We start from the raw sequence: 288,358 nt of genomic DNA, 5'->3' as shown, positions 1-288,358 counted from the left end.
CACTTAATTTTGCTTGGAATTGTAGGGAAAAGCTACTTATTTCCCTTTGAGAGAATTTTATTTTGATGTTTTTATCTTGAAAATTCGCTCTTTCTACCTTGAAAATGGCTTAACTCTGAATTATATTCCTAATCTGTAAGCGAGGACTGACAACTATACTCCAGTGATTGATGTGGGTAGTCCCAACTTTTCAAAGCTTCTCACTTCATTGCTTCACCTATTGAAAACTCTAATTAATTCCTGTGCTTCACTTCCCGATATTTTTATGAACTGCTTCAGCCAAGTCCTTTGCTTCTGCTCTTGGGTAGTGGCTCAGGAATAGAACAGGAAGAAACAGTATTTGTTATATGTTTAGGAGGAAGTGATCCTCACAAAATACAAATATTTGCTCCTTTTTATATATTGACTATCTGGATCAAGGATCAGCAAACTCTTTCAGTAAAGGGCCAGATAGTAAATAGTTTAGACTTTGCAAGCCAGATGGTCTCTGTTGCAGCTACTCAGCTCTGCTCTGGCAGTGTGAAAGCAGCCATCTGCAAACATAAAGGAATGGGCACGGCTATGCTCTAAGAAAACTTTATTTACAAAAATGCAGCTGGCCAGGTTTGACTATGGGCTCTAGGTGGCAGACCCCTAATCTAGGTCATTCATTATCACATGAGTATTTGTGGACTTACCTGATGTAGAAACACTGAGGGATAAAGAAGGGTTTTCTAACAAACGCAGAAACATAAGTAGGCCAGAAATTAGGGGTGTAGTTATCAGCTTTCAGTGTGTTGTGCTAAATGAGATGGGATTCAGGCTATGTGAGTGAAAAGAATGACTAAGGCAGAAGAGCCCAAATCATTTTTTTGACCCATTCTGGCAAGCTCTGCCCTTTCTGCAAACTCCATAGGAAACACATGAGAAGTCCCTGAGGCTGTGTCTAGGCCTGCAGGAAAGAATGGAGGATTTGAGAGCTAAAGCTTGTTGTTGTGATATAAATTGTTTTTGGATCTTCTGATTATAGCAGGTCATATTTGAGGCTGAATCTATACAACATGAATGAAGTAAAGTAGAAAATGGGTCATTTATTTGGTCACCATAATGAGCCACATCAGGCGTTTCAAGCACTCTTACTTGTCTACCCAATTTCTTTTTTCCTCCCTTCATCCTTACCAATGGAGAATTGATTTTATTGGGGGAAGCAAAGTACTCAACAAAAAGGAAGTTGATTTTCCAAGCTACCCTTTCAACTAGTGGTGGCCTATATGAGACGGTTATGGCCATTGAGACATAAGCAGAATTCTACTGGCAGAGCTTCTAGGAATGCTATGTTTTCCTTGTTAAAAAGGGGCAGACTCAGCTGGCATGCACTTCCCTCTTCCAGCTAAGGCCACAGATATTATGCCTAGAGAGGGAGCCACCATCTTGTAATCATGGAAATCAAACACCATGGAAGATGGAGCAGGAAACTAGAAGGAACCTCGATCTTTGGTGATTTCTTTAATGCTTGTAATGCTTCCTTCTGGACTTCTAATTTATTTGAGAAACAAAACTTTATTGCTTAAGCCACTGTTGGTGGGGTTCTGTTAAATTTAGCCAAATACAACTCTAATTGGATTAATTAGCTTCCAGTTTTTCAAAGCCATGAAAATTAGTCCATTGTCAGTGTTGAAATGCTGTCAAGGACAAAGCATAAAATCTTGACCTTGCTTTGTGTAGTATAGACAGTAGAGTTAAGAGCAGGAGAGTACTGGATTGATCAACGCTCTGGTTCACATCTTGTTACTCGTCATCAGCTCATTAGCAGCAGTTTCGGGATTCCTAGTGGCTACTGAGAAAGGCATTTATGATGGTGGAGTGAGGCCCATTAAGGAGTCTGGTTGGCTAAACACAATCCAGGCGCTACATGTCTAATACAGGCAGTTTCATAAAAACGTGGGGAAAAAGTAGAAAATCTCGGTGCTTGGGAATTAGTACATCACCCCCAAGAGTGTTCCCATATTTTTTGCTGTTATCTATGAGTTAACCATTTCATATAAAAGGAAAACATTTTTTAAAAGTTTTAATTATACATTCCTTTTTCTGTACTCAGCTTTATAAACAAATTCTATTGAAACCATGTTTATGATGAGTAATTCTTTGAAAATTTTCTCTTGAAAGCCTTTTGTCATTAATATTTTAGTTTATTAAAAATACATTATGCATTAATCCTTTGTTAAACGTACAACAGAATTAAACAGCATATAATATTGAAGTTGAAAGTTTCTTTGGAACTGGATGATGGTTTATTAATGTAAACCTATTGGGGGGTAAGCCAATGAACATTTCATGTTCTGATGTTTGCAAAAGAGATCAAATTTACAAGGACATTATTTTTTTCCTACTGAATTCCTAAACATTACTATTAAAAGACATAGAATATGTATAATACAAACATGTGTATCCCAAGGGACAGTTCAAAAAGATTGCTAAACATGGAAAGTTTATGGAGGAATCCAAAATCAAATTAATATCCCAGAGCCTGGATACTAACTTGGATTTTGGAAATGTTTTCCCAGATTAAAAAGGAGTTTTGGTGTAGGGCCACATATGGAAAACATACATAATTTATTTAAAAGACCAAAGCAAAAGTGAATTCACAGTTTGAAATCTGGTAATTATGCTATAATTAAAGGACTGGTTTGTTTTTTGTTTTAAAATTATTGTCTTCGGAGTTTCTACCAACCCCCTTCCCGCTATTCAGGGATTCAAAAGTTTAGAAAGAATTTTCTTCATAGAACTGAAAGTTTTCATCTTTTCGCTACAGTACAGTAATGAAAATCTTTCCATCTCTTCACTCATTTTGACTTTCCACTTTATAGATTATATTTAAGTAAGGCTGCAAAATCAATGACATTGAGTAAACTGGTTTGGTTGGCTACTTGAGTAAATGAATCAATTCCATACAGAGTCATTATACAAAATCATTCATTCAAAAAATATTTCCTATTTTAGATATAGCAGTGTGTACGTGTGTACACTGCTATATTTAAAATAGATAAATGGACTTCCCTGGAGGTCCAGTGGTTAAGACTCTGCACTCCCAATGCAGGGGGCACAGGTTTGATCCCTGGCCGGGGAACTAAGATCCTGCATGCCGCATGCCATGGCCAAAAACAAAAAAAAGTTAAAAAAATAGATAACCAACATGGACCTACTATATAGCGCAGGGAACTCTGATCAATATTCTGTAATAACCTAAATGGGAAAAGAATTTGAAAAAGAATAGATACATGTATATGTATAACTGAATCACTTTGCTGAACACCTGAAACTAACACACCATTGTTAATCAGCTATATTCCAATATAAAATAAAAATTTTAAAAAATTTCCTGAAATACTTTTGTATGTTGGCTCCAATGGCTATGCATTAAGGATCCAATCCTTGAGCCCAGGAACTTTACAGCCATAGTTGTATAAAAATTCCAAAATACTTCATCAATCACACAACACATCTTAAGAAGCACAATAGATCTTCAGCAGAGACTAAACCCTCAACTTATCTTCTCCCCACATTTTATTAAATGACAAGCAAACAAAAATGCAGTTATGTGAAGGAGGAATAGGAAAATTTTTTCCCAATATTTTAAGATTCTGTGTAATAGATTCCAATGATTAAACATATATTTTAAAATTCTTCCACAACCATAAAGAAATGGAAGTAATTATATATTCAAACGTAAAAACTAGTTTTGAGGATAAATATCCAAGACTCAAGAAAGTTTAGGCCATATACAGTTGTGGTAGCAAATGAATTTTGGTTTCCACACTTCCACACTCCTTTCTCTCTTCTACATATATATGTCCAGTGCATATGTACTCAAGTCATACAACAATTCTTTATCTATGAGAGTAGGTATTCTGTTAAATGCCCACACAATTAAATTTTACCTAGAAGGAGTAGTTCATATATTCTTTCTTTTGACATAAATCCTGGAAGAGTTTCTTTTCAGAGAACCAAACCAAGAATATAAAATATATTATTCTGTGGTTACTATTCCTGAAATCAATTTGATCTAATGCACTATAGACTAATGTCCCCTCTCATTGTTCAAACTTGAGTACAAAAGCATGCTACATGAGTAAAAAGTCTGATGATTGAGCATAGGAGAATATAGTTGAGAGATGAAATAAAATATAACATATAAATAATGTTAGTCTGCCACATATTTAATGGTATGCATAAATCTTTGTACTGCATACAGTACAGTACATAATGCATAAGCAGTTCTTGTAAGGGACAGTAATTAGTATTTTAAAAAACCAAACCTAGCATTTTGGGGGTCAACTGAGAACAGGGAGGAAGACAAAGAGCTAAGAGGTGGACGTTGGAGGATGTCCTGAGATTCCTATGAGGACCTCAAGGCTCAACCCCCACGTGGAGTCCACATTCTCCCTTCTCTTGGCTGAGAGCTTCCAGGGAGATGGTATTTCCATCGTTGCTAGTTGGAAGATTCCACCAAGCTGATTATATTGGACTGGGGGAGGCAACCCCATTCTCTCTCTCTCTTAAACAGAGAGAGCCTGAGAACTGCTCAAGGACAGCGTAGTTATCCTGTACGGCCCCTAACAGCTTGGTTCACAGTGGGCACTTGAAACATTTTTGCTAAAGGTTTGAATGAATGTAGAGTTGCCTCTTTTCACAGAGAAGCTGATTACCCTGAGCAGCCCAGTTTCAAGTTCCAGACAGGAACCTAAGGAGAAACACGCACTGGAGCGATGAACCATCCCTCCTTAGCCCCAAGACAGAGACCTGAGTTCTCAAACTCCTGCTTCTTCATCCCCATTCACAATACCCACATGGAGATTGAAAAGGTTGTCTGCCAAATTGCTTTATCCTATAGTGCCAAAAAGTCCTCTCATTAAGGGACCAAACCACCTGTCTTTATATCTGAACAAGGGAAGTAGATTGCTGGTTGGGGGTCTTAGGACTTGAGATAAGGGCCCGGGGTTAGGCTGGGGTTGTATTAAGGATCAAGCAAGGGCTCTCTGTCTGCCAAAAAACACCAAGGTAAGAGGAGACCAGGAGGGAGATGAGGGGCAGAGCAAGTGAAGAAGGGAACAAAGGGAAGAGGAAGGGAAATTTAAGAAATCAAGAAGAAACAAGAAAAAAAAGTGCAAAGAGAGACAAAGTAAGTAATGAAGGAATGGATGTAGGGGCAGCACGGAAACAAAGGAGGTGAGAACAAGGAGAGCGAAGAAAATAGGAGATGCTGAAACAGGCCAGTCCTGGATTATGAGTAGCAAGAGAAGGTATCCTCTGAGTCTACACTGTATGTGTCTGCTTGAATGAAATTGTTACTGCATTTGACCTTACCCCTTTCATATGACTACTATTTGCTCCCATTATATTACTTTAATAATATAAAAACTCAGAACTTAAATAATTTTTAAAGCTGATTTTAAACTTTCCTACATTTTCTGAATGCTGCTGCTTTCTTATCAGTTGCAGATTGGATTTTAAAAGCTATGTAAACCAGCCTTTTAGGTCCTGCCAAAGTTTAAAAAACAAAACAAAACAAACAAACAAACAAAAAACTAAGCTAAAATACCCAGCTCAAATATTTCACACATTATACTGGTGGATTTAATTACATTTCTAGTCTCAGAAATATAAATGTTTAATAAGCTCATGTTGATAGAATGACATAATCTTTGCCATTTATCAAGCTTTGTTTAAAAGCAACACAGGTGATATTATACTATAGTGTTTATATTATAAACGGGGCATCAGCAAAGTAATTCCAAATTGAAATTAAGAATAAGAACCCTTTCAGATTGAAATTAGAAAGGATCAAATTGTAAAAGATGAGCTGAGTCATTGATAACGCAGTCCCAAAGCAAGTCAGTAAATATGTGATTAAAAGAGCATGCAAAACATAATCAAATTGACCTCAAGAAGGCAGAACTAAAGTGTGATTATAATCAAGAAAGCTTGAAGCAAAATAATTGCATTGTATTCCATCTGAGTACGAGTAAGTTAATCTGGCATATTAATGCACTGAACCCTGCAAATCTGTGAGTCCTAATAAAGATGAAGTTCCTGCAAAGCCCTCCTAGGAGGTTCCTCTCAGTTCTCTCAGGCATATTCAGAAATAATTTTTGTTTGAAGATATGTTCACAGATACCCTTCTGTTTGGTATTTTAAAGCATCTCAGACTGGAGATCAGGACCTAGGTTTTAGGCATGCGTCGAAAGATGGGCTCTCTATGCATTCTGGACTTTATTTTTCCATCTGTGGAATGGGCAGGTAGAGCTAAAAATCACAAAGACACCTTCCAGAGGTGTTGACTCTCCTTCCTTCCTTTTGCTTTTCTGGACTCTTGGAGCTGTCTTCCTTTCCTTACTGCCAACTTTTCTTTTATTCTATTCTGTCTGTTATGAATGCATCTCATTAATTCATAACAAAAGTGGCTGTTGGATATTAGGTGAGTACTTGCAATGTGCCAGGGAGCACTTTGTCTGCTCTATTTCATTTAATCTTCCCAGTAACCAATTACATTGTTTTATACCAATAGGTATTCATCAAAATCATTTCCTATATTGTATCACAACAATATTCCATATTCTTAAATACCCAAATGTTGGTTAGTTAATCAGTTTCCAGTATTATAATATTAGAAGGATAAATATTGACACATATATGTGTTTGTGTGTGTGTGTATATATATATAAACAACGCTATAATAAATGTATATATACATGTGTGTATACATGTATATATGTGTATGTGTATATATACACACACACACACACACACACACACAGTTCATTCATTCAACAAATATTTGATAAGTGCCTGCTATGTGCCAGTCATTCAAGTTATGATGATGATCAAAAAAATCCTATCTCTTGGCTTCAAGGACCTTACAGTGCATTGGAAAATGTAAGTAAACAGACAATTACATGACAGAGTGAGTAAATAAATGGAGTATAAAAGAGGGGTGATCAGGAAATGCTTCCTGGAGTGGAGCCCTGAAAGATGAGAGACTACTCATAGAGATATATGACAAAAGGTTCCTGGAGAGGAGAAATGAAGGGTTTTACAGAAACTGAAAGATCTATAGTAGAGCTAATATGTTTTACAAAGTGCTGGTTGCAACCCATTAGTTATAAAACCAGTTCCTTTAGTCATGGCCAATAATTCATGTAAAATGAGATAGAATAAAAGAGAATGGAAAATACCAGAGTGTATCACTGTAGAAAGGTTAAATCTTGTTTTAAAAACTTTTGTTTCATTATGTGTAGGAACCAAGTCAAAAATATTTGAGAAACACTGAGCTAGATAGAATGTCAAGAATGTGTAGGGGAGACAGCTTAAGGAGTGTCAAAGATGTGATCTGAAATGAATCTTACTATATCCTGAAGACAATGGAAGCCATTAAAGAGTAATTCAGGGAATCTTGTGATCACATTTGTGTTTTGGAAAGATCCCTCTAGAGAAAAGATGAAAGAGGAGCCAGGAGACTGCTCAGGTGGCTATTGCAGTAATGCACAAGAGATCAAGATGGGCTGGCCTGGGAGAGCAGCAATGGGGGTGGAGAGAGAGCCCACTTAAGGTTGACCCTCAATATATAAAGATACCAATCTGTACTGCTGCATAATTAATTCCCTTCAGGTGTAAACAGTAGGTGATGTGCAAGGCAGAGAAGTCAGAATGATTGATCTGCACTGGGGATTTGACCAATAAGTAAGATGAGATGACACTGGGGCTTGGGACTCTTAAGAGAGAACTGGAAGTATTAGGCTGTAAAATCTACTCTGGATTTCAAAAGAAATTAAATCCAGAAGCTGATTTAAATTAAAAATAGTGAGAACAAGACACCTACCAGAATAGCTTAAATTAAAAAGACTAGTATTGGTGAGGATGTGGAACAAGTGAAGTTCTCATATACTGCTGGTGGAAGTAAAAATTGGTACAATAATGGAAAACTGGTTGGCAGTATCTACTAAAGCTTATCATATACAAATCTTATGACCCAACTATTCTACTCCTTGGTCCTCCTCTTCCCCAAAGAGAAAAGCATGCACTTGTCCAAAAAGACATGGACAAGAATGTTCATAGCAGCCTTATTCATAATAATAAAAAACTGAGAGCAACTTGAAGTTCATCAGTAGTAGAATGAATAAATTGTGATGTTTGAACATTAAAATATTATACTGTCTCTCTCCCCATTAAATGTGATTACCAGTTATTAACTGACAACAATATAGCAATCTGTAGTGCCTCAGTGCATGGAACTGCAGAGGATTACTTTTGTAACATGAATAGTACAAGATTACTATTCTGTTTCTTTTGATGAGTTAATTTTGCCATTAAAAAGTCATTGTATTGTGGTTCCTTACCAATGTACACTTTTTGATGGCATAGAGTCAGCAATTCAGTGAAGCAAGGTGAGAATTAGAAGGTCATTCACACGAGCAGAAGAAGAAGAAGATGCACTTAAGTAGAAGAAATAGGCCTGTGCCTTTGCTGAGCCTGACACTATGGTCCTGAACAGAAGAGACTTTTAAGGCAAACATTTAAAATCTATATACTCATTGCGTGAACGAGTGACCTCAGTCAGCGTAGATACTCTTATTGAATCAAGTAGGGTTTGAAAACAGAAATCTAGAAAAAAGCATGGACTTGTTCTTTGTTCTTCCATTACTGTAAATATTAACTGGTTTCGGTCTTCAGTTGTAAAACAACCGAGTAATGTAGCACCTGCAACCAGAGGGAGGTTACATATGACGTCTGTGTTGAAAGAAGCCTGGTTTGCATGTTATTGTCATGATATCACTTTGGGCCACAAGTTCTTTGAGTCTAGAGGCTATGTGTTGTCTTTGTATCACCCCATGGTCTGTTACAGAATATCTAGCATAGTCTCATTAACTGTAGGCACTAAAGCTGTTATGTTAGTCTTAGCGACTTCTTTATTAGAAGTACTTGCATTTTCAGGATTCAAAGGTTGTTTTTAAAAATTGGCTATTATATACTGTGCTGGGTTTTAGTGACAATATAAGAACTATTTGTAATTGATATGTTAGGTGTCCAAAACACATTAACATACCTAAGAACCTTTGGAAAGTTTCTTGACTATTTTAAACATACTCATATTAATCCAGTTTACACGGTTAAAAAAAAATTATGGGCTTCCCTGGTGGCGCAGTGGTTGGGAGTCTGCCTGCTAATGCAGGGGACACGGGTTCGAGCCCTGGTCTGGGAGGATCCCACATGCTGCGGAGCGACTGGGCCCGTGAGCCACAGCTGCTGAGCCTGCGCGTCTGGAGCCTGTGCTCCGCAATGAGAGAGGCCGCGATGGTGAGGGGCCCGCGCACCACGATGAGGAGTGGCCCCCGCTTGCCGCAACTGGGGAGAGCCCTGGCACAGAAACGAAGATCCAACATAGCAATCAATCAATCAATTAATCAATCAATAAATAAAAATCTTAAAAAAAAAATTATACTGTCTCTTGCAAAAATATGGGTTAATCTCACATAATAGAGAAAGAAAGAAGCAGACACAAAAGAGATACCATTTATAGGAAGGTTAAACAGATAAAACTAATCTGTGGTGTGGGAGATCAGAATAGTGGTTACCTTTGATGGAGACCAGTAATGGCTCAAAAAACTTCAAGGAATTGAAAATGTTCTATTTCTTGATCTGGGAGTTGATTATATGAGTGTGTTCACTGTGTGGAAAACCATCAGGCTTTACGTTTAATCTTTGATCAAAATCAAAGATTTTTGACTGTGAAATATGTTTTACTTCAGGTTTTTAAAAAGTAGATAGTCAACAAAGACTAACTATTGTCATAGAATAAATTCTAGCAGAACTACAATTTCTGGTTCCATGGACAGGCACCTCAGCTGCCCCAAGTTGAGTTTCTCACACACTTCAGTTCATGGCTTAGTAGTCCAAGTAAGACTTCTCTTATATGTTATTTCGTGCTATTTTTATTCTCTTTATCCCCAATCTTCCTCTCTCCCAGGTATCCATCCTAGTGTATTTAATATCTATCCTTTAAATTTACTGTCCATTCTTCTATGTAGAAATATGTGTATCTGAAGAACTCATCGTGGTGTTGTATATATGTGCTTTTAAGATATACAAGTGATGCTGCTCTAAAAATCTCATTTTGTTTCTTACATGTTAACCTTAATTACTATGAATTTGAGACAGGATCATGTTATATGAAAATATAGCTAATTTATTATAATTGCTGCATGACATTCCACTGTATGCATGCATTTTACTTCTTCATTCCCTAATAATGGACCTCCACATTGCTTCCCACTCCTCACTCCATCCCACAGACTATACAGGTTTACTCATGGATCTGTGTGAGAGTTAATGAAGCACATTGAACAAGCTTTTCATCTTTATCATCAATTTTTTTTCCAGGAAGATTCAATCACATTCCTATCAGGTTTTATAATTCTTTTTAATTTTTTCCCCCAATCTGATAAGCAAAAATTCTCAATATATCTTAATTTGTATTTAAAAATAACTTAAAAAATTTAAAATAAAAAAAAACTAGTAAGATTAAATCTTTTTTTCATATGTGTTTTGTTCATTTGTATTCTTCTTAGTCAACTGCTCGTTCATGCCTTTAATTCATTTTTCTTCTGGGATTTTTTTTTTTTTCTCATTGATTCTTAAGAAAGATTCATATATTAACAAAATTGACCTGTGTTCATACATTGCAGGTATTTTTCTCATTTCATTTTGTCTTCTAACTCTGTTTATTATGGTGCTGCTTGTGGTAATTGGGGAGTTTATTTTGGTTATTTTGCTGTTTTGTTGTTTGGTTTGGTTTGGTTTTGCCCTTATAGCTGCCTTTTTGTTTCCTTTAAAAAAATTTTTTTTTTGTATTTGTATAATGCCTTTTTATGGTTTTGGTTTGGGGGTAATACTCAAGAAGAGCAAAAAAACCTTCTAATTCAGTTATACGTTAAGAGGTAAGGGAAATATAAGTGAGGGAGACTAGGGTTGAGAGGAACGTTAATCCTATCAAGACACATCAGGGAAGAAAGTAACCAACCAAACCAAAAGGAACTGTATTTGCAAAACAAATTTTTGATGTTAGAACCCACTTGGAATGTTTAAGATAAACCAAAATAGTGCTCGCTTCAGCAGCATATATACTAAAATTGGAATAATACAGAGAAGATTAGCACGGCCCTGTTCAAGGATGATGTGCAAATTCGTGAAGTGTTCCATATTTGGGGGGAAAAAGGTATTTGGACCACAGTAAGAATTCAATAAATGGCAGCAGTTGTTAAGACAAAAAAAGAAAAGATAGACCAAAATATATCCAGGATGTTGTTTTGATTGTACCTACCCTCTACTCACCTATACAATATGATAGTCTTGTTAGGCACTGAAGTCAGGGTAGGTTCCAACCGTCGTGACTGAGATCCTGGGTCCTGTGTCATGCAGTGTCACGAAGCAGAAGTGGCAGCCTCTTGCCACATTGGCTGCCTAGCATTGGTGGGAATTTTAGACCACCAGGCTGATATCATCTGCAGTGTGTCACATGGTGAAGAAAGCAATGGTTCTTCTCTGGTCAGCATAACTGCTGAAGAAGTACAGTTACTTCTTTTTCTAGATACTTTAGTTAGAAATTCAAACCACGCCTTATTGAAAAGGGGATTTGAGATTGCTTACATGCAAAAATATAGTGCAAGATTAAAAGAGTAGATGAAGAAATTATGGAAAAGGAAAAATTAGAGTAGGAAAAATAAGATAAAACCAGGGATAACATTATTATGCAAAATGCATACCTAAAAGTTCAGTACAAGTTGTGAAATAAGGGCAGGAATTTGAGCTGCCTCGCATTAAAAGCAAAAAGAGTGAAGCCTTTTCATGAAAGTTGTTAATGAAAATTACAATCATTCCTGATACTGAGTTCTGAGAGAAATTTCTCCATTGAGTAACCATAAAGAGAATACTGCCCCATGACCTAGTTGATAAGACCCTCAGCAACATATAAGCAGTGAACAGTATAAGCCCTCCGTGTAGGCAACTAAGGGGAGTACTTGATATTTTTACATCCAGTGAGTCTCATACAAAAAGGGTTGAAAATGTCTCCCCTTTCTTGATTAGCAGATTCTCTTAGATAAGGAAGAAAGATGTTATGAATGTTCATAACATTCGGTTCAAAATACACGTGGCAAATTTTGTTCCTTTGAATTCCTGTAGTCAAATTTTCAATATTGCAGGGCAGTCTTGGATAGGAATTTTGTAGCAAAAAAGGACTTTCACATTAAACTGTGTAATTCCTTGCTGGCTTTTTATTCCTACCCAGTGCAAGCTATCCTTTTTATAACTCTGCAGGGTACTTTATAAACAAAATTTTATTGTAATAATGATTTGAACTACACAGTTGATTTGCTACCCACATGACTACTTTTCCTTCTATTAAGAGTGGTTTTGTATGTGTTTTCAAATAAGTCGATTGAGCAATAAGCGTGATGAAGAGGGTAGCTTAGAGGAAAAGAGTTAACAGGAACTAAAGGGAGGACGCGGCACGCGTTTATATGGCATCTTACTTTTGTCCTGGTGCTCTTACAGACAGAAGTGGAGCGAATGCACACTTTATGGAACACAGTCGGCCTGGGCAAAAACTGTCCTGTATTTAGAATGAGTTTTGGAAGCAGAACAGAGGTGTGTTTTTCATTATGCCACATTGGATTTTTGCATTCGAGAGTATAATTACCAAACCCAGCCCTCAAACCACTGCAAAAACATCACATGTTTCTTACACACATTTTTTCCCTTCAAACTAGCACTCAAGCGCCCACCAAGGGCCCTGCCCACAGTAGGGTTCGTTTAAAATTCTTTTCAAACACAGTTGTAACATGGCCCTCATCCACAAAACAAGTATTATCAGCAGTTAAATCATAGGATTATTCTTACATTACAGATAACTAGGTACATTCAATGTGTAATAGTTGTTATATTAAGACCTTGGGCCAGGCTCTGCCTGTGTATAAAATTGCCATCCAGAAGGCAAGCTCTCATCAATGCACCAGTATCTCTTTCAAGCTTATAATGAACCCGTGCTATAAACTTGAAGTTTAGAAGGTCAATTCAGTTTGGAGTTTAACTTACATTTAAAGTTCAGAAGCAGTGCTAAGGAGAAATAAAGACAGAAAGGGGTAGATATTTTATGCTTCTTTTTTTCCCCAGAGAGCTCTTTTGGGGTCAGTGAGAAATTCTAAGCATCAAGCTCTCTTACGATCCCCCTTCCTTACTGCATATTGCAAACCCATGGTTCTCCCCACTCACCCCTGCAGGCTGGGGGACAGCAGTTACTGAGGATTCCTGGGCAGGAGGAGTTTCTAACTGAATTGTGTTCTAGCAGCTTAAAGATTTAATGCAGCATTTTGAAGAACCTTAGTCAAGAGGAGTAGCATGGGAAAGGGAGTCATTTATCACCTATGGGTTTGTGTGGAATATACACTAATATAATGCAAGAAGTTTACAGGTGTTACATTAGCAAACACATCATTTTAATAGTTAAGTGTTTACAATAATAATAATTATTGCATTTAAATAGTACTTACTATGGGCTAGACATTATGCCTTATCTCTACTAACTCATTTAGTCCTCAGAACAACTCTAGGAAGAGGGTTGGTAATATTATTGTCCCCTGTTACAGATGAGGAGACCAAAGCACAGAAAGATCAAGTGATTTGTCCCTGGTTGTTTAGGAAGTTACAGGTAAAGCCTGGATCTGAACCTATATAATCTAGCTCCAGTGTCTATGCAGTTAAGCCCTCTCCAGCTCTTCTCAGCCATATTGAGGGCATCCATTGTGTGTAACGAATTGCCTCCTCACCTATGCGTCTAGAATAGTAATAGCTATGTACCATCCTTGGGTGCATAGTGTATATCTAATGACTTCAGAAAAATAGTCGCTTAAATAACTTTCTGCTTAATTCTTTCACATAACCCCAATTGGAAAAGGCCATTTGATTATACAGTATAACACGTATTAGAGAAATACGTAACTAGCTGTATTAATTATTGCTATGGACTGAATGGTGCTCCCCCTTCATATGTTGAAGCCTAATCCTTAATTTGATAGTATTTAGATGTGGGGCTACGGAAGGTAATTAGGTTTGGATGAGATCATGGGAGTGGAGCCCCCATGATTTTATTGGTGCTCTTGTAACAAAGAGCCCAGCGCTCTCTCTCTCTCTCTCTCTCCCTCTCTCTCTTTCTCTCTATCTCTATCTCTGCCATGTGAGGACACAGCAAGAAGATGACCATCTGTGAAGCAGAGAGTAGCCCTCACCAGACACCAAATCTGCTGGCACCTTGATCTCAGACTTCCCAGCCTCCAGAACTGTAAGAAATAAATTTGTTGCTGAAGCCACCCAGCCTATAGTATTTCTGTTATGGCAGTCCAAACTAACAAAGACATTTATCCATTATTGTATTAAAGATTACTCCAAAACTTAATGGCCAAAACAGCAAATATATATTATCTCATAATTTATATGGGTCAGAAATGAAAACTTATGTTTACACAACTTATGTTTACACAAAAACCCATACACAAATGTTCCAAAAACTGGAAATAACTCAAATATTCTTCAAAAGGTGAATGGTTAAGCAAACTGTGGTAAATCCATATTATTGAGTACTACTGAGCAACAAAAAGGAGCAGACTACGGATACACGCAGCAACTTGGGTGGGTATCAAGGGAGTTATGCTAAGTAAAAAAAGCCAATTTCAAACGGTTACATGACTTCATTTACATAACATTTTCAAAATGACAAAATTATAGAGGCATTTGAGAACAGATTGGTGGTTGTCAAGGTCTAGGGAGGGCGAGGAAGAATGGTGGCTGTGCCTGTAAAAGGGTAGCATGAGAGATCTGTGTGATGGAACTGTTCTGCTTCTTGATGTGACGGTAGTCACATGCATCTACACATGTGATTCCAATTACACAGAATGAAATACACACAAAAGGAGTGCATGCAAATCTGGTGGATGATATCAATGTCAATTTCTTGTTTGGGATATTATTCTATAGTTATGCAAAATATTGTCGTTGGGGGAAACTGGGTGAAGGGTATATAGCATTTCTCTGTATTATTTCTTACAACTGCATGTATAGCTCATTTAAATTAAAAATAGAACAGTCAACTTATTTTTTTAATCAATAAAATGAATAGGACGAGTACATTCTGAGAAAATCTACAGAAAGGACAAAAAAAGTAAAGATGCAAAATATAAGAGACAAGAAAAATGATTATAGAATCAATCCAGGTGGGGAATAAGGAATGGCTGTTATTATTATGTGGTTTCTTTGGGGGGTGATGAAAATGTTCTAAAGTTAGTTTATGGTGGTGGTTGCAGAATTCTATGAATATACTAAAAAACGATGAATTATACACTTTAAATGGGTGAATTTTATGGTATGTGATGCTTTTAAAAATAAAGAAAAAAGAATCAATACAGGAGCGTTAAGACCAGACTAATAGAAGTTCCACAAAAAGAGAACATGAAAATACTAGGGAGGGAATTTTCAAATAAATATTTCAAGAAAATTTCATAGAGTTAAAAGATATGCTTTTATAGATTTAAAAGACCTATGTAAAAGACTTAGAACAATGAAAATAATATGCATACCAATGCACAACAATGTGAAATTTTAGAATACTAGGCACAAAGAGAAAATTCTAAGTTTCCCAAAAGAAAAAAAGTCACAGACAATGGATATGGAGTAAGGATGTTAACCAGATTTGTTTAAATTTATTTTTTTTAATTTACATACAGTAAAATTTGCTCCTCTTGGAGTATAGTTCAATGAATATTGACAAATGCAGAGTCATGTAACCACCACCACAAATGAGATACAGTTCTATCACCTCAAAAATTTCCTTGTGCTGCCCCATTGTAGTCAGACCCTCCTTCACCAGTATTCTCTGACAAGCACTGATCTGTTCTCTAACACTATAGCTCTGCCTTTCCCAGAATGCTATGTAAGTGGCATAATGCAGTATGTAGCCTTTTGAAATTCATTCATGTTATTGCATGCATCAATAGTTGCTTCCTTTATGGGGCTGAGTTGTAATGCATCATATAGATGTACCATAGTTTGCTTATCCATTCACCAGGTGAAGGATATATGGCTTCTTTACAGTTTTGGCTAGTATGAATAAAGCTGCTGAAAACATTCACCTATGGGCTTTTGTGAAAATATAAGTTTTCGTTTCTCTTGAGTAAATACCTAGGGGTGGGATTACTGGGTCCTATGATAAGTGATTGCTTATAAGAGACTGACAAACTGTTTTCCAAAGTGGTATTATATATTTCCACCAATAGCGTAAAAGAATTCTAGTTGTTTCCCATCATCTTTGTCACTTGGTTTTCTCTCTTTGTTCTGTTTTGTTAAATTGAGTCATTCTAAAAGATGTGTACTAGTTTCTCAGTGTGGTTTTGATTGGTATTTCCCCAACGACTATTGATGATCAGCATCTACTTTGAGGAAATGTCTCTGCAACTATTGCCCATTTTTTACCAGGTTGTTTGGTTTTTATAGTAGAGTGTTGAGTTCTTTTTATATTCTGGGCACAAATTTTCTGTCAGATGTATGTTTTGCAAATATTTTATTCCAGTCAAGAAGTTGTCTTTTCATTCTCTTGTGTACTGCATGAAGTAAAGATCTAAGTTTTGCATATGGATAGTCCATTGTCTCTGTGCAGTATATTGAAAAGATTATCCTTTCCCCATTCCATTGTTTTGGCATGTTTGTTGAAAATTGACCAATCATAAGTGTAAGCATTTATTTCTGGACCTTTTATTCCGTTCCACTGGTCTATATTTTTATCCTCATGCACTATCTTGAATATATAGCTTTATAGTAAGTTCGGGTAGTGTACCTCTTCCAACTTTATTCTTTTTCAAAATGGCTTTGGTTATTTTAAATTCTTTGCATTTCATGTAAATTATAGGATTAGCTTGCCAATTTCTTAAAGAAACAAAAAACAAAAACAAACAAGCCTGCTGGGATTTTTATTGGGATTGTGTTGAATCTATACATCAATTTGGGAGGAATTGACACCTTAACAATATTTCATGAACATGGAACATTTCTCCAGTTATTTAAATCTTCTTTCATTTGTCTTAGCAAAGTTTTGTAGTTTTTAGTATACAGGTTTTGCACTTTGTTAAATTTATTCCGGAGTATTTTATTCTTTTTGATGCTATGGTGAATGAAATTGTTTTCTTATTTTCACTTTCAGATTGTTTGTTGCTAGCATAAAACAATTGAATATTTATATTAATCTTGCATGCCATGACCTTGTTAATCTAGTTTATATAAGTTCTAATTGTTTCACAGATTCCCTAGGATTTTCTACCCAAAGGATCATATTGTTTGTGAATGAGGATGGTTTTATTTCTTTCATTTCATCTGCATGCCTTTAGCTTTCTCTTACCTTATTATACTGGCTAGAACCTCTAGTACAATATTGAATTTAAGCAGTGAGAGTGGAAATCCCTGCCTTGTTTTTGATATCAAGGAAAAGCATGTGGTCTTTCACCAGTAAATATAATGCTAAGTGTAGGTTTTTCATAGATGCTTTTTATCTGGCTGAGGAAGTTCTCTACTATTCCTTGTTTGCTTGTAATTAAGAGAGGGCATCCTAGCTATATATGGGAGCTCTTTTCTCTCTCTCTCTCTGGATTCAGCATAATTTTTCTGCCTGTTGTCATTTGCCCACAGTTATTCATGAGAATTCAACCTGAAGTGCTAAATGCAAAGAAACAGTCAAGACATGTTTAGTCTCTTCACTGTGGACAACATGGGCTTCTAAAGCAAATACAGTCTGTTCTTCTACAGCTTATTTTTCTTTAACAAAAACTAGCTTGTATGCAATTAGTAATTAGGATAAGGATATCAATATAATGCAGAAGCTGTGTTCACTTAAATGTAATTTTTCCTAGGATTTTAACATTTTGTGCCAACAAGTAACAGCAATTGAAAATAAAGCACTTAATACAACTGAAGACAGGAAAGCCATGGGGGTACAGTCACCCCACAGTCTTCTCCTTGGCTCAGTTTTACCTGATTGCCTGTTTCTCCCCATCACGGCGTATTTTTCATTCTTTGCTATAGTTCAGCAACCTCAACAATTCCTTTCAGATATGTTTCATTTATCTGTTGCTGTATAACAAGCCACCCCAAAACTTAGTTGTTTAAAACAACATAAATGTTTAATTTACCATTGTTCTGGCAATTTTGGTGAGGCTTGGAAGGAACATCTTCTCTTTGTTTCACTGTACCTGGGGCCTCAAGATGACTCCAGTGGATTGGAGGCTGGAAGAGCTGAGAGCTGGCTGGGTTTCTCTATTTCTGTCTCTTTTTCTCTCTCTCTTCCCTTTCCACATGAATAGTTCAGACTTCCTCATAGCATGTTGACTTCAGGGTGGTTGCACTTCTTACAGAGCAGTTGACTTCTCCCAGCAGCAGCATTCCCAAAGTCCGTGGTGGAAGCTCCAAGTTTTCTTACGATCTAACCTCAGAAGTACTAGAACATCACTTTTGCTGCATTCTGTTGTTCAAGCAAGTCACTAGGGCCAGCTCAGATTCCAGGAGAGGGAACTAGACTCTGCTTCTCAATGGGAGGAATAGCAAAAAAACTGTAACCATCTTACATCTACCTAAAGCCCCTTTCATCAAAGCTATTTGACTTTTTTTTAAGTTTAAATTCCATATTTACTAGAATACTTTTTATTAGGAATTTATCGTATCTTTTAAAATTTGGCTAGTATATTCATTTTAAATTGTGCTAGTTATTTATTTAGATGGTGCTCTAATTATCAAGTTCCATAGATTTTGGGTGGTTTGTGCCAACTATATTTTGTCCACAAACTTTGTTGTTTTGAGTGCAAGACTTCACAGAACTCAACATTTTCAGGAATACATATATCATGTATACCCCATTACAGCAGAAACACCTGTAAATGCATGTGCTTACAGTCCTAGGGTCTTCATTGAGTGTTCCAGGCCTCTGCTTAGACCCAAAATTTCTTAAGAAGCCCCAATTTCTTATTTTACCCCTTGATCCCAATGCAGAAGGATATTGTTACATCAGACAACACTCATTCTTCAAGCAGGAACTGCCACAAAGAGGCATTAATAAAACTGATCTTCTGTGATGAAAATGCAGGTTGACTTCAAGGCAAAACTGGGAAAGTGATTTTTTTCAGATTATTGTTGTTTCTGTTTTAGTCATTTAGCACATTGTTACGTATGTGGCATGGCAGAGAATCTCATGCAAGATTAGCTGAAGACATGTAAGGCATTCAGTGGGCATAATGCCCAGAGGAATTTGTGTGTGTGTGTGTGTGTGTGTGTGTGTGTGTGTGTGAGAGAGAGAGAGAGAGAGAGAGAGAGAGAGAGACAGAGGCAGAGACAGACAGAGACACAGAGAGACACAGAGAGAGGGAGAGAGAGAGAGGCTGGCTGATTTGTCATTCAGAGCTCTGCTGAATTCTTTCCATGCCTACTTGCATCTTCATCACTTTTTTTTGTTAAGTACTTTTCAAAACACAGGAACACTGTAAGGAAACCAAATACCATTTACAACTAAAGCTAAGATTGACTTTTCTTCCGGCCACATTCTCTGTGGAAATAAAACCACACGCACGTACATGCACATGTGCGGTCGCGTGCACGCACACACACGCACAGAGCTTAGAGCTCAGAACTTGAGCACCACCGATGAAGGGTAGGTCCTAGCACCAGATTTCTGACATAAAATTCCATATCAAGATAAGAGCGTTCATAAAAATGCCATATGATTGACTAAATTAGTAGCACTATTGAGATGAAAGTCATGACATCTTATAGTGGCAGACCAAATTTCAACAAAAATTTCTTCACAACCTGCTGTATGTTAAGCACCATATGAGAAGGATGTATGAAAAGAAACAAGAATTCATTTCCTATTACTCAGTTGCTGAGGCCGAAAACCTAGACTCCCCTTTGACTTCTCTCTTTTCAAAGCTCTCGGTAACTGCTGTAGAATCTACCGTTCCGAACATATCTAATCCAGACGCTCCCCACCACCTCCTTGTGCTGCCTTCTTAGTTCAAACCACCACCTCCTCTTCCATGGACTATAGCAGGAGCCTTCTAATTGTTCTTCCTTCTCCCACCCAACTCGGACCACATACTGTCTACTCTCCCCACAGCAGCCAGGATGTCCTTCTTAAAAACGAAATCAGAGGGACTTCCCTGGTGGCGCAGTGGATAAGAATCCGCCTGACAATGCAGGGGACACGGGTTCGAGCCCTGGTCCAGGAAGATCCCACATGCCACGGAGCAACTAAGCCCGTGCGCCACAACTACTGAAGCCCATGCACCTAGAGCCCGTGCTCTGCAACAATGAGAAGCCCACGCACCGCAACGAAGAGTAGTTCCCGCTCGCGGCAACTAGAGAAAGCCCGCTCGCAGCAACGAAGACCCAACGCAGCCAAAAATAAATAAAATTAAATCTTAAAAAAAAACGAAATCAGAAAGCTCCAACAACACTCAGAATAAAATCCCAACTTCTTACCATGTCCTTCAAGGCCTCTGTCTCTCTCCTACCTCATCTTTTGTACTTTGCTTCTAGCTCACTCCAGCACACTGACCTGCTCGCTGTACTTTGAACACACCTAGTTCATGTTCAGTTCAGGCCCTTTGCACTAAGCTGTTTCTTCTGCTTGGAGCCCCTCACCCTACCTCCTGCCCCCAGACATTCACTTGATTTGAGTCTCTACTCAAATGTCACTTCCTCAGAGAGGCCTTCACTGACCTAAAATACCATAGCTTAAAATAGGAGAGACTGCCAACTCCTCGCTCTGTCCCCTTACCCTGGATTGTTTTTGTCTTCCTAGCCCTTCATGTTAAATATTTATCTTTGTTGTCGTTTTTCTTCCCCACTAAAATGAAACCCCAAGAGCTTCATCCATCTTAACTGCTATCATCCCAATGCCTAGAACAGTGCCTGCCACATAGTAAATACTTAATAAATATTTGTTGAATGAATGCATGCATGAGTGAAAACCTGTCCTGGCAGAGCTCTGATCTGTATTGGAAGGCAATCTTGGAGACAGCCATGGTCATACGATGTGATTGTGCTGTGACAGGTGCATGTGCAAGGTGTTTGGGGAGCTCAGAGGACTGAGTCACTGGCTGCTGAGGGAGGGAAGGGCCAGAGTTTTTTCACCTGGATCTTAAGGATGCATAAGGGTTCACGAGAGGAAGTCTGCAGAGGACATTTCAAGCAGAAGAAATAGTGGATGCAAAGGCCTGGATATAAAAACATAACACGCAGGGAAGCTCATCATTTCGTTGTGCCTGGAAAGCAGGATGTGCAAACATGCCACAGAGGGAGATGAGAGAGAAAGTCGCAGAGGTGAGTTGATCAGCTCAGAGCCAGAAATGACTTTGCAAGGAACCTGGAAGGGCCATTGGATTTGAGGAAGATAAAATGATCCTCAGTGTTTCAGAGAGAGTTTACTGGCCGCTATGTGGTGGATAGTGTGAGGCAGAACAATCATCACAGGGGGAATGGAGAGAAGGTGATGGATGGGAGGTGCATTTTGAGAGAGTGTGGAGGGGGCTTGGTGACCTAGTTGTGGGGGACAGTGGAAAGGGAGGAACAGGCCAGCAGAATTTTAAACTTGGGTGACTTGATGACTGTATCCTAGTGAGGAAACCCAGGTCTGGGGAGTAAGGAAGAGAAATAGTTTCCACCCACATTTGCCCAGTGTTCTTCCTCTCCAAGCCCCTGGATAGCCATCTTCTACTTTCCAGCTGTCCGTTAGTGGGGAAGCCCACCTGCCAGCTCCACAGCAAACTGCACAGGGCTGGGCTCACACCTGCTCATCCCTTCCACCCACTGAGCCTCGGGGATTAGGTCACACATGTGTGCCTGCCTCTCTCTTTCCTTGAGACAAAAACCTCTCTCTGGTGGCTCTTTGTCTCGAACATAGATTCCTAGCAATTCTGCTCAGACACGCCAAGTCCCAGCAGGGCCAAGACTTAAGCTCAAGCCTAGATACACCCAAACTCAAGTCTAATACTACTGAACTTTTGTTATTATTTTGTGTAATTTTTAAATTATACAACTAATACATGAATACTTTCCCATTATAAAAAAATTCAGACAATACGGAAGTACACAAAGACTTGAGAGTTCCTTTCATGGTCCCCCCTTGAAAAAGAAAAAAAGTACACTCCCCCTCCTAAGAGTAAGATGTTTCTCTTTTTCAGTCCTTTATTACACACACACACACACACATTTATATACACACACACATACATACATACATACATATACACATATAGAAACAATATATGGTTTTATATGTTATTTTTGGGCTCAGATTATTTTGAAAACTTTTTCACTTAAATATATGTCTTCTAAGATTTTCACATCAGTAAATATAAATCTACTTCTTTCTTTGCAAGCTACTGAATAGTATTCCATGGCAGAGATGTATATATTTGTCACTGAATCATTCCCCTTCTCATGGATACCTGGGTTGCTTCCAAGTTTGTAAGATTTTAAACAGTGCTACAGTGAGTATCTTTGTACACTCTATTTTGTACACGTTTGCAAATGTTTCTCTAATGTGGATCCCTGGAAGCAGAATTGGTGGGCCATCCTAAAGGTATTCCATTTTAATTTTGCTACAGGCTGCCAGTTTTCCTATTCTATCTTATTAAGTGCTTCCAGATGTACTAAAGCAAGAAAATTTCCTGAAATTGTAATGTCAGTTATATCTTGACAGGATCCTTAACTGAGGCTAACATCAATCCAAGGACAAGCCCAACACTCGTGCTGATAGATGTGCAGTACCCCAGAAGGCTAGGGACGCTGGGCTACAGGCACAGTTCTTAGGGCGTTATAGCTTTTCAGGGGCCTGCCAAAAGGTTTGGAATCTGAAAAAACGGTTTGCTTCAGTATATGAAAAGAAAAATAGAACATTGAGTTTAATACAGATTTATTAAATAATTATAAAATGTAGCATGTGTCAACCTCATTGCTATTAGATTTAGTATTCACAAATGTTTCCTCATTGAGCAACCTGGTATTCTCCTAAATTCTTTCCCTGACCTTCTCTACTCCTTAGTTTGGGGGACCAGCACCAGCCCTCTTGGCTTGTCCTTCTCATGTTCAGGGAAGAGATTCACCCAGAAAATATTATCAGGGCTTCCTTTTTTCCCTTCCCTGGTTTGGGGGTCTTTCCAAGGGGATTCCTTTGTGATCCTCTTCAGGAAGGAGGCAAGTTTACCTTGGACAGCAGATTGAGGAGGGGAGCTCCTTCTCCAGGAGGGGGCAGTATTAGGGAAGGAACTGCATTTGTCAGGTGTCAAACACCGGGGGAAATTCTTCTCTCATCTGGGGGAGAAGACGAAACGCAGTGAGGGCTTGGAGGGACCAGTCCCAAGCACTCAGTGGGTGGGTGGGGCAGGACCTCCGGGTCACAGACTCTCTGCTATGGGGATGAAGAGGCAGGTATAGTTGGGATCTCTCTCTGACCTCAGCTTTTATTCTGAATATCAACCTCTTTTTCAATGAATTTATTTTCCGCTAGTGCTTAATTCCTGGTATGGCAGTGACATTGCACCTTACTATTTTTCATCACTAAAGTATCATATTTCAGCAGCACTGTGGGCTAAACAGTCCTTGCAGGACATGCTGGGGACCTGATCAATTATAACGTTTCTATGGGAAAATGCTTTGGGGTTTCCAACAGTGGACTTAACAGAGGAACCTCTGGAGTACATCCATTCCTGACTGAGTGCTGTTCACGTGGCCCTCATATGAGATGACCAGACGTTTCTGTTTTCCAAGGAAGTTCCAGTTTGTGATTCCCTGGGAAATGTCCCAGGTCAGGGAGTGTTTTATTGAAGTTTCTCTGTACTAAACTACATAGTACTGTGGATGTGAGATGCCTTATGGATTGACCTGGCTAAATTATGTTGTTTTTTTAAGCTGGTGACTTTGTAGTTTACAAAATGACCCATGGAGTTTGGCAGCGTGCAAGCCTTGAAAGCTCGAGATGCATCTCTAAGAGTATAAACATTCCCTTTGGCCACTTGGACTATAAAACCCAACAGGTTCCCCTGCTGGGGATTGTTGGTGGGCTTCCTTTCCTCCTTTTCTATTACTCCTTCTTTCCTGCAGCCCAGCCTGGAGCTCTGGGGTCTTTAAAGATGTAGTGAACTAAGATCTGTTGAAATTCTAGCAATTGCCCAACTACTCCTCCCGATACCCTCCCTGCCCTTCTCCCCAGGAAAATGACCTGATTATAAAACTCTCTTTATAGATACATTCAAGATGTGGTGACCTCAGTTCCCTCCTTTGTTAGACAATGGAGGTTGAGTCGAGGTCTTCACCCTGGAATTCCCTCCCACACACACTCAGGAGAGCTCCACGTGGGCATGAAGGGTCCACTAACGAATTTCATGTTTGAGAAAGCCTCCCAAATGTTTAGTTATCTGAAATAAAGCCGCACAGGAAAATGAAAACATCAAATGTCTTTTGCTTTTGGCTGAAATTGTATAAACTCACCAGTTGAGACATTGACCATACGGAGATGAGGAAGAGAGGGTCCTATTTTCAGAGTTTTCACTGTCTAGCAGGATACTTGGTAAGTACTAAACACATGCTTGTTGAATTAAAGTGAGAGCCAAGAAACACTGGAGGTGATTACATTCACCAACTCTGCCACCCTGAAATTTCCAGAACCCTCAGTTATTCCTTGTCTTGGCCGCTGCGCTCAAAAGAAGGTAGGTAGCTGCCCATACCTTTTGCTCTGAGGAGCCCTCAAAGGGCTTCCCATACTCCCAGCACATCTGTCACTATCTCCACACAACTTGACCTGAAATTCTCACCTTAATACCACTTTGGGGGGTTAAGCCACTGTTCCCATTTAAATACCTACATTACCAGGAGGAGAGGGAGGAACCTGTGTGGTTCAAGTATGTGTAGAGATGCGTGTGTGTGGTGTGTAGTGGTTATTAAGGGAAAAGGAAGAGGAGAGAGGCTGGATGCTTGTAGTTCCCTCTTATTACCATTGAGCCAAAGACCGTTTCTGTCGGGTTATCTCATTAGACCTTTGGAAGCCTTAGAAACTTGGCTTTGAGGATATAGAAAACGAAATGGCACTGGGTGGTGCACTTTAGTGCTACACTGTCCAGTCCAGTAGCCACCAGCCACGTGTGGCTCTTGAGCTCTTGGAATTCTGTTCCGAATTGAGATGTGCTGTAAATATAAAATACACCAGTTTTCTAAGACTTAGCATGGAAAAAAACCCATAAAATATCTCATTAGTAATTTTTTAATATTCATTACATATTGAAATGAAAAGATTTTGGATATATTGGCTAAATAAAATCTATTATTAGTGCTAATTTGTTCCTTTTTATTTTTTTAATGATGGCTACTAGAAAATTTTAAGTTGTGTATATAGCATTGTATCACTACTGAAGAACACTGCTCTAGTGGTAGGGGGAAATATCCCACCTGAGAGGGCACTGAAATCCAGTGCACCGGCAGAGGTGCCAGAGGAATGAGGCTGCAAAGGCAGAAATGTCACTAGGGGGAAAGGGTGGCCTCAAGGCAGGGGGAGTAACAAAGTCTCCCTTGTGTGTCTGGTTGGCAGCCTGGCTAAGCGCACAGGGACTCCCACCGTCCCTTTCCATCCCAAGGTCTTAAATCGGTTGGCTGATCTCCCTCTTGTTGACTCCTGTGGCAGGGGAATGGAGCAGGGAAGAGGAGCAGATCCCTATGGCTCTAAGATTTGGCTCGGGGTTAGCTTCTGGGGTGATCCCTGTACCTTCTGATTCCCGGTTCTATATGTAGAACTTACGCTGTAGGTTACTGACATGTTAGTTATGAGCTCGCTATCCCAGTCAGGCTTGGGAAGACTAATAATTCTATTGATTTGACTGATTTAAACATTTCAGATAATACATTTTAATTGTAAGACCTTGCTTTACTGTTTTCCTAAACTGACTTTGCAGATCAGTGCATAGACATTGGTATCAAAGCAGGAATAACTGGATTTTTCATAGTGGTTTACAGTTTTCAATGTCCTTTTCAGCAAATTATCACTTTTTATTGTCACAACATCTTGCAAGGCAGGCGAGGCATGTATAGATTTTTATCCATATGTTATAGCTAAGAAACCAAAAAAGAAAAGGTTGCCTTGACCAGCATTTGAAAGCTGTTAAGTGACAGAATTAGGAATGGATCATGGATGATCTCATTGGAAACCTTGGCTCTGGTCTTTGGTGGTTTCTCCTGGTGTACAGAGGATCACTGAGTTGGGCCAGGGCATGAGTAGTCAGCAGCTTCCTGAATTCAAGCAATTCTGCCCCCTTAAAGATCAGGAAAGTAATTTACAGGGCCTGCACATGAAGATTTGGAAAGATGCCATTTGGGGATCCAGAGAAGGAGCCTAATTGGAGTACCACCTTCCACTCAGCAGGAATGCCTTTGAAGTCCGTGCCTCTGTTTAATTCCCTCAGGTCACCTCCCTGGTAGCACTCGGAAAGGCCCAGCCAGTTCCTCTGCAGAGAAAGGTTCTGAGCTGCAGGCAGAGCCCAGCAGAGGGTGCTGAGAGCCTACTACTTCAGGGTGAGATTGGTGGGGGGGGGGGCATGGAGAACTGTCTGCTTTGCAGGGATGGATGCTGGAAGAGGAGGAAACTTAAGGAAACAATGGTTATAAGAGATTTCCTATCCAGTAGAGCGATGAAGATGATGATGGTGAGATGATGATGATGAGGACGATGATGATGGTGATGGTGGTGGTGGTGATGATGACAGTGATGATATAAGTGGTGGCCAGGATTCACCTGGTGGATGTGGTGTGATTTGGAAATGTTAGAGGATCTGGAACAAGTACTAAGTTTCCACCATATGTTTGAGTTAAGGCACCTAGTTCTGAGTTGGCAGCCAACAACAAGCAGGAAATGTGAGGCAGAGAAATTATAGAATCAGAGGCCTGGGGGGAATAGTATAAATGATCTCTGGGTCAATGCCACAGATTATTTCATTGGTCTTGACTGTACCTTTGTGATATTTTTAGAGATCACCAAGATCACTGACATACTCCATGCTGGGAAGATAGTTTCAGTTATTTGTCTAGATACTCACAAATCATCGCACAACCAAAATTAGAGCGACAGTTATTCAACAGAATGATGGAATCAAAGGGGACCCAAGTGACGTCCAGTGCCTTCATTTTATAATTAAGAAAATGAGATCTAGACATGGGAAATAACTTGCCAAAGGTCACATAGCTACCCGTGACCTTGGATAAGAACTAGAGACAGTGAAGTATCAATATTACGATCAGGAATACAGGCTATGGAATGAGATCTGGCTTCAAATCTGGGCTCTGACAATTATTTGTGCTGTAATTCGGGCAAGTTATGTAACTTTTCTGATCTTAGTTTCCTCATCTGTACAATAAGGATTTTTAAAAAGTATCTACCTCAAAAGTATTAAGTGGGATAATAGATGTGAAGTATTTACATATTATATGCTAATTGCAAACATTCAATAAATAGTAACTGATATTAGTATTAGAATTCAATTTTTCTGACTTCCAGGCCAGAATTCATTCTTTATTAGGCAGCCTTCCCCAATCCTCCTCAAGTCTTTGGCATGCTTATACAGTTCCCTATTTATAAGTTCTGCTGTGATATCTCCATGGAGGATTGTTTGAATGATATTAAGGAAGTTATTTGACTCCACAGTTTCCTTACATACAAAATGGGAGAAAACTATCTAGGCTCAGGCCAGCTGATATAACAAAAAGACTCCTAAATAGAGTGGCTTAAGCAGAATAGGAGCTTGTTTCTCTTTCATGTAACAGTTCAGAGGTGGCAATACAGGATTGGTAGGACAGCCTGCCATCCTCAACATTTGAATCCCATCTTTAGCTTCAAAGTGACTTCTCCAGTTCTTGTATTTTCTCAGGCAAATAGGACCAGAAGGCACATGCCTGACACTTTCACCATCATTTCTCTCATTTATTTTTTTTATTGAAGTATAGTTGATTTACAATATTACATTAGTTTCAGGTGCACAGCATAGTGATTCAGTAATTTTAGTTTATACTCCATTAAAAATTACTACAAGATAATGGCTGTAATTCCCTGTGCTTGTACAATTTATCCTTGTTGCTTATCTATTTTATACATAGTAGTTTGTATATGCTAATCCCCTCCTTCTATCTTGCTTCTTCCCCCTTCCCTCTCCCCACTTGTAACCACTAGTTTGTTCTCTATATCTGTGGGTCTATTTCTATTTTGCTATATACATTCATTTGTATTGTTTGTATTATTTTTTAGATTCCACATATAAGTGATATCATATAGTATTTTTCTTTCTCTGTCTGACTTATTTCACTAAGCATAATATTCTCCAACTTCATCCATGTTGCTGCAAAGGGCAGAATTTCATTCTTTTTTATGGCTGAGTAATATTCCATTGTATACATATACCACATCTTCTTTATCCATTCATCTGTTGATAGACACTTGGGTTGCTTCCATATCTTGACTGCTATAAATTGTGCTGATATGAACAATGGGATATATGTGTATTTTTGAATTAGTGATTTTTTTTTTTTCAGATATATGCCCAGGAGTGGAATTGCTGGGTCATATGGTAGTTCTATTTTTAGTTTTTTAAGGAACCTCCATACTGTTTTCCATAGTGGCTGCATCAATTTACATTCCCACCAACAGCATACAGGTGTTCCCTTTTCTCCACATCCTCACCAACATTTCACTTCTCTCATTTAAATGTCCAAAACTTAGTCACATGGTCACACCTAGCAGCAAAGGGAGCTGGGAAATATAGGCTTCAGCTGGGCAGCCGTGTGACAGAAAAAAGAAGAATATTACACGAAAACCTGAAATTTGTCACAAGGTCCTTACTGTTATAGACTTGGGAGTTGCTGCTAATATAAGTGCTGATATTTCTAAAGATCTATTCACCCCACTTTTCACAGAAGAAGCTAGAAAATTCTCTTCTCTCAAAATCTTCTGATTTTTGGCTTGTGATTCAAAAGTAATTTACAGGCAAGGTGGTTGCTGGTGGTTATAGAAAGAGTGATCAAGGATTACTAATGTAAAATTGAGCTGAAAAAGGAGTGGGAAAGTCATGAAGCAATTGAGAGAGGTGATTTTTTGATGGAGAGGCAGAGAACAAACAAGGAGGTGCTGTGCTGTGTTATGAAATACAGATGCTGCTTTGACCGTTTGGGGGTTACATTCCCTTCCAGGAAGGAGATGCCCGTCCAGCACATGGCTGACCCAGAGACCCTCTACATCTGCTTAGTCTGGAGAAGGCTTCTGCAGGCCACTCCAAGAGTCTGGATCCATGAAAATTTTTCTGAAATGCTGGAAAATAGTTTCCAGTTTATTATTCCAGCAGATAATAATTTCTAGAACTTTAGCACCCTTTGACCTACTTTGGGGCCACCTAACCAGGATCAGACCAGTTTGTGAGATGCTGGGTGATCCAGGCTCTGGAAGAAAATGATTGGGATGGGAAAATCCAGGTAAGGATTCCGGAGGGTATGCCCTGGGGCTGGACTCCAGTAGGCTCAGGGGACTTGCTGTGCCATTTCAGTTATCAGAAGAATGCCTGCTGGTGACCTCCTCTGGAAGATCTCTCAAATTCAGCCTTTCCTCCCCATTCCCACTGCCACTGCTCTAAGGGTGGCCCTCGGGATTCTGTGACAGGCTTGTTATCCTGTTTAACTTGTCTCCTTGCTACTTGCCATTTGTTCCTCAAAGCCATCCTGCACATTCTTGCCATGATAATTCTCCAAAATCCTTTTCATGATGAGCCTTCTTTACCTTAGACTTTACCAAGTAGAATTATTAGGGTTCTTTTATATTTCTCTCTCTCTCTCTCTGTCTCTCTCTGGAGCTGGAGTTTTTCTTATACGTACTTTTAAAAGCCTCTACAATAAACACATATGATTTCTTTAATAATGAGAAGACAAAGTCAGTTTTAAATGTCTTAAAAATTGGGAGGGATTATTCCATGCAAATGGAAATCAAAAGAAAGCTGGAGTAGCTATACTCATATCAGATAAAATAGACTTTAAATTAAAGAATGTTACAAGAGACAAGGAAGGACACTACATAATGATCCAGGGATCAATCCAAGAAGAAGATATAACAATTATAAATATATATGCACCCAACATAGGAGCACCTCAATACATAAGGCAACTGCTAACAGCTATAAAAGAGGAAATCGACAGTAACACAATAATAGTGGGTGACTTTAACACCTCACTTACACCAATGGACAGATCATCCAAAATGAAAATAAATAAGGAAACAGAAGCTTTAAATGACACAATAGACCAGATAGATTTAATTGATATATATCGGACATTCCATCCAAAAACAGCAGATTACACGTTCTTCTCAAGTGCGCACGGAACATTCTCCAAGATAGATCACATCTTGGGTCACAAATCAAGCCTCAGTAAATTTAAGAAAATTGAAATCATATCAAGCATCTTTTCTGACCACAACGCTATGAGATTAGAAATGAATTACAGGGAAAAAAACGTAAAAAGGACAAACACATGGAGGCTAAACAATACGTTACTAAATAACCAAGAGATCACTGAAGAAATCAAAGAGGAAATCAAAAAATACCTAGAGACAAATGACAATGAAAACACGACGACCCAAAACTTATGGGATGCAGCAAAAGCAGTTCTAAGAGGGAAGTTTATAGCTATACAAGCCTACCTAAAGAAACAAGAAAAAGCTCAAGTAAACAATCTAACCTTACACTTAAAGAAACTAGAGAAAGAAGAACAAACAAAACCCAAAGTTAGCAGAAGGAAAGAAATCATAAAGATCAGAGCAGAAATAAATGAAATAGAAACAAAGAAAACAATAGCAAAGATCAATAAAACTAAAAGTTGGTTCTTTGAGAAGATAAACAAAATTGATAAACCATTAGCCAGACTCATCAAGAAAAAGAGGGAGAGGACTCAAATCAATAAAATCAGAAATGAAAAAGGAGAAGTTACAACAGACACTGCAGAAATACAAAGCATCCTAAGAGACTACTACAAGCAACTTTATGCCAATAAAATGGACAACCTGGAAGAAATGGACAAATTCTTAGAAAGGTATAACCTTCCAAGACTGAACCAGGAAGAAATAGAAAATATGAACAGACCAATCACAAGTAATGAAATTGAAACTGTGATTAAAAATCTTCCAACAAACAAAAGTCCAGGACCAGATGGCTTCACAGGTGAATTCTATCAAACATTTAGAGAAGAGCTAACACCCATCCTTCTCAAACTCTTCCAAAAAATTGCAGAGGAAGGAACACTCCCAAACTCATTCTATGAGGCCACCATCACCCTGATACCAAAACCAGACAAAGACACTACAAAAAAAGAAAATTACAGACCAATATCACTGATGAATATAGATGCAAAAATCCTCAACAAAATACTAGCAAACAGAATCCAACAACACATTAAAAGGATCATACACCACGATCAAGTGGGATTTATCCCAGGGATGCAAGGATTCTTCAATATACGCAAATCAATCAATGTGATACACCATATTAACAAATTGAAGAATAAAAACCATATGATCATCTCAATAGATGCAGAAAAAGCTTTTGACAAAATTCAACACCCATTTCTGATAAAAACTCTCCAGAAAGTGGGCATAGAGGGAACCTACCTCAACATAATAAAGGCCATATATGACAAACCCACAGCAAACATCACTCTCAATGGTGAAAAACTGAAAGCATTTCCTCTAAGATCAGGAACGAGACAAGGATGTCCACTCTCACCACTATTATTCAACATAGTTTTGGAAGTCCTAGCCACGGCAATCAGAGAAGAAAAAGAAATAAAAGGAATACAAATTGGAAAAGAAGAAGTAAAACTGTCACTGTTTGCGGATGACATGATACTATACATAGAGAATCCTAAAACTGCCACCAGAAAACTGCTAGAGCTAATTAATGAATATGGTAAAGTTGCAGGATACAAAATTAATGCACAGAAATCTCTTGCATTCCTATACACTAATGATGAAAAATCTGAAAGAGAAATTATGGAAACACTCCCATTTACCATTGCAACAAAAAGAATAAAATACCTAGGAATAAACCTACCTAGGGAGACAAAAGACCTGTATGCAGAAAACTATAAGACACTGATGAAAGAAATTAAAGATGATACCAACAGATGGAGAGATATACCATGTTCTTGGATTGGAAGAATCAACATTGTGAAAATGAGTATACTACCCAAAGCAATCTACAGATTCAATGCAATCCCTATCAAATTACCAATGGCATTTTTTACGGAGCTAGAACAAATCATCTTAAAATTTGTATGGAGACACAAAAGACCCCGAATAGGCAAAGCAGTCTTGAGGCAAAAAAATGGAGCTGGAGGAATCAGACTCCCTGACTTCAGACTATACTACAAAGCTACAGTAATCAAGACAATATGGTACTGGCACAAAAACAGAAACATAGATCAATGGAACAAGATAGAAAGCCCAGAGATTAACCCACGCACCTATGGTCAACTAATCTATGACAAAGGAGGCAAAGATATACAATGGAGAAAAGACAGTCTCTTCAATAAGTGGTGCTGGGAAAACTGGACAGCTACATGTAAAAGAATGAAATTAGAATACTCCCTAACACCATACACAAAAATAAACTCAAAATGGATTAGAGACCTAAATATAAGACTGGACACTATAAAACTCTTAGAGGAAAACATAGGAAGAACACTCTTTGACATAAATCACAGCAAGATCTTTTTTGATCCACCTCCTAGAGTAATGGAAATAAAAACAAAAATAAACAAATGGGACCTAATGAAACTTCAAAGCTTTTGCACAGCAAAGGAAACCATAAACAAGACGAAAAGACAACCCTCAGAATGGGAGAAAATATTTGCAAATGAATCAACGGACAAAGGATTAATCTCCAAAATATATAAACAGCTCATTCAGCTCAATATCAAAGAAACAAACACCCCAATCCAAAAATGGGCAGAAGACCTAAATAGACATTTCTCCAAAGAAGACATACAGATGGCCACGAAGCACATGAAAAGATGCTCAACATCACTAATTATTAGAGAAATGCAAATCAAAACTACAATGAGGTATCACCTCACTCCTGTTAGAATGGGCATCATCAGAAAATCTACAAACAACAAATGCTGGAGAGGGTGTGGTGAAAAGGGAACCCTCTTGCACTGTTGGTGGGAATGTAAATTGATACAGCCACTATGGAGAACAATATGGAGGTTCCTTAAAAAACTAAAAATAGAATTACCATATGACCCAGCAATCCCACTACTGGGCATATACCCAGAGAAAACCGTAATTCAAAAAGACACATGCACCCGAATGTTCATTGCAGCACTATTTACAATAGCCAGGTCATGGAAGCAACCTAAATGCCCATCAACAGACGAATGGATAAAGAAGATGTGGTACATATATACAATGGAATATTACTCAGCCATAAAAAGGAACGAAATTGAGTCATTTGTTGAGACGTGGATGGATCTAGAGACTGTCATACAGAGTGAAGTAAGTCAGAAAGAGAAAAACAAATATCGTATATTAATGCATGTATGCGGAACCTAGAAAAATGGTACAGATGAGCCAGTTTGCAGGGCAGAAGTTGAGACACAGATGTAGAGAATGGACATATGGACACCAAGGGGGGAAAACTGCGGTGGGGTGGGGATGGTGGTGTGCTGAATTGGGCGATTGGGATTGACATGTATACACTGATGTGTATAAAACTGATGCCTAATAAGAACCTGCAGTATAAAAAAACAAACAAAACAACTAATACTAAACTTTCATTGGGTTATTTGTATGGAAACATGTTAATATAAATGTTTCAGACATTACATGAAATTTCTAAAAATCTTATATTTGTATTTGTATGGAAATATGTATGGAAATATGTTAATATAAATGTTTCAGACATTACATGAAATTTCTAAAAATCATATTTGTATTTGTATGGAAATATGTATGGAAATATGTTAATATAAATGTTTCAGACATTACATGAAATTTCTAAAAATCTTATATTTGTACTTGTATGGAAATATGTATGGAAATATGTTAATATAAATGTTTCAGACATTACATGAAATTTCTAAAAATCTTATATGTTCTGGTATAATGTTATAAGTAATAATCCTATTTATTACTTTAAAATGTATATCTCAGAAATAACTAATTTTCTTGTCAACTGCATTATTATGAACTGTCATCAAATCTTTAACCGTGGTCATTTTTAAGTCTTTTGTCATTTACAGACAGTTCTGGGTGTACTCTGATGATTTTGCAAATATGTTCCTATAAAAGGGTTTCATCTTCAAGAAATACATGGAAAAGACTCTGACAAGTACAGGTTTCTGGTAACGGACTGTACTGCTGAACTGAATGAATAAGCATTTTCAGAACTCTAATGAAAAACTGATGAACTCATAAAAGTGCTAACAAAAGATCAAGATGAAAAAAAAAAATTAATTACATGGGACTGAGTGAACTGATGAGGATGAGTATAATTTTTGTGACTTTCTGTCTGAATTTAAAAAAAAAAAAAAAAAAAAATTCCACAAGGACTCAGAGGCAAAGAATATACAAATCAATTTTCACTGCAAAGTAAAGGAGCTGTTACAGTGGAGGATTACTGGACTGAATGTCAATACTATGACATAGTATGAGTGTGTTTCATGTTTGGTAATTGCAATCATTGTTGCTTTTGTTGTGGTCATCCATGTACAATGCTTGGTGTCAGTCGATTTATCTCTTGTAAAAATAAAATACAGTGTGTGTGTGTGTGAAAAAAAAAAAAAAAAAAAAAAAAAAAAAATTGGGAGGGAGAATTTGGGAGCCACTGTGACTCTCATTTCTTCTTCATCAAGTCTGTATCCTTTGGGGCACTATTTGAGGCCTCCATAGATAGTCCTACCCTAGCTACCAAACACACTCTATCTCAGTTCTTCAAATCTAGGCTGTTATACTTTCTTCATGGCACCCAGCTTCTGCTCCTGTCAAAACCTGTCTTCTCAGCCCACTTAAGTTTTAGCCATCTTTCCAGAGCCAGTTAAAATTTCACCTTCCTGGGCTATTTTAATTCTAAAACGTATCTATCAGTTCTTTGACATTTTATTTATGTCTGTACCACACCCCTAGAAAATTGATGATACCCTTTTAGTTGTGGCCAACTATTTTACGTGCATGAATCTTGTCCCCTAAGTGAATTCCAAGTTCTTTGAGGACAACGGTGAGCTCTTGTAAATTCCTTGCTTTCCTCTCACCATCTGGAATAATTTTAAATACATAATAGGTAATCCATTGATAATTATATTTTGAGAACTTTATTCACATCTTAGCTAAATGATTTAACATGTGTCAGACCACTTCCTACAAAATATTTGAAGGAGGATTTCATAGGGATGGTAATCAAGAACACAAAGGAGTAAAAAGCTAATGGGGGAGTTTGGGGTATCAGTAACAATCTGATGGTGTGGCCTTGGAAGGCATCACCTTTGCCCTGACTTGCCAGTCAGTAGCTCTCTATGTAACTTGTTTGCTCTTCTGACCACTGCCCCGATGAGTTCCTTGGCAGATTGGGAACTCACTGTCTACACCAAGTTCCTGCCCCCGCCATTGTGGACAGCTCCGTCTGTTCATTTGTCTCAGTTCCATCAGCATTTGAGGTACCCCTTTCTCCAAGAGGCAGGCTCTAAATGCCGTCAGTGATCACACGTCCTCTAAGCCCGAATTTCCAAAGAGGCTACTCTTCTGCAGTTGTCACTCAAAAACAGGAACTTGTGTCAGTGTACATTTGGATATAAAATCTGTTTGCTTACCCATATATTTTGTCCATGATCTGCGTGGTCAAGCAGGATATGGTTCTATTAACAGTTAGTCTTAGATTGTCAGTTCTTAAAGGGTATTCACATTGTATTTTTTAAAATGCCTGGCCTATTTCCTGACCTGAAAACACCCTTCCAAAAGATTGGTAAATGGTGCCTTTAAAAAAGGTCACCTGCATAAAAACTCATCTCTGACTCTGCACTGTTAGGCTGATGATGGAACCAGACAGAAAGTCTAAGTAGCTCAGATCTACTCATTAACCCACTCCTAATTAGCAGTGTGACCTTGTGCCAATTATGTAACTTCTCTGAACTCACTTTTGAAAGTGAAATGTGGATGATAATAGTACCTATCTAACAGTATTGTTTTAAGGATTAAATGAGATAATGCATGTAAAGCATCTAGTAACATTCATAGCTCTTATTTTTGAAGTTGTCTCAATTATTCCTTGAGATAGAAGATAGCTGAACAATGGAATGTACGAACCAGTAGCTTCTCAGTATATTTGTTGAACTGATGTGGCTCTGAGTCCTGGGTTTTGAAGTCCCCAATGTCAGCAGAGACCTGAGCATTTTGGTCAATCCAGTTTGGTGGCTATCGTCCAGATCCATTCCCTTTTGCTTCTCCTTCTCCCTTCCCCAGGACTGAAAATATAAACAATACAGGAACAATAAAAACAAATGGCTGTTATGCAGAAGGGGAGGCAAAGGGTGAGAGTTGCTACCTCAGGCTGCATAGCTGGGCTTTAGTTTATAATAACTCAACCCACCCCAAAGAGCCTGAGGGGTTTCATCCTGGGACAAGGGTTCCCCGTGTGTTAGTGGTGTCTTCCCTTAAGCTGCTGTAGAGAATTGATTGGTAAAAAGCAATCAATTTGTGTTTGGTTTGTGGGAGTGAACACCTTCTGGAAGGTCATTGAAATTTTATTGTATGAATGTTTCAAACTGATGTAAATATCTAGGCAGAGCTCACAAAGGACAAAACATTGAATCAAAGAGAGAACCATACAGAACAGAGACTTGGGTGTTTCCCTTCCGAAAGCCTCTTCCTGGGCCTCACGACTCTGCATTTTAACATTTACATCTGAAGTCAAAGGCAATGGTAGGCCAGGTGTCTAACCAACCTGCCGCAAGTTGATTTGGCTTAGTGTGTGGACTTCGAGAAATCCTCCGGAAAAGAGACACAAAACCGCAGGACAGAAGAAGTGGGTCTTTGGTGGTAGCCCCTACAATCTGCTCTGCTTTTGCGAAAGGCTGGAGAGGCCGCTCCTTTGAGGCTTCAAGCATGGCCCCCACGGTTTTGTGCTTGGTCTTCCAGGTAAGTGAAGAGAATGCTGATTTGGTGTTGCTGCTCCTGAATGCACGGCTTTGTCATTGCCCCCTTCCGGGGCTGCTGGTGGTCTCAGTGTAGCTAAAAGAACACAACCCAGAGAAAAATCTGACCACAGTGAGAACAGCATAGAAATTTATAAACTGGATGGAGAATACTGCCTAACCCAACAAGGTATGACCATTTTGTTCTCTAAAATCAGATGACCGTAATAGAGAGGAAAATGTAATAGAGAGGAAATTTTATTTCTTTGTCAACAGCAAACAAACAATACCGGTGCCTGGGCAAATTTAATGCAGAGGGCAAGAGAGATGTTTCCCAGAGTAAGCCTAGGTCTTCTCACCATTTGGGATGACACCCTGTGTCCCTGTAGCAAGAATCAAAGAATCTTGCATTTCTTTTTCTTTACCCTGAACCAATATAATATCACAACTCTGAGGCCATATGATAAGTCCTACCTGCCTGAGCATAGTCCTCTGAAATGACCTCTTGGAAGATAGTCCTGCTAACCTCTGCCCATCTTGCCCGGCTGAGGAGCCTCCAGTGTAGGGGAAGAAAGAGTACAAAACAGCTGAGGAAAAGGCTCTAGACAGATGCTTAAGCCAATTCAGAAAAATCTCCCTGGTGATGAAGTGGTATAAGGTCCTTTGCATTATTTTGTCTTAAAAAAAACTGGATCTAAGAGAACAATGTGATCTAAACTTCAACTCCTTGCTTACTCACCTTCAATAATTTTTCAGTATGAATTAAGAGAGAAAGAGAGAAGGCCAATTGGATTAGGAATTCCCACATCATAATAATAGACTAAACATTCTCAAAGTTTTTACTATGTTCTAAAAGCTGTTTTAAGCAACTTACATGGAGTATTTCATTTAATCCTCTCAGCTTTATGAGATAGCTATTAGTATCATGCCCATTTGACAGATATGAAAAATGAGGCTCCGAGAGGTAAGTTAACCTCCCCAGGTTTACACTGCTAGTTAAGTGGCAATGACAGAATTGATGTACGCTATAAGTTTAAAATTCTGAAGCATAATGCTTCATTCCCCCCAATATTTACATTATTTTAAAGAATTTTTCGTAGTCATTAAAGTTACCATTGCAGGAAGATGGATACTATTGTTTAAATAAGTTTAATCTTTTTAAAAAGAGACTTGTTTCCTGCACGAGCTCCCAGCACACACTGGCATAACCTCCTTAAGGGTGGTCAGAGTTCTCCTTTCCTTTCCATCATACTCCCTACCCAACATCTTATTCACCACCAGTCTTCTGGGTGAGGAAAGAGGTGCAGGCAGTATTCCAGATTCTTCTTCACAGGCCTCTCCATCCAATGTCTCTTTGAGAAGAGAATGCCTGGAGTCTAGCCTCAAGGAAGGGTGAGGGGGCACGACCAGGGTAAAGTGAATCACCTGTTCTGGAAGCTCACCCCTCTGCTGGGGGAATGAGAGAGAGAAACTCTCTTCACCGTAGATTTCCACCTACTCCCACAGACACAGGTGGAGAAACGTGGACTCACCTTATTGAGAAGGGATTTCCTAGATCATGGTGCTAAACCCAGAGGATTGAGCTAAATGAATAGAAAGCTGTGAAAGGCAAAGAGGTTCAATTCTTCTTGGAGTAGGGGAGGGAACAGGAAAAACAAAGTAGCTAATACGCAGTTGTGTTTAGAATGCATTATAGTAAATCTTCCCTGTTATTCAGCGCAGCTCACCCACACGGAGTGCCGAGGGAGAGGAAGTCAGGTTTGTTTTTATTCGTATAGTTTCAGCTTTGCTGTAGATACTGTTGTGTGTGGTAATTCCTAGGCAGAGGTTACAATGTAGAGTTTCTCCAGGTGGTTTAGTTGGTATTTTTAAGAGGACTCGGATTAAAAGTCTTTCTCCTCAAAAACCCGTTCAGTGATTGAGGCTGAAAGGAGCCTGGCTTTGAAAACCTCTCCTACAGAACCAAAGACAATCAGAGCAGCCTTATATTCTTTATTGCCATGAGTCTGCTATGAACCATCACAGGTTTAGGCCACAGGAATCTCTCAGACCCCCCAGGTGGGAAGTCACTCCAGCCGAAGGACCATGGAGACCCCTTGTGAGATCCACAGCAAGTGTCAGTCTTCAGGGATACAACGGAGCTTACAGGGCCCTAGAGCAGGGCTAACGGGATTGTGTGTTTGAAAGCAAACGTGTCTATTCTGTTCCCTTCCCAGCGAACCTCCTCTTTTTCTCTTGTTGCCATTGTTGTATGTAGGCTAACTGAAAACTTGGTGCTTTTTAACTTCTAAAAGACTGAAATGGGAAGGGCAAATAAAATGACTGGGTTGGGAGATAAGCAGGTTGATGAGTTGAGTTGCCTCAGTGTCATTCCATTATGAATTTCTATAAGCAGTGCTTCTGAATTGTCAATTTTATCAGCCAAATATAATTTTTGTATGTGTATGATAGAATAAGTATCGCACATCTCAGCCAACCTATGCTTTTCCTTCTTCTCCCCAATTCCCAAAGGACTTTGAAGAAGGGAAATCAATAAATCAATTGCTACCTTGTCCAATACCCATTTCAGTGACATCACAGTGCCATTTGCTAAAGATCAGACGTTAGTTACGAAAGAGACTGAGACATTTCCATTTGATAAGGTATCTCTTTGCTTTTGTGAACCAGATACAAAAAAGTAATAGTGGAGTGTCCTTGTAAATAATTATTTTTGTGCTGACCTTATCAAAAATTAATCAGAGGGTAATTACGGAGAGAATGATAAACTATCATTTATATCTCAGGGTTTATTACAAAAATAGTTGGGAATGTTTTCTAGGCTTATCTGATAATATTTCATTCAAGAAATGTCCCTACTGTGGCTAAATCAACGTTTTAGTAATTAGATTTTTATTTTTTTTCAAATCTTATTTTAGAAATGTATGTATTCTTTCCTCTTGGTCCTTAAAAATGACACCAGAATTTAACATTTACAAATCTATAAACAAACACTTAAATGCACTAAATTAGTTCTGATTTTTGGAGGAAAACTATACAACTTGAAAGAATGCCTTTATAATACCAGTAATCCCACATTTTTTTGTTCTGTTTTGTTCATTCAGACACATATTTGCACATATCCAATGTTCTTAAATTGGGATAAAACAATACTATTTTTGTTTAGTCTTTCCCCCAAATGCTTCAATGCTATATGTAACTTCATTTCTAAAATTTCCTCCCTTTGAGCCAATACTCTTTTCACACAGACCTTGCAGATTTTATTATCATAATATATTATTAAAGGATTATGCCTTACTAAGAACCCTAAAATATGTGGGAACATAATAATTACAAGGATAATGACAACCGTAAAGTGCATATCTAAAGCCCCATAGTCAAACTGTACTGGACTGAGGGTCAGAAGAGGCGACTTTGGGGCATTTGGGCTTTCCCACCTGGCGTGTGATTCTTTGCCTGTATTCAGCTCAAGTTCCTCACCAGCAAACTACAACTGTAAGAATAGATGGTCTTTAAGTTTCCTTCCAAGTGTGAAATTCTTTGTGTTTGTGATTCCCCGAAGAGACTTTGATGACTTAGCATTAGGAGAGCACTTATGAGGTAGTTGTGAGTTCCTGGGGGAAGGCTGGATTTTGTATTGGAGAGCTTGCAGGCTTTTACCTGTGGGAGTATTGACCAGGAAGTCTCTGGTCCCTCAGCACTCCTGTGGGCCACACTGGGCACAGTGTGGTCGTCTGTGGGTTAACAGTCCAGCTAACTGCTTTCCTCTTGACCCTGGATTAGGGTTGTTCTCTAAACATTGGTCATATCTTAAAATGAAAGCTTCCAAACCCTTGCTTAAGCATATGGAGTCAGAAAGAAAGAGAGTCTGTTGTGATACTACTACAGCAAAGCCAGCAGGTCTCCTCTGAGCTCCTAGTTTGTGCTGGGACCATCTAAATCTCCTGGAAATAAAGGACTTGGAAACACAGTGAGAAGGGATTAGATCACCTCAAAATTTGTGGAACTAAGGACAGTCCTTAACCACTGGGGGCGGGGGCGTGGGAGATGGGGGTGAAATCTATATAATGAATATATTTCCCATTGGATATGGGCAAAGGTGGTAATCTCGTCACCTACAAAGTTCTTTAACTACATCTGGATCTAAAGAATATACTTCGGTCTCGCCTATGTTCTTTGCTATGCAGCAACCGGGAATTAATGGGCTTGGCCCTGTGATCCCTTCTCTGCTGGCAGCTCGCACCTGGAGAGCAGGTGAGGCGGCCGCACGCGCTCCGCGTTCCGTTTGCCGCTGGCGGCAGGGCCAACTTGAGGCCTGGACCCGAGCTGGCCTAGCGCCTGAGGCGGCTCCCCCTACCGGGAATCCGGAGCAGCGCCGGTGGCTGAGCGCAGGGTGGCAAAGCCGCCTCCCTGAAGCCCGTTCCTTCGTGGCTTCGCGGGTGGGATCCGCGAGCTGCCGCCGGCGAGGTCCGCCAGCGCAGGGCGGAAGCGTTCGGTCCGGGTAACGAGCATTTTCCTGCATAAGCACTTGGCTGTGAATAAACATCTGAAACGGTGGCTCCTTAAACCGAGTGGCTGCCGCGCGCCTCTAAGTGGTGTGGCCGCGGTGGGGCGGGGGTGAGGGTAGGGGTAAGACAGGAGAGTGGAGGGAAAGATGCGAGGCAAAGGAAGGAGGTGCGTGCGTGCGTGTGTGCGTGTGTGCGTGTGTGTGTGTGTGCGCGCGCGCCCGTGTGTGTGTGTGTGTGTGTGCAGGGAGCTGCCCCAACACGCGGTCCCCGAGTTCAGAGGCGCTTCTTAAGTTACTAACAAGTCAGGGCCGATCCCTGGAGAGGTAGCCGACCGTCCCCGTTACACGGCGCCCTTTTCTCCGGCCTGCGATCCGCTCGCGCTGCAGGTAGTCAGCGCAGCCCACCTCGGCTCCGGATGCCCTCGGAGACTCGGCCCCCAGGATCGAGGGCCTCGGCCGGGGCGCAGCTACCTTGCACTCGTCGGCTCTGATGCAACCGATAGTTCACTGGGGCCTTCGAATGTCTCAAGTTCAGGTGAGCAGAGGAGTTCCCAAGCTCCAGCCCTCGCCTTCTCCTTCGGGACTTCTCTCCCGGATCTTGGGTTCTAGCAGTGCCCCGAAGGCAAAGCCGTTTGGAGTGAAAGACAAGAGGGCGAATTCATTTCAAAGTGGGAGAATGCTTGCACGTGCTCGGGGCCCCCAGCTCGTTTAGGAGCGCGCGGTGCTGGAGCTCAGACTAGGGTGCATTTTGGGCGCGCAGATTTGAGCGATGCGCACTTCTCTGGGCCAGAACAGCCATCAGTTCTGCCTGAGAGCTGCCGTGGGAATCCACGTGAGAGGTGGGTGGGTCGAGAACCGAATCTTGAAGATTGGTCACCAGGGAAGCCAAATTTGCAAAGCCTAGCCCAGTCCTTGAGGCATTTTATGTATGCTAAGACGCTGGAATATAGCAGCCATACACCTAACAAAGATGGGACATGAAAAAAAATGATAAGGAATAAAGGGGTGAGGGTTTGACCTGCCACGGGGCATCTTGCCCTTGCCTCCTTCTCCTCAGGCCGAGGGCAGCCCTGGAGGTAGCGCGAGGCGCAGTGGATGTCACCAGACGGCGCCCGGGGTTGCTGAGGTCGCACCCCCCTCCCCCCCAGGCAAGAACCCGCCAGTCTCGGCGCAGCCAGAGGCCTCCTAGGCATCCGCGGCCGAGGCGGGGCCTAATCTAAGAGCCCGGGTGGGTGTCCGCAGCCAGACTCAAACCGCAGACCAAGCTCCAAGGAGTCTAGGGAAAGGAGGCCCAAGCTCCGGGCATTGCGGGCTGCTTCCCGGGAAGTCTCAGGCAGGGGCTTCGACCTGTGAGTGGACAAGGCGCCTCAACGGCTTCAGCTGCAGGGAGGTTTCGTGGGTCAAGGGTGCCGCAGGAGACTGTGCCGACCTTCTCCAGCCGCCCGCGCGTCCTTGCCCACCTGGGGCTGAGCCGGAGCGGGGAGAGCTGCTGGCCTCCCGAGCACACGCTCAATTCTCTGCCCGGGCACCTAGGCTGAGGGCGCTGGGAGGGAGCTGGCGGGGAGGAGGAAGGGATTCGTTTCCCGCCTGCTTCCTCTTCCTTTTCAGAATAAGCCAGCGATGTGGTGGTTGGGCTGTTACAGAGACTGACTTTCTAAACTCCCCTCCCTCCCCAGTTTTTCTTGAAGGTCTTGCAATATCCACCACCTCCCTAAAACACGCGCGCGCGCGCACGCACACACCTTTCTCCAACCTGCTCCTGCTCCCACTTTCGCCGAAAATGTAGTATGTGTGAAAGGCAGCTCAGTCCAGTGTCTATAGCAGAGCCGAAAACTAAGTGCTTGGGGAGGGGGCTTCCCTGAAGTTGCTGATATACCCCCTTGCAAAGGAGCTCGGCTTGTTGGCGAGTAAAACTCGAGCCCCGGGGTGGGTGGGGAGGGGTGGCTGTGTGCGCCTCTCCAGAGCACAGTCTGACCTCCCAGTCGCTGGGCTGGAGGCCCCTAGGCTCAGCCAGGGGCCAGGATCAGGTTCCTAAGGTAGCAGATGAATCAGACAAGTAATCTCGCTCCCTTATCCTCCGCCGCCTCCCACCCGCCCCACCACTTTTCCTTTTTTTCTTTTCGTAGACGGGCTGTGCAATAGGCAGGTAGCCAGAAGCTGCGATGTAGGAGTGGTGAGCGATCCCGGGGCTGGCACTGCCCTCTTGGAGTTAGGAACCGTCTAGGGATGGAGGAGGGTCAGAGGAACATCCGTTTCTTTTGAACGAGGACGCCGTTTACTTCCCCCAGGCTGCTTGCGCGGGGAAGAGCTCGGAGCTGAGGGCTCTCTGGGATGGCTCTCTGAGCAGGTAAATCTGCGGCGGGGTCGAGAGCAGGTGACTGACACTTTCGGTGATGGCAACCAGGCCGGGCAGCGCCCTTTCCGGTTATCAAGAGGATTAACCTCCGGGCCTTGCCTCTGGTGGGATCTCTGCTCCCCCTCACAGGGATTAGGGGGCGCTCCTCTCAGAGGAGGACCCAAGGGTCGCGGCCTGGGCCCTTCCTTACCTCCGAGCGACCTCTCCTCTGAGCAGGGCGGAGAGAGGAGGGGGCGGCACGCAGCCCGGTCCCTTCTTGTCGCCCACCTCGCCGAGTAGGGTTCACCGGGCCGGTCCCCCGCGGTCCCCCGGGTCACCTTCCCCGCCCCCCCACCCCGCAAACACTTGTCTGAAACTTACCAGATTCCAACCTTTAGGCAGAAAAAAAAGTGTTTCATATACAAACCGATCAGGGTATTTGCAGATAATTGCGAATGTCAAATACTCGGGCGTGATGACAAAGTGCAGAGATTGCCAGGGCCCGAGCTCCGCCTGAGGGGCGGGGGCTGCTGGCGGGGCTCCCGGGCCACCACACGCCTGCTCAGAGGAGGGGAGGGGGCAGTCGGCCGCAGCTGCCCGCAGCCCATTTAACCGGGACGGCTATTCCTTAGACCTCTCCGCCGTGGAGCTGCTTCATGAATTCATTCACTGCGTCCATACTCGAGCCCCGCGCGGAAGGGCAGTGCGAGGCTGGGAACCACACCAGCCCAGTAACCCTCACACCCCCAGGAATGCACAAACACCCCAGGCAAGAGGCACACACGAGCGGGGCTACTGGGCCTCAGTTGGACGCCGAGGCCCAACGCCCTGCCAGGCTGCGTTCCCAGAGCTACTGCCAAACTGTCACCCTCTGCTGCCTGACGCACGGGAGAGGGGCGAGTCGCGGGTTACTTTGGGGCCAACTGCTGCACAATTTTAGCGCCAGCCATCAGCCCTCTACAGAAATAAAGACAAACTAAACTAAACTCAAATAAAAGACCCCCCCCTCCTCACACACACACACACATACACACACTCAATTCTCCACCCCAATCCTCCTATCCTGGTTGCAGGAGGCCATGGTGTCGGAGAGGGGGTGTCCCTGGAGCCAGAGCACGCAGCCTGCCAGAGCTGAACCTGTCAAGAAGGTGGCTGCGCTCAGCAGCTTTCGGGACAGGTCCTCTGAGACCTCCTGCGGGCATGCTCAGAATGTTTCAAGCGCCCCAAATCCTAAAATAATAGATAAAGTTACCCTTGTTAAATTCCAGATCTACTGAAAACCGAGAGGAGCCATTATACATGGGATGATAAAGTTAGTGGCAGGTCTGCAGCTTCCCGGCGGTCAGAACAGCAGGGGTGGTGGGGTGATGGGGATTTGGGCGCTGGCCCCGGGGGCTGGAGAGGAGCAGAAGTGCGCCCAGTGCGTAAGGCATCGTAAGGAGCACCTCAGGCAACCTGGCGCTGGCTCTTGTGTGCTGGGAGGAGACTGAGAGACCTTGGCGCGATCGGTCCCTTTCCTTTCTGAGGGCCGAAGAAGTGGCGGGGATGCTTCCGAAGGCCGGGCAGAGGGGAGGGAAGGGTGGAGGAGTGCGTGGGTGTGTGCAGCTGGGCTACAGATGGCGGCAAGTCCAAGAGAGCGCGTTGGGACGTCTGTCCTGGGCGTCCCTGTCCCCGACCCTCACCCCGCCCCCGCTCCTTCCATTGAATGCCTGAAGTCAGCATATCCCTGGAAGCCCTTGAAGTTTTACACTACAGTTGTCTGAGGTTTCCAACGACGACAAATTAGAAAAACGCTTCGGCTGCAACCCAGTACCTCAGTCTGAGAGTTGGGGGGCGGGGATGTTACTAGATGCAGAACTGGGGAAAAGGAGAGACTGGCCTCCCCAGCTTTCTGTGCCTCTAAAGCTGCAGGGTTGGGGTGAGGGAGGGCAGGGGACTAAGGCCAGGGGCCGGGGAAGCTCTTCCGCAGTTGGGAAGCCAGATCCGCAGAAGCTGGGCGCTTGGCTACTTAGCCAAGGGCCACCAGGAGTGCTCTGGGAGCTCAGCTTTCCATGTCCTTCCCAGGAAGGCCTCGATCTTGCCGGAAGAGCCAACTGGAGGTCACCAGGGACAAACAGGGTGGCAAGCTCTGCAGGGGACTCATCCAGGTCCAGTGAGGCTGGTGTAGACAGACAACAGTGTCTGTCCCCAGCCTGGGTGGCAAACTGGGGCCCCACGAGTTCAAGATGTGATTCTATTTGACTTTCCAAATCAAAATGCATTGACTGGGGCCCAAAGAGTTCATGGCACATAACTATCTTAATTAAACCTGTTATAAACAGACAAATCACTTCTCCTCTTGCACACAGAGCTCTGGGAGGTCGCATGGGGTCTGGCAGAAGCCTGGCTTGGGGGGATGCTCTTTTTTTTTAAAGGAGCGTGAATAAGTCAAAGAGAAAAAGAATAAAAGTGGAGTTTCCACAGCCTCAGAAAACAGGTTAACTGAAACCAAAACATAGGATGGCAGGGAGGTAATGGCAGGGGTAAGGGGGTACTTAAAAGCCTAGGCACCACTTGAGTTCACAGAGTAGCTCTGACAGGAACCCGCAGCCCAAGGTGGGACCTGAGTGGAAGGGAAGGGAGGGAAGGGGAGGCCCCGGGCTTTTGGGGGAGGCTGAGGTGCCCATTGCTGAGGTTCTAAGTTACCCTACTCAGCCCTTTCCTTGCTAATCCATCTTTCCCTGCCACTGTTTTCAACTTCCTGTCACTCGGAGGACTGCACCAAGAGGACACGTTCTTCCTTAGTATGGTCAGCTTGGGGGACAAGGGAGCACCCCTGTGAGTGCCCTGAGCACTTGGAGCCTGGAGTTGGCAACACTGGGGAGGATGGGCGGGAACTGGAGGCTGGCCCACAGCAGATGGTAAGGAAAGTTGTCTGTAACCTTCTGGGAAAGCAGGGGATGGCGTGTATACACCCACAGCTCAAGGTTCGCTCCCTCTGCAGCGAAGCACCAACACTGGGGCATTATCTGGAGAAGGGAGAAGCGGGTCGGGTGTTCTGATGCCCTCAGCCTGCGGGTGCGGAGGAGAGGTTGGGGAAGTGGTGGCTCAGAGGAGAGTCGGTAAGACGCCCTTCTCCGCTGGGAACGCGCAAAGGGCTGGGTCTATCGCCAGGTAACTCTGGTCCTCCGGAAGTTACAAGGCAGAAGGCTACCTTCCGCTGACTTTGGGTCTCACAGACTAAAACAAGCCGAGCTAAGGAAAGCTCATCAAGTTTTAAACTAAAAGTGGAAAGCAAAAGTTCTCCACAGTGTGTAAACACTGAAGGTGTGAGCGCACAGGTTGGGGTGTGTTCCTTGGAACTTCAGAAGCCGGTTTCCCCCTCCCCCCCACCTGGTTTGCAAACTTGAATTCTCTTCGCTTTTCACTGAATAGCTTCTGACCTCAACAATAATCTGGTTCAGCAGTACTCTTCATTTCGTTTAGGCTGACATTGGTGGGCACTAGCTATGTTGTATCTAGTGGGGAATTTAAGTTCAGGTAAATTTTAGCATGACACTTTTCTTTAAAGTATTTTAAAATACTTTTTTACTTCCATACAACAGAGATGAAATATATATATTGCTGTGATTGTAGAGAAACATGCTTAGATTGCCTTTAGATTTCCGAGATTTCGTGTAGGCGCCAACACCTCTGTGGACACTAACGAATGGGCTATTTGCAGTTATTCATGAAAGGTCTTTTATATTTTTAAATTGAGGCTTGTTCCCAGGTGGAAAAATTCCTTACGACTAAGAATATGCTTTCAAAAAGATTAGAAAATCAAAACAAAAAATTAGATGGAATTATAGTATAGAAGTCTTTACTGAAAACAACAGATATCATTACAATCTAGGAGTTGAAGTTAAAATGTAGTGAGACTTAATTAAAATGCAAACTATTAAGGAAGCACTGCAAAAGTCTTCGTCACATTCAAAGGGAAAAATCTTAAGGACCCCTGCCCTTCTTATATTATACGTGTATTGTGAGACTTGAATTGTTGTTAACATTTTCCTCCTCTGAAATAACAACAGTTCACCTTTCAAAACTCTTCACCACAGAACGACAATGATGATTGTTCTCCAGGAGAAGGACTTTTGAAACAACTTCTTTCACACACTCGCACACCCGACACAAACGCACCCACAGTTGCCGGTTTTTTAAAACATTGCTTCTGAATGAGAGAGAGAGGGAAAGAGAGAGTACGAGGGAGAGAGAGAGAGAGACTGGGAAACTCGAGCTTAGGTAACCAACAAACCCAATTACTAGGCTTTATTGATACTAAAAGGAAAAGTTCCCCTCGTAAAATGTCTCTGAGCTTATTAGTTATTTAAATCAGCCCCAGGGCCGGACGAGCGACGCCGCAGGCTCCCGCTGTCTACTCCTGGAGGAGAGCAGACGGCGTCTGCGCCCTGACCTGCCGCCCCTCGCTCGGTCCTTGGCACCGGGGGTAAAGGCAGGCGCCGTAAGCAGAGGTGAGCCACTTGGCAGGGGTGCCGGGCCTGGCCCGCTTGGAGACAGCTCTGCGTGGCCTACGGGGATTAGATTTCAGAAATTAGAATTCAGAGACAGGTGATAAGGCGTGGATGAGCAGGCCAGGCGGACGCCCAGCGCCGGAACTCAGCAGGCCGGCGCAGCTTCCCTAGGGCGCCGCTGGGCACCGGCCGGGGCTGGAGCGCGCGAACTGGCGCGGCTGGCCGGGCGCCCTGCGAGAGTGCAGCTTCTGGCCGCCGGCCGAGCGGCCGCTTGGGCGTCCAGGGCTCGCTCCTCTTTTGTGTGGGGCTGGGAGCTTTGTAACAGAGTGGGCACCAGGTGAATTTCCACCTTTGCGTCGTTGTCCTTTTCCATAGCTGACAGTCTCAAAACGTATGTGCGTGTGTGTGCGCGCTAGGGCGCGCACGGGGAACAATTGAATTTGTTTAAGATAAGCCCCAGCCTACCCACTAAAGTCCTCTAAGCCCGACGTGGTGGCTCTGGAGTCCTGACGTAGCGGCCGGGCAGCACCAGGTGATGCCCGGTTCGGCGGGGCTTAGCCTCTGGGCTCGGAGGCAAGGCATCGCGGGGTGGGGAAGAACCGAGCCCCAGGACATTGTGAACCGAGCTCAAGGACACTAACGCTGCCTGGGCCTTAGCCCAGGGGTCAAGCCTTGCCGGACTGAGAGGGTGGGGCTTTGGGGTTCGTGAGACCGAGAGAACTGGCGAGTCGCCAGCCCAGAAAGCCCTCCAGGTTCCACGCCACTCCGGACGGCTTTGGGCCGCCGGATAGACCGACACCCGCTTGATCCTCGGTCCCAGTAAGTGCCTGGGACCTTGGGTCCCGCAGCAAGCGCTCTCGGTCTCTCTGGCGCGGTTCGAGACCGGCGTGGGCCCAGAGCCGCGAAACGCTCCTGGAGCCGCTCCGTCTTGGGCTGCCTCGGATTCGGCTTCCTGGGCTCGCTCGCCCCAGCTAGGGGTGGGCGCGGATTTCACGACGCGGGCCGGCCTGCCTGGAGTTTGGGGTTCGGGTGGGGCGCCGCGGCCTGGAATTTCCAGGTGTGCTTTTCATTACAAGGGGTTGGGGCAAACTGAGGGCGCAGATGTTGTGTCTGCCGGGCGCGTTTTTGTGTTGGGTGGTCCGGTTGTGCCCGGGGCCGGGGACCTGTCCCTGCCCCGCCGCATTCTGAACCCCAGGACTTGCGGCGACGTGTAAGGCCGGCTCCGGGACGCAGCGGACTGAACCGGCGCCGCAGGTTGGGGCTGCAGCCCACGCGGTGGCGCTGTCGGGAGAGGACGCCTCAGCTCAGGTCTGGGACACGGGTCTTGACCCGGGCTTGAGGGTGACGGGGCCGCGACGAAGAGTCGAGGCCGTGGGTTTCTTCGCCGCCACCTTGGGCCCGGGATTTGGAGATGGGACCGACCATCTTCTTCTTGGCTCAGTGTTTTCCGACAGAAAAAGCAGCGGGTCCGGAACGCGACTCTGGGCTCCCATCCCGGCCGCCCCGGGGTGGGGGCGGGGAGGTAGCGGCGGCTTCTTTGGCTTTTCGTTTTCTTTTCCCCTTTGCCTTGTTACCCCGTGGTTGAAAGTCGATTTCTATTTAAAACAACAACAACAACAACAACAAAACCCCAACTAGATTAGCAGGGCCATCGTTCTCTCGCTGCGCGGCTGCAGCAGGAGATCCAGCTCTTAAGCTCTTCGGTCTGAAAAAGAATGAAGGGATCCGGGAGCCCCGGGGGCGTTGTCCTGTGTCGCTGGAGTAGTGCTCGGTGCCCGCAGGCCCTCCGCCCTCCCGGGCCTCCCGGCCCGCGGCCACGGCGAAAGCACACCCAGCGACTCCCCTTGGCTTCGAAACCTGTCCGCTGACTTTCCTTGCTCCGGGCAGTCAGTGCCCACCCCCGACGCCCTCTCCCATCCCCTACATGTGGGACCCTGGTGCCGAAAGCTCTCCGTCTTCGCCCGAGGCAGCTCCGGGGGCCGACCTTCGCGCGTTCCCTCCCGAGCTCTGGGCCTCTGCACTGTCTGTTCCCCTGACCCCCCGACCTTCTGGCATCTTGGGTGTTCCGCTCACCGTCTAACGCGGACTAGTTGCTCACCACCTTTCCCCCATCAGCCGTCTCCCTGGGACGCATCTCGCTGTCCGGGCTGCAGGGGCTCGTTCATTTGAGGATGGGAGCACGACCTCCACTGCCCCTGCCTTAGGCGGCCCGACGGTCTCCTCACCGCTCCGCCCCCGCCCAGGCCCCTGGAGCCGCTGGGGGAGCCAGGAGGGATTTATCTTTGACTGGCGCGGGCTGGGATTTGTCCGGCTCTGATGCCAACGAGGAAGACGTGCGGGTAACGAAGTAAGTGTCCCCCGCCCCTGCGCTCCGGCCAGTCCCCAGACGCCCCGGGGCAGCCTGGGAAAGGGCAGGAGCCCACCCTGGTCGATCGGTCCTTCTAGGCGCGTTCCCCACGGGGCATTCTGGCGCCGGGCCCTTGTCCCCTCGGCGCAACCAATTTCCAATCCAAGACCCGCGCAGTTATGCGGCCTGCGAAAATGTTGGTCACCCAGCTCTCCTCGGACAGTCAGTGGCGGAAATTGGCTTCAGAGCTGGTGTGGGCTTCAAGTGAAAGGAACGATTCCCTCCCGCCTCCTCTCGCCCCCAGCAGAGCAAGCCCCGGGCGGGGGGTGGGGTGGGGTGGGGGAGAGGCAGGCCCGCGTGGGTTCCTAGGAGCCGTCAAAGGTTGTTGACGCTGGCCATTCCCATAGAATTTTCCTCCTGTGCTTGCGGCAGTGGAGGGAAAACGCGGCACAACTTTCCGGTGTTCTCTAAGATGCAGCGCACGGCCGGGAGGGCCTCTTGGGTGACCAGACCTGAAATCCTGGGAGCCTGGTGATAAATGCTGGGCACAGGCCACGGCGGCCCAGCAGAGAGCCAGGATCCCACGCCCAGCACCCGGCACCCTGCGCCGGGGCAGTAGGGCCTAGGCCGTCCCGCGCGGGCATCAGGGAAGGAAGGTTGGCCAGAGTCGACAGCTAGCACAGCACAAACCTCGGTGTCGAGAGACAGAAATCAAGAAATGTTGTCATTAAAAGTGCAGGCCATAAAATAAAGGAGAAGAAAGGCCTGACGAGAGATAGAGAGAAAAAGGGAGAACATGGAAATAAGAAAAAGCATATATACTTAAGCCCAGCGTACAAAGACCCGTTGATTTTTTAAAATAACAAATCTCGGTGTGATTATGAAAGACAGACGACCTTTGACTAAATGACATATGAAAAAAATTGGGAGTGGGGGAGGAAGGGGGGAAAAGTCTGAGTAGATTCCCGACAAAAACGTCAGTGAGAAGCAATCTGAGGTATAAAAATGTCCCCCAAAGTGAACTTTATGCTTTGAGCACCAGAGCAAACTATCATGTAATGCGCAAAAATGCGTTTGGGATCAAATTATTTTTTTTAAAAGTAATTAAAACCAATTTTTTTCTTGAGTGTGATTTTGTTTTAAAACTGTTTGGAAATAAGCCACTTGAGGAATATAAAACAAAACCAAGCAAAACTTTTGAATCATCATAATTTATTTACTGTTTTAAAAAGTAGAATATCCTAGCAAAAGGTAAAAATGTTATTTAAAATTTCTTATTGTCGAAATTAAACATGCTGGAAATAATCACTTACTTCAGTTGAAATAAGGTCAATACAAAAATTGTGCAGTAAAAAGCTTATGTAATTTGAAACAGAAAAGGCCTTCATTAGGGACAAAACTCAAGGGGAAAAAAAAAAACCCCATACCGGGCATATATCACAAAAATCCCTAAAATTCTTCCTTTTTAAATCGAAAGAAATTTGTAAAATTTCTAAACACATATCTCCAAACATTCAAAATACATTTCTGGTAATAATTCATAGTATTTGACATTTTCTTCTACGTTAAATGCAATTAAAATTTTTTGAGTTCTTTTGCCCCAAATGATAGATTTGTTCATTACCAAAAATGATCAAGAGTAAACTCCAATTAAGAGAAAAATCAATGAATTAAAAAGAGTGCAGAATCTGAAAACAAACTAGCCACAATGTACATTTAATTGTACTTAACTGTAAATTTTATTTAAATCGCCTGTCTCAGGGGTTTAATAATTTAGAATCAATAGTTCCTTTCAAAACATAATAAAATATTTACACTTTATAAAATATTAACCGATTAACTATACGGCTGTGTTGTTTATAAGAGTGTAACTTAAGTCCCCATAATCATGCTGTTGACATAAGCCTGTGAGGTTAGCGAAGTGATCCTTCGCAAAATGTAAATGAAGATCTTCAGACAGTGGTGTTTATAAAATAGCTCATTAATGACTTAAGATTGAATCGCTCCAACCATTCGCATCATCAGATATAATAATAGTGACGAATCAGACAGGAAAGATCCTGGCTAAACCATTTGCATTTTTTTCCAGAAGTACTGAAGTCCTAATATCACCAATTCTTCTAAGTTCCTGGACATTGATCCGGAGGAGGATTCTGCAGTTCAACACCAAGGTAAGGAAAGAAACAGCATTATTATCGTTGTTAAGGTATTAATAAGAAATGCGCCTTTTCCCCATTTTGAAAACGGGCTTAAACTTTTGACAGTGGTAGTAGTTGGCTTTTGCAACACCCTCTTCCCATTCCGACTTGATATTACAGATTTTTTAAAAAAGTTTGTCAATCGAACTTACAGTTTGTTTCTTTGCAGCCCCAAACCTTTTAGCTACCACCACGAAGTTGGTTTGCTAGAGCCACTTTGTTCTCACAGACTCCGAATTGTGCGTTTTCTCTAACTCGTTCTTTTGGGGAGGTGGGAGGGGGATGAGGTTGTGGAGGGCACAGGGAAAAGCAAACGCAGCCTAAAACCCCCAGGCTGGCTCCCCGAAGCTTTGCTATCCATCTCGCTTCCTTTCTCCGCTCGGCTCCCACCGCCTCTCGGGTCGCCTCGCGCTCCTTTGGAACTTGGTGGGCGGCGACTGGGTGCGGGGTCCTTCGGATTCTGGGCTCTGAGACTTAGGCCGGGGGCAGGTTTCACTTCTGGGACCCTTTCTCTTCCAGAGTCTCCCCCGCCTCCCAGTTTCCTGCTTTTGAGGGGAGGCCAGGTGCACGCCGCGCGCCGGTTGGGTGCGGCGAGTGGACGGCGGCCTGGCCCCGGGTACACTGGGCTGACGCGGCTTCCCGCGGCGGGTGCACCCGACCGAGATTTCCATAATTGCCCCCCGAGCGCGTTTCCCGAGATCGAATTTAGTTTGGCCCTCTGGCGCCGCCGTAGAGTCAGCGCTTCTTAAGGGAGACCGGCGGCTCAGGCGACGAGATGGTGGGGAGTCCTCGGGGTCCTAGGGGTTAGGAGGGAGAACCAAGGTGTGCGGGAGCGACTAGAGATACCGCCAGCTCAGGGGGCTTCATTGGCTTCAAGACGAGCGGGGACGCGTCCACATTTTCCCGCTTCAGGTCGGGACCGCGAGTGTCAGCCGGCGCCCCCGGGGTCTCGCGGGGGCCGCGGCTCCTGCCCACGTGCTTTCTTTAAGGAGGTTCCGCGTCCAAGAGGGATCTTAGGGACAAAAGCGCGGCCAGAGCCCGGCCTGCTCGGCTAGCGCCCGGGCCACCTTAAATGAGCACCGCGGCTGGAGCCGGGCTACGGGCGACTGCGGCCGCGAGAGTCGGCAAAAGTTTGTGGCTCAGTTACGCCTTCGCGGGACCTGCTGGGGACGCCCCCGCACGGCCTCCCCCGGGATGGGGAGGCCGGGTCCCCACCGCACAGCTCTGACCGCGCTCTCAGCCTAGGGCCCGAGCGGCTTGGGATCCCAGGAGTCCCAGCCCAGCAGCAGCGGACAGGGAGCCCCGCCGCCCTCGCTGCCACCGCGTCACGGCCTGCAGGCGGCCCGGGCTGCGCCGCTCGAGATGTCGCCGGCGCTGCGAGCGCTCCAGGGACGTCATCCAGGGATGCTCCCCGCCCTGCGACCCTCCTGCAGCCCCCTTCCCTGTGCTACCCGCCGCCCGGCGGGCAGTGCTGGTGCTCCTGCCATTCGGGACACCCGGGCTATTGTTCTGGACCCACGGCAGTGCCAGCTCTGAGGGAGAGTCGGCCTTCCTAGCGCGTGCGGCGGCGCGGCGGGCCCGGACGGCTGGCTCCGCACGGAGGGGGAGCTCGCAGGCACCGGGAAAAGTTGTTCGGAGGGGCGGAGGCGGTGCGTGGTGGGCGGAGGCGGTGGGTGGGGGAGGTGATAGCCCTCCTATCTCCAAAGTCGAAAGTACTCCGCGTAGTTAGCAGAACCCGGAGCCGAGGCAGCCGTGATTGCCTCCTGCGCGTGGGTCTGTGCCTCCGCCGGGAGACGAGGCAACCAGCGCCTGCCTTGCCGCCGCCTCCGAGCCGGGACTAGTGCGCCTCAGGGCTGGGCGAGGCGGCCGCGCCCTGGACCCGCCGCGAGGAGGAGGAGGAGGACGAGACCCCGGGCCCCAGCTCCTGCCTGCACCCGGGCGCACCCACCCACCAGCCGCGGCCACCGCCTCGCGCGCCACTCGGTTCCCTGCCATAGGTCCCCCGCCGCGCCGCGCGCGCGCGGTCCTCGCCACACCGCTCTCCCACCGCCGACTCTCTCCTTCCTTCTTCTCCCTCCTCCCTGCTTCCCACCCGCCCCTCTCCAGTCCCTCTGCCTCCTCTGCAGCTCCGCCGCTGTTCGGTCGCCGGCCTCACAGCGATTGATTGATTGATGTTTAATTTCCTGCCAGGCGGGGCCCCCTCCCCCCGCAACCTCCCCGGCCCTCCTCCCCGCCCCCCCACTCTCCTCCTTCAATGCGGTGGACCAGTCTGGCTCGGGTTTAGAGCTTTCCCCCCCAACCCCCATCCCGAAATAACCCAGAGACTTCCCCTACCCCCACCCCAAATTATTATTTTGAAGGCGCTAGATCTGGGGACGGAAAGGGGGAGGGGGAGAAATCGGAAACCGAGGACAACCCAAAAGGACTCACTTTGCCTGATGACTCAACGCAACTAATAATCATCTCCCTCTCACTGTGTCTCTCTCTGCGGCTTGTCAGTGAGTCCGGCTTCGGCTGCTGGCGGCGGCGGCCGAGAGGGGAGAGGCTGGAGGTGACAGCTTGGGCGGCCGCCGCTTTTCCTCCCGCGTGCGGTCCCAGGTCCCTGCGCCTTCTCGCTTCTCGGTGGCACCGGCCCTACGGCTCCGGCCGCGCCTCCTCGCGAGCTAGCAGCCCTGCGAAGCGGCAGCCCCGACCCGCCTCCGCCGCCTCCCAGTTTTCAGCCCTTTCTCGCCAGAACGGGTCTCCTTCCCGAAGGTGTGAAAAGGCTTTTTCAGCCTCCTTCTCTCTTCTCCCCTCCTCCGTCGCCTCCTCCCGCGCTCGCTCGGGTGTTCCTTTGGAGGAGCCCTCCTTTCCCTCTTCTCCTCCTCCCTCTACTCCCCCCACCCCCCATCATCATCATCATAACAACCATCGCCGCACTAAGAAGACACCCTGACCCAGGACCCTAAACGTTTGGACCTGGGAAAGAGGAAAGGGAAAGGAGTAAAGAGAAAGGAAGACTAGGAGAACACTGCAAGGCAAATCACCAGAAACTTTCCACCCTGGATTCTCTACTTTTGCTCCATGGACAGAGCCCCAGCCAGCCAAGTTACAGACAGACTGTGAGCAGTAAGTACTCAGGGCGAAGGCGCCCGCGCCAAGCTCGGGAGTTCGGGGAAGCCCCGGGTCCTGCTAAGTTCCCTCCCCGCAGCTCTCGCTCTGTTTGTTAGACAGCGCAGCGAGGGAGTCCGGGCGGAACCTTCGCCCTCAGCCCTGGCGCTCCGTCTCTGCATCACTCGCATCTCTTCTCACTTCTCCTCTGCCACCCCCACCTTGTCTCCTTGAGCCGTGGCGACGCGGCTTCTCCCACGGCCAGAGCGCCCGCGAGGATTCCCAGCGCACTTTGTTGTGCCGGGTTCCTCCTGCTTCTTGGGGATGTCAGTGACAATGTGAGTGCCGTTTCATCAGGTGTTTCCTCCTCCTCCGCCGCCCCCCAAAAATCCGGGGGTGCCGAGATCTGCGGGTTCCGTGAGGAGCGCGCTGCCAGCCAGGCGACCCAGGAGAAAACTTTTTGGAGAGATTTAAAAATTGGGGTTGATGAAGGCTGCTCCCGCACCTAATAATTTAAATGCTTTTGCTTTTGTAATTTATGTGGAAGAGCATTTAAAAAAATCACTCAGGATCGGATGAAGATTAGAACATTCCAAAATAATAACGATTGTAGACCCAGCTTGACGTTATTCTGATGAATACCGCCAAGTGTTTTGGGATGCTTATTAATGTGGAATCAGGGTTGATTTTGTGCAGTGTGTGTGTGTGTCCCAGGACGTGCTCGGTAAAGGTAAAAAGCGGGGATTCAAGGGTCTTTTTGGCAGGCCTTTGCCTACTGCCCCGCGATTCAGAGCGCATTCTTCTTGTGGTTAATTTGTTTTCATATGGACTTACGTACACCCGCACCCACTCCTTGAGTGAGTGAGATGTCTTCTTAGGAAGTTCACTTCTTCCGCAACCCTGACCCCCCGACAGCAAGGTCGGCGCACCGGAGAACGGTTTATGTCAACCCTGTCCCATTGAATGGATTACTTCTGGGCGCCCTGGGCGGACTTCGTGACCCAGAGCTAACTTCTGGGAGCAGCGACTGGGCAGAGTCGCGGCACCCCAAGTTCTGGGTTTCCTTTGGGCCGCCCAGTGTAAGGTTGGGACCGGCTTCCCTGTTCGGGCCCCTCGGGCAGCGTGGGAGGAAGTTTGTGTGGCTTTGGTGCAGCGCTCTGCCACTGGCCTAAACGTCTATCACGTGTGTGAGCGGTTTTCCCTCTTTTTTTTCCCTCCCCCTTTCCCCCCCCGCCCCCTCCCTAGGTCCCTGTGCATTTTATTGCGACCTGCCGGTGGGAACTTTGTCTCCGAGTCGGAGCAGCATGGAGCGGCGGAGCGAGAGCCCGTGTCTGCGGGACAGCCCCGACCGGCGGAGCGGCAGCCCCGACGTCAAGGGTCCTCCCCCGGTGAAGGTGGCCCGGCTGGAGCAGAACGGCAGCCCCATGGGAGCCCGCGGGAGGCCCAACGGCGCCGTGGCCAAGGCCGTGGGAGGTAACAGCCCGGAGCAGGGAGGCGCGCGCAGCCCGCGGCCGGGTGATAAAGGCCCGGGTGTCAGGGTTCAGGTTGATTAGGCGATGTCGCGGTGTAGGATTACAGGAAGTGAATTCCAGGTTGCCAAATAATGCCCCCGTCGCCTCTCCTCTGCAACTGGTAGCTTCATCTCGAGTTAAAACAAGAAAGTGGTTTACCCGGAGGGTGGCATTTTTTGGGCACTTTGCCACTGTGTGCTGAGGTGTTGGCAGGTTTATGTCACAGCCAGCTAACTGTTTCTAGATTTTCCTAGAGAGCTTTTTAGTGATTTAACTCTTTTGCCTTGCCTCAGAGTATCTGCTGTAGGGATGAAGTTTAGGTGCGTTCGCTTTTATGGACTAATGTTTAATGCTCAGGTTAGTACAGGAGCAAGTGTTGGTGTTACTTTGTAGTTAGGACAGTGCTTCGAGACAAATGATTAACAACTGGGAATATTTCCAGCCACATTTCAAGTGGGAAATAAAGAATCACTACGACTCTGTCAGGCCCTTAGAGACTTTAATGCTACCGTTTTTTAAAAATAAAGTTTAAAGTCATATGCATTTGTAACTCTGTTATGAATTATAGCACAACAGGTAAAAATAGCATAGTAGTCTTATTGACTACGTGCTGTTTTTCTTTCCAAGAATTTAATATTACTTAAAATCTTTCGTAGTTTTTGCTACTTAAACAACCACTTTCTTTTAAAGTGGTTAGGGAAAGTAATTTTATAAAATAAAGATATGCAAGAAATTTAAACATTATTAAAATATTTTGAGGTTTATTTGACATCTCCTTAGTTGTTTTTTAAATGTAAATGCACAGTTCTACATGGCATGCAGTTTTTTTGTTTGACATAAATTACTAGTTTAATCTTTTTTTTTTTTTTGCTTCTAAAAGTTTTTTTTTTTCCCCCCTAATATTTTCAGTAGTAGCCTGTTTAATATAATTCTTATATTAGCCAGCCTGAAATGAAACAAAACCCTGGCAAAAGTTAGTGATAAATTCCCATGTTCTAAAGAGCCATAGTTTGTATTTCCAAGTAAAGCCTTAATTCGAAATATCCAGTCCCTTTTAAAGACATTTTATAAACAGACAACAGACAATTTATAAAAGAACAGGTTTTTATTTTTACTTATTTTGCTATTACTATTTCTTCATGGTAGACATCCAAGATGGTTTGCCTTAGTTCCTTATATTAATCATCTCCCTTGAGAAGCACTCATTCTCTCAGTTTTAAAAGCTTTAACAAAATTATTTGACCATAGATTGTGGCTTATGTATCTTTCACTTTAGGGACTTGAAGATATACTTTAATGAAGCAAAAGAAAACTTGGTAGTTTTGTGACTCACTTTTTAGAAATAGTGTTTATTAATGTGTTGTCTTGAGAGTGAAGCAATAACTTTGGACTTTTCGGATCATTTTTTAGTATATGCATATAAGAAAGAAAAATATATGGTGAATATGGTGGGACCCAATGTGAGATGGTATGATAAGTGCTGGTAATGTCGGATTGAAAAACTTTTGGAAGTCCTTGGAGAGGATGTGTTCTCAAAGTGGCCTTATGCATTAAAGAGAAAAACCTGGACTGAAATTTTGGTTTCTTTCTAAGCTCACTAAATTGAAAGAAGTCTCTAAACATTTTAGAATGTAATGGTTACCAATTGTGCTTCCCTACAAAAAGTTTTTTTCCCCCGTATATCTTACTGAAGGAAACTGCCTGATTTTGTTGACCCAGGGATACCCTCAGTGTAAAATAGTGGTTACTTTTCATATTTTCTGAGACTATAATTCACATTTGGCCACTTACCATAAATTTGATATAGACAAATATTATTAAGTCTTGGTGAGGAATAATAAATTTGTTTCGACAAGCTGGTATAGTCACTTTTTTCTGAGCTTTAACTTAATTTAGTAATATCAAAGGTCTTAGCTGCTTCCCAAACTGAAAATAAAGATGACATTATTTTGTCTCAATAAGTACCATTTATGATACTTAACAGTAAAGTGGTTACAATAGTTTACTTATGGTGGATTTTTAAAGATTTTTTTTAAAAGAAAGATTTTACTCGATAGATCTTAATAGATTGTTTGGAAAGATTTTAATTTAGAAAGCTTTCAAATATATCAACTTAGAACATAAAATTTCAATAGTACAGAGTTTTCTTATGAATGTTAATGATTATTTTGTGGGTTTAAGTTTATATAGTTTCCAAATGTACATTGAGATGTTAATAATTTTATTTCATTATGACTTTTAATCATGTATATAGACTGGAGAAAAGGAAAGCCTTTTTAAAAATGCACATTCTAAATTTTAAAAATGTTTAAAATATATTTCTATTTAGCAGTTCTTTTATAATTGAAATAAGTTTTTTTTTTTAGAACAGAGTAAATATAAAATAGATTATATTTCTATCACCCTACCTCCTTTTGTTTAAATTTTCTTTATGAAGCAATATAATAAGTATAGACAACTACAAAAATATTTGTAGCTCTGCATCATTTATTACCATTTTCAGATATATTGCAGTCTTGTCAATGTTGTAAAGATGGCTATAATAATATATATTTTAAAAATAGAGCTCAAAATTTGGGAGGATGTATTTGTCAATCTTTAGTGATTCTCTTTTTAAATGCTCTCCCCATAAAAATAGGGGAAATCATTAAGTTAATTGGTTGCTCAATAAAATGTCAGTTTATCTTACGCTTCTGATAAATAGGTGAATAAATGCTTCTGAATGCATTGGTTGCCCTAATAAATTCTGTTGCTGTTATCTACCTTTTTTAGGGAGAGAGAGTTTGCTATGTTTTTGATGAGAACTAAAAAAAAAAGAGAGAGACATAATTTTAGTGTCTGGATTTGACTGGATGAGGTGGTAGAAACACTGTCACAGTCTTCAGGGTTCTGTTTTAATAGGGGGCTTAAGAGTGTGTTGTTTACAATGTGGTTAGCTTTAGAAGACTATTAGAAAGTAGATCAGTTTTGTTTTGTATTTCTAACACTTTGTAGGCTATATTTGCTCTTATCTAAGCAGTGCGTTTTAAAGCATGTATGTAATAAAATATAAGTGCTCAGATGTGTATGACAGTCAGCTTTTATAGAAGGTCCTGGAAAAAAAAAAAGGCTAATATCTCTTTAAAAAACATATGAAGGCTGGGAGAGAGTTTAGAGCAAGCAAGAGCACCATGGTGTTGACAGCTTTATATCCCTGCTGGGTAACATTCACTTACTAGAATTGGCGTCCTCTCTCAGCTAGTAATTCACTCCATAAGGATTTTGAAAAAGGATGATTAATGGTGGGGAAATTTATATTTGTGAAATTGTTGATTAAAACTTACAGATCTATTTGAAGATTTAGAAAAAGAAAAGATTATTAAGGATGATGAATATAAGAATCAGATGATCCTTTTACCGCCATTAGCATAAGTACCTAAAATGTTCTGCTGTATGTAATGCTTCAGCCACACAACCTACAGCATAAAATGAAAGTGATGCCAATCAAGTTTCCAGAGGAAGCAAGGCATTCTGCTTTCCTCCTGGACTGCTGAAAGGCGCTGGCCAGTTGTGCTTTAATAGCAATAAATTACTGTGCTTCATTCATTGTTAACACAAGCATTTTCATTTTTTAATGTTTGGCTTAAAGAAGAACTTTTCAGACAGCTTTATTTAAACTGAATGAACAGCGCTTGAGTATACCAGATGGTGTATTTGCTGATAGGAGGCATTAAACATCAGAAATCTTTTTGATATTTTTCATTTTCCTATGAATTTTGATGACTTTTTTTTTGTGTTAGATCTTCTAGAGTTCAAGGAAAAATGTTTAAACACTGAGAATATCTTGATTTTTTGGAAAAAAATTAGCTTTTTTGGGAAAAATTAGTTTTTAAAATAACTTCAATTTTGTTGAAGAATTGTCTATTGAAGTTATCTTGTAACTCTTTGACCCGAAGTAAACCTATTCTTCTTGCTACCAGGCAGCCTTTTCAAGAACATAACTGTCTTGTTGCAAGGGGGAAAAAATCATTATGCAATACACACTGATGTACTCAAATAGGGAAGCAAATGTGATCATGATTGTTGCGCAGGGCCTCATTTAGAGCTGAACACTGTCTACAACAACAGTTAGTTTAATTGTCTGCATGTGGAACATTTCCTTTTAGATAAGAGTAAAAGAAATGCAGTTCAGGTCAGGTGTAGTCACCATATGAGCAGTTGTAGAGAGATGTTTTACTTTTTGAAAGGAGGGCAGATACGAAAGAGTGTAGATATTGACCTATTGAAATGTATAAAATATTTAGAAATTTGAAACGTATTGTCAACATAGGCAAAATGGAGAAAACTCATTAAATTCATTTTAACCTAGGATGTATACCATTATGCTTGTAGGGAAGACTCATGTTATTACTTTAAAAGTGAAAAGGTTGTATTTCGGTCTTGTACTCCACTTTTTTTTTTTTTTTTTTTTAAGGGTTTAAGATCTTTTAAATAGAATGAACTTAGGCTTTGGGGTCATCCAACAATCTAGCATGTCCTCTGTAGTTTTGCTGAGGTAGAAAAATAGCCCTCTCTAAAGTGTTTTCAGTCCTTGGCCTGTTATTAAAATAAAGATATACTTGGTTAAAAAAATATATGCAATGGAACATACACATTAAACAGAACATAGGGTATCCGCCCCTCAAAGTCTTGAGCATAATTTGATGTTTTGAGTAATTTTGGAAGCCTTATATTCCATCAGTAGAAACCCCACTGACCATTATATATTCAAGATCATTTGCAGTGAAATGTGTGTGTGTGTGTGTGTGTGTGTGTGTGTGTGTGTGTGTGTTAGAACTACATAGATGTCCCTTAAGGCATCTGTTTTTTAACCACTGCGGACAATAAGCAGTATCCTCTTTTTTCAGGGGGTTGTGACTAAGAGTATCAGTCTGTACATATTAGATATCCTGTGTTAATTCTTTTCTCCTTGTGTGAATGTGTGTATATATTTTGCCTATCTATCTCTGTAGGGAGGGAAACAGACTAATCATAATTTATTAGATATCTAAGAATATTAATTTTGAGTTATTTTAAGAATATGGAAATCAGTCTTATTCCAGGCAAGACATAGTAATTGTTTGGTATATCTGACAAGGCGTATCTGGTAAGCAGTCAAATTTGGTGGTGCTACTTTGATAATTTAAAAGTCTTTTTTTTTTTTTTTTAAGATTCAATGTGGAGACAGTTTATATGATATATAAAAAAGACAAATTGACAGAGTTAGATGAGTTCAAATTGTATTATTTTCTTTGGTCTTTTTAGAGTGTTTAGGTTTCTTTTTTTTTTTTTGACTGAAAATAAGGTAGAAAACTTTATGTTTCCAGTATAGAGCAAAATGACAATTTCTCATCACTAAAAAGTTTTTTGTAACTAGTAATCTCACATTAGGTGCAAAAAATATGTACATAGTTTATTTCATTTCAAGAAGTCATACTTTATCTTACATAGCATGTAAATAAAGTTATTTATACTCTTTTACCTAATAAGTAGGCTTTTTTTTTAACCTATGTAACTAACGTGTGGTAACATAGCTTTACTATCTTCCTTACATGAATGCTGAGATACAATGGCATTTTGGAACATATTTAAGGATGGAGCATTTGACAAAAGTTGTATGTGTAACAGTTTGTCAGTGGAAAGTGACAAGTGGGAAATGACAAATGAAATGTTGGCATCATCACTCTTTATTTTGATAAAAATGTCTCAATTTGCAGTGATATAATACTGTTTCATATTATTTCATGAGTTGTGTGAGATGCATAAGGGGAATTTAGATTTTGTGAACGGAAAATTAGCAGCCTAAACTCTCTTTTCTGAAGCTTTGGCAGCAAGTTCCCCCTTCCCCCCGAACTCCCCAAGAATAAGAACAGCAGTGAAATGTTGGATCTAACTCATACATTTTAACTCATTACTTTTTGGAAAAAAAGAAAGAAAGAAAGAAAGGAAGGAAGGAAGCAGGGAAGGAAGGAAGGAAGGGACAGGGAGAGGGAGAGAGAGAAAGAAAAGAACTGAAAATGGTTTCAAGTAGGAGACATTTATGCTTAGCTCAAAAAATGAAGAAGACAGTTTGCCTTTTGTTTTCTTTATAGCGATTTAAAAATGAGTGATTTCCTTCTGCTGACTTTGTATTGGGCCTTTCTCACTTCCAATTATCACTGCTCTCCATCCTTAATTTAGGGTGTCAATGTGGAGAGCCGTGAATTCCTTTTATTTTAAGGTGCAACAGAGGTTTGGAAATGTCTATGTGTTAAAAACTGATTTTTATATACAAAGGATTCATCATCTTACTACTTACGGGTAATACGATAGATATTTCAAAGTCAAAGTAGACTGCCCTGAGTGGAATTGAGGTATGAGTTGAAACAAAAGCCAGTTGAGGACTTACAGATTTCCAAAAAAGTACAGATGTGGCCTCTATAGTGTGTGATTTTCTTTATTTTCTGAAGTCAGTGAGCAACCAAACATTTATTTTCTTCTTTTACATGAAACAAGCCCCACAAGGACTTCATGCTGTATAGTGTTTATGTAAAAATGCTCTATGGTGGAGTTTTCAAAATCATGGAACTCCATCTATACATATAATTTTTTTTGCTTTCAATTAACAGAATTGTTTTGCTGTTTAATAGCAAGTGATTTAAAAATTATGGGTAAAATCAGTATAATTACGAGGCAGTGAAAGGCTGCATCAGAAATTGTCTTCTACAACTTGTCTTTGGCTTCTCATTTGCAAAGTTTTACTTATTCCAGATTTTTTATTAACCAGGTAAAAATGACCTAAAATGGAGTAAATGTGCCATAGATATACAATTATGGCAATTGGGTTTATGGTGTGTGTTTTTTCCATTTTTAATTGATGTGTATACCTTTAAAAATTTTTTAAATAAACTAGTGAATATTATAGTTACTAGTTTGACAAATGCTTAAAATGAAGAAAAATCCTTAATAGAAATTTCAAGAATTTGAACCTTGCAATAAAGTTATGAACAAATTATGGCAGTCTTATATTGTAGTAAGAATATTATTTGTGTTTATGACACATTAGGGTAGTAAAACTCTCTGGGGGATGTATATTTCAATTTAAATTGCTCCCAGTATTATTACTGTTGGCTAGTGGGTGAGGCAGATTAGGTTCTGCCCTTAACTAGTTGCCTTATCATTGGAATGGAGTTCTACCTTAGCACAGTGGGCTGTTAAACTATAGCATAACGTAACAAAAAAGATTAAAAAGTTAAGGGGAAACCCTTCAAGCTACCGTATATGAAAAGGGGGGTGCATTTCACACCAGAGTAAATGTTTGGTGCCTACTGATGGTTGCACAGTTATTGAAATGTGCACAGCAGCTCAGTGACTTTCTTTGTTTTGTTGAAGACTTGCACAGATATGAACAAAATTAATAGAGACTCTAGTTAGAGAAAATGTTTTCCAAAGCACTAAGATCTGACAGAGGTGATTTTCACTTTTCATAGAAACAATTTTAATTTCATAATGTTAAGCACAGATATCTTTATATCTTTTAAAAATATTTTTTACTTTTTAAAAAAAATTTGGCTAGAAAGCAAGTGTATCCATTCTTTTATAACTGACTAAGATTGATTTTCAAATTTCCTGATTATTCCCCGTATTAAAATTGCATGTTTTTCTTGCATTTGTTCCCATTATTTATATATACATATAAGAAAAGCAAAAATTGCTAGCTTGTAAGGAAAACGCATTCATATCAAAACTCTTCAAATAGCAATGTTTTCAAAACATTATTATTATTTCTTTTTGGTTAACAGAACAAGAGCTTTCTTTAGTCATAACCCAAAGATGCTAACAGAGCGGCATGATAAATGTCTCTTTAAGTGTCGTAGTAAAAGAAAATGACATGCCTTCTGAGGCAGTGGAGAGTTTATGTTGTTTCGGACCCATTTCCCAAGCAGTGATCGAAAACAGATTACAATAACAATTATACAGTCAGAAGATGCAATATCCATTTCTGCTTTAATTGAGTGAAAGAATAATAAAAACATCATTAAGAAAAATGAGGGGGACCTGTCACACAACGTACAAATTTTTAGTCTTGAAGAAGATGCAGAATAACTCAAGTACTTTTCACTTACTTTGCTGTATTTATTAGCTAAAATCTGTTTTGGGGAGAGACCATTTGGTTCTTGCTTCTCCCTGGGAAGTTCAGAGAGGAGCCCCCGGGAGGTAGTTGCTCAGGAGACATGAGAAGTGCTCACTGATTTGTCTTCGTATACAGTTTACGACGGGAAATCAGTTTCTTATATTCTACCTGAGGTGTAACTACCTGCTCTCTCTCTCTCTCTCTCTTTCTCTTTTTCACCTATGTAAATGGAAGTAAAAAGTAATGAATGTTCCTCTTGTTACAAAGTCCTGCAAAGTAAGGGTTAGGTGTGGTCCCTGGATCTGCTGTTCTTCCTCCCCTGGCTGAAGGGGAGGGAGAAAGTTGAAGGTGAATAATGAGCACCCTTATTTCTTCTCGGTTCACGTGGGGTTGTTGGGGACCCCGAGTTTCCACATGGACACATCACCTGCCATTCATGTAGGTGACATAGACTGTCACCTGAGATGCACAGGCTCTGGCCTCCATCTGCAATCATTGGAACCAATGAATCGATAATCCTTCACACTGCTGAGCCTCCAGCCCTCATTACCCAGAGTAGAGCTTTCAGCAACTTGGAGCGAGCTGGCTGGCAGCCGCTGAAATCAGTGGCTAGCGTTCTTTCACCCTAGGCTGTATTTCTTACTCTATTCATAGAATTGCGTGTGCCTGGAAACTTGGGTGATGAAAGTGGAGTTAGCCCAGACAGTGGAGTTAACCCCTGCTCGTTGTGCGGATACTAAAACCGCAAATGGTGTTGGCCATCAAAGCAGCTGGAGCCCAAGGTTGGACTTAGTTGACAGAGTTAGAGACTGTTTCTTTGGTCTGTAGCTAAGAGTTTTCTTGGGTTCAATATTTAAAAACCTTCCTGAGAGCAAAATGAAAGGAATAAGATAGGCAGTAAGCCCTTCCTGGTGGAGGTCTCATGATCCCAGAATTGTCCCAAGCATAATCCCTTTCAGACTGGAATTTATGTCATACAGCTCAAAAAGCTTCTTTTTTTAAAAAAAAAAATTCAGTTTAGAGAGTCTAGTTAATAGTGCCTTCATTAAAATACTTTTTGTCAGCAAAAGGTTTTTCAGTTTTAACATTTACATAACCTAACATCATCGACGAATGCCACGAGCTTTAAGGGTCTATTAGTGGTTCCGTTTTTTTTCTGGGCTTTATAATTTAAACCTAAACATTAATTCTGGGTGGAACTTGGCATAATGCCTTTTTGCCTTGGAGGGAATTTTTGTTGTACAATCAGAAAAAACCCCCCTTTTTTTTTTTTTCATACAGTCACCTTCTCCATGTCTCCCCTCCCCTAAGTAAATAGCAGTTAAATAGTCAAGGTTTTAAAAGGGCTTATTTAAATCAAAAAAAGAAGTGATTATTTTAGGTGAATTTAACAATTTTCCATTAGTTCATATTGCAAACTAGTGCTTTTGATATTAACAAAAAAGATCTGTGAGGCTGCTAATGCAATGAAAATATTTTCCCCTCTCTCATACTAAAGTCATGTGGCAAATTTTTCTTAATAAAGTTATATTTGAGGACCCTTGAAACTTACAAATCAGTTACCTGTCTTATTTATTAGAAGCTGAGAGATGTAAAAAATTCTTTATGTCACCTGAAATTATAGCATTGACTAGAAGGAAAGAAGTTGGGATCTCAGTATTAAGTAATAAAGGGACTAAATTTCCCAGTATTTGTTATTTTGGAAAATATACTTAAACTAGGATTCTTAAAATGATCTTTTAAATATATGATATTAATACTATGTTAAAGTTGAGTTATTATAGGAATCTGGTTACAAGGTAATTGTGAAATTAAGAAACAATTGAGGAAATCCTGTGATGATCAGTTGTCATGATCTGCAAACCAGAAAGTGTTCAGAACGCTAGGAAGAATGCATGCCTGGAAATCGCTCATGGAGGAGAGTGAGGCTAAGCCAGGGTTCTCCTGAAGCTTTGCCGGCTTTCAGCTTACCAGGCTCCATTTAGACAAGATTTTGTCCTGTATGTAGGTTTGGCAGATGTGGTATTAGATGACCAAACACCCTTCATTATTGAGGAGCAGTATTATAAGAGGAGCAAATTGTTAGTGAAAAGGGAAGTTATTACACATTTAAGACCCAAGTAAAGACATTTTACAAGGGTAAACCAGGTGATTCTGATTTTTTTTTCCTTCTCAAATGGATCTCCAGGTAATATTCAGCACAACTCATTCTATTTACAGGTCCATTCATATAGTAAGCTTGAGCCTTTAGCACGTTTTTACAGGTAACTTATAACCAAACCCCACCGCCCCCCAAACTAGAGCTTACTATTGAAAGCCTGCCAATGCCATCACAAATGGCCATTAGTTCCCAAGAGACTTGGAGGAGAAAAAGAACTGGAGGAAAATGCCATGACTTCAGTAAGAACCATTTTGCTGCATGTGTATATTTTTGCTGCCATGGCAAAACTGTCTGGGGGCTGACCTTCATATTCAGAATTGATACTGCACACTCTCCCATGGAAATGTATAGAATTCCAATTAGCACAGGGTCAGAGTATAAATGTACCTCTTTTCACACTGTTCCAAGTGGTTAGTGGAAAACAAGCTGCAAAGTAATTCCCTCAGTCCCCCAGTAAAAAGATTTATAGCTAGATAATTCTCAGCTCCATAATGGGAGTGTTGTAGGTTTGCGTTTGATATTTATAAGACTGAAATACAGTCCATGTACCCAAACTAAGCATTTATTGTAAACAAGTTAACTGCCGAGAGGTTATATTCTGTCAAACATAATTATATTGAAGATTGATGTATAGCTTGAAAGCAGGTTTGAGGGAGACAGTTCTTTTTAACCAAGGAAGGCTTTTGAGACGCAGCTCTTTTCTTCCTTTGATGTGAGTCAGTGAAGTCGTCTTTCTCACAGCCAGCCTCTCATGTATATAATAAACACAGGCTTGCTCTCTGAAAACATATCTGTTTGTCGATCCTACTTCTATTAGCAAAGTAAAGAAATGAACCTATATTCACCGAAGCTGTTCGGTATAGTTTCTTTTATCATCTTTACCTGGACCTGGGCAGTGATGGTGCTAAGATAACAGCGTTGCAGTCAGTATGGCAGGAGGTTGAAGGAGTTCACCTACAAGCCTAAACCTACACCTCTGAGTTAGCCTCCAAAAGAACCCCTTTCTCTTTAATGCAGATTTGGAAAAAGAGCCTTTGCCTTGTCTTTCTATCTTGTGTTGAGCTTGTGAGATGAGAACTATTTTGAAATTGTGGCCTCTCAGGGAATGGGGAGAAACTATACTAATATGCTTCATTTTATGGCTCAGAAATTATTCTAGAGTTGAAGAGCTTGTGAATCCAGGGAATCTAGGGAGAATGAAATCTTTCTGAGGTTGAGATAGTCCATATCTGGGATTACCCCCAATTTAAAATAGTACAGTGCTCTTCCAGGGTTTCTGTGCTTTTAAGGAAGGTAGAAACTTAACATTTTCTTTAGGATAAAGATTTATGACTTTTTTTTTTCCAGGAGAAAAAAAAAAAAAGGTTTTTTGTGACACTTTTCAAAGAGTTAAAAATGGAATAACTTTCCTCCTTTGGTTGGGTGGTATCCTTTAGATAACATTAAGAATGAGAATAAGAGTTTCAATGGATTTACGTGCAGTGGCTGAAACGGTCTCTTTGGTTTTTTAATATCAAACTTAATAGTGTCTTTTAGAAATGATATAAATTATAAAGGGGATGTCTTAGAATCCTAACGTGAAAAAAAACAATATACTAGTTTTCTCTTTTCTGTTTTTCTTGTTTAAGTAATTGCTATAAATTGTACAGGTACATATAAGCTTAAAATATCTTGTGTGGGAAGTATTCCATCAGTGGGGACCCGAGTTTCCCCAGTCTGTACGCTGGGTTTTATTAACTTCATCTCAGTCACAATAATAATGTCCTATGTATTGCCATCCAGAGGGCCCAGTGTCCTCTTAGGGAACTGCAGAATACACAGCATGATTTTGACTTTCTTGCTCTCTCCTCCTGTTCTTTTCTTTTTCTTCTCCCAGTGTTAGCCATTTCCAGGACCTGGTTGCTATTACATCTCAGTGGAGGCATTTGTTGGGTGTAAGAATGAGAGTGGCTTTTAGTGGTTGGGAAAGGATGGTAATGGCTGCCTGTCTGTTTAAGCTCGGCCTTGTGAAATCTGCGTTCATTTCACAGTGACGATCTTTATACGTCTATTAAACATCCATATATGTTTTGCTGTTTGAACCCTAAACATAGACAGTAGGATTTCCTCTTGTAAGGGAGAAAGTCTTTATTTTTCACTATAAAAACTTTACCTTTTCAGGGTTTTATTTGATAAAAATCTCTCCACTCTAGTATGATTTCCTTTGGGGCTTTGCACCAGTGTTTGATCTCAATTTTTAATAATTTTGGTGAGTTAAACTCCCCAAAGAAAACATGCCTGTGCTCTGAAATATTCCCACTAGAAATCTGGGTAGTCTTGTCTTATTGAGAGCCGAGTGCTTGATTCCTTTATTAATTCCTTGCTAGAGAACCTCAGTACAGTTAAGCTTTCCTTACCAGTACACTGGAGAAATTAATCAAGGGTTTTTATTTTAATTATTAAATTAGATAAAATAACATTTAAGGCAGAGCTCAAAACCTGAGATGACGAAGCAAATGTTAGTATAAAGATAATTTTTATTAACTCCTTTTTTGACTCCTGGGGCTCTGAGTTGCAAATAGCTTTCCCAGAGAGGATAATAAGAATGAAGGGAGCGGCAAGTACATCTCTAGTTCAATACTATTTAAAAAATTATCCTCCCAGAAACCTCCAGAATAAAATTCTACTTAACGGAGGAAGGAAATCCTAATGTTGATGAATTATGGTATAGTCATTTCAGCATGCCATTGAGTCTCAAGGCTTACTAATATATGCATTTCTAACCCAGTGAGACAAGAACCTCAAGAATTTAGTTTTGAACTTGGGGATACTTACACAATATGCCATATGTTTGAACTCTTCTGTGATACACAAACTTGCATATTCCACTCTTTTTCCTTTTCTTAAATTTTTTTTTTGATTCTGGGATCAGTAAACATTTTGTCTCTCTGTAGTTACTACACTTAGAAGAGATGCCGCAGTCCTTCAGTGCAGGACATGGGTAGGACTGCAGCTAAGATGCCCAGGGCTCCAGGATGTGCACAGTCACAGAGCACAGCGCTGCTACCCAACAGAGTCCTACGCCAGTTGACTGTGATGCCTTCGTGGTGATAAACCAACAATTTCTGTGGACGGTGGTCGTGCAGGGCCCTGTGGTCTGGTGCGCTTCCCCCGGAGAACATGGAGTGAGCTCCTGAATCCACTTGTGCGGATCCTTTCCTAGAAAGCTTTCCTTGTCTACCAATGCTGAATGCTGTGTAGTCGGGCCAAAGTGATGTGGACAAGTTAGGTGGCTAGGGAGTCATGGGACTTCCAGAACCGACACTGCCTATTAATGGTGGTTACTAATGTCTAGGTGGAATTAGCACTTTGTTAAAATAAGCAAACATTTCTTTTGGGCCTGCTGCAGGTCAGCCTGGGAGTGGAAGGGAGAGTGGGAGGGTGAAGACTTAATCTAAGTCCAGTTCATGTTGGAGAAGGAAAAGACCGGCCTCTCGTTCACTCTAACTGGACATTCCTGACAGCTGGGAATTTAGTTCCTTGGGTCAGGCTTGCTGTGGCTGTGTTCCCAGGTGTAGCTCAGGCATTTTTGTTTAGATAAGTAGCCACACTGTGCCTCCTGTGTGCCTGTAAAATCCTGTTTTGCAGATTGCCAGGCCAACTTGATCCTGCCACTGCATTTCTATAACTGAAGAGTATTGAGAGACCTGGAATTTATCCTTCAGCCTTCAGATCTGACTTCAGGTTGAATTGTGGCCTCTCAGTTTGGGGACAGGCCTGGAATCAGAGATCTGGAAGACCAGAACCCATCTCCCTTCCCTACCACTTTAAACCCAATTTGAGCCTTTGAGGTGATAAGTGAGAGGACCAGAGTTTACTAGGCCATCCCTACCCCTGGCCTATTTTTTGTTCTTATCTTCCAAAGTTAAGATCTGCCCCAGGGGCTGCAAAGTAGTGTCTGGTTTTACTAGAGAGATTTCTGAAAATAAAATATTTCTTGGTAGTCTTACCTCTCCTCACCTCCCCATAGAGGAAGTGGCATCAAGGAGCTATATTGTTAAAACTTTACTCGGAGGCCTAATTCTGAGGTCTAAGCAACTGGGTCATGGATGAACAGGAGATCGAATTTCTGCATATGTGGCTCATTTGCACTTTAGAGTAATTATTAAGCGCATTTTGCCTTCCCCATAATTGTAGGATTGACTGGTCCTCCACCTGTTAAAGACCCGGGACTTTCAGCTGTCCCACCTCTGTCTCAGCTCCTGCTTCCTCTTCGGGAAGAGTTAAAAACAAAACCAACAACAAAAACAAATGAATGAATCCTTCTGAGAATCTGTAGTTCACAAGCAAAAGACAGAAAGGAACTTTGGAAAGTGGAGCAGTTTAGGGGAGCTTGGAGGTCCTCTGGGCCACCTGTGGGTGGCTCCTTTGCCCCCAGATGCTTTTGCTCTCCCCCCCAAGACTGGTGAAAGCATGTTTTTCTTTATGACAGTACCTGAAATTCTTTCCATTAGAAGTTAATGTGGGATACAATGTACTTCTTTTACAATGAAAATATATCTGAGGAAATTAAGGGACTACCAAGCCATTAAAACAGCAAAGTGTAGCATCTTTTTATCTATTAATCTCTTTGGAATTTCAGCCCCTGGGGGAATGGGAGGCTGGAGTGGAATGTGGAGCCTGGGGCCACCAGAGCTCAGGAGGTTAGTCCCTGGGAGTGAAGGGCAGGAGCAGAAAAGAAGAGAGTAGGGAAGACACACTTGATGCATTTTGAAATTTTGCCTGGGACCCCAAGAAGGAGGTGAGGAACCCCCTATCCTTTCTTTCTATTTCCGGGAGCAATTCTTGGCGCTCAAACTTGCCTTTATTGTTTTAGGGTGGGAGGAAGCATCTAGAGGTTAATATTGGTGAGTTCTTTCTATTCTTGTCTGTGACGCAGGGTGTGTGTGTGAATGTGAGTGTGTGCTTGTGCGTGTGTGAGAGAGAGACAGAGAGGGAGAGGATATGAGGTTATAGAGCAAGGAAGTGGTGGTTTTGTTTTTCTAGTAAATTTGCAATAAGAAAAGATAGTTGCCACCCCTCACTCCCTTCCCTGCCAGTCCTCTGGAAAACCCTGTATTATTCACTTGCTTTCTGGGGTAGAATTTGTTTCAGTGTTTCTGGGGTTCTATGATTTATTGATTGTGGTGGTTGCTGAGCGTGATGTTTTACTCCAGGTTCAGTTTTATACAAAGAACAGATACATATGAGAGACTCTGCCCTAAAGCCTTTGTAATCTTCATTTAGCCCAGGGACCTTCTCAGGTAATAGAACCAGATCTACTGCCGGCCCAAGGGAAGGGAGTGGGCCCTGTGGCTGCCTTCCTTTTGGAAACAGATGGTTTTAGGAGCCCTTTGAAAGAGGGGAGGAGAAAGGCTGGCCTCCTGTCATCTCAGACTGGCTCCTGTCATTCAGGGGGCAGGTCCAGGAATGAAGGTGGACCCAGGAGGCAAAGGGGCTGGGGAGGAGACCGGAGGCCGTGCGCACCACACTAGAGAAGGACCCATTATTTGAGCCTTTCTTTGTCTGTGAGTGACTGAAGGGCAGGATCCGTGTTTGGTTCCTCCTCTGCGCCCAGCACAGTGCCTGACAGGTGATAGGCCATTGAAAGGTAAATTCACTTACAAGCGACGCAGGTCACCCACTGGACACAGCAAGTGTGGTGAACGGTCCTTTACTAAAAGCCCACGCCTTTAGATTTCTGTGGACATGGGTTTTGGAGTGTTGTTTTCGACCCCCAAGAAAGCTGCGTGCTTGGGTTTTAAAGTTGGTTAATCGGAGCTGCTCTATTCTTTCCTCTCTTGGTTTCTTTGGACATCTTACTTATTTTCCTGTAGTTTCAGCTTTCTCATTTATCAGATGAGAGTAATAATAACCCTCCCACAGGGTAAACGTGGGGAGGAAACAAAGGTAAGTATGTATGTCAGAGTACACGATGACTTAGGAAGCCCTGTGCAAATGAGAGTGTTGTTTTGTGTCCAGCTTTCGCAGAAGGCGGTAGAACCCTGTCATCTAGACCCCCTGCCTCTGGACCTTCTTTCATCTTTCTCTGTTAGGTTAGATCTAGCCCATTAAAGAGTACTTGTTCCTTGGATCACATTCATGCCAATGTCTTGTCATTTCCTGAACACTGTAATTGTTCTCTAAAATGAAGGAAAGGGGAAAAAAAGCTTTTCTTTAATAAAGAAGTTGGATTAATATAATTAGGAATTAAACAATAGCCTACAATTTGCTCAGTGATGCGGAGAAGATATCACGTTAGATATTGGAGTTTAACCAAGAATACATCTGTACTCAAGTCTCCTAAGATCTGGAACACAGAGGAAAGATAAGTGAGGGGCATCAAGACAATTGTACAATTGTCCTGCTTATCAGTTTGTGGTGTATTTATCCTGGGTCAGAAAAGCCGTTGAATATGTTGGTATTTGGCAGATTGCTTAGAGCAGCTTTGTCTGATCGAAATGTAATAAGAGCCGCGTGTATAATTTTAAATTTTCTTGTAGCTTCTTTTAAAGAAATGGTAAAGAAACAGGTGAAATTAATTTTAATAATACATTTTGTTTAACTCAATGTATCTAAAATATTATCTCTACATGCAGTTCATAAAAATTTTTTTTGTGTTAAATATAATTATTTTTTTATTTTTTGGTATTAAATTGTTGAAATTGAGTGTGTATGTCACACGCCACATCTCAACGCAGGACTAGTCAACATTCAAGTGCTCCGTCACCACTTGTGGCTCCTGTATTGGACAGGCAATTTTAGAATTATTTTAGAATATAAAGTATGGTGCTTTTAACACTTTTCACCCTTTTGCTGTGGGCCTGTTGAACATTTTAAGCCTTTATTATTTGCATCTTCAGTAATTAGGCCATTCAGTGATTATTAGTATAATTTTTATTCTGAAGAAATGCTTTTTAGGAAGTATCATGGGCATTGATTATGGACCCTGAAAAAAATGATTGGTCTCTTTTTTTCCTCTGTAAAGTGGTATTAATACTGATTTTGTAAAAAGAAAACCAAATAGGGACTTCCTGGTGGTGCAGTGGTTAAGAATCTGCCTGCCAATGCAGGGGACATGGGTTCGAGCCCTGGCCCGGGAAGATCCCACATGCCGCGGAGCAACTAAGCCCGTGCGCCACAACTACTGAGCCTGCGCTCTAGAGCCCGCGAGCCACAACAACTGAGCCCGCGTGCCACAACTACTGAAGCCCCCGCACCTAGAGCCCATGCTCCGCAACAAGAGAAGCCACCGCAATGAGAAGCCCGCACACCACAAGGAAGAGTAGCCCCTGCTCACCGCAACTAGAGAAAGCCCGCACGCAGCAATGAAGACCCAGCACGACCAAAAATAAATAAATAAATAAATTTATAAAAAAGAAAACCAAATAGGTTTCATTATTTGAGGGATACCTGTCAGACAGTTTAACTACCTTCCACTGTTTAATTGTCGCAACCAGTCTAAGATGTAGATGCTGTTGTTCGCATTTCAGCTGGGAGGAGTTTGAGCCTCAGAGAGGTCAGATAAATTTCCCAGGGTCACTCCCACAGGTTAGTACGGCAGTGCCAGGGCTCCACCTAAGAGTGCCTGCCCCCCGGGTGCAGAGCGGCCCTCTCCCCGCACGCCTCTGTTCCCTCTGTTCCCAGGGCTGTGCTGGTGAAGACCAGGTTCACGCTTCATCATTATGTGCGCTTCTTCAGAGATCATGTCATAATGAAAGTGACAATTGAGCATCGTAACTAATGACAGTTGGGAAAATGCTTTTTTCCAGTAGAGAAAGTCCCGTTGCTTATTTTTCCTCTGTGATAACAGAATTAACCATTTATCCCAATTGTCAGGACAGCTCTTAATTTTTAGCAAATGGCTAGGGCTGTGTGCCTGTCCTCCAGATTAAACCATTTGCTTACCTCCTGCAATTGTAAAAGGCTTAGCGAGGCTTATAATCAAAAGGTTCAAAGTTCTCTACTTGATCATCTGAAGATGGGTCTGTGCTACAATAAAAGAAAAATAATGCCATAAGCTGTAGGTATAGGGCTAGAACAAGAGTGTCTTTCTTTTTCTTCTTGATCATTTCTGAATTTTTATAGATGCAGTTTAGTTTTATTGCTGTTATTCTTTTGTTGGAACTTATCTATTAATTCTTCCCATTCTTTATTTTTTGAAGTGCTTTCCACATACTCACCCTATCCTTTCATCCATTGTCACTTTTTTCTTTTCCTTCCTTTTTTTCCCCTCTTTTTTCCTGGAGCAAATGGGGGGACAAAATGGATAAGTATATTTTTTTGATATATATTTCTACTCATCCTTTTATAGTTTTCTTTCCTAGGGATTTGCTGTTTTTAAAGGCATTTAAAACCTATGCCTTAATTTTCTTCTTCCTTACATTTGACTTCAATTGTACTGCTTTACTCATTTTCATTTCTCTTGTCATTGTCACTAGTAACTGCATCTATTTTTCCTGCCTTCTTCTTCTTTTGTAAAAATTGCGTTTCATTGTAAAGATTTCATTGTTTAGGTTGATCCAATTCTACTAAAAAGGTACATTTTTTAGTCATTAAATATAACCTGTTTATGATTGTTTTTGGTATCAGATGTATATGTGCTTTCAGAACAGATTCTATTATTGTACACTTCTGATTAATACTGTTTTGTTTTATAAATGACTTCAAAGTCCTTTTTTTTTCTTCTTTTTTTGAAAGTAGGTGATTGCCTATGAGGGACTGGTGCTTGCTTTTTGACTGTGAGGAGTTATTGCTGTCATGTCATAACAGTTGCTTCCTTTACTCACTGAACTAAAACATTTAGGAAATATTTTGGTCATTGCCATTTTCAAAACATAAATCTCTGCATGGTATAGATCCTTGTGCTTTAGTATTGTATTTCATCTCTAACTCATGAACTGTTAATATTATTAAAAATAATTAATGGGGTCTTAAGTTTTTTCAGTTGACCATAGACTTGAGGAAGATTTATGGTTCCTAAGTAATGGATACATGATAGCTTGTGGAGCAACTGGATTCATTTAAAGGCCTTATCTGTGATTCCCAGATGAGTGACACTTAGATGTTGACATTAGGAACTGCACATGGATTTTCAGCATTGAAACTTATGTACACACAGGTATTAGTGGTGAAGTAGCTTATGGCACCACTGACTGCACGACCTTATGTGTGCTTACGTTTAAATCATTAAAAACAGAAATCAACCTACTTCCTTGGACAAAGATCATATACTAGTATGTAAGAGTTAAAAGGTCTAAATGGGGGCTATTCCCTGCTGGTAAGGACTCTCATGAATGGGTCCTATAAAATGCCATTATGCTTGCTTAGGAAGATTTTACAACACTTTTCAACTGCATTGAGGGCAGGAGCAAGGTAAGGCTTGTTTTCATTTGTATCACTGGAGCCACGAGGGATAGCTGGCACACAGTAGGTGTTCAGGGAGTAAGAGTTGGATAAATGAATGACCACAGAGATAATTTGGAGGAAATCTATTTTATATTATTCACTACATGTCTTACATGCAATGGGGAATAAACCGGACATATAAGTAAATAAGCATTTGATATGCCAGTGCTGGTCACAATTAAAAAAAATATTTTGTAAGGCACCATGTGGCTAGGCTAAATTCTCCTCTTTATGTAAAACAATCAGTCTGCTCCACCCTTATTTCCTATGTTCCGTGAGTCTGTACCATGGATCGTATATGAGCAGTGGACAATAATGCTGCTTTGTTGTTCCTTGGCGTGAACCCTAAGTTAATAGTTGTCCCAGGTCTGGTATTGTGTGGCTTGCTAGTCTGTCGTGCAGGCTTAGTAATAATTACTGTGATCTTTAATGATAACAATTCTTAATGAGTATTATTATTGTTAATAATTATTATATTTAATAATTACATCCAACACTTATTATCTTTAATAATAATAATTAGCACATGGGAACCAGTTGCACCATTGTATCATCTTTAGAAGAAAAATCTAAATCTGTGACCTGGTAGTTTGCAGAGTATCTGTTCCCACCCTCTGCTTTGCAGATCAGAGTGAGTCAGGAGGCTTCTAGTGTCTGGGCAACAGGGAGGGGCTTCTAGAGAAACTCCTCTGCATTCTGTGTGTGAGAGGCCATACTTGCACGTGTCATTTTACACAGAGGTCTTATTTTTATTGTGAAGTGCCATCATCATGAACAGCCAGCCCATCTTCCACCTCCCCCATCTCTCCACCTGCCCACTCATCCTTCATAACCTTTGATTTTTCTTGCACGAAGAGAAGACCTGGAGCAGATCCTTACTCTGTAACATACTAATTTGTGTCAATTATGTAGGGCAGAGTCCATGTTTATTACTCATATGTTGGTAAAACTTTGATCTTCTTTTGCCATGGCTATGTTTAGATTTAAATACCTGTATGGCTTTTTAAAAAAATAAAAAACATTTTATAAAACACCTTTGGTGAATTAAACATTTTTTAGCTTTTCACATATTGATACAAAGGAGAGAAATATTTCAGTGACAACAGATTTCAACAGATTTTCAACTACACTAATTTGTTTTATTCTTTAGGGTAGTTTACTTCTTTTCTTTGAAAACCATGCAGAGATATTCCTTTCCAGTGATAACTGGTGTTATTATATAAAATAATAATTTTTTTAAAAAACAAAGTTTCATATTTGTATGTATATTTTGACATAAATTAAATGTCAGTTAAGACTTACATGAGCAGGGTATTTTCAGGTTAGTTGATGGCCTGTTTACCCGGATTTAGAAAAAGAGAAGATACAAGAGGGGCTTCTTTTAAACTCCTATTGATTTTCTGGTACATATTCACATAATAGCTTAGGACCATTACTAGGTATCTTACAGCATTTCTAGACAAAAGCAGATCTGATCTGAAAATACTAGTCCTGATTAATAGTTAATGATAGGACCATAGATAGGAGGATGCTAGGGTCTGGAAGGTCACTTTGATTTCACCTGTGCGCCGGCTGTGAACTTGAGGTCTCTCAGTCAGGACACCTCTGATTGGTGTGCTCCACTTTTTAATGACTAGACTCTGAGGGCTTCTGCCACTGCTTGGGGCAATTCTGCTGCAGTCTGATAGTAATAATGGAGGGAAAAAACCCCCACAGTTTTCCCATTAGGCCCATCTGACTAAGAGGCTTGTTTAATCCAAACCACTGTCCACAGATGATAACTGTCTCTTCCCTTCTCATGATGACTGGGGTTTGCTTTGTAATGTTTGTGTTTTGCTCTTGGGTTTTGTCCCTGCAGGTTTGATGATTCCGGTCTTTTGTGTGGTAGAGCAGTTGGACGGCTCTCTTGAATATGACAACAGGGAAGAACACGCGGAGTTTGTCCTGGTTCGCAAGGACGTACTTTTCAGCCAGCTGGTGGAGACCGCGCTCCTGGCCCTGGGCTACTCCCACAGCTCCGCGGCGCAGGCACAAGGTATTCTCGCGTCTCCCCTCTCCTCCCCGTGCCTCGGGTGTGTCATGATTTGAGGAAGAGTGTGTTCCCCGAAATAATTCTCCAAACAGGGATCGGAGGAGAGTGGTTACATCTAACATCTTTCCCAAACAGTGAACAGCAGGATGTTTCATGGAGAGTCTGGTTTTCTGGTTGCGTTGGGAAGCATTTGACCAGTACCTCTAGAGCCACCAAAATCCCATTTCAAGCCATCACTTGCATTTCAGAGTGATCATCATGGGTTTTGTTTCATTAATAACTCTTATTTTCTCTAAGTCCCCAAATCAGTATTCTCAGAGTGCTGAGACATTTGACTCCTAACTTATCCAAACTTTAATATGTGAATTATAAGCTTTCAGTTTTCTAAATTTATTTATTGCTTTGGGCCTGCCGCTTTTGCACATTATGATCAGCTTTTAGTTAAATAGAAAAAAATGTATGCCTCTTATATACTGTACTTTTGTATCTTTGAAAACCTCTCTGTAGTTCTGATGTGGTCCATTCATTAAAAAAAAAAAATGCTCAGTGTCTTTGTGATCAATTCATTTTACCTATTTAATTAAATATAATTAAATGTTAAAATTGCATCATTATTTCAGTGTGAATTGTACAGCACTGGGGAATCCATTGTGAGCTTGTGTTGCCCATTGTTCTTTTATGCCAGATAATTGACAGAACAAATAGCAAAAATATCCCCAAACCTTGGAGAATGGAAAAATAAATTTTTGACCCAATGGAATGATTATCTTTGTTTTTTAGCTGAAATTATTGAACTGTATAGATTATGATAATGGTTAGAACTAAAGGATAGAAACAAGTGACTTCCAGGTCTTATTCCATATATTTATTTCCTTTATTACTGTCCTTACTTAACATTCGTGTATGTGCCATGGATTTTTGCTACTTTTTCAAATGAATTCCTCTTTATGTACTTCCTAAGAACTATTAGTCCAAGCCTGTATTTATTGAGAGAAGGAAACTATGAGAGATTACACAGTTTATAAAAAGTTACAAAATATGGTGACCAAGGACATGGGATTTAAATTCCCCAGCTCTTGACTCTGATTTTGTAAGCAGATTATTACTGTTTAAAAAAAGTTTTAATTAAATGTTCAAATTATATCTTAGTTCTACCAAGAAAGCAACTCATCTGAAACCGGGAGGTCAAGAATGTTTTCCCAGGGCCGTGGATTGTTGTGAGTTGAAGTGCAGTCTGAATCCCAGCACTTGGCCTGTCTGGGTGCAGTAATACATACAGCTGAATCGTAGAGTCCGCTGCTTTCAAAGCAGCGTGATAAGGGATGATTCATTTCCTTTCCCCGACAACTTTCCTTCTTGTGTGAGGGATTCAAGATTTGATCCCGAGCAAATTGCATACTGGGCACCACTGCTTTTATTTCATGCTATGTACCTAAATGAAATAAAAGAATCCCCCCCTCCTTCCCCCACCGTAAACTTTTCATGCCATTTTAGGGATATTTTTCTCTGAATGTAAAGGTCATTGTATCCCACTGCTTGCATCCTGGTGTGCCAGCTTCCTGTTTGACAGGGCTATCCATCTCAGTTAGCATGGCTGCTCAACGCGCCGTGAGCTCACATGTGGAGCACAGAGCACTAAGTGGCCAAGATTTGATTCTTGGCACATGCTCAGGGAAGGGGCTCTCAGGAAATTTGCACGAGGGAGCCACACTGTTCCATTCAGTGGTGTGGACTGAGAGTTTTGCTCACCAAGGTGAGATCCACTAGCAAGAAATATATGGTCTACAGTGGAGGATTAAAGAAGAAAAAAGTCAAAAGTGAATATTTGCTTCCCCAAAGTTTTTGAAAGCCATGGTTAAAAATGACTAAATATTAACACTTTTTAAAAGTTGAATCAACATCCTGAAGGTGCTCTAGATCATGATATAGTTTATTTTGTAGGTGAACAAGGGTTTTATCGCTAGGTCCTGTACTATAATTTTACAGAGGGGGAAGAAAATCACAGTTTGTTTATTTTGTTTTAAATTAGATTGCTGATCTCTGTTTTGGGTAAATGGAAAAACTTAGAATTGTTTATTTGGAAATGAATGTATTAGATCTTTGTTGTCATTCAGATCATCACACTTGTGCATTTTGCTGCATATTTATTATAGATGAAACAGAATGCATGATAAGACAGGTCGTTCATGTGCTAGAGAAACAGCAGAGTGGGAGGAATCTAGAAAAGAAGGCAGAACAAAATGTGACTGCATATCTGAGGCCTGAGGTTTTATGTGTCTAGTTTTTTGTTTTGTTTTGGTTTTATTTGTTTGTTAGTTTAGATAATTCCCCCAAGATGGGAAAGTCATTGGGTGACCTGCTAGCAAATGCATTTGTGGCAGAGAAACTGAGTGTTTCTGAACCTCTTCTTCCTGTGTTGGAAAAGTTGGGCCAAACTAAACTTCAAGGAGAGCTGGTTTCGTGAGCCTATTTTACAAATTGAGACTCTTGAAATGTGATTTTTCATTTTGACGTGACCAGAAAAGAGCTTCATTAATTGAATTGGAGTAGTATTCAGATTAGCAATGTCATTATTTTGGAGTGATACTCATGTTCCAATGAGAGACAGCATACCCATGTTCTTGTGAGCATAGTATAGTCAGTTTCTTTTTCTGAGATGGCATTTCCTCCAGGTGAGCTGAAGAGATTTTATTAAGAAAGAATATTTGCTTATAAAGAATGATAGAAATTCCACTAAAATGGAATTTAGGGGTTGCCAATCCTGCCCCCCCCTCCCCATTTTACAGTACCTTCTTTATTTGAAGCCAGATATTTGGACCCAAGAGAGGATAAGGGCACAAGATAATGTCATAAATCATGGGCATTATGTTTTTAACTGACCTAAACCCTCCATATCCCAGAACACATACCATTTACTCTCTGTGATTCTCAAGGATATGAGATGCAGGATTCATCTAACCTGCTGTTTTGCATATGCAAAAAGCCTAAAGATGGCAAGCTCTTGGCTTTTTCCGGAATAGGTAGCCTAAAGTCTAATGAACAACAAGCACGTTTTATGTTATATGTTGAACTATGAGTCAATATATGTGGATCAAAAGTAGTCTTCCAGTCTTTTGGAAGAGGAGTATTAACCTAGGGAACTGCTCTGCAGTAACCGTCCCCCACTAAACTCTTGATTCCCTTTATTTGTCTTTCTTGTTTCCTTTTCATCCTTTCAGTTTTGCTCCATAATGCTTTTGGTAATAGTCATGGGCCTCTCTGCATTGTCGAGAGAGTTCTTTATCTCACTGATTAAGTAGCTATTTGTACTTACCAAGGTGGTTGGTGGACTCTGGGAGGTGGCAGTGATGGCAACGTGATTCCTCACTGTGTACATTTGACTTAATTTGTAAATGGATATCGTATCTTTTTCCTGCTTCCTATTTAAAATTTATTTTAAAATTTATATTAAAATTTATTTTTGACAAGAAAATTTTATTTAAGAACAAACATGCTGAACAATAAATAAGCAAAAATCCTTTCTGGCTGGTTATTTTTGGGGTCATGAGTATGTAAAAGTCATGAGTTCAAGAGGAAGTGTTGTTAGTCACCAGTTTTTCTTATTTGTGTTAGAGTAATTAAATGTATATAGTCATTTAAAATGATGTTTTTAACAAGTGACACAAAAATGCGTTTAATACAATGTTATGTGAATCAAGCAGAGTGCCAAATACAGTCTCAATTATATAAAATTTCACTTATATGCATAGAAAAAAACAAAGGAAATATATTAAAATATCAACTGGGTGGGTAGTGGGATTATGTGGGATTTTCTTTTTTTTCTAATCAGAAAAAAAAAAAGTACGAAATTCCACTTCCTCTATGAATTCCTCTCTGAATAAGTGGGAAGTTGTTATTTCCACCATATTATCCAGTTTTGATAAACAGTTCACTTTGTCCCTAATTTGTCCATAAGTGTGAAAACTTGTACATGATACAGATGCATTTCTGTTGTTTTTTCAGTTTAATATTAAAAAAAGAATCAGTAAGTCATTAATGAGCCCCTGTGATGTATAAAACAAGGGATTTCTTAGAGTTTTTTTAAAAAATTTATTTATTGAAGTATAGTTGATGTACAAGGATTTCTTAGAGTTTTAATAGTGCTAGGTAACATAAATTGAGCAATTGCTATTTGTCAGACACTATTCTAAGAGATTTACATGTACTGACTCATTTAATTCTCATAACAGCTCTTTGAAGTAAGTTATATGTTTCCCATTTCATAGATGAGGAAACTGAGGCAAATAAAGAGAGCGAAGTAACTTTCCCTGGTGCACAGGGCTAGTGGGTGGAAGAGTTGAGATCTGAAGGCTAGTTAACCACCTCCTGAGTCAGAGTCCTTAACCACAGGGCTGTCCGGTGACAGACCTGATCACTGGGAATGTAGACTTGGGGTAGGAGTCCATTCTTACTTAATGCTTGTTCTTTTGCTCTTTGACATAAGGCCTGAAAGGCAGGACTTTTTGGATTGGGTGCTTACTAAATATATAATGATTATATTTATTTGATAATGATTACGTATATTCAATAATGATAAATTATATATATTTCATTTCCATGATGAAATATATAGAGATATTTCTTCAAGGTAACTGAGACAGATTTCATTAAAAACAGGAACCTCACAGAACTGTTTATTGAAGCCAACTCCTAAAACTAAAAAGCAGGCCTACAGTAGGTTGAGTAATTCAAATATACATTTTTTGCTTATGAAGCCAAAATGATTCCTGATATGCAAATAAAGCATATTCCTTAGCAATTCTCATCTTCAAATTAATTAATTCAGTAGTATGAAATGCCTGCTGTGTGTCAGTCATTGTTCTAGGTTCTGGGGATAAAGAACTGAAAAAAAAAGTCTTGCTTTCATGGAGCTTACAGAGAAAAGTTTAGTATGTGGATGACGAGTTGATTTTCACCCTCTGAGCTCAGAAATATTGAATATTGAGGCTCAGAGAATAGAAATGCATATAAAATTTGTTTACAGGTCTGGTGCTAATTTTTAACTAAATGTTCATTTTACTCCTGAAAAAAACACTTAAGAATTTCTCTTCCTCTTGTTAGCTTTTGGAAGTAGATGACGAGATGGGAAATAATGGGTTAAAACTTCTAGGAAATCTTACTTTGCTTTATTAAAGGAAAGCTGTTTATTTGCCTCTTCTGTCCATTGTTGTCTTCATTTTAAAAATAGGCCTAATGTTGGCTTTGATTTTTATTGGTGAAACTCTTCCGCTCTCACAGGCCCATTTCTTCAGAACACAAGGGTGGTACTTGTGCTAGGCATTTAGTCGATGTTAGAAGAATGAACAAATGAACTTGAAGATATTTATTACTCTGGAGAAATATGGATTCCTAAAAAGTGCCAGTTTACTGTCTTTAATTATTAGATTTGGACTTATGAACTGGAAACTATTCTGTTCCCTTATAACAGAGTGATACATAGCACAATGTGAAGTCTGTAGGAATGCAGTAATTGTTTTCTGACTGAATGAAAACAGTTTTTAAGGTTCATTTTTGCTAAACTTTATCCATGAAGAATTTTTGTGTGTGTGTATCACTGTGAAGTTGGCTCCCATTCATTAGCTATTTTTATCAGAACTGAAATATAATTTAACTCCTTATTGATCAGCTGTCACCATTTCCAGGTTATTCTATGTCATCATTCCATAGTCAGTGATGTTTTGGCTATGCTCGGTGTGACAAAACACTCCAATAATAACTGTTAGACTCAAAGAAGTAGTTATTCAAAGGGTACTTAGGGGATTGCTGAGATCCAGATTCTTCTGATCAAAACTTAGAGATGTTTTGTCAGTATTTATCTGGACCTCATCTGTTTGAAGGCATTGTATGTAGGGTGAATAATTTCAGTCTATGAACTAGATACTATGATAAGAATAAATAGAATAAGATTTAAAACCAAAGCAGTGAGAATATTTATATAAAAAAGAATGGAAGTAGCGTTCCCTGTGCTATACAGCAGGTTCTTATTAGTTATCTATTTTATACATATTAGGGTATATATGTCAATCCCAATCTCCCAATTCATCCCCCCCTGCCCCCGCTTTACCCCCTTGATGTCGGTATGTTTGTTCTCTACATCTGTGTCTCTATTTCTGCCTTGCAAACCAGTTCATCTGTACCATTTTTCTAGATTCCACATATACGTGTTAATATATGATATTTGTTTTTCTGACTTACTTCACTCTGTATGACAGTGTCTAGGTCCATTCATCTTCTCTATACAGTAGAAACTAACACAACATTGTAAAACAACTATACCCCAATTAAAAAAAAAAAAGAACTACCGTATAACACAGCAATTCCACTCTTGGGTATATATCCTAAAAACACCCCAAAAACACTAATTCTAAAAGATACATGCACCCAATGTTTATAGTAGCATTATTTACAATTGCCAAGATATGGAAGCAATCTAAGTGTACATCAACAGTGAATGGATACAGAAGAGGTGGTACATATATGCAATGGAATACTACTCAACCATAAAAAGAGAACGAAATTTTGCCATTTGCAGCAACAGGGATGGACTTTGAGGGCATTATGCTAAGTGAAATAAGTCAGACAGAGAAAAACAAATACTGTATAATATCACTTATATGTGGAATCTAAAAAATAAAACAAACTAGTGAATATAACAAAAAAAAGAAGCAGGCTCACAGATATGGAGAACAAACTAGGGGATACCAGTTGGGAGGGGGAGGGGCAATACAGGGATGGGAGAGTAGGAGGTACAAACTATTTGGTGTAAGATAGGCTCAAGGATGTATTGTACAACACAAGGAATATGGCCAATATTTTGTACTAACTAAATGTAAAGTAACCTTTAAAAATTGTATAACAAATTTAAAAAACCTTTTTAAATAAAAAATATTTTATATTAAAAAAAGGAATGGAATGGCTTAATTTATGTATTATTTATTTATTATTTTATATATTATTCATTTATTAATTATCATATACTTTCCAGTGGACTAGCTCTACAACATACCACATATTGGGAAGAGCTTTACATAGAAGCTACTGTTAAGGTAAATTTCATCGTTAGAAATGAATACACTTTCATTTTAAGTTATTCAGTGCTTGAAATGCTCTGTTCTTAAATTAATTCTCTAAAATGTTTTATTATGGGAATATATAACATATACAAAGTTGAGAGACTAGTGTATTTAATACTCACAAACTCATCAGCTAGGATCACCAATTAGCAATTTATGGTTGATTTTGTTTCATCTATGCCTTACCCGTTTCGCACCTCTCTCCCACTGGATTATTTAAAATAATCCTAGACCTCGTATTTTGTCCATAAATATTTTACTAAGTGTCTCTTAAAGATTATTTTAAAAACATAACCACAATACCAGCATGACGCCTAAAAAGAAAGATAATGATTCCTTAATATCATAAAATATCCAGTCAAGCTTCAAATTTTCCTAATTATTTTATATATATGTATATATTTTTAGTGTTTATTCACATCAGGAACCATACAACTCTATACATTGCTCTTGGTTGATGTCTCTTAAGTCTTTGAATCTGTGGGTTTCCCATTCTCTTAAATTTTAAAAAATTCTAAAACTTATGTTTGCTGCTTTAATTCAGAGTTATTTTTATGTTGCTAAACTTAATGAAAACCCTAATCCTATAAATGCCTGCAAATACTATGATTTCAAATAAAAAATTAATAAGCTCAATCATAACCTTGGAAAGGAATTCAGAAAAATCACTTTTTGTTTTTCTTTTTGAGAGACGATAGTTAAAAGACATATGTTGTCTAGAGCTGAAAGGTTTTTCATGTTCTAAAAGTTTGACATTCTCCCTACTGAAAATGTTTTAAATGATCTCTTGCCTTGTCTTTCTTAGTTTCTTTCTTTGGTTCTCTCTCTTTTTCCACGTTTTCTTCTTTAATTAAACTCTTATGTTTGGGAGACTCTCAGAAGTTTTTTTCTTCATAAGGGCAACGTTGAAAAAAAGGTACATATTTAGAAATTTTAGGCCTTGGAGCAAACTTTTAACAAACAAGCTGCTTTTTACAAAATTCTGTGGCTCTCAAAAAAGAGCTAAAATAGTTACCCAAAATTGCTGTTAACCATGTTTCAACCCTCATTAGAGCTGGATGGGCCAAAATATAAAACACTGGCTGGGCTGACACAAATCTCTAACAAGCCCCCATGCTCTTCCCTCCTCTGCTATATAAAATTAAATATTCATGTATGTGTGTGCATACATATTTGTTCACCGGCACATAGCAAAACCTGAAACACTACTTTTTAACTAAATGCCAGGGGAAAAATCATGCTCATCTTACTTCTTTGTCTAATATATACTTAAAAATGAATATCTAATACAAGTGTTTATAGTTCTGTATTCCTTATATTTGTTTATATTGTCATAAATATGTTATTTAAAATATATAAATGTGTAATTATGGCTCGTTTAAAGGTCAGCTGATGGAATTATTGTCTACAGGTAAATTTGTAGAGGGTGAACACCCCGTCCAGTTTGATTTGTGGAATGCCTAGCTGTTGGGTAGGAAGTACTTGATAAGAAGTGTTAAGGGCAGTGAATTAAAAAAAAAATCTTATCTCACTTTACATCTGACCTTGCAATTTCTGCCAGAATGTACAGTTGAAAAAATCATTATCAGTGGAAATAATTCATTTAAAAAAACAGGCTCATTATTTTCTCTATTATGATGGAAGGGTTTAGCAATGTTTACAGTTATCTGTTTTGTTTGGGGCAACTGGCCATGGTGGCCATTAGCTTTGGTGTATTTTTAAAACTGCTTAAAATCCTTCTTTTTGGAATTTGGGCATTAATACCTATGACCTGGAGGGGACTGATCATCTTAGTTCTGCGTTTTGACATTCATGTAAAATGATCCAGGTTAAACAGATTGACCCACAGTGATATATAACTTTTATTTAATAATTAAAGTATGTCCCATTAAAAATATATAGCTCTTGAGGAGTTATGAGTAGGAAACCTACAATCTAAAACTGGTGATACTCTGATACAATTTATATTGTGATTAATTTTTTATTCTATTCCCTTCAAGAGTATAACTTTCTTTTACTAATGTATAGATTTAAAATGCAGGGTAGAGTCATTTGCTGAAGGCCCACTCTTTTTGTGCTTTAAGAAGATGCAGTAGCGATTCCGTTAAAGGAACTCATTTGGTAAAAAGCACATTCAATAATGATACAATAGACAGTGCTGTTACCTTTTGGGTAGATCCTTTATATTTAAAGCTCTCCATTGGTACAACTCTCAGTCTTGGTGCTATACTAATCATATTCCAACTCTTAATAAAATCTGTTTTGACAATTATGATAAACAGTGAAAAATTCTTGGCCATAGAGCATTTTGTAATATTCAAACGCTTTTTAAAAACTCCCTGCTTTCTTTTTTTTCCTTTTTTATGTGGATAAGAGCTCTGTCATCTAAATCTTGTAATTTCAGTTAATTCTTTGCGAAATTGTGAAATTTCAGAATCGTAGGTCCTTTTACTTCTTATTTTAGTGTACATTTTACTTTATACTTTGAATGTCCAAATTTTCTCAGATACAATTATAATTGTATTTAAGCATTTTTATGGGATATCGACTCCACAGTAATTCATTCATTGCATAGTGTCAGTTGGTGGGCAGCTTATTTGTGACTTATGTAGGCACCTTGGCACACGAAGAGGAGCCCTGCAGTATCAGGGGCACCTACTGTCTGCAATGTGACAGAGCTCAGAGGCGGGCTGTGGGGAGGCAAGGGTACAGAGCAAGCGTGCAGCTGGCCGTTGGTCACTCAGAGGCTCCTTGGTTTGGTTTCCGAGGTGCCACGTAGATTTCACATGATGGTGATGAGCATTTAAAATCCAGTGCTTTGAAAAGCAATTTTTTTTTTTGACAGTAGCTTTGAGAGTTTTAAAGAGTCTTATATCAAGGTTCTACTTGCTCAAAAGCAGTAATTGGCAAAATTATTTGTGTGTCAATGAGGGAAAACACAAAGGTTTTTCCCTGTCTGCCCCTTTTTGGTTTGAAGAAATACCACCCAGGACAGAACCGCGAATCTGCGCTCTTGTTTTACAAGCTCGTTACTCGGGTTGGAAAAGATCGCTGCAGGCTATATGCAAATAGTGCCGAGGTTTCTCTCAGTTTCCAGCTCCAGCTCGGCAGAGAAATGCATCCAACACATTCTTTCTGTCGGTTTTGTAAATCAAAGAATGAGATGCTGGAAGGCTCATAGCACAGTCAAACCTCTGTCCTCAGTGATTTGGCTCTACAAGGCCTAATAATCTCCCAGGTGTGAAAACTGGGCCCACCATCCTGGGAGCCAAGTTAAGAGGGTGGTCTGTTCTTAATCAAAAGCTTTGACCAGTTTTACCAGCTTAAGGTGATACTCCAGAGCCAGAGTAATAAATAAAAATTTAAGTGTCGTGTTTTATTATTATGAATACAGTGATTCCTTAAGGGAAGGAGGAGACTTCTTTGAAAGGGCGTCTGCTTTAGATACTCTGCAAGGGAAGAGAGATATCAGAATTATTTGGGAAGGAAGCACTTTATTAAGATCGTTAGTCTTTTAGAGCATCATTGGAAGAAGTGTAGTTGAGTTTTACTGTTCCTTTTTCATGGAGAGGAACACAATACAGAAACTTCTAAAGATTATACCTTAATTTTCTGGTTCTTTCACACACTATGATATCATTCATTCACTTAAATATTTCTTGAGTGCCTATTATGTGTTGGGGACACAGTGAAGAATCAAACATACAATGCCTCCGCCCTCAAGATACATTCCAGTAGGAAAGATAGAAAATAAATTATAAATATATAATAAAATGTTTGGTAGGACCTGGCAATAAGTTATGCTTATGTTGACTCTGTTCTCTCAATCTTGTCTAGAAGGAGGTTTTGGCAAGTTTAGGCTTCTGGAAAGTAGTCGTTTAGCCAGAACAAACTTGAAGGTTTTGAATGGGGTTTGAGGATTAAAAATAAAATGATGTAGGTACTGAAAAGGGTAAGCCTCAGTTTTCTGAGAAATTTACCTATTTGGACTATCTCATGTTTGGAATAGGATAAATGTAATATGTCAGAATTAGCTTAGATTAAGCCATAGTTTAGTTTTTGCGAGGGAAACTGAAACTTTTACATAATAGACATGCTATGAATATATTTGATAGAGTTAATATTATTAACTGATTAGTAATATTAAGCTCTACTATTTATTTACTGCTTCTTATACACCAGGTACTGTTCTAGGTGCTTCACATATATTTGCTCATTCAGTCCTCATAATAACCCCCATGAAGTACATGATATAATTATCCACATTTTACCAATGAGGAAACTGACATTCAAAGAGGTGAACAGCTTAGCTGACACTAAAAACCAGCTTCAGAGAATGTGTACTTAACCAATATCCCATTCTGTGGCATTATATTTGTAGCCTGCCAATTTAGTCTAGAATTCAAACTAATAGTAACTATATTTTACAGGCATAAACCAAAGATTGACATTTTGGAATTGGTAACTGAACATATATATGTTTAAATTGAGTGGGGAGCTTGTTTTGAGTTTAAATAACAAAATTGAACTTGCTGTCTTGGGATGGCATTTTATGAGAATTTATTTTGTGAGACCCCCATTTTTGTATACCTAAGCTCCTTATAAACTTATAAATTAAAAAACAACTTTTTCTAATAACAAACTAGTGCTTGTTAATTATAGAAAACTAAAAAATACAGAAAAAGGAAAAAGAAGACAAACCGCCCCCCCGACCCCCCCATTGGACCAACCACCTAGAAATAAATGTAGGTAACATTTTAGGACACTCCTCTTTAGTTACAGTGCTAGGCATTTTTTTACATAGTTGAGGTCATATATGCAATATTTTCATCAGTGGTTTTTCACTTAATATTATAATGTATAATTTGCATATTCTTTGTTATTATTTCTAATATTTTATAATAGTCAAGTTTTTGGTTTTCAAAGCAAATGTGAAAGATTCATTTTCTTTTGATGATCTAGAAGGATTTAGGAGTGATCAGTAAATTAGGTGTTAAGCACAGACACTGTGCCTAGGCCATGCTGGACAATCAGAGTGACCAACTCCACTGTTTATGTGAGAACATAGTTATCCTTTGAAAATAAGTTTCTTGTAAGTTATTTCATTGCAGGAACTTCCCTGGCGGTCCAGTGGTTAAGACTCCAAGCTTCCAGTGCCGGGGCCGTGGGTTCGATCCCTGGTCGGGGAACTAATATCCCACATAATGCGCGGCCAAAAAAAAAAAATGGCTAAGTTAGTTCATTGCAGGTGAAAGGCTGATTATTTAAAAAATAATTTTGGCATTGACCTGCTTTCTTCCTTACCTCTGCCTTGTGGTAAAGAGTTAAGTTTTTTAATGTGGGAGAAGAGTTAAAAGACATTGTGTCATTCAGGAAACCTTAGTTAATTGATTGCATATTTTGTTTTTATAATAGTCTCGTTCTTACCACATTTTGGTCATTCTCCTCTTTAAGAAACACATACACCGCATTGTGTGGGTTAGTTACTGAGCGCTTACTAGTTTCACAATGACAGTCCTGTGTTAACGATGTCCCTTGGCCCAGGAATTAATAACTGATGACAGTTTGTCTGTTTTTTAGCCTCTGGTTTTTGCTCTGTGCAGTAAGATGGAGATTTTCTGAAAGAGTCATTGGGGAAAACTCATAGGGAAGGTTTCCTCCTGTGTTTGAATTGATTGAGCACAGCTCACTATGGGAGGTAGGGAATTTGTCAAACAAATCATGAAAACTCCCAGGCTTGCAGGAGCAATGAGCTGTAATCCCTTTTTGGTGGTTTGTTTCTAGAGGACCTCAGATCCTGCTGGGCATGGGAAAGAGATGATCATCTCTCCGTCTCCCTTCTGTATTTTATAGTTCTAAGACTGACGCAGCTTCTTTTCATGGACTTCTCTGTAGCTTAGAAGGTGTGAGATGGTCCTAGTTACAAGTCAAATGTATTTGTCCACCTACCCTGCACCCTTTCCTAACAGTGTCATTGGTACCATTCCGATCATCTCCCTTTTGTGTGCTTTTCTGGAATCATTCAGCTCACACTGAGGTCTGTCCTCAGAGGTAGGGACCACTCTCTTCCTATGTGATTATGTTGGTGGCTCTTGGATAGAGAGAAGTATTTGACTGCAATAAATATTTAGGTGGGTTTTCATAATGGGCATAGCAAGGATTGGTCAGGATTTATGTAACCCAAATCAGATAATAGATGTTAAAATGTACTCATGTGACCAAAAATATCAATTCATATGAACAAAGAGTTTTAATTATGAAACCAGTGTTTTATCGTGAGATATCTTACATAACACATGAAGTTATAATTTGCTACTATTTTCCTTTTTTCACTTGTAACCCCTAGTGGATATTAAAATGCACCCATTTGCAGTTTAAACAAATGAAGTTAAGATCAATAACTGCTTTTCTGTCTTACTTATTAAAGGGAAATTTCCTGTTGTGACTAATAAGATTATGAATTTGTCTGAGTCTCTCAGCAGATACTAATTCAGCCAGGTAAATGAAAAAGAATAGGCCCAACTCTGTTGTAAATCAGGGTGATTAAAACACTTACGGGTGTGGTGTGTTCCCCCAGGAGACTGAGGTGTCATTTAGTACTTGGTAAGGAATCTTGGCTGCATTGTCTTGAAGTTTACAAAAATAACCAATTTATCCCCCCAAAAAGGACACACCAATAGGATATTTTTCTCTTGTCTATCATTGGAATACCTCGGTATTAATCAGTAAGACATAGTTTTGTTATGTTTTCATGTATGTTTAGTCCTTCAAAAAAAAAAAAAGAAGAGTGGTGTGCATATTGTTGCTAATTATAGTGCTAGTGAACACAGAGCTTACTGTGTGCCAGGCATGTGGCACATTTAATGCTCACAAACCATGTGTGGCATAAGTACGATTATCTACATTTTACAGCTGAGGAAACTAAGGCAAAGAGAGGTTAAGTGAATTACCCCAGGGCGTCCAGCAAGTAAGTGATGGAGCCAGGATTCAGATGTTCAAACTCAGGCGTTCTGCTTCTTGAGACAGTGGCTTAGTCACTATCCCCTGCCTCTCTATGGCATCATTAGACATTGTTGTGATAGTGAATATAAATAAAAGCCTCTACAAGGCCTGATATAACTAGACTAACTCATTAAAATGCTACTTATTTTCCCCTCTTTTTCCTTTATTTATTTATCTTTTCTTCTTGTAGTAGATTGGGAGACAAGAACGCAAAGACATTATGAGTACATTCTACTTAATCTGAAATATTTTGATGCTTCTGGAAAAGTGAGATGACTTAATTTCATATATAATTGCATGAGGAATTATAAATTATGTTTTCTAAAATACCTATGACACTAAACCACAAAATGAACAGATAAAACTGATTTGTTCTCTGACAAATCAAGATATATGGCAGTGTTTTCATTGCAAGTGCCGTTCGTGGGGATGCAGCAGCTGAGTGTGCTACAATATGACACAAACGTTCCCAGGCAGCACTACTTTCACACGGGCATCCCGAGGTGATTTACAACCTGTACTAAAAATTTTTTTGAAACAGTGTCAGGCAAAGCCCAGGTTGAACTTCTAAAGTCATGGAATGCAGATATATTTTTCTAACTGACCTTCTTTAGCATTAACTTACTCTTCAGAAATAAGGTTGTTTTATCCTGTGGAGAGAATGTACTATTTTCAGGGCCCTGGGGGAGTGACATTTAGAAAATTCTGTCTTAAGCGCATTTAATAGTTTCCTGGAAGGTATGTGTTGTTCTTCTGGAGGGTAATTTATTCATAGTAAGACTGAGTAATAATTCCTTTTTCTTCCCACTGGACTAAAAAGAGTGTTTTGTAGGTCTCTGTGTGGTGAAAGGCTAAAAACTCAAAATTTGGATGTTGTGAGTTCAAGCACTTCTCAAAGGACCTGTGTCCGCAAGCTGCCACAGTCATTTGTTTGCCCTGAATTTTTAAAAGTCTTTGAAATGTGTGGAACCAAAATAGTTCTGTTTGTAGTACTAGGGAATCTGGGAAAATAAGTGTTGTCTTCTGTGTTGGAGAGATTGATAATGGGTTGATTGCTGGTAGCACCTAATCATTGTGTTGGTTTTGTTGGGCGGTGATGGATTTTTCACTGAGTCTGCCAAAATCACTCACCTGGTCCCTTTTGTGATCCATGACAGGTGATTTATGATGGGTGGGTAGGAACAGGAGGGGAGATCAGATCTTCGGGTCAAAGACAAAAACAGAACTCCATAAGGCAGATCTTGGTTTATTTTGTATGAGATTCCAGCCTGATGGATGAATTCAGACATAACAGGAGATGTTATTGTGTATCACTAATACTTGTATTAGATGCTTTATTTAATGTTTTCTTGTTGGGTACATTTTTTATTATGTGTAACAAAAAGGTGGTTGAAAATGGTTGTCCAATTTAAATGTGAGAGTTTATTAGACAAACCAAATCAAACAACAAATAGTATTGTACAACACTGTGAGGATGTAGAAGGAAACCAGGCTAAGTTTTGAAAGTAAAAGTCACTGATAACGTTTCACAGTTGTACATTAGTTTTAAAAAAAAGTTATTTAATTTCCAACTTAACGAACATAAATGGTTAAAAGCATATGGATTTCCCAGTTTTTCTTTAAGACATTGTTAGGAATTGCTCGTGGTGAACAGTTGATCAAGTGTCTCCTGTCAGACCAGCTGAGAGCTATCTAATGTGGTGGGACAGGGCCTTGGGCCTCCAGTTCTGTGTCTTCTATGCTGCTGCTCTTGTTGAGGACAGGATAGTAGAGTGTGTTGTTAGGTGTTGTGAACTCGGGAGAGTGACTGCTGGCCTTTTAATCTTGCTTTTACCACTTCCCAGCTCTGTGACTCTCTGCCCCTCATCCTCATCTATAAAGTAGGGGTAACAGGGACTTTCCTGGCGATCTAGTGGTTAAGACTCCTTGCTTCCACTGCAGGGGGTGCGGATTAGAACCCTGGTCGGGGAACTAAGATCCTACACAGGGTAAGAGCTGGGTACCTGTTAGTTGCTAGTATAATTACTATTGTTATTATTATTACTTTACAAAGCAGAAGCTAGACATAATGTGTTAATTTCTTTTGTTTTCTGTGGTCTTCATTCATATAGCCCCTCATTCTGAGATTCTGGATGTGAATTACCAATATTATTTCCGTAATCATTTTGATTTTCTTACAGTATAGGAAGAATAGATCCTCTGATATTCATTGTGTTTTGATCAACAAAATCCTATTCCATGGCTCTGCATCAACTTGGAAAAGAATTGATTTCTTTTTTTGTAGACAAAGTATTCTGTACTACATTGACTCCACTTTCTTCAAAGAATTTAATCTGTATTTTATATATGCTGACAGAAATTTTATAAAATTTCTTCCCCCAAGTCATCTGGTTGAAATTGTGTATTTTAAAAAATGAAATTGCCTTATTAATAACAAATTTAAAAAGTTTTACATTTCACTAATGGCTTTGTAATAAAATGAGCTAGTTTTTAAGTCAAGTGACAAACACTTTGTGTCTGTTCAATCTTCTCCTTCTATAGCGTTCTAAATCTCAAGTTACCTCAGTACAAATGCAGCTTGACTACAGTGAAACCATCTAGTTTAACACAGCGTTTCCACAGTTGGATTGAAAACGAGGCTATTTCCCCTCTCATTCCTCTTCCAAAATAGTTGTTCATATCTTTTCTTCTGATGTGGTTCCACTTGTGGAACTGCCTCAAAGCAAATCTGGGGCTGTGTGCAGCAGAAGGAATGTAAATGTTTTCCCTGGGGACACATTGTCAATAGGTATTTGTGTCCTAGAAAATTTGAATGTCATGTTACCTTTGAATCACGTTTCCTTTTCATTCTCCTTCCTGGAGCATCTCACAGGAGATAGCTTCACTTTGGTACACTTTTACCTGGACTAAATGATCTCAGCTTAAAGAAAAAAAAAGTAAATAGTGATATTTGTGCGACTAAAGAGCCCAACTAGATAAAGATATTAGGTCACGTTATGCTATATATATTCAGTTACGTTGCAGTGTGATGCAGTTAGCTTGTAAATAGGGCAATAAGAAACGAACCGGCAGTGAACTCCAAAGTAGCAGTTTTAATTTATTGTGATTTATTAATTTCTTTCCCCTGATTTCTGTAGTCTTCTTCCATTCTCACCGTTTCTCTCCCTTTTCTTAGTATTTAAAATATTCCTGTCTCAATGTTACTCTTCTGATTACATAAGTCAATATTTCTTTTTTTTTCCCTTAATATTGTTCTTTTGGGTATGCCAGATCCAGTGTCAATGTGAATAAAATTCAAAGTTTAAATCAGAAAAAAAAAAATTCCTGTCTCCCCTCCCTGCCCTTTTTTGAGCAATATTCTATTATTAAAAAAAAAATTAAGCATGCATTTATTACTTGTGGGGAAATGCAGCATTTGAAGACCTTTTCCCTGCCAGCTAGTAGATGTGTGGTCCCACTGTGTTTTGATGTGTGTTTATTTTAATATTAGAATTACCAACTGAAAGCTATTAATACGCTAAGAAAAGTATAATTATGAAGGTAAATCTGTATCGAAAATTGCATGGTGTACCTCAAAGTCAAATATAATTATTAGGGGATAGTCTCCTATTTGATAATTATCCATTCATAGATTTGTACATAAAGTAGTGTTTTTAAAATTGTGTATTTTTAAAATTCATTCAATTTCCCACAAAGTATAATCCACTAGATTTTAAGCAAAATAACCCACTTTGGTATAATAGAACCACACCTATATCGAAATAACTAAAACACACTAAAATAGAAATATAATGTTTCTTCTGCCAAATATTATGATGACTCCTGCCAAGTCCTGGTGCCCACTGCCTTCTGGATCCAGTTGTCCTATTTTTAACTTTCCCGAGTACTCACCCCTGCCGAGGCCTGTGCATATGACAGCTACCTCTTTACCCTGTGGCCATTTGCAGTGGCAGTGGGAGCAGCGGTGGTGCTACAAGTCGGCTGACAGGCTTGATGGGGCTGGGAGCAGCCTGCAGAGAAGGGCAGCTCACAGGGAGTGGTGCTGGGCCTGGAGGCTGCCCTCAGAGGGCTTGGAGAGTAGGATGGAGTATCAGGTCAGGAAGGAGACAGGCTAGACCAGGAGGGGCACAGTGCAGGTGTCACGGGGACTAGCTTCGAATCGTAAAGGTTTACGTGGCCACCACAGACCTGTGGGGGAGGCATTAGAGAGGTAATGGGTCACTGGACACCTAGCAAGCACAATCTCATTTGGGGAGTGAGGGATGAATTCATTTAACGCAATTTCTCATGAATGAAGGAGTCACCTTCCCATCAAATCAAATATCTACAGATTTTAATGCAATTTTGATATTGGTGTATGTTATTAATGTTCATTCAGTTACTTTTTAGCCAGCATGCATTTAGTATTAAATGCTTGTTAAAGCAATATCATTTTTAATTATAGTATACATAGTAGCTAATAAGTTAAAACAATACTATATAGCACCGTCAGTGATACATATGGCTAATGATTAGCAACTTTTCTCAGAGATTTACAGTAATATTGATGACTTAGTCTCCATTCGAATTAATAGTGTATGTAATAGTGTACTTTGTTTTAGCTTACTTTGAACACTTACTTGGCCATTGGGCAGATGACAAACTTAACTCTTCTGGTGTTTTTTTCTTTTTGGCTGTGCCACATGGCTTGTGAGATCTTAGTTCCCTGATCAGGGATTGAACCCGGGCCCACGGCAGTGAAAGTGCTGAGTCTTAAAACCGCTGGACCACCAGGGAATGCCCAAACTTAACTATTCTGTTACGGAAGGTAACATTTTCTTTAGGGACTTGCAGTCGCGGAGCTAGTACGAGTTATAGTAACCCTGTACTGCGAAGAAGGACAGCATGTTTCTCACTTAAGGTCCTATATTTTAATATGTAGATTTTATGGCTCTCATTCTTATTTGAGTTATTTTGTTTTTTAGATTGTATTCAAATTGCACAGGCTCTCATCCTGTAGGTTTTTCCTCCTTTTACGATTCCCAGCTTTTTGCCGTCTGAACTGAATGCTTCCTCAGTATTGCTGAGGTGTAGCCTTTACTTGATCACAACGCGCTGTTCTTCTGCCCTTGGCCACCACGTCCTGCTCTTTACCCCTGTCTAGCTGCCGGGGATCATTTCTGGAAGGACAGGTGTGTGCTGACGGATCCCTGCTCCTGCTGGAATCGTTCTGTTTCATTTGTGATCCACAGGGAGAGCAGTGACCAGCTAGAGGCTTTTCTTAAGCAGAAGCCACATGGTGCTCCGAATGGAAGGTTTTTGCAGACTGGGGTTTGTTACAGGCAGGAGAGGCTGGCGCAGGAGTCTTGAGTGAGCGCTTTGACACACCGAGTAACAGCCCATTATCACTTGTGCTGGTGTCAAAACAATACCGCAGTTTGAAGTGCAGCTCAGCTCACTCCTGCTGTCACACATGCTCCCTCGTAAGTCATTAGAGTGTTGGCGTGGACTCTTTCCGGGAGCAGTCAGAGATGCATTAGGAGAGGGGGAAGTGTTTATTAATTCAATTTAAGGAGTGCTATTCATCATCTGCTCTGTGTCAGGCACTGTGCCGGGGTTGGAGGTGGGGCTTCCATGCCAGAATGACAAGGTCCTGCCTTCAAGGTGCCTCTTGCCTAGGAGAGCACACGAGTGCAAGGGCTGTCGTAAAGAGTAATCTTGGAGGGGGCAAACAAAATTACTTTGAGAGTTCAAAATGGGGAGAAATCTTACCAGGTTGGAGGGATCCATTTAGACTGATGAGGGAAGTGATATGTGAGAGGAGCCTTGACAAGACTGTAGGATTTTGATGGGCAGAGATGAGGTGAGAGAGGCAGTTGGCAGGGAGTTCTGTTTAGCTGGTAGGCAGGATGTGTTCAGGGGCGATATCAGGACTCAAGAATCTATCATAAAGAGCTTTGGATGCCAGGTTGAGGAGTTAATGTTGATTTAGTGGTCTCCTGCTTGAGACCTCCGCTGAAAGGTTTTTGAGTCTGGGCAACGCTATGTTAGGAATATGTCAGTGCATAGTAAGATGTTAGTTTAGGTATTAATCAGTTAAGATTGCAAGTGACTACATGTAGCAGAAACTCTACGGTGGTAGTTTAACCAAATAGGGGCTTTATTTGTCTTACGTAGTGACCAATCCAGGATAATACAGTATTTCCCAGTGTTGCCAGGGACACAGCCTCCAGCTCTCTTCCTGGCTTCTCTTCTTATGTTTGCAAAATGGCTGCTGTACCTCTAGACATCCAGTGCAGATTCCAGGCAGGAAGAGGGTGGGGAAAGAAGGGCAAAAGGCCAAATACCTCTCCTCATGAAGCTCTGTCTTTATTATTCTGGAAGGGATTTCATCCCCTAGGACTTTGTCATTTATCTCAGTTTCAGGTCTAGAGAGCCTGGGAAATCAAATTTTTTATTTGACACAGTGCTTCTAAGAAAAAAATTGGGATTCTTTGGGAAGAAAGAAAGGGAGAGTGGATATTGGGTAGATAAGTAGCAGTGTTGGCCGCAGCTTGTTTGTGAATCTATCGTGGGAAATCAGGGAAGACTGAGAGCAGAGGGGCAGAAAGCTAATCGTGCCAGCAAGGATTTCTGATTAGATTCAGAGAGAAAAACTTCAGAGTTTGGTTTCAGTTTTAGGTTTGCTTAGTGAAAGACTATGGGACAATGAGTTAGGGAAACTAGGCTTTAAATCTGGCATTATTAAAAATGCATGTTTTTGAAGAAGTCACTTCTCTGAACTTCAGTTTTCTTATCTATAAAATTGAGGACTTCAAAACCTGTGAGCCAAAATCTATGATGCTAAGAAATGATTGCAAATGTGCTTTTGAATACTATTTTCAGATTAAACACTGAGTAAGTTATAAAAATAAACATACGGATTATGAGAAGATATAAATTTTATTTAGAAATGTTTTCTTCTAATTTGAGGAACCAGAGAGCTAGCAAAAGCATTTCATGTATTAATTTTAAATAAATTTTTTAAAACAACATTGTAATATTCCTTGGCACTGGTGTTTTCTGTTATCAACTATACTTGCATTTAGTTACTGTAAGGGAAGTAGGAGATAACAGATTCACCCCTGAGCCCCTGCTCTAACAGGATTATTTATAATGTGACAATTTATTACACAGTCTTTTCCTGATAAATAGCTCAATTACATTCTCCATGTATTTTACAGTTCCATCTGGGACAGCTCGTACCATGCAAAGCGAACTTGCACAGTTTCTATTTTTCATCTGTGACTTGTTCCCGTTAGGGGAGGTGTTGTCTCTTTTGATCCATCCCTGATTTCCTCCCAGACCCACCATGACAAGGTACACATGCCTAGCTCAGATGTGTCCACATTGTTTTAAGTAAGGAGGGAGATTCAAAGAAATAGAAAACCTGGCCGCTGCCCTTGAGGGACTTATTACTTAGTTGGGAAGAGAAGACAAAGACACATAGAATTGAGAACAGTACAAAAGACGAACTAACGAAGTGCTGGAGCAGGCATTGTCGTCTCTGTGTGTTGGGGGGTGGGTGTGTGTTAGTGGGGCGAGCAGCCATATGAGGGGTCCTTTCCTGGCTCACTCACTTGCTTACTCTCTCACCTTTTTGGGGGCTTTTCTTCATCATTTGTCCTGAGAGTTCTTGTAGCTTTGATTTCTCCCTTTCTGTCGCCTCTTTCTGTTTGGTCTACAGAAATGCTCAATCAAGACGGCCCCAAACTGAAACAGAGATTCTCAGTATTTAGTCCCTGACTCAGGCTACCACCATATTCTATCTTTTCCTTGTTAAATGTATTCAAAGTTTGCATCACTCCATTCTTCTCATCTAGCTTCCATCCATCTCAAATCACTTTTCACAGTGCTTTTCTAGTCACCAAATTTAGGGGCCCCATGATCTAGCTTGTCTTCTTTTCATCCCCTTCCAATCATGTAACGGCTTGGGTTTTCTGCCCTCATTCAGAGCTGAATTTCTCATTGTTCCTCAGATGCACCATATTCTTTCGTGAATCTTTGTCTTTATGCATTTTCTGAAATGTTTGCTCTCTCTCCAGGTTACATGGAACGCTTAAGAACCGATTACAATTGTAGTTTTCATCCTAGGAGGATCATCCACTGTCCATTCACCAAATAGCATTAATTAGTGCTTTCTTCTCTATGCTCCTAGCGCACTTATCTTTGTAACAGCAGTTAGCACGATAGATTATAGTTTATCTGTTGACCTATCTTTTCTCCCCTGGTCTGTGAGTTATTCTAGTCTAGAGACCATGTACTATCCACACCCACTGCTTGCCATACAGTCCATATTTTTGATACATTATAATCACTCTTATTGCTAAAATACTGGCTTTAGAGTCACACTGCCGGAGTGCATATGTTGACTACCACTTGCTTGCTTTGTGACATTGAAAAAGTGTGCAAACTTCCATGAACCTCAGTTTGTTTATCTGTAAATAAGAATAGTACCTACCCTCATAATGTTGTGAGGATAAGATGACATACAAGTAATGTTCTTAGCATAGTGACTAGAACATGGTAGATATTCATGTTAATAGAATATTTGTTAAAAAATATGTTAATAAATAGAACAATACTCATTTGGTGGTAATACTGTCTACCGCCTCTTTCACTTTTTGTTTGAATGTAAATATAAGCAAGGAAAATTAAAGGGGGTTGTCATGCATAAATATGCTGGGTGAGCTTCTGGATGACAAACTCTACTCAATAAAGATGAGATCTTTATCATAAAAAGAAAGAAACTACACAAGATCAGTAAATGCCATTTATTAGCAATTACTATTTGGGCTTCTTTAATTAGAAAAAAGCCGCTAGGCATCTAAGATCACTAATAGAGCTTTAGAAGTACGAGGCACAAAGGACTTTTATGACTTTTTAGAAAACTTTTTATTTTTGTATTTACAAAGGTGAATGTAAATGTTTTACCAGGCCTTAAGTGTATGTTTTGATCTACTTTTACACTTTTTAACTGCTTATAGTAGGACAATTCATCATAGGTTTTAACACTTGCTTTTATGATAGCCTTATGATGTCATTCTTGTGTAGTACATTGCATTAAAAAATAAAGTGACCACCCTGAGAAGTCGGTTAAAATAATGGAGCATTCATTCTTCTTGAACTGCAGCCTAAAGTATTCCATAGTTAAAGTTATAACAACATGCACCGGGAGGTCAGTTTTTCAGAGTTGTCATCTCCCTTCAAGATTGGAAATTGGTAAAGATGACAATCCCCAGCATTCTTTGTCCAATTCTTTGGGAAGATGATACTGGAAAATACTGAGTTCTGATAAATGAGACATTAATCGGGCCTATTCTGACTGTCAGGTTATTTGCATTGAGGAATGGGTGGGTGATCTGTAATAGAAGTTTAACTCAAATACCAATTGAGATGAGAGTATTCCGCCCCAGGAACAATGGCTCGTTTTACAATGTGGCCACAAAATTCAGCATGGTTGATCCTAGCTGCCTCAAATATCATTAAACTAATCTCAGAGCCTGGGATTAAGTTTGGCTGACCAAGTGTCCTTTTCAGGTCAGAGTTCAAGGAGTCCTGGTAAAGTTTCAGGGAGCAGGGAAGACAACCTGCTCTTGATATATTTTCAACAAAGATTTTGTTCTACAGAGTTTTAACAATCCCTCAAATACCCTTAACTGCTAAAATAGCACAGAGAAAGGCAGTTCATAGTCTCTAAAATAGTCTGTTTACACAGGTTATTAATGACTCTGGCCTATAGAGTGTGTACAAACCAAAAAGAAAAGTCAGTGGGGTGGGGGATGGCATTGATGGAGAGAGAGGGAGCTGTGCTGACGCACTTCCTCTCCGCTTCATTCTTTGCACTCCTGTGATTAAATCCAGACTTAGCAGCGGTATCATTACATTGGGAAGATGAGCCACAGACTCTTTTGAAGTTGAATTTCTTAACATTACCCCCTGCAGTAGAAAGGGCATTCGCACTGTGACCAATCTTTAAAAACAAACCAATGCTAAACAGCATGCATATTTTAAGCAAAGATTCCTCCTTTATAAAAACTTGACATTTGTTGCAGGTGGTGTTATAACACCATGGTATAGAAAAATCAAGTTTTGATTTTTTTAAGTAAGGTATTGAAAATATAAAGTAGGCAGAGCTGTAGCGCACAGATTAATTTAGCCATGATAAATGTGTTAATCCACCATCTTGTCCATGGAAAAAGCTATTCCTCAGGGAAGTGGTATTAACTGTGCAATATCTTATAGCTGAATATTGCTCTGTAAAATGTTGGAGATTTACACACGATCTGAATTCAGCTTTCTACCTATTATTTTATTCAATGCCTTTTGTACATCAATAAATCTACTATAAATTCCCTCCCCCTCCAGTGCAGTGTGGATCACAGCTGAGTAGCGTGTAGGGCTGCCTGTGAAAAGGGAAAAACTGGAATGGACTCTTAGGATTGGGGTTGAGCCCTAAAACATAATTAGAGATCATCTCTTCCCACCTCCCACCATATTCAGGAATCTCCTCCAGTTTCTCTGGTGGAGTGTTACTAGCCTGTGCTTCTAGGGATGGGGAACTCACTCCTTGTCGAGGCTATAGATGTCTGTCACGTTGCTCTAGTTTTATCATTTCCTGAGGATTGTAAAAGAAAAAAGGAAATAGTCTTCAGACAGAGTGTACCAATACTACTTCCTTTGTAGGACAGCTCAGATATTTGGAAAGTAACGATCATGCCCTCTCTAAGACTTCCTTTCTGTCGGCTAAACAACCACAGATGTCTGCGTGTATATTTGGTCCCTTTTCTATCCTTTCATGCTCTGTATCACCCTTGTCTTTGGTTGCTCTCTAGTTGTTCATGGCCCTTTGAAACTAACTCATCTCATTACCTCACATGTGATCTTGACTTTCTAGAAATGCATTAATTGTTTCTGGCAGATATTCACAGTAGTGGCTCATGTTGAATAACCTTAATGTAATCAAGATTTTTGTTCTTTTGTTTTTTCCTCAAGAATTTAGAGGTCAAAATTTATATATACATATCTGTCATATATATTGTATATATATCAGTATACATGACACTAATATATTAATTCTTGGTAAATTTCATTTTGCCTTATTTATTCAAGTGTTAATGGCCCGCTGAGATAATTTTTTAATTAATTAATTAATTTTTTGGCTGCGTTGGGTCTTCATTGCTGTGCGCAGACTTTCTCTAGTTGTGGCGAGTGGGGGCTACTCTTTGTTGCGGTTCGTGGGCTTCTCATTGCGGTGGCTTCTCTTGTTGTGGAGCACAGGCTCTAGGCACGCGGGCTTCAGTAGCTGTGGCTTGCAGGCTCTAGAGCACAGGCTCAGTAGTTGTGGCTCACGGGCCTAGTTGCTCCGCGGCATGTGGGATCTTCCCAGACCAGGGCTCGAAGCTGTGTCCCCTGCGTTGGCAGGTGGATTCTTAACCACTGCGCCACCTGGGAAGTCCTGAGATAATTTTTAATCTAAATTATATTATCAACTATATTGGCTTTGTGGACTCTACACATTTTATAAGCATCTTCATCCAAATCATTAGCAAAATGTTGAATGGGCAGGGCCAAACACAGAATGCTGGGTCATAACCCTGAAGACCACCTTGGAGGCTGACTGTTTACTTGGAGACTAGTTATTATTGAGCAAGGCATAAACTACCTAACTGTACTGTCTGTCTGGTCCACTAAGGTATCATGAAAGCTTTTCTCAAATATTTCTGCCATTCTTATACCCCTGGTCAAAGGACATGATTTTAATTTGGCTTTATACTTTCTTTGTGGACTGAACTTTTTTTGATTCTTACATTTTGGACTTGGAGTTAACAGTTTGACTTGTTCTGGAATTCTTCTATTTCTTCATGATTTTATGTATGTATGTATTTACTTATTTTTACTATTGGATATCACATGTGCAAATTCCTCCAATACCCTGGGATGTGAGTTTTCTGGGCCAGGAGACTTACACTCGTTTACAGCAGCCCAATGTTCTTTTTTTTTTTTTTTTAAATTAATTAATTGATTTATTTATTTTTGGCTGTGTTGGGTCTTCGTTTCTGTGCGAGGGCTTTCTCTAGTTGCGGCAAGCGGGGGCCACTCTTCATCGTGGTGCGCAGGCCTCTCACTATTGTGGCCTCTCTTGTTGCGGAGCACGGGCTCCAGACGTGCAGGCTCAGTAGTTGTGGCTCACGGGCCTAGGTGCTCCGCGGCATGTGGCATCTTCCCAGACCAGGGCTCGAACCTGTGTCCCCTGCATTAGCAGGCACATTCTCAACCACTGCGCCACCAGGGAAGCCCCCCAGTGTTCTTTTATGGCTTTATTTCCTATATTAGCTTTCAGGGCCTTCTCAGCCATTGTTCTAGCATTTCTAGTTTGAAGCTTCTTTTGCTTTAGCAGAAGAAAATGGGGATAGATGGGTAATTGGGTAGTTTTGCCTCCAGTCTTTTCATCTTTTTACATGATATCATCTTCCGTAAACAGTTGTCCTGTCTTTTTGTAGATCATCATTTGGTCCCTGATTTTACCAAACACCTTTGTGCATGTTAGCAGGTTTCGTTTGTCTCAGGTGTTTCTGGGCTGTGACCTCTTCGTTAAGATTCTTTTAGAGATTCCTGCTTATTTCTCCACTCTACTTTCTACACTTTTTATATAATTTTCAAGTTTTAAGCTCATAGGAGAACTTCCTAAGCAGCCACACAGAAGGCTTTCTAGTGCAGTGTTCAGATCCTGACCTCACTTCTTACTAGGGGAGCTGACCTTAGGAGAGTACCTGAAATTCTCTACACTTCATGTCTAGAATGGGTTCAGAGCCCACCTTACTTTAGGACAGTTTTAAAGATTAAGTGAGATTATTTTAATGACCAGTGAGTGGCATCATATTCAATGAATGTTATTCTTATTACTATTATTTTTCATGACGATGCCCATGCGTATTCTTTCCCAGTTTTGTGACTGTACAGGCATTTTTACAGCCTCACATCTCTTTGAAACCATCTCCCTCAAAACAGCACTATCCGCAGAATCACACCCATACTTTCTTTCAGCTTTTTGATGTCTGCTTTCCTAAGCTATAGACTACATACCTCTTTCTAACAATGTCATTGCTTAACGTACTGTAAGTTTCAGGAGAAGCGGGCTTTTGTACCTCTGAGATTCCTATGGCTCCATATCTTTCAAGTTTATTCTTTTGATTTAAGCCCAGCATAGTTTAGCTTCATAAAGGTGTTCCATATGCTTTCCATAGTGAGTACCATGAGCCAGATGACTTCTGGGGGTGGCTTATGGCTCTTAAGATACTAAGCTCTCAGAAGGCTCTGTGGAAACCTCTATTCTTCAAGGGGGTAGACTGTCAGCTGAGAATGTTGGTATTTCCCTGGGTTTTCTCACAAAGGACTGCGCATGGTGAAAACTAAACGTATTATTAGCATGTAGGGCTGGGAATTTAATGGACTTAGGGAAAAATAAGTAAGAATTGTGGAAACATAATTATGAAAATATAGGGTTTCACCATGTTTACATTTTAACTTCCTACCTTGTTAGGTGTGTTAATTGTGAAGACTGCCTGCTTTTTATCTGTAGTATGCAGAGAATAAATGATAGTACTTACCACGGACCATGCAATATTCATATAATTAAGCATTCCTAAATTTTTGGAATTCCTAAGTAAGAATGAATTTGAAAGTGTCTGGCCCTGAGAGCTTTTTTCTTCTTTTTTCCTTTTTAAGAATATATATTTATATATAGAAATAAGCATGTGGAGTTTGATTTCTTTACCATGAATAATTGTACTAAAATATTTCTAGGACATGTTCTAACTTTGCAGCTCTATGTGCGAAGGTTCAGAGAATACTTTTGAGGAAACTCCTTTCATTTTCCCTGAAAAAATGATAGTGGTGGAGTACTTAAAAAAAATGTAGCTCCCCTCTCTCACCCATCACTTGCCTGTTCCCTCTGGCCTTCCTACACTTCCCCTGGGGAGACACTCTCTATTCTAGTATCTCCCTGAGAGGCCTGCTTGGCTGTGAGGTAATTCTGTAAGTGCAGATTCCTGGGCTCATCCTGACCTGGTGCATCCTGTCCCGTGGTGGCAGACCACAGAATCTTCATTTTCGTAAATTCTTTTTTTGGTGGGGGGGGATCTCATGTCCCCAAGTTTTGAGAACCACCTCTCCAGTCCAATTGTCGTTGGCTTCTATAATGTCAGATGAAACCAACATTATGCAGTGTTCCTTCCGAAGTGCTTTGTTGTTGAAGAACAGGCTGCTGGTGGGCCAGAACAGATTGTCACCATGTAAATGGGGTGTCAAGGGACATAATTTTATGGGCTCACACCTATCTCTCAGCCAAAGACATTTCAGGTTAGTCGTGTGCCTGCACTGGTAAAGGAATATAGTCTCATTTGAACTGGGACAACCCTAGTTCTGGGTACATTCTGTGGTATTATATTTGCCAACTCATATTCAGCCCATGCATTTATAATTACTCAACTGTTTCCATGCATTGAGTCATTGCAGAAAAGCCGCTTCTTTGTAGAACCTCATTAAGATTTCAGCTGCTAACAGATTTTATTTTACAGTTCCAGCTTTCATGATATTAAGATATGGAGATTTAGGCTTCTGGGAGGGGTTATTTACAAGTTTAAAGCTCTTAGCTATGGGAGCATCACAGTTATTTTAAGGGCATAACCAAAAAGGGGAAAAAATGGGTAGTCCGGTATTCTAATCAAAGTAATATAATACTTCGAAGGCAAAAATAAAGAATGCCAAATAGCTTTTCAAAAAATTACTTGTTTGGGATTTGCATGATTTTATTTAAAATGTCTTTTAATTTAACGCAATGTTTTTATAAATGTTATTTAAAATTCTGGGGGTCTAAAAAGACTCACATAGCATTAAAGCACTATTCACAGTGTTCGTATTTTTTTAAATGAGTATACTTTCTTTATGCTAAATATACATGGTAAATGAATAATCTCTGGCTTAACTGGCATATTTTTCTTTTGTGGTTTCACCCAAAATTATACTGAGCCATTTTATATCCTGTATTGCTCTTTACCATGGTATTTTAAAACTTTCTTCTAAATAATGTGCACTATTTTAATTAAGGTAAGTAACCATTAACTGAGAGTTATTGGTTATGTCAATTAGAGCTGCCACTTATATTTTATCTTCTATCTGTTAACATAATAATCATTCTTTAGGCAGCCCACAAAGGGAAGTGAGCTAAATCAGAGCAAGCAGGTCCATGTCAGGAGTCAGGAGTGCTAGCCTTTGAGAAGTTCTTATCTCCTTCCTTGTCTTGGTGTTACCATTGCTTTCACTGAATAGGCATTGGCTGCTTGTCCTGTTTGGTAACCCTCTTTAGTATTTCCAAAGGGGAAGTCTTACTCATCCAGCACTCAGGGGCCCTTCTTTCCCTCACTGGGCATCCGTCCAGGGATCATTTACTTGCTGATTTGTCCCTGGTGTCCTTGCCTTACCTACTCTTTCTCCAGCCAGGTGATAAGAAGCCCCTTGTTGACAGACATTGTTTTCTGACTTCTGTGTCCTCCTGTGGTCCCAGGAGGCACCGTGTAGATGTTGGCTGAATAGAGGATGAAGACTAGGAGAGGAGTAAATTTCTGCTAACTGACCAGATTGATTTAATTTGTTGGTGTTCCTGTCCAGCCACTTTGAATGTCAGGCTTTCTTGCTTAATATCCTTTTAGGCAACATCGGAACTGTTCATGTTTCTATCTAAAGTTTTCTAAATGGGACGATTTCTCATCTGAAAATAGTCTAGAATGTATAAAAGAACAGAGATTTCTGAATGCAAATAGCTTCCTTTCGTGTGTAGGTTGTTTTGCTTAATAATTTGCAAGGAAAGCACATAATTTTAACAGTAATAAATTCATCCATTGTAGGAAGTTTGAAAAATACAAAACAGTGGGAAGGATAAAGTAAAATTGTTTTTGATATCACCTGTGGTCCAAGATATTTCTTATCTTAAAAGTTTTGCTGATAAAGTTAAAGATTTCTACATCCCTTTTAGTTTCTTTTCCTTTCCCTCCTCATGGGCACAGGACTATATCTGTGTATACTTAATATAGCAAACATTTTCCGAGGCATTAATTTTTAATGATTTCCTAATATTGATAGTGTGGGTTATACCATAATTTACTTAACCATCCCGTTTTTTTAGGCATTTAGGTTGTTTAGAGCTTTTCATTTGTACAGATAACTCTTTAATAAATATCTTTGTATTTGATGTCCTTCTATGTTTATGACTAATTGGAGTAATGTTCAATACTTTTTAAATTCTCGACTATATTCCCAGGTGACAAACTCATGATTAATTTTCACTGATATTTAAGATGTTAAATTGTCAGACTTCAGACTTTAAATTTAACTTAAAACTTAATGAGTTTTCTTGTTATTATAGTTAACCTGGAGTTAGAAAATACTTTAAGTAGAATTCGGGCTGGTGAAGGGCTTTATTGTCCTGATTTAAGGGTCAAACTGAAGAATTTATAAAGCATGCCTGCAATTACAAGACAGCTATATCTGAGTATTCTAAGGTATAGCAGTCATTTAAAATGCATAGCATTCATAATATTTAAATGTTTTATTATGAAATATGCCACACACACAAGAATATGTCATGTATACGCTTAACACTAAAGAGTAGATAATAAGACAAGTACCCTTGTATTCACCACTCTGCTTAGGAAATAGAATATTACCAGTACCTATGAAACTTCTTCATGTTCTCAATATGATTACTGCTTCCATCTCATCCAGTTGACCATCCTTTCTCACCTAGCCTGTTGCAACAGCGTCCAAACTGGCTTCTCTGCCTTTCACTCCTGAGCCACTTTAGTTCAGGACCTCAACACAACACTGCCTCCACCCCAGCCTGCCAGAGTCATGGCTTAAATGCAAAAACTGAATAATGCCATTCATCTGCCCAAAACCCTTCCCTGGTTTTCTGTTTGATTTAGACTAAAATTCAAATACTTGCTGTGACCTGCAAAGCTCTTTCTAACCTGTCCTGGCCTCCATCCTTAAGCACTTACTCTCCCCATTTCTGCTCTCAGCCACACGGGCCTTCTTTAAGTAAGCCTAGGCCAGATCTTTCCTGCTTCATGACCGTATACATTCTTTCGCCCACTTTTGCTCACTACCCTGTTTTCACCACGTTTTAGTGAAAACTTGCCTTTTCATTCCTTGAGCCATTTTCCCTATCTGATTATTCTTTCTCATAGCATCCTATTATTTTGTGCTTAGCACTTGTTGAATTTTTCATTTTGTCTTTGCTTATTGGTTAGACCTAGTAGACTCTTAAGTTTCATGAGTGTAGGCACCATGCCTATCTTGTTCACTACCCTGTACTTCTAATACCTGGGTAAACACTCCAGAAATGTTAAAACAATTGAATGAAATAATTTAATGCTGCATTTGGAAGAGAATATTAATATTACAAAGATTTTTATGTTCAAAAATGATATATGTTATTTTGGTCCAACAAAATACAACTGATTCAGTTCATTGAATTAGGTCTACATCCCTGTACCTCCTTTTGCTTGCATAAATATATTATTTTTAATTCTGACTGACCCATTTATTAAATGTGAGCAATTTAGGTTTAAATACTCCATTAGGGATTTATTTTCTCTCAAGTGCTTATCATAAGTATTTAAAATAGAAAGATTTTGGCAACATAATATAGTAGAAAGGATCTTGATATAATGGAAAGAATGTTGGCTTTGGAGTCATAAAAACTTGAGTTTAAATAGTAGTTATGCTGTTTGTTAGCTGTATAATCTTTGGAAACTACTTAACCTTTCTGTCCTCTGGTGTTCTCATCTGCAAAATGTGATGATAACATCTACCTTATTGGTTTGTTGAGAAGATCAAAGGAGGTAATATATGTTAAATCCTAGCGCTGTGCTTCCCACAAAATAGGCACTTAATTCATGATATTATTATTTTCATAATTATTATTAGAAGCTATGTGCCTATAGCAAGCTGCTTAATCTTTTCCTGCTACTATTTCTTAATCTGTAAAATGGGGATAATTCTTACTTTATGGGAATAACTTGAGGATTAAATGATACAATGTATGAGTGTATTGATGTAGGACATCTAGAGCAATTCTACCTGACTCATAGTTGACCCTCAATCAATGAATAAGGGTGATTGATAAAAAAGGACTTGAGATCAAGTTACTTAGTGGGAATTTGGAGTCTTTAAATTCCATTGATTCATTCAGTACATATTTATGGGGTGTCTGTTTTATGCCAGGTGCTTGGCTCAGTGCTACAGCTGCAAGGATGGCTAAGATGAAGCTCCACAGAGTGGCCTACAGTTTAATGGGGAAAGGGGATTTTATATGAACTGTTTAGTAATTTATCTCATGAATAAATACCAGCATAGTGAGATTAATTATCTTGGGGGGAATAGGAAAAGGGCTGTTCCTTCTGGAGGTATTGTTGGAGTTGGATTTCAAAGGCTAAGCAGGAGTTCTTCAAAGGGTAAGAGGTGCCATGATATGGGGAAAAAAATATCGGCTATGGCATCAGGCAAACCTGGCTTCCAGTCTCTGCCATTTAACATCTTTGCGATGTTAGGCAAGTTATTTAGCTTAATCTAAAATGGAGCCTCTCATATCTATGTCATAGGATTTTTGTGAAAGTTAATACAGTGAGAAAGTGTTCAGCTCATAGTAAGTACTTATATATGTCGGTTCTTTGCAACCACCTGGAATTTTGTCCTGTATCACAGGAAATTACAAAATGACCTCCACTCCCATGGGTCCATAGTTATACTGTCTTTATCTGGTCAAACATGAATTTTTTTCACTTGGTTAAATCTTTTTTAGATCTTTGTTTTTAAAAGTTCAAAGACTGACTATTCATCACCACTTCAAATTCAATTTGTTAGAACATTTACTTGGCTCTTTAGGAGTTTCACTCTCACTCATGGTCAGAGAAAATACCGTCCTCCTTCCTCTGGGATTCTAAACAAGAAATCAGTCATTTTAAACTCTTTGTCATCCTGCTTACTCTTTATAACGTCAACAACAATGGCAGCTTACATTTGGTTAGCAGTTTAGAATTTACAGAGAACCTGAATTCATATTACTTCATTGAATGCTCTCAACAACCCTTGAGTTGGAGGCCATTATGATCTTGTTTACAGCGGAGGAGATGGAGAGGCACGGAGGGGTAAATGACTTGGTCTTCTGATTCTAATCCAGTACTTCTAACTTGATAGCACACCTGCCTTTCTCTTTTGCCTGTCTTCGGATCCCATCATTCCTTCCAAGGTTGCCAGCATTCATCCTCCTTTTTCCTTTAGACTGCAGCAGTCTTGTTTAGTTCCGTATGGCCCGGGTTATGCAGCAGTCTCCTATGACCTAGATTCTGTAGCTCTAGGAAAGCTTGTACCTGCCTTTTGTTGATTTTGATAGATTGGTATTTCTCCATAATTTCTTGATGCTCTCCAATGGCTTCTCATTGCCCCGTGAAGCAACTTCAGGATCCTTTTACATTCCCCCTCAAAACCACCAGTGATTCTTCATTTCTTTTTTTGTTTTTAATAAATTTTTATTTATTTACTTTTGGCAGCTTTGGGTCTTCGTTGCTGCGCATGGGCTTTCTCTAGTTGCAGTGAGCGGGGGCTGCTCTTCGTTGCAGTAGGCGGGCTTCTTTTGTTGCAGAGCACAGGCTCTAGGTGCACGTACTTCAGTAGTTGTGGCTCGCGGGCTCTAGAGCGCAGGCTCAGTAGTTGTGGCGCACGGACTTTGTTGCTACGTGGCATGTGGGATCTTCTTGGACCAGGGCTGAAAGCCGTGTCCCCTGCATTGGCAGGCGGATTCTTAACCACTGTGCCACCAGGGAAGCCCCTGATTCTTCATTTCTTGACCTTAATTCCACCATCTTGTTGAGGTATGGAGTGTACTTAAGACGTGGCTTCTCTGAAGTGGAGCCATTTTTCTTGTAACACCCTTGGGCTCCTCAGCACCCTGCTAAGCACCTTCTACATGTCTTTCTAAAACAGCAGAAACCAAATTTTTCCATGATGGCTCTCTCTTGGGACACCCATGTCTGTATTAACTCCATTTAACAAAATTATTTGATATACTTACCTTTGTGAGTTTATTCTTCTTTTCTAGATTTTGTGTGGCTTACATTACTCATCATTCATTATTGCTGAGTTATTTTTCAGAGTCACCCAGGCTTGAACTGAATGACTTAGATTATAAATTCTTGGGATATAATGAGCACTGTCATTTTAAATTATTCTACGAGCAGCAGAAGCCAGTGTTGAGATGATAATGGTGATACTTAATATAATGTTTTTCTCTGTTAGACAGATCATAGGTTTATAAATAATGATTAGTCTTGGAATCTCTGCTAGCTGCAGCTTGTTTCCCACATTCAGGGTATATTTCCATTTAGCACGTCTTTACAAAATATAAAAACACTAAATTCAAATTCAAATTGATTAAAAATTACACTGTAGAGGATGTGAAGATCTATTACAAGATATGACTTTTTTTTTTTTTTTAAGCATTTGTGATCCCTGCCCACTCCTTTGCCTAGCACCTTTTATTTTGTTATCTTTGTTTTAGTAAATAGGCATTCAGGAAGATGGTTTTGCACAAAAAGAATGAAAATAAAGGCATGAAGGAAAATGTATGCACTACCATCTCCTTGTCTCTCCCTCTGAGATTTTATGTATGCTCGGCTTCAAAAACCAGTTTAAAAATAAAAAAGATGAGGGCGGTTGCAATCTGCTCCATTTTATGCAGATTAGGTATGGCCCTCAGGCACCTGCCAAATTGCTAATATGGCCTTCCAGTTGGGTCTGATTAGTGTCAACCCAGATCTTCTTTTCCATTGAAATAGAAATATACTTGCTGGGAATAAGTTAACAACAGAGGTGATATTTTCACTAATAACCGTGGGTATAACCGTGGGTATACCCGTTATACTTGGACAGTTTCTCAGTGTAGATGAAGCAGACTAACCTGGGCATTTAGGATTTCCTTCACTTTATTTGGCTTCTACTCCCTGAGGACTTTGGGGTTTCCAGAGACCAGTGAGACTGTGACTTCCCTTTGTGCTATGATGACTTTGAAAGGTCATTTTCCTCTGCATTCCAAATGCGAAGTGTTATTGTCTTTTTTTTTTTTTTTTTTTTTGGTAAAACACATCTGTAGGCTTTACGTTTGCAAAAGCAAATACCTTAAATTGTCCAGAATGAATGTTTGTTTAAGGATACCCACTCTGGGCAATTGAGTTTTTGGATTATTGCAACAGTTATTTTCAGTGCCTCAGGGTGAAGCATTAATTATCTTCCAAAAAGATAATTGAGACAGCAAATATAGAAATCTCAAGCATCTCTTATGTCTCTATTAGAGCAGATTTTAAGGAAATATTTTGATAGCAATGATTGCATTTTGTAGGAAAAGAAGAATAAAAGGTTTGCATGACCAAGCAGGGGCTGGAAGTTCAGGAAGAAAAAAATTGGGGCCCTATCTCCAGATTTGGGTGCATAAAGAGTTATAGAAAATAGAGTCAACTTTGTCAGTCATCTAAATCAAGCCCATTTTGAAAATTGCTGCATATTTAATGTGAGCAGTATCTCCTATGGAGTCATTTTGTAACTCAAATTATTTTTTTGCCAGTGGAGGAGCAAGAAACATATTAAATAGTTGACGTAGTCTACGTCATCATGACTAGACCAGAGAGAGAAGTAACTGTGCCCCAAATACTGTAATAAGTTCTTTACGTGGGTTTGCTTCACATGGAATGGTTTATGGATGAATAAAAAAATTTGTTTTTTAGAGCTCTTATTCTGGTTTATTATAAGCATTATTACATGCACCACCCCACCACAACATTTTGCATAATTAATTAATTACCATCAGGTAATTCAGTAACAGGGACAAGAATTACAAAGCTCTTGTTGCTAATTTCTTTATTTTACTTGGTAAAATGCAAATTGAATGCTAAAATTAATAGTCATATAGATGTGATTGGGGAAGAAATTTGTAATCATTTTTGAACTCATAGTTCTTAGAACATAATCATGTTTCAGTATTACTATGCCAGCATTTTTTTGAGCCTCTACTAAGTGCCAGTCATCAGGTGAGGGCACTCAGATGAATGAGATAGTCTCTGATTGATTAAAACTAGTTATGAGATGTTTCCAGGTGTGTAAAAACCACAAATTGATAAATAAATGTCCATGGGCATTTAACTTAAGTACATTTAATGAACTGTGAATGATATGGAAAAGTATTTTATCAGAACTTAAAATTTAATAACTTATTCTTTGTTTCTGGTGTGAAATAATTTTACTGTGATATTGGATAACTTGGTTAACTGCTTTCTTCTAGTATAACAACATAGCAATACCATGATAAACATAACATAAACACCCAGTTTATTGCTGGATCATTATAACGTGAATATGATAATATACTGTTGAACAACTAAAATGAGCATAAAAAGAAAATTTGGGACCATGAAGGTACATGCTGCTTATTAGTATATGAAAGAGTAGACATGAGGAAAACCAGTCTTCTTGTAGTGAATATTTTCTATACTCCTCCCATATATTGTGGAATATATATGTTAAAACAACAAAATAAAATAACGAAAAGTGAAATAAACTGATTTTTTTTTTTTTTTTTTTAACATTTGACTTAGTGACCTGACTATGTTTTTAACATTTGTGATTCTTCCTTCCTGTTAGAGGTGGGAAGGTGATGGTGGCTTGATATTAGAATCAAAACGAAACACCACTCAAGATGTTTCAAGAATAATTGAATTAAAAGTCCGCTTGATATCACAGCCCCTGTGGGCATCTTTCCAGCCTTTTTTTCTAATGGAACACAACAGAAATTTACAGTATTAGGTCTCATATAATCCGTCTTCTCCTTGTCTTCCTTACCGGTTTTTAGTTTTTAATGCCCTGAATAAAAATAAGTCTGTTTACATTTTGAGGATCTTGTGTATCAATGATTCCTAGGGAATTTCTTAGTATTTATAATTAGATAGTTTTGAAATTTCAGTACCTTGCTCTTAATTTTCAGAATACTTCCTGAATGAATTAGATTTATTTACTTATGTGGGTTATGCTAGGGGCTTAGTTCATATACAAATATATCTTTAAGGAGAGGAAATTACTTATTTGTGGAGGTATATAAACACTATATTTCTTCTGTTTTGTGCTATGGAAATGCAAAATTGATCTGAGTGTAACTTACTTTTCTAATAATTGTGTTATTGTCTTTCATTCACATAAAATAACTCCTGGGGAAAGCCACTGTTAGCTAATAATTTTAATGTAAAGAAGTGATGAGCACAATTATATTTATTCAGGTAGTAGTCCATTAGTAGTCTGTAGGCAGCAGCTTTTGTTATTTTAGTTAGAAGTGCAGTTGGCAGAATGATATTCAGTTAAAAACAATCCTGATTGAGCCACGTTCCCTTTTTTGGTTGATATGAAAGCCATTGTTGTTTTGCTCACCAACTGGCAGACCTTCAATTATCCTGAATTTAGAAGTTGTTTACTATACTTTGAAAGTTTAAAAATGAGCCCTCCTTGAGAAACAAAAAGCTGGGTGCTTGCCATTTTTTAATTTTTTTATAGAAAAGTAGAATTTTAATGAAAGAAAAATCAATCCACCAATTCAATGTTGAGTTTATTTTCACAGTTTTGAAGTCTTAATGTGTTTTTTAAATGATAGTAATCAAAGCCACCATTATTGGGACCCAAAGTATTCAGACAGTGTTTTGACTTAGAGTGTCAGAGCTGCGAGGGGGAGATCATCAGTAAGTCTCTGTGGGTGGGGTGGATTCCTTGAGAAGATTTGGCTTGAGGGTTTCAATCCCTCAGGCCTTTCTCCGTGGCTTCAACAGCTGTCTAGAATATCTGGTCTTCCTGGATGTCCAGGGTGCCAAGAGTGTGAGGGCTCAATTTTCTACTTGTTGAGGGTTAACAGGATGCTAGGGATGGAGTCCGGGTAGGAAACATCAGTTGAACCTGCCAGGTGAGCTAGTGCTGCCCATGGGCCATTGGCAGAATGGCCGGCCCCCTTCCCTCCTTCTTCCCTTCCCATCTCTCCTTCCTCCCTTCCTCCCTCCCTTCCCATCTCTCCTTCTTCCCTCCCTCCCTTCCTTCCTTCCTTCCTTCCTCCCTTCCTCCCTCTTTCTTCCCTCCTTCCTCCCTTTCTACCTCCCTTCCTCTCATATCTTTGTGCCTCTACCGTCTGCCAGGAACTGTGCTTACAGTCTAGTGAGGAATCGAGACAATAAGTATTTACAAGTGCAGAGGATCTCTGGGATGCTTTGCAGCAGAGGGCAGGGGTGAGATGCAGTTCCTGACATCCCTGTCAGATTGCGGCCACTCCTAAAGATGGTAAGGTGGAAGCTCAAAGAAATTAAGTGACTTGCCCCAGTCACTGAGAGAACAATTTCCAAGCCCAGGCTCTTTTGACTACGTCAGGTGACTTGCCATGTTGGCCAGTGACATTTTAGAAGATTCACGTTTTTGCTTAAGTAAAAACATTGTAAAAAATATAATGCTTACCTCTTTTATGTTAACTTACAATTCATGAACGCCAGTGTATGTTTATACAGCACTTTATAATTTTCAGTGCCATTTAGCTCATGTTATTTTATTATAATTACCATTTTGTGAGTCAGTCAGGGGAATTTTTGTTGGTGGTGGTTTTATTCTGGTTTTGCTTTTAAATCCCCATTTTATAGAAGAGAAAATAGGTGCCCAGAGAGGTTAAGTGAGTTCCCCATAGGTGCAGAGCTACAGCCAACAAGGTTCAGATCCAACACCAGACCTGGGTATCCTGATTCCCAGTCTGCTGCTCTTTCAGACAGAGTGGCTTTCTTGTTTCATGACTGTCATGCACACACTGTATTTTAGGCATCCTCATGCTTATGGGGCTGTAGCTAGGGTTGTACGAACAGTTAAACTGACACGGCCCTTGCCTTCTGGCAGCATATAATCTAAATAAGGTAAAGAGTTTCTGGAGTTTATGCCTATACAGGAAACCGTTTTCTTCTGCTATCACTATTCTGCCCATGCCATATCCTGCAAACTTAAGGGGGTCTGTAACTTTGTTACAATGCACTCCTAACTCTATTTTCCTTCTCACGTGCCAGAACTTTCTCCTTTCTCTTTGCTTATCCTCCTTGACAGTAGTGAGGGTGTTTGCTGGTGAGTTGGAAAAAAGGAATCTGGGAATCTCTTGGTTTCCTGCCCTTCTTTTGAGGAGAATCAGTGGATTGATCTTCTCCTTGCTCAGGTTCTCATTTATACTAGACGCTTGGGCAGTGCTTCCCAAACCTGGCTCATCCTCAGTATCTCCAAAGATCTACTCTGGAGCTCCTGTTCCACAAGTCCGGGTGGGGCCCACAACTGCTCTAGGGATGAACTTGATCTTGAATGCTTTAGCCATTCACTTAATATGACCACTCTCAACAGGACAGTCTTTACTAAACTGCAAATTCCTGGGAATGGGGAGAAAAAAAATCCATTTCTGACCTTCCCCTACCCTCCAGATCATCTGTAACTGTTCAGCCCAGCTACCGTGGGATAACTAGACATGCTGTCAGGGATAATTGCTAAGTCTGTACTACAGTTCAGTTACGCATTGATTCATATGGCATCTTTCTGACATGGCTGAATATTTTAGGGGGCTCAAATAGACCACTGTCATTATTCATCACCATGTATGTTGTGACTATAGATCTACCTTTTATTCACTTCAAGAAACATATATCTAATGAGAGCATACCTCATATGTATTGGGCCTTTCGCTTCTTTAGTATAGCCATTAAAATGGTAGTGCCATATTTAAAAGTTTGGTTTGCCGCTTTTAAATATGACATTTCCAAAAAATGGAAATCAAGGAACTATCAGAACTTCTTTGAATGTAAAATATCTGAAACCTGCAAACCATGTACATTTTTAGATTTAATAGTAGAGTATATGTGAAGATGTACTGAAAGTAAAAATTATTAAAATGTTCTTAAAGGAAACCCCCAAGAATTTAAACAAAACAAAACCCCTCCAAATTAATAGCAGTTGCCATTTTGTAATCATTATAGCTGTATTTGCTTCCATGTTTTGTAGTTTCTTAACAAATTACTGTGAAATTAGGTTAGTTGGAACATGAATAAATGTACAACATAAATGAGTATACTTTTGCCTTCATATTATATGGCGACATTTTCTTTGATATCGACATGCCCTCATAATATTGCCCTTAAGATCAGATATTATGTAACCTTAAATTATAGGAAACAGAATATGCCTGAAGGACAATTCTGCAATATATAATTGGGAGCATGCAGTTGATAGAATTTCCAAGGGTGCTGAGCCCAGTGACAAGGTACCTGGAAAGCTGGGTCCTTAGGGAAAATTTGTTGCAGCATTTGCGCTTCCATCTGAAAAAAATACATGTAATTAATTAAGATGGGAAATATTCATGCATAACTGTATTTTTAGATCTTCAGTGCATACTTCTTACCCCAGAGGATGCAGAAACAGTGGCTAAACCTAAGTTATGAATAGCATCTGCTAGAATATAGCAAAGCATGTTTAAAAGAGTATACATTTTCCCCTGTGTCTTTGATTATTGAAGATACTTTAGGGGGACAAATGCTAGAGGAAAATCTCTTTATGCAAATGTATTTCTGAGTTGAAAGGAGGAGAAGTTTGTGTTACCTGCCAAAATTAATCATTTAATTCTAAACTCTTTCAGATAATGATTAAACTGAGAACAATAATAAGAAAATATATACCAGATGAAATAGTTTTTAAGCAGTGGCAGAAGCTTAGAACTGATCACAAATAATTTCTCATAACGCTTTTCTTTCTCATTTGTCCTATTCTCCCATGTAATAGTTTTAAATGGCACTCTTATGAAATAAATAACTAAACACCAACCATATTTTTTTCATATCCTGAACAATATTTTGGCTGTTTTTCAGAAGAATTGGAATTCTGAAAATTAAATAAAGGTTTCTAAAATACCAACTTCAGAAAGTTTTATTTAATTTGTGGAATAATTTTGTTCTCTCTTATTTTTTTTTCAATAGGGTCTTTATTAATTTAGTCTAGTTACTTAGTGCTTATGTTAAATAATCTAATAAAAGTAAGGGTTATAACATAACGTTTCCCAAATGTGAAGCAGCATCTATTACATGAGACAAAATCTTTATGCTGCAAAATGTGAAAACCATGTATAGAGTTACAAGGCATCAAATGGTACTGTATGTATTTTTTTAAGTAGAACATTTTTGTAGCATAAGGGGGTAGTCAGCTCAAGAAAAGATTGGCAGACAGCTGTGTATCACTATAGTTTATTCAGAAAGTGCTCTAAAATTCATATTTCAGTTTTTCAAGGCCAATAATATTCCTTATGATCATTTCTCCTGATACAGATATGATTTAAGATTAAAGTTAATGTCCTAAAGAGTAGAAACCTACCTTATTTGTGTTTGTCACTAATATCCAAATTGCTGCAGGTGGAGCTTTCTCTGTGTGTTTATTTGTGTGTGTGTGTGTATTTTTAGATAAATTCATTTACAGTACAGCCTCAGTATTTATTCTGAATTGTCAAATCATCTGTTTTGGTCCAGTGTTTTCTTTTGTATTGTTATAAATACAGGATTAATGTATTGTAGGTTCCCAGACAAGTATGTTTTGAGGTTTCATTAATTTGTGTAAGTTATAATGGTACTTGAATAATGTAAAATGCTGGAAGAATGCTATTTCATTTACCATTTACTTTTACCTCAATGCAAGACATTTGAAATATAGATAGTCTTTAAAATCAACACTGAATGTGTAGGAGAGTTTCAGTAAATTGTACTGGGGTACTGCTAAGCTATGGATTAAAAAAGGAAAATATGTACACTTCAAAAACCATTTTTGTTTTGCCTTTTTTCTCCTTCCTCATTGAAAAGTCATTCCTACCACAGGTTTCACAATAATAACTACAATTTATGTCCTTATGCTGCTACAGTTTGATGATATACCACAGTCAGGCCACAGGTTAGAAACACAGGCTGAGTTATTATATACTGCTGGGTAGTGATTTCCTGTGAACTGATTTATGGATAAATAATTCTATGTTCTTATTATATAGGACAGTTTTTAATTTCTTTAACAAAGCATAGCTGAACAACAGAAAATTACACGCTATAGCATAGGGACACGACCACTCTGAGGAGGATAAACAGATGCGATCAATGTCATGAGTTCTCCTATTTTTAAAAGGGGCCTCATCAGCAGTTGGTGTATTGTGGAAATAATACCGCTAACCAGAAGCCCCAAGGCTTAGTTACTCTGAGACTGGGATTTTTTTTATTGATACTCTTTTGCTGAGATCTTTTCAGGGAGTTAATGAAATGTATAAACCCTAGCCTTTAGATATTAAAGCTAATGTCTCATTTTTTTCCCAGGCTGAGTTTTCATTTTGCTTTGAAAATTAATGTTAAAATGCACCTGGAATAAAAGAAAATTATTCACTGAGCTGTTCTACAGGAATACTGCTGATATCTTGCTGGTTTCCTATATCTGTCTCACAGATAATTTGTGGGCTTTATTCTACAATATATCCAACATATACCTATTTTATCAGCATCTATCTCTATGCTACCACAAACTGTGAGGGCTGTTCTCTTGTACTTTATAGGTGATCTGTTGCAGGCCTTCATGAAATAAATATTTCTTATATTTGAGGTACAGGGGATAAAACTATCATTTTGGTTTATTTTAAGAATGGTTTCACTTAACTATGTGTTTAGTAATAATAAGCTTCTCTACTCAATTGTGAGATCCATAATTACAGGGATAGTGTGTACTGGGTTATCTTTGCATCTTAGTGACTTATGCTGGAGACACGAAAGAAAAATTTGTTAAATGAATGATGATTAATGCTAATACAAACCCTTGTGATGTTTTATTGCTTATATTGTATTATCGGCACATTTTATTTATCACTCAGAAGTGACCGACTTTCTAAAAACTTGAATCAAATATTGATGAACTATAACGTGTATTATCACCACTCTTGTTTTCACATAGTTAGAGGTACGAATGATATGAATGATGCATATGAATTATGCATCTACTGAGAAGAGTATTTGGTTTCTTTGAGATAGGTTATAAACTGATAAAAATAACAAATACATATGAACACAAACAGCTATTGATATTTCTCTTTGTGATACCTCCACTCTGGCAGAATACTGCATTGAGAGAGTAAAAAACTGGTTTCCATTATTGCATCTTTTTAACTTTAAACAAAAATTGCCTCCATTCCCAACCTAATTTTATGTCACTAATGGGAAATTTACCTACAAATGCATTTTGTTATTTGGTCTAAAAACATTACATGAAGAGTGGATTGGTCCTCTGTATTTTAGTGAACAGATTTGTCTAGATATAAACAATTTTATTTATATTATGCTCAATTCAATCATGTTAACATTTGTATGAATTTCAACCCCAAAATAAAGGCCCATAATTTGGGACTCAAAGACCTTGAAATTGCATCTGTAATAATCCTCAGCACCAGGCATTTTGTAAATGTTCACAGATGATAAATTCTTTGGAAATAGGAAAGATGATGTGGGAAACAATGTTTATGTCTGAAATGGCACTGTTGAGGGAGACGATTTTTTCCAGAGAAGCTGGCTCTTCAGGCCCTGTCACCTGTTTGCTCATTGGTCTCATATGTTCCTTTGTTTAACATTAAATGTCAAGACCCTGCCCCATGTGTGACTGTGTGATTGGGCACTGGCACACGGGCAGAGCTGAGTAGAAAGGATATTGGTCCAGGAGTTGGAAAACTTGTCAGATGAAGCCCTGGGGACTAGTTCTGGCTGTCACACACAGATGTCCTGGAACACTCACTCTTCTCTGATCTTCACCTCACTTTCAGGTGTAATACTGACCCCCTGCTCTCCTCGTGAGGAGGGACCAATGGTTTGGAAAAAAACACTTTGTAAACTGTAAAGTAACATAAAGGGATATTGTGATAAAGTTAAGCTCCTTCTAAGATACACAAACTAACCAAGAGTATTTATTGTGCAGCTGTATAGAGAAAGGAGTTACTTCAGGCTGGGTTGATCAGAGTTGGAATTATTCTTGGTGCAGAATTTGAAGAATGTGTACGATTTCTAGAAGTGAATGCATGGGATCAGTACTCCAGACAGAGTGAGAGTGTGATATATATTCAGAGAAGAATTGGGAATTGCCATTTATTGAGCATGTACTGTGTGCCTGGCTGGGCTTGAGTGTGTATGTGTGTGTGTGTGTGTGTGTGTGTGTGTGTGTGTGTGCGTGTGTGTAGAGTACTATCTAATCATCATTAGTTTTCCTCATATTTTGGATTGGGGCTATAAAACCTACTCATGGAGTGTAAGCATTAGAAATAATTCTGTATACTTATAGTTATGCTGTTTTTATTGAGATTTCTCCAACACTGCGAGTCAGATATCCCCAGTGGGAACATAACCTCTCTTCCTTCTTTGTTCGCCTTCACTGTACTGAAGCATTTCTTGGGGTCCGTATCCCTCCTTAGAGGGAGCCAGGAAAAGGCTGTTATAGATGTTAGATACACCTAGCTGGATTATTTCATCTCTTTTTTTCTCCCCTCAGAATGCTTCCCTTTTTTAATCCACCTGAATTCCAGTATAGGTTAATCATCCTAAAGCTTTGCTTGATGGTGTTACATCTACACCCAAGAACTTTCAAAGATCTGTTTTCCCCTAACTTTTACTGAGCACTTATTGTGTGCCATCTCACTGCTACATTCTGGTTCTCATTTTAAGCCTCGTGGCAACCCTGAAGGGTAGGCACTGTTATTATCCCCATCTTACAGATAATGGAAGCCAAGCCTTAGAGAGACCAACTAAATAACTTGCCCAGAATCTTGCAGCTGACAAGCAGAGGAGGCTGGGCATGGACTCACCTCTGACTCCAGGCCTTGCTCCTGACCTCTGACCCATACGGTGCATTACTGAGCTGGGCATCTGAGGCCTTCCAGACTTGGAACCAAGATCTTTTCCAGTCTTTGCTTCTGAAGTGCCTCACACTTGAACCAGTATGACTTACAGGCTACTAAGAAGAGCGAGTGATTGATGTACAGTCTTCCTTTGTGATTTAAAATAATGAGGGCCTTTTATAGGCACTTGACTAAATTAAAGATTAAATGATATTGAAGTCATCCTTGAGTAAATATTTTTGAAATAAATTGACTGTATCTTTCTTTTAGGGAACGTTAAAAGATGTCTAAATAATTACTGTAAATGATTAATTGTTGGGATTAATGATATCCAGGCTCTGTACTAAGGGCTCTACATTCAATCTGCACAATATTCCTATGAGGTCAGTACGTTTATTGTTCCATTTTACACATGAGAGGACTGAGGCGTAGAGAAATTAAGTAACTTGCTACAGTTACATGGTTAGTAGGTGGAGGAGGCAGGATATGAACAGAGGCAATTTGACTTGGAAGCTGGAATTCTTTGTCACTATGGTCTACTGCTTCCCATTTTGATTTCCTCAATTAACACTCGACACCAGCCCAAGAAATATTTTTGTCTATTTTATATCAGGGAAGGAGGACTGTATTTCCAAAGAGGGTTAATACTTTAGACAGAGACCTTATTTGGAGGAAAGGCTTATTAAAAAGTGTTACTCCAAGTCCCTGCCAGGCTGGAGGAGAGCAGCCTCTGGACACCACTGTCCTACCAGATCTGGTTCCTGCAGACTCTGGTAGGTAGTTGAGCAAAGAGCATGACTTCTAGGTGCAGGTTAGTCAATATGGTGCGAAAAAGAAAAAGCACACGCACTTCGCATTGCCTGAAAATAGCATGTGTCTGCAGCTCTCTTCCAAGATGTAGAAACCACCCTGTAGCAGCTGCTCTCTGTGGAGGCATTAAGTGTTGTGAAGACACCTGTATGTGTCTAATTCCAGCCCAAACAAGTCTCCTTCCGGCTCATCAAGGTGGGGAGAGAACTTATCTAAATGGAGATTACTATTTTCAATAGAGTGACTTGTCTGTCATTTCCTGTAGAGATTCTTCCCCCTCCACCTTTTTAAAAATTGAGGTATAATTTACATACAATAAGATATATGCATATTAAGTGTTCGGTTACATGAATTTTGACAATTTTCATACCCGTGCAACCACCAGCCAAAACTAGAAAATCCCCTTTATGTCCCTTTCCAGTCATGCCCCTGCTGTCTGGAGGTAACCACATTCTGACTTCTCATAGATGAGTCTTGCCTGTTCTTGTATTTTATATAAATGAAATCATTCAGAGATATTCTGTTGTCTCTGGCTGCACTGTGGTATAAACTTACAGCGAAACACTCCTCAACAATAAAAAGGAATGAACAATGACACACACAATAGCATGGATGAATTGCCTCTAGAGTTATGCGTTAAAGTTTACGGGATTCATTTGCTTCATGCTACCTTCATATTCTTAGTAACCAAAATGACCCACAAAATTGGCTTCTTCGACTTGCCTACGATAGTGTGCAATTGCTGACTTCATTTTTTCTCCCTCTAATCTCTTATAATAAAATATCATCTTTAGAAGATGGTCTGTTTATACTCAACTTGTGGGCTATCACGATAATGACGTTTTAAGGGGATTAAAATTGTGGAGTGATTTTTGTAAAAAGGAACTATGTTAGGCATGTTACGTGGTATCTTTTTAGTACTTTCAAATGTCAGAAGGAGTAAGGGAAGCAGCGAAGCAGACCCAGCCTCTCCTGGATGGCTGTCCAGCGGGCCCTGGATGTTCATTTTCATGACTACTGCATGCTGTGTGCTGTGCACTTTTCATTGTCATGAGAGAGAATGTTAGGAAAACTATCCCCACAAGAACACAGCTTTTCTTGGCAAGTGAAATATGACTTAAGGAGCCAGAACTGGAGACATACGGTACTATGAATGGGAGCTGTGTTACTTTATTGGATCTGAGTCCAGGCACTATTTATACTGCAGCATATTCAGCACCAGATTGTTAAATCTTAATACTGAAACAGTGCATCATTTTAATATTTTTGTTCTGTTTATTCCCTGTTTTCAAGCATTATGTCAAGCATTGCGCATTCATTGATTTCATCTTGGACAGGACGTGTGCCCTGACCAGAAAGTTCATTTCCTATTATTGAAATTTCGCCCCATAGCTATAAAGCAGCATTTTGTGAAGCTTTTAAAAGTTCCCTTGGGTATACAGGTGTTCTCTGCTTTTGGTGATAAAATATATTTTTTGAAAGAACAGTGTAGTTGGACTCACCTGCATTGTCAAAAATAAAAATAAGAATGCTGTTTCTCTTCTAACGCTAAAACATAGCTGTTTTGGATGTGTGACAATTTTTGATATCCTGGGGACCATTGGATTTTTCATAGCATACAAATAAAATGTTTGTTGCTGTGTTGTTTGTGAAATGGGCTTCTCTTTATTTTTCTTCATCTGTGTTATGTGCGCCCTGTGCACCAGATAAGATGGGTCTGTCTTGTGAATAACTTAGCATTTTCACCACGTGTTGCTGAAGCTGTCCCATGAGTCTGCCCAAGTTTGACCAGGATTTTTATTCTCTCTCCTTTGTCACGAGTGTTTACCATATGTAGCAGGAAACCCGCAGGGAAAGGGTACCACTGTCACTGTGAAAAGAACTGAGGAATTAAAAAAGGAAAAAAAAGGAAGTTGAAGGCATCTCTGCTATTTCTGATCTGTGGTCAATCATTGTGCTATGGAAAACAAGCCCTCTGCCTGGTGAAACGTGAATCTGGAAGTGAACTCTCACTGCTTCTTCAGCTCCAGATGCTATTCGCACTGGGGTTCACACCACAACCAGGATGTGACTGTGTGTGTGCTGAGCCCACACACAGGAATTTTCTTGTACAATTCAAAACCGAATCTTATATTTACTTAAGGCTTGCTTTTTTTTTTTTTTTTTTTGTCTATGAAATCAGCAGTTCGGTATATTTAGCACCAGTCTTAAGTTAGACTGTGAAACAAGACTTTGGGGGAAGGAAGTATCCGTATGGTTTTCTAAGTAATTTAAGAAAGAGGAAAACATAAAAAAACTGATTGTCCATGATTAAACCTCATCCTTTCATTCTCATCTTCCTGTATAGTTCACTCAGTTGTCAGCCAGAAAGAAATAGTCTATTGCACTGGGTTGTAAAATATCTCTGAGTGGGCCTTGAATGTTGACTATTGGATGACCTTCCTAACGTTGAACAAACAATGGGAGGGTTTAATAAATAGCAGATATGTGTTTATTATGTTTTTCTTCCCTGTGCAGGAATAATCAAGCTTGGGAGGTGGAACCCTCTCCCCCTCAGTTATGTGACAGATGCACCCGACGCGACAGTGGCCGACATGCTGCAAGATGTCTATCACGTTGTGACGTTGAAAATCCAATTACAAAGGTGGGTGTCTCTGAACATCTGCCCTTCCTAACTCTCAGAGCTGCTCTGTTGATCATAGAGTGGCTACAGAGATCAGCTCATCCTGTCTTTGTTACTTTCTAGACATTGGATGAAATGAAAAAAAAAGAAGAAGTGGGGGGGGGGCGTCACCAGGCATCTTTATAGTCCGCATTCCAACTGTTTTATGTTTTGTTTTCAGAAGCAGTGAAGTGGTAACCTAGGGGAAGCTTGATAAATCATTAAAAATCTGCAGCCTTTAAAGGGGAACTTTCCACAGCCCCTAATTTAATGAGTCCTCTGGTTAAATGCTTAGCACATAATATTTGAAGAATAAACACCTCTGCTGTTTCAGGCTTGCGTTTGAGGGGTGAGTTTGGTGCCCTTGTAGCCTGCTTACCAAGAAGGTGCTGGCACTGGACGTCTCTTGCTTTCCTCTCTGGTGGCCTGCAGAAGTTCTGGGGATGATTTCTTTTTTTCAGATACAGCATCCAGAACAAATTATGCCTCTGAAGAATCTAGAGTTTCTCTGCAGAGTCTTGTATTGTAAAGTGCCTGCAACTCATGTGATTTAATGAATATTGTCCTTTATTGTAAAGGTTTTGAATCTACCCCTTTCGGAGAATTTACACTTTAATAGGGACCCACCATTCCTGTCCTTGCCTAGGAATGCTTTAATGTCTTTTCTTTAGTTAGTTTTTTGTTAGCGAAGTGACATCTCTGGATTGTTCTATGAGGGTGAATGGTAGGCCTTCAGATTTGATGAAGCATTTGTTTACATTTAACCTTAGGAATGTCCAATAATTAAGTTTAAATTGTGGAAGTTTATAATCACACTGTCATGCCATTTCTTTCAGTAGATTGGAGAAATCCTATTTTAAAAAAATTGGCATTTCTTCATATCCGAAGTGACCGGTTTTCTCAGGCTAGTGTGATAACCAACTGAAAGAGACCGTGATGGGCTCTAGCAAGGTCCTAGAGAAGCAGTTTTGCCCCTTTTCCCTCATTTTGGGCCCACATTCAACCCTGTTCTTTGGTGGTTCTCCTAATGCTTCACAGGACCCAGGGGTGACTGCTGTACTCTGCATTTAAGGGTTTGCATGTCATTCATTCTTGCTCTGTTTTCCAGTTGTTCGAAGTTGGAAGACTTGCCTGCGGAGCAGTGGAACCACGCCACGGTCCGCAATGCCTTAAAGGAACTGCTCAAAGAGATGAACCAGAGCACATTAGCCAAAGAATGCCCTCTCTCCCAGGTCAGTGTCTTCAGGAGAAATGAAGAAGCCAAGGGTGGGCTGTCTGAGCAGGAGGGGCACTCCTGCTCAGACAGCTGTCTTTTATTTATATTCACACTACATCTTAGGTGGGAAAAAATATGGAGGTTCTGGTGCTTTTTTTTTTGTAGAGGAGAACTTATCACTTACTGAGAGCTCTGATATAGTGGGAGTCACATTAAAACATTTTAAACTCACAGTCTTTAACTTCTCACATATGTCATAGGAGGTAGGTATCAGTGTCTCCATTTTATAGATCAAGAAAACAAGGCTCAGAGAAGCACTTTACCTGCCTAAGCTTACTCAGCTGGTTAAGTGACAGGTTGCAACCCCAGCTGAGACCTCCCTTGCCAAAGCTCAGGCTCCAAATTACTGTGTTACTTGGTCAGTGAAATGGGTCAGCCATGCCAAACCCATCTTAAATTGTTTTTATTTGTTTATTGAGCCTTTTCTGGGTCTAGCAGAGAGAGATGATCTTTGCATCATACCCACTTGTAGAGATTTGGGAGTGAGTTCACCACATGAAAATGCATCACGAGAAAAAGTGGTACTCTGTTTTTACTGAACTGATCATAAACTAAAACAAGCCACAAAAATAAGAGATTGAGAGGATCAAAGGGAGGAACAGCAGAAGAAAGGGCTTGCGGTTCCATTTGTGTTCATGGGTGAAGAAGGCCCCACTTTTTCTAATGATAAGATAATATTTTGGTGGCTATGGGGAGTGGCTTAGAACTGCTGTGAAATGAACTCAGGTTAACATTATTTAAAGCCATGAATGGAAATCCGTTTTCTGGTGTGAGTTGCTACACTTGATTTAAGACAGTAGACTGACTACATGTCTGTCAAATTCAAGGGAAGATGACAAGAACCATAGAAACTTGATGTGTCCTGAGCTATGTTCCAGGATAATAGTCTTTGGGGGAAGCAGGAAGCCTAGTGGTTGAGAGCTTGCATTGTGGAATCAGTCAGATCTGGATTCTTGTCCTGGCTTACAAGCTTTTGTGACCTCATCTTTATAAGCCTGTTTCTTTGTATGTAAAACCAGGAGAGTAATAGTTCTAAGTCATATAATGAGGAGTAATGAGATAAATCACATAAAATCTTGGCCTGGTACGTCGCATACAGTGATACTCCATAAATAGTACCAGCTGTTATTCCTGAGACATGATATTATTGGTGTGAACTGAATAATTTTTATATGCGTCTTGGAGAGCGTTTTGGAATTTAGATCCTCTGAGACAAAGCCTGCTATTAATATTTTTGCTTCCAAAAAATCAGGACGGCATGTACCTGAGTCGTAGATTGAAGGGGACACCATCAGTTACATCCCTACTTTTGTGCTTACACCTTTCACATAGGCCATTTCAATACCTACCTGTAGGTATGTACATAGGTGCTAAAGCTTGTTGCTAGAATTTTGATTTATTCCAATGAGATTGCTTATGAAGTTCTAAAAATAAATATTTTGAATTATTCTGATCATATACAGGGAATGGATAAAGAACAATATAGGGAAAAAAAATTTCAGTCATTTCTCCTAAATTTTACAATTAGTCACAATTAATTTTCTCTTGGATTTACTTGAAAGTCAAATTGGGCTTTGCCTAGAAGTGGGCAAGCTCCTAACAATATCACCAATTCAGAATTTTATCCAGGGCTTTTGAGGCCTATGGGAATTTGGTCAAAATTGATCTACTGTGATTATTAGGTTTGGTTATAACTATAAAATGTGGCTAGAGGGACAGCCTGAGCGGAAAGAACCCACATTAGGGGCTGAGCACCCTGAGCTCTCATCTCAGTAATTTTTTTGTTTGTTTTTTTGGCCGTACCACGTGGCTTGTGGCATTGAACCCGGGCCCCGGCAATGAAAGCGCTGAGTCCTAACCACTGCACCGCCAGGGAATTCCCAAATCTCAGTTCTTTTATGTTGAATGTGTGATCCTGGGCAAGCCCATCCACTCTCAGAACCTCATGAAACTCGTCTGTAAACTGGGCATGATTGTATCCACATATGTCACATAATTTGCAGGGTTGTCTTGAGATTCAAATGAGAACATCTTTACCCCTGCTGTAAAAATCCTCTTTTCTCCCCCATTTTCTGTTCTCATTGCTTGCCCACCTAGTTGCCCAACCTACAAAGTTTCTTTGCTGTCACTCTCATATTAGATATAATGGATTCTACCACCTCTGTTTCTAAAATCTTCCTCCTTTGTGCCATTGCCTTGTTTAGACTTTTGTCACATTTCACGTGAAATATTTTCAGTCATCCCGCATCATAATCTTTCTCCTGCCACCTGCTTCTCCAAAGCTAACATTGTGCCATTTCCTCGTCCACAAGCCTCCAGCGACTCCCCCTGCTCAGCCTGTAGGAAAAACAGAGTGCATAGCATAGCCCGTGTATACCGTCAAGATGCCACTAACCTGATTTCCCACCAGTCGCCTTCCTCCCTCTACCTGCATCCACTCTGTGCTCCAAACCATGCAATTAATCGTTCTGAAACATTTACCGTTGCTCAAACTTCACCAAAATATTCCCAAGGGTGGGAGCAACCTAATTAGTCCCATTAGCACTTCAAGTCGGACAAAGCAACTTCTTATGTTACTTTTACAATTCATGAAAAGCAATACACAGTTTACTCCATATACCTGTGCTTTTGCTGTTTTTAAAAATGCCATACAAATCGCTTTACCTGTTAAATTATTAACCTCCCCTGTCCACATGAGAGTAGTCCTCAAGGGAGATGTGCCATGTTAACCTGTGGCTTTGGTGGCCCCTGCACACAATGATGGTGACCTCAGAGTCCTTCAGCGTGACACTACCTTGCTCTTGCTATGCGATTTCTCTTGGCTAGCATGCGCTACTCTCTTCTGCTTGAGGAAATCTTTCAAATTCCAGCTGGAAAGTCACTGCTGGTGAAGAACCCTGACCTTCTGATTAAAGTAGTTGCTGCTTCTGCTTTTAGTAGCCTTTTGGACACACCCCTGTCACAGCACTTATCACAGCCTGTTGTCAGTGTTATCTGCCAGTTCTCATCACTTACTGGACTGCCCACAATAGGGGAAGCCATCTCTTATCTCCGTGTTCTCAGCATTCAGCACAATGTATGTCTTGCATGTTGTGGTTACTCTAATGCAGGAGTTCTAAACTTTGGCCCAGTTGAACTTCGGGGCTGGATATTCTCAGTGGTGGGGGAATGTCCTGTGGTCCTGTGTATTGTGGGGTCTTCAGCAGCATCCCTGATCTCTATCCACTAGACGCCGGTAACATCCCCCCTACCCAAACCCCCCGCTCTGTGACAACCGAAACGTCTCCAGACATTGCCAAGTGTCCTTTGATGGGAGGAAAATCACTCTTGCTTGAAAGCCACTGCTCTAGTGTATTTAATACATTCAATATTAAAATGTTTTAGAAAGTTTTATAAAATGTAAAGTTTGATTATTTACAGTGTTCTTGGCAACTCTAAAATGTTTTGAACGAGAAACAGTGAATACAGTACTTTGGTGGTTGATGCCCAGTACATTTTCAATCAACCGGGGGCTCAGTTCTATTGCTTAGATATGGAGGAGCTTTGATTTAGGCTTCTGGTATGCTGTGTGATTATGGAAAATCTCACTGGGGTAGTCCTTCTCAGCCAGCATGGGCATGTAATGTGGGCGCCTGAATTAATCCTATGACTGTTACCCTGAAACGTTCCGGATTATTCACTTAAATTGCATAGCTGGATTGCATTTTGGTGTGGAGATAAGCTCACTCATTTTGTTGGTGGCTGTCATAGAATAGGTGCATACATTTTTTGTTCAATCTGTGCAGTGTGAAAAAGAATGAATTTTTGTTCTGAGACAGTGAAACGGTAATTAAAAAATGTATTTTACCAGCTTTAATGGAGTCCCAGTTAAGAGTCAGGTACTTTACAATGGGCTGGGGGTACAGAGGTGAGGATGAGAGAGAGATGAAGCTTTCAGTGTAGGACGAAGAGAGTGGAGCACCAAATGCTACTTACTTTAAAGCAGAACGGTAGATTATTGGGCTATCTAAAATATTCTCAGTTCATGAGGAGAAGATGCCTGCTTTTAACATAATTCTCCCTTACTACCCCCAAGCCAAACCATATTAGGTGTTTCCTCACTTAAGTTTGGCAATTGCATAAAAGAATGAGTCCGTGGCTAGTATATATTTTCTTGAACATCCCAGTGGTCTACATTTCAAAAGAGCAGCCTTGAAGGCAGAAGGAAAGAGTGGAAAAGTCCATAAAAGGGCAACAATTGTAGGCTGAGGCATATATATTTAAAGGGAGGGAAGTCATGATTTAGCTGTACTCTGTCTGGCCAGGTGCTTGGAAAGTATAGGTTGTATTTGTGTGTCTGTGTATTTATTTTTGATTTCACCTTTCAAAATGTGTTTAAATGCTGACAGCCTCTTCCTTTTCCTCTGATGTCCCCCTGAGTCACCACTTCCAGCCTCTTCCATCAGCCCATAGTCTGTCCCAAGCATCCTAATTTCCTATACTTTAGACCCAGGTCTCCCTTATTAAAATGGTCTCTAACTGTTCCAATTTGAAAACATTATGAACACATCTTTCTATGGCTCACTAATTTTTTTACTGAAGGAAGAGTTAAAAGACAAAACCCCAGGTCCTCAGGGTTTCAATCCATTAAACTAAGAAGAGCTAACAGTGCCTGCCTTGATCACCTCATAGGTTATTAGGACGATCCAATGGAGACAATTTGCAAATGTAGGCGCACCTTCCGGTGTCCCCCTGCCTCCCCTCCTAATTTTATCTCTGCGACACTAGACATGCTTTAAAAAGTTTTTTGTGGTAAAAATACATAACATGAAATTTATCATTTTAACAAGTTTTAAGTTTACAGTTTTTAAGTTTACAATTCAGTGGTATTAATTACATTTACATGTTGTACGACCATCACCCACCCGCCCCCTCCTCCCCCGATCTATTTCCAAAATTTTTCATCGCCCCAGACAAAAGGTCTGTAATCATTAAGCAATAATTACCCATTCTTCTCTCCCCCAACAGCCCCTGGTAACCTCTATTCTGTTTTGTGTCTCTATGAATTTGCTTATTCTAGATGTCTCAAAGAAGTAGAATCATAGAATATTTGTCCTTTTGTGCTGGCTCATTTCACTTAGCATACAGATACGTTTTTAAAGCAGCTCTGTCCCATGCCCCTAGTTGAGGTTTTATTGCCAAATATTTGAGGAGCAAGAGGACTGATGGGAGTTTTTGAACTGTGAAAAGGTTACTAGATTTCCAGTATAATGGTGATGTAGTGGTTATATAGTCTTTTAAAGACATAGATTGTAGGATAATGATTTCTGCCATCCTAGGCAAGTCTTGCCCATTTGGGGATCATTAAAGGAACAACTTAAATGTACAATATGCCAAAATAATGAGGCAGTGAAATCAAGCAGCCAATTGGGTCAATAGAAAAGAACAAATTGATCATGCCCTCATCTACAGACAAGTGGCTGATCAACTGCCTGGACCAGTATTGTCTTAACCAGTTGCCAACTGTTCATTTCATTTAATCTTAAATTCACGGGTGTAGTGGGGATGCATCCTGTCCCGTGTTAACGAGGTGCCAACTGTCCATTTCAGTTATTTTCGTGCAAGGTTGTTTTAGATCACGGCCCAACCTCATGAACTCTTGTTGAAGAGGGCTCACAGGTGACAACTTCTAAATAATTCCCAGTGGGTGATTGAGATGACCATCTGAAATGATTGCAGGAAGAGGAGAGAGCTGGCGTCCGCTGGCTCCACCTCTTCTGCGCTAAGCCTTCTATGCAGATCAACTCTGAATCCTTACAGCCTCTGAGGCAGGTATCAGTATTCCCCTTTCACAGACGAGGGTGCCCCTGTCAGACAAGCAAACCATTCGGCAGTCCCCTAGGGGAGGAGCTCTCGCTCGAATCAGCCCAGAGGAAGTGTTTCTTTCAGCTAGAATGGCAAAAGCTTTCCATTCTGAGAGTATAACTCAGAAATGGGGATGGAAAGGGATAGTAGAAAGTGGCCAAGTAACATTAATTTTTCATGATAAAGTAATTCCTCCAAATTACTTTTTTCCCTTTCCTATAACCTTAATTGGAGTATCATTATGATCTCATGTTTAATATGTTATTTAACATATTACCAAGCAGAATGACAAGGCTGAAAACAAGCGAAGGATGCATATATCATTCATTGCCTGCATCATGCTCTGTCCTCTGTGTTCAGGTGGGAAGGGAGGCCGTGAGATGCCAGCTTCTCCCCCTACTTCTTGCTCAGACAGGGCATTCTCACCTATGGAACATGTAACCATTCACTTTGGTTTTAAAATGTTGTTTTTTACAGTGAGTCTATTATGCATCTGCAGTTTAGCTACTCTTAGTATAATTTTGCTGTTCAAACAAATCTCACTAAGCCAAAGGGAAAGTGGTGAGAGATACCCAATTATTTTTTCATTCTTTTTTGGGGGGAGGAAAGGGGGATGCTCAAATCTCTGTCTTTCCAAGTATATTGTACAAATCATCTTAACCTGTGCTTATTGTTTTGCTTTTTCTATTAAGTTTTAAATTGCCTTTAGGTTCCTTAGCTTTCTCTGATTCTACACTTCTTAACTCATATAAGGGGCTGAAACTTTTTGTTTTATTTTTTGTCACCTTGTTTCTTGCTTTGTCTAAAGCATTGGTTGCAGAATCCACTTTGAGCTTGTGCTAGCAGATGCAGATGGTGATGAACATTTCCCATGAAACAGTGTGGCCTGGTGGTAGTGTCTCTTTGTGGTGCTTCCTGCTGCTATTTGACTTTGGGCAAGATGCTTCTTCATTCTGAGTTTCTGAGCCCTTGGTTTGAAAAATGCAAGCACACTTATAATCACAGGTGACGTCTCTTCTCTGGGCTAGTCAAAAACAAACAAGTGAGTTTAAAATTTGTCTCAGGAAGCTAAAAGAAAATTTATTTTTCTTAGCTATATTTCTACTTAGCTGTAATAAGTATTAATAACAATACTATAATATTCTCCTGCAGTTGGCTTAGAGCAAATTCAAATTAGCTAATAAGCTTTGCAGTAACTAATTCTGATATATCTTGATTCCTCAAAACCTTATTTTATTAAAAAATAACTTTTAAATATAAGTGGCAGATGTGTCAGAGTGACTGCAAATGAGGAAACTTAGATTTTTATCCCCCATCTACATTCTTCATATTTAAAATTCCATGATTGATTACAAAGAAGCCTGAAACTTTCAAAAATTTTTCTGTAGTTAGGAAGACATATTAAACCTTCCTATTTATTTTAATACGTAATATTTTTCATAAAATAGCTTTGTCTACAATCACTGTCTGTGTGCTATTTATGGCTGTGACTAAGGATGAGAGGGGCTGCCTCGATTGCCCATTGCACATGTCCTCCTCCTTTCTTTCTCACATCCCACCACCATGAGAAGTGAAGCATGCTTCCTAAATGCAAAGTCATTTTAATATTATTAGTCATTTAATATTAGCCTATTTAATTATAATATAAATATTGATATTTAATAAAACATAGTCCCTTTGTTTAAGTGTTAAAAATAACAGCACACATATCTTCTGGGTTATTTGTATCAGTATTGCTTTATATTAACATGGATACTGAGGAGGTGGTTGTATTCTGGATTGAAAAAGTGATTCATATCGTGTTCATTTATCAAAAAGGTGGAGGTATTCTAAAAGTCCAATTGTATGGTTGCTCTTGAATGATTGGAAAACATAAAAGAGCAATGTAGACTACAAAATTATATACATATTTTTAAAAGCAGTGAATGGAAATTAGATATTTTTTGGCAGGGTGGTAGGTGGGAGAGATTTTAATTATTACTCATCCCATTTTGCAGCAACTGTATCTCATCAGGTCTAAGATGCTACTGATTGTAAGATGCATCCCAATTTCAGTGACATTAAAGTACAGTCAGGGCTTCCCTGGTGGCGCAGTGGTTGAGAATCTGCCTGCCAATGCAGGGGACACGGGTTCGAGCCCTGGTCCGGGAAGATCCCACATGCCACGGAGCAACTAGGCCCGTGAGCCACAACTACTGAGCCTGCACGTCTGGAGCCTGTGCTCTGCAACAAGAGAGGCCGCGATAGTGAGAGGCCCACGCACCGATGAAGAGTGGCCCCCGCTTGCCGCAACTAGAGAAAGCCCTCGCGCAGAAACGAAGACCCAACACACAGCCAAAAAAAAAAAGTACAGTCATCCCTTGGTATCCCAGGAGATTGGTTTCAGGACCTCCACGCGGATACCAAAATCCTCAGATTCTCAAGTCCCTTGTATAAAATGACATAGTACTTGCATATAACCTACGCACATCCTCCCATATACTTTAAGTCATCTCTAGATTAAATGCTATGTTAATAGTTGCTGGGGTGTGTGTAGAAAATTCAAGTTTTGCTTTTTGGAACTTTCTGGAATTTTTTTTTTCCCAAATATTTTCAATCCACAGTTGTTTGAATCCCTGGATGAGGAACCCATAGATATGGAGGGATGACTGTATTTTTAAAACGTGGCTGTAGAATGGATGCAATGTGGTAAATACAGATGCTCTATGCCCCAGGACCTCTGGAGAACACTATTCCTTGTAGAGTAAAAGTCAGCATGTGCTGGGTCTGTGTTAGCCCCTTTCAATTTTGTTTATAATGAATTAAGCTTTGATGTTTTAAAAGTAAATTGACATAACATTAAGATGACCTCGTAGTGTGCGTCCAGAGTATTCTAGCGAGGCCTAGTGGTTCAGACTCAGGCTTTGAGAATATAGCAGTCTAATTTAGGGTTAGAAAATGTTCATAATTGAAACTGTAATGGTAAGACATAACATGACCTTTCATCTTAAATATCCCCAAGATGTACCTCTTCTGTTTTTAAAGCTCTCAGGTTGAATTATAAAAATTTGTATCAGTAGAGCTACTTTAAGGGTCAACTAACTGTAAAGACCTGCAGGGAGTTAATATGAATAAAAGGTGCCACACATTTGAAGAGACATTTCTGGTGACTAAAGTTTCTCGTGTTATAGGAAACTGTCTTTATTTGCTACCCAGTTCCTTTGCTCAGTTCATAGCTTAAACCTATTTATTTTTTGTTCTGTGGTCAGCAGAGTTAGAAACTCGCTTATAATAACATGGGGAAGAGAACAAACCTGACTGAGTCTCTGGGTAGCCAACTCCTTTTTTTTCCTATTACCTTTTAATTATTATTATTGTTATTATTTTATTATATAAGTTTCAGATGTACAGCATTTACTGTTTGACATCTGTGTGTACTACAAAGTGATCACCACCACAAGTACAGTTGCCATCCATCACCATACAGTTGAGCCCCTTCACCAATTTCACCCACCCCAAAACCCTCCTCCCCTCTGGTAACCACTAATCTGATCTCTGTATCTATTAGTTTGTTTTTATTTTATTTTTATTTTTTTTAGGATACCACGAGTGAAATCATACAGCATTTGTGTTTCTCTGATTTATTTCACTTAGCATAATGCCTTCAAGGTCCATCCATGTTGTTGCAAATGGCAGGATTTCATTCTTTTTTTACGGCTGAGTAGTATTCCTCTGTGTATATATACCACATCTGCCAACTCCTTTTTAAATGAGTGTGAACCGACTCTAGTGTAAGACCATCTGGTGATGAAACCAGCAGAAGCCCAGGTATTCATTTTCTTGCCGCATAGATTGACACTGGCCACTAACACAAGAGTGTTAATGAAGATGCATCTGGAGCAAAGACAAAGTAGGACGTCCAGGGAGTGGGGGAAATGTGGATTATCTGAGACCAGAGTAATATGGATTTGTGTCCTAGTCTTATGGGCCAGGAAGAGTTGAGGGGCAGCTGCAGGCAGTACTTAAAACACTTTCCATTTTAATCTGCTTTCTAGATCACTTTGTGATAGAAGGTTTAGCTCTGGCTTCTGCCATGGCTATATATCTTATGCCTTTCCAGAGGGTAACATTCATACAAACAACATAGAAAGATGACAACTACATTTGCAGTTATTCACATACACCAGAGTAGCTGGTGCATCTGTTATTAGGCTGCTTTCATGTTAAATTTTTCATTATTTTGACATTTCAGTTTGGCATTTTTAAATTTCATCTTTGTCCCTTTTCATCTGTTATATTTCAGTGACTCAGATATCCCACATCAGAACCGTGTTAGACACAAGGGAGAGAAAAAAAAAGAAACAGACAGAGTCACTGTTCTCAAGGATCTCACGAACTGGGACAGAGAGAAAAGCTCAGCCCAGAGAGGGAAGGAACTAGCCCAGCTAGCCAAGAGACTTCTTTACTCCTTTGTTTTAGTAACATACAAAGCAGAACCCTGCCTCAGGAAGATTAGGATTCCATTGATCCTCTAAGGCAGCAGGCAAGGCTCCAAGTTCTGTGATACACTCAGGTGATACTGGCTCTTTGTGTTCCAGGGCTGTGTCCAGATCCTCAGATTAAAAGAGTTCCCTTTACTATCTCCCCTTAGGGAACAGAATTGTCATTTAGAGATCAGCAACTGCAGGGAGGATAGCCATCTGCTATATAGAAAGAACCAGAGGTTTCTGTGAATTGAATTAGAACCTCCCTCCCCCATCAGTACTGCATAGTGATTAAAAAAGAGGGGGTCTGTGGGCTCAAAGAGGAAACTGTCTTAAATGGGAGTCTATGCAGGACTGTCTACTGGCATTTGAACCTAAATAACTTGTCAATGCCTTGATTTATTGTTATCCTTTTTATCTTGACTACTTTGTCGAAATGACATTAGAAGTTCCAAGATTTCCCTCAACTGTTCCATATCTGGGGAAAACTTTTTTAAGAAAGATGAGATTTCAAGGCAGGATATAAAGCCTTACGTAGGTCATTTGGATCTCTTGACTCGTTTATGTCCATTTGTTTTTAGACAGAATTTGCAGAAATAAAATCTATGTATAAAACATACACATGTACTATCACAGTCATTCAGGTATAAGTTAACGTCTGCCACGAATGTTGGTCCAAACATGCCATATTGACTGAAAACATATCTCTGTATGAAATTGAATTCAAGGTGTGCAGTTATAATTTTTAATTTTTCAGTGGTAAGTTAGGTTATGCTCCCTTTCTCTTTCCTGTTAACTGCAATTTCAAACAAATCAGCTAAAGGGTTGAGCTGAGGAGAGAGAGGAGTATGAAGAACAAGAAGGAATCAGGTACTTAAACACTCAAAGTTTTAGCTTTGATGCATTTTTGCTTGAAATACAGAACAAGTGTTATGTTTAGTTTCCCCTGCTCTAAAATAACACTGTTAATTTTTTCATTTGGTGAATTTTCACACAAGTGCTAATCACACGTTTCTATAAATCATATTAATTTAACTTATTTCCCTAAATGTTGTTCTGTAGTGTGTAGCACGGATGTTCTCAGATTCTTGGCTGTGTAAGCTTGGTGCAGTTGGAAGCGGAACAGAAACATCTGAGAGGCATTATTTGGATTACAGATGCAGGAGCATCTGATCTCACCTTTTGCTCGGGTTCCTAAATCACAACTGTTCTTTCCCTTTGCATTCAATCTGTGTGTCCTGCGCCCTCCATCTTTGACATTGCTCCAGGGTTGGTTTTATGGAGAATGCACTGTCATCGTACAAGTTAAAGGGATAATAAGTTTCGTTAATCATATTTAATAGTTTAGTTTGCAGGAGGGTGACTGCTTCCAATTTAAAAGACAGAGGAGATTGGTATGGACTATATAATGTGCCTTTTCTTGTCCCTGAAAAGGAATACTCATATTTATGGAAAAATAACTGTTTTTTTTTTCTTTACAGAGTATGATCTCATCCATTGTAAATAGCACATATTATGCCAACGTGTCAGCAACCAAGTGCCAGGAGTTTGGGAGATGGTATAAGAAGTACAAGAAGATTAAAGGTAAACTGACTTTTATTTTTGAAGCCTATTTTCAGTTTCTTAGGTCAAGGAGTTGTTGATTCTTGGGAATTTATGCTAATTTAGATACAATTGTTAATAAAATTTTATATACTTTTTTATAAAGGTAGGATTCTTTTTTTTAATTGTAAGTATAGTTGGTTTACAATATTGTATTAGTTTCAGGTATACAGCAAAGTGATTCAGTTATACATGTATATATATATGTGTATTTTTTTCAGATTCTTTTCCATTTTAGGTTATTATAAGATATTGAATATAGTTCCCTGTGCTATACAGGAAAGCCTTGTTATTTATCTATTTTATATATAGTGGTGTTTATCTGTTAATTCCATACTCCTAATTTATCTGCCCCCTTCTCCTTTGGCAACCACAAGTTTGTTTTCTATGTCTGTGATTCTGTTTCTGTTTTGTAAATAAGTTCATTTGCATTATTTTTTCAAGATTCCACATATAAGTGATATCATATAATATTTGTCTTTCTCTGTTTGACTTCAGTCAGTATGATGATCTCTAGGTCCATCCATTGTTGCTGCAAATGGCAATATTTCATTGTTTTTCTGTGGCTGAGTAATATTCTGTTGTATGTATATACCACATCTTTATCTATTCCTCCGTTGATGGACACTTAAGTTGCTTCCATGCCTTGGCTGTTGTAAATAGTGCTGCTATGAACATTGGGGTGCAAGATAAGATTATTAATATTTCCATCAAGAGATCCAGATTAGCTCCCTTAAAACTAAGATGGTGTTAGAACTAAAGTAAAATTCTTAGCATAATATATGAAGTGTGTAGTTTTCACAAGAGATGCTTGTGAAGGCTGAGATCTTTAAAAATATTTTGAAGTTGTATATTTCAGATAGGCATGTCTATTTAAAAAGCTCAATCAATAAATCATTTTCATTAATTTATTAATGAAAAAAGCAGTCATTCTAGGTTAAATCAGCACTTATAGTTTAAGTACCAATTAGCAAATTGAAATGACTGTGTGGTATCAGGAAATCTTTGGTCAGAAATGGAGTTTTGATGTTGTGTTTATTTGGAGACAATTCCAGAACAGTGGTTAAAGCAAAGGGACTCTGCAGTCAGGAGGACTTGTATTCAAATCTTTGTGTTCTGTTTATTAGCTGTGTGAGCTTGAACAAATTATTTAACTTCACCAAGACTCAATCTCCTTATCTGAAAATTGGAAGTAATAAAAGTAAGTAAGTCACTGGCTAGCTGTGAGGACTAAATACGTTAATACTGGCACAAAGTAATCTCTTAATAAACAATAGCTATGATATTGTAACAATAATTAATAGTAGTAATTCTACTAGCAGCAATATATTATATATAGAATTATATCTGATCCTGAATATACCATTCACATATAATAAATGGCATGCTATTTAGGCCATCCAGCCCTTTAAATATATGTGATATTTTGCCTTTGCAAATTTGTCAATGCTGGAAAAATTCTGTTGTTCTCACCCCACTTCAAATGCTATTCAATTCAAATGCTACCAACCCCTGAGGGGATTGGGGGATATTTTGGTAACAGAACAGGTTGATGTTTGAGGGTCCTTCTAGTTCATATTTTGCATGATTATGACATCATTCATCGTGCTTTATTATAGGTATTCAGAGACTTGCTGATGGTTTACTGCCCCTGTCGAGAGGGTTAAATGACAATTTATGGTGGGCAGGTAAAAGTAAAGGATTAATTTATTTGTTTTTACTACCTGTAGTTTTCCTCTAGGGAGACAGTATGGAAGTAATGCCTCTTGGCTGTTGAGTACTTGGGAGTTTGTTTACAAGGTTACCTTTGGAGAAAATGAGCTTTATTTGCATTGGTGGCACATTTCTGATTACAAAGGAATGAGAGCATTTTATGCTAAATATACAATTTATAAGGAAAGTCAAGTCGTTGAACTACCCAGGAGAAATTAAGTTCACTAAAAATTGAATTAAGATCCATTCCTTTTCAATATATTCTAAAATTCTTAGGACCCTCTAGTTTCTGGCTTGGGTACTTGCTTTACAATGTTATTAATATTAACTCTTGTACAGGATAAGATGAATAACTCCTTCTCATTATAAGACATGATTGTGTAGTTCGGAAGTGTTTCTTTTCTGTAAGTGTTGTCTCCAAGTTTTTCCTTTAAAATCAGATTGTTAAAGTGCTTGAACAATATCCTCTTTGGCTAAAAATCAAAAGAATCACGCAGCTTCAAGGTCATTTGTTAGATCCAATTTACTTTCTATTATAAGAGAAAGGAAGAGAGCGTTCTCTTTTAATAGTCTGGAGTATAATTCCAGATTCAGAAAGACTGGAAACTCTTCACTCTAGTGTTTTCAGAATCGCCACTACAGAATCTGTGTGTGTGTGTGGTTTGTGTGTGTATATATCTGTTCACACACACATTAACACTTATGTCTTCTACTTTTCTCCTTTCTTTCTTAGCAAGTTATTCTTCAAGCTCTATTTTTTTCTTCAAGATAGTAAATGCACAGTTAAATCTTTAAGTGCCATAAAAGCAGACTGAGACCTTGATTTCAATCAGGAGGTCAAGGATCCATACCTGAAGAGGCGGCCAGCCGCTGTGTACACATGCTATTCAAAGAGATGGAGCTAGTCGTTGCTGTTAAAAAGTGTGTGTGTGCATGTGTGTGTGTCAGTAGGAGGAGAAAAGGGAAGGTTAAGGTATGTGTGAAGTAAACACAAGCTGCCGTAAAACAGTTCAAGTGGTGTTGATTCATCAACCAAGGGAGTGGGAGGAAAAACAAAGAATTCATGACAGGTATAATGGTGTAGAGAAAATAAACACCCCAGAGAAGTGCATTTTATTAACTTTCCACCTTCAGAGAAAAGGAAGTGTTGGACCTATACAGGAACATTTCAGTCCTTAGAAGCTTTATGCTGTGAATAGATGTCACTGTGGGAGTTCCTATCTAGTAGAATCCATTTCTCATGAGAAAGCAATGATTTTGTTTGTAAAATTTCTATTTGTGTCCATCCATTTTCAAAAAAAAAAAAAAAAAAAAGCAATGAATTTCAAATCTGGAAATAAAGTAGCAAAACCAGAATTCTACCTTAGGGCTCTTCCTGAGAGCGCAGAAGTCAGAGTTCTCTGTCTTTCCTTGTCTCCCCTCCCCCACCTTGTTTCCATTCCATAGTTACCAGTATACATGTATCATTGCTGATATTCAGTATAGAAGAAAATCTCAAGCTAGCTTACTGATGTCTCAAACTAAATGCAGGCTACATTGTTAAATATGTTTCCTATTATCTGCTAATGTCTGTTTTAATAAAACAGTGGGAACTAAATGGTTGCTTCTTAATCAAAACCATGATTTCCCAAACATAAGCTATGTGATTCTGTTACAAATTGCCACATATAGATCTCCTAGGTCAAATTTTTTTTCTCTTCTCATAGAAATAAACAGTAAAATAATTATATACTCTGAAAGATCAAAGTAAACATGACTAAAACCTGGCAAAAATAAAAGTCTACTGAAAGGTTTTAGGAAAAAAAGATCAGATTGCAAATTCTATAGTTAATGCTTAAATAAATATGAGAAAAATGAATAATCAATAATTTGATATCATTAAAAACAGATGTAAAGACTATATACAAATGGAATTGTCTAAATTTTGAAGTAAACATTTTAATGTGCATTTTTTGAATTTGTTGTTATTATAGCTAAACTATTTACACTTATTCTTTAAAAAGTCTTAAGTTGGTTTGGCTTAGCATGTTAACGTTATTTTCCCCAGTGATCACAGCAAAGCACATTCTGTTTACCTTTTTCTTTTAATTTCAAAGGCAATCATAGTTGACACAGACATATTTGAGTTAACGTTAGTGTTAATTCAGGATAGATGGGGAGACAGTTTGTGTACTCTGGTTTTAAAGTTCAGAACCATGAACCTGCTTCCCAGGAGTTTTTGATACTGAAGAAAATGAAGTGGTTGAATGTGGTAGTTGGTTGGTTCAGATGGCATTTTTTTAATTGCTGTTCATCTCATACTGTAATTGCTTCTGGCCTAGATTTTACAATGTAGCTCTCATAAGCTCCCAGGATTCAGAAAAATACATACATTTTGTGGAAAAACAAAACAAAACAAAAAGACCAATATTAACGGTTGTTTAATGTGTAGGAGTCTTAGTGTTGGACCCAAGGATAATCCACTGGGACCTAGAAACATTCATGCTATTAATTATTTTCAAGAATTTTGGGGGTTATGTGGGATTTACCTATCAATTTTTCTTTCATAGGTTCTATGCATTTTATTAAAACAATATTTTTAACCTCACTCTTCTTTTGGATTAAGTCTATTTAGACATACACTTGCTCCATCAGTTTTATGAAACGAAGTGGCAATTGTGTGCAGTACTATTATTAATTATACTATTATGGCAATCTAATTCTGCAAGGGATCTTATAAGAATAAGAAAGTACCTTAACAAAGAAGCGCTCATATGTTTTAAATGTTTCCTAATTAAAAATTAATCATTTAAAAGAAAATAATTTTATATTTAAAGTGTTTTTCATCTGGCACCAAAAGCAAAATGAACTGCCGTCTTTGGTCAGGTCGGTTTCAAGTATTTAATATGTCACAAGAATTAAGGGGTCATTGAAAGTTCACACAATTCTAGTGGCTATCTCAAAATTATTTGTGTCATAAAATAATACCACTAGAATGAATGAACCTAACCAAACCCTATACTGTGGCCAGAAAGCAAAATTATCCGCATCACTTTCCTTTTCTCAGTCATTGCTCAAGGAGCCCCTGATTGCTAGTTGTCTTAATTCTGTTTGTTTATTTGAGCTTATTTTGCAAAATATTAAAAAGCTGGGAGAAACGAGGATTTTAAAAACCAGTGTTACTTCCTCAAGCCTGGTTTATTCTAGTAATCAGTATTTTATCTGACCCTGTCTGATCTAGTCTTGCAAGATCAAACGTCCAGGCCAGCAAGCAGACAGTAAACAAAGCCTGTGAAGGGTTTCAGTAAACACAAAGATTAGATGTTGAATGAAAATTAAACTCCTTGAACTAGTTCTCTGTACTAAAGTGGTTAAGTGGGTTGTGATTAAAAGAAATAAGTAATTATGATCATTATAGCTGAAATGATATAATGTTACCACATTTAAAGCACCTCTTGTACCCAAAAATGATTGTGTCATTTACAAAGTGGTGCCTCCAAGTTGAATAGAGAAATCAGTGTCCCCTGACCTGGTTCCATAAGGCAGCCCTTGCTTAGCCATGGTGGTCAGGACAATGCCTTTAATCAACTGCTGGTACTTCTGCCTCTGCTGTTGTTTAGCTCTGATGAGGTAAAAGTAACTTAACTTTTTTTTTTTTTTAACATCTTTATTGGACTCTAATTGCTTTACAATGGTGTGTTAGTTTCTGCTTTATAACAAAGTGAATCAGCTATACATATACATACATCCCCATATCTCCTCCTTCTTGCATCTCCCTCCTACCAGTAACTTAACTTTTGTCTACCTAATTCTTCTGGGTCATGAAAGAGATTTGCTTTCAGTTTTGGATCTCAATTAAGGTGCTTGGCAAGGAAGTTTGTCTGCCCTCTGCCTATATTGCACCTTGTCTAAAGTAATGACAACATCAAATCCTTGAATTTTATATATATATTAGATTCATTGAAGTGGAAACATCACTTCTGCAAACAAGCACTTTCCGTCTTACTGGTTTTCCAAAAATTGAAAGAACCTTGTGCGTTTACACTGGTAATCACTGATGTGCCTTCATTGATCACCTTACCCTTCCTAACCTTCCAATTAGGAGCTTATTGGTAGTGTCACCAAGTGGAAGAATGGTATGTGGGGAATGCCTTGGACCCTAAGCTCAGATGTGGACTCATTTCTTGCTTGGATCTTAAGAAGCTTATTCTAGCTGTACTGGTAGCTGCTTCTTTAGCCTGAATGTGTTTATTCATAAATGTTTAAAGAAGTAAAAACAATCATTTGTCAACAGTGTGGTTTGTAGATGGAAAGAAACAAACTTGCTATCTTCTCATATTTATAAGCCATTTAAAAAAGAATGGAAAGGGAAAAAGGATCTGCTTTTCTAACCCCTTCCTTTCTTCATCCATCCATCCATCCATCCATCATCTATACTTACTATTTGAAAGAATTATAAGACACAATTCCTGGTTTCAAAAAGCCTACATTCTCTGTGAAATAATTAACAATATAACATATTTTACTACCATTCAAAAAGAAATTTGAGCATCTACTATATATACCTGGCAGGATTTTAAGTGGGGATCATTACCTAGTCCTTCCTTGCAAGAAAGTTACAGTTACAATTAGATAATTAATTTTAATAAAATGTTTAGTGAGTATCTCTACTACAGCCCATATTCAGTGCTAGAAGCAGTGAGAGACATTCAGAAACACTTAAGATATGGTTCCTACCTCTAGTTGTGTCGCCCTCAACCTAGCAGGGAGGTGGCCGTATAAGTATATCTGGCAAATATATAACAGTGGTATAAACTAGTATAGTGGTAACACAGAGAAAGGTCCATAAATTATACCTGCTGGGTGTCAGGGGATAGTTCGAGAAGAAGTAGCACATGAGTTATACCTTAAGGACAAATAGAGTTTTGCAGAGAGGACAAGGAGAAGGAAGAACACTTCAGGCAAATGCTAGTTCATGAGTATAGACGCAGGGGTGCAGAAGAGCATGATATATTTCGGAAATTATGGGTGGTTGTCCAGTACGTCTAGAATGGCAGTGCATTTATCATGATACTGTAATATAACATGCCCAGAATGGCCAAGAATTTTGATTGGTGAAAAGGAAAAGATAAGAGCATGGCTGGGTGTGGGACTGATGGTGGCACCAAACATTGGTGAAAGAGCAGAAATGTTTGGGACCTGGCTATGGGGAGTGTTCGTGTTATAGTGATGAAAAATAAAGTTGGGAAGGTAGTAAACACATCTTAGGGAACTCTGAAAGCCCAGTTGAGATAGTCTGAGAATCACTGAAGGTTTTTCAACAATGAAGCAATAATGAAAATGGTGGTTTAAAAAAAAAAACCAAACACATCCTCTAGAAGCCATCTAAAACCATGTATGGATATGAATATGTTTATGGCAGGAGGGGAGGCAAATGGGAGGGAGAAAGGGTGGTGTGCACACCCTGGAGGATGCAGACAAAATAGAATCTATTGCAGTAGTATGTGGAAGTGAAGATGGTGAGGGAGGTAGAGCTTTGGCTCTGGTGGCAGGAATGAGAAAGAGAGAAGTGGCCAATGCAATACGTGTGTAGGAAGAGAAAGGGAAATCAAAGTGGAGTCCAAGGTTTTGAGCTTAAGTGACTCTTGATGGTTTTGACAGAAATGGGATGATATAAACTGAGAGGAAGTTGCTGATGCTTCAGTGAGAGTTGGTGAACTAGGTAGAAATACCCACTGGGCTGTTCAAGGTGTGAAGCCACTTGACCAAAAGACAGGACTAGAGAATAGATTCTGGAGCTAATTTTTTAGATGTAATAGTTAAAATGATACCAAAAGAGGATTCTCTGAAGGGGAGAGTGAGGACAGGGGTTGGAAACTTTGAGAGGTAAAAGGGCCAGGGGTTAAGAAGACATGGTTAGGAAGAAAGTGAGATTTCATGGAGGCCAAGGGAAGATGGGTTACCAGTGGAGAAATGTTATCAAGGGTGACAGGAGGAGGAAAAGGAGAAGAGGTGATTGGAGGGTCTTAACTTTGGCAATAAAGGGACCATAATGACACTAAAGGGAGCTATTTCCCTGTCGTGTGAGAACAAAGAGAAACTGTATGCATCTGAGATGGAAGATGGCAAGGAAATGAGGATAGCAGATACTGAGTGAATGAGGAAAGGATATAAGAGCAGCTAACTGCAGCATTAGGGTTAAGTGTAACCCATACTTCCACCCCACCCCAATACTCAGGAGAAAGACGATGGAGCCACAGGAGGCCAAGGGCTCTGAAGGGGAAGAGGGGTGGTAAGCAACAGTTCACAAACTAGGAAGGGATGGGGCACAGAGGATGCTTTGCCTTTGAAAGAAAGAGAAATAGCTTTGCTTCAGAACCTGGAGGAAAGGAAGGAAGATGGATAAGGAGACAAGTTTTTGGAGATGGAGTGAGTGGTAGAGAATGAGGCAGCTCATGCCATGTGGTAGGGGTGGGGGTGGGCTGTTGTGATTATCTAGCAGTGAAGGAGAGAATGGTTGGTATGGGGGCTTGGTGGCGAGCCCTGAAACAGGTTCTGGTCCAACTATGTTTGGGAAACAATGAGAGAGAAGCAGGGAGTTGAACTGAGATGACATAGTTAAGGGTTGTGGTCCAGGTCTCTTTAGTTCTTAGCTTTTTCTTATAGTGAGCTTTAGATTTCTCATAGTTTCAGATTTCCTTTTGTCTTGCTGAGAAACAAAATTAAAAACTCAAAAACAAAGATCTGGCGGTGCTTGATGAAGAATCTACAGAGTTGTGAAATGAGAGGTTTTGTGTGTAGACCAGGAAATATCCAGCTTATTTAAAATCTGGTATGATTGTGGTGACATCCTCTTATTTTGGGGAAACCCATAGGTTAAAATCAGAGAATTCTCTTGGTCTCTTGATCGACTAAATAAAAATTATTATTTGCGTTTCCTCAGATGATTTACAGAGTTAAAAGCTGAAAAGCACTTATGTTTGCAAGGTGCTTGAAGCTCTTAAATATAAGTGCTATGTAAGATGCTAGGACTACCATGACAATTGTCTATGGTAGACAGTTGTTTAACTTGCTCTTTGTCTGACTGGTGATATGATTCTTACCCTATGCAAGAATTTGAGATTATCTGACCTTGGACTTCTGAACTCTCAAGGGAATGGACATAAATCTAGAATCATCTAGAGTACAAGCCAGGCTATGAGTTCTAACATTTGGCCTTTCAAGCTGTCACCTTCCAAGTTCCATGTTCCGTAGTAATTTTGATTCTTGAATAATCTCCCTACTAGACCAAAAATCCCTTGAAAGAACATCTGGGGGACTCATCCATTTTGTGCCATCCTCCAAGCCCTGTGAACATAGGACTTTGTATATTGTAGATGCTTAGTAAATATTAATAGAATTGAATGTAATATAGATGAATTTATTTGAACATATGCACTTAGAACAGTTTTATTTTTGCACATATTATATTTTTACTAAATCTTATTTGCTATCGGACGTCTCATTTGAGAGAAGAAAGAAAACCTTTGTCTTGTTCCTGATCTTAGTGGAAATGGTTTCAGTTTTTCACCATTGAGAACGATGTTGGCTGTGGGTTTTGTCATATATGGCCTTTATTATGTTGAGGTAAGTTCCCTCTATGCCTACTTTCTGGTGGAGCCCTCATCTCCCAAAGGTTAGAAGAGACTTATGTTAGGAGTGATAAGGACTTGCATTTGGAAGTCAGTGGGTAAAAAGGAATATTCTGTGGGGACTTGTGTCAGGTTTGGAGGTTGGGGCAGAAGTGAAAGATGTCATAAATACATGAAGTCTGATGAAAGTTGTAACATGATATAATCACATATACATGTTCAGAATAAACTCAGAAGGTCTGGAAAAAAATATATATTAAAAAAAAAAAGAAAACCTTTGCTTGTTTAATTCATATTACAAATGTTCTTAGCAAGTTATCGGTTAAAATATTCTTTTTTTCTGTTAATTAGTTATTGAGCTAAAGATTTAGCAATTGTTAATCAATTCCACTGAAAGAGACAGTAACACCTTTGTTAAGTAAAAATTAGGGACCATTTATGTAGCCTAAGAAAAACATCCCTTTGAGGTGTTTCCAGCTAGTTTATTGAGTATTTTACTTAAAATAATGGCCCCAAACATTTAAGTCCTGTGAAATCAGAGAGAATGGCCAATGGAAAATAATGAATTATGGATTGATTATTTCTTTGATTCACTTTTCCTTATTAGGTTGAATTAAAGAATTAATCCACAGAGAATGCTCCTGAATGATAATGTTAAGTTTCTGAAATGTCATTTTTTTCCTATCATGTGTGAATTCACCTCTGAAATTATAGTTTTAAATTAAAACAAAGAGTAAAAATCAAGATATTATTAGATCTAAGTAGCTTTAACCTATACAGAAAGCTATAGGAATATTTGAAATGATCAGTGTTATCAAACTATTATAAAGCATTGTTTGAAACCAAAAGGGACAGTGGCATTCAGACACAGTAAAGGTGGACAATGCTTACTTTTTCCATGGAACATAATGGGTCCTATGAACTTTTTTTGTCAAAAAACAAAGTGTTCAGCTTCAAGTTGCTTTATGGTAGATAATATATATTTTTGTGGATCTTAATATGATGGAAAAAGGAAGTTGATAATAAGGGGAAAATATACCTAAGAAAACCAGTCATATGGTATTATCACAATGCCGGCTGGTACACTTCGCTTTTGGGGCTGGAAGCATTTTCCTTCCAAGTCTTGTTTTATTAGGAGTTAACAAGTTGGCTCTGAATATCTTGCTCTAGGCAGAGACTTTGCAAGCAAGTTCTCAACCCAGAGACAGATTCTCTTTAACAAATTTAGAGGAAAAAAAAAATCTTTAGGTTTCATAGTCCTAAAAGACTTATTTTTTTTCTTTTGCCCTTCAGCCCTTTCAGACTCCTAATATTTTCTTTAATTATATATAGTGAACTCTTCTGGTTATAGTTTTGTTTTTAATTTCCAATAGTGTGGGATTTATATCTGGTATATATGGAATATCGGCTTTAGCTCTGGAGATCATGTCTGTCTATGTTTGTGTTAACAGAAAAGCAGTTTTTATATAACAAATTGACTTTGTACCTACAGTTATTGACTAGGAGAGAATAAGTCAGAAGTATTTTCAGTGATTGGGCATGTTCATTGTTGGCAGACAGGATGCTGTTCTGGTTTGTCAGGAAAATTAGTGTTATGTTTACATTCTAAAAAGAGTTTTAACTCAGTGAAAGACTTTGGGTGGACAGTAGAGCTTTTTAATGTTAATGTGTAGCCTAGTTCAGAGAGAGGAGTCTAAATAAATATCAGGTTGAATCATATGTAAATGTCATTTTCATAGGTCAAAATTGTTGTATGTCACCAATTTCATATAGTAGTTCAATCATATATGAATTTATTGTGATTGCCTGAGATTCTCAGTTTATTACCATGTTATATGAGTGTGCATACCCTATTTTATTTTTTGTTGGGTACCTGTTTCAAACAAACACTTCATATTTACAGAGTTTATAAAGAGTACTTGCAAGAGCTCTCAGTTGCGTGATTCATGTCTTTCATGTCAGGTGGGACTCTGTGCTGATGACACTCATTTGGGGATAAAGCCTTTTGGCTGCAAGAAAAATAAAAGAATGGAAGGATTCATGAAAATAAATATAGTGAGTGTGAAATAGTATTACAGATGACTAGAATGAGCTGCTAATAAACAACAAAATAGGGATTAAAAGGAGCTATGTTTTATCATCAAATAGAAATGCATTTTGTATCATAGGCAGTTGTTACAGGCCCATCTATACTCAGTTACATTGTCTGAAGCAAATCTATAGATGGAGTTCTTTCATTATTCAGTACTGCATCTGTAGGGGCTGTCATCATTCTGGTACATAGTAGTTGATTAATAAATATCTTATCATATGAATTAAAACAATAAACAAGCAAACGCAAATAATCATATTTTAGTGATTAGCTCATTCAGTTGGGAAGAATCAGTAATTTCCTCACTGTTTAGAACTGACCGGTTTCTGTAGTCTGTCACATCAGGAGGGTTTACAGGGCATAGAGTGGAGGCTTCAGGTTGAGCCCTCACCCTTCAGATAACTCGCCCACTCATCATGTCACCTATGCATTTTCATGCGGCATGTGCACATGCACACATACATACAAACAGAAAGCAGGGCTTGTTGTCTGTTGGAAAGTTGATGAGTCCTGACTTGAACCCTAAAATTAATAACAACCACATGTCCCAAGTTGGGCAGTTTAGCATAAGCCATGGAACAAAGACTTTAAAGGTCCTAAAGACATTGGTTTGATTTCTGCTACTTGCTTTAATAGGTTTGTGACATTGTTTTTTTCTGAGCTTCAACTTCTCTTCAATAAAGTGGGCGTAATAATATCTATGTCATACAATTGTTATGTGAGAATTAAATGACAGTGATGTGTAAAGGGTTTAGCTCAGTGCCTCAGCTACTATATAAATGGTAGAAGGCTTGATGTTACCTGCAATGCACTTATAATAAAAACATTTTTCTCTAAAGGAAATACAACAAAAGTACTTGTGAAACATTTAGGCCCCGAGAACTTCACTTTGAGTTATGCAGAAGAAGAGAAAAAAAACCACTAGTTTTCACTGGTCTTGTGATTTGTTTATTATGCTTATGAGGCTAGAGCCAGTAGTCCTAATCATTTTAATTTTTCCTAAATATTTGTCTACATTTGGACTGCTATTTGTCCCTGAACAAGTTCCCTGACTTCTCTGGTATTAGACAGGATCATTATCCTTAAAATTGGGGTCCAATGTTGGGGTTTAGTGTCACGGGAGCAGGGAACTTGGGGTGGAGGTTTGGAAGTCCAAGGCAATGATATGCTCAAGAATATCTTTTCCCTATGCTCAAGGTTTGGGTGCCCATTCAAAATTGTCGATTTGATTGGCAACTTTCCCACCAAGAGTGCCAAATGGCCAGCCTATGTCTTACCTTGTAGAATCACTTCCAGAGTACTTTTTGAGGCTGAAGGAGCCACAGAGAAATGCACTATCCTTTTTTATTTGGCTTATATTCTTCTATCCAGGGTTTCCAGGATTTGTTCTGGGCAATACTGCAGTGTTCGCTTATTAAGGAATCCATTAGCACTCATTCTTGCTAATCTGTTTACATTTGCATAAGCATCTTAATGGTTTAAGGAAAAATCCATAGGCCAGAAATTCCAGAAATTTCTCAGTGCAAAGCCTTTTACCCAGTTCATTTCTTTCCACTCATTATAACTATGGACAAAACCCCAGGGCTTATTTCTCAAAGGCAATTGTGTTAAGGTTTGCACTGAAACACTAGGTTCATAGTTTTGGAAAAAATTATCAGTCTTTTAAGCAGTATTGATAGATAAACTTGCAAGAGCAATACTACAACTCCTGCTATCGCCACTATAATCTCCTGTTATTCCTGTTGCATTGGGGAGTTTCACAAAGAGAGATATCTTGGGAAAGTCTTGAATTTTTGCCGAAGAGTCAAAAAACAGAAGCAATTATTCTGAGAAAGGGAATTGTTTTGAAAATCCTAGCGGCAGTACTCTTTAAGATGCTATCAAGATGCTGGAAGGTTGCTTTAACACCAGTTTACAGGTAATCTTTCTCATTTTACAGGTAATCCCAAGATCACCCAGCTAGTTAGAACTCAGGTTTAAGAATCCCAGTTTGCTCTTCTTTCCACCTATCCTATGCTATCTTGCTTTGATTGACAGACATCTCTACATATCAGATGCTTTACCTTTTGCTCATAAATCCTCTTCAGAAAGTATACTTTGGGGCATAAAGTCATTGGAGTATATTTGGAGTATTGAAATTTTACTGGGATTACTTTACATAGCATCTATAGCAAATACAGATGTAATAAAAATAATGAAATCTAACAGAGAAACACTAAACTGAAGAAGAAAAACTAGTGTGTGTGTGTGTGTGTGTGTGTGTGTGTGTATTTCTTTTAGTTAGGACCTTTTTGATACCTACTCATTCCCTGGAAAATAAAAGCAATCCATTAAACATTTGCTTTTTTAAAATACTGTTGTAATAAGCTATAATGGAAAAGAATAAAAAAAAAAGATATATACATATATATGTATAACTGAATCCCTTTGCTATACACATGACACCAACACAATATTGTAAATCAACTATGCTTCAATTCAAAAAACTGTAGGACACTTTCCTTCTTTCTTTTGGTTAATGTAAATGTAACATGTATACATTCAAAGCATGTTTTATTCCTTAAGTTTTCTTTCCATTTTTTATTTATAATAGATTTTGAAACCTAAAGCCATGTTTATGTAGCATTCCTGTAAATTTAATTTCAAGAGTTGTGAGATTGTCATTTTATTTCCCATCGATTCTGCTGTCTCCTAATTTGAAGGTCAGGATATGAACTATTAAGCCTCATTTGGAGAAGCTGAATCCAACATATTCCTGCATATGCCATGAAGCATGTGATTCTAAATTGACAACGAATTCTTCTAAATTGTAGGGATTTGTTTAAAAAGTAACATGATGTAACATGGCATAGTTACTTAAACCAAAGGAAAGGTTGCAATTCTTTAGATGACCTTTGGGAAACAGCAGACATTGGTCAGAATGTCCTAATCAGGAAATTTTGAAATGTCAAGCCTAATCTGTTAATCATAATTATATAGATATTTTCTGAAATTTACAGTAGCACTTTAATAAAGATCTTTCACATAGACACTGATCATCTAAAATTTACTCTTACAATTCTAAGATAATAATATTTTCCCTATGGCAAAACTGAGATCCAGAGAATCTCCAGTTTGCTCAAAGAGACCCCACAGCTAGTAAGAGTTAGAATGTAGATTTGAATGCAGTTTTCTAGTATCAGGTCCAGTCAGTGCTTCTTCAGTATAACAAAAACTAAACTAATCATCAACAAAACTAAAAATATATCATAGAGAAGAAAATTTAAAATGTTTAGATACATTTATAGGATAGTGAATGTTCAGTCAGATTGAATATGACAAATGGAATGGAAATGACAAAAAAATGGAATATGACAGTTATAAATGTCTGGTATAATCTCAAAAGACAACAACAACATAAAAGCAAAGACAATATAGAACAGTGATTCTCAAACTTTAGCATGCATAAAAATCACCTGGCAGCTGTATTTTGTATAATCTCAAAAGACAGTAAGTAAAAGCAAAAATGATATAGACATTGATTCTCAAACTTTAGTGTACATAAGAATCATTGGAAATTTGCTGTACATAAGAACTCTAAGAGATCCTGAATTTGTATTTCTGAGAGTCTTCCAGGTAATATGGATGTTGATGGTTCAAGGGACTATATTTTGAATATCTCTGACCTAGCGCAAAACTGAAATGTACAATTTATGTCCATCCATCTATGCCAGTACACACACAGACACAGACACAGACACACACAGGCAAGGTGAATGTTATAGTAATGGTAAACTGCATAGTGACAGATACTGTTCTAAGTGTTGATATATATTCTCATTTAATCACACAGTAATCCTTCATGGTAGGCATAAGTTTTAACCCACATTAAATATACAAGGAAACTAAGGCACAGGGAAGTTAAGTAAGCTACCCGAGGTCACACATCTACCAAATGGTAGAGCTGAGATTTAAACCCTGGCAGTTTGGCTTAGAAATCTCTGCTTTTAACTATTATACCATACATCTTTCCCAACAGCTGAAAACATATTTACCCAAAATTGCAATAAATAAATTATGATAAAAATTAAGTGCCAGAGAGGAATATAAGACAAGATTTATATTTAGACATACATTTTTTTGAGTATTTAGAATGTTCTTGCAACCACCTAAAATACGTATATATCATGGATTTGTGATTATTAAAATAAGTACTTGACTTCAAAATGTACTTAAAATTGCATGAAATAAAATGAGATTTTTGAACCGAATATCTTTTCATTGTAATGTGGATAAATCCCTGGGGAGGAGTGTCACTTTCTTGCCTGTGAACAACCTGCCATAGCCAGCGGTCTTGGACATTGAATAGCTAATGTTCGTAGGGTGCTCTTGGTTAGAACATCAACTCTCTGAGTTTGGGAAGGCTTCAGGAGCCCATGGGATTCCAATACAGGGCTGCAAAGGCCTCTCCTACTTTGGAGTTATATAGAACCCCAGAAGCTCAGAGGGTGGTTACATAATTGTTTCCCAGTCTTCGCAATTTTCACTCAATCCCAGAAAGCTCAAAGGAATTGGCAAGGTCCTTACTGGAACTGGGAGTTTCTCAGAAACCTGAGCAGACTCCAGATCTGAATTATCCACCGGCAAGGCCCCAGGACTGGGACCCTCCTCCAGAGGTTAAAATAGCTACAGAGAGCTGCTCAGCTACCCGATGTAGAAATATTTCAGCCCCACTTGCCTCAACAGCCTCAAGCCACATTCTGTTTGGGGACTTGTACTTGAAGCTGGGGTAATCATTCCTTCCCAGGCACTTCCCACTCCACACATTACCTTTAGGACTTTGGCAACCGTAGAATCAAATTCACTGTGAATTAAATTGCAGCTCTGATGTAAAGTCCTGGAAGCAGTTGTGTTTTTAATGTCTCTTTAATAAGTAAGCATTTTGGCTTTATTGAGAATATTTTCTGTTGTGAATGTGAACATTGCGTTCGTCACGAGAGGCACTGCTGCCTTTTATCCTTCATGTTTTTAAGGATTTCTGATCCATGGCTGAGTATTGCAGAGATAAGATGGGCCCTCAGAGCCAGGGAGTTACCTTTGGTCTTGGTTTAGTTTAAGATAGACTTAACATGATGTTTTCTATCAGAATGAAAAAGCAAAACACAAAATCAGGCACTGCTGTTAGGTCCACATTTCAGTCATTGTGGTTACTTTCAAATAATTTAAAAAGAAAGAAAGAAAAAGGGAGGAAGAGAGGGGAAGGAGGGAGGGAGGGAAGGAAGGAAGGCCAGAAAGAAAAGGGAAAAGAAATACTGAAGGCCCAGGCTCAGTTTTCAGATTGAGTCTGGTACATTGTGATGCTCCTCTGACTTTTTTTTTAAGCGTTTGTATTTCATCTGCTGTGACATAAGAGGTTAAAATATATTCTGATATTATCTGTATAAGAGTGGCAGCAGAAAAAAAAGAAAAAGTTTTTCAGATTTGGCAAAATCTGTGCAAACCGTTCCTGAAACCATGAACCGCCTTGGTCAGGAGAGATGCAGCCTGTTGGTGAGCATTTGATTTTTAGGCATCCTTAAAGTTGGGATGATCAGTTTTTTTTTTTTTCTTTATTCTTGGAAGTAAAGAACTTGGCTTTTATTGATAGAGCTGTCAGGGACTGGAGAACATTGACAAAGATTCTTTGCTTGACCAAACTTTAGACAGGCTCCTGAACCTTCTCCTAGGTCCATCTGTGCACTTCCTTGTAAAATCCAGTTTTACAAGAACCCTGCTAAGTCAGTTTAACCAGAACCCCCCAGCCTTGTATCTGATCACCCTCGGTATCTCATTCTCATCAGGTTCCTCATCCTCCACCATCCCCCAGGTGATGTCTGATCAGCCTGGCCTGTCTTTAGCAAAGAATCCTGTTAGGTTGGTTTAGCCAGAATCCCACTTACTCCTGATGTTTCCTTTTAGTAATTTTCCATCCCCTGACCTCCACCCTGCTCCTTGGCTATAAATTCCCACTTGCCCATGCTGTATTTGGAGTTGGGCCCAATCTCTCTCCCCACTGTAAAATCCCATCGCTGTGGTCCCTATACCCATTGCGATGGTCCTGGATAAGGTCTGCCTTAACATCTTCAACAAGTGTTGTTGAATATTTTTTTCTTTAACAGCATAGGGGGTGTCTTTAGTCTCATAGGCAAAATTTTGACACTGGTAGCCCATGGATGGGCAGGATCTAGTTTTCAGAAATGTTTTGTTTGGCTTTTATTGTGTTTTGAAAATAGAATTATTTGCCAATACCTAAATTTAGGAGCTATCATGTAAAAATCCAGATTTTTCAATTTTTTGAAAAAAAAATCTAAAGAAATGACAATATGAGAAAGACAACTGGCTGAATCAAGTTAGTGGCTGCCTTGTTTGGAGTGGGCAGGGTTTCTCTCTCTCCTCCTAGTATCTCTGCGGCTGGCTTCTCTGGCTGTTGTGCTCTACCTGCATGTGTAGGCATTTGCATTTGCAATGCCTTCATTACGGCTTACTAATCAGTTAGTACTACATGGTGTTACCACATGTCTCTAAGGATGCTTCCATAGTTACTGTTCTTAACTATATGAGACTATGATGCTCTGGGAACTCATAAGAAAAAGGAGAATTATTATGTATAATCTTAAAGGACTGTGGACTGACATTATTCTGATTCTTATTGCACCAATTTCATAGAGGTTTCATGGAGCTCTGACATGTTTTTTTATTAATGATGGGATTTAGATGTATCTTAAGAAAGTAACTCAAATGTAATTAAGTCATTGAAAGATGAAAATACTGACATTTTGGGAAATTGGCTTTTGAGCAAAGAATGTATGCATTAAGAGGGTGTTTCTATGCTCTTTAAGTAGAAAAAGAAATGGATAAACCGTCTGCTTCTTAAGTACCCGAAAACATAATTTGCTACTTGAATTTACCTTTATCTTGGCTGAATTAAAAAGCAAACAAACAAACAAAAGCGAATCAAATGTCTACCTGAGGGCAAATATTTCTGCCTATAAAGTATGACTTTACTCTGGAAGCAGTCGTGGTCTCTTTACTTCTTTCAATAAGGAACTTAGTAACTTCTGTTCTATGAAAACTGTGTTAGATTACCTTGTTTAAAGGCTCTTGACCATTTGCTTGGTTTGGTTTTCCAGACTGTATACCTTAAGGTTTAATTAATACAATGACTGAAAAATGTTTGCCTTTAGAGAATAAGATTAAAATAATTTGTTCACCTTGAACCTTATGAAAGAAAGGTGACTACAAACTATATGAATTACATTGAAAGGATTAGGTTGGAAATTGAACTCTTAAAGAAGTTTGAGGTAAACTTTTGACTTATTTAGGGGTTCATAGGAAAGTTAAGCAATCACTCAGTTTTTTTAGAAAGCAGGAAGAAATACTGTATATGTCTGAATATAAGGTGCTCCCAAGATGTGGATGTTTATCTATTTTCCCAATGAGAAGTTTTAAATATATAAAACCTTTAGAAATATAGATAAAATGATCAGATATCTATTTACATGTTGTTAATGTATTAATTTACTTCCACATATGTATTTGAAAATCACATATTACATAAAATATTAATTTAGAAATATCACTTTCCTTGCCTTTATAGTTCATTGGTTGATTTTATTCAAATTTTTTGCATGTGATTTGGTTCTAGTGACTTTGTCATCACTTTGAGTCATCTCAACTAGTTTTCCAGCACACATAATTTCCTAAATTTTTTGAGACTCAGTACTTTTTTGATCAAATATGATTCTGTCACTGTAAACCATATACCAATTTACAAGCACTATTTGTGTATAAGGGGGGCAGTTATTTTAAAAATTTGTCTTATAGGTGAATACTTTTCTGCTCTCCAGCATGTAACCACTCCAATGTTCTTTAATGTTATATTAATAAGCTTTTGCATTATCATATCAAACACTTTCAATTGTAGGAAAAATTTACTAAATCTGTGAGGAATTTTTGCTTTAAAAACCAGATTTTGTTAGATTACATCTATAAGCATTTAAAGCTAGTAAGGATAGAGGTTGTTTCAGCCTAATGTGTTTTCCCCAAACAAACCTTTGCTTTACATAATAATGTAATACAGAGTTTTAGGTAAGGATTTGACTCTCATGTGACTCTTTCCTGAGGAATATTCCTGAGGGAAGAAAAGAATCTGCCTCATGTATGAACATATATGATACTTTCTTTTTTTCTCCCTTTCAAGGTTATTCCTTAAATCTTTACTAAAGTTCAACAAAACATAAAAGGTAGATAACCTGGAGAAAGGGAGAATTTTATTTAATGGCAAATGAAGGCGATGTTATTAATTTTGTGAGACTTTTTTCTTATCCTAGTGCATATCACCATCATTAAAATATCCATTTCTTAAAGAAATATTCCTATAAAAAAGATAGCAAGTGAGGAGATGAAAGGATATACTATGTGACAGACATTTTGTATAAATGTTTCCATAGCTGGATAATAGTATTTATGTGAGATTTTTATTAGGAGGTAGCAGTTACTTTGACAGGAGACGTTGTCCTTGTCATTTCCTGATAACCATGAACTACACCATTAACCACAAACTACAGAAGATGAAAACAGCTGGTGTTTTTATCACGGAGGGAGATGATACGGCTTGGGAATATCAGAGGATTTAGAATTTGTAATGGTTAGTGGTTTCTGGCTTGGCTATTTAATAAAATGCCTAGTTTTAGGAGTTAAAGAAGATTGAAGTGGCAAATATTTTTACTTTCATATCATAACCTATGGAAAAATCTATTATTGTAACATTTTCCAGGAAAGGATAACTCACTTTTACTCCGGGGCTTCCAGCTTTGTATGAAAAAAGTCTACGTCATTAATATACCAAAAATATAATTTAATACTACATGTATCAGAAGCAAATTATGCCAATGTTGATAATGATGCAGTATCATTTTTATCTTTTAACAGTGGAAAGAGTGGAACGAGAAAACCTTTCAGACTATTGTGTTCTGGGCCAGCGTCCAATGCATTTACCAAATATGAACCAGCTGGCATCCCTGGGGAAAGCCAACGAACAGTCTTCTCATAGCCAAATCCACCACAGTACTCCAATCCGAAACCAAGTGCCCGCGTTACAGCCCATCATGAGCCCTGGTCTTCTTTCTCCCCAGCTCAGTCCACAACTTGTCAGGCAACAAATCGCCATGGCCCATCTGATAAACCAACAGATTGCCGTTAGCCGGCTCCTGGCTCACCAGCACCCTCAAGCCATCAACCAGCAGTTCCTGAACCATCCACCCATTCCCAGAGCAGTTAAGCCAGAGCCAACCAACTCTTCTGTGGAAGTATCTCCAGATATCTACCAGCAAGTCAGAGATGAGCTGAAGAGGGCCAGTGTGTCCCAAGCTGTCTTTGCAAGAGTGGCATTCAATCGCACACAGGTACCGTTAGCAATGAACATCACAATTGGTGATTCAGAATAATACTAAGGACAGATTGTGGCAAGTATTAGTTCTTTCTTATCTCTTTAAAACTTTTTTTATGGATCTCAGAGCATGTAGAATTAGAGTAATTAATAATCCTCGGTTCATGAAATACTATCACCATTGATCCATACTTGGCTGTAATTAATTAATCAGTTTCAGTAATGTAATGGATGTCTGTGAACCCACCACCCAGCTCAGGACCTGAAATGTTACCAATGACTTCGGTCTCTTTATGTGCTCCTCCTCTCCTCCCTTTTTTTCATTTGCTTTTCCCCGGACGTAACCCTGATCTTGAATTTTGTGGTTATCATTCCTTGTTTTTTAAAAAAACTAGTTCTAGAACTATTCATGCCCAAACAATCTATTACTTACCTTGTCTTTGAACTTTATAAAGAGAATATCACTATATGTCATCATTTCTATAATTTTTTAATAAACCCTTCAAAATGTACAAGTTAGATTTAAGATATTGATAAAGTAAAAATGGGTAAATTACTCAGATTTTTAATGTTTTGAGGGAATTATGTGCAAAAGTAATATTAAATGATAAGACGGTAAACAGTTTATTTATTTATGTCTTATTTTATTGAGGGCTGCTTATAATTAAGAAGTTCTTTCCCACCAGTGCTAAACGTGAGTGTGCATCAGAATCACACTGTTTTAAGGCAGTTAAAACACAGATTGCTGGGCCTCTTCCCAGAGTTTCTGATTCACCAGGTCTAGGGTGGGACCCAGAAGTTTGCATGTCTAACAAGGTCCCAGGTGATGCTGATACTGCTGGTCTGGGTCACACTTTGCGAACTAGTAATCTAGCTGTTATACTGTTGTCCCTCTGATATCTGCAAGGGATTGGTTCCAGGAACCCCCCACGAACACCAAACTCCACAGGTGCTCAAGTCCCTTATATAAAATGGTGCAGTACAGTTGGTCCTTCATATCTGTGGATTTCACATCCGCAGATACAGAGGACCAACTGTATGAGTAACGAAAAAGTAAAAGTGCATAATCTTAAGGAGCTAACAACCTGGTAATGAAAAAAAAAATATACGCAGATAATTAGAGTAAAATATGAAGTAAGGTGAATAGTGCAGGATAATGTGAGCAGTGATTGCAGGGGGTGTTCATGAGGAGTCATTAGCTGCCAGTAGAGTGAGTATGGTAAGTCTTTAAGAGGACGGTGGGTTTAAGTTAGCCACCCTACTAAATGCAAGGCAGGAAGCCAAGCTCTGTGTAGATGCAAAGATGAAAAAGATCGTGGGTGAGCACATATGTGAACAACTGATTTGAGTATGAGGTTGCTGGGCAGTTAGACCTTGAAGGATAAATAAAATTTAACAGGAAAACATGGAGAAGAAGGGTATTTTAGGCTAAAAAAATTCACAAGAAGTGTTGATTCAGAAAAAGGCGGGATTAGTTGGTAGTTGATAGCAACGCTAGATAATAAAACTAAAGGTGGAGGGAACAGATCTGAAAAGGTCTTGAGGCCGTGCTAAGAACTTTGAACTCTATTTAGTAAGCACTGGAAACCCTGAAGGTTTTACGTAGGAATATGCTATGATCCAGTGATCAGAATTGGATCTTAGGAAGACTTTCTTCCCCTTAATGATAACAAGAGGGTTAGGAATATCATTTAGGAAGCCACCTTAAGTGTCCAGCTGAAACGTGTAGAAGTTTTGAACAAGACTGACGGCGATGGAGTAGACGGTACAGTCAAAAAGCATTGTGAGAGTAAAGTTGACAGTGCAACTGCCTGGAGTGGAGATAACACCAAGGTTTGAGCCTGGTGACTGAGAATAAAGTGAAATTATTTAGAGAATCAAGGAGGGCGTTGAAAGAGATGGTTCCAGTAAGGTTAAAGTGATTATTTTGGATTGGGCTATTTTGACTTTGAAGTGCTAGCAGACTTCTTAAGTGAAGATGTGCAGCAGTCATTGAAAATAACAGTTTAGTGCTAAGAAGAGTTGTCAGGGTTAGAGAAAGAGATTAGAAGTTTATTCACAGAGCCTGGGATTTAAAGAGACGGGGGATGGAGGGGAGAGGCCACCAGCACTACTAACACCAGAAAAAGAGACAGAGAAATGCCCAGAGAGGTGGGGGCAGGTGGAGGTGGAAGAAAAGGGAGATGCTGATAAAAGTAGAGAGGACCTGGGTAAAGAGTTTCCAGAAGGAGACTGGTCCGTGTCTGGAAAACTAAGAAGTCTGGGAAGGGGAAGCTTGAAACCGTGCCATGAGATTTGGCGATTGGTTGGGAGAGATCTTTGGCAAACTTCAGAGTATAATTTCATTAGAGTGGTGAAGGGAGGAGAGAGAATTTAGGAGTTCAGGAGTGATTAACTCTTGAGGATACAGAAGCAGTGGCTGCAAATTACTCTTTCCAAAATTTGGTGTTGAAAGGGAGACCAGAAATGGGTTGACAGTTTGAATGTGAGAGGGAGTCAATTTGAGATAGAAGAATTTGTGAGGTAGTTTGGGGCCTCAGCTGAAGTCAAACAGCATGAACTAGTGATGGAACCAACCACTGTGGTTTGGTAACAGTCTTCAGCCACGCTGGAACTGCAGGAGTAGGAGCAGGGAAGAAACGCAGTGGGATTGTTTGAGGTTTGGTGCTGACAGCTTAGGTGTGGCAGGAGACCAAGAGGGGTGAAATCTCTTGCTCCATGACTCCTAGCTAACTTATACATTCTATTATTGACAGAGTCAATACATCATTTGAAAATGAGTTTGGAGGTTCACAGAGGGCTGCACATGTTCCAAACATCACTCCACCGCTATTCTCTTGTGACTCAAAGTACTGGGGCTGCATTTGTGTGTCTACAGTTATCTGAACTGGGGTTATGAAGAACTCTGATCCTTTTGGGCAAGTCTGTTGCATACTATTATAAAACACAAAGTAGAAGGATGTGCCTTTTAGTCTGTATCTTGCAGTTCTCTGTGTGTGTGTGTGTGTGTGTGTGTGTGTGCGCGTGTGCATTCTTTCATCTATCATTCATGTTCACGAATAGGCATTTCAAGGCTAGCCAACATTTTATTGCTGGTTATTTATACCGCTCCTTTGGATAAGGATAAAATTGAGAGCATGGTCGTATTGCTTTGGATTTTAGAATCAAATACAGTATACATTTAATCCAAATAGCATGAAGCATGAGAGAAGAAGACTCACGATGAGGCTAGACAAAAGGCGGGCCGTGTTGGTGTGAGGAAATGCTCTGCCAAGGCCCTAGACTCCTGGAGGTCTGTCTTCTCCTGCACAACTCCTTTTGTCTATTTTTTGGGATTAATGATTTTTCTTTGGCATTGCCATCTTTCAAGTGCCAAGTTATAAAAGGTCTAATTGAAGCATGGAACACATTTTATTATTTTCCTCCTGCCATTAAATTTGTAAGATGGCTACACCCAGAAAGAAACATTCACATTCAATCAACATGAGCTTGAGTTCATGGGCAAGCCTTGAGGATATCAAATAGAAACTGCATAGGAATGTATGAGTATTTCCTTTTAAATTTCTGCTTTTAATTTGGGAAAGCTTTTCATCCCTCTGGGATCATAACCTGTTGTGTATAAAGCCCAACCTAATCAAGGTAGATGGTATTGACAGAATGACATAGTTTGAACTTAAGCTGGAGGTCAACAGACAGATTGTTTCTGCTGTATATACTGTAGTCACTAACAGCAAGGTTGGACAGCTAGGTTTCACCAGCAGCATTGTTAAATGGAAAATATGGTGTACTATGCCCCATGAAACCAACTGTAGATTTTCCAAATGGTAGGCTTTTTTTTTTTATCACATGAGTGGTAAAATGATTTGTCAGCTATAATAAACAAATAATTAACTTTATGGATAATAACATAAACAACTTGTTAATCTTTGGATAGAAAAGAATCTCAACATTTTTTTCTTAAAGCAAACAAAATCAGATTTTAGATGGACACCTAAGGCCAATATTAGTCTTGTACTCAGTTGTTTTACTGATATGTAGCATATCCTCAGCTTACTGAATATTTTTCAGAAATAGTTCGTGATAACTATTACTCATTTATTATCAAATTCAATAAAAAGCAATTTGATTTGTCACCCTATAGTTTGTGCTCCTGGATTTGTTCTTGATGATTAAGCTAAGAACAAATCTAGCAATTAGTTCCTCTGTGTGTGTGTGTGTGTGTGTGTGTGCGTGTGTGTAGAACAAAAATCACATGCACAACATTCATAAATGAATCTAGAATTGTAAAAAAAAAATAGTCTAGTTTTTCATGTTTAAGACTTCCAGATGAAAAGCTCAAATTCATAATAAATAGCATTTGAAAATAACAGTTCTTCAAAGAAAAACGATTAATTACTTCGTGTGTCTGATCCATTGCCACTATATCATTTGGTGTTGTAAAGTAACATAATTAAGGGAATGGAGCTATATTTCCAAGAACTTGCTTGTTAATACATTTTAATTTTAATCAGTGTGTCTTTTATAAACATAAAATATATTTGTTTGATAAAATGATCCCCTACCCATACTTCATGGCAAGGTCATGACTTCTGCCAGAGTCAGAGATAGACAACCTTTTGCCAATCTGATTTTATTATTTATTATTATTTTTTACATTTCTCTATTGGTTTCTTAATACTGTGCAAACTAAGAACATAAATTAAGTCACATGTTCTGGGCAAGGGAAACAGCACGTTTGAGATCATGTAATGCCAAGATGTCGAATCTTCAGCTTGGACATGAGACTAATGTAATTCTAGATGCAGGAAGTAGCAGAGCATCACATCCTATCTGAGCCATCAGCATAGTAGAAGCCTATTTTTGTCCTTATGACCTTATATAAAATATACTCGGAGCACCATCGCTTACTTCTTTGCTAGACTTTTGAAAGAAAAGGTTAGCCCTACTTTTCATGTCTCTAAAGACTTTTATGGCAAATGGGACCCTATGAGAAGAGTAAGATAAACGTGATGTTTTCTGACCTGATCATTAATATTCAGGCAATCCTATGACACATTTCTAAGCATTTCTGTTACCTGTGGTCACAAAGTAATGTGATACACCAGAGGAGGCTGAGGCAGATAACAAGCCTGCCCTTTTTTCCATGCTTCACGCCTCCCCCAGCACCACCCCCCACTGTCCCACCCCATGATTTACTTCTTTTTTTTTCTTTTTTTAAAATTTAATTTAATTTAATTTTTTATACAGCAGGTTCTTATTAGTTATCTATTTTATACATATTAGTGTATACATGTCAATCCCAATCTCCCAATTCATCCCCCCCCCTCCTCACTGCTTTCCCCCCTCGGTGTCCATACGTTTGTTCTCTACATCTGCGTCTCTATTTCTGCCTTGCAAACCGGATCATTTGTACCATTTTTCTAGATTCCGCATATATATGTTAATATACAATACTTGTTTTTCTCTTTCTGACTACTTCACTCTGTATGACAGTCTCTAGGTCCATCCTAGAGACTCTACAAATGACCCCATTTTGTTCCTTTTTATGGCTGAGTAATATTCCATTGTATATATGTGCCACATCTTCTTTATCCATTCATCTGTTGATGGACACTTAGGTTGCTTCCATGTCCTGGCTATTGTAAATAGAGCTGCAATGAACATTGTGGTACATGACTCTTTTTGAATTATGGTTTTCTCTGGGTATATGCCCAGTAGTGGGATTGCTGGGTCGTATGGTAGTTCTAGTTTTAGTTTTTTAAGGAACCTCCATACTGTTCTCCATAGTGGCTGTATCAATTTACATTCCCACCAACAGTGCAGGAGGGTTCCCTTTTCTCCACACCCTCTCCAGCATTTATTGTTTGTAGATTTTTTGATGATGGCCATTCTGACCGGTGTGAGATGATATCGCACTGTAGTTTTGATTTGCATTTCTCTAATGATTAATGATGTTGAGCATCCTTTCATGTGTTTGTTGGCAATCTGTATATCTTCTTTGGAGAAATGTCTATTTAGGTCTGCTGCCCATTTTTGGATTGGGTTGTTTGTTTTTTTGATATTGAGCTGCATGAGCTGCTTGTAAATTTTGGAGATTAATTCTTTGTCAGTTGCTTCATTTGCAAATATTTTCTCCCATTCTGAGGGTTGTCTTTTCGTCTTGTTTATGGTTTCCTTTGCTGTGCAAAAGCTTTAAGATTCATTAGGTCCCATTTGTGTATTTTTGTTTTTATTTCCATTTCTCTAGGAGGTGGGTCAAAAAGGATCTTGATGTGATTTATGTCTATTAAAACATAGGCAGAGTGTTCTGCCTATGTTTTCCTCTAAGAGTTTGATGGGGTCTGGTCTTACATTTAGGTCTTTAATCCATTTTGAGTTTATATTTGTGTATGGTGTTAGGGAGTGTTCTAATTTCATTCTTTTACATGTAGCTGTCCACTTTTCCCAGCACCACTTATTGAAGAGGCTGTCTTTTCTCCACTGTATATTCTTGCCTCCTTTATCAAAGATAAGGTGACCATATGTGTGTGGGTTTATCTCTGGGCTTTCTATCCTGTTCCATTGATCTATATTTCTGTTTTTGTGCCAGTACCATCCTGTCTTGATTACTGTATTTTTGTAGTATAGTCTGAAGTCTGGGAGCCTGATTCCTCCAGCTCCATTTTTCTTTCTCAAGATTGCTTTGGCTATTCGGGGTCTTTTGTGTTTCCATACACATTGTGAAATTTTTTGTTCTAGTTCTGTGAAAAATGCCATTGGTAATTTGATAGGGATTGCATTGAATCTGTAGATTGCTTTGGGTAGTATAGTCATTTTCACAATGTTGATTCTTCCAATCCAAGAACATGGTATATCTCTCCATCTATTTGTATCATCTTTAATTTCTTTCATCAGTGTCTTATAATTTTCTGCATACAGGTCTTTTGTCTCCTTAGGTAGGTTTATTCCTAGATATTTTATTCTTTTTGTTGCAATGGTAAATGGGAGTGCTTTCTTAATTTCACTTTCAGATTTTTGTCATTAGTGTATAGGAATGCAAGAGATTTCTGTGCATTAATTTTGTATCCTGCTACTTTACCAAATTTATTGATTAGCTCTAGTAGTTTTCTGGTAGCATCTTTAGGATTCTCTATGTATAGTATCATGTCATCTGCAAACAGTGACAGCTTTACTTCTTCTTTTCCGATTTGGATTCCTTTTATTTCTTTTTCTTCTCTGATTGCTGTACCACATCTTCATTATCCATTTGTCTGTCCATGGGCATTTAGGTTGCTTCCATGACCTGACTATTGTAAATAGTGCTGCAATGTACATTGGGTTGCATGTGTCTTTTTTTTTTTTTTCAGAATAAACTGGATTTAATCAATTTTATCAGGTTGTTTCATGAGTCTCAGATATTCTTGTATCCTGTATTATTTTTTTTTTCTTTCAATTTCCATATATATATATATATATATTTAACATCTTTATTGGAGTATAATTTCTTTACAATGTTGTGTTAGTTTCTGCTGTATAACAGAGTGAATCAGCTATACACATACATATGTTGCCATATCTCCTCCCTCTTGCGTCTCCCTCCCACCCTCCCTATCCCATCCCTCTAGGTGGTCACAAAGCACCAAGCTGATCTCCCTGTGCTATGCGGCTGCTTCCCACTAGCTATCTATTTTACATTTGGTAGTATATATAAGTCCATGCCACTCTCTCACTTCGTCCCAGCTTACCCTTTCCCCTTCCCGTGTCCTCAAGGCCTTTCTCTACGTCTGTGTCTTTATTCCTCTCCTGCCCCTAGGTTCTTCAGAGAGCTGGAAATGCTTAACCAATGTCTGATAGGTGCAGGAGGGTGAAAACCCAGCTCCTTGCCTCCATAGCAGGGACAGCACTGAAGTGTGACTTCTCCTCCAGAGCTCTCTGCAGGATCAGGCTGAGGCTGGGACTTTGTTTGGATCTCCTCCCTTTTCTGACCTGCTTCTCCCACTCCTTCACCAGTTTCCCTCAGAAGCACTTCCTGAATAAATCACTTGCACAGGAATCTTTATCTCAGGATGTGCTTTTTATCCCAGATTATAGATCAAGGTCACTGCTAGTCTAATTGGCATTTGGTTATGCCATGGGATAGTAGTTTGAATAAAACTTATCTTCAGTTTTATACCTACTACCTTCACAAATCTAAGGCAAGATGTTATTATGGGAATAGTATAGAGGTTTTTATTGTACTACTTTGTTTTGAAAATATTATCAGTATTGTTCATAAATCATGAGCAAGATGTTGTTAAGGAAATAATATAGAATTGTATAGAATTTTTTACTGTACTACTTTCTGTTGAAAATATTATCATTATTGTTATTTTAAACTGAGTCCCCTGAATTCAGTGGGCTGATAGTGATATTAGCCGTATTTACTTGTGGATATTGAATGTGGGGGGGGTTGGTTAGAGGGATGGGGGAGAGGGAGAGAAGGAATAAGACAGAAACAGACATTGAATATGTGGCCCTATAAGATCTTTCAAACTTGACTTAAAGCCATCCTTACTGAGTCTCAGAGATGAATTATGTGATTTATGTGTGTTTCAGAGTAACTTTGCTTCTCAGCCCTGCCGCATCGCCAGTGCTCTGTCAATGATGCAAATGGGTCTGTTAGGCTGATAATTTCAAGAAGTAATAAGACCAGTGCTCTGTCAAGTTTTATTTTTTTGTATATTCATTTTTCCTTGCTTCTATCCCAAATTTATTTCAGTGTTGGCACACTTTCACTTGTCAGTCCTACGGACATGAAATAAGTTGCTTGGCTATTTACTGTGTTTACATCTTTGCATTTTGACAGTTTAATTATGAATCCTAACCTAAAGGATTCTTTTGCCCCTGTCACTTTATGGACTTAAAAAAAATCAGTCAGGGGCTTATGACTATATGAAAAGGTTTGTGACTATTTTACAAGGCTTAATATTGCCCAGGAATGGTTAGGGGATGTCCACTGACCTATAATAAGAATGGTTTCATGAAATATGTACAGTAAATCTTCCTTAATAGATAAACTATTCTCTAATTTATTTAAAAATCCAATGACCTACATATTCATATGTTCAGAAATCCCCCATTTACTAACATTATTTCTCCTCTGAGACCTTCCATCTGAGCAAATCTGTTAAATGAAGTAGAGGAAGCTTTGATCGAAACTAGGCTAAATCCATCGGAACGAATGCCCTGCCACGTGTGAATGGGAGCATTAGAATGCCAGCAAAGGGAAATGAGGTGTGATTCTCTGCCCCTGTCTGCACCACTATCCCCTTACCTTGAAGGTGAGGTTCAGGGAATATCCATACACAAAGAATTGGCATTAAGAGGTTTGTATTGTTTGAAAACGAGACTTTTGCCACATTGGTTATTTACACAGTGTAGTTATTTTTCTTTTTCCTCTAGCAGATTATGCCATAACTCAGAAAGTTCGGGTTCATTTTGTGTCTCAGGTAGCTTTCCTGAGCCAATTCTTAGAAACATGTTTTCAGTAGAAGCTCTTGTGTGTTTTGCAAAATGTGTTATTCTTCTGCAACAGAAAGGCCTCTAATTTGGTGTCTTGCTCCTTCTTTAGTTTGATGAAAAAGTCACAAAGCTACACAATTTACAACCTTTTGTCAAAGACCTTTTTTGAGAAAGCTGTTCATCTTGGTTTTACCTGATAGAGAAGAGGATTTTTTAAATCCTTTGGGAACTCATTTGGTTGACCTGTCCTTATTTGCCTACTTTTTATTTTTTATGAGACTTTGTAAAAAATCTGCTGTTTACCTATCAAAGCCACATCATTTGAAAAAACTTAAGGCCAGGGTCATAAATACAGCTCATGAAGTCACTCAGCAACCAGAGAATGTTTTCAACAGATTGGAAAATTAAATTGAATTATGTATCAGGAAAATTGGCAGTAAGGTCAACAACTAGAAATGTAAATGTCTTTGTGTGAAATGACATGGACTTTGCTTTTATGCTTTATTGGCACTGTGTTTATAGTATTTGCCCACCCGTATTATTAAGGTTAAAAATGTCTAAGGACTTACTAAACATATTTCGAAGTGGCACAGTTAGGAAGAGATGTGTAGCAACAAAATGAAAATTTTAGCAACCAAAATATTTGGAAGTCTGAGCTTTTAGTGTGTTACCAGTTAGTTTTTTTGGGGTTGGGGGGATCTTCTCTTCTAACTTTGTGTTTGATTTATACATATTGTTAGCCAAAGGTAGGCATGATTTAATTACATGTACGGTTTATATTTGTAGAAAACTTGACCTCCAAGATATTTAGAATTCTTTCTCAGCTGACCTCTGGTCTCAAGTCATTACTTCTCAATATCCAGTAGAGATATAGGCACTCAGCAAGTCATACAGGAATAGAATACAATGTAAATCCAGGGGTCCTGACTCCATGGTCCAGTAAGCTGGTTATAAAATGACAAGGAAACCTGTGAGAAAAAGGAAGTCCTCCAGCTGAAAGATGGGCTGTAAATATGAAATGCTGCAGATCAGGCATGAACATGTTATTGGGTTTTGAAGCAAATAGCATACCCTCTTTTGATTTCAGCATTAAATTAATAAAGTAGGAAAAGATGGCCCTGCAAGCTTCATAAAATAGGTACTCTTTCATTTCAGAATCACTGGCTTGAATTCATAGATTTAAAGATTGTAATAATATTAATATCTCCTAGGATAGCAGTGTCTCAGAGTTATTCAGTGACTTAAGGATGGCCCTCTAGATAGTGGTCTCAATTTAGTCCTCCTTACATATAAAGACTATCATTAATTAGCACTTTTTAGGCAATTTCAGCCAAAAAGCGTGGGGGAGATGCTGGTTCTGTTTGTGCTTTGGGTAAAGAGAATGTTGATTCAGTAGCTGTCAGACGTATGCCACCCCTATTCCCATTCCTAAATCTAATTGAAATAGAGCATTTTATGTAAAAGAAAATATGAAGACTCCTTTTTCCCCGTCCTTCACAAAACTTGTACCGAAGAATCAGAGGAAAGAAATATGACAGCACACTCTTCTATCTATTCCTTTCATCCCCGATCAGTGTGCAAAGTCCTTAAAAATTAGTTGCTGAACTATTATAGAAAATTCAGGTTTTTCTACTTTACTCAAAAAGACTGCCTTTTGATGATGGTTTTATAAGTTTTTGTCACTATTCTCTAACAAGGAGTGATTGACTCATTTCACACAGATGAGGGGGTCTCTGTCCTAAGTAAGGTATTTCACTTCTAGTGAGTGTGTCTCAGTAGAGACCTGCACTTTTAGTGGGAAAGCCTAGTTTTATTATTTAACTAGTTTCTCCAAGTCCTGGGTGATGTTTATAATTAAAGTAGAATTTTTATAGAAGAAATATAAGGAAACACTAGCTTTAGATTCCATTATTTATATGCTTTTCACCTTTGCTTATTCAAAGTAACTAGAAAATACATAAATGGTTCCTTTTTTGGCCATTGATTGAAATGATGACCATTTGGCCTGGGGTTAAGTGCATGTTTGTTCAAATAAAGTGAATTAAGTTTAAAGGCCAAAAATTCTGTGAGAAAAATATAACTGAATCACTTTGAAGTCACTGGAAATTACAAGGTTGTTTAAATTCTATCTGCAAGTTTTGTGCCTAAAGTTATTCCTGTAGACAACAGTATTTACTTTCAAATATCTCTGACTGCAACACCCAGTAAGAAGTAATTTTTACATCATGAGCTAGTACACATACACACACTCACACATTTGTTCACGTATGTATGTATGTCTGTTTTGAGTTCTATCTCATTTCCAACTGTATCTTTATCTGTCTGTATATTTATTCATGAAAGAAAAAAAAAGCCTTCATGAAACAATACGTGTATGAAGCACTGTGGTAATTTCTAATCTATTTAATTGCATTTTGTTATAAAAAACTAGTTATGATATGCTAAATTAATTTTATCATCCACTAATAATTGTGACCCATGCTTCAACAATGATGCAGATTAAGGCTGATTTTAAAAGTTACTTAAGGAAGGAAAGTGGTTTTACTTCCTTGAAGTATAAATGAATATCTTAGTTTAGTGCTGTCCTGAATGTCCATATGGTCATTTTGCTTTAGATAATTTATTAAATCTTGTTTTACATTCTCCTCTATCCCAAATAATTTTAATTATTATACTTCCTAAAAATTTTTTTTTAATATTTTCTGTGTTCTGTATGGGAAGACATCTAGCAAAATATAAGTGGAGGGCCTTGAATATTTGAAGTTGCAAATTTAAAATAAGAAATGTACTTTGATGTTAGTTCTGTCTTTATTTATCCATTCATTTAACAAATATTTATTAAGCATTCAGAGACTATGCTAGGGTTATAATGAGGGCTAACGGTTATTGAACATTTAACACATATAGGGTACAGTTATAAGCTCTCTAGGGAATCCTCTGAGGGAAGTGCAATTATTATCTCAATTTTACAGGTGAGGAAACTGTGCCATAGGGAGATTAATTAATCCTTGTCCAGTTGAAGCCCAGTTTTGAGCCCGGCAATTCTAACTTCAGAACTCATACTCATATCCCCTTGTTTCTCAATCATTTCTGTTATCATAGAGCAGAAAGACACAGTCCCTCCTTCAAGGAGGTACGAGGAATAAACAGACTTTTAAACCAGTAATCCCATTGTGGTATGATAAGTACTGTAATATGTTGCATGTACTGTGTAAGAACAGGTGCTTTTGACCCTGGAGGTGACTGAAGCTAAGGCAGAAAATGTTCAGCAAGAAAAAATAATGTTTTATAATTATTTCAGGACGGAGTCAACTCATATGTTAATAGACTGCTTTTCTTCTTATATCTGAATGCATTTGATACATTTGAGATATAAATATGCAATAAATGTATGTTTTTGTTTTGTTTTGTTTTTGAAAGTACTATTTTTGCCAATGTTTTGACAAAGTAGCCAAAGCTAGTAAATTTTTTGGAAGTTTGCCAACAGTTGTTTCACAGACTACTCATGGAAACTAGGAATAACCAGGGCCCAGCACTTTGTGAATTCAATAGTCATGGTGCCAGGTACTTGAGGTGTTAGTAGAAACCATGTATGTGCCCAGAGCTGAGAACACCACTGGTAAATGTTTCCAAAAGGAACCTGTTCAGTTCTGTATTTGCTTTTGCTTTTTGGTGCTAATGTGTTTAGAAAATTTTGACTTAGATTGTGCACCATCCCCCATTCCAGTACGTAAGACTTCCTAGAGATAAGAAGGGAAGGAAGAAAATGACATAGGACTGTTTATTTAATTGCATCTATCGTTGTATAGATTAGGTAGGTAAAAAGTAGTAAAGTTGCCAGGAATCTGGGTTTGGCTAAGTTCCTCCATGGTACATGCTGAAGTGTGGCTTGGACAAGGGGATTGCAGTTAAGAAAGTACAGACTGCTTTGGTTTCAAGAATGTTCTGTTGCACCTACTAACTTTGCTTTGCATGCTTACAGTATTCTGATGTGTCAGATGGCACAAGCGAAGTTTTATTATATATACTAGAAAGAAACCTGTCTGTGAGGGAAGTGTTTTTCATTTAATAAATTGTAGGTTTGGGGTGCATGGAATATTTGTTCTAAAGTGGAGTTTGCATGGCACAAAATTTCAGTATTTATTATCTTATCGTTGTCAATAGGTTGTATGGGAAGATCTTGAGTTATTGTGAGTTAGGCTTTTAATATGTGGTCCATCAGGGCCTGCTGCTGACTGTTTAGCAAAGATGGGACTCCTACTTCCAGAAAAATGAGAAATATGCATTTGATGCTTTCTTAGGGCCCTGTATTCCTGTATATCCCCAACTAACCACTAAGCACAAAATGTACAGATTCTCCTCCCAAGGAGTTTACTATATGATGGGAGAAAGAGGTTTTATAGTTACACAATGTAAAGATAATAAGTGTCATAAATGTGAAATAGAACTAGTGCCATCTCCCTTCAAAGGAGGGAGAAAGTATTGCCAACTGCAGTGTATATACATATACAGATATATACATAGTCTTTTAGTGCATTACAGAATACATCTCTACAGCAACAACATTTGTCTGCAAATGTTACTTTTGTATATGCATTTATATTTGCAGAGTACATTAATTCCCTTTAGATGCTCAATTCTATCTACCCCCATGGTACAAAAGTGCTATATGCATAGGCTGTCTTTTCTAATAAAGAAATATTATAGTAAAAGAGAGGTTTTTATTAAACTAATGCAATAACAACATTTTCTTTGAGGGTTTAACACATCATTTTTAATAATAAAAATCAAATTGTCATTGTTGTGCCCTGTATGCCTTTTATTCAAATCAGACTAAGTACTCTGGCTTCATGGCTAAGCGGTACTCTAGGGGGTGATGGGGGAGGTGAGTATTTTTTAGCATAACACAAATGAATTTCAGCAGTCAGCTTTGTAGTGGGGTTGTAGATTATGAATATGGGACCCAGGGAAACCTGTTTATATTTGTGAGCAGAGGAGAACATGCCTCTCAGGAACGTCTAGAAGGAAATGAGACTGGAGGTTAGGAGAGAACTGATTCCGTTAGGTCAGCTTTCAGGTGGTAGGATGTCAATACTCTCTTCAGCCAAGAGCTGAGTTCACAGCTTCAACTAACTGTGCATTATTAACCACTGAAACTGAAGAGTTCACTTTGTACAATTAGGCTAAGAATTTGGAATCACCTGGTTTTCATAAGAGGATACCATTTTTTGGCTCTCATGTCAGCTGGAACCAGACATTTCAGAATTGTATAAAGTTAAGGCTAACCAATAAGCATGCAAAAGGAGTGGTGAAACGTGAAGAGTACCTTCAGAGGGAACTATGTAATAGGTCATGCTCAGTGGCAGGATGTGGGGTTAGCCCATATGGGTGCCAAGGCCGCTTCCACCTCAGACCCTCTGTAATTTTAATCTGTAAAATGGGGGTATATGTGCCTTTGAAACTTGATTGGTTAGGACATCATTTGTTTTAAGCAAATGATGAACTAAAATGTATTTTCAGACTCACTACTACAAAGTAAATGTGTTTCAACCCATATACCCTTAAAGAGATGTAACTTGATTTCTGAAAAGGAAAGCTTATATACTTTATCAATACATCCAACAATTAATAATTAAAATACATTATAAAGGAATAGGGCTAATTTTCTCTAAAATAACTAGTCCAAATGATTCTGTAGAAGTGGCAAGCATATATTTTTCCCTTTGGCATTGCAATCAGTAGTACATATAAACTTTCTTTGGGATTTATATGACATTCTAATATCTATCTTTGTTTGGGTTGGAACCTAACACTCTCAAACTATGATATGCTATGTATGTTATATGATATATGAGTATTTCGGAGGTTAACTTCAAAAGTTTATGTTAGAATAAATATGTGAACAGAAATATAATTTACAGAAATGAAAATAGTCTCCGGCTAGTTTGAGGCTTTTTCCAAAGAATAGCACTGGGGTTTGGCTGGGCCAGTTTTTTCAATACACACCTGGTGTATATCACTTTAAAAAGTAAATTATGCCTCATTAAATTACAATTAAATGGAATCATGATCATTTGTTTTTCTGGAAGGAAGATGTTTTGCATATTGAAAGCCTAATTTGTTGCAGGTGACAAAGAGGCTGAACAGATTATCTAATATCACTTCATTTTGGGGGTAGTGTTTGCTGGTTAGTTTGTGTATACTCCAGTAGTTCTGAATTATATTAATGTGGACTGTATTATTTTCACTTCAAAAAGTCTTCTACCACTTTATCAGTTTTTGCACTTTTTTTTTTTAAGCTTTTAAGGAAACAGAAACTTCTCTTGGTATTCTGGATTAGTCATGCTCTTTCTTTTTCTTCAAGTGTTCTAATACTGTCCAGTCCCTCATTCGCCCTCCCCCTTCGCCTGGTCTCATCACTATCTCTATGTCTATGCATTATGCACATTTTGAATCCCCGCCAAGTTAAATACCACCTCTTCCAAAACATTTTCCCTGAGTCTTGCGATTGGCAATACTTTCACCCTCTTTTGAACTGAGATGGTACTAGTTCTGTCTGAAATTTATGACACTTATATTTCACATTGTGCTTCTGTAAACCATTGTATAGTAAACTCCTTGGCAGCAGAATCTATGTCTTATTAATCTTTCCATTCTTTTATGAGCTTTGTACCAAGTTGTAAATAGGGAGTGAATTACTAGACTGATCTGTCATTTTTTGGCAATAGGCGTATTGAATTTGGGGGTTCTCTAGATAATCAATGGGAGACATAACCTAATCGTAGAGAATTACAAATGTCTAGGAAGTATGAAGAAGAGATATCTGTTAAAATCTAGTCAGTAATGATCTTCAGTGACCTCTGCTCGAGTGACCTGGGAGGTCTGATGGGCTCAGGCTCAGATTCCTAAAACCTGGCCCAGGCTTGGGTTCTCTTCTTGCTCTCTTAAAGGATTTAAGAGGATTTAAGGGCCGATCAAAGGCAGTTTCTCACCCGTCCCAGACGAAGCCTCAAGGGCTAGTACAGAAACTTGGAAGTAAATTTTATAGAGCCAGTCATGGTAATGTTTCCCAAATATTTCTGAGTATCAGCATGTATTTTACACACTAACGATTTGGAGCAAACTATATAAATTGTTGAAGGAATATGAAAATCATAATAATAAGAAAAGCTCTTCAAATAAGAAAGCTCTTCAACAGAAATTGCAGATTCAGAAACTCTAAGGTCATTTAAGATGTCACAAATATTATTAAAATACTAGTAATAATAAGCATAGCAATTTTTTATTTAAAAAATTAGCCCTAGTTCTTTTTTTTTTTTTTTTGTGCCACATCACGTGGCTTGTGGGATCTTAGTTCCCCCATCAGGGCTTGAACCTGCACCCTCAGCAGTGAAAGAGCCAAGTCCTTACCCCTGGACCACCAGGGAATTCCCAGCCCCAGTTCTTTGTTTTGTCTGTAGAGATAGCCTGTATTAGCAATGAAGCTAGATGGCATTGTATTATCTCTTGTTTTGTGCTTTGAATTATTTTGCTTTTATTGAATTTTTCTGCCAACCTCATGTATTCTTTGCTGGTGCTGGAAATAATATGGAGCTTACAAAATCCGCCATTAAAAAGACTAGGGAGAAGGCCAATTTGAGGCTCTTTTTGCCCAACTCCCTTCTTTTTTCAGTGACCTGTAACCCAAGAGCTCTGGTAGAAGGTGCCTTTCTACCCTGTGCAGAGGATTGTTCTACTCCTTTTCAGTCAACATGTTTCCTGGTCTTACACAACCTCAGCTAACACCATGGAGAGAATTGTTTATAATCTCTCCCTTGAGAAGGCTCTGTTGCCTATGATGAGGAAAATACTTAATGACCACTTTACTGAATACTTGCAATATGTTTTAATAAGATTACTGATATGAAATTTTAATAAGCAATATCCTGGTTAATTTATTAATTTCCCTCAATTTTCACATTCTCAATATTCATGACCTTTCTATTCATAAAAGTACATCTTTTTTTCAGTGCCCAGGTGCCATGCCATGTTCTCTATATCTCAGGCTGCATAATGGGAATGTCCAAGTGACACCTCCTGCCTGGCTGGTTGATAATTAAATGCCAGACAACATAGTAGCAAGGGCTTTAGAAATATTTATGCAAGATAAATTATTAATTTATGTTCTATTCAAGACAGTTTCAATATGATAAACATTTACTTATCTTGATAATTAGATGGGGTGATTTGTGGTATATTTAAGTTATGCCGTACATTTTTCTTCTGATCTGTTTCCCCTATGATGATTTTAAACTAACTAAATAAAACGTGCTTTACATTTATGTGCCTGCAGAATTTTGACTATGTTTTTAAAAATCCCTGCTTAAGTCATTAAAAGCACGTAACCAAAATGAAGAAGGCTCAACAAGACAACTAAAACTCTTCTTGTACCCACCAGTTAGCCACTTGTTATTGAAAATGTCTGCGGTGAAAAGAATCTGCTTTGGGACCAGGGTTACACAGATGAGACTTTAAGTAAATAATTCAGAACAGTGTTCTCATTCTCTGGGGCAGCAATGGCCACCTTGTTGGTTTGAGACTTTATCTTCAATTAGGCGAATAAAACAGAGGCCGCAGTCTATTCCACCAACCCCTTAAAATACAAATATTGTGTCTCATTCACTTCAGAAGTGATGCTGATGAGCTGTCATTTACAAGGATGCTTTGTCTTGATTTTTCTTAGAGATGGATTCATTTCCCTGTAAGGTTGTCCAACATGTAAAAAATGCAGGGGAAGGAACTCCACAATTTCAATGTGGGAAAAAAAGGTAAACCAAGCTGAACAAAAAAATAAATAAAAGAACTCTATCCTTAGGAGGGATTTTGTTTTCTATTGATTAGGAATAAACAGACTTACAATTTTGAACCTCGTCCATTAGAACAATATTTTTTGGTTTTTCAATGTTTTGTATGGAAGATCTTGGCCATAGTGTCCGCCACAATTTGTGAAAATAATTTCACGGAAGAAAGAGTTTACAGACTTCGCCTTTGAGAGATCTTAAGTGTAATCATATAACCAGGATAAAGAATATATCCATGTAGATCCTAAAACTTTTCCAAATTTGGTAGTCTGACATTCAGTAAAATGCTAAAGTCACTTATGAGAGAGAGAAAAAGACAGAGAGAAGGGGAGTGGGTACCAACTTGTCCTTCATGTGCAAAGTTCATTGTTAAAGAAAGCTCAGAAAATATCAATCTTAGTATCTTATTAGTATTGGAAATTGGTATTGATTGTCTTTTATGCTTTAATTTTTTATTTAATTTTAATTTTTAAATTTTATTGAAATATAGTTGATTTACAATGTCATGTTAGTTTCTGGTATGCAGCAAAATGATTCAGATATATATTCTTTTTTCATATTCTTTTCCATTATGGTTTATTACAAGCTATTGAAAATAGTTCCCTGTGCTATACAGTAGGACCTTGTTGTTTATCTGTTTTATATATAGTAGTTTGTATCTGCTAATCCCAAACTTCCTCCCCTGCCCTTTCCCCTTTGATAACCATAAGTTTGTTTTCTATGTCTGTGAGTCTGTTTCTGTTTTGTGAATAAGTTCATTTGTATCATATTTTAGATTCCACATATAAGTGATATCATATGATATTTGTCTTTCTCTGTCAGACTTACTTCACTTAGTATGACAATCTCTAGGTCCATCCATGTTGGTGCAAATGGCATTATTTCATTCTTTTTTATGGCTGTGTAGTATTCCATTGTATATATAGGAAATTGGTATTGATTTTAAATTCACATCCCTCTTTCTTCTGCACATATTAATTTGGAGAATTTTGTCTTAGAAACAAATTTGTTATTAATATTTCAGGTTGCTTAGCCCAAGTGGAAAGTAGGATAACTTAAGGCAGAGCTGACTTTTAATTTCAGAAAGAGAATTAATACTTAGATTGTATAACATTTTCTAGAAGACAAGTGTCTCACTTGTTGCTTCTTTCTGAAAGCATGACAAGAAATCAAGATTTTCTTAGAATCATTTCAGCAGTAGGGTAGTTTTATGTACATGCCCTACCTTGACCTTTCCTTGGGCACTCACGCACACAGACACACACTTGTTAACATTTTTTTCTAGCTTCATTGTATGGCATATTATAGTCTCATTTGTAAAGACTTATCAAAGTAATGACAACCAAACTGGCAAGAGGTATCAGATGGCATGCCTCTTGTAGGTTCCTTATAGTAAAATTGTCTTACATGATGTTTTGAGTGGTGATTACTCCCGAAGCTGATAACTGTGTGATGCACATTCCTGTAAGTGGCATTTGCTTCACTATATTGTAATGCATTATTTTTTTAAACAAAAAACCACCTACCTTACCCTGAGGATTTTTGGCCAACTAGAGATGGTATATTTCTTTGGTATCCAATGCCTTTTTGGCCTATTGGCCAAATACGACCTATTTAGCCATCTATTACAAATCTGATAGTGTTTCTTTGCATTAATATCCCCTAAGTGGAAATGCCTTTGGCATCATCTACTTTTACGATTTGGGGTTATCCCCATCTGTTGTAAGATACAGAGGTTAACATCTTAGCTTTTTCTGGGGGATAATCCTAGGCCCTGATCTCATACTGCCCTGAGAAGTGATGTTAGCTGGGAATGTAAAGTGATGCCTCTGTGTGATAATCTAACAAGTGTGCAGAATGGAAATGGATCTGCTTTTGCCCCAAGTACTTCAGTGTTCTAACTCAGGTCTCCAGCCCTTTTTTTGGGTCTGTACTACTTTTCTTTAGACTTGTCAACATTTTTCTTTTCTTTGTGAATTCTCTGTCAGCAGAGCACATGAAAACACCAGTTTTTTTAATGTAAAGCATTCTATTTGGATGGTTCACACAATCAGAAAGTATCTGAGCCTATCCTGGCATTCTCTGAGGTGCGCTGTGGCCTGTTACCGGATGTGACTATACTTCCCTTGCTTTAATGGTGGGATTGGAGCGTCCCCATGAGGGCATCTCATAAAAAGGTTTGGGTGCCCTCTAGTACATATGCAAGGAAACCTATTATGTGTGTGGATTGGGAAGTTAATAGAGGCCAAGTTATAGCCATTTGCTTTGTGTCTTTTTTTTTTTTTCTTCTTGCCATAAGAAACATCTATATTGAAAACAGTGGCCGGTCACACAGAAATTCAGCCAAACTTTTTTTTTTAAGTCGATGTAAATCTCCCATGCTGTTTAAATGTCGGAACTAAATTTACCAAACTTGGCAGATTTGTAAAGCTGAGCAGGACTGCCAAGTGTTCCCAGTTTCAAGCAGAGAGAGTTCTAACAGTTCCTGAAATACTTGTAGGAGGCACCTGGTGGTAATTGCAGTTTCACAATTCTTCTGAGCGCCTACCTTGCTAGCTGGCATCTCTGTACACTGATGATTATTACAGTGATGATAAAGTGTCAGAATAGAATGTTCCAAAATAAGGCACAGCCCCCAGAGAGCAAGCACGTTCCCACCAAATCTTCCTGCTGGAGAACCCTCAGGAATTAGACTGAGGTTCTTGACATCACAGCCAGCTGGTTACACCAAACAAATAAAGGGGAAGAGGGGTGCAAGGCGGAAACCACACACGCATACCTGCAGATATAACTTGGCCCACTTTTTTTTTTTTCCACTTAATCAGGGATTGTTGTCTGAGATTCTGCGTAAGGAAGAAGACCCTCGGACAGCATCTCAGTCTCTTTTAGTAAACCTGAGGGCTATGCAGAATTTCCTCAATCTGCCGGAAGTGGAGCGGGACCGCATATACCAGGATGAGAGAGAGCGGAGCATGAACCCCAATGTGAGCATGGTCTCATCGGCCTCCAGCAGTCCCAGCTCCTCCCGAACCCCTCAGGTGAGATATTCGCTCACTGACTTTCCACTCTTTGCCTTGGAGATATCTTGCCTTCACTGCTACTGTGTTTTCCCTCAAAAACTAAGAGACATGATGCCAGGACTTTTTAATCCACTGAACATGTGGGTCAGAGGATATGAACCTCTGACCGTATGCTAGTGGTTATCTTTTACTATATCATCCATGCCATTTCTGTCCCTTTAAGAAAGTCCCATTCTTCCACATGTGGCAGGAGGGCAGGAGTGGGTGGAAGGGTAAGCACTAGATGTCTACATACAGCTGTTTGGTTATCAAAGAAGGGGCTAGGGGATTTGTATTGAAGCTGAGTTTGCGAAGCATTGCTTTTCCTTCAATTGTGTATGTATTTGGATGGGGGTAGGGTAGCTGGGAGCAGGGGACAGCTAGAGTAGTCCAAGTTCTGCTTGATGCAATCTGAAAGAGACAAAATCAGGGAGGAACCTGTGTGTGATGGAAACATGCAAATGCATCGGCTAGATCAGAATGTCTGGGAGCTCATTCAGTGATCCCTTAGAAAATGGTAGTGGAAATGTAGGCCTTAATTATTTTCCTTCCTACGGTGATGTCCACAGGACCCTGACTCAGCTTTCCATCCCTCCTTTCTTCACACTTTAAAAGCATTCTGTTCTCAGGTCCTCCTGCAGATGCATACATCTAGTAATGTTGTGTGATTTAAAGATTTTAACTGAAGGGTCAAGGTCTCAAGTCAGCCAAGAGTCATTTCCAATTCAGATCTGAGCCCACTTATTTTTAGCCTACTCCCTACTTTGCCTAAACTTTTACTAATCAATGGATTTATGGTAAAGCCACCCCATTTACTGTTGCTAGCATGGTTGCAAGTTCCTTCTTGAGTGATAGTTTTCAAAACAAATATTTAACAGGTACACATTTGTACAAATCAGAAAAATGGGTACTTTGAAAATAAAGGGGTTTTTTTTTTTTTTTTGCTTAGATACTATAGTTTTGGGTTTAGGAGTTTGTTTTCTGGTAAGTTCTAAGGAACTGATTAAGCAGAATCTTATTCTAATAGAAATATTTGAGCTTTTTCAAGTATATCCATTTTTTCACACATCTTAACTCTTTTTATATTTTGCACTCTGCAATAGATTTTTTAACTGAAGATAATTTTCTATCGTGCACTGCCAAACTGTGATACTTAGACTTTAGTGTTTAGTGAATTATCAATTTTAGTTACTGTAAAAGCAAAAATAAGTCTCTCTTGACTGCTTACTTTGGACCAGTGTAACCAAGCTTTTTTATCTTTATTTTTATTTTTTAAAAACTTTGGGGCATACCTGTTGAGCTATTGAGTTGGACGAGTTGTTAATTTACACTAATATTTACTTCTATTAAATTCACCAACATTTTTGCCACTTTTGAAGCCCATTAAACCATTACAGGAGAATCCAGCCATGCTTCATGGCCATTTAATTGGGCAACTCTTCTCAGAAAATCACTCCTCCTTGTTAGAAAATCACACAGGTCTGTGTGTTTTGTTTTCCGCTCCTTCGTAATATTTTTGCAACAAGATTACATCTTAGGCATCTTTTCAAAGACCTGGTAACTTTCAGAGCCAGACCAAGTTACAACACCACACAGTTAAGGTCAGTATTCTGCTTTTTTAAACAGCAAAAAATCCTGTCTAGAATATTCCTAGATAAAGGTGCCCTTTAGGGACAAGTATAGCAGGGAAATCGAACGTTTAATTTCACAGTTTGAGATTTCTGAAAATAAATATAAAATGTTTTTCTCAAAATAGTTTTGAGACTACAGTCATGGCACTGACATTTTTACATTGTCTGGAACATTCTTCTTTTTCTGTTGGTTAAACATTGAGAAAGTTACTAAAGACTTTTAACATATTTCATGATTACCTACTTATTCAAAATTCTTTACAGAACTATCTCAGTAGCAAAGATCCATAGTACTATAAGGCTTTCATTGTGCAAGTAAATGTCAGAGGGGTACCCACTGGTTCAACCTTTGAGTTGGAGCCAGCAGTGCAGGGCACACACACAGAACCTTGCACAGGTCCATGGAGATTATTTTCCAGACTCCGTCAGTACTTTGTTATCGGTTTAAAACAAATTGAAGACTTTCAAGTTTCAGATTCAACCTCCAGAGCCTCTTCTCATAACCTTCAATTGGCCAGCATTCCTCAGTGTACTTAAAAATAACCAAACAACAAGACAAGTATAAGAATGATCATTTACTGAGCACTTATTGTATCAGGTACTGCAAACATTTTGCATGAATTGGATCCTCACCATTTTGCACTGTTGTTCTCATTTTACAGATGAGGAAACTGAGGTTTAGATGGATTAAATACCTTGTGTAAGGTCACATGGCTGAGTGGTAGAGCTAGAATTTGAACTCTGGTTATTCTGATTCCAAGGCTGGGCCCCTAACCATATATTTCAATGCTTTGACTTTAGCCCTCAGTGTTCTAGAGAAGATTTGACCAGTCAGGTAAGATTAGTTAGTCAGTGAGGCTAATAAGAAACCTGCATTGAGAAAGGCAGAAATGGTATGCTAAAATATGCACTTAACAGGAAAAGCACTGAACGTTAATTAGAAGTTTTAAGAAGAAAAGGGAGTTTTCTTGAAAAAGATGAGAGAGGATTGGACTATTACGGGAATAGCTCAAACTTGAGGGCAAGAAGAAACATGTAAAAACAGCACCAGTATGAATTGGAGGTTTTGGAGGCAGGGTAGCACAGTGATTCCTGAGCCTGTGCTTTGGAGCCTGAGAGACTTGAGTTCAGATCATAGTTATTTCACTTGCTGCTGCATGCCCTGCCAGCAAGTTAAATATCCTCTTTTATTTTCAGTTGTCTTCATCTGTAAAGTGAAAATAATAATGTCTAACTCATTGTGTTCTTAAAAGAATAAAATGTGGGCTTCCCTGGTGGCGCAGTGGTTGAGGATCCACCTGCCAATGCAAGGCAGATGGGTTCGAGCCCTGGTCTGGGAAGATCCCACATGCCATGGAGCAACTGGGCCCATGAGCCACAATTACTGAGCCTGCACGTCTGGAGCCTGTGCTCCGCAACAAGAGAGGCCGCGATAGTGAGAGGCCCGCGCACCGCGATGAAGAGTGGCCCCCGCTTGCCACAACTAGAGAAAGCCCTCACACAGAAACGAAGACCCAACACAGCCATAAAATAAATAAATAAATAAATTTAAAAAAAAAAAAAAAGAATAAACTGTGATAACAACAACAAAAAGGCACTTTTTGGAGTGCCTGGCACGTAAAAAGTACTACATCAATTATTCTTATGATTACTTTGCAGTAATTAGAAAATAGTATGAGACAGGAAATTCAAAGGAGAATGGCAAAGGTCACTGAGCGCTCGTAGGAATCAAAGCCTTCCTGGAAACTTAGGACATAACTCCGGCTTCAAGACACTGTTGAGAATGACCCCATGGTGTCCACCCTTCATGCCATGTCTTTCTCCAAACCTGCATACTGTCAATCCAGCATACTGTCAATCCAGCAGAGGAACAACAGCTCAGGACATCCACAGAGGGAACATAGTGGTTTAGGATTCTAGGGTGGGTGGGGATGAAAAGAAAACAAAATCCACTTTAGACCAAATCAGCTGGCCATGCTCAGGAATCCAACGGTTGGGGCAGACTTTTCCCTTTGTCCTGTTGCCCGGGGTTCTGAGAAGGTTGCCCAGCCCCATCTCCTTACACACCAGAGCAAATGCTCTGTAGTCTTTTGGATCAAGTAGATTCAAACGTTTTAGGGTTATCCTAACCCCAAGAAGTACAGACACCTTCTATATTGTCCTTCATTTGTCTCTGAAGCTGATGGGAAATCATTCAATTAAAACGAGCACGGCAGAATACATAAAACCACAATATGAGTTTAAGAAAATGAAAACGGCACTTCAAAGGCATTCTGAAGCCTCGTTTTATGAAATGAAATTTTGTTTCATTTCCACTGATTTCCTAGGTGAAATTAGGTGACTGTCTGGGTAGCATAATGATGATAATGGTGGGAAGCCATACATACTCGAATGGCATACGTAAAGCTTTAATAAAGAATGAGAGACTCAGGGGAGTGCATTAAATTGAGTAATAATTTATTATTTAGAGACCTCTACCCATTTACTCATTTTTTTCTGGAAGAATTGGCTCTTCCTCCAAGGTGTACTATTTTCAGAAAGAAAAAGGTAACTGTGTGTGTTCTGCATGCTTGTGTTGCAGTTAAGTGATCGCTTGAGTTTGGTGCCCAGAGTAGCCATCGTACCTGTGAACTGCCTCAGCTACTGTGAGGGAAAGAACAAGGTTGACAGGACTCTGCATGTCCTATAGGAATGCACTGCAATTATTTCCAATCACAATTAACCTGATTAGAATAATGGACAGGAAGTGTCCCTCTGTAGCTAATGCAGTTTGGCATCAGCTGACTGAAATCCTTTGATAATTTCTGCACAGATGGCTGGGCTGAATGCAGCACTTTTTAAATTATTATTTTCATGGTCTCTTGGTAGGCCAAAACCTCGACACCGACAACAGACCTCCCCATTAAGGTGGACGGCGCCAACGTCAACATCACAGCTGCCATTTATGACGAGATCCAACAGGAGATGAAAAGGGCCAAGGTGTCTCAAGCCCTGTTTGCCAAAGTGGCTGCAAATAAAAGTCAGGTGAGTGGTTTTTAAAAGAGCAGAAGTGAGGGCTGGAATTAGACCGTTCTCCTCCTCCCACCAATAAAAATACATCTGTTCCTATAATAATAATAACAACAATAATAATCCCTAGAGAACCTGTCGTGTTTTGCATTTTGCTCTACGGTTTGCTTTTATTCCCATCAGAGTTCAAAATAGAGACTAAGTGAAAACCCAGTTTTTTTTTCTTTTAAAGAAATTGTTTTGCAAAAGGAATCAGCCTTGAATGATTTCTCTCCTAATTCTGAATATTGCTATGTATCCTTTCTTTCTTTCTTTCTTTTTGGTATTTGAGCAAAGCTTAGTGTGTCCAAAACAGCATCTTCCTGAGACCAAGTTTTAGCCAGGTCTCATCACCTCTCTTATTCCCACCAGGGAAATGGATGACTTTGTTATAATAACTGCTTTTCCTCAGCCCCAGAGACACCTTGCAATGTCAGGTGTTTCTTTTATGTATAGAATACAGTTGTTTTTCCAGGAGAAAACACACATCGGGGAGTGCAGAGTGAGTGCTAAAATCTTTAACAGAAAAACATAGACGCTTATCCAGTACAATTTTTCAGAGTGCTGGGATTGTGGGGAATGGAATGCTCCAGGGAAAAGGGTAGACAGATGCTTAGGTTTTTTATTTCTGAAAGCAGTAACAGTTGATGGGATCTACTCTGTTTCAATTCATTTAAAGGGACAACTACCGCCCTATCCTAGAATGGGTTAGGTTGAGGTGCCTACTTATTTACCCCTGGGTTGAACAATTACCCAAATGCAGGGTAGAAGAAACAAAAGTTAGTTAAAGCTTAATTTTGAGAGTCCTTTGATTCTGAGCTTGATATCCTCTGTGGCCTTGCATGACAAATGTTTTCGTCCCTACATATGTAAATGGTAAAATGGTCCACCATCTCCCTAACAAATCTTCTGTTGTGTGCTATAAAGGAAGGAAGTTACTGAATATTGTATTAAGCAAGGTGGTTTTTAATGAAAATTAAGTTTTTAAAATGATAGTTAAATGCTATATTTATACTAATTATATGGTTTTGGGAATAGCCTTTTTTACCTGTGGTTTTGCAGTAACCTGACTTAAGTTATTTTTCAGATGTTAATAAAGGGAGAGCAGTAGAATATCCAGCAATTTCGTAGAGGATTGAAATATTGGTTTCCCATTTCAATTTTGATGTAGTAATTTTTCCAGATTATTCTTTCTCTCACAATGAAGTCATTGAAATACAGTTTGCTAAGATATAATGTCCAACCATAGTATGAAATACATGAAAAGAAAATACCATAGAGCTTTCTTACACTGTTAAATGCATAAAATCCCGTGTACCACATGGCAAAATATAATGAGAGTTGGAGCTGTTAAACGAATAAAGCTGTTAAATGCATAATGCCACTTGGCAAAACTACTGTGCATTTAATGGTTTTCCACTGTGTAATAAAGGACGTATGTGGTAAATGTGCAGTAAGTATAAAGCTACACAATTGATTCTGCAAACCTGCCCCTTAGTTGTGACTTGACATAAATATCAAAGTTTCACTCAGTCCTCCTTTTATAAGCAGCTTTCAAGAAAAACTGAAGGCCACAGTCTGAGAACTTGACTCAGAATGCTTGTAATCTTCCTGTTGACTTGGCACTATTGCTTCTGGAAATAGTGTTGCCTCCAGCCTCCCCAAGTAATTCAGGTGGCTGATTGAAAAGTGTGTTTGCCAGTTGGACAAACTTAGCTCTCCAAATTTTTGTTGCCTCCTGAAGAACTCAGTAGCCCTGCTTTTGCCGAATCTGGAGGAAAACATAGTACTAGGAATTAATATGCTAAAGAATGAGATTGAGCCTAAATGGGGATAAGATGCTTTGTTTTTCTTTTTTCCTTTGGGACAATGATTTCATTCTCATTTATGAATAGGGAACTTTATTTGTAAATAGCTGACTAGATTTGCAAATCAGGCATTAAGTTTTTTAAAAATGGCATTGCCAAACAAAATGAACTTAACTGACAGTTTCAAAGGCAATTTAACATAAGTTATTCACTCTACTTTGTAAGCACTACCAGCATTTGCTTGATAAAAAGCATACTTAGTGAAATCAATTGATGTGGTACTTTGCACATGTATTTGGTGTGTATCCATAAGATGTGTGTGTGTGTATGTATGGAGTGGCTAAGAAGGCAGACGAAGAGCAAGGGCACTCCATTCTCTTGGAGGTGAAATTAGGAGAACCTTTAACAGGAACTCTTGTGAACTGTAGTAGGTTTAGAGCCTGGGAGGCCCAGTTCAAACATGTATAGTAACCCCTCCCCTTCCATTTTAAATGTCTTTTAAAATAGAAAGGAAACCCTCATAAAATCTCATTCACTGCGTGGTGTGAATTACTGTCACCATATTAAGAATAATACCTAACACTGCCTGTGTGTTAGGCACGCTTTGAATGAAGAGTAGGAAAAAGGGAGGAAATTTTTAGAGATTAAGGGTGGTGGGCCAAGATGGTCCTTGAGGGCTGTAAGTGTTTAGGGAACAGGCACAGTTGGAGGAGGGGTTCAGAAAAGGAACTGAAAGAGTGACAAACGTTTGCAGTTTTGCCTGTGGTCCTGTTGGGGAAAATAGTATTACTGGAAAGTGTGTGTTTTCTTAGTGGGTGGGTTACATCAGGGCGCATTTGTAGGGTCGTAGACCACCTGTTCCTTTAATTGGGCTTCAGCTCCTTTGTCATGGCCAGGCCAGTCCATCATCTGATTCCACTGAGTGCCTCCTATCTGACCCTTGCCCCTTTCTTCATGGGAGAGAAGTCAAAAACATAAAGCAGGGGTAAAAATAAGAGGGAAAAGTATGCTTATGCACATTTCACCTTTTACTTTTGCTTCATTTTCAATTTAGGATCAATTTTAGGTGTTTTGTGTGTGTGTGTGTGTGTTCTGAAGACTGTTTTCCTTTTCTTTCTGCAGAATATTCAGATTATTGGTCTTCATGGGATAGGATGTACTATGGTCCATGGTTGTTCTCTGTGAACTAGGAGTGGGGGTCCTCAGTAGGAGCCATAGTGCAAAGGCATATGGCATTCTCTGCACACCTTCAGTATGGCCCTTACATACAAAGGGCCGCCAGGGAATGAGTGCCCCAGCATGCAATTTAAGTGGCTACGGGAACTCTTTGTCCCTTGATAGCTTCTTGTAATCTCCCTGTCCCTCTTACTCAAATTCTGTAGGGTTACTTTCCCCTTCCCTCCGCAACTGCAGCTTATCAAATGTGATCTGGGCAGTGGAAATCCAGTAGGGAGCAAACACAGTGACCGTGGGCACCCTCACTGCAGTCCTCCAGAGCCGGCCATGTGCCTTGGGACAGCATATTCAGCCACATTTCTTTCCTTTGATATCAGTTGCCCCCTTCCCCAGACATTAATTCACTGTTTCTCTCCTGCCCTCTTCTCTTTTTTATATTGCTTACAGTATTCAGCTCATGGAATGCTGAGGATCATCCGAGGCTGGTTTTCTTTTGAAAAGAGAGTGAAACTTTCTTTGTTATTTGTATACCCAAAGACCCAACTCTACGTATATGACTGTCTTTTCCTACTAGGTTTGGGTGAAAACAGAGTAGGTAGAGGAATGGGAAGGGGCTTATTTTAATCCCTGTTCTACCTTGCCCCCATTAAAAAAATAAAAACAAACAAATGAACAAAAATGTTAGAAGGGCACTGGGTTTGCTTTCTTGTTTCTTTTCTTTTCTTTCTTCCTTTTTTTTTTTTTGGTGGGGGTGGGGTCTTGCTTTCTATATTAGGAAGGTAGAGAGAATCTGAGACATTGCAAAAAGGAGAAATAGACAACCTGGTTGTAAAGCTCAGTTGGTGGTAATGAAAGGGCCAACCCCAGAGTCTTCTGGGATAAAAGAAAGGGAGTGATCTGGGAATAAATGAACCCAGAGGGGTCTCTGATGAGATGACATTGGAGGTGCCCCCATCTCCACCAAGATTTCAAGACCCCTGCCAATCCTCCAGTTCTCCTCCCTGCCTCGCACACCTTCCCAGGCCCACAGGCTGCAGGAGCTACCACTGGGATCAGGAATGAGGGAGTCCTCACTCCTACTACAGAAGAGGGAGGGAGGCACAATTGTGATCCCACTGCATCTGGGGAGAAGGAGTTTCTGGCCTTCAATATACAATTCTGAAATCATTTCCTCCATAGAAGCTGTGTTCTCCATGGTGATTGGATTTCAATGTGTCCTATGCTTTATGTACGTTAGGATTAAATAGATTTTGTGTACTGACTGGCCTTTATTCCTTATCACTGTCTCACCAAAAAAAAAAAAAAAATTCCATGTTCTCACCTACTGACTTAACAAGTTATAATCCTAAATAGAAGGCTTCTTAAGCTTTAGATGTAGATTACAAACTCAGATTTTATGGACATTCTTCTTTATTGTAAAATATCTCCTTACAGATGATCTAATTTGCTTAACAGGCTAAATGATTTAAAATATACATGTCTTTCAGACATAGAGAATGGACTTGAGGACACGGGGAGGGGGAAGGGGAAGCTGGGACGAAGTGAGAGAGTGGCAAGGACATATATACACTACCAAATGTAAAATAGATAGCTAGTGGGAAGCAGCCACGTAGCACAGGGAGATCAGCTCGGTGCTTTGTGACCACCTAGAGGGGTGGGATAGGCAGGGTGGGAGGGAGACGCAAGAGGGAGGAGATAGGGAGATATATGTATATGTATAGCTGATTCACTTTGTTATAAAGCAGAAACTAACACACCATTGTAAAGCAATTACACTCCAATGCAGATGTTAAATAAATAAATAAATAAACTAGAAACAAATATATACAGGTCTTCACGGCAGATCCTTTTATAAGCAAAAATAAAGACAGACAGCTGTACATAAAGAAAAATAATTGGTATATTATTTGGTTTGTTTCCTTCCTTTTATCGCTCTTTGCTATTGGAGTTTATATCACATTCAGTATATGTGCTAACATAATTTTTTCATTCAATCATGGGTTACTATATTAATCTTTGCTTTTGTGTCTCTTCTTAAAAATATCCCAGGCACAAGTTAGTTGTACATATTTCCTTTTTAAAGAAATAGCTTCTATTTTTGATTACTTAAGTAAAACATCCTCGTTTCATTTTGTATTTTTTATTTTTAATTCTCAAAGGCATTTCTTTTCTTCTTTAATGTTATTTATTTTGAATAGGTAGCATATGTTCATTGTACAAGCTTGAAAAAGAAACAGAAGCGTATACAGCGAATAGTTCTCCTCCATCCCTCACCCCCCTAGCCATCCTCAGAGGCAGCCACTGCTAACATTTCTCCTCTATCTTTGGAAACACAAATGTATATACTTTTTTTGTCCCTATGCACAAATGACTAGCGTACTTTACATGTGATTCTGCTTGATTTTTTTCTTATAAATCTCAAAGATCTTGCCACATCAGCACACAGAGCCCCTTCTTCTTTTAAGCTGCTGTATAGTATTCAGTGGAATGGATGCATCATGATTTATTTGACTCTCTTCCTTTGGTGGGTATGTAAATTGTTTCCAATCCTTCCATATTAAAAATGATGGTGTTTACATTCCAATCGACCTCCTTGCCAGCAATGCCCGAGGGTCCCAGCCCCTATACCCTCACCTAAGACATTTTAAATGACTCAGCTGACTACAGTTTTGGCAAACATAAAACATCTACAATAAACAGAAACAAAACAAAACAAAACCCTGAACGACTGGAACCTCCCACGTCTCCCTCTCCCATGAGTTGGGCCCCTGAAAGTGAAGCTAGGGCTCCCGCAGGCAGGTCCCAAGCTAGTGGTCTGGTCTGGCTTCCCTGTACGTGCAGCGGCATCTGGGGATGGAGCCGCACGCCGCCCTACTGCACTCCTGCCGGGGCCCACCTCCCCTCTGGGGCCTCCTCATGGGGTCGTGCAAGCGCTGCAGAGGCCCATCGAGATGAGTGCCACCTGCCATTTGTGGGGCGCCAGGTGACAGGAAGAGACTGCGCACCCCCGAACTGTCACCTGCATGCCCCAGCTTCATTTTTAAAAATTTAGAAATTGAAGAAAACTGTAAAGGCAAAAACATGAATCACCCATAATTCCACAATCCAGAGATAGTTGCCATTAACCTTTTAGAGTCTTCTAATGTGTAAGCGTGGGTTTGCACATGCGTGTTTATATCCTAGTTGGGAATCACACTGTAATAAGACAAGTTAAAACTATAATTTTCTTAAGGTCAACTTTTCATGTGGGAGAGTAAATTTATGAATTATAAAATATCTTCAGTCTCATTGTTTTGTTTCTTAGCCTTTAGAAACTATTGCCCAAGGATCGGTTTTGCCACTTTGCACAAAAAGTGGTTTGACAGTTACCTTATTTATTAAGTTCTCTTTACGGAGATGGCTTTATTGGGGCTGGGATTGCTCAGGCTATTGGAAGTAAATGTTTGATTACCCCAATCTCTGGTATAAAAAGTGACAGGAAAAACTGGCCGTATGATGCCAGTTGGTGATGAGTTGGTGGTCTAAGTCTCACTTGCAATGCTTTTGCTTTTGTCGTCTTGTCTTCAGTGTGTAAGGCAGATTAAAATGAGGCATGTGGCCTTGACTGAGTAGCTGCCCCTTCCTGCTGGGCAGGTTTCTTTGGAACACATTTTGACAACCTGTCAAAAAGCAGTTTCTATTCTTGTCAACTGGGGCATATATACTACAATGTCAGATCTGTCCACCAAATTCAAATGAAAAAAATTAATATATTTACACTACAGTTACCATTTTTAAAAAACTGTTATACCAAGTAGTGAAGAAGTTAGGCTTCTCAATATTCTCAAATGCCAAACTAAGTGGGCAGTCAATACAGTGATGCCTAAGCGTCAAGTTGAACCCTTCACTTTCTTCCTTTATCTCTCAGCATAATTCAAAGGATTAGATTCTTTTGAGAAGTGATCAACAGAAATTCCCTCAAGATCTCAGTTTTTACATCAGTCTTATAATGAGGAATTGGGTTCTTTTTACCACTCCTGCAATTAATTATGTTGATGTTTCATGCCCTAAAACTAGCCTTTATGGGAACCCATAATTAGATATCAATGAAGGTTAATTACAGTTTGTATGCAGTTCATAAAATGTCATATACCTTTATCCATTGCTAAAGTTTCTGTACTGGTTTTAAGCACATTTTTATGTACTGCAGAAACCCTTGAGTTGCATTATTTTGCCTGTTCATGACATGGCACCTTTAGGAACTTGCATTTGACTTTTAAGCAAATCAGGTTGACATATTAAAAGCCATCTTTCTGAACTCTACAGCCCTCTTTCAAAGATGACATTGAGTTAAACCATGGTTCTTACAGTTGGAGAATGTTGGTGCCTGTGAGTGGTTCCTACTGTTTTGCTGTAGAGACTGTTTAATCATCTTGCTTGGGACTTCCCTGATGGCGCAGTGGTTAAGAATCTGCCTGCCAATGCAGGGGACACGGGTTTAATCCCGGTCCCGGAAGATCCCACATGCCGCGGAGCAACTAAGCCCGTGCGCCACAACTACTGGGCTTGTGCTCTAGAGCCCGTGAGCCACAACTACTGAGCCTGCGTGCTGAAACTACTGAAGCCCGCGCGCCTAGAGCCCATGCCCCGCAACAAGAGAAGCCACCGCAATGAGAAGCTCGTGCACTGCAACCAAGAGTAGCCCCCACTCGCTGCAACTAGAGAAAGACCGCGTGCAGCAACAAAGACCCAACGCAGCCAAAAAAAAAAAAAAAAAAAAAAAGATCATCTTTTTTTCACAGGGCCAAGACTAGGGTTAGGCATGTAGGCTTGCTAGGTCTTCGGGTGCAAAATTCAAGGAGGCACACACTTTCAGAGTCACATTCCTTAAATTTTGCACATTAGTCGCTTGCTTGCCTCACTCTAGTCCCAGCCCTGATCTTTCAAACAAGTCTTATGCCTGGTTTTCTGCTGTGTCTGCTTTTTTTCCCCCCTGCACTTATGAGTTTTTGAGGCAGTGGGCATAATATGTAGTTTTGTATCATAGGTATGCTGGAATTTGGACCTGAAGTCAGGGACTAGAAGTGTTTTGGTTGTTTTCTCCTTGATATTTTAGTCTAGTACATTTTACTGTTAATATCTTTCTAGTATTTAAGTGGAGAAGACTCCAGGTTCATTCTTTTTGACAGATATGGATGGTTTTTTTCAGGTACATGTTCCCATCTACGTGTATATGTATGTGTGTACATACTTATATAAAGTCATACTAAATCTCTGTACTATTATATAGCTATGTATAGCCCATATTTCTACGGCAAGGAAGGCAACAAGATTTTATGAAATCCCCTCTTGACTTGGGCCCTTTATAACAGAGGTTAAGGAGTTGTTCAGAAAGAAAATTTTCATTACTCTCAATTACAGCTTCACTCTTTACAAACACATCCATAGAAATGTGAGACACATGCCCAGAGACAGCTGAAAATTAGTCCCCGTGAAAATACAGTTTAGAACTTAGTGTACAATTTTGAGAAATAAAAAAAGAAGTAGATAATTTTTACTTATTACATTCGAGGTATAAAATAATTAACCTTGAACTGTAACCAAATGCTCAGCACAAATCTTTTTTCAGGTTTAGATGACCTCCTCGTCAGGGATTCACTGAAGCCCTTGACAAGTCTCCCTTGCAGTTTAGCCTTTTATCCATTTCAGTTTTCTTGATTAGGTTATCTTGAATCATTAGGGGGTTTATTTATTTTAATAGACACTTATTGGATTCATGAAAGGAGAATTCGGTGACTAAGAAACAAGAGCTGAATATTATCTGGCTCATTTCACACTTCAGAAGAGTCTCAACCAGCTGAAGAGAAATTCTTTCACAGTTACAAAAGTTTGTTTGGGGACTTTATGTGCTTCCGTTTAGAAAGTGAACTGCCTGTGGTTAATAATACGAATTTTCTTTTGAGACGCTCAGAAAACATTTCCTTTTGGTTACATATGCTGACATTTTCTGTATTGAAGATGTGGGTGAGTAAATGGCCTTTTACATTTCTGTTGCAAGAAGCCTTGTGTCATTCTCCTGAAGAACTGTTCATTTGCCGACTTATTCATTCATTGGGGTTCCTAGATGGGCAAAGGGGGAGGGGGCTTCTTACTATTTGTAGATTGAGTTCACTCGTCAGCTCTGTGATAGGTACATCAGGGGGAACAGTAATGACTGTGACAAGGTCTTCCTTTCAAGGCCAGTACAACCTTACTTAACAGGAACAAACGTATTTACTACATCTCTTTTTGGAGATCAGAGCAGACTGTGAACTTGCGTTTGTTTCTTAGCAAGTCCTGGTTTGTATTCGGTTTGAAATATTATAAAAACTAGGAAATTTGTCACTAACACAGAACTTAATTTTCTTTTTAAAGAAAAAAATATGGGAACAGGGACACGTTGGAGTTATTACCTGTGTCCTAGGGTAGGAAAACAAGTAACTTAGTACACAATGAAATTTCAGTACCACGGACAGGAACCCCACTCTTTCCATCTCCTTCCCCTCCCCCATCACTTAAACCTAAGGCTTGGAGCTAGGATTCAAACCCATATCTGATGGGCTCTAAATTCAGACCCTGGGCTGTATTATTGTCTTCTGAAAGACCTCCTTGTTCATTTGAATAGTCTCAGCATTTGGTATGTAGTTTGGAGAATATGTCACTCATTTATTATCTACTTGAATTTTTAAACCTTTCAATATTTTTATAAGTGTAATAGATATTGTCCTTCCTCATTCATTTTCAATGTGAGAGAGCTTTAAAAATTCTCATTTGAGCAACAACAACATACACACGCGCACACACACATACACGAAAATGGTTAAAATGATGAGAATAGATTTTTTTAAATGATTGATATAGTTTGGTGCTTATGATATATGTCATTTTTTTAAGAATGAAAACTTCTGGAAGATGAAGCTTACCAAGTATGTCATTTACCACTAGCAGGCTGCTGTGGGCCTTCATTGGTACCCAGCAACATGATTTCACTATGAAAAAAAAAAGATATCTAGGCTAGGGTAAGTGGTGTTCTTGACTTTTATCATAGTCTTTTCTCCAAGAACTTCTTGTTAAAAAAGAAGGAAGGAAGGAAAGTAGGAAGGGAAAGGAAAGAAGAAAGAAAAGAATTCTTTGTCATGTCAGTTTAAAAGCCTTCAATAACTCCCATGGCCCATAGGATTAAGATGAAATTTCTTTGCATGGTATTCTTTATGACCTGACCCCTACCTCCATTTCTAGACTGTGCTTTAGCCCCACAAAGTTGTTTCTGATTCCTTGAATGTGATAATTTTATAAGCCCCTGCATTTGCTGATAATGTTATCTCTGCTTGGAATGTGATTCCAATCACTTCCTCTCCCCACCTGGTGAAATTCATCTTTATCTTTCAAGGCCCACCTTATGAGTCCTGTTCTCTGTGATCACATATTCCCTGAACTTCATGGTCAGAATTACCTACTTAAGCTTTGGTGATCTCAATTAACCTTTTAAGTAAAAAGCATGGCCCACAGTAGATGGGTGATCAGTGCAAGCTTATAAACTAATGTTCTGAGAGACCTCTGTCACTGTTTGCATTTATATAATGTGGTAAATTGGATCACCCTCTTTTCTTTATCTTATTCATGCATTAGAGATGGGGGAAAAAGAGCCCTCAGAATGTTGACAGGGTTGCTTTTGAAAACTAGTGCTCTCCCCCAACACTAACTCTTTTAATTTGAGGCCATGAAACATTCGTCTGGGCTAATTTCTATGCACTCTAATAATTTCAGTGCAATCTATTGAGCATTTATTGAACATCTATTATGTGCAAGAAACTATACCCTGAAAATGCTGAAGTGAGTAAGAAATCAACAGTTTCCCTCCACCCCCATTAAGAAGCTGACTGTTCTGATAGGGGTGCGGGCATGCCCAGCAGTAAGAAAAATCATCATCAAATTGTGAAAAGGTCTAAGCAACATGCTTTCAAATTATGCAGGAGTGAGTAAGCAGTTCTCACAAGAGATCAGCTGAGACCATGTCAGCTGAGCCTTGAAGTACAACTTCTCATAGCGAGGGTAGAGGGTTGAGTGAGATTCTCCAGGAAAGGGAGTAACATGAGCAAAAGCATGAAGATGGGAATACACCAAGCCTATTCAGGGACTGTGCGTAATTCACAGTGGCCGGAGGACAAGGTCCATGGGGAAATTGAGGGGAGATGAGACCGTGAAGGAAAAACAGGAGCCAATTGTGGTTCTTATTGTTGCCTCTTCTAATGCTCTTGAATTGTGAACTAGGGGTGTCTCATTTAAGTAAACCCTCAATAAAACTATCAGTTTACTAAAAGATAAACTATGGGGTTATTATTCATCTTTCAAAAAGAAATAATGATACCTTTCTTCAAGTAGTAAGGATTCCTAATACATTTACAACATTATTTGCTTTGTAAATTTAGATTGACGTACAACTTTGTAGGAACATGTGGATTGTAAACAAAATATATCTTGACTGGTGTGAGTGTCACCTCACCTGCATAGTTGAGCAAAGGTGGTCAGAGTTGTTTTTTCTACTGAGGGAAATATATTTGTTTAAGAGGCTGATGAGATGACTAAAATGAGATGTTAACAGGTATTATTTGCTTATGCCCTGAATGCTTGGGAACTCTTTATCCATTGATCACAAGGATGTAGCCTTTGAACTTACATTCTTTTTTTTTTTTTTTTTAAAGATTTATTGATTGATTGATTGATTGAGTGATTGCTATGTTGGGTCTTCGTTTCTGTGCTAGGGCTTTCTCTAGTTGCGGCAAGCAGGGGCCACTCTTCATCGCGGTGCGCGGGCCTCCCACCATCGTGGCCTCTCTTGTTGCGGAGCACAGGCTCCAGACGCGCAGGCTCAGTAATTGTGGCTCACGGGCCTAGTTGCTCCGCGGCATGTGGGATCTTCCCAGACCAGGGCTCGAACCCATGTCCCCTGCATTGGCAGGCAGACTCTCAACCACTGCGCCACCAGGGAGGCCCCTGAACTTACATTCTTTCTCTGGGTTCAGATTTTGAAGGTAGAAGTGTTTTAATCATAAATTCCTTAGCATCATTATACTTAGGTTCCATGTACATTTTCCTATGTAAGTTCCAGGTATTCTCTGTAATTTTTTTAACTTTTTATTTTGAACACATTTTAGACTCACAGATTTTGGAAAATAGTACAGTTTCCATATATTTCTCACCTAGCTTCCCCTAATGTAACAGCTACATCACCGTAGTGCAATGCTCAAAACCAGGAAGTTAGCATTGTTTTAATACATTAACTAAACTGAAAACTTTATTCTAATTTCACTAATTTTTTTAATTAACATTATACTAAATATTAATAGTATTTCCACTAATGTCCATTTTTTGTGCCAGGATCTCAATCAGGAACCATATTGCGTTTAGTTATTTAGCCTTAGTTTTCTGCAGTCTGTGACCATTCTTCAGTCTTTCCTTTTTTTTTTTTTTTTTAAATGATCTTGCCACTTTTAAAGAGTACTGATTGGTTATTTTGTTGGAAATCTCTCAGTTAGGGTTTGTCATGATTGGACTGAGGTTATGCATTTTGGGCAAGACCTCAGATACTATGTTGTGTCCTTTGCAGTGAATCATATCACAGAGTTCATGGTTGTGAATATGTCATCACTGGTGATGTTGACCTTGATCACTTGACCAAGGTGGTTTTATTCTTTGTACTTTGACCCTGATGGCTAATCATTATCTGTTGTTTCTGACAAATAACAAGGTAATAGATCATGGAATGTGAACCTGGAAGGGAACTTAGAGATCATCTTTTGTACACCCCTTCTTTTATAGTTAAGCTTCCAGAAGATCCAAGAGGGTAACCACTTATCCAAAGGTCACCCAATAATTTAATGTCAGAGCAGGAACTTAGCAGTTTGGTCTCCAAATTGAATATTCTGTGTTTCCTAGCTGTGCTCTGGCACATGTAACTTACTTAGCCTCAGTTTTCCCATGCTAAAAATGCAAAACTGACTATATGACTATTCAGCCAACCTTTGGTCAAAGCTTACAACCAGACTAAAAGAGAAATCACAGCTAGCTATATACACCACAGTTCCTTGTGTCCGCTCACAAGGCTGGCCAAGGCTGGAAATCAGATGAACTTCTGTATCAGCATGTCCGAAATGAAAATAATTCTCCTGGAATGCTCCACATAACACACAGGGAGCAACAACAAAAAACCTACTTGAGATTTTAACAGAAAAAGGAGATTTGTTTATTAATAATTCATGAGTTCCCATTGAACATGCACGACAGAAACAGTGCTATTCAATAGAGAATACTGTCATCTGTCACTGTTTTATTTGACATTTACACTTTTTTTTTTTTTGCCTGATACTGCAAAACTTTCTTGGATGGCATGCAAAAATTATATAAATGAAAAAAGTCCCAATGTGGGGACTCTTTATCTCTTCTGTGATGGGTTCACTCGGTTACATACGTGTGTGTTCAGGCGCACTTTCTGGCACATTCACTAGCCATCAAACAAGCTAATAAGGGACACTATTGAGAAAACAGAGATAAGCATCCCAAGTGGGCTGGTGGAAGGATCATGTGAATAAAAAGATGGAGGATGAGATGGGAAGTGAGGTGGAAGAATAGATTTCCGGGAGATAAGCGTACAGATCCGTGGAGTGAGCAAGTGAGTCAGAGTGAGGGGAAAGCGAATCATGGCTGCCGCGAAGAAAACTGACAAAAATACACTGCCATTTCCGATGCAGAATAAATATTTATAGATGGCATCAGAGGAGCTCCACCCGCAGGGAATATCGGCATTTAGTAGAAGAGCAAGTTAGAGTTAGGAGCACCTTGCAGTTTTGTGCCACTGTTTCTGCTCAGTAGGTTAGTTATTATTTATAAAAATCACAGAACCAGCTGATACATTCATAAGCTAATTATTGAAGCAGCTGGGTACACATGGTGCAATATGTCCAAGGCTGTGAAGTATCACAGATTTCTTGGGGCCTGCTGTGGTGAGGGTGCGCTGTTGAAGGCTCCATCCCTTAATCTGATCAGCCAAGCAAACACTTTGTGGGGAAACTAGATTAATAACCCTCTAAATACCATGAATGTGCTTCGTCTTCAAAACTGGGTTCCCTTAAACATGCTATTAGCTCAGCTCCATCAGGGATTTGAGGAAGTTCTCTGGTGCCCTAAGAACAGGGTCTTGTTGCCTACCTCCCTGTGCCAGAAATTAATTTGGTTTGCTTATGTCTGCACACATGATCACACTTGTGTCTAATCCGCTCCCTAATAGCTTCAAGGTCAGGACCTTGCATGTCAGTGGGCAAATTGAGCTCTACACTTCTTAAAGACTGATGGCAGACAGCACACAGTCCATAACGAGGTCTGTAGTTTGTTCTAAGTGGTTGTAATGAGTGCAGATTATAACAGCGCATATAAATCAAATGCGGCAATGAATGTTGTGCGAGACATTCCGAGTATCATAAGTGGAGATACCACTCAGCTGTCACCTGTCTCCTTTCAAGCTGCGGCTTCCCACAATGCAGTTCACTCCTCATGCGGAACAGCAGGTGCTGTCCTCCTGAAGGTCTGGGTATCTCAGAACCTCATCTTTTAACAGATGCAGGTTTTTGTTTTTATTTTCTGTTAAACGATTGGTCTCCATGCTGTAGCCTCCCCTGGGAGATGTTAAACATACCTGTTTGAAACATTTGAAAGAGTTCAGCTGGAGACTTATTCAGATCTGTGAAAAGACAGAGAAATAGGAGCTTACTTTTTCCACAGATGGTTTGTTTTCCATTTCAAGAATTCTTTGCTGTGTACAAAGAAACCCTTGAGGAAACACTTTGGGACTAGGAGGTTTTTAAAAATATAATTTATTTTCTGATAGGGATAAAAATTTAATCGTCTTCAATTTTCGTATATGTTGCACCTTGAAAATCAACCATTACCTGTCTCTCAATTGAGTTGGAAAAAAAGAAATCTATGAAAATACTTGGAAAAACATTTCCAAGCAAATGATTAGATATCTTGTTTTCATTCTTCTTCCTAACCCTCTAACTCTCCCCAGCTCCCAGTTTATTGCAAGAAAAGATCAGGTCTGCACAAATGTGGCCTCTCACTTGTAAAAACAAGGCAGTGTTGTGTTACAGATTAGTTTATAAATCCCCAGTGGCTTCACAGTTCAGTGCCTACAGCTGCTGCAGATGGGCCTGGGTTTTTGTCTCTTTGCGGTGCTGCAGCCGGCAGTTGAAGGAGAAAATGGAATGATCAGGTTATTAACATGGAGGCCGCGAGGAAGAGGCTGCACAATGAGAACAGCTGGTGTTGCTGTCTTGGCTGATGCAGCGGAGATAATCAAATCTTGCCTTTTTTTGGGTAAAGGCAGAAGACACAGTGGAGAGTTAGACAAACAACAGCTTATGATATTATAAGGGGTTTTTATAATGCGTGTCAGGAACTTTCATTGGCTTACAAGTTATGATATAGAATTTGTTGAGGTTCGGGATTTAGTTTTTACAAAGTCGTTTGTGTTTACTTATGCACCTTTTTAGAAAAATTCTTACTCTTGCAGGAGGCGTGATGTGGGACAGTTCTTGTTTTAAAAATTAGCAACGTAGCTTGGAAATGATGGGTTAGAAAGCTACTGGGTAAAATATTTTGACATGAGTCAGTGAGCAATGTTGACAGCATCCTCTGTATTATTTTCATATAATCCATCATTATTTGCATTACATTTTCTTTCTTGTGCAGTTGCAAGAGAACATCCGGATGCCAGAGTTGGGAGGCAGACATTTGCAGGTGTGACCCGTCCGACTGCCTACCTTCCTGCAGGTGTGGTTGAGGCAGGAAGGTGATGGTTAAAAGGGCCTGGAGCCCATGGCATTCAGAGATTAAGCAGGAATACAGTTTTTCATTCTAGCTAAGGTTGTTAGGGAGGAGTTATTGATAATTGTGAGACTTATTTCCTCCTTATTAATACTTAGGTATATTTTCTTCTTTAGAATTTGCCATTTTGCAATACATATTTGTTCATCTTCACTTTTTTCTTGGAATGGAGTACTGTCCAATTGGGTAATTTTTAAAAATTGTTGCTGACCAACATGAATTACTCTTTCTGAGAATTGGATAGCTACAGTCTTCCTTGAGTATCTTTTACAAAGGAACTGTAAATTAATTGAGAATATATTCAATAGGAAGGGTGATAAGATAATTAATAAAGACCAAAGATTCTCAGGTATTGGTGTAACTGTATGCGTGGTCATTGGTTGGTTTTCAGAGTTGTCAGGCTGTATCACTATTTTCCCAGTTTGGTGAGAACAAGTTTGACGTAAAAATATGATAAACCGGTATGGTTACTTGACTGCACTCAAACCCCCCTCTGCTGCTCTGCACTCTGCAGGTTAATTCAAGTGACCTTCTCTGTTTCTAGGGCTGGCTGTGTGAACTGCTCCGCTGGAAGGAGAACCCCAGCCCAGAAAACCGCACCCTCTGGGAGAACCTCTGTACCATCCGTCGCTTCCTGAACCTTCCCCAACACGAGAGGGATGTGATTTATGAGGAGGAATCGAGGCACCATCACAGCGAGCGCATGCAGCACGTGGTCCAGCTTCCCCCTGAGCCAGTGCAGGTGGGTGTCCCCTTCTCCCCCAAACCAGAACAAAGCTGTTGGTGCCAGTAGCCATGAAGGGTCAAAGGGGCACACCACATCACCTCCCCTCGGAAGGTGTCTCATGCCATGTCCCCAAAAACAGAGGGCCCTGTTTTCACAGTGGGCACAGTGTGTGTGTGTGTGCGCATGTGCACACATGCTCTCTCTCTCTCTCTCTCTCTCTCTCACACACACACACACACACACACACACACACACAAATGCCTGAGAGCATTTTACTTGTGGGATTGTGAAGCCAGAGAACTCATGGAGAATTAAATCTCCCAATTAGAAACCATAGTTCATTGTTTCCATCAGTTCATTTTCTAAAGAAAAAACTCTGAAGTAGCCAATGAATTGATCCAAAATTCCTCAAGGAATATTTCATTAGGCTGAGGAAAAGAAATATCCACATGAGCTAGGGAATACCACTGAACTCAGTTGAACCTTTGAGAGAAATTGTGACAGATCTTAGTATTTTTTAGATGAGTTCCTGCTGTGTTTGGTTTCCTGTCTTTTAGAAATCTACCTTCATTTGGGTTGCATGTTTTGTTTGCTTAGATTTTTGCTCTCACTGAGAGAAATAATATTTATTTCTGAGAGTCATTGATCTTAACTACCGACGCTTGCTGTAGCCTAAAGTCAGTTACTTTCGGGAAGAAATATTAATGAAGGTTTCTACGGTTACACCTCTTCGAGTTGTGCCACAAATTGTTTTGTTGGACTGTGAGACTTGTCCTCCTGCCCAGTACCACCAATCCCAACTGCCACCAAAGAGGATCCTGTAAGGCCTGTCTGAATCTCCTTGTGCGTAGCAAGAAGAGGGCCATTGAGGCAGGAGTGCATGCACGTGTGCACATGTGTGTGAAGAATGGGAGATGAGGATGAAGGAAGTGTGGGGCATGGGGTCTTGATCAGAGAGCATAGGAGAGGTGGTAAAGGACACAGTGAAATGCTCTGCCTGAGGTTTCCTGTCTCCTTTCCCCTTGCTCCACCCTCACATCCCCGGGGGAGAAGCCAGAAGCCAGTGGGACCATTATATCACTTTTCATCCAAATATTGACATCTCAGTCAGTGCTCTCATGCTCTCATTGGTCACTTTCCACGGTCATGGAGTGAATCGCCCAGATCATTAGACTCATGAGTTCATAGAGCTATAAACACATGCAGGAGTCTCTTATAATATCCACAGTGAACTCAGAGGGGAGGTAAAGAGGGGTACTTGGTTAATAAGTGGGAGAGCCCACTGTCCAGGCTCTGGATTAGTGCTTGGGTGACTCATTCCCCAGAGATGAGCCCCAAGTCTTACCCTTCAGGACCAGCCTTCCCTCTCTTGTCCTTTCCCGGCTGGGGCCTCATCCAAACACCAGGGCACCTCCTTATCGATAATTAGACCAATGTGCTGAGTCACATGGAGTGGTGGTTTTTAGATTTTGGGATTTAGTAGAAATTAAAATTAAAGAGGGGCACATTGTAGGTTCACCAACCTTTTACTTTAGAAAATAAATTTATTCAAAAAATTCAAGGTGGTGGAAGTAAGAGCAAATACTGAAATGGAATGTACTTTAAAAATGTTACTTTGGCTGAATTAGAAAGACCATTAAAATTAGTTGTTATAAAATATATTTACAAATAAAACTTAATAAAATTGTCTAAGTAAAAAAAAAATTCAATGGGCACTCACATTTGTTATTCATATACTTCATACAATAAAATAACAAACAAATTAATGAAAAGGATAGCCTTAGGCAAAAGATCTTACAAATGTATAAATTCAGTCATATGAAAAACTCACCGTCACCCTTGTTTTTCTCATTTTGATGTGAATTGATCCAAACTTCTGTGTTGAACCAACACAGGGCCAATGACTAGCTTCAGGAAACTACTGACTTTGTGTGGACTTTTCATTCAGGGTCCATCTTAGTCAATCCAAGCAAGCTGGAAACAGAACAGGAGTGAAAAAAAATTGATTTATTATAGACATTAATAGCATTTCTTTTTTATCATAGGATGATGACAAAGTTGAAAATTTAGAGAAGTTTGAGATAAGAATACTAATACCTGTTTTCCATTAAAATGAGGACCTCCCTTCATTTGGATGATGGCTCTTGTATATTCCTGTCTCCACTCTGTCCAGAAATTCTCATCTCTGTGAGGTCCCTGTGTTTAGGTAGCTAAAATGACATTCAACATCATATTTTGTCTTTTAACTCACCATTCTGAGTAAAGTAAATCTTAGAAGCAGACAGCCAATTGATTTATGAGTTTTATTACCTTTTATGTGAGTGTGTCAGAACTAAAGTGTGCTAACAATATTTAATGGCTAAGAGTCAGTCTGTAATTTTCCTTTTTAGTTTTAAGCAGTCTGTGGCTATTAACATTAACTTCTGATATCACTAAGAGAATTCACTTATTTTATAAAAGGTTATTCCTATCACTCTTTCCTCCCTAAAGAGTTTACAAATAAGGTAATTTTCTCTACACTGACTTTGTCTTAGCCATTGACCTTGATCCCATAACAACTGTGAAACTCTCCAATACATCACTTTTTTTTTTTTTTTTATGCCATGCCTGTCTCAGTGACACTGCTTTGAATGCTGTATTTCTCTTTCGTGATATGAAAAGTGAAGAGAACTTGAACTAACCAGCAAAAACTCGTGAGACTAGAGAATAGAGTTAGCACAGCCTCTGTGACTTGGGAAGGACTATATTCAAAAAGGTCCCAGACTACTTAAAAATGTCTGTAATTGTCCAGAAGTTAAGCCATTGGACTCAGGGTTGGGATTCACTTGTGCCTTTGTATCAATTAAAATTTTAGGAAGATATAATTGCTTACATGTTTTAGGAATTTAAAAATTCATATGTCGGTAATACTAGTTTGGTGACGTTACATTTTGTCTAATTAGGCAGAAAACACGCCATTTTTAAATTTAAAAAATTTTTAACCTCTTTATTGGAGTATAATTGCTTTACAACAGTGTGTTAGTTTCTACTTTATAACAAAGTGAATCAACTATACATATACATATATCCCCATATCTCCTCCCTCTTGCATCTCCCTCCCTCCCACCCTCCCTATCCCACCCCTCTAGGTGGTCACAAAGCACCGAGCTGATCTCCCTGTGCTACACGGCTGCTTCCCACTAGCTATCTATTTGACATTTGGCAGTGTATATATGTCCATGCCACTCTCTCACTTCGTCCCAGCTTACCCTTCCCCCTCCTTGTGTCTTCAAGTCCATTCTCTACGTCTGCATCTTTATTGCTGTCCAGCCCCTAGGTTCTTCAGGACCATCTTTTTTCTTTCTTTTTTTTTAGATTCCATATACATGTGTTAGCATACAGTATTTGTTTTTCTCTTTCTGACTTCACTCTGTATGACAGACTCTAGGTCCATCCACCTCACTACAAATAACTCGATTTTGTTTCTTTTTATGGCTGAGTAATATTCCATTGCATGTATGTGCCACATCTTCTTTATCCATTCATCTGTCGATGGACACTTAGGTTGCTTCCATGTCCTGGCTATTGTAAATGGAGCTGCAATGAACATTGTGGTACATGACTCTTTTTTTTTTTTTTTTTTTTTGACTCTTTTTGATTTATGGTTTTCTCAGGGTGTATGCCCAGTAGTGGGATTGCTGGGTTGTATGGTAGTTCTATTTTTAGCTTTTTAAGGAATGTCCATATGTTCTCCATAGTGGCTGTATCAATTTACATTCCCACCAAGAGTGCAAGAGGGTTCCCTTTTCTCCACACCCTCTCCAGCATTTATTGTTTGTAGATTTTTTGATGATGGCCATTCTGACCGGTGTGAGGTGATACCTCATTGTAGTTTTGATTTGCACTTCTCTAATTATTAGTGGAGCACCCTTTCATGTGTTTATTGGCAATCTGTATATCTTCTTTGGAGAAATGTCTATTTAGGTCTTCTGCCCATTTTTGGATTGGGTTGTTTGTTTTTCTGATATTGAACTGCATGAGCTGCGTGTATATTTTGGAGATTAATTCTTTGTCAGTTGCTACATTTGCAAATATTTTCTCCCCTTCTGAGGGTTGTCTTTTCATCTTGTTTATGGTTTCCTTTGCTGTGCAAAAGCTTTTAAGCTTCATTAGGTCCCATTTGTTTATTTTTGTTTTTATTTCCATTTCTCTAGGAGGTGGGTCAAAAAGGATCTTGCTGTGATTTATGTCATAGAGTGTTCTGCCTATGTTTTCCTCTAAAAGTTTGATAGTGTCTGGCCTTACATTTAGGTCTTTAATCCATTTTGAGTTTATTTTTGTGTATGGTGTTAGGAGTGTTCTAACACCATACACAATTTCATTCTTTTACATGTAGCTGTCCAGTTTTCCCAGCACCACTTATTGAAGAGGCTGTCTTTTCTCCATTATATATTCTTGCCTCCTTTATTAAAGATAAGGTGACCATATGTGAGTGGGTTTATCTCTGGCCTTTCTATCCTGTTCCATTGATCTATATTTCTGTTTTAGTGCCAGTACCATACTGTCTTGATTACTGTAGCTTTCTGGTATAGTCTGAAGTCAGGGAGCCTGATTCCTCCAGCTCCGTTTTTCTTTCTCAAGATTGCTTTGGCTATTTGGGGTTTTTGTGTTTCCATACAAATTGTGAAATTTTTTGTTCTAGTTCTGTGAAAAATGTCATTGGTAGTTTGATAGGGATTGAATTGAATCTGTAGATTGCTTTGGGTAGCATAGTCATTTTCACAATGTTGATTCTTCCAATCCAAGAACATGGTATATCCCTCCATCTGTTTGTATTGTCTTTAATTTCTTTCATCAGTGTCTTATAGTTTTCTGCATACAGGTCTTTTGTCTCCTTAGGTTATTAAATTGTTAAGTATGGGTGAAATCAGTGATTATTAAGAGTCTCTGATGATGCAGCATATTAAAATGCACACAGAAGTCCACCCCACTTGTGGTCACAGAAAGGTACCATTTAAATTTCTTTAAGTAGTTAGGGTACGCTATTCCCTAATTTTTCTTAAATTATAAAGATATGAAGTGGTGACCTTTGTGCATAATTACTCACCAGATATAGTCTGTTAAATTAGGGCTCCACAGATGTACTGGATAAAAGAAAGAGCTTGGAATCACCCCCGCCCCATTCAGTGCTTTCTGTGATGTTGAGAAGTCCCTTAGAGTCAGAGCCTCTTTCCTCACAGAAGGAAGGAAAATTTTCTTGCCCTTTGTTTGAACGTAGTTTACTAATTGGTAGTCTTATATTGTATGCAGATGTGTTTCTTTTTTTTAAGCCCATGAAAGGTTTGAAAAATTCAAGCCCACATTTAGAAATTAGGAGATTTCATTTAAAATCTGGATTTCACATAACAATCCAGAAATTCAGAAGATCTGACCCACTGGGCCACATGGCTGGAGCTGACATACTCTATTCAGGGCACACGCTTGCCATCCTGCTGCAGGATCCCCACTGCCCACATGCTGTTTCCATGTGCATATGTCCCATCCACTTTGTTCATTTAGGCTGCTCCTGTCCCGTCACTTTGTCCCAGTGAGGCCAACTTGCCCCGCAAGTCCTACATCCGAAACTGTCACACTAAAGCCACACACGCCTTTGCCCTGTGCTTCTGATTTCTTCCATGGTAGCCATTGTGTGCCATTTATTTTTATAATTTTAACACCTAACAATCCTTGAAATGCGTATTTGATGGAATTTCCCTTCAGGGATGAAGCTAGGTTATAGTTGGGTTTGGGGCCGCTAAGGGGTATAGTCGGCCCCAGAGACTTGGGGGTCCTGGAAGAACGAGATGTTTTTTCCTTGGGAATTCAGGTCTCTCCAGGTGATGTAGATTTGATGTCATATGGGATTATCCCATTTCTCCAGTTTTCTTTCTGATATTCTAAATCTCTTTCAAACCCCCATTTAAGTTCCTGCTGTCTAAAAGGTGATTTTCCAGGCTCTGAACACACTTTGCAAACTAGATTCACCTACACTATGGACCCTCAGTGGGGGCAATATTGCCCCAGGGAGTAAAAATTGATTCTTGGGGGCATAAAAATCTTGTTTACAGTTGTTTATTGCCCTCCAAAGGGACATGGTACATAAAGAGATATTCTGTATATCTGGTATTAAAATTTCATGATGCAGGGAAAATGATTAGGAAAAAATGCCTACAAAGGCTCCTTTGGGGAATAATAATGAAAAATAAATGTTGCAAAATGCTAATATACGTAATATTTCTAGTTCATGTATGGATAGCACAAAGAAGACCAACATAGGTGAGATGAAATGGTATGACAAGCTAAAACATTCCATGAAAAAGGTGAAATAAATTCCATCTTTTACACCAAAAGGTTGGAGACAAAATTATTTCTTGTGGTTGTAGTGATTTTACCCCTAGTGGTTATTATGACCTGAGGCCCTATAGCGAGGGGATATCCTCAACTTAGAATCAAAAACTAGTTAGGTCAGGGTATTCATTATTACCAACTCCATTTTACAATTGGGAAAACTGGAGCAGAGACGAAGAGCCTCGCCTGAAGCCAGGATCGCCAACTGAATGAAAACACAGGCGTTTTTGGCATTCAATCTTTCCTCTGACTTCACTCTCAGTGCAGTAGAGAAGAAAGGACATTGCTCATGCTATGACTAGGTCACTGAGTGGGGTTGATTGGGAAGCATTTGCCAAACTGTTCATGTCTGTGTAGTTTGTGCTTTATTGCTTTATTATATTTCCACCACAGTGTTTCCATGAGTTATTTTGTAAGTTCAGGAATTCTGAGCTTGCTGCTATGTGGTTTCCTGACAAGTACTTGTTTTAAAATTCCATGCCGTACACTGAGTAAGAATGTGAGACCTGGTGGATGACAGCTGACACCAGCTTTGTACTTCAGCTTGTCTGGATTGCCACCCACTCAGGGGATTCTCAGCATTTTCTAAGCTACCGAATCCCTGTGCTGATGTCAACCAGTGGTTCTCAACCAGCGGTGACTTTGCCCCCATGGGATATTTGGCAGTGTCTGGAGACATTTTTGATTACTGTAACTTGGGGATTCTACTGATATCTACTGGGTGGAGGCCAGGGATGCTGTCAAATGTCCCATAATGCACACGACAGCCTCCCCACCAAAGACTTATCTGTTCCACAGTTGTCAATAGTGCTGGGGCTGAGAAACCCATGTAGAAACCCCACCAAGGTTGGGGGGAGCAGTATCTACTTTCACATGTGAGAAACTGAAGCTTAGAGAAGTTTAGTAACCTGCTCAAAGTGGGACCTTAAATCCACATTAGTCTACCTTCAGCGTCTGACTTTTTTCTCTGTGCCAGAAAGAACTGCTAAACATGCAGCAGCCAACGTTCCCTGAATACTTGCCCTTAGCTGTCTGATATTAGGCAGAGCTGTTTATGTACATCATTTAATTTTTAATCATCCTACTGAATAGATCTAGTTTTGTTAGCTTCTTTTTTACAGGATATTCAGTGCTGTGAAACCTGTAGCTCATTGGTGTGATGTCAAAGAACTGATGTGACTGAAATGTTCACTTTTTGTTAAGCTTCTTCGGCATTTTTGTGGTAGCTTTGGAATGTGACTCTCATTGCTAGTGTTTAAGGGTATTTGAAATCTATGATTATGATTAAGCCCTGAGAATTTGATCATAGCTTTCTGCTTCAGCTGTAGGTATATTTTGATTTGTGAATTTGCTTTCAAAAGGACAGTGTCTAAGATTATAAATAAGCTAATTAATTAATCAATTAAGGATGTTTGCAAATTCTTTAACCATGTTACTAGACTTTCTCCCATTTTGGATTCATTCCAAGCACCTATTCAAAGCCTGCTATCTGAATGTGGCTCTAGAGGTTTGAAACTCTACCCTAGTTGTGAGGAAATGTGCAGATAGACACCACCTGCCATTTTAGATGAAGTATTACAGCAGTTGGGTATACGTAGGTCCTCAGTTGGGAAAACTTTGGGAGTCCCTGACCATCAGTCAGGACCCACACTAGCCTTTTTCTTATTAACATTATGCTATCCTGCATGCATTTATTCAACTTGGAGAGCGTTCCTCATTTCTTTGTTACCAGTTAGCCTTTCAGCACATCCAAACTTTTAAATTTGTCACCGGGAATATAGAAAGATTTGGAGGTTATTTACAACTAACTCTTTTTATTCTAGGGCATGGACATTTCTATCTTGGGTTCAGCTTCTTCCAAAGTGTAGTGAACAGGTTTCTCTTGGTGGTGATGTGAAAAAGTTGAATAACCTCCATAGAGTTGCTAGCTGATAGATCGGACATTAGCTATGGCTTTGTTTTCTCTAGAGATTTAAGCAAGTTGCTTGTCTACTTTTTAAATTTAAAGTTTCTTAAAGTAATTTTTTTTCTTTTGCAAGACATAGAAATTCCAGCTTAATTATTGGAGATATATTCAAAGAAATTGAGGGTGAAAGAACTTCATGAAGATCCAGGTGTAGAACTGTGAATATGGGTAGGTTTCTCTGAACCTGGGACTTGTAATTCAGCAGCTACAGTTCATGGATTCACCCCCTCCTTTGCAATCCTGGATATAACATACCCCCTCCCCATATCAGCTTCTTCCTGCTATCAGTCTTTTTCTTTCTGCTATCATCTGATTTACCATTTACTCTATATTTGTCTACCATATGACTTCTGCTTACTATGCATAGTTTCTCTGAATTATAATTCTACCTTCTCAAAACCTTGGCCTGCCCACGTCCTCTGCTCTACCTCATGACTTTTTTGTATGCCTTTATGAAATCCAGCTTCTGTTACCCACTCTTATTTATTACTTTAAATTCTTATAAGAGAGAAATTGGCTGGTCCACCTTATCCCCATGAAGGCAAACTTTCTTGACACTTAATTTCCAACCAGTAATGTGAATGCTTAATTTGGAAGTCACTGCATTTTAGAGAAAGAGCTTTGTTGGGCACAAGGTTAGAATAACCTCAAGGAGCATGGGAAGTAGAAAGCTAGCTGGCTGCAGACCACCTACAGGTAACCTGTGAATGGTATGTCCTTGGGCTGGAAAGTTAAGGCCGTTTAGGAGCCCTGCATTTATCAGGATAGATGGTAGCAGGTATGATTAACAAGTCTAATATAAAACTCTCGTATCAAGGGAGATTCATATGACTTTTTAAATATAAAGTGCTGTGGACATGTAAGCAGTAAGAAACTAATGCCTAAGAGTGATTTTAAGTTTGTGTGTATCCAAAGTATTATGCCTTTATATTTCATTGCAGTTTTTCTAACATTTATTATGTACATCCATGCTTTCAGGCACTGTGCTATAGATCCTGATAGGAATTAAACTTAAAATTTTATAGTACTCTGTTCTGGGTCTGCCTATTTACTGCTTTAAAGCAGGTTCAACATTTTACCAGGCTTATCATTTTAATAATTGGAGTTAGCTTTCTATTTCTCATTCTTCATGAGAATACACTGGTTATTCCAGTATTTTTGCCAAGCAGAGCTTGCCCTATGAGTGCTAAATCTTCACAACACACCACCTTCCAAATTAAACATCCAGGGTTAGCTATTGGTTGGAAGTGAAATGTCAAGCAGCTGGGTTCCACTTCTCCCAGTCTTTTCCTGTCCTGTGGCAGCATAGAGAACCTTGGTTTCCTGAGTAGCTTGCTCTTCCATAATTGCTGTGTTCTTTAAATAATAGTCTAATTGCATTTTTGAGAGGCAGCGCAATCCCTTCAGCTCATGCTGTGGGTTACTTATATACTCCTTGTTTCTCAGATCCTAAAACTGAGTAGAAGGCACTTAGCCCAGTGCCACTCTATAGGTGAAGGGGAGAAGCAGGATTAGCTGTGTCACTCACATCAGGACAAATACTCCTCACTGATATGAGTTTCTGCACTGCTCAGTGCTCAGAAACCACTAACATCACTAATATAAATTACATTTATTTATGTCTGTTTTTAAAGGTTTTGGGACAGCAAGGTACTCCTCATATATACTGTCATATTCTTTTCCTTCTGGTAAAATTAAAGTAAGAATATTATAAAACCTTTAGCACCATGGCCTTTTCTTGATGTTCTGATAGAAAATGAGACTAAACATAATACTTTTGGACATAAAGCTTAGTTGTCTTTTAAAAAATATGTATTGCTATGGAATAGTTAGAGAACGTTCTTGCTATTGTTCTATTGGCCAACTCAGTGTGGCTATTTTCTCCCTCCCTCCCTCCCTACTTCCTTCCTTCCTTTCACTCTCCTTTCTTTCCATAATCTGAAACATCTGAAACACTTTTTTTTTTTAAGCTGAGAGAGCTTAGGGCAATGACTAATAAATTTTGTGATGGGGCAAACTGATTAAATATGAGCAATGTGGAGCAAATTGAGAAAGAGAGGCAAAATAGACCAAGTCAGTGCGTTCACATGCATCCTGCCTTCTTCCCCACCCACAAAAAAAAACAACAATAAACTTAAATTAAGGCACTTGTGGACATTGATGTGTCATTGTCCTAATGAAGGGCCTTGCCATATTTCATCTGTGAGAAGGAAAATACCTTCCTTTATACTTTTATAGATATCTAGCAAAGTCTGGCTTTTGGCAAGGATGATTAAAATTGACAGATAAAACTGTTTTCAGACCCAAGCTGCAGACACAATTGAGAGGTTGCCATTTTTATTCATTTATTCAACAAATATTGGTTGGGTTCTTTCACTGTGTCAGGTAGCATTCTAGGCACCACGTATTTAACAGTACATAAAACAGAATTTCACACATCTAATGAGCAGCTTTCCCCTTTACTCACATATATTGCATTTTTAAACAGACTTCATTTTCCCTCTGGCTGCCTTGCCTTAACCTAGAATTCAGACTACGATTTAGTGGAATCCATAGATTGTATTCCTTTCTCCGATCCCGACCTTGGGTGCCATCTCTGTGCCTCAGTTTTTCCAGCAGTTTCCCGAATGTACTGGGTAATATCTTTAAAACACATAGAGCCTCTCAGAGATGACATTATCTTAAAAAAAATGTTTGAAGATACCAAAGCTAACAGATCTTCTGAGTCTATTCTCTAGAGTCCAAAGAACTTCATCCGTGTGGAGAAGCTCTTCTCTGCAGATGTACGTTTCTGTTGCTTCTGCAAAGACAACGAATACCTTTCATATCAACAATTAACTATGAATGAGAAGCATTCCAGTAGAAATTTTAAGGAGATAGTGAGAAGCAGCTCCCATAGTCCTTGAACAACACATTTTCTGCCACAACAACCTCATTATTAAGAGGGACTAGTTCACACACCTGACCCTCCAGAGGCCCCAGCTTTATCAACACCAATGAGCCAGGTGGTTGGTTCAAAACAATGAATTAGCCCATACCCCAGTGCCAAATAATAAGGTTGCCACTTGGAGAAATCACCCTGGGTGGAGAGAGAGAACATGACCAGGACAAAAAACGAAGTGTCTGTCTGTGTGGTCGGGGTGAAATTAGGGGTGGAGTAGACATGCTTATTATTATCCATCTGTTTTTCATCAAAACTGTCTTTAAAAATGCTACTTGGGTCACTAATCTACATATGCAGTTCTTTGTAAAATTATGTTAATCACTTCTGTAACACATTAGAATCCACAAAGTTGTGAAGATGCAGTGGTGATGTTTTAGTCTCTTTGGTCCAGTATTAAATAAGCATTTACTATCAGCAGCTCTGTACAGGCTCTGATAGACTTAAGGGGGATGAAATTTTCTCTGGTCTTGAGTCGCTTGGAGGCCACCAGGGAAATGAATACAGACTTCTGCAGAACAGGCTATGTATTCGTAGGTTGAGCAGAGATACAGAATTTGCTAAGATCTTAAGACAGTCTTTAATGGGTCCCACATACTGAAAATAATAATGGGTGGTTTTTGTGTTAAGTGATTCAATTCCTGGCATCACGACCTGGAATTCTACCTCTTTCCCTTCTAGATAAGCAAGTAAACAGAAGAGGAAGTATGTATGAATAGTGTCATTGTAGAAGAATAGAATCAGTTCTAATTTACCAAAATCAAAACAAAGGTAAAAACGTAAAACATTTGCAAATTTTACTGTTGATGGTAACGAATTATTTAAAGTGTAGTTCATGACAAATGTGTCATGAACTCCATGATTGAACGACACAGGGTTAAGAACCTAATGATAAATATAACCATTTGATTTTAATTTCGAAAAATCATGATGCCTTGCTCACATAATGGTAGAAACAAACATAAATGATTCTTTTGAAGTCAGCACCTTCTGATTATAATTTTTAAAAGCACATATAAAGTAGATGACTGGGATTTGCTTAAATCTGAGTGTAGTTGAAAAGTTCTTAAATACAAAAAATTTTTCTGTATATGTTTGTTAACCCCTAAGCCTTTCTATTCAGTGTTTCAGGAACTAGAGCATCTTGTAAAGAAAGAAACTACTTTCTATTTTCAATGAACCTTTGACCAAATGGGAAAAAAGATGATAAGGTAAAGAAAAGGGCCTGTAAGTAACATTGACTCCAGTCACAGGGCTGTGACCTTGGACAAGGGGTTTTATCCCTTAGAATTTCCTTTTACTGTTTCGTAAACAGTTATAACCTGGATTAGGTGATCGCAGAGACTCTTCCCACCTGAAGCACTCATTCTGTGAGTTGGTTCATCTATTTATGATCCCCATTTGAGTATTTTCATGCAAATGTAAAAAACAAAAAATAACACAAAAACACATGGCCCCTGGGAGGTTTACATGCTTTTTGGAAAAACAAATTAGCAACAACATAACAAATTATGAACACCTTATATGGGCTCAGAGAGATCCAGTTGATTTTCTTATGATTGATAGTTACGACAATTACAAGAGAAAGCCAGCCACTGAGTTTTCAACTATCGTAGCCAAACCTACCTACTGTGGCTTCTCAGCTGTTTCTGTTTAGTGTGGAAATCTAATGTAGCTGAAAACTACTGCTGATTTTTATTAAGTTGAAGTCTAGAACTTCCCCTTGTAATGATAGACAAGCATACTTTCAATTAAAGGAAAACTGCCAAAGTCCTGAAATTCATTTATTTTATTATTACTCGGTTTAACCCTAGAAATGGGAGATCAAGCAAACTAGATAGATTTGACAGTTCCGAGGTCACAAGTTCAGTTTCCTCACAAGTTGTTTCTAGATCTAATTCACTGTAAATCATATAGCCCTTCACCTTTTGATATGGAAGCTTTTAGGGAATTGTATATCACATCAAGGTCATCCTAACCCCTTTGGGGCTGGGAAAATGACAGGTAAGTTGGGCCAGGTGAAGGAATTCCAGTGACCAAGTCTGGAAAGCACAGGATAGCAGATCAGGGTCTGCTGGAGTAAGCTTACACCAGTTAGCAGGAACTGATGGTTAAGTTTTCAGGAATTTTGGAAGCTGGTTTTTACACCATTAGTAGAATGCAACTGGCCATGGTTGAATTATTCACACTACAAGAACTGGCAAATGATTCAATTGGAGCTTTTTTTCTGTAGAGAGTCAGTTGTTAAACATTTACCAACACAACACTGAATAGACTCCAATTAGCTTTTTTTTTTTTTTAAAAGCTCTGTGGATATCCATGTATTTATTTTTCATAAGTAAGACATGCCAAAAACCATTGTATGAAAGAAAGGTTTAGGTGTTTCCATAGCTGAATGGCTGATTGGTATTACAGCTAACTTGATCACCCAGGTATCAGAAATAGTTACATATTTAAACAGTCGTTGTTTCTACTCTTTCCTCTTCATGCTGTCCTTTAGTTTACATTTATTGCTTCATGTTCATGGCATTTGTCTTTGTATTTCTTTCTGTATGTGGTATACAAGGCTCACTGAAGTACCTGGTTAGATTCATTTTGCAGAATCAGAGCCATGTAACGTAATGAGTCCAGAGTCTGGGATTCCCTAGTGCCAAACACCCAACAGATTTGGGTAGAACACTGGGGAAGTTATTTTAACAGAGTTACTTTGTTAGATATGATGAAGTGAACACTGACAGTGCACTTCAAAATGAGGAGTCGATTATTTTTTAAAAGTACTCTAGACTTAGGGAGCTAAAATCTATGATGTGAATGCTTAAACATATGTGGATATGGAAAGGTCTTTTTATTTCTATTATGATCTAAATGAACAGAATGTGCCAAAATGAGCATATACTGTTTAAGTGCAATATATACATGCAAATGATTTCTTAAATATAGTTTTTCTCATTTCAGTTTTTTGACAATTCATGTCAACAGTGTACTCAAAACCGTGGTACTAGAAGAGCAGAAAGGGAATTGTGGTCGACCCATGTCAAATATTTCCATGTAGGTATAATTTAGGAGTATACTTTTGAGAGAAATCCTTATTTGAGTTTGTGCTTCATATGAAATGAAAGCCTCCCAAAGAGATAAAGCTAAAATAGTCAAACAGTGTGTGTAGTAAGTTAATACAGTCATTTCCTTAGTAATGAAAGGAGAGAAGCAAATTGACGGATTCTTTTGCTTGTAAAACATAATCTGGATCAAATGCATCAGTATGTTCTATCAGTTGATGATTCTTTGATATATCTTTCTTTTAGAACTACTGAGGTACCAGAGGAGAAGTTTTCTTGTCACTTTATTTGCAAGAAATCAACCAATTTATTTTGAGCTCCTAGAATGGATATGCTAGAGATGGCATGCTGTACTTTGATGATCTCTTCACGTTTGCATATGTGAAGCACAGTTGCCCAGTACACTCTATGAACATGTAATGTCCTCTGTGTTCTATGTCACCATTACTCACGTATAGAACGTGTATGTAATCAGTTCCTATTTTATGTCACATTCATCTGCATTTGCAGCATTTCAAAGACTAGTCTGAAACATCTTGGCACAGATGGGGAAAGCAGAGTTGCTTATAAGTTCCAGAACTACAAAGACACAGATCAAACATATGATATTAATAAATAGCTTGGATGGGGGGAGGGGAAGGATTAAAAATTAGGTTATTTATTTAGAAAGTTGAAGGTCTCCATTTGTGATCATTACTCTGTTCTTGAAACGAAATAGGTGCTGGATTTTGTGTTTTATTTTTTTGCTCCAATCCTCACGTTTCCCTCCTCCCCCTTCCTCATGGTTTGAATTAAAACCTAAAGACAGACTGAAAGAGTATATATAACTGCAAAAAGGATGTGGTAAATCATGGCAGAAGTTTGTGATCTCACAGACATGGTGGTGTCAGGGGCTGAAGACCAAAGGCGAATCCTTAGCTTCCAGTGGATTTACTTGAAATCCCTCACCCTTGTAGCCTATCATGGATAATAGCATATCATGGATAATTACATTTTTACAAACGGTAGAGAAAATCATTTTGACACACACTTAGTATTTTCTAGCCAGACCAGCTTTTCAATCTTTTACAGCTTTCATGCATTAAGGCTCATATTTTCTTTGTTTATTTTTAAAATATTATCATTAATAATAGGTTTGTTCTGCGGTCAACCTCTGAGTAGAAGATACTGAGGAAGACCCTTTTTTCCCTATTTGCCCTAAGTCAAACATTCGATACCTTTTCCTTTGTAGAAGTTTGTGTTACTCGTGTTTTTCATTTAAAAAGTTATGGCAACCAAATTTTCATGGAGATTTTTAGGAGTTTTGGTCATTTTTCAACTTATTGCTATGTGAAACAGAATGAATTATGTTTAGTGACCAATCACTGGGGGAAAAAAAAAACAGAAGAAGAAGTCATAGAAGAAATACTGTCATTGACTTTGCACTACCATGAGATGATGTGAATTCTGACCAGGTGAACCTAAAGAAGGCTGTCCCCATTAGCCACTTAGCTGCTTCAAAATTCCAGGGCCCAGAAAAAACTGGGGGACAATATTCACTTTTCTTAACCCTTTCTGATCAGATGTGGTATTTCATTTTGAAAATGAAATTAATTCCCCTGGGGCCTTTGAAGCTTTAATAATACACAATAAATAAAATCATATCTAATAGCTCAACAGTTTCATTTGGCACCATCATTGTCATCTAGATGTACTGCAACTGCAGAAACATAAATACTTGCAGGCTTCGAAAGCCCAGTTTCTATTTGCTAAATAAACTTGGCTGCTTTAAATTCCTCTGTGTATAGTCATTAATACAATCCACTTTGACAGCATTTAATTAAAGTGCTTTTCTCTATTAAATTCATTAAAAGTTCTCCCCCAATCCCACAATGTGTATAACTGCTTTCCAGATGCAGAGTGGCAGGGACCTGTGAGGCTCACTTTAAATAACTTCTCATTTCTCTTTGAAAGTGTTTATTACATTCAATTTAGAAACTGTTAAAAAGTCAGATTTCAGGACATGCTCATCCCTTCAGCAATTTCTTAAAAAAAAAAAAATTAGTTTAACTCATCTGAATAAGCGTTTATTATCTGCATATTCTTCTTATACTGTGTCAACACTCCTAGGCACTTAAGCTGGGAGGTAATAAAGATATGATTTCCATATCAGGGTTGGCGAATTTGCATTAGTTCTCAGCAGGTCTTGGCTTGAATGCCTTTTCCTGCAGATTCAGGGAGAGTGAGCTGAACAGTCCAGTATTAATAGATTATTGACAGTTTAATGTCTTGGCACCTCCTTAGCCCATGAAGTATAATAACCAGGAAGCTGTCTGATATGAAAGCAGTCAATAGCATTCAATCAAAACCTTTCAGTTAATTGCTGGCTGACCTTAGAGATTTCCTTTAGGCAATGCCGTCTTCAGTTTAGACCAAAAGGACTGTATTTATTTGTAGAGTTTATTCAGAGATGATTATTTAATATCCATCGCTCCAGTATATGTGGTAAAATTTGCCTTTTCTGTGTCTAGCAAATGAATTGTCTTTTTGGCAGTGCTTTTCACAAATATTCCCTTTACCAGCTCTACTTTGAAAATATCTCATTAAATCTGTTCTCTTCTCAGAAATAGAAAGTTGGGAATCTTGAGGGAACACATGATCAAGTGTTTTAATATGATAATAGAGTTTTGATAGAATCTTTTGCTCAGTCTGGAATTATAATTCCAACAGAGAATCTGACAAAGCTAAAAAGTATGCTCTCAATAAGGGTAATTATATAATACCTTAAAAGCACTGCACCTGAAAACAAAAATGTTCTTTCATGCCAAAATGCTTTTCTGGTCTCTGTAAGTATAAATGAGATGGCTTATATTTAGTTTCTAGATTCTTTCTTCATGGATTTTTTTCCCCCACAGTTATATTTAGTTTTAGTTGAATGTTTCTAAAAACAAATTTTAATAAAATCTAAATAAACTACAGAGGTGGCCAGGAAGCAGCAAAGGCCATTTCTGTCCCTAACTTTAAACCATTGGCCTTACTCGCTTTGGACTGTGTGGTGTTGGAACCACAGTGGTTGACTCAAAGTGGCGGCAAAAATACATACTTTGAAAATAATTTTGTTACTTTCCTTTCTTTGTTGGTTCTTCCCACGCGAGTTAACGTCATTCTTTCTACTCTAAGGATAGGCATTTAATATTTGTTTTGGAAAAGACCTACAGCGCTTTCCCTTTCCATAGCATTGTGTAGATAGGCAGCATTCCTTCGCATTTCATTCCATTGAGGGTCATTACTGTCTCAGGCTTTACTGTGCTACCTATGATCCACTTTTAAGCAAATACATCTAGTTTTTATAATTTTCTCTCATTGTTACTTGTTGTTTTGCCGCCAGCAGCTTTTTTTTTTTGGTCATAGAAACTGTCTGCTGCAGGCCTTTTGAATTCTCTTGATAGTAGAAATATTTCTGGAGATTGGGGAGGGGGGCAGTGAAGCGAGCTGAGGAATATGTCAGTTTTTACCCCTGACAACAGTCACACCTGAAATGCATGCCTCTGAATGTCAGTAATTTTCAGGCAGATAATTGGGGGGGGGCAGGGGCGGAATTAAAGAACTGCTTGAGCCGCTGTATGGTACTGATGGCTTGTGCCAAGTGTGTGTGTCTGTGAGTCTAGTAAGTCATTACGAACTACTGTGATTTAGCCCTTTTCAGTACTAAGTGTATTTTTAAATGAGTGTCGGTGTGAACTGGCCACATTTTCCCCCCTTACAGCTATTAGACGTGTTCTAATTTTTAAGAAGACTTTTGGCCTATATAATATGGCTATTACCAATACAGAAGTATTCTGGAAGTTTTAGGATAAATTTTAAGTTTCCACTATTCTCTCAAAACACAGTGCCTGACCCTGTGCTAAGTGCTGAGTGTGTGGAGGAGAACGTAGCACAGAATCTATCCCTAAGGAGCTCACAGATTCGTGGAGAGACAGGTGTGTGGACAGATGACTGTAGTACAGCATGTAAGTAAGTACAGAGAAAGAAAAGCACAAAAGATGGGCACATATGCCCAAAACCGAGTGGGCCGGAGGACCCAGAAGGCTTCCAGGAAATAGTGCTGCTCAGGGTTCCTTACAGAATACCTCACTGGAGGAGCCTTCCAGGTAGAGGGGACAGAGGAGGCAAAGGCACTGAGATTAGAGGGGCACAACAGCATGAGGGTGGGACCTATAGCTTTTAGAACCATTGGAGCACAGCCTGAAAGGCAGGGTTGAGGAGCAAGGACGGAGCAGGGTCACATGCTGCAGTCAGGTCATGGAGCTTTCTTGGATGTGCGAGAGGCCTTGACCCAGCTTGAGACCACTGAAGGCCTTTCGCAAGATGCTGTGTTGGCTGTGGCCGGGAGCCTTTTGCGAAGTAATAGTTACTAATTCAGGCAAGAGGTTTTAAAGCCTAAATAACAGCAGTGAGAGAAGAATGGAAAGGGGAAAATTAACCCAGGAACTATTTAAAAGATAATCAACAGCACGTGGGATCGGCTAGATGTGGAGGCTCAGATGAGGGGAAGGAGTCAGCGAGAACTCTCAGATCCTAGCTGGGGCAATGTGAGGTCTTGGAACACCAGTTGAGAGCAGTAATGATTAATTCCCTGATAATGTCAGTTGTAAGTGTGTTTGTTTTGTACTGAGTTTTCAGCTATTAAATTAAATCCACCCCTAAGCAGATTCACATTTGGAAGTGTAATGACTTCACAGTTCTAGTTTCTGAGGACGACCTACACAGGATAAGCAAATATGCTTAGAAAAGCCAAGGCAACGTGGCACAGAGACAAAATTGGACTTGCTTTGTGAATCTGAGTAGATAAGGATGCTGCATGACCGGCCTCACGGGAATATAATGGTTCATCTGCAGCTTGGAGACTAGAGTCTTTCTTGTGGGAAAAGGAATTGCCAATCCAGTTACTTTGCCCCGGGGAATTAGGAACTGGGATTTCTCTTCCCAGTGACCATCCTTGGTACCCTGGGAGCAAAAGACTTATTTTTTTGAGTAAACCACGGTCTGAGTAAGAGTGCCTGGCCCTGTCTGCTTTTCGTCTCGCACCTGGTGTATTTACCACAAAGTTTAGAAGCAAAAGTTTCTCCATACCTGATTACCGTTAGTAAGATGATCGATGTGGACATTGTAAAACCAGTATCCTCGTAATGAATTAAACGTGGTTTCAAATTTAAAAGAATACTCTAGAATTAACCTTTCAGAAGTTTCACCTCACATGATTTAATTTTTCCATATTCTTTTTTCCTTGAAAGAAAAATAAAACCAAGGATGCCAGTCTCTGATGAAATTAAATGAAATTGAGAACTAAAGGCTGTGTTTGATAAGCTCTCATTTGACACCTTTTCACTGCTAAGCCACAAGGAATCTCTGCTGACACTCCCTAGAGATCAGTGGCCCTTACCTCACAGTCTGAGGGGAAAACCCTTCTTTGATCATTTGACTTTGTTTACCCAGTTTGGACGTTAGGGAATAATAAACCATAATATATCCGTGGTGTGGTAATTCTAGATACTTTGTCTTTTACCAGAGGGGTTGATTATAATGCACTGCTTAAGATTTACTTTCTATAAAAGGAATATTTGTACTTTTATGTGTTTGATTCACACAGTGCAGTTTTCTCAAGTCCTGTTATTAAGTGGTTACATCCAGAAAGCAAAAAATATGCTGAGGTAGTATTTTGTTGGTGAACATCTAATATTTTCACTAACCATAACTGTCAGATTGTTCTGACTTCTGAGTGCCCCAACTGTAAAAATTATACAGAAAATGTGGCCTATCAAGGGATTCTAAACAGCCCCATGTGAGACCTCAAACACATGGATTACCTTCTTTCTTACCCCCACCCCCCTAGTAAAAAATCTAATCCAAACACCCTTTCTCCTTAAATAATTTAAACACTCTTCTTTAAGAAGCTGGAATGCAACATAACTGCAGTGTCACCGGTGCCATTACAATTATGGGGATTTTTCATCTTATACTGAGTCTTGGCTGAGTTGTGTCAGGCAAAATCTCTCTTTTTTGTTCTGGCAAATTTTGACAAAGTTGGGTATACATATATTTTTAAATGGTATCCAAAGATAGAAAAAGTAAAAATTCCTTTATTACCCACTCAAAATTAACATTTGGGAGAGGAGCTTCTCCATAATGTATTATAAATTTTCTTAACTTGTTTTGTCTTCACTTTTAACCATACACTTGAAACACTGAATAGTTTCCTCTGTCATTTTTAGTGTTATTTTTATATTTTAATTGGAAGGTGTTTATTCACACTAAAATGAATTTTTGTTCAAAACTTTTAAACAGAATAATTTTTGTATTTTTCTCAATTTTCCAGCTAAACCAGCAGTAAGGGCATGTTTGTTATATGTTAGACTCAGGGGTTTGTGATTTGTGGATCAGAGTTCAATTTTGTGTATGCATTTTCTCATCTGAAGAATAAATACAACAGGACCTATCGCCATTGTGAGATTAGTTTGTTATTGTTTTTAAGAAACAAGAAGTCCAAAGGATGGCGAACCACTTTGAATACATACTAATTATAGGATTTGAATGATTAAATTTAACATACGACCCCCAACTCACATCATATAATATGTATGTAAATCAGGAAGAATGATGCTTTAGTTCAATGAAGCTTATTTAATTTATTGAGATCCTATGACTTAAAGTGTACACATTCTTTCCCCCCATATCATCTTTGTTTCTAAGTCATTCTTTACCAAATAGGTGTTTTCAAGTTATTTTTGTCATTGGATTTCTAAGTAGTAAGAGATTTCTAAGTGGTTTGAATTTTGACTCTAGTGCTTTACCTCAGGAATCATTATTTTAAGTCTTCGTTGATGCAGTTCTTGGCTGCCTACAAGATGTTTGCTCTTGTAGAATATATATATTCTCTACCTCCTTTAACTTAACATGTTTTCACTTAAAAGGAATTGAAACTCAGCTCTAGTTAAACTTGTTGGATGAAATTTATTTATCTGAAGCAGTTTCTGTACAAGCATAACTCAGAGATATTGCCAGTTCAGTTTCAGACCACCACAATAAAGCGACTATCACAATAAAGCAAGCCAGTGTATATGAAAATGATGTTTACACTATACTGTAGTATATTAGTTGTGCAGGAGCATTTTGTCTTAAAAAGAAAAAAAAACCAATGTGTATACCTTAATTTAAAAATACTTTACTGCTAAAAAAATGCTACCCATCATCTGACAATGTGAGGTTGCCACAAACATTCATAAAAATTGCGTTGTAAAAAACGCAGTATCTGAGAAGTACAATAAAGCAAAGCTCAATAATGTATTCTATTCTTTCAAGCTTACCTTGAATCTGTTTTAAAAAGTCAAATTTCAGAGCTTACTGGGCCATGTATCACTGGCATTTGATGAAGTTGTTTTCATTTGGTTTACATTTTACTTCACTTGAGAATTATTTAGCCAACTGGATTAACTGTTTAAGAATTCTACTGGATCGTTCTTATCCTGAACCTTTGCACATCTTTCTCTCTTGCCCTTTTGCCATTGATGAAGTGTCATGAATTTCCATGTTGATTTTTTTAATACCATTATGAATTCCAGGTACGTATATCATCCTAACGTTTTACACTCTTCATTATCTTTAACTTAACTTTAACTTGATGTAGGAGCTCTTCTTTCATCCATGCTGGTGCAAAAGCCACTCTTTTCTCAACTATACCAATGAAACAAGTCATGCAGTCATTTAGAAATCAGAATCCCAGAGGTAACTGTCAGCTCTGGTCATGTTACTCTTTACTCATTTTAACTCAAATATAAGGTCTTTAAAGACACTTTAATATTATCTGTACCTTGAGTCTGATCTTCAAAATATAGGCCTTCTCTATTCATTTTGAGGCAAAGTTTTGTGATTTGAGACGACATTGGGAAGGGTGGTGGAGGTGTATGGAAACAGGAGGAAATGGATGCTCGTGGGTGTCGGGCAAATGGGATTGGGGTGGGTGGGCTGGGAGATGGTTTCTCCCAGGAAGAAGGACACATGGTTGTGGCCTGGACTTTCCTGAAGAGTCTGCTCTTCCTGAATTCTCCCATGAATTCTGTTATGTTTGTGGAATGATTTTGGTCATGTTAGGTCCTAAATGGGCAAATAAACCTATTTATCATATGACGCTGATGAAGGGAAAGTTATAATTGCCATTAGGTTCAATATATGTCTATGTTTTATCTCTCATACATTCTAATAGGAGAGAGAATTGTTTTTTATGTGTCATGGAGTCTATTTGATTGAAATATAGCTACTCCTCTTGACCCTGCTTAATTTGCTATCAGCTCATCTCCTTATATTGGAAAAGCAGCTCACGCAGCTAGATACCTCTTCAGGCTTTACAGATTCTGGCCACTCCCCAAAGTCAGATTGATGACTATGACACATTTTTTAACCCAAACCATACCAAAGTCGTTGGTATAGTAGTTCTCAATTTGTTACCAAAGAGGAAATGATATAAGCCAAAGCCTGTTTTAAGAAGCTTCCTCTAAACCCCCAAGTTTATTTTAACAGATTATTGTGTCACAGTGTTTTTATGCTTTCATCTTTGGCCAAAGTGTTTATTTTGAGAAACAATTATTAAACTGCATTAAAAACATACACGATGTTCCAATACCATCTTGGTTACAATATTAAAGGAAACTCAGACTAAGGCTGGATGAAATTGAACACATATTTCCATGTTAGACTTCCTACCATTTTGCTTGTTTGTATTGATTTCTCTCGACATGGTCTTCTTTTATTGAACTCTACTCTTTTTTTTTTTTTTTTTGGTTCTTATTCTCTCCCCCGACCCCCGACCCCCAACCTCCTTCCCATAGCTGTATGTGCTAAGAGCAATTGTAAAAGGAGACCAACTTATATTAAACCTGCCTGGAGTCAAAATGTAATCTAACACCTGTAGTCCGCAATTTGTCATCGCTTCATGGATACTTTTTTTTTTTTTAATAACAGATTTCCTGAGTTTTGACCTTAGGATACTGTATAATCCAAAAAAAGCAACAAAACTAAACCACGGTTTTTAATAAGTCTTATAATGTTAGGATGTGAAATTACAACCATAAGAGCCAACTCAAGTAACATCATTTGAAGTTAGAAATAGTGCTGAGTTGTGTACCTAGGCGGATATGTTTTGCCTGTGAAAATGTCTCTGAGAGATAAAGTCAAGAGGCAAATCGTAATGCATGTGTGCTTTCTCCTACACTCGTTCTTTCAGACTTTCCTAGGTGACTGAGATCAAGTAAGGATGTTATTAACTGTAAGGTCCATTTTGTATTTTATAGTAAAGTGCTTGGTTTTCATTAGGGGAAAGACAAGGCTGTATATTCAAAGCGATTCATGTGGTACAGAGTTTTCAAACTTTTTGGTGTCAGGGTCCCCTTTCACTCTTACTATTAAGGACTCCAAAAATGTGCATATCTGTCAATATTTACCATATTAGATATTAGTTCTGAGAAATCTTTTAAATGTTTGTTTGAAAATAATTATAAATAACATTTACGAGTAAATGATATATTTTTATGAAGATAACTATCTCTAAAACAAACAAAAAAAGAAGAGTACCATTGTTTTACATATATATTTGCAAATACTTTTAATGCCTGACTTAATCGAAGACAACTGGATTCTCATAATTGCTTCTCATTCATTCTGATACAAAGTGTAGTTTTGGTTGAAGTAAATGAAGAAAATCAAGCGTCACACAGACATGCAATTAGAAAAGGAAGGGATATTTTAATAGCCTTCCCAGGAAATTATGATCATTCTTCTTTGATACAAAACTCTACAAGTGGTAGTTTCTTAAAGGTTAGCTGCAAAATAGAATCTAAAATCATATCAGTGAACTTTCATACTTTTTTACATTGTAATTCATTGGTCTGCCTTGCACTTTGAATGGATCTTTTACCTATTCATAATTTTATAATATCATGCATTGCTCATTTGGAAAATATTGATATATTGAGTTATTCAGATCTTCTAAATATTGACACATTTCATTGTATGACATATTTTTTAAAATTTCTTAAATCACCACCAATATCATCAGGGAAGTCTTTAAGTATTAGGGAACTGTTAAGCTTTTAGTGGAAGCTACAAGTTTTCCAAAATTCTGATTTTTGCTTGAAAGGTAAAATTTAATCATTGGCAACAAATACTACCAGATTTTTTTTTTTTTTGAATTGACAGGCTTACTTTATTTTTAAGAAAATATCTGCCACATACCCAAGTCTGAATAATCATAGTTTGCCTGTTGGTTGTTCTTTCAAGTAAAAATGATATTTATTCCAAGACAAAGGTGCTAGTTCAGCTCTCAGCTCATACAATCTCACAAATGCTCTTTCTCATGAGAACCATCTTAACTTCAGTATGCCACGGAATTGCATTATGTGTACTTCCCAGTTTCTCACACAGACTATTAAAATGAAGTATACTCAAGAGTTGAGATTTAATATAATTAATACCACATTACTGCTTCATCAGGGATATTCTTAAATGAAAGTTGCATTTTTACTGTGTGTATGTGGCAGTGAAGAACACAACTACTGGTGAAATTTGGTGCCACTGACTTGACTTATGCTAACAGGCCAGCAGTTTCCCCACCATTGCTTTTGTACCATCAGTACAAGTTTTAGCACTGTCAAAGAGGCAACTAATGTCTCAGTTTTGCTATGAAAATAGTTTTGATTCATGGACCTCTCTGTGGGGATATCGGGATTCCCCCAGGGGACCATGGATCACATTTCTAGAACCGATAAAGGAGGTCATCTTAAGAGGATCCCAGGCTGTGCATATAGAAGGTGTCACCCTGAAAGAGATTATGATTATGAGGTGTAATTCCATGTGACAGATGCTTTAGCGGCAACTTCCACGTGCTAGGTGCCATGTGAAAGAACAAAGATGTGTGCAGTATATGGATGAAAGAAATAAGACAACTTATTGGTGGACTTTCTCCTTTGTAGATCTGTAGATTTTTGGAGTGAAAAGGACAGACAAATCTCTGAATTTGTTGCTAATTTTCATAATAAGTGTAGTTACAGAAAACTACATGAGGCATTATACTGCTGATTCTTAAATCCTCCTCTCATTTTTTAATGACAGAAACTACTTCCGGAAACCTTACTTATGACAAGAACTCTGCTAAGTACTTAGCATGCATTATCTCACTTAATCCTTATAAAACTACAAGGAAGATTTTACAGATTAACAAACGCTGTGGCTCTGAGAAAGAAACTTGCTCACAGCTGCAAGGCTAGTAAGCAGATGTGCTTTTGGGGATAAAGATTGGATTCAAAACCAGAACTTTGTGACCTCATAACTCCTGCTGACAAGGTTTATGTAAAAGCAATCTTAAGGATTATGTGATGCCCTGGAATTGTTTTTAACACAAAAAAAATGGTTAAAAAAAAAAAAAAATATATATATATATATTTGCTCTCAGATACCTGCTAGATGTAAGTTCCTATAATGAGTGACAGTTTCTTTACTTTTAAAACATAGTTTTGCTAAAAATGAATAATAGAAAGAAAAAACAATAAGTTGTACAGAACAAAAATAGTAACTGGTCTGCAATTAAAGAAAGAGAGAATATGGAATTAATCCAGTACAGCGGAACAAAGATGTACTGAGCACTTATGTGTGCCAATATGTAGCTCAGAGTCCAATAATGAGATAGATGTATAATAGTTCTATTAATTATTAATTACTAAAGCTAAATTCTCCCCACTGAGGTTTTGAGCTAAAATTAATAGTCTTAATTGCTGATTTTGAAAAAAAGGGAAAATTAAGGGGTAGAGCTAGGTTGCTGAAACTTAAGACAAATATCTCAGTTATATGGTATTTTATATATACTATATTTTAAAAATAGCAGCACTTATTCACTAAACAAATTCAAATTGAGTTATGCATGAGGGCTTTCCAGTTGTTCTAACCAATTGTTCTTACTGCCTGGTAAATATGTTTTCTCAGGATTTTTAGCGGAAGAATGCTTTCCTTCTTCGGATCAACTATATTACATTCTGTTATTTTAGGTGAGGTAAAATTAAACAAGTAAAAATAATTCTGATATTAACTCAAATGCGGTGAGAAGTCATCTCCTATTGATGCGCATCACCATGTAGGACCTGAAGCTCTGGTGAGGCTCGCTCCTATGGGTGAGGCTTGTCAGAGAGAGGGGGATGTGGCCACCTGGGAGCCGATTTTAACCTATTACCTATTACCGCACTGGATCAGCCGCCCTGTACAGTCACCTCCTTAATAATTTCTCATTTTCTCTATATAAAAAAGACCACAAAGTCTTGGCATATTATAAGTAATCCAGTTCACCCCATAATGATACAGTGAATTATATACTTTCCTAAACTTAATCATTTAGGATCTCACTTCCTTCCCTGCAGGCAAAAGCCATTATTTTTTACACATGGCTTCCAGCTGGTTTTCATTGAGGCCTTCAAAATCTATTTGAACACTGAGCGGTTTAAGAAGAGCTGCTTTATCTTTCTTAGTCAGCTTTTGTCACAGTACCATTTTGTCCTTGTGTTTTTTAAATTTTCAGTTTCGAAGGCAGAAAAACAACGTATATCCTTATTACGATTGTGTTTTGTCACTGGGCGAGGAGGTGTTGGGTTTTATTTAGAAGTTGATATCTCTTTTGAATATATTTACAACCTTTTCTTTCTTCATCGCCATCTTCATGTTCATTTATACACATGTATGTCATATTTCAGCCTGATGAGATCTTAGTGAATAAATAGGAAGGCAAGATTTATTAAACTTCTAAGTTTCTATTTGATCATGTCTTACCCATAACTTATTCATCAACACCCAACTGTGGGAGACAGGACTCCTTACTAGAAAGCTTTGTAAATTAATAGGTCCAGTTACTATAGACACTCCATAAATATTTGATAAATGGAATTTTTTTTTTTTACTCAACCCAAGGTCGATGGTTTTAAACATAATTTCTTTTAGACATGATAAGCACTTCTGATGAAGAAGGCAGCCATCAGTTAAATGTAAGTTTACCATTCTCTCTTTTTTTTCCCCAATTTATTTATTTATTTATTTATTTATTTTGGCTGCATTGGGTCTTCGTTGCTGCGAGCAGGCTTTCTCTACTTGCAGCGAGCGGGAGCTACTCTTCGTTGCAGTGCGTGGGCTTCTCATTGCGGTGGCTTCTCTTGTTGCGGGGCACGGGCTCTAAGCACGAGGGCTTCAGTAGTTGTGGCTCACAGGCTCTAGAGCACAGACTCACTAGTTGTGGCACACGGGCTTAGCTGCTCCGCGGCATGTGGGATCTTCCCGGACCAGGGCTCGAGCCTATGTCCCCTGCATTGGCAGGCGGATTCATAACCACTGCGCCACCGGGGAAGCCCCCGTTCTCGTGAGGATAGAAGTGCCGATGCATCCTTCTGGTTGTTTTTTTGATAGTGTTGCTATTTGTGATACTGTGTTGAAAGTCCAGTAATATATTGATACTATGAGCTGAGTATTTCTTACTTAATATGTGGATACATGAATATTTCTCTTCTCCCTAGTGTTAGTGGTGGTTTCGAGTCCTACTGTGTTTTGGGCTAGATCAGGGGACATGACTGCAGGTCACAGTAAGGGTAGACCTTACTGACAGTAGAATGCCAAGGCCCTGCTGCTCTGGCTCTGGCCCTGGCAGCCCCTCAGTTGTCATTTCTCTCCAGCGGAGGGCTGTCCGAGCTGTTCCTGTGATGGCAGCGCTGGTGGCAATGTGCTGTACCTGTGCTGTCTAGTATGGTGTTGCACAGAGTGGTTATCTAGCACTGGAAACGTGGCTCGTGTGACTGAGGGAACTCAGTTTTTTCTTTTTTTAGTTTTAATGAATTTAGATGTCCATAGCCGTATGTGGCTAGTATCTGTTGTACTGGGTGGCACGGCTCTAACACGCTGCCTTCCTTGCTGTTCTTCAGATATACCAAGTGTACTCCTGCCTCCCTGCCTTTTCGCTTGCTGTTTCCCTTCGTCTGGGATGCTCTTTTTCATGGTTTGGTCCTCACTTCCTTCAGGCCTCTGCTCAAATCCTACCTCCTTAGGGAGCCTTCCTTGAACCACCGAATCTAAAATAGCTTCCTCTTCCCCCAATTCTCCTCCTTATGCTTGGCTCTGTTTTTGCTTATAGTATTTATTACTACCTGATATCTTATTTATGGTCTGTCTCCTCTACTCTAGAGCCTTTGTTCAATTTTCTTATGTGATCTTGCTCACAGAAGACAGGAGAACATAATGTTTAAGGGCATGGGATTTAAAATCAGATATGTTTTGGATATCCAGTCCTGCTAATTAGAAGCTATGAGGCCTCACACAAATTACCTACACTCTCTGAACCCCAGTTTTCTCATCATAAATGGAGTAAAAATGCTTACTCCAGGATTACTGTGAAAATAAAATATATTTATAGCATTTAGGCCAGTGTTAGGCTCATAATAAACTTTACATGAATGCCAGCACCTATTATTAATATTAATAGTATTATCATTATTATTGAAGCTACCTTGATATTTCACTGCTGCGAACCCTAAGAAACTAACAATAGAAGCTACAAAAAAAGAAAGAGGCTTTTAAATAAACCCTTTAAAACTCTCTTTGTAGAAATTATCAATATCAGAAATGAATTGCTGACCAGATTAATTTAAGTTCAGTTGTGATGGAGAAAAATCCAAACCAAAATGAGATAGGATGAATTGTCAGGCTTCAGTTTGCAAAGGTCAAGAGGAAAGGGATGGATAGCTATCTTTACAGAATGATATATTCTGTTATTTGGGAAAGTCATGTGAAGAGAGATGAGAGACTTTAGGAATAGAAAGGTCAACTGCTGGGCCCATTTTGAAAAAGGGGAAAAAGGATGAGTCTGGAAAGTGTGCAGACTTGGGCAGATTTACATAAATATCTGGGTAGCTGCTCCATTATACTTACCTTTTTAAAAAAATACCAGAAAACAATAATCTGGGCTTGGGAAGAACTTGTTAGGAAAGAGCATATCTCTCTTCAGTTGGCAAGGCATCCTCTGTCTTGGTTGCAGTAACTGTAAATTTTGTGATTTCAAAAAGTCAATCAGCGAGAAATATATGCCTGAAATATATGCCTATATGTTCCTCAGATGAGCTGAGGAACAGGATGGCGTGTAGGCCATCCAGCAGGAATCAATGACATGGCCTCAGGCTGGAGTTACTCAGGGCACTGGCTGGGGACAGGGACCAAACTTGAGTCATTCTAGTTAACCATCAAGGAATTTCAAACATCTCTGAGAAGTTCAGACAGAAAAACTAAAATTCAGTTAAGTGGGTGTTCAGAAACCTGTCCTATGAAGAAGAGACTAAAAGAGTTGGCATTAGTTAGTCAAGATGTGGGAAAGTGCAGAAAAGATGACTTGATCCCGCTGTTCAGATGGAAGATTTGGGGAGAGCATTGGACTGATTTCCCCGCCTGGGGAATACCACATTGTAAGCAGTAGGCTCTACTCTGCTTTTGTTCAGAGTATTCACACCGCTGGAAGAAGCATTACACGACAGTAAGAAGAATTTCCTGATTGTCATAATAATAAGCTACTGCAGGTGGCTAGTGAGGAAATGTATGCAGTTCTTTTTGCTAAAAATTATGTAAGACAATAAATAACTCTCTGCCTGGAGTAATCGGAACATTTCAGGGGAATGAAGTAGTTGGGACAGAGTAACTTGGGGACGCTTTTCATCTCAGATATTATGAATATTGTGCTCCTTCCTATCTGCTTGAAGATACTAGAAATATTATTTAACCTTCTTCATGCAAATATTGTCATGCCTCCCAACTCAATATGGAACGTTGTCTGGCCTGACACAGGATATCTCACTTTGTAGATCATTTCCATTGCTGTTAGTTCTCTGAGAAACATCTTCCTCTCCTATGATGGCAGCGGCATTGTCATTGTTCCGTGGAAACCTACTGTCTTAGACTGACAGCTCTCTGTGTTTAAAATTTCCAATTTTAAGGGTGTTCCTGAGATGCTCCATGTTTCTAGGTTGTTCTGGATCCAAGTAGCACCTTCACAAGGAACTGTGAGGGCTAAATGAGTTAATCCATGTAAAGTTCTTAAAACTGTCTGGCACAGAGTAAGCGTTCAGTAAGTGGTAGCTATTATGATTATTGTTTCTCCATTTCATGTGTGGCTTCTCTGTATCCGTGTGTTACTACTGCTAGGTTCAAAGTTAGAAGGGGGAGTGAAATAGGCCACTTGGTGGGACCTCAGGAGAAGAACAAACCCTATCATGCAGAAAGATTACAGTAACTTCAAAGTATAGTTTTGGAAAATCTCTTTAAATCTAACCAATGCACAATGGAAAACCCCTAAAGAACCAATCTAATTATTTAATTAAGTGGAACCGTTATGCTGACTTTTACTACAGAAGGCAAGCATAATTTAAAAAATGGGGCATTTTAATTCTCTTTTGTTTTCCAATTAACGCATTTGCTCTAAAAGGGGGTCCTTGTGCTTGAGTATACATGTTCTGTGAGTACATATTCCTACGTAATTTCAGTCTCTCTCTCTCCTTCTTACCGACCCCCCCAAAAGAAATCTTCACCTGTTGATGTAGAGGTTCATTTATTACAGTGCTCAAGCTGCCCAGATTACAACCTCAGAGCAAATATCTTCCTGCCATCAAAGCTGCCATGAGCAGCGTGGGTCCACCATGCAGATCTCCTCTCCCTGCCAGCTATAATTAGGATGTTGAAGTAATGGAGCTCTCACTTTTTTGCTGATGCCAGCTTACCACAGCAGACCACATGCGTTTACTCTTAGTTGAAAGTGGTAAAGAAAATGCCAAGAACATTCATTTTAATTGGTCGACACTATATGGACCTTTAGTGCCACTGTTTTATGGTCTTCTGTTTTAGATTTCTTTCTGCCACCAGCCATCAGCTTATTATAATGGGTATTCTTATTTGCATTTGATTATCCTTTTATTGTTATTTTGATTGTTACTTGTTATGAATTATTATTTTAAAAGTTTCATCCTCTTCTGTTACCTAAGTAAGAGTGTCATCTGCCCTAATATCTATTAAATTCTACAGAAAAGACTGACATTTTCACATGGGTAAGAAACTAGTTTTTCATCAGGTAGTCCCTGAGACTAGGATAAATGGCAGAGGTTGTTTTCTTAAATGCTTGCTTTGATGTTGATGTTTTGTAGTTTAAAAAAAATTTGTCATCTGGGTAGTGTGTGGTGGTGCTGGTAGTGGTGGTACCAATGTTTCTCTCGTGTAACTGGACATGTTTTCTTCTTCATTGATTGGACTGAGTTCCCCCTGAGCATTGGAAAACGTTTAATTTGTTACTCTAACATGGAAAACACCATCTAAAATAGGAGAGAATGGTAAAAGAGAAACATGTGTTTTTTAAAAACTGAACTCACTATTCTTAGAGGTCTTGGGAACTTCCAGGACGTTAGACACTGATCTGAGGGGAGGAAATTCGGTCTTTGCCTTTGGAGTTGACATAATACTTTCTAATGGAGACCTTCATGGTAGCCTTTTACTGTTACAGCACTGCCGCTGATGTTGCAAGGTGTGAGCAGCGGCTGAGTGCCTCTTCAGGGTCCCATGCGCCCTCTCCAGGAAGCCCTTCTCACATAGGCCTCTGAGGGGGACAGGGGCGAGTTGTTTGGACGATCTCCTCTGTATTGCTTTCTCTTTCTTTAGTCAGATTGAAAAAGTTCATAAATACATATTAAAATGGGAAACTATTTCATGCAGAGATGACGCTGAAGAAGCAGTTATGAGGATCAAGAATAATTTTGCCTAACGAGTGTCAAATGACAAAACTAAACCAATGTAGTAATCAGTTTGATGTCCTTTATTCAGGGGGAACAGTCCATGGGTTGTAGTGGATACAGTTCCTCACAAGCAGTGGAACACTCTTCCGGAGGGATTTTGGGCCAGTTTTATAGAGCATTAGAAGTGGCGCCACAGAAAACAGGGCGTGATTGGCTGGGGTTGCATATCTGACCTTATTTAGAAAGATCAGAGAACAAAGAAGTAAGTATGGAGCCCAGAGCTGGCGTTGCATTTGGGGATTTGCTGACAGGATACTGTGTTTCTGGTCAAGCAGAGCATTTATAGCAACGTGAAAGTTCAATCTGCTGATGTGGCACCCCAGGCAGGAGTGGCTCCAACTTGGATCTAGTATTTAAATACTAGAGGGTTTTTTTTTTTTTTTTTGGTTTGGTTTGGTTTTCTAATGAGTGGGGAATAGGTAGAAATGAAAGAGAAATTTAAATTAATTACAACTAGAAAACCTTGACATGAAGGATAACACAAAAAAAAGGAAGTGGATTGCAGAACAAAGGATGAATAGTTTGTTCTCTAGCCTCTGGTGGCTAGGATTCCTGGTTTTCACCCAGGCTACCCAGGTTCAATTCCTGGGCAGGGAACCAAAATCTCGCTTCAAGCCACCACTCACTGCTGTCTCCTCGACATCAGTAATATTGAGGAGGTCCATTTATATGAGTATAATCTAGTCATTTAAAGGGCATAATTTAATGAAAAATTATATCTTTTAATTAATTTGGAAGTTTTTATATTTTTAAAAAACATTCTTGTTTAAGGATGAAGATCAGGGCTAAAAGAAAATAAACAGAAGTTGTTCCTAATTTTATGGAGAATTGATTTTCTGACTCATATACTGACTTATTCCACTGTTATACTCTAAGAGTAATTATGAGGCTGATATAATAATGACTATCATTTATCGGATGTTTGCCCTAAGCCAGAGGTGAACAAACTCTGGCCCATGGACCAAATCCAGTCTGCCACCTGTTTTTTGTTTTTTTTAATTAATTAATTAATTTATTTGGCGCATTGGGTCTTAGTTGTGGCACGCGGGATCTTTCATTGCGGCGCGTGGGCTTCTCTCTAGTTGTGGCGTGTGGATTTTTCTCTCTCTAGTTGTGGCGCGTGGGCTTAGTTGCCTTGCGGCATGTCGGATCTTAGTTCCCAGACCAGGGATTGAACCCGAGTCCCCTGCATTGGAAGGCAGATTCTTTACCACTGGACCACCAGGGAAGTCCCTGCCACTTGTTTTTATAAATAAAGTTTACTGGAACATAGCCATGCTCATTTGTTTATATTCACACTATAGAGTTGAGGCATCACAATAGAGACGGTATGGCCCTGCTAAGGCTAAAATATTTCCTATTTGGCCCTTTGCTGAAAAAGTTTGTCAACCTCTGGTTTAAGGCAAGCACTGTTCTTTACATGCATTATGTCATTTAATCCTTCCAACATCCCTAGGAAGTCAGTGTCTTATCTTTCTTTCATAGATGATGAAATTGAGGCTTAAAGATGTTTAGTGTCCTGCACAAGGACACCCAGCTAAGGGGAAGAGTCTGGACGTGAGCCCGTGTGATCTCATCTGTAGAGCCTGCACTTTTCCTCTGGGTCCAGTTTCTTTGTCATTGGGCTTCAGAGAGGTAGCACACCACTCTGGTTAACAGCAAGGCCCTGGAGCCACAGATCCTTTGAATTTGAATGACCTTTGGCAACAAATGACTTAACTTCTCTGTGCCTCCGAATGGAAACATTACTATTATTAACCTCTTGTTTTGTAGATGAGATTCTGAATCTCCAGAAATTCTTTTAAGTTTTCAGAAGACCTGAACTTACCATGACTACAGCATCACTACAGTGCTAGCTAGACAACATGTATTTCAGAGGGACGATGGCTTTTGAAAGGTGAGATTGTGAATCACATATTAATTTTGTTTAAATTTTAATTATCAGGTCCTTCATAGACAGCAGTCTCAGCCAGCCAAGGAGAGCTCCCCTCCCAGAGAAGAAGCGCCTCCCCCGCCTCCTCCGGCTGAAGACAGTTGCACCAAAAAGCCTCGGTCTCGCACAAAGATCTCTTTGGAAGCCCTCGGGATCCTCCAAAGCTTCATCCATGATGTGGGCCTGTACCCTGACCAGGAAGCCATCCACACTCTTTCTGCTCAGCTGGATCTCCCCAAACACACCATCATCAAGTTCTTCCAGAACCAGCGGTACCACGTGAAGCATCATGGGAAGCTCAAGGAACACCTGGGCTCGGTGGTGGACGTGGCCGAGTATAAGGACGAGGAGCTGCTGACAGAGTCGGAGGAGAATGACAGCGAGGAAGGCTCGGAGGAGATGTACAAAGTGGAGGCTGAGGAGGAGAATGCGGAGAAAAGCAAGGCTGTGCCTGCTGAAATTGACCAGAGATAATGTGAACTGCCACCAGGCAAAGCAATACATCGGTCCAAGGATTTTCTGTTTTAGTTTCTTTAAAAACATTTTTTTTTTTTTTTTGCTTTATTTTATTTTTGTCTTTTTTTGGTCTGTTTTGTTTTCCTTACCTTTTTTTGACATCTCTCTGTTGCACAGGATACACCTGTAGACTGAATAAGTTCAGTATTTCTGAATCAGACATCGCCTTGGCAAAGACACTAAAGTGTTACGCTTTACAATGGACTGGATCATAGTCATTATAATCACAGGAGACTCTGCCTTCATTATCCTTGCACTTACGGAAGAGACACCAGGCAAGTTCCAGGATGGAAAGACCTATGAAATAAATGAAGGAAGCTACAAGTGTGTGTGTATATGTATATGTATATATCTATATATTTACATATATATATTAAATTGCATGGGACAGAGAACTTTACAATCCGAAAGAATAGACTGTGAAATGAGTTCTTAAAGAAGAGACTTGTTTATGTATTAAAAAAACCACTTCACAGTGAGTCGCTTTGGCTTTTTGATAAACTGCGGCCTGCTCTCAGGGTGGGGTGACTATTTTTGAATTCCTATTTATTTTCTGTGTTTGTCCCTGATTTTTTTTTTTTTTTTAATTCTATGGCTTCCTATCTGGCAGCTTGATGGGTAATTTTTGAGGTATGTATTTAACAAAACAAATCAACACTGCCAAAAAAAAAAAAAAAAAAGAAAGGAAGAAAGAAAGAAGAAGAAAGTAAAGTGAAAAAAAAATCAGGGCACCTTAAAATGATACCAGTCAAATTAATCTTAAAGACACAATGCACACTTAAACTGACTCGCGTTCCGTTATTCAACTTGTCGTTACTGTAGTGAACCAGATGCATTTCTGTGGAATTCCAAATGAGTAAAGCTGAAATTCAGTACAGAGAAAACTTGTCCATTAGTGCAGTCTCGATAAAATGACATACTGATGTCAGACAAATGGAATTCACAGTATGAGCCACATTTTATTGTGAAATTTATTTACCTGCTTGTGGCTTCAGATCTTAAAATTAATAAGCCTGCTCATTTAAAACTTGTTTATTGTTGCTGTTTTCTTTTTCTTTTTTTTTTTTAAATAGAAAATAGTTCAATGTAATATTAAGTTAGAAAAGAAGTTGCTGCCCAGTTAAAGGGGCTCCCTCTCAAATAAATCTCCATCCCTTCATCTCCCGAAAGACGTTTCTCATTTCTGTTTCACTTTGGGCTTCCTCTTTGTACGTATTCTGACCACCTAACCAGACGTTTTCAGTCCTTGCTCTCACGCGCCTCATGCCTTCCCTACTATGGGGGCAGCCCTGACAAGAACCCGTTTTTGAATCATTGTGCAGCTCCAGGCAATAGAGTAAGCAAAGCAATTTCAGTGGAATCACGTACTCGTCATAAATGGAAACATTTTCCCAGTTACCTACGTAGCAGTTACCTTACATAAAGCAGAACTAATGCCGACTGGCTGTTTAGTGGAATGAGCATTAAAGCTGCAATCTACTATAGTCCTCCCACCGCCTCTAGCTTCCCATCAGAAACCATTACTTCCCACTTCTACTTCTAATCATTGCAAGAGGAGACCTCACCTTCAGGACTGGCCAAGTGAAACTAATCTCATGCTTCAAGGTGGCCGTCAAACAGTCCCACACGGTTGGATTTTTTTTAGAGTCGTGCTCTCATGCAACCTTTTCAAAGACCTCATGCAATATCACTTTGAAAGTTATTTTCTGTTTACTACACAAACATTGTAATATAACTGTTAATACTATTTATATATTTGAAAGGTATAAAAGGTCGGAGTTAAAAAAAACAAACCTCTATGTGTAGATATTAACTCAGAACTTAACAATATACAGGGAGAAGACATGTTGCAATACAAGCTAATTCTAGCTGCTCAGTAACCTCTGGAGTTTTTAAAGGGACATTTTCCTGTACTTTTTCAAATAATGATGTTTAAAAAATTATCTTGACATGAGCGTCGTATACCTTTGCAAAAGGATGGTTGTTTGCAGTCAAGCCCTGGGCCCGTCCTTCCTATTTTCTGTAGTATGCTGCAGCTTTAATCAGAACGTCCATGGTTGCTGCTTCCTAATATCCGAGTTACTTTTCCAAATTGTCTTCTTACACTGTTGCTGAAGGTCACTCTGTACACGTAATGGAAACTGATTTTGCCAAGCTCTTACAAGGTGGTTCATCTATCGATGGCATCCGCATTTGGTATCTTTTACACTTCAACCAAAAATTTATTAGGTATTTTTCAATGCTAAGTCTTGCCTTTTATTTTTTAATTTCACTGCCAAGTTTGCAGTGGTTCTAAGTGAATCTGTGGGCATTTTAGCCTGTGGTCTTGCCAGATCTTTGCGAATTACAATGCATATATGTCTATTTATTCAATATCTGTCATATAATATCTATTTGGAAGAAGAAACTTTCTCTTGTAGTGCCTCTTGACAAAGCACAATTTCCCGCCTTTTTTTTTTTTGTGAAATGAAAAAACAAATTGTGTTTTATTGCGATATCAACAATGTGAATAAGGATTAACATATTGTAAATGTTCTTTTTTCCATGTAAATCAACTATCTTTGTTATCACTAAGTGATAATTAATTTTTAACTTATGTGCATTGTTAGGCTGTTAGAATTTTTTGGTTGTTAAAATAAAATGCATTCAAAAAATATGACTTTGTCAAGTATTTTACTGGGCATTGCCCTCTTTCCCACTTGATTTTTTGTGTGGAATGAGACCTGGTGAGTGTAAGGAAAATCCATTCCTTTATTTACAAGACAGCTGTACCTGCAATTACAGATGTTTGAGTCCTGTCCAGTGCAAGAATTTAATTGCACATGTGAATGTATGTGCACCTCTGTGTGTTTATAAACGTATGCATGCTCACATCCTGGAGCTGGCAACTGGGGGAGTCATTTGCCCAGATGTTTTGTTGTATACAAACAAAACTCAATTTATAAAGATATATTTATGGGCTTGCTTCTTTATTTTTCTAGTGAATATTTTCTGTTTATAATTAAAAACCCACAAATGACTGCGTGTCAGGAAACTTTTGGAGCACATATGTCCATGGTTAATGGACATAATAAAAGTCTTTTATATTTAGAGCCGGGTACCATACTGTGAGCATAGAGGAATGCCGGAAGGATTGATGTATCTGAGAAATGTGTGAAAATGATTTTTTAGAAAGTGCTCACAACGGAAAAAATTGCTCTAAAGACTAAAGTTAATAAGGAAGGAGCAAGTGCTTAGCTTCAGAACTGACAAAGAGAATGTCAATTAAAAAGTGTTTTTTTTCTTTTGACATGGTAAATTGTTCTTCCCGGGTTTTATTTCTTTTTTCTTTTTTGTTCATTTGGTTGGCATACAGATGTAATTTTTCTTTCCTTTCTTCCTCAGTTTCACTTGCCTTTTTTCACATGATAGTTGACAGCCCGTGGACTGTGTAGATAAGTTTTAAGGACAGTTTGTGGAAACTGGGTGTTTGCAGAAAGGCAGACAGCCCCACAGCACAGTGCTAAAGGTTTTTAAAGAAAAATTAGAGATTCAGTAGAGGGTGAAACAAGTTGCTTATGCAAATGTACATGAATTCTGCATTTGGGATAAAGACATAGAAGTAAAGCATGTGTGAGATAGTCTGCCTTTTAACACAAATGCTTTCCACCTGCCTGAGGTTGTGTTCTGGGGGGTCATAATTCACTGGAGGTGACAAACTCAAAACCGGGTGGCTCTGCCCACGGATGGATTGGCTTTGGCCTAGAAGGTGGTCTCTGTGCTAACAACTTTTATTTCCAAGAAAACAAAGTCAGAGATTTCTTGACTATATGTTAAGTCATGTCGTCTCAGAGCCATCACTTTACGGGTTGAGTTTTTGTCTTTTCTTTTTTTTTTTTTCCTTAGAAGAGATACTTTCCTTTACTCTGTTATTTCGCTTTCTGCAAAGTTTTAAACAAAGATTTAAAAGTCCCCACATTTTTTCTAAAGAGCAATCATGGCATAATTAGACAGTAAACACTTATTAAACATGTACTCTATAGCAGATAATTTGCTAAGAACTGAGGTGACAAGGAAAACTATGATTTAACGCTCTCCCCTCAAGGAGCTTATAACTTACTGGACATGTATGATATAAATCCAGGAAAAGTGATATTGTCATTCAACGGTTGTCTCCAGACAGATGTTTATTTGTTTAGTGAGTGGTACAAACATGTGCTATAATGTAGAGAAAGAAATTATCATTATCTGTGAACTAGAATGGTCTTGAAAGGTGCGTTACTTAGGATTGGCTGCATATAATTTTTAAAAATACAAAGTAATCATAAGAGAAGAGTTTACCTATTTCTTACATAAAAGAAATTGCTGAGGTATTCTGGCTTCACGAAGTTGTCAGGGACTCAAACTCCTTCCAGCTCCCAGCTCCATTTTTCCCTATGTTCCTGTGTTCCATCTTCCTCTTAGTCCAGGATGATTGCTAGAGCCTCGCCATCACATCCACCTTTCAGACACCAGGGTGGAAGAAGAGTGAAGAATGGCATACTCCCTTTCTTTTATGGGACTTCTTCAAGTCCCCCACCTAAATGCAAGGGAGACTGGTAAATGTTTCTAGCTGTTCCATTAATTCCAGAGAGAAGGGTAGAGTGGATATTTTGGTAGGCAACTCACAGCCTCTGCCAGAGAAGGTATCCAGAAGGATGTTGAAGATAATAGATAAGAAGAAGATAGTGAAAAGGCACATTTATCCTGCTGCTACTTCTGGTACCTTGTACCTCTTCCTCCTTCCCACCCTGAGTTCTTTTCCTTGCTAACTTTAAGAATCAGTCCAAGTACCACTTCTTCCAGGAAGCCTTTCTGATCTGCCCTGCCAGTGTGGTTACAAATCCTCCTGTGCTCACATAACATTCAGAGTATTCCACCATCACAGGACTGTCCCAGTTCTTGTGGCATATTGTGGTTGCTGTATTTGCTCAGTGGGAAAGTGTGAAGTTTTTCTTTGCATTTATCCATGCAGAGAACGGGGGTGGGCTGGTGGAGGTGGCATGAGCCCTGGGGAAATAGGTGTGACAATATTTCCTCTGGATGAGCATGTCTAGGACTGGCACATTGAGTTGGAGACAGAAATGAAGAATGAAAAGTGCAGCGAGGGCCAGGTGATTTAGAACTCTGCCAGCTCAATATTGCAGGGAGACGGTAGAGCTAGGACCTAAAGCCAAGCCTGCATGTCTCCAAAGCTTACATTTCCACCCCCAGTATCACACCACCTCTCTTTATGTCCTAGTGTGTCCTAGAAAGGCTGTATGAACTGAACATCAATTTATTGGCCAACATATTTTGTATGAAATGACCTTTTGACTTCTCTTCACACACTTTTTCATCATCTTGTCTGAGTATGACATTTCTGATGGAGTTTTGTTCTAAAGGAAAAACCTATTTTAAAAAACACCATGTTCTGCTTGTAAAACTGTCCCAGAAAAAGTCTAGAAGTAGCTTCTTAGGAGACATTTTAAGAGGTTTAAAGTGTTACCTTCACATATGGAGAAATAACTACAAAAATATTCCATTAGCACTGTAATGAATAGTGCAGAGCAATGATTAATTAAAGAGAGAACTATAATTTATTCACTATCCATTAACAACCATAATCCCGTTTTAACGCAAAACAGCACAGACTAAGGGAGTCCTGGTAGTCTCTGTAGCAACTTTGGACTGTGCAGTCCTAGGAGCCCTCCTCTCCTACCTTAAGGAAAAGGTAAGGAGAAAATTCTTTCTAGATTTACTCTCTCTCAAGTTGATTGTGAGAAGGCAGTGAGCTATCCTAGGTTCTATTTCTTACCAGTTTTGCAGCTTGTTATTTTTCAGATCCTCAGTTTCTTCATCCATAAAGTGGGGCTGATAATTCATAGATCTCAGAACTGTTGTTATGATTAAAGAAAATAACTAGGTAGAAGCATCTAGAACAAATCCTTCCTTCCTTTCTTCCTTCCTTCCAAGAGAGAAAGAGAAGAAGGATATAGTAAGATGCTATAAATGACTTAAAATACTTCAGATGAGTTTTAGAGTAGGATTAAGTCTAATGTTTTTAGAAGTTGTTTTACACTATTTAAAGCATTTGTGCCTGAAGGGCTACTGTGTGTGCTGTTTACGTCCTGCTTTTGTCCCTCCTTTGTCCCTCTCTTTCTTCCACTGTCTCTTATTACAATCTCTTTCTGTCCCTCCCTCTCTTCCTCTCTTTCCTTCTTCCTGTCAAGAGCTATAATATGGTTTTCTTTCTAAATGAGTAAGAAAATGAAAGAGACGGTTTAGTAGCCTTCCGAAGTCTTCAAAATTAGATGTTTAAACACGAATGGCACCCACTCTCTTGTTTTTCTCCTGCTTCACTCCTGCTCGGTTCTGCTGTGTTCTGCGGATTCCTTCTTTTCCCTCCATGAATGCTCAGGTGCTGCAGGTGCCTTCTTTGAGCCTCCTCTTCCCAGGTCTACACTCCTTCCTCATCCGTTATCGGGACACTAAGTGTCCCCGTGTGCCGACGACCTCCACTTTCTACCTGCAGCCTAGACCTTTTCCGGGTCTCCAAACTGTCCAGTTGTACTGCCTGCTCACACTTCCACCGAACATGTCCCCAGGTGACCTTATCTTCCTCCCCAGATTTGGTCCACCCAGCTGATGGCAACTCCAAACTTCCAGTTGCTTGGACCTAAAACCTTGGCTTTATCCTTTATTATTTTTCTGTCAGCAAAGTTCTTTTGGCTCTACCTTCAAAACACATTCACGGTCTGACGGTCTCTCACCTTCAGTACCGCTACCAGCTCGGTCAGAGGCACCATCCTCTCTCACCTGATCTGACCCTCTCTAACCTCCTTCCCTTCCGCTTTCCTCCTGCTTCCTGGGCTCCAGCCACATCGGCCTCCTGGCTGTCCCTGGAATACAGGGCTCACTCTGGCCTTAGGGCCTTTACTCTTCTCCCTCTTCACTCTGCCAGGAGAGCTTTTCCCCCGGACAGCTGCACGCTCACTCCTCAGTCCCCCTCAGTCTGCTCAGACATCGCCTCCTCAGTGACAACTACTCTGACCACCGTATTTAAAATTGCAACAGGGCTTCCCTGGGGGCGCAGTGGTTAAGAATCCGCCTGCCAATGCAGGAGACACTGGTTCGAGCCCTGGTCCGGGAAGATCCCACATGCCGCGGAGCAACTAAGCCCGTGTGCCACAACTCCTGAGCCTGCAGTCTAGAGCCTGTGAGCCACAACTACTGAGACGGCGTGCCACAACTACTGAAGCCCGCGCACCTAGAGCCTGTGATCCGCAACAAAAGAAGCCACGAAGAAGCCTGCGCACCACAAGGAAGAGTAGCCCCCGCTTGCCGCAACTAGAGAAAAGCCCATGCGCAGCAACGAAGACCCAACGCAGCAAAAAATAAACAAATAAATAAATTAATTAAAAAAAAATTGCGGGCTTCCCTGGTGGCGCAGTGGTTGAGAATCTGCCTGCCAATGCAGGGGACACAGGTTCGAGCCTTGGTCTGGGAAGATCCCACATGCCGCGGAGCAGCTAGGCCCGTGAGCCACAATTACTGAGCCTGCGCGTCTGGAGCCTGTGCTCCGCAACAAGAGAGGCCGCAATAGCGAAAGGCCCGCGCACCGCGATGAAGAGTGGTCCCCACTTGCCGCGACTGGAGAAAGCCCTCGCACGGAAACGAAGACCCAACACAGCCATAAATAAATAAATAAATAAATAAATAAAATTGTATAACTTAAAAAAAAAAAAAAAAAATTGCAACAGACCCCACGCCCACCTTCTGGATCCCTTTTATCCTACCCTACCTTATTTTTTTTCATAGCTTCTAACATAATGTATAATTTACTTATTTTTCATGTTTTTGTCTACTTGTCAGTTCCTTAACCCCAGTGAAAACACCAGGAGGGCACAAAGCCTGTTTCTTTTTAAACCAATCAATATTTAAGTGGACTACATTTCCTAACAGTTTTCACCTAGTTGGATTTTTCAATTTTCCCAACTTCAGCCTGGATTAAGGATTTCAATTACTTTCTAGAGATGAACTTCATCTGAATATTTCTTTAGTGCATAACCAAGGTACCTGAGGCCTCAGGAACTTCCAAGACGGACATTTGTAAGCCCACATTTGGGTAATTTACGGCCCCTGATTCTATGCTGTCTTGGAAGATAGAATCACTGAAGCACGGATTCTGTTGTCTAGCGCATCCTCTATTCGAAGCAGAAATCCCTTTTCAGGTTGGCAGCGTCTTCGGCTGGAGGCCAGGCAGTCTTCGTCCGTCCATAACTAGGAGCTTATGACTGTGGGACTCAGCCCAGTCCACCTGGGGTCAGCTCTGCTGTCCCTGAGCTCTTATGGATGCCACCTAAGACTGCATGGGCTCTTCCAGTAACCACCTCACGTATTTGAACTCACATTGGATTTAGGACCACTAAATCCCTTAAGTTCTTAGGTTTCTTTTATTAACCATGTGATGTAGCCACAAAGAGAGCTTATGTCATTCAGACTGCAAGAATAGGGATACACCGCTTAGGTCAAGGGAAGTGATCACCCTATCCTCTTCAAGCCTATCAGGCCACATTATGGCATTATTTTCAATTCTGATGACATTTTGGAAATGTATCAGTAAACTGAGGTATATTCAGAAGACACAGGGTGATCAGGATGGCGAAGGACCTTGAGAGCTTATTTTCTATTAATTTATTCGGTTCAATCATTTTCTTATTCATCGACCAACAAGCCAAATTTATGAAATGTCTATTGGATTGAAATCACTGTGGGAGAAACAAAGTTAGGATCTTTAGTTGACAACAACAGAACTAACTCTAGCTAGTTAAGCAGAAAAAGGAATTTACTAAAAGACATGAGAGTGCTCAGAGAATTTCTGGGAGGGTCAGAAAATCAAGTTCAGAGGTGATGGTCAAGGTCTAAGACTACTCCAGTGGAGACTACACTGACGTCCCATGAGGTGCAGGCATCAGAACTTGGCTCCCTGATCCGGGGCATGGATGTCACCTGTAGAACCCCTACCCTTGCTGCCTCTGAAGGAAGGGGCTCTGCTACTGCCCTTTACAGAATGGAGTCCACGTGGCACATTTTTCTTCATTCCACTCCCTTCCCAGTCAATGTCTCATGCAGATGCGACTGAATGAAATAGTCTAAGTCATATGAAAGGAAGGTTGGGGAAGTGAATTTCTGTCTTCTGTCTTGGGGAAATACAGATTCATAGGTGGGAAATTCTCTAAACACAGGAGAAATAGTCAGAGGTACTCAGGGCCCCAAAGCATGCCAAATGCCAACAGCAATGAGATTATTAGACTGTGAGCTCTTTGAGGAAAGATACTGTGTCTTATTCAGACAACATGGTGTTTGGTCTGAAATCAGAAAGATCTGGTATGAATCCTGACTACTCCACTTCTTAGCTCTTTGTGACTTTGGGCTATTGTTTAACCTGGATCTCAATTTCCACATCTGTAAAAAGAGGAAAATAATACCTACCTTGCAGTATTTTTGTGTTTGAGAAGCATGGTTAAAGCTTCTAAAGCACAGTGCCTGCCTATAAATGAAAGTTTTCCCTTAACATCTTTATATCCCCTTTACCAAGGATGGAGCCTGGTACACAGTGTTCAATTTTTTTTTTAATGTGGGAATGTTTGTAGAAGTCATGGTATTTGTCTTCAAGAAAAATATTTCAGTGGTAGGTAACATGTAAACCCCAAAATACTAAAACCCAAGATGGAACAACTTAGATCCACTGTGGATGGGAAGGTCAGTGTCCTCCAAGGTACTGATGACTGCTCTATTAGCAGAAACTAGGAGTGGCCTCACATCGTACTCAGTCCTGCTATCTCACTCCTGTAAGTGTGACTCAGTGTGCACTTGGTCAAAGGTAAAATTATCTCCATGAACCATTCTTCTTCTTTCTTCTGTATTCAATTCAATCTACTAAATATTTCCTGATGGCAGGCCAACTCATTAGATTATCTGGGAACATGTTTTATAACTAATTCCATGGTGGGCAAGCATCAAGTTGGGGTGCTTAATAGCAGAAGGATGGTCAAAACATAGGAGAATTTTTTCTATATCAAAGACAAGTCAGAGATGACACAGCTTTGAAAGCCTCCGGACTCAAATCATGGAGGGAATTCCCTGGCGGTCCAGTGGTTAGGACTTGGTACTTTCACTGCCGGGTCCGGGTTCAACCCCTGGTCAGGGAACTAAGGTCCCACAAGCTGCAAGGTGTGGAAAAAAAAAAAAAATCGTGGAACAATGGGGTTTCAACAAATTGTGTGTCAAGATGTTTGCACATATCCAACACTGCTTCCTTCTTGAGGCCCAGGTCTGGTGGCAGTGAGGAGGCCCAGCCCTGGGAATAGTGGGGAGACTTTGCAATCTCCAGCATCAGTGTAGAAAGATGCACTTATGCCCAGGCCTTGTCAGCAAGTATGGCTCTCAAATATTGCTATTTTGGGAAATCCTATGTTGGGAAGATAGTCCATGGTTATCACTGCCAAACACTGGGATTTTAGGGAGCAGTAATAGCCACCCCCTCAGACTCGGTGGCCAACAGTGTTGTCAAATTCATATTGGCAAATAAAGACATTCAACAAACAATAAAAATTATAAAACTACCATCTGCTCTACCATCATTACATCAGAGAAAGGACCTTTAATCTCTCCCAAATTTGGGGCACATACTCTTACAATGAAGTAGGTCCTAAACAAGTGAGGAAAGTTAGCCAATTTGCAATGAAATGTTTGTGTCTTGCTTTTATTTTTCTCCTTTTTCTGGGGAGGAATGAAAACTTTGTCACCGCCCAGAAGTTAACTGCAGATGGACATTTGAGAACCACCGTTCTGAGTATTAGGCTGGATATTTACTTCCCCAGAAACTCTTATCTTTTGATTGAATCAGGCACCAAAAGATCCACAGTGAAGCCAAAATTAGCTCAGCCTTCTCAGAATTGACTCAACTGCGCTTTGCTGGTATCAAGGTTTGTTACAAGAAACTACTTATATGGACCTTGCTATTGCACTGGCTGTTACATTTTTGATGCCCCTCTTGCCTGTAATGTCTCTCAGTGGCTCCCAAGTGAAATTCCACTTGAGAAATTTCTTTTCCAGTTGAAAGTAAAAAAGATCTTTGTCTCTCCAGTAGAATGGATATGCTATTTACTTTTTCTGTTAATGAGAGCAACTGAACTTCTTGAGTTGCCTTTTTTTGCCCTAGCCACTAGGAAGCTCAGCATTAACTCGAATGTGTGCTCATAGCTGCTGAATTACCCTGACTTCTAAATGGGAAGGAGGTGACACCTCGAATTACCCAGAAAGCTGAGTTTGGAGAGTACAGGGGTTTTAGTAGCAAATCATTAAAAATTTAACCTAACAAAATTTCTTCATACAGGCAAATCCATTCTTCTAAAGAAACCAAAGAGCTCCCCCAAGTTCATACTCGGGGCCACCTCATATGAATGTGCCATTCTTCATAGCACAGGTGTGCAGGAAAAGGGTCAAGTGGAGGCTCACCAAATCCTGTGCTCTGGTGTGGGGTGTGCTTCTGACAGAGAAAGGGGCCCATCTCTCTAATTAACACCAAGGTACAGAACGGGCCAGGAGTGCCTCTGCCTGTACTCGTGCACAATCCATTTGTGGATATGTATCGCATTCCAGCATTTGCTCCTCCGAGGTCAGAATGCCTCATGTAAAGATCTCATGATCTGTGAACAGGGAGCTCTCCTAGGCTGTCTTGGGCTTTGCACTCTGTGGGGCGGAGCTACATCTCTGCTTCAGTGGACTTTGGACAAACGACAGAGCTTTGCCTGAGTGAAATCGCCAACCTTCTTTTTTTCTTTTTTCTTTTTTCCCATCTAGGCTTTAGTAGACAGGCCAAGACAAGAAACAAGAGAGCTACCAAAAGCAGTGAAAAATTGTTAGTCAGAACTTTTGACTGATTGGTGCCTCCAGTTTCCCGCAACATGCCAGATGTACAGCTTCTTACTGTATGTAGTTACATATGTGTCCTTTGCATAAAACCTCTCTGGCTAAACCTCAATCCCTGACTATTATATATTCTGAATAAAAGCGAAACATCTCAGCATTTGCAAAAATTCAAGATTTATCAACATATTGAGCTTTTACTAAGTCATGAATTCTTGATTTGTATTCATAGTGCTTTTGCATATTCATAGCCCTCTTTAGCCAAAGATCTTCAATATTCATTTACTATGGAGTGGTAAGTATATATTATTCAACTCCATTTACCAGTGGGTAAACTGATGCCCAACGCAAGGCCTGATCAGAGAAGCCGAATAAAGAGCAAGATGCTCTTAGCCCCTCAGAGAGGCGCTCCAGCTGTCTCCCTCCAGAAATAAAGGCCCACGGCCTGCTTGTGATTTTCACTTCGCAAGCATCAGGGGAATCAGGATTTTTTTCCTTCTGGATTTGTTGGAATGTCTTGGATAGAGTTTTCTCTTAAAGTGCATGGGACAAAAGGATAGCCCAGGGAAATGAAAAATAGCCTTCTTCCAAATTGCTTCGAATCCATGATGCCAAAGGTTAATTGACCAGATCAGTGCCTCTTAAACCTAGAGGAGAACAGGTAAAGAGAATCATTCGTTTGCTCCAATAACCAATTAATGGCATTGATTGGGCTGTAAGGATCCTGTCTCTCCCACTTTTATTAGAGAAACAGAGGTCGATTTTCTTAATACCTTCCTTTAATACAATCTATTCCTTTATTTTCTAAGTAATTTATTGAGGATTATAACTACAGATTTACCAGGTGCTGATTGAAGAGGAGTGTACAACATAAAAAAATATTTCTGGCTAAATTTAGAAAATTATAAGAGAAGAAATCAAAATGATCCCTTGAAAGTAACCAGCTTCTAACACACATGACAAAAGAATGTCGACTTATGATTATTTTTGAAACTGTACAAATATGTATTAAACATTTCTCTATGGAGATTGCATTTTGCAATAACAGTTTTTTTAAAAGAATGCCTTGTGTGATATTGAAAGGAAGACCGTCTCAAAAGGTATGTTGTTGGGAAAAATGACTATCCAGCTTCCTAAAATGTTAACTTGAAAGCTGGTGTCAGAAAGCTCAGTCTCTATTTCCCCTTAAAAACAAATAAAATAAATGTAATTGCTCAGACTATCAACTACACAAATGCCTGTTTTTATCCACGTGTGTTGCCCTTTAGACAGCAAGAGTGTGATGAGTAGCATTACTGTTGGTTTTTATTACTAATAAACACATAATGTAAACTGAGCTCATAACAATCTAGAACAAAGCTCTCCAATAGAATTTCCTGCAATGATGGAAACGTTCTACATCTTTGTTGACTAATAGCCCCTCACACATGTGTAGAGTTGCCAGACTGAGCAAAAACAAAACAAAACAAAGCCTCCAAATTTAAAGAAGCAGGGCACCTAGTTAATTTGAATTTCAGATAAACAACAGACAATTTTTAATATACATACGCCCCATACATCATTTGTATGGGCTCAATAAATGTTAGCCATTATTATTGTTATTGAAAATTATTATTGATTCATTTGTTTGTGTTTGACTGGAAAGGAATCTATAGCTATAAAGTGCAAAAGGCAGCAAAGTCAAGTGCTTTGAGGTGATTAAAAAAAAAAAGAAACTGAAATCAAAGCCCTACAACTTGGAATAGAATGGGACTTATTTTCTTCTGGGCTCTGTCGGCTTTCACTATTTAGTAGCTAAAACCATGGCTAGAGACCAAGGTGCATCTTTAAACATTTCTTTTCTTCAGCATCAAACTACAATTTCCAGGATCCCTCAATTTATGCAAACAGGTGTGTCTCCTGAAAAGTTGCTTTAAGTCAGTTTTGCCTGAATCAAATAATTTAGGACTTACTCTCTGTTTAAAGGAATATTAAGGGAGTGGATATGTAGATAGATGATAGATAGATAGATGATAGATAGATAGATGATAGATAGATAGATATGACAAGTTATCGTATATAACAAATAATCAACCCCATCATTTAAAACATCTTTGATATCCATATTTAATTTCTTTGAAGTGTGGTGTTTCTGTGAATGCCTGGGCAGGGAACAGATAGCAGATGCAAAGTATTTAACCAAAATGAGGTTAATGAAGGGCCTGTCTATAAAGGTGTGGCTATTGTTAAAGGAACCAGGAAGTGATGTTGGGCAACCCAGGGAGTAGCAACAGCGGAAGCTGTTACCGCAGGTCAGTCTGAAGGAGCCAGCATGTGGAAAGGTAAGAGGGGCTGCACGACAGAATCTCTGGTCTCAGAATATTGAAGTCCTTCAGCACCACAGCAAGGTAAGGGCATAAATCATCAGTTCTCTCCACGTTCCAATCTCCTGTCAGTTCCTTCCATTTCCAGAACAACCTGAATCCAGAGGGCAAATGGTCCTGGGTGGTGAAGCAACAGAGATCAGCCTCCAGGACACGGAGCAGAGAATGGAGGGTGTGGGGTAGATTTGAGAGCCGAATAGAGAATAACCAGCACACTGAGTACACATTATCTTTCTTTAAAACTCAGATCACATGTTCGTGAACATTTTGGAAAAGGACTACCTTTTCTTCTTGTCTATGAGTTTTCATCACTGAGTTAGGAAAATTTTATGCAAAATTAAGTCAGTCTTAGAATGTCTAGTCAACATTGTTGAATGTGGGAGTCAAATTATTTATATGGAACACAGAAAAGAATTTTGCCCTAAAGTTGTATTGTGTGTGATATGAGTATTAACCACACTAAAAACAATTATTTTCACGTGTTGCAATATATCAAGCTAACAGTCCTCTATCTTGATCTCAGGCTCATGTGCACACACTCTCTCTATTCAGAAGAACCAGATGGTTAAAATGAAGATAATTCTCATAGTAATTGGTGGTTTCTTATAAGATTTTATTGGGGGGGGGTGAGGGAATATCTAATTTGTTTATGGAAGTTTATGTTACTGAATGCTGCCATCTTTCTCATTATATAGTAAGGGAATATTTTAAAAACTTAATGAAGAACTGTTCCTTTGTCAGGAACTGTTATAGATATTAGAGTAAAAAAGGAAGGAAGGGGCTATGCGTCATTGTAATAAACTTTTCAAAATTTAAGCCCTATTAAAAGAAATTTACCCTGAAAAAAATTTACCCTGGAAAAATAGGACATTCCTTTCACATGTTTGCTTCCAGAGACACACTTCTCATTTTATCAGGTTTTCCTTTAGAAATCATAATTCCAAAGAGTCCTCAAAATGCCCCCTCCATAATAGAAATGCTATGGTTCACTTATTTAGAGTGGAATGATTAAATGCAAGGGGGCCAGGTATGAGACCTTCAGTAATTTATTTAGCCTCTCAGTGCATTCATTCTACCCATCTTTGAAATGGTTATAGTCACAGTATCAATCTCATGGAGTTGATGGGAATTTAATAAGTTAACATATTCCTGGCATGTGGAAATTTAATAAATTAATATATTCCTGGCATGTGGTATATGCTCAAGTGTTAGCTATTATTGAAAAATTATTCATTTATTTCACTTGTGTTTGGGTAGAAAGGAATCTGAGTGTCAAATGCAAAGGGCAACAGAATAGAGTTCTTTGAGGTGGCAACGGAAATAACAATAAATCAGAGCCCTACAACTTGAGTAGGATGTGTCTTAAGAGATTACCTACTCTAACCACTAAAGCCAGAAAAGTTCAGCAGGTTGCCTACAGTCTCCTAACCAAAATCCAGAGCCCTTTTTCTTACTGCAATGATCGTTCCATTCCTCCACCACGCAGCCTTTCCAGAGCATGCTGGAGCCCACTCAAACCAGCTTGCTGATCGTTACATATTTGGGAATGTTGTGAGCTAATTTTTAAAAATTAAATTATATAAACTTAGAATTAAATGAATTATATTCAAGTGAAGATTATAAGTACTCAAAACTTATCACTACATAGTTATTTTCCAACCAGTTACTATCGTTTGTGCCCTTGAGGTTATTTACACCTGTGTATGATGGAAACACTATAGAATGATGTGCTACCCTGAATCTCTTCCCAACTCAACGCTTGGTGATGTCATGTTGGTAGTTCAAAACTGGCCATGGTGGCAGTATTTGTAGCCTATGAATTGGCAAATGCTACAAATCAGCACCCTCTCTTTTTTGAGGAGAGTTGGTTGTTAAACATTTACCAGTACACCATTGGTTAGACACTGATCCTTTTTCTTAGTGCAAAAGTGGGATAGTAGGTATTAAATTGAACCAAACTTGTTAAAAACCTAGGCTGAATAGATGATTTCAGGGCAGTAAAATGCACAGAATGGGAAATTGATTTTAGCTGTTAGCTAATTCTAATGAATACCAATGGTGGAATACTGATCTCCTGATGTAAATTGATCCCTTATAGAGGGCTGTTTAGATCAGTGGGTGAGGTACTAATTGGGAAGTCAAGGTTTTTTTGTTTTTTTTGTATTGGGGGCGGGTGCGGTTTTGCCAGGGCTCTTCCTAAAGACAGCACGCACCAGAGAGGCGACAAGGAAGGTTTGGAGTGACCACCAAGTCTCTTGCCGCCATTCACTCCCTGTAGTTCCCATGGAAGAATAATTCTCAGAAATCATGTGCCATCCACTAGGAGAGAATCAAGAAAATGGCTGAGGCCACTAGGTCTGTGGGCCTGAGCAGCTGGTCTTGGGGGAGGACTTGTAGTTTCTCACCCTCACCTGGGGCCTCTCCTGGAACAAGAGTGTCTTCCCTTTCACTGGAAAGGAGATCCGGCTTTAACTAGCCAGGAACACCGAGACCCTTAATTTAACGCTATGTCAAATTAATTGGCTTGTTTGTCTTTATTCACATTTTATCATTGCTGGCCGCAAGAAACTGATTGAACAGCGTATTCAAATCTCTGATCATCCCCCTTGTTAGGACAGGATCTCTGAGACCCATTCACAGACTTTGTTAAGTGAGTGTGTGTTGTTGTTAATCCACAAGCAAACATTTTTGTTGTTGTTAGTTCACAACTCATCTTTTAAATGTTTTTCTTCTAATTTTCTGTCTGTAACTTGAGTGAGGTCAGGATGGGAACTCTAAAGCATCAGTCAGGGGTGTGAGACAGACTAGGGGACAGATGTACCTGGCAGGCAGATCTAGAAAGGCTAGTGAATTAAAATAATCGAGTGGCTCCAAAGCCATCAAGCTGCACAGAGTCAAGGATATCTGGCTGCAGTAACAGGACTTCAGCCATGAGATGGGTACAGAGGCCCGAGTCCAGCCCATGGGATAAGAGGTCAGAAAAAGGCAGGGTCTGGTGAAGGTGGGACTGGATTGGGTGGGGACGTTGACTATGCCAGTCTATGTCCTGAAGCTTGACTTTTCAGGTTTGAATCCTCGATGAAGTTTAAAAGCTCTATGTACCTCAGTTTCCACCAGTATAAAATGGGAATAATAATTTTGCCTACGTTATAGCGTTGTTGTGAGAATTAATTAATACATGTAAAGTACTTCTGAAAGTGATCGATTTTCTACAAGGCTGCCAACAGTACACAATGGGGAAAAGATAGTCTCTTCAATAAGCAGTATTGGGAAAAAATATCTACAAGCAAGAGAAAGAAATTGGACCCTTTTCTTACACTGTACACAAAATCAACTTAAAATGGATTAAAGACTTAAACATAAAACCTGAAACCATAAAACTCCTAGAAGAAAAATAGGAAAAAACTTCTCGACATTGGCCTTGGCAATGATTTCTTGGATATGGCACCAAAAGCACAGGCAGCAAAAGCAAAAAATGGACAAGTGGGATAACATCAAACTAAACAGCATTTGCACAGCAAGGGAACATATCAACAAAATGAAAAGGCAACCTACAGGATGGGAGGAAATGTTTGCAAATCATACCTGAAAGGGTTAATATTCAAAAAATATAAAACTCCTATTCAATAGCAAAAAGACAAATAACTCAGTTTTTTAAATGGGTAAAGGAGGGACTTCCCTGGTGGTCCAGTGGTTAAGACTCTGCGCTCCCAATGCAGGGGGCCCGGGTTCAATCCTTGGTCAGGGAACTAGATCCCGCATGCCGCAACTAAAAATATCCCGCACGCAGCAACTAAGACCCAGAGCAGCCAAATAAATAAATAATTTTTTAAAATGGGCAAAGGAATTAAATAGACGTTCCTCCAAAGATGACATACATGGCCAACAGGGGAAAAAAAAGGTCCCAACGTTACTGATCATCAGGGAAATGAAAATTAAAACCACAATGAGATATTACATCACACCTGTTGGGCTGGCTATTATACAAAACAAAAAGATAACAGATATTAGCAAGGATGTGGAGAAAAGGGAGTCCATGTACACTGTTGGTGGGAAAGTAAATTGGTGCAGCCACTATGGTGAACAGTATGAAGTTTTCTTAAAAAATTAAAAATAGAACTACCATATGATCCGGCAATCCCGCTTCTGGGAATATATATATGAAAGAATTGAAATAATTCTCAAAAAGATATCTGTACTTCTATGTTCACTGCAGCATTATTTACAGTTACCAAGACATGGGAGCAACCTAAATGTCCATAAGTGAATGAATGGATAAAGAATATGGTATATACATACAATAGAATATTAGTCAGCCTTAAAAATGAAGGAAATCCTGCCGTTGCAGCAACATGAATGACTGGAGGACCTTATGCTAAGTGAAATAAACCAGACACAGAAGGGCAAATGCTATAAAAATTTATATGATGACTCAAAAGTAGTTAAATGCATATAAGCAGAGAGTGGAATGGTTGTTGCCAGGGGTGGGGGGGAGGGGAACAAGGAGGTATTAGCCAAAGGGTACAAAATTTCAATTATACAAGATGAAAAAGTCCAGTCACCTACAGTACAGCATAGTGCCTATAGTTAACAATACTGTATTGTATATCTAACATATGCTAAGAGGGTTGATCTTATGTTAAGTGTTCTTATTACAAATAATTAGACAGAGGGAGAAAACTTTTGAAAGTGGATAGATTTTTGGCATAGATTGTGATGACAGTTTCATGGGTGTATACTTGGTTTCATGGATGTATACTTATCTCTAAACTCACCAAGTTGTACACATTAAATATGTACAGTTTTCTGGATGTCAGTCATGCCTAAAGTTTTTTTTTTTTACATATTTACTGGAATATAATTGCTTTACAATGTTGTGTTAGTTTCTGTTGTACAACAAAGTGAATCAGCTCTATGTATACATATATCTCCATGTGTCCTCCCTCTTGAGCCTCCCTCCCACCCTCCCTATACCACCCATCTAGGTGGTCACAAAGCACCAAGCTGATCTCCCTGTGCTATGCAGCTGCTTCCCACTATCTATTTTACATTTGGTAGTGTATGTATGTCAATGCTACTCTCACTTCGTCCCAGCTTCCCCTCCCACGATGTCCTCAAGTCCATTCTCTATGTCTGCATCTTTATTCCTGCCCTACTACTAGATTCATCAGTACCATTTTTTTTAGATTCCATATATATGCATTAGCATACAGTATTTGTTTTTCTTTTTCTGACTTACTTCACTCTGTATGACAGACTCTAGGTCCATCCACCTCACTACAAATAACTCAATTTCATTTCTTTTTATGGCTGAGTAATATTCCATTGTATATATGTGTCACATCTTGTTTATCCATTCATCTGTCAATGGACATTTAGATTGCTTCCATGTCCTGGCTATTGTAAATAGTGCTGCAATGAACATTGGGGTGCATGTGTCTTTTTGAATTATGGTTTCCTCTGGATATATGCCCAGTACTGGGATTGTTGGGTCATATGGTAGTTCTATTTTTAGCTTTTTAAGGAACCTCCATACTGTTCTCCATAGTGGCTGTATCAATTTACATTCCCACCAAGAGTGCAGGAGGGTTCCCTTTTCACCACACCCTCTCCAGCATTTATTGTTTCTAGATTTTTTTGATGATGGCCATTCTGACCAGTGTGAGGTGATAACCTCATTGTAGTTTTGATTTGCATTTCTCTAATAATTAGTGATGTTGAGCATCTTTTCATGTGCCTCTTGGCCATCTGTATGTCTTCTTTGGTGAAGTGTCTATTTAGGTCTTCTGCCCATTTTTTAATTAGGTTGTTTGTTTTTTGATATTGAGATCCATGAGCTGTTTGTATATTTCGGAGATTAATCCTTTGTCCGTTGTTTCATTTGCAAATATTTTCTCCCATTCTGAGGGTTGTCTTTTCATCTCATTTACGGTTTCCTTTGCTGTGCATAAAGTGTTTTTAAAAAGACAAAAATATCTCAATAAATGGAAAGATATTCCATGTTCATGGCTAGGAAGATTCAATATTGTCAAGACGTCAGTTCTTCCTAAATTGATCTATAGATTCAACACAATCCCAGTAAAAATTCTAGAAAGTTATTTTGTAGATATTGACAAATTGATTCTAAAGCTTATAAGGAAAGACAAAAGACCCAGAATAGCCAACACAACATCGAAGCAGGAGAACAAAGTTGGAGGACTGACACTACTTGAATTCAAGATTTACTATAAACCTACAGTAATTAAGACAGTGTGATAGTCATGAAACAATAGATGAATAGATCAATGGAACAGAATACAGATCCCAGAAATAGATTCACACAAATACAGTCAACTGATCTTTGACAAAGGAGCAAAGCCAAGTTAATGGAGAAAGGACAGTGTTTTCAACAAACTGGACATCCTTGTACAAAAAAAAAAAAAAAAAAAAACTGAGACACAGACCTTACACCTTACGCCTTTCACAAAACTTAAAACATGATAAACCTAAATGTAAACATAAAACTACAAAACTTCCAGAAGATGACATAGGAGAAAATCTAGGGGACTTTGGGTTTGGTGATCAGTTTTTAGATACAACACCCAAATCATGATCCATGAAAGAAAAAAAATTGCTAAGTTGAATTTTATTAAAGTGAAAAGCTCCTGCTCTGTGAAAGACACTATTAAGAGAATGAAAAGACAAACCACAGACTGGGGGAAAATATTTGCCGAACAAATATTGATAAAGACTTGTATCCAAAATATAAAAATAATTCTTAAGAGTCAATAATAGGAAGACAAACAACCTAAATAGAAAATAGGCAAAAGAGTTGAACCAACACCTCATCAAAGAAGATATACAGATGACAAGCACGTGAAAATATGCTTCATATCATATGTCATTAGGGAAATGCTAATTAATGCAACAATACGATACCGCTACACACACATTAGAATAGTAAAATTCAAAACACTGACCAAATGTTGGCAAGGGTGTGTAGCAACAAGAACTCTCATTCATTGCTGATGGGAGTACAAAATGGTACAACCACCTTGGAAGAGAGTTTGACAACTTCTCATAAAGGTAAACATAATCTTACCCTATGCCTGATCCTAGGTATTTACCCAATTGAGCTGAAAACATGTCCACACAAAAACCTGCACAAGAGAGTTTATACCAGCTTTATACATAATTGCCAAAACTTGGAAGCAACCAAATGTTCTTTCATAATAGGTGAATGGATAAACAAACTGGTACATCCATACAATGAAATCTTATTCAGTGATAGAGAAATGAGCACAAATCATGAAAAGACATGTAGGAAATCTAAATGCATATTGCTAAGTGAAAGAAATCAGTTTTAATGGGCTATCTGCTGTAAGGTTCCAACTGTATGACATTCTCAAAAGACAAAACTATGAAGATAGCAAAAAGGTCAGTGGTTGCCAAGGGTTCAAAAGAAGGAAGGTAGGAAGGAATAGGTGGACATTTTTAGAACAATAAAACTAAAAACGTGTCATCATTCTGTATGACACTGTAATGGTGGACAGGACATTAGACACTTGTCAAACCCCACAACAGTGTACAATGCAAAGAGTGAACCTTAATGTAAACTATGAACTTTAGTTCCTAATAATGTATCAATATTTATTCCTTAATTTTAACAAATGTACCACCCTAATGCAAAGTGTGGGGAAACCGTATGGAGGGACAGTATATAGAAACATATCGCTCAATCTTTTTGTGAATATAAAACTGCTTGAAAAACGTATTATTATTTTTTCAAGAAATGTGTCTATTTCATAGATGAGAAATCTGAGGCTCAGGACACAGAGAAATTAAGTAGCTTGATAAAGCCACTCAAGCAATTACCGTGGAAGTAGCTTATCCAGAGAAGAACTCAGGAGCAGAGGCTCAAAACTAAGAGCCAGTTTTCCTAATCTAAGTGCAAACTCAGTTTCTTTAACTAAGCCCTAAGCAGAAGCTCTTTTATTAAACAGGTATATTCTGTTGTGACGTGAATGTGGGGGTCCCAGAAACTATTTTAACAAGCGCTCCATGTGATCCTAATATGCACTAAGACTTGAAAGACTGTCCTGGGCTACTGATGGGGAGTCAGGAATCAAGGCAGAGATAGAGCCGAGCTTGGCTTGACAGCATGAGGAACAAGCTGGAGCTCCATGTGGACGCCTGTCTGCTCCAAGAGACCCTTCCTGCATGTTACCTGGAGTGGCTGAGCTTGCCTTGGCTGCAGAGGATGCCTGCAGAAGGTATTAGGATAGAAGGTGTGAGGATAGGGGTTAGGGGTTAGTTTTTCCAGGTGCAAAAACTTGTCTATGGAGTTTAGGAGAAAAGCACTCAGTTTAATCCCATTTCTTTGCATTGAGACTAAGGAAATACATTGTACTTTTCTTCGTCTTCATGACTTGGTATTTGAAGGAGGAATCTTTCATTCATTTAACATGTATTTATTGAGTATCTACTCTATGCCAGGCATTATTTAGGCTCAGGGATACAGCTTGAACAGGCTGTACTGGTCTCACAGAGCCTTCATTCTCAAGGGGGCAGACAGGCAAATAATAAACAGATTTTCTTTTCTTAAATATGGTATTTCTAGGTTCCTTGCCTCTCATAAAGCTTGTATTTTTGCACCTCTCCTGAAGTGTATGTGAGAGCCTCACAGGAGAATTCCTCCCTCAGTTACTCTGTGTAAATGTACCACATTGTTCTGTAGATCTGGGGTGAGCAGATGTCCAGCATCTTCCATGCAGAGAAGAATTACGTGCTTGAGTTGTTGCTGAATTCATTCTCCATGTGATGAAGAATGTACATTTCACATCGTTTTGAATATTAAATGACAAAAAAAGGAAAAGAAAATAAACCATATAAAAATAACTGCATGACATTAGGCGAAGGATTTAAAGTCACCGAAACAAGGAAATTCCAAATTAAGGTCAGATATTCAGGACCACACTGCCTTTTCAGCCACATTGATGTGTTACCAGGATTCTTTCTTCACTTGGTGTTTTCTTGGCTTTTCATTTTGACACTCAGCAACTTAGTCACTACTCACAGAGAAATGATCTCCACTCCCTCAGGTTATCTATCCTGTTTTCTTTGCTGGGATTGGTATTTAGAATTTTGGCTAAGCAACTTCAAACAGAAGGGTTTGTTTGTTTCAACTTTGCCTGAAAGTTGACCCTCTTTATTAAAAATTGCGGCATTGCAAAAGAAAGATCATAATTGATTTCAATACTGTCTTAAAAATACCTCCACTGTAAATAAAAATCAAAGAAAACTAAGGAGTAAACTCCATAAGAAAGGAGGCTCGCAGGGAAATTGTAGAGGTAGTCAAACCCTAGAACTTTGTACCAGTATGTACTGGAGTATATCAGGAATTGCCTGTTGTAAGGCTGCTTTACCAAAGAGAAATTAAGATATCTTTATCCCTATTATTATAATTTTCTCCCCCTGACTTGCTAAATCTACTCAAACTAGTCTTTAAGCTCTAAATCAGTAGCTTTCAAACTTGACTGCATTTGGAACCCCATAGGGAGCTTTAAAAATTCCCAGTGTTCAGGCCACACTCCAGATGAATTATATCAGGATTTCTGAGGATGGGATCTGGGCATTAGCATTTTTAAAGCTCTCCAAATGATGCCGATGGGCAGCCAAGTCTGAGAGCGAGCGCTCTAAGTAACTGGTTAATAAGCCTTGTGTTAGGCAGCTATTTGCCAATACCAGAATAATTGTTCTGTGTCAGAGAAGGATGAGGGAAAGAATGTAATTGATCTAGCTCTTCTTACCTTCCCCTCTGAGAGAGAGGAAAAAAAAAAAGTAAAAGAAGGCTCAAGAGAGATTTGATACTATCAAGGAAAAAGAAACAAATTTTAATGTACTTAATAAATGTTGAGCCGAAAGTGAGCCAATTGGTTTTTCTTCTCGGTAAGAATGAATGTATGTCAGTCAGACTAAATGGAAGAAATTAGGAGGCTGTGAAGATGAATTGAAATTTAGGCCGATAATATTATTTAGCAAGCCAAGAATGACAGTGTTTGAACATATCTTTTATCCACTGCAGGTACAATTTTTTTACCAGGTAGACAAGGTGGAGTGGGGAGTCGGGGAGGAGTAGTACGTTGCTAATGGGTGGCCTTGGCCTGCCGCTGACAAGTTCAGGGTGAAGATCCAGGAAAAAAAAACTATTCCTGAGATTTTCTAATTGAGGTATTCATGGAAGTAAGTGAGAGAATTTGCATAAATAGTAACTTTCCTAGTATTTGGTGGTGGACTATGGGGAGCATATTATTTATTATTATTATTTTTAAATTTTTATTTATTTTTGGCTGCGTTAGGTCTTCGTTGCTGTGCGCGGGCTTTCTCTAGTTGCAGTGAGCGGGGGCTAATTTTTGTTGCGGTGCACGGGCTTCTCATTGCAGTGGCTTCTCTTGTTGCAGAGCACAGGCTCTAGGTGTGCGGGCTTCAGTAGTTGCGTCACGTGGGCTCAGTAGTTGTGGCTTGTGGGCTCTAGAGCACAGGCTCAGTAGTTGTGGTGCACGGGCTTAGTTGTTCCACGGCATGTGGGATCTTCCGGACCAGGAATCGAACCCGTGTCCCCTGCATTGGCAGGCGGATTCTTAACCACTGTGCCACCAGGGAAGTCCAGGGCATGTTATTATTAATGTTAATAAAAGGAAAAGGAAATGCTGGTAGCATTAGTGCATCAAGTTGTGTAGTACTTGATATTCCTGACATGCAGATATGGTTTTCACTATACCCCCAATTGGTAAACTGGGTACAGAGATACTTGGGGGCCTTTTTCAGGGTAACAGCTGATAGAAGAATAACTGAGCCTGACTCTGAGCTCAGTGGCTTCCACAAAATAATGTGAGCACTCATTACGTGGTTATAGCACCAAGGACCACTTTGGAGTAAGTGTGTTCTTGACTCATCAAAGCATTACTTCTGATACCCCACCTAAGAGATGAGCACCACTGGCTCCCTCAGTGAATTCTATTTTATGCTTAGAGCAGATGATGAATGAGAAATGATTTTCTGATCTTTTTGGATAATCTGGATTTAAAAACTCACAGATTCTCCAGAGGCAGGATTATTTAATCAGAATAGTCATAATTGATGGTAACTCTTCATTTTGTCTCTAGAAGAAAATGTCTCCAGACAGAAAAAGTGATTTAAATGGAGTCAGAGGCAGGACTCCAGACTCTGCCCAAGTCACTGTCTACTCTTCTTATCTGTCTTCCAGGTCGACACCCTGATAATGTGCCTAGAGAGTTAGGGCAGTGAGATTGTTAAGACCTAGACTGTTCTCTGTTGGAATCCTAGTGCTTCCTTTTACTGGCTGTGAGGCCACCAGCAAGTTCTGACATCACCTGAACATCAGTTTCTTCATCTGTTAAATGAGGAACTTATGATAGTTTTGGACACAGGAGTGCTCAGCATTGGGTCTGGCACGTTGATTAAGTAGACACTCAACCAATGCCAGATGTTCCTGTTGTTTTGTTGGATTATTTGTTACTATTTAAATAATCTTTCATCAAGTGGTACTGCCAATAGATGTAGTATTTCTGTGTGACAGAGTTAAATAGACCCAGATTTGACCTGATGTCTTGAATCACCAGAGACCTGGAACTGTAAGATATTTGTTGTGCAACTGTGCATTTGTTGTAAGTTTCATTTTGAGCCCTTTATCATAAAGAGAATGGTAGTTTGACTAATAACTATAGTTGACCTGCAGTCAAAATCAACTCTCTGGGTGCTTTTAAGTATAAATTGTCAAATGATGTTGAAAATAACCTCTGACTGGCTCACTAAGAGTTTAAAAATGAAGTACTTCAAATCAATGGAGAGAGTATAAACACTACCAAATGACAATCAAGATTTTTGTCAGTATTTATATATGTGTGTGCTGACCAGTCACGCCACAGAGCTCAAGGCTGCCTGATTGAGAATGAGAGCTGCCAGTCTAATCAGGAAGTATCCAAGCATCTTTGTCACAGCATTTAGGCTTATCCCATATTACACAAGAGGTGGAAACATCTAGCGGGGGGGGGGGGAATTGTGCAGTGCTGAAGAATATGGGGCTTTGGATTCTACAAACCAGGGCTCAAGCTCTGCCCCTCTTACTCAGCGTCTTATCTTGAGCAACTGACTTATATCTTCTGATTTTGTCTATTCATCTCCAAAAATAATAGTATCTACTTCAACAGACCAATGTGAGGCTTAAATGAAATAAAGCACATAAAAGTTTTGGTATGGTGGGTGGCATATGGTATATGTTAGCTCTTATTGTTGTTGTTATAATCATAATCATTATTATTATTAGATTCAGGGACTCTTTCCAGAGCAGAGGAGGTTTAGGGAAAAGGAAATGTAAAAATTACTCAAAAGTAAGAAAACTGAGCTGAACATATACTAAAATATACTCCAACCAGCTTGGCATAGTAATTTGACATAGGTTGTGACGTGGACATGTGTCTTTGTATATTTTGACCACACTCACTGTTTGTCATTTTTTTTAAACCAAGAACTACTGTCAGCTTAGAAAATTATGTTGAGTTTTACCATCACAGAAAGATCAAAGACCTACCTAAGTGATCTCTGATAACTCTGTAACAGCTAATTACTAATGCAACTAAAATGAACATGTAATAGAAGATTGTTGCCCCCTTTCCTTGCTTTCCTTTTGGAACTTTATTTTGTAATGTATAAAAATATTTTCATGAGATGTCTATTTCTCCTCATGTGCACAGCACATCTAAAGAAACCATGATAACACTGCGGACAAATTCCAGTCTAGTTGCTGAAGTCGGGTTGGCTATTGGCTGGAATTCTTACGTGCTACCTCACAGGTCTAAGGGGAGGGACCCTGAGGTCAGTAACGAAGCAGGGGCAAGAGGCCATGACAGCTGCCAGGAACACCTCCCATTCCAAGTTGTATTAGTTTTTAAGGGCTACCTAACAAATATCACAAACTGAGTGGCTTAAGACAACAGAACTCTGAAACCAAGGTGTCAGCAGGGCCATACTCCCTCTGAAGCTGATAGGGGAAGCCTCCCTTGCCTCTTCCTAGCTTCTGGTGGTTTGCCAGCAATCTTTGGTGTTCCTTGACTAGTAGATGCGTCATCCAATCCTCTGTCCTCACATTAATGTTCTCCCTGTGTCTTTTCATAGTCTTCCCTCTGCGTGTGTCTATATATCCAAATTTCCCCCTGTTATAAGGACACCAGTCATATTGGATTAGGGTCCACAAATTAGACTTCATTTTAACCTGCTTACTTCTGTAAAGATCCTATTTCTAAATAAGTTCACATTCTGAGGTATTGAGGGTTAGGTCTTCGACATATCTTTTTAAAAATGATTTTTATGGGGGGACATAGCTTACCCCATAACACCAGGAATCCTCATATTTAGACTGGATGGATCTCTGAGGCTCTACATCTAGTTATGGCAGTTGAGGGAGGACAGCAGACATCAGATGAATTTAAATGTCTCTCCAACTACAGGGTCATACATTTCAATTTCTTAAAAGTAAATCTTGTCATTATGTTGTGAATACACTCCATTGTATTTTTTTGTGTTAAAAATGTAAATTTGCAAAGGGTAAACATTTAGAATTCACTGTGTAAGTTTTGTAATCTTTTTGTGGCATTTCTCTTTCATTGGGAGCCTCAACAAATAAAAATAGCCAAGGTCTTTGAGCATGAGTCACGTGTGTCTTCATGACTTAACATGACGTGAATCTCTTTTTCAAAGATTTATCCCAAGGTGGCAACTATCTTCCTTTAATATTTGCTTTCCAGCGAAGAAACATTCAGACCAGGAAAATCTGTGACATATTCCATTATTAAGATCAATTTCAGGAAAAGAGAATAATAGTTAATAATAATCACAGGTTCATATATGAGCCAGGCACTATACTAGGGGGTCTCCTTATATTACAAAGCCCCATACTGATAGTTGTTAAATTTAATGAAATTTAATCACATTTAGCAGTGAAAAATATTTAACTCATAACGTTATTGACTGTGTAACTTTGAGAATAAACATGGAAAGAACTCTTTTTAAATTCTCGTTTACTTATTCTGATTTCCCCCCCTCTTGCTGCTTTCTTCAATTACTTTGTATGATGTATTGTTTCCAAAGTTTCTCTACTTCTTGTTTTAAGAATCCAAAAACAGCATTGAAAAGGAAGTCAGTTTCTGCCCTTTTAACACCTGACATGCATTGAACATTGGCCAATTGGCTGTATTTAAGAAATGAATACACTATTTGTGCATTTTATTGAAACACACACATGTTTAAGCACTGTGTGAAAATATCCTCCTGTGTCCTATGTTTACATTTACTTTGAAACTTCCTAGTCCTTGAGGTATTTTTATGGTCAGGCACATATGCATGCAATGATTGTATGACCGCCCTTGGATTATATATTGCATCTAATGACATTAGCTTTTTTGCTCACCCCTGGGCAACCTTTGGAAATAAGACAATAGTCTCAGTTGTTTGTGTCCTGGAGAAATGTTAATGATTAACCTGAAAAAAGAAGGATTTCTTTTACCCCACTGCCTAATTTTTCATGATTCCATACAATTGCTGTGTACCTTATCTTTGTTTAATATATCCCATGCACGATATTAACTTCTAGAACACTAGTGTACATTTATTTTTGGCAAAGGAGAAAGCACTACCCTACCTAAAGACTTTAGTTCTTTCCAGGTGGGGTGATTTTTTTTTTATATTAAGTCTTGTCCGCAGTCAGAAAATGTTGCATTCAGGCTTTGCTTTAATGGTGGTTAGATAAAGCATCAATCTGATTTGGATACTAACTACCTTTTGCCTGAATCCACATAATAACTAATGCTTTCCACATGTGCCCAGCAAATATTTATGGGTGTACTCCAGCGTGACGTGAAATACTAAAGAAACGTGAATTACTGTGACTGGGCTAAGAGTTCTCAGCGTCTGAGGAGCGTTCTTCACGGCACGCTTAGACTCAATGTACATGCTTACAATGTACATGCTTACAACTCAATGTAAAATGTGGGAGGTGACTTATTACCCTGGGGACGATGAAGCATCTGCAGGGTATTTAGTGGAGTGTTGGGTCCTCTGTTAGGCTCGGGAAAGTGGTGTCTGGGCTAATCCAGAAGTCCTGCCTGATAGGCTGGGCTGAACAGAGAAGCCAGTTTGCTTGCCTGATGGCTTGACGTCTGAGGGTCTGGACTGGGTACAAGGATAAAGGCATAACCCTGAGCCTCGTGTAGTATGCCCTCTTTCATTTGCCTAACAGCACTGCTAGGTAGGTACTAGTATTTGCTCCCATTTTATTCTGAGAAAATAAGGTTAAATGCCTTCTCCTTCTTGGTCACGAATAGTAAATGATGGAGCAGATATTTGAAGCCTGGCAGTTTGACCCTGGGTACCCCTTTGTTTGCAGTTAGCTCTTTATAATTCCCTAAGTAGGCTATATGATAGAATGCAAAGTCTTAGGTCTTATGAATAGACAGCCCTGGGTTCAAATTCCAATTCTACACCTAATAGGTGGGTGTCTTTGAGTCCATTATTTAACCTTTCTGGGATTCAATTTCCTCATCTGTAAAATGAGATTGCTGTGATGATTGAATGAGATCATCTATATTAATGCCCAGTCTGACAATTATTAAATGTTCAAAAATGGCAGCTGATTTCCCTTCGAGCTACTGGCTTATATTCCATCCAGCACCTTAAGTGGGTCTCCCAGTATGGTCCTTACTTGTGCTGGGAATGGTACCATCGTCATGCTGCTAACCTGCCACTGTTCTAATAGATGCTTCTCAGATTTAGGGCCTTGGCCAAAGTTCCAGGAGTTTTGTTTCCCTTCAAGCAGAGGTATATCCACCAGACACCCTCCTTTTAAGTACTGAGGGCTGCATCTGTTTTAGACCAAAAATAATACCATGTGATTGGAAATGTTTCAGTAACATTATTTGTGTGTTTTATTGAAGCAGAGGTTACAATTATTAGCGACACCAGTAATTTCAGACATTTAAACACAGTCTTGACTTCTCCAGAGCAAACCACATCCTTGTGCAATTGTTAGTTTATCTAAATACCTTCCATCCAAACTTTAAACTGGAGCCGGCCTCTGTGGGAGGTGGTCCCTCTGAGGACACACTCTCTACCGTGCGTGTGTCAGTGGCAGGCAGACAAACCTGGAACTCAGCTGGGGGTCGCGATAAAGGTGACTTTGTTCTATTAGCTAGTAATTTGCAATCTGGCTTGGGTCACTTCCTAGTCACTGCCAATTTTGTTAGGTTATCCCAACTCCCTATTTGAAGCTGACCTTAAGGATTTAAAAGAATTAAAAGCAGGGTTTCCTTCCCTTGGAGTCTACTCCTTCTGTCACATGATCTCCTGACAGCGTCCATTTCAGCCAGTCTCTCACATCCCAGCATCTGTGCAAGAGAAGGAAACTCAAACAAATAAAAAACCAGCTTATCCTACAGAGACTCAAAAACTTCCCTCCAGCTGTGGGCTAAACATTTTTGTTGTTGTCTTTGCTTATTTGTTTCATTTTAACAATAGTTTTTAATAGAAAGAAACTATAATTCCTTTTAAATTTGAGGTAAGTAATTATCAATAGAATGGGTAGGCATATTGTATTACTAAGAGAAGATGAGTTATGTCTCTTCTGAAAAAGGCATACCTACCACTTATCCTCACAATTACTATGATATAGGAATTATGATCTCTACCTATAGGTAAGGAACCAAGGCTCACAGAGTAAAGCATTTGTACATGATCATACACAGGTGGGGCCAGGCTTTGAACCACGGCCCATGCCGTCCAAAGCCAGTAGTTTTCCAGCCACTTCCTGCTGCTTAAATTTGGGAGAGGCAAAGAGGCAAGGCTTGCAACATGAACCACAGGCCCCAAATTCCTGTCACAAGAGTGGTGGCCTCTGACAGGCTGGGTTTTTTTTAATGTATTTATTTTATTTATTTTATTTTTTGGCTGTGCTGGGTCTTCGTTGCTGCGCGCGGGCTTTCTCTAGTTGCAGCGAGCAGGGGCTACTCTTCGTTGTGGTGTGCGGGCTACTCACTGCGGTGGCTTCTCTTGTTGCGGAGCACGGGCTCTAGGCGCGTGGGTTTCAGTAGTTGTGGCATGCAAGTTCAGTAGTTGTGGCTCGTGCGCTCTAGAGCGCAGGCTCAGTAGTTGTGGCGCACAGGCTTAGTTGCTCTGCGGCATGTGGGATCTTCCCGGACCACAGCTTGAACCTGTGTCCCCTGCGTTGGCAGGTGGATTCTTAACCACTGCGCCACCAGGGAAGTCCCAGGCTGATGTTTGATGTTGTTGTTTTTTAAACCTGTCTATTCTCACTTAAACATTAAACATGTAGTTGGACCAATCTGCAATTTGCTAACACACTGACATCCAACAGGAAGTTGTGCAGTGTGCCACGCATTACACTTGGAGAATACGTGGAAGACATTCTCAGGAACCAGGTAGAAGATTGGGAGCTGCTAAAGACTTTAAGTAGGGGTGTGATGTGAATCTATTTGAGGTTTGGGAAGATGTTCTCCATACAGCAGTATGGAGAATGGATTAGGAGAAGGGCTGAAGGCAAGATAGTACAGAAGGCATTTTGCTGGTCCAAGCAAGAAATCATGTGGGTCTGACTGATACTTTCTCACAGCAAAATTTTAGGAGAATAACTGAGACCTTCAGTGAGTTAGTGTACCAGGTGGGATTTCTTAGTAAGCAGTCTCAGTATTAGACAAGTTTCTCTCTTTTAGTACCTCTCCCATTCCAACACTTTGGAGGAGGAGATGATTTAGTTCTTGAGTGCCACCTTCCCTTTTCAAGGCCTAACTCCTTTGGCGTAGGGGGCAGAAGTGGCATGTTGGATTATGGCGAGATGCATCGGTGAGCCCCAAGGCCCTGTGTCTGAAACAATTATACCTACTGAGAAGCTCTGTGTAGCTCAAATGGTTGAAGGAGAGGAAGCAAAGGAAGAGTCTTGTTGAGAGGTAGGACGGTGTCTAGATCATGAAAGCTCAGTCGTATCCCATGAGACAGTGGGGAGGTTTTAAGTCAAGCTGCGTGGAGAGGTGGGGTAACGTGCACATTTTCATTTTATAAAGTTCACCCAGGCAAAACTGGTGGCAGGGAAACCAGTGAGAGATGGTTGCAATAATCCCAGTGAAGATAATGAAAGGCTGAACTAAGTTAGTGGTTATAGTAAAGGAGAGAAGAGGATGGAAGAGAGAGGTTAAGGAATTAGAATTCATTGGGCTTGGTGACTGACTGGATGTGGTGTGGGAGGTGAAGTCTGAGATGGATGCTGGATATCTCCAGATTTCTGGATTGGCTGATGTTGGTGCCTTGTTCACTGGGATGGAAGACAGGGGAGAAAAAACTTGTGTGGGTGGGTGGTCAGGAGTTCAGTCTGGGACTGTTGCATTTGAGGGTCTGTGGGACCCCCAGGTGGAGCTAGAGGTCTAAGAAGCAGTCAGATAGAAGAGCCCAGTCTCACAAGAGAGGTCCAGGGTGGACAGCCTCTGAGCACAGGTGTCTGTTGAAGAAAGAGGAGTAGATGATGAGACTGGCAGAAAGTGAGTGAGGAAAAATAACCTGGTGATTAGCAGCTGGTTTTGGAAGAAAAGATGTAAATTCTCACCTGCCTGCCTTCTTTAAACCACTCTTTTGTGGGGTAGGGCATGTATAATGAATCTCATGTTCAAACAGCAGAGAATTTCATCTAACCTTCAGGTGCCTAGTTCATTCATTCTTTATTATTGCATTTTTTAAAAATTTAAATCTTCAAACAAAATGTATCAAGACTAATTAAAAAATTTTTTAAATCTTAATTACTCTCATCACTTAACTTCACTCAATCTCTTCTATCACAACCCCTGCAAAAATTTTGAGAAGCTGTGTCATAAGACATCTGGTGCTTTCTCCAAATGTCATTCATTCATTCATTCTTTTTTGCATTTATTAGCCCAATTTTCCGCTAAATATTTATTGAGCATCTCCTACGTGTCAAGTGCTGTTTAGGCCCTGTAGTCCTAGTGGTGTATAAGACACAAAGGCCCCCTAATCTCATGGAGTTTACATGGTAGTGAAGGGTGATATTCAGAAAACATAGAAATAAATAAGGAAGAAAACTTTAGCATGTCCATCGAAACATTGCCATACACTTACATTGTCTCGTGAATGTAATTTAAAAGAAAAAATTATTGGTAGAATTCTGACATGCATGCGAGTACCAACAGATTTCTGGGTGCCTTTATAGTGTATTTCCATTGTTAAATTTTCTGAAATCTGTTGATCTATAGGATGAACACTCAGGTAACTTTCTTTTTTATTTTTTTGTTATGGTTTCTGGATAGACTCCCCCCCATCTCCTCTCCTGTTAAGTGTCTGCCTCTGGATCCTGGAGAGTGAGGAAACCAGGTGCCCCATTGTATGAGTGGTCAGACCCTCCCTCCATGAGCGGCGAAGGAGGCTCCTGGGCGTCTGCAGAATCCACGGGTGGGAAAGCGCTCTTGCTCCCCATCAATGCCCTTCTCGGAGCCCAGGGAGCCAGGAATGCAGAAGAGACTTGACTTGCTCACCCAAGTGTATTTAAACAATCTCTTCCTTAGTAACACCCATGAAAGCAAAGTTCTTCAAGTCACAGAATTAGGTGATCGTACAGTGAGGCAGTTGGGCCAGTCAAAACTGTACTTGATGAACAAATAACACGAGAGCTTCTTTATCAAAGTGACGGGTTTTTAAATGGCCACCATATGGGGGCAGGCAGGTGGCTGGCAAAGGTTTCCGTCCTGCTTTTGCTAGACAGGCTGCCCTCCAGCGTGCTGTCAGTGAAGGGCACTGATACAAAGGGATTCCTGCGTCTCTTCCCAGGCAGTGTCTTGACAGAGGCCACTCCTGCCTGATCAGGCAGCAGGTGCTGGACCAGGCTGAGCCCCAAGCTCGCCCGCAGTTACGCTGTCAGCCTCTTTCAGCTCTAATGCTTCGTGACAACTGCCTACCTGGACTATGGTAATGGCAGAAAACCTCTGCAAAATTGATGTGGGCTTTCACGCCGAACAGTGGCTTCTCATGTTATGTGAGGCAGAACACTTTGGTTCTCTTTGCCGGTGGGAGACAGAAGGTTAAGGTCAAGACCTGGGCAATGGTGTAGATTTGAAAATTCAAATTTGCGGTTGACTCGACCTCCTCCCTGCCTCTGCGTGTCACATACATTTGTTTTCTGTTGAATGTCTGAGCCTCGGCTGCTCTTAAAAAAAAAATATTACCAAAAGATTATCTTTGAACTGGATTCCATATGACATTAAGTAACATAGAAGGCTGACAATGAATGTAATGAGTCAGTGCTTCCACTCTGGATGAAGTAGGATAAATCCCACGTTGTCCCTGGTTGTCTGAATCAGGTTGAATGTTTTCTGTGAATTATACAGCTGACTGAAGCTTGTTCAGTGGTTCATTTATGCCGAGCCACTTAACATCCCTCCTCTGCACAGATCAAAACCACATTTTTATCCCAAACCTTGTCATTTAGCTCATCAAAATTATGAAGACTCAATTAAATGGACTTAGTTGTTTTGTTTCTTGGCCTTTAGGAATGGAAAAGATACAGCTACCCTGAGAGGCCATAAACAGCTAAGCGGTAATCAGCGAAGTAAAATATTAAACACTACTTATTAGAAAATCAAATGAAATAACGCATGTAACATGCTTATCAAGATGCCTCAATAAATGTTAGCTTTTATTCTTAGACAATGGACTTCCCTGGTGGTCCAGTGGTTAAGAATCCACCTTCCAGTGCAGGGGACACGGGCTCGATCCCTGGTGGGGGAACTAGGATCCCACATGCCGCGGGGCAACTAAGCCCATGCGCCACAACTACTGAGCCTGCGTGCTCTAGATCCCATGCGCCACAATTAGAGAGAAGGCTGCGCACCACAAGGAGAGATCCCACATGCCACAACGAAGATCCCGCATGCCACAACTAAGACCCGATGCAGCCAAATAAATAAATATTTTAAAAACAGATGCCTCAATAAATGTTAGCTTTTATTCTTTAGTATTAGACAATGATTTATCACTAGGACATTTGGCACTTCTGTCAGTGTTCAGATGCTGATATTTTCCTCTCGTCTTTGTGGCTGGAGAGGTAGGAATGGGACAGGGAGGTAGTTCATTTGTGTGTACATGTCTGTTAGGATCTAATGGAGCAACTGTATGAATGTGTAGGGGTGCTTCCAAATGGGCGTCCTGGGAGACGCACCTCTGCTGTGTCTCCAGAGCACACATATCTCTAAAACATGTGAAACTCAAGGTCATTTCTAATATTATCTAAGCAATAGAGATACTGGTATTCTACCATAAAGTTGAAAATGGACTACATAAAAACATATGCCTCGAGGAAACATTGTAAAATAAAAATTTCCTCTTCTTTCCTCTCACTGGATACTCTTGGCGTTCCAGGACTGTCTGTGCTATAGTCCTGGTTGCATCTATCAGAGAATCATTTTTGAATAGGCAATGGTGAACCCATTTTGGTGGCAAAGATATTTTTAAAAGTTAAAAAAAATATAATGATGTCCCAGATATCAAACATTTTCTATAATGTTCACAGGTTTAAATGCTAATCTTGGACCTATTATATTTTATCTTATGTTACTTTATTTAGCAAACACTTTTATAGCATTTATTATATGCCAGTACTATTCTAAGCACTTTTCAAATATTGACTTCACGTGACTATATGAGGCAATCACTATTATTAACTCCCTCTTACAGATGATGAAACTGAGGCAGTGAGGATAAGTGATGAACCCTGAGTTTATGTTCTTAATCACCATGCTGCCATTCTCTTCAGTGTCTCGGGGCAGCCATGCTATATTTCAAAGAGTACATCAAGCTTTGAGGCTAATTTTTCCCATATGAACTTGGGTGTCTTACAGGATATCTTACTAAACTTCAGAGAAGTTTTAATTTTGTAGTTTTCTCTTAAAAATTGGAAATTGCTGCTAACTGGTTGTTTTAACTTTGAGCATGTCAACTTTTTTGAGTGTAAAATTTTTTCTTTAATATAAAAGACTTTGTCATAGTCCTCCCCTACCATCATCCCCTCAGATAATTTTAAAATAAAAAATGGGAAATGGTAGCCCCCCAAAATGCCCATGACTGCCATCTACCTCTGGGAACCCTGCAGGATATACTTGGGTTGAAAGAAAATCTCCCCAGATCTGGGCTCCTTAAGAAGGTCAGGACCTGAGGGGCAAGGGGTTGCAGGTGCAGAGCACCGATGTTTCCAGTACCACTGGTGTGTGTGCGTGTGTGTGTGTGTGGTGAGGGGAAGCCTTGCTGTTGGAGCCTGGGGAGGAGAGAGCAGATCCTGCAGGCCTGCAGCAGGATCCTGCAGACAAGGCCTGCGCTCTCTGTGCAGAGGCCCTAGCTGGCTGCTGGCCCTTCATGACCAGTCTTCGAGGGAAGAAACTCCCACCTTCTCCCTCACAGCCAGCCAGTCAGCACTGCCCTCGACTACAGATGCTTGAGCTGCGTGGTACTCACGGACCCACTCCATGACATGAGCTGATAGGAGTAAGCAAGGGGAGCTCAATTACTTGAAGAAGAGAGATGCAGTTGCCATGTATAGAGGAAGAGTTAAAGAAAGAAGAGGAAGAGAACTTGAAAAACAAAACAAAGAAAGAAAAACAAATGAAAGAATTGAGGGGGCTTCCCTGGTGGCGCAGTGGTTAAGAATCCGCCTGCCAATGCAGGGGACGTGGGTTCAAGCCCTGGTCTGGAAAGATCCCACATGCCGTGGACCAACTAAACCCACGAGCCACAACTACTGAAGCCCGTGTGCCTGGAGCCCGTGCTCCGCAACAAGAGAAGCCGCCGCAATGAGAAGCCCGCACACCACGACGAAGAGTAGCCCCCGCTCGCCACAACTAGAGAAAGACTGCAAGCAGCAACAAAGACCCAACGCAGCCAAAAATTTAAAAAAATTATTAAAAACAAATTGAGGATGCTTTAGCAGTACTTTAGGAAATGATGAGAACAGTAAAACCATAATTTTCAAGTGAAAACAATTCCCTAGTGGAAGGGATAAAGAGAATTCATACCACTCAAAACAAAATTAGTGATCTGTAACTTCAAATAGAGGGACGATTTTAAACACATAGCAAAGAAATGAAAGAAGTGAAAAGATAGCATAAGAGACAAGGAAAACAAATCCAGGAGATCTAATAAACAAATTATAACAGTTACTGAAGGAGAAAAAGGAAGAAATAGAAATGAAGCAATAATGGTATGTATGCATGTGCGGTACCACGCATGTGTGTATGTGTATGAATAAATCCCTGAGCTGCAGGAACACTTGAATTTTCAGATTGAAAGGGCTCATCAAATCTCAAGATGGATTAAAATTAAAAAATGCTCTCAAGTAAGCATATTTCTCCCCTACCTCCTCTGCATTATTATCTATTTTAGATGGGTACACTGAAGGAGGAAGATTTTTTTTCTGCTTTGCAAAGAAAAAATAGAGTTAAGTCCAGTGCAAAGTACTTTTTTACACGGTGGCGTTGCAACAGTGACCAAGACAGATTCAATCCTTACTTCAGAGGTTAGAATCCAGTGGGGTTAGTTCATAAGTATTAAAACGGTGTGTTATACACTATAATAGGCAACCCAGGGAGCTCACAGAGGTGATGACTATGGAACTTAGACTGGAAGGAGTGCATGAGTTAGCCAGAAGAGGAGAAAATGTTCCCAGAGAGGTAAGGGAACTCACTTTGGAAGACTTGGGAGAAATCCTTCTGGTAAGATTCAGGGAGAAGATTTGGGGGTTGTGGGGAGGTAGAGAGAGATGAAGCAGAGAGCTAAGCTAGGGCCAGATCGATTAGAAAGCACTTTCGATGGTTTGGGCACCATTCTGAGTGTTTTCATCTTCATGATGGCCATGTGACAACCTACATTCCCATTTTTCAGATGAGGAAATTGAGGAAAGGAGAGGTTAACTAACTTGCCCAACGTCACCCAGCTAGTGAAACGGTGCAGCCAGGCAGTCTGGCTCCAGAGCCCACACCCTAAGAATGTTGACAAAGGAAGGCTTTTATTTTTCAGCACTGGTTGACCTTAGGAACCGTATCTAGTGGTTTCAGACATAAGAGGATAGTCTTGGCTGAGCTACCCTCACGTAGCCCCACTGCAGTAGCTGACACACATGCCCGCCTGTCGCATCTGTGGACTTATCTGAGTGCTCTTAAACCATGGGTAAATGATCCCCAGGCTGTCTTTAAGATAATTAGAAACAAATGGAAAATAGTTCTCCTGTATTATCAACAGCTTATCAGAAAAACTTGTGTCTTAAAATGTGCATTCAATTTCTAATATTAAAAAACGTAGTTAAAGCCATATGTTGGATATTATCACGCATCTTTGTGAAATTAGTAGGGGACCCATTTGAATAACCATTTTGTTTAGATCAAACTTACTGGAGGTTTTCTTTTTCTTTTTTTTTTTTTTAAGTCTTTCCTCCCTTTTCCCTCTGACCCTTCTGCAAATCCAAATATGAAAGAAAAACTCTCTGTGTGTGTGTGTGTGTGTGTGTGTGTGTGTGTGAATGTGTGCACATATGTGAGTGCCTGCAATGGGGATGAATTGTCAAAAACCAGAGCCTTAGTTTTGGAAGATCATTGTTTGGAGAGATGCGTGAAAGGTGAGGAAGTCAGCAATTGTTCAAGAAGAACATAGGTTGCTGGAAATTAATACACGGTGGGCCCAAAAGGTCTCTTTCTTTTTCTTTCTTTGTTTGGCCTAGAACTTTGGTGCGAAGTAGGGGGGCTGATGGAGGAGTGCTGGTCTGCTTTGTCTAATCTTCTAGTTTTCCCCTAAATGCCTAATGACCATATCATGTAGCTCTAGGAGAAAAGCCTTTTAAAACCTCTGCCCAATCAATGCTTGGGAAACTTTAATCACTGTTGTTTTGCTAATTTTCCCATTTAAGTCATCATATGTAAGTAAACACTGGGTTGCCTAGATTTCCTGAAATGAGCAGTCCCTTGAAAGATATGCCTTCAATATTATCTTCTATTTCTAGAGAATGCGAGTCATGCAAGGAGTTACACGAGTATATTTGGGAATACAAAATATTAAACAACCATTTTGTACCAACAAGGGAGCCATCTCCATCTACATGTTGTGCAGACGTGAAATTACAATGGGCCCTGATGAATGCTGGCAGAAAATCCATCAATATCATCAACCAGAATGTTAGATGTCAAGGGTTCTATGGATTCCTACAAATGAAAAAAAATCACATTTTGTAACAAATTAGTTGGCTTTCCATAGAAGACATAAGCAAAGAAGTAAATGGCTTAAAAAAAATAAAAAGGGTAAAAGTATATTTCTGATCACTGAAACTGAAAGGGCCTTGTAAAACACAGAGTTAAGCCAAGGTAAGAAAAACAAAAATCAGGAATAAACATAAAATCAGTTGATTTAGTCTGCCTTAAGTAAAATTGAACAACAACAAAATCTCTTGATTGTAGGAGCTGAATCAGCAAATAGAAGAAAAATCTCCCAGAGAATCAACCCTATATTTACAACCCACTTGAGGTTTTTCACTCTGACAGACTAGTCACTAAGTATAGACGGTCCTCCCACTGTTGGTTTGTACAACTTTAAATTTGTCTCTTTCTTTGGTCTGGGCCCCAGGATATATTCTAGGTTCAGACTGCGTCACTTTGTGCCTTTTAATTGATGCTTCATCTATAACAAAGAGGCTAAGATTTTCCATGAGAAGCTTTTCCATGCAAAACCCTGTGGACAACTCACCTCAATGCTTAATAGCGGCAAAATGAGGAAGGCCATTGGGAATGTCATTCGCTTTGGTAAATATGTATGGAGTATCTACTTTGTGTAAGATAATTGGTTAGATGTATCAAGATAAGCAAACCTTAGTCCTTTATGGCTGTGTACATTCTAGTGAGAAGGTAAGACAGGTGAATATTCCACTTTGAGACAAGTAGGATTAGAAAAGAAACAGGGCTGGGTCTTTCCATGTAGGCTGTCGTCATCTTCCCTCCTCCGGCCCCTCTGTCCTGTCCATCTTTGTTCGTTTGAGGTTGGAAACTTAATCTAGTGATAACTCTCAAGTCCAAGGTGCATGAATGAGAAAATGAGAACTGAAATAGTGACAATAGAGAGGAAGGGATAGATTGAGAGACCTTCAGTGGCAGAACGAACAATAGGATTTAGCAGCAGATAATGTGAAAAGGAAGGGGAGTCAAAGGCAGCATCACGATTTTAAGTGAATGGTGAGGGGTTGGCAGGTGAACTCTGGTTGGACCAACTCTGGGAGAGGCGGTTTTGAGGCAAGATGATGATTTCAATCTTAGTAGTTGACATACCAATCCTGGGGTCAGTTTAGATGAATATCACAGATAGAATTTTAAGGAGGGAGAACATTTTTTTAAGTGAAACGCTCAGATCAAAGTTTAACAGACAGGTTTTCACAAAGAGATGGGCCATTTAGGATGGGCAAGGTTTTAACAGGCGGCGTGATGAGTAAAGATATTGTGAAATGCCATTTTATGATATTTTGTCTTTATCCTACAGGCAATGAGAAGGCACAAAGTTTTTGAGCTGAGTGACTTTTAGACTTTTTTTTAAGATGAGATGAAAATTACAGATTGAAAGGAGAGACAGGAGTTGGGGAGAAATGCAAGATTTTTGCAGTAATAAAAGGGTGAGGGATTAGGAAACTTAGGTTGGTAACAGTGGGAATGGAAAGGAAGAGACAAAAATGAGAGATGTTTTAAAGGAGAGAGTGTGTCAGTGAAGACTGTGGTTTAGGGCTCAGGAAATCTGTTTCCAGTCCGTGCTTTGACACTTCATCACTATGTGAACTTGGGCAAATATAGTCATTTGGTACCTCTCTGAGCCTTAATTTCCTGACCTGTAAGATGAATATGGATAGTACGCCATCTCATTGCCCTGTTATAAATATTATAAAGCAAAAATCACATAAAGTTCTTAGTACACTGTCATAAAACTAGTTAAGAAGGCTTTTTAGTACTAAAAATAGAAAAATGTACATTTGCCACAGTAATGATTGTGAAGAGTGAAAGAATCAACAGGACCAGGACCACTAGCCTCTGAACAACATTCGAGGTCATTCTTTTTCTTGAACACTATCACATGTTTGCAGCCAAATAGTTGTATAAGCTCATTTCCTGCCTGTAGAATCCCAGAAGTCTGATGGCCTTCCTTCATTTTGTCCTGGCTCTGACCCCTTCAGTCCAGATTGGCAGTGTTTCTGCTGAGACAGTTGCCTGGATCCGCAAGTCACGTGCCTAATCTCTTTAGCAAATGGTTGTCCAGCCACACCCTTGGAGCTCTCTCCAGAGTGTGCTTCCGTTTTTTTACAACATGGATAGGCTGAGTATTTTCCAAATATAAAAGTTGTGGTTCCTTCTGCCTCTTCAACTTATCTGTCTCCTCTTGCATTTTACTTTAAGCAGCAAGGAGAAATCAGGGTGGGCCTTCAGCACTTTGCTTAGCGATCTCTTCAACTAAATATTCAAGTTCATTGGCTATAATTTCTACTTTCCATTGCACAGAATACAATTCAGCCAAGTCTTCTACTGCTTTATAACAAGGACCATCTTGCCTCCAGTTTCCAATAGCGTGTTCCTCATTTCCGCCTGAGACTTCACCAAAAGCACTTTTAACTTTCACATTTCTAGCAACATTCTATACAAGGCATTTTAGGCTTTTTCCATCATGTACCTCAGAACTCTTCCTGCTTCCATGCATATCCTATTCCAAAGCACTTCCACATTTTAAGGTATTTGTTATAGCAGCACTCCACTTCCCAATACCAAAATCTATATTAATTTGTTAGGGCTGCCATAACAAAGTACCACAGCTGGGTGGCTTAAACAATAGAAATTTGTTGTCTCATGGCTCTGAAGGTTAGAAATCTGAAGTCGAGGTGCTGGCAGTGTTGGTTCTTTTAGGGCTGTGAGGGAAAGAGCTCTTTCAAGCCTCTCTCCCTGGCTGATAGGTAACCTCGTTCTCTCTGTGTCTCTTCATATGGCATCTCTCTATGTGATACTTCTTTCTGTCCAAATTTCCCCTTTTTATAAGGACACCAGTCATATTGGATTAGGACCCACCCTAAGGACCTCATTTTAACTTGATTACCTCTATAAAAACCCTATCTCCAAATAAGGATACATGCTGAGGCACCCATAAAAGTTGAATTACAAGGGTTGAATCAATAGGGTTTTACAATCAAATTTTTCACGTGTGGATTTTCTAAATCAATCTCTTGTTTTCAGAGGATTACAATTTTTTGGCATTTCTCGTGTTTTGATGAGCACCTTCAAACCCAGGAGAAAGCAGGCAAAGGGAGAACTTTTTGCCTTTTGCTGAATGAGAGTAGCTTAATGGTGGTGGGGGCTGGGATGGGGAGAGCAATGAGATGGTAAAATTGGTTCCTTTTCCAGCCTTGCCATATATGGGTCTCTTGGCTCCCAACAAAATGAGCTTCCTTTGATGAACTGCTTTTCCATTTTAGTCTTTTCTCTGCCAAAGTAGAAACCCCTTCTGTACAAAGCTCTTAATAAGGACATATAGAATTTATATCTCCTAATAGAATTTAATCACAAGACTGTCTAGTAATCTGCTTCAGATTCTTTCATGTGAAAAAATTATCATTTTTTTATGGCTATTTGAGAGTTTATGTTGGAGACCTCATAGAAATTGCAGAATAGGCTCTTTACGGTAGAACAACTGAATGCTGTATAATTTTAAAGAAGGTTCTAACCTATAGAAAATCCTAAAATTCCAGTGTATTTGTACTCTAAAAATTATATTAGAAATATTAACTTCTGAAGCATCTTCCTCCTCACATCGTTATATTATACTCTATGGACTCAAAATTCTTAGGGTTTCTGTACTACTAACTTAGTTGTTTGCTTTTCCTTTATGTTTGACCCTCCTTCTTGCCTCCTTTCTTTTTCTTTTTCACTGTGATGTACTTCCTGTTATATGCAAAAATGAGGCACTTGACCAGAAATATTCAAATCTATGCGCATGCACACGGAAAAGAGCCTGCTTATTATCTGAGAAATCTGGATCAGACACTTCCTGATTGTCTGCAACATTTTGTCAGACTCTCCGTGAGTCCTGTCATCTGGCACAGATTCTTTCCCTCATGGAAGGCCTTCCCAAGCCTGTGTCTGGTTTGTCAGTTCCTATCTTCTGACTGACAGAGCCAACTTACTCTGCGTTGATCGTCACCCCCTTCACCATGCCAAGGAAACAGATGGAATGAAAGAAATAGGAATCAATAAGATTAAAAAAGTTTAATTTCCTTGGTCTCCCCACAGTATGCCACCTTCAATTCCAAAGCTACAGTTTTCAGAGAAATGAATATAGCTCCTTTGAAGAAAAGTAGACTTTTAGAAGCCTCTTTATTGCTTTGGTGTTTGCTTTGCCACAGCCTGTTTTCTTCATTTTCTTTTTCCTTTCTTTATAATTACAAAATTTATTCTGAGTGTAATTTTCCCTCACATTCACTTTTGTTTTGACTACGTGTTAGTTATTAAAAATGAGAAATATGAAGAAGCCCCACGTCAATGTATGACTATATATACTTAGGTTGTAAAGTGTAATAGAAAGAACACAGACTTTGAAGTCAAACAGTCTATGATTCAAATCATGGCTCCATTATGTACAGGGTCTGTGATCTTTGGCAATTTGTTGAACCTCTTTGCATCTCAGTTTCCTCATCTTTAAGAATATCAATCTTATTGTGTTGTTGGTAGGTTTTGAGGGGAAGCCCATGGAGTGTCATGAACAGAGCCTGATACTGTCAGCACCCACTGATGGTAGCCATTATTACTCTTTACTCGTGAACTGCTAAAATACAGAGGCAGATGCAGAAAACAATGAAGGGTTAAAATACTGAAAACCTTTAAAAGGGTGGTCATGAGATTTGGTACTTTTTAACTTGGAGTAGATAATATACTTTTTGGCACAAACCAAGAGACTGATAGTAAAGTTTTAGGCACATGTTAAAAGATTCTGTAGATTTTAATGGCCTATGGGATTTTGTGCTTGGAAATAGTTGTCTAACATTATTCAAATTATAACCATATATAAGCCCAATATTTCTGGTGGGATGTAAGCAAAAAAAGTATCAAACCACACAGAAAATGCCAGTTGATTGATACCATTGTCATAAAACTCCCTGCAGAAGCACATTACAACTAATTTTGTTAGAATATTTGGTTCACTAATATTAGCTAAAATGTAGAGAAGACAAGGATAAGCTTCTGTCAAAGATAAGTGAAGCTAGACACTAGTTAAAATGGTAAGAACAGATTTTAATCAGTAACATACTATGGCAATAGGGAAGAAGTTCCAGAGTGAACTGAACTCGATTTGTACAAAGAGAGAATGAGGGAGTAGGGAGGGGGGTGAGTAGGAGCTCTGCAGGGTAGGGGAAGTGAAAAATTACAAAGGATTGGTCAGTGTAGACGCTAATTGGGCCAGCTGTGTGTTAGCTGACAATTACTGAAGTTAAGATTCTATCCTCCCACAGAGGCTGAGATACACAGGCTCTATCCTTCCTGAAGATTACATTTTAAAGGAATGGCTTTCAGGTCCTTGAGAAAGACACTCCTGCAGTTATAGGAGAAATGTATACATCTCCAAGGGATAGAGGAAGTAGTAACAATGGTAAGTCCCTTCTTAGTAAATGTTCTAAGAAAAACTGGTGAGTGGCCTACTATAGGGCGTTGGCTAGAAAAAACAGTAAATTATATTGGCAACCTTGAGCTTTCTCAGACAGGTACTTGAAGGGGGTTGGGATCATTCTAGGGGTGTAGCCTTGAACTGTTAGAAACTATTTTAGTGTTTGTTTAAGTCATTTAATGTTAAGAGAGGGGGATGGATGAAATAATTTGTGTTGAGAGTCTGTCAGTTCTCAAGGTTGAGGCCTAGTCAAGAAGAGGGCTCAGGGGAGCCTGACTAGAGTCTGGTCAAAGAGAGAAACTTTGTCATTTCAAGTCAAGCAAAAATGCTGATATACAAAAGTGGATGTAAATAAAGATACAATCATTTATGCACCCAATGAAAATTTTGACCACGAATTATGTACCAGGCCCTGTGCTAGGCTCAAACAGGCATGGAGACCTGCCCTCATAGAACTGATAATCTATAGGGGCACACAGACAAAAAAAAAAAAAAAAAAAGAAAAAACAAAACAAAAACCTCATCATAAATTAATTATAAATATAATTTATTTTTTACATCTGTAAAACCTTTTAACAGATAGGTTGTGGTTTTCTTTGGCCTATCTTTTTTATTTTTCTGGCTGTTTGTTTTGGCAGAAATTTTAAAAACTGATAAGATTCAGGAAGTTATTAGATTGAATAGTCTCATAGCCTATCGATGAAAGCATACATTGGTACTATTATTTCTTGGCAACTATTTCAGCAATATATGGGGAGAGACTTAAACATATTCATACCTTTTAGTTCACCATTTCCACTTCTAGAAATTACTATTAAAGAAATAATCAGACATATGTATAGTTACATATATAGTATATGTTTATCACAGTATTATTTAAATAACAAATAATTAGAAACAGTCTAAATGCTCAGTTTGATGGATTATTAAGTAATCAAGGTATATATTGTAAGTTTTATTTTATAATATATATATTTTAAATTCAATATTTATTATATAAGATACAACTGGCCCCTGCACTTTCAAAATGCTATTAAAATGCTTGCTTGCTCCCTTTGTGGCTGTTGAGATGTCTGCCATGTGGCTGACAGGGTCTTGGTGCTCTAGCTGAGTGTCAGGCCTGAGCCTCTGAGGTGGGAGAGCCGAGTTCAGGACATTGGTCCAAAAAAGAACTCCTGGCTCCATGTAATATCAAACAGCAAAAGCTCTCCCAGAGATCTCCATCTCAATGCTAAGACCCAGCTCCACTCAATGACCAGCAAGCTACAGTGCTGGACACCCAATGCCAAACAACCAGCAAGACAGGAACACAACCCCACCCATTAGCAGAGAGGCTGCCTAATACCATAAATAGATCACAGACACCCAAAAACACAACACCAGACGTGGTCCTGCCCACCAGAAAGACAAGATCCAGCCTTATCCACCAGAACACGGGCACTAGTCCCCTCCACCAGGAAGCCTACACAACCCACTGAACCAACATTACCCACTGGGGGCAGACACCAAAAACAACAGGAACTACAAACTTGCAGCCTGCAAAAAGGAGATCCCAAGCACAGTAAGTTAAGCAAAATTAGAAGACAGAGAAATATGCAGCAGATGAAGGAGCAAAGTACAAACCCACCAGACCAAAGAAATGAAGAAGAAATAGGCAGTCTACCTGAAAAATAATGCAGAGTAATGATAGTAAAGATGATCCAAAATCTTGGAAATAGAATGGAGAAAATAAAAGAAATGTTTAACAAGGACATAGAAGAAATAAAGAACAAACACACAATGATGAACAACAAAGTAAATGAAATTAAAAATTCTCTAGAAGGAATCAATAGCAGGATAACTGAGGCAGAAGAATTGCTAAGTGACCTGGAAGATAAAATAGTGGAAATAACTACTGCAGAGCAGAATAAAGAAAAAAGAATGAAGAGAATTGAGGGCAGTCTCAGAGACCTCTGGGACAACATTAAACACACCAACATTCAAATTATAGGGGTCCCAGAAGAAGAAGAGAAAAAGAAAAGCACTGAGAAAATTATTGAAGAGATTATAGTTGAAAACTTCCCTAACATGGGGAAAAAAATAGTCAATCAAGTTCAGGGACCACAGAGAGTCCCATACAGGATAAATCCAAGGAGAAACACACCAAGGCAATATTAATCAAGCTATCAAAAATTAAATACAAAGAAAAAATATAAAAACAACAAGGGAAAAGCAACAAATAACATACAAGGGAATCCCCAAAAGGTTAACAGCTGATCTTTCAGCAGAAACTCTGCAAGCCAGAAGGGAGTGGCAGGACGTATTTAAAGTGATGAAAGGGAAAAACCTACAAACAAGATTACTCTACCCAGCAAGGATCTCATTCAGATTCGATGGAGAAATTCAAACCTTTACAGACAAGCAAAAGCTAAGAGAATTCAGCACCACGAAACCAGCTTTACAACAAATGCTAAAGGAACTTCTCTAGGCAGGAAACACAAGAGAAGGGAAAGACCTACAATAACAAACCCAAAACAATTAAGAAAATGATAATAGGAACATACATATCAATAATTACCTTAAACATAAATGGATTAAATGCTCCAACCAAAAGACATAGACTGGCTGAATGGATACAAAAACAAGACCCATATATATGCTGTCTACAAGAGACCAATTTCAGACCTAGGGACACATAGAGACTGAAAGTGAGGGGATGGAAAAAAATATTCCATGCACGTGGAAATCAAAAGAAAGCTGGAGTAACAATTCTCATATCAGACAAAATAGACTTTAAAATAAAGACTATTACAAGAGACAAAGAAGGGCACTACATAATGATCAAGGGATCAATCCAACAAGAAGATATAACAATTGTAAATATTTATGCATCCAACATAGGAGCTCCTCAATACATAAGGCAAAGGTTAACAGCCATAAAAGGGGAAATCAACAGTAACGCAATAATTGTAGGGAACTTTAACACCCTACTTTCATCAATGGACAAATCATCCAAAATGAAAATAAATAAGGAAACACAAGCTTTAAATGACACATTAAACAAGATGGACTTAATTGATATTTATAGACCATTCCATCCAAAAACAACAGAATACACTTTCTTCTCAAGTGCTCATGGAATATTCTCCAGGATAGATCATATCTTGGGTCACAAATCAAGCCTTGGTAAATTTAAGAAAATTGAAATCATATCAAGTATCTTTTCTGACCACAACACTGTGAGAGTAGATATCACTTACAGGAAAAAAATCTGTGAATAAATACAAACACTTGGAGGACCAAGAGATCACTGAAGAAATCAAAGAGGAAATCAAAAAATATCTAGAAACAAATGACAATGAAAACACGATGACCCAAAACCTATGGGATGCAGCAAAAACAGTTCTAAGAGGGAAGTATATAGCAATACAATCCTCCCTCAAGAAACAAGAAACATCTCAAATAAACAACCTAACCTTACACCTAAAGCAATTAGAGAAAGAAGAACAAAAAAATCCAAAGTTAGCAGAAGGAAAGAAATCATAAAGATCAGATCAGAAATAAATGAAAAAGAAATGAAGGAAACGATAGCAAAGATCAATAAAACTAGAAGCTGGTTTGTTGAGAAGATAAACAAAATTGATAAACCATAAGCCAGACTCATCAAGAAAAAAAGGGAGAAGACTCAAATCAATAGAATTAGAAATGAAAAAGGAGAAGTAACAACTGACACTGCAGAAATACAAAAGATCATGAGAGATTACTACAAGTAACTATATGCCAATAAAATGGGAAACCTGGAAGAAATGGAC

General features: G+C 39.4%; 1 protein-coding gene, 1 long non-coding RNA gene and 1 other non-coding gene across 7 annotated transcripts; 2 read left to right on the top strand and 1 right to left on the bottom strand.

Annotated features, from left to right (window-relative positions):
- The first annotated feature begins 11,132 nt into the window (after positions 1–11,132).
- Positions 11,133–11,238, top strand: LOC132369444 (U6 spliceosomal RNA). The gene has a single exon (XR_009504417.1). It is a non-coding gene; the product is annotated as a U6 spliceosomal RNA (small nuclear RNA).
- Positions 11,239–49,412: 38,174 nt separating this feature from the next.
- On the top strand, positions 49,413–242,096 carry SATB2 (SATB homeobox 2). 5 transcript variants are annotated; one of them, XM_059928421.1, is made up of 12 exons: positions 49,413–49,462; positions 53,080–53,161; positions 57,524–57,751; positions 79,366–79,542; positions 128,035–128,161; positions 129,288–129,411; positions 141,244–141,346; positions 161,729–162,201; positions 183,331–183,543; positions 188,064–188,219; positions 204,669–204,866; positions 238,999–242,096. In XM_059928421.1, exons 3-12 carry the CDS (start codon positions 57,583–57,585, stop codon positions 239,458–239,460), a joined length of 2,202 nt encoding a protein of 733 aa, XP_059784404.1. In that variant the 5' UTR covers positions 49,413–49,462; positions 53,080–53,161; positions 57,524–57,582; the 3' UTR covers positions 239,461–242,096. The 5 variants fall into 5 exon arrangements, with proteins under 5 accessions (XP_059784404.1, XP_059784403.1, XP_059784401.1 ...); XM_059928420.1 differs by lacking the exon at positions 49,413–49,462 and adding an exon at positions 50,912–50,990; XM_059928418.1 differs by lacking the exons at positions 49,413–49,462; positions 53,080–53,161 and adding an exon at positions 54,866–56,296.
- Positions 94,838–124,742, bottom strand: LOC132368617 (uncharacterized). The gene is made up of 4 exons (XR_009504139.1): positions 124,675–124,742; positions 120,086–120,136; positions 96,478–96,573; positions 94,838–94,921 (listed from the first exon to the last, which is right to left on the bottom strand). It is a non-coding gene; the product is annotated as an uncharacterized LOC132368617 (long non-coding RNA).
- Positions 242,097–288,358: the final 46,262 nt, after the last annotated feature.

This window comes from Balaenoptera ricei, chromosome 7, assembly GCF_028023285.1.
Source record: "Balaenoptera ricei isolate mBalRic1 chromosome 7, mBalRic1.hap2, whole genome shotgun sequence".
Taxonomy (NCBI): Eukaryota; Metazoa; Chordata; class Mammalia; order Artiodactyla; family Balaenopteridae; genus Balaenoptera; species Balaenoptera ricei.
This window is presented reverse-complemented; position numbering and strand designations above follow the sequence as displayed.

Excerpts from the sequence above, each read along its gene's own strand:
- SATB2 (XM_059928421.1), top strand. The coding sequence starts at position 57,583 with ATGGAGCGGCGGAGCGAGAGCCCGTGTCTGCGGGACAGCCCCGACCGG. Across the intron at positions 57,752-79,365 it reads CGTGGCCAAGGCCGTGGGAG|GTTTGATGATTCCGGTCTTT; the intron begins GTAACAGCCCGG and ends TTGTCCCTGCAG. Across the intron at positions 129,412-141,243 it reads AAGAATGCCCTCTCTCCCAG|AGTATGATCTCATCCATTGT; the intron begins GTCAGTGTCTTC and ends TTTTCTTTACAG.